Below are 288,358 nucleotides of genomic sequence, written 5' to 3'. Positions count from 1 at the left end.
TGGAAAGGTCAGTAGGCTCCCAAATGTTAAGTAAGCACCTCCGCGGGCCGGGCAGCAGGGACCGGTTCAGTGTTTGTGAAATCGTACGGAGTATTTGCTTCCAATAGTCCTGTATCTTGGGACACTCCCATATGGTATGAAAAAACGTGCCCTCCTCCCCACACCCACGAAGGCAGTACGGATGGGCCGTCCTGTGTATGCGGTGTAGCATGGTCCTCGTGTAGTAAACCCTGTGTAGGATCTTAAACTGCACTAATCGCATAAACGCGCTGAGATGCCCACTTCCTTAGGGGACCCAAGTGCTTCATACCATTCATGTTCGTCCATGTCGCCTACGTCCCCCTCCCACTTCCCCTTTAGTTGGAGTGTTGGATCCGGGGAGTTATTAAGCAATTTGCGGTACGTGAGTGACGTCGCCCTTTCTAACATGTAGTCAGTGAGGAGGCAATCCTCCAGAGGTGAGGATTCGGGCAGAGGTGTGTCGGGGGGCAAGGCCGCGAGCAATGCGTGCTGTATTTGGATGTACCTGTAAAGCTCCCTGTCACCCAAACCATATAGTTCTTTAAGTCGGTCAAAGGGTATCACAGCATTCCTCTCCCACAAATCACCAACGTATCCCAGTGAGCAAAACCCTTAGTATTCCTTATGTTGCCCAGTGCCCGCGAATCCCAAAGCGGAGTCATCCTAGTGATCTTCCCCTTCCAACCCAGTGCCGCCGTCGCCGTGTGCCACAACTGAACAGTTAATTTAGTGGGGCCCACTAAGGCCCGCACCTTGCGGTGGTCATACAACGGACCTAGCAAAGTATCTGTGCCCAATTGAGCCCTATCCGACTGGAAGGCCGGTTCGGTTTGTGGGGCGTGAATCCAGTGGTTTATTGGCTTTAGGTGTGCAGCCCAGTAATATAGCCTAAGGTTCGGCAGCGCAATACCCCCATCGTACCAATCTCTGTGCAGCTTAGATTGCGCCACGCGCGCAGGGAGGTTCCTCAATAGAAGGTTCGAAACTAAAGCAGCCACTCTCTGGAAGAACCGCGGTGCCACGGGATAAGGTGTATTTTCGAGGACGTACAGGAAACGCGGCAGTGCCATCATCTTATAAAGCGCCGCCCTGCCCAGGAGCATCAGCGGCAGGCCTGACCAGAACATGACATCCCGTTTCAGCCTGTCCAGGTGAGGTTTCAAATTTTTATCAACAAATTCAGTCGGGTCTTTGGTGATATGGATACCTAGGTATTTAAATGAAGAGCCCGCCTGCTTCAGTGGGCACGTGTCGGCCAGATTCGGGGCCGGACCCTGCAAAACGTACAGTTCTGATTTGGTCCAGTTCAACGCATAGCCAGAAACACTGCCATACGTATCGCAAATGTGTAGCAAAGCCGGCACTCCACCCTCAGGGTCCGTTAGATAAAGCAACATATCGTCCGCGTATAATGACAGACGGTCCTCCCAACCCCCCCTCCACGTTATACCCTTGAGGAGGGGTGAGGTCCTTAAAAGGGTCGCAAGAGGCTCCAAAGAGATCGCAAACAGCAGGGGCGACAAAGGGCACCCCTGCCGCGTGCCCCTCCCCAACGGGAATGTGTGTGAAATATGGCCGTTAGCCACCACGTGCGCCACCGGGTCGGTGTACAATAGTTTGACCCATGCAATAAAGCGAGGTCCAAATCCCAAGCGGCTCAGTGTTTCAAAAAGGTACTCCCATTCCACCAAGTCAAAAGCCATTTTGGCGTCAAGTGCCAAAATTACTGCTGGCGTGCCGATGGTGTCCACCCTAGCCAGTACTCCGTGCAGCCGCCGCAGATTCAACGATGTATTTCTGTGTGGCATAAATCCGGACTGGTCCGGGTGTATAATCGACGACAGATGGGGCAGGACCCTTTGCGCTAGGAGTTTAGCCAATATCTTCACTTCGGCATTGAGCAGGGAAATGGGTCGATAAGAGGAACACTCCTCCGGCGGTTTGCCTGGCTTGGGGATGTTCACGATGGTCGCTGCCCGCTGGTCCGGCGGGAGGTAACCTTTCTCCAAACAATCCCTATACATCCCTAACAGATGCACACTAAGGGTCTCAGGCATCGCTTGGTACCATTCAATGGGTATGCCGTTCGGGCCCATTGCCTTACCCGGGTTTAGAGCCTTAATCGCCAACTGGATTTCGTCGGCAGTAATGTCCGCCTCTAACTCATTAGAGGCCTCCGGCGATAACGTTTGGACCTCGATTGGAGCTAAGAGGGTCCTGGCCCTCTCAGCTGTGATCGCACACTCCGGGGTGTACACTCGCTCAAAATGGGCCGCCAGTAGGTCTGTGATACGCCTTGGATCAGTATGCGCCTCCCCTCTCTCATCTTTCAGACGTTGGATCCCCCTAGAATTGCCCTCCCGCTTATCAAGCCACGCCAACATTTTCCCTGCTTTGTCGCCTACCTCATAAATTCTATTTTGAGTGTCGGCTATGTGTCCTTTTACCAGCCGGCGCAAGTGAGCAGTATATAGCTGTTGTTGGAGGGTGAGTGCGTGAAGGCCGGAGGGAGAGGGGTGTCGCTCGTGAGCTTCGGTTTGTTCCTGCAGTGCCACCTCCAGATCGGCCAGTTCCCGTGACAGCTGCCTCCTATGCCCCGTAATGGAATTAATGGCCTGCCCCCGAAGGACCGTTTATAGGCTTCCCAGAGTGTCGCCGGGGAGCGCACTGAATGCACGTTTTCAAGGAAATATTGCTTCGTTGTGTTTTTAAGAGCCTAGGCGAGTGGTCAGAAATCCCTCGAGGGTGAATCACCATTGCAACAACATGCCGGAGGCCCTCACCCAGCGTCAGGAAGTAGTCAATGCGCGAAAGGCTACCATGCACCGCAGAGTGGAAAGTGTATTGCTATGCGCTGGGGTGCAAGTGTCTCCAGACATCAGTCAAACCCATAGCTGCTGCGAAGCGCTGAAGGTAGGAGCCCCCCCCTGTGGAGCCGGCGCGGGGTGTTTGTCCAGTTGCGTGTCCATGACTGCATTAAAATCCCCCACCAGAATGATCTCGCCCTCGGGGAGAGTCAGGAGGAATTCTCCCAGTTTTGGAAGATGGACCGACTGCAATGCTGGTGGGATATATACGGACACCACGTTAAAGAGCTTTCCCTCCCATTGTCCATGTAAGGCTGCAAAGCATCCCTGGTCATCAGTCTTAGTCGACAAAGGCAGGAATCGTGAGTTTTTTTGAACCAGAATGCCGGACCCCCTGGATCCAGACGTAAACTCAGAGTGGACCCACATTTTATAACCGCGCCTGTCCAAGGCTTTCACAGCCCCCCCTACCAGATGAGTCTCTTGCAACAGGGCTATGGCAGGCCGCTGGCGCTTAATTGCAGTCAATACCAACCCCCGCTTAACCTTGTCCCCCAAGCCCCTCACATTCCAGGACAGCAAACGCAAGGGAGGGCAGTGTGAGTCAGCGGACTCTACGTCCACTGCCGGGCCAGAGTTGTCAGCCATCGGTGATTATTGGGCTTATGATGTATCGGCTGAAAAGCTGATCTGATCTAGTGGCCGTGCTATCTCACAGCAAAGAACTAAGGGACATCACGGGGGCATAGTATCACTGTCCTTCCCCATCAATATGCACTGGCACACACAGGAATTAAAACATTGACCCTGACCGTTTGCACACATTCCCAACAACAACAAGAACATTTCGAAACAAACCCCCCTCCCTGCCCCCCTGCCGAACGGACTTCGAACTGCCCGCCACCCCAACTGAGCAGAGTGCTTTACCCATCCCACAACCAGAGTACTTGCGTGTAGGGGGGAGAGCGTCTCCCCGGGCAGGCGGCCTCGCTGTAGGCTGTCGGGGCGGCCATGCCAGAGTCTACGTGCAGCAGTTTAAACAACGAGTCACCTTGGGAATCAGCGACCTTCAGCAATGCAGAGTTCGGGGTAGGAGTCATTTGTCCCCACCTCCCCCTTCAAATCCGTGGGATGGAGATCGTTCCGCTCCCTCCACTCGACCAGACGTTTGGGAGCCTGTTCTGCTGCCACCCCTACGGTCTTGATCCGGCCTGTGCGTCCTGCGTTGTCGCCCAACAGTTTGCCAGCCCCCCAGCCAGTCCCGGGCCGTTTCAGGGTTATCGAAAAACCACATTTTTTTGTCCGCAACCACTCGAAGCTTGGCCGGGAATATCATGGAGTACGGCAGTTCCTTTTCTCTCAGGGTCTTTTTCACTTCTAGGAACGTTCTCCTCTTTCTGGACACTTCCGCCGTGTAGTCCGGGAAGAAAGCGATCCTCGAGTTCTGCATTTGAATGGCCGGCGCCACTCTCGCAGCCTGTAGAATGGCGTCTCGATCGCGGAAATTGAACAGTCTGGCCAATATCGGTCGCGGCGTGCCTCCCGTCTTGGGCTTTCCTCCCGGAACGCGGTGAGCCCTTTCGACCGAGAAGAAGTTCGAGAGCCCCTTGGGTTGTAGCCGATTCTTGACCAAGTCCTCCACGTAGAGGTCCAGTGCCCCCGTGTCCTCCGATTCCGGCACACCTATAATGCGGACATTGTTGCACCTGGAACGACCTTCCTGGTCATCCAGTTTGTCTCTGAGCAGCTTGTTATCAGTCTGCAGCCGTTCCATCGCCGTTTGCAGTTCGGACACATCCTCGACCAGCGATTTAGTAACCACTTCAACCTGCTTGACCCTCTCATTCATTTTTTGGAGATCCGCCCGTATTAAGGTGACTTCAGTCGCCGTGGCACCCACCGTAGCCTGCACCTGGGCCAACGCCGCCAGGACATCATCAAGCGTGGCCTTTTTCGCCCCATCGGTCTCCGCCACTTTACCAGCATTTTTGCGTTGCTCCTGGGGCGGTGACTGTCTGTCGTATGCAAATTTGTCCAGCTTGGCTTGAGTTGAGGTGTTTTTAGGGCCCCTGTGTGACATGGCGCAGGCTGTAGCGAAGTTGCCAAAAGGGGTGCAGTCGGACGCGTCCGAAAGGAGCTGGGTCGGCCCCACGCACCTCGGTGGTCGGTCGCGCCGACGCGTGCAGGCGGATACACAGTGTGGGTGGAGGACGTCTCCTCGCAAGTTCGTAGCAGGAGGGGGGGGTGGTCGCCCCTTCAGACGCAATGCACCGGCCGTCCGCCGAGTCTGTGTCGAATCTGCACCCCAGTAGCGGGACTAATGGGGAACCGGGTGGCTCACCCCAAAGTACCGCCAACACTGGGCTACGCCCCCGTGGTATGCCCCGTGGTTCGCCTCACCTCAGTGCCCCCGTAGTGTGACGCTGTCCGGTCCCCCGCCCTTTCGATGGTTCCGCTAGTAAGCGCCACCCGGCGCCCTCGTTGAGAGGTCTGCACACGTTGTAGTCCTCCCACATACAGTGGGCACCGCGATGTGTAGACGGCCGTTGCTAGGACCTGGTGTGCCTCGTGGGTGCAGCGGGAGAGCGGCGGCGCCGAGCCCAGGGTGCGCGGCGTCCTCCGCTCCTCCGGGTGGATCACGCGGGCCGGTAAACGTGCAAGGGCCGCACTCGGAAGCGCTCAAGTATGTAAGTCGCTGGATGGGGCTCCGTGGATATTTGGAGCGACGCTCCTGGCGCACCTCTATACCAGGGGGGTTTTGTCCAAAAATGTGGCCGGGTAGGACAATTACAATTATAAAGAAGAAGAAGACCCGGTCACTCATTTATTGGTTCTGCTCAATTTTTATTTAGGGCAGAATCTTGCACTCAGGTGTTTAATCCTTATGTGCAACCTATATATTTTTTAGAAATTCAGAAAAAGTAAATGCAATGATTTTTACAGATACTATAACTGTCCGAAGAATTACTTGCTGTCCTGCACTAGAACACATATGTTTACAAACTCAAATTGCACATCACTTAAAAAGACAAAAAAGAATTACACATTTAAATAATTTTACACAAGACAAACATTTGAGAAAAAAATGACTCATTAAGGTTGAAAGTACCCTGTCCACATACTTTCTGTCAGGCCACTGAAAATAAATGTTTTTTCTCTTTCTTTTGGCCTGATAGCGCAAGAGGCGACTAGTACAATCAGTGTTCAATGTATTTATCAAAACACAAGAGCCTTATGCGCAATAAACAAACATTCGGATTTAAGACGAATGAAAGGTCAAGAGCCTGTAAGCCGACGCGTTTCTGAGCCTGTCTATATACTTGGCAGGCTCGTCTTCAGGGCTTCGGGGCTGGGTACCTACATGAATACAAATATAGGGCATGATAAGTTTTTGACCCTCTTTTATGCGTCACCAAGGCTGTTCAGCTGACGTTATTGTTACCTTTTTGTTGTGCAGTCTCTATTAACTGATCATCTGATCGATTTCTTTTAGGGGACTCCTTAGGTTCTGTAATGGAAACAGTAACGTGGTATGTTTCCAGAAGTTCTTATCTTACATTAATTGTTTATTCTCATCATGTTTTGCACTCATGTGTTTTACAGCCAAGGTGTTTTCTAGCAGGTTATCGATCTCCTTTTTAAAGCGGTGATTGACGCTGGCGCTATAAAGTCAACAGGCACGTATTTAGCAATATGAAATTATCTTGATTGTCGGTACAGACATTTAGCGCTATTACACTGGCAGCGGGTCATTCGGCACTTACTTTTTATGTGTTCAGTGGGCGCGGAGCGCCTTATTTCTTTAAAGTGGGACGCCACCTCTTGTTGGTTTGTAACATTCGGCGCTGAAAGTTTAAGCGGATGGGGTGTTTTAGTGACTCATAGTGTGAGATTTTCACTATTTTAAACGTTCAGATTCCACAATTAAAGATAAAACACCTACTTGCACGGTGTAGACGTCGAGCCTATGTTGGAGAGGGCGTGCTCCATTTCAAGTTTGTTTACGATGGATGCGGTTAGCGCTGCAATCAATTAATAAAGCGGAAAATTAGGATTACGATTTTGAAAATTGTTAAAGCGTTTCTTATTTTGCGCATGTATTCGTTTACCTGTGGATTAGTCGCTAGACGCTGCTGTTTACTCCAGAGTTCCTCAGATGAGAGAAAGGCTGAAAAAACGCGAGGGTTTGGTGTTTTTTTATATCACACGGTGCTTCTGGGACATGTAGTCCAAGAATTTCAGGATTAATTATTGAGGGGTGGTCTATGCCGCCTGCGGCCCAGTTATTGGTTTTGGCTTTCTGTATGTTCATTCAGTCCATCATTCACGCAGTCATATTTCAGAATTAGATATGCCTCCCTTTTTGCCAATAATACTTCTACATTGCCTCCTCTTGCGGGGACTTGAATTTTTGATAACACTGACCACTTTAATTCTTTCTCAGTGTGGCCTAAATCAATGCAATGTTGGACCATTGGGGCATTTAGGACTTTTTGTTTGATCCTAGATCTATGTTGGGTCAGTCTTTGTGACACTGTTTGTGTAGTTTTCCCTATGTAAAGTTTGTCACAAGGACAAATGATTACATAAACCACATTCTTACTCTTACAGTTTGTGAATTCCACGTGGGTCCATTTAACATTATGGTGTTCAAATGTGGTACCTTCAATGGTATTTGTGCACGAGATGCAATTACCACACTTGTGGTGTCCTTTGATCGGGTCTAATTTCCACAACGTGGGTAAGTCGCTTTTAGGTCGCTGGGTACCCAAATCCGCTCGGATTATTTGTTGCCCTATGTTTTTACTCTTTTTCAGGGCAAATAGAGGTTTTGGAAACGGTATGTCCAAATTCGATAACAAATGCCAATTTTTCAGTACTATGGCCTTGAATTTATTAGTTAGTGGTCCATACGTGGTTACACAGACTAACTGTTCCAACGGTTTCTTGTCCTTCTTTGTCAACAGTGCTTCCCTTGGCGTGAACCATGCTCGTTTGGTGGCATGTTTCAACATCTTTCTAGGATATCCCCGTTTGGACAATTGGTCACATAGTGTTTCAGCATGTATCATGTAGTCCTCTTTCCTTGAACAATTACGTCTGATTCGTAATAGTTGGCTATACGGTAAGTTTGCTTTCAAACTTTTGGGGTGGAAGCTGTCGTAGTGTAGAATTGTGTTTTTATCAGTTTGTTTGCGGTGAAGGGTGGTGGCTAATTCTCCTTCCTGATGGAATACTTCTACATCAAGAAAAGTTAAGCGGGTGTTACTGCTACTCATACTGAACTTTATATCAGGATGTCTGTTGTTCAGCCACTCATGAAACTCTTTTAGTTGTTCCTCAGTTCCTCTCCACTGACACCAGATGTCATCGATATAGCGATACCATCTTAAGATGTGTATGCCATAAGGGTTTTGATGGTAAATGAAACGCTCTTCATACAGTGCCATGAAGAGCACCGCGCTCAAGTATGTAAGTCGCTGGATGGGGCTCCGTGGATATTTGGAGCGACGCTCCTGGCGCACCGGCACTTCCGGCCACTCTTCCTCCGACACCAGGCCACTTCCGGCCGGCTGCAGACATTCTGTGGCTCCGCGGCTGCACTGCGGAAGGTAGGCCCAGCTCCTCCTCTGCCTTCTATTGGTGACTCCGTACCCGATTAAGCCTCCGCCGCTCCCAAAACTTCGGCAATGATAGCCGCACGGACTCCGGGTCTGGTCCGCCCCACCCAGCTGGTGAGGAAAGGATATTGGATACGGATTGTTGCGGGAAGCCGCTTCTTTCCGGGAGCCTCCCTAAGCAGCGGCCGCCATCATCGGCTGCTAGCCACGCCCCCCCTGCAACCAACTTTAATAACTTTTTAGCTCAAGAAATGTGTTTCTCTTCTTACCTTGCTGGACTCCAATTCGGACGATCTGTAGTCAGGCCGACTCACTGTCTGAGCCGCTCCTAGCTTGAACCGGACCCTCTGATGCAGACGGTAGCGCACCTTCCACACACTCGGACCCTCACTGCTGTGGCCCTCTCCCACGGGGGCCGATCGCCTGTCTGCCGCCAATCCTGGTGCCCCGCCAGTGCATCCGCATCTCTACCACTGAGTGCCTCTGACCCTGTGTCCTGTTAAGAAATCTCGGCTTCGCTTGCCTTGAGGACCCTTGGAGCTGTGTTTCTAAGGCTGATCCTTGGCCCCCCCCATGCATACGCCATCTCTACCGCTGAGTGCATCTGACCCTGGGTCCTGTTATGCAACCTTGGCTTCACTTGCGTTGAGGACCCTTGTAGCTGTGTTTTTAAGGTTCGGATCGAGTCCCTTGCTGATGCGACCTCTTCCCTGGCGATCACACAGTTCCATTGCTGTCCTTTGCCGCCTTCAAATACATAGGGTCTGGGCTGGCCTGTCTCCTCTGTTGATCAGCGGGCTGAGTCGATGCTACCCAATCACCAGACGGCCTTTCCCCCGTCTCCACATCTGCTGAACTCGGTGTTGGTGTCCAAGAAATGAAATGAATGAAAATTGCACTTGTATAGCGCTAAACTACCCGGAGGCCTCGTAGCGCTTGTGACTGAATTTGCTTAACGCGGGCTCAGGGCAGATCAGCAGAATTTGGCGTACAAGTGTGTTTTCAAGGCTTTCCTGAAGGACAGGTAGTTACTGTTGCCTCGAAGGGATAGAGGGAGGGTGTTCCAGAGCTTGGCCGCAGTATGGGAGAAAAAGCGGCCTCCCCATCGAGCTTTCCTGACTCTGGCGGAAGTAGCCAGCCGGAGGGTGCAGGAGCGGAAGGAACGAGACGAGACGTAGGGAGTAGCCAAGGGGTGCAGAATGGCGGGACCTGTGCGATGAAAGGCTTTGTGTAGAATACACATAGCCTTAAATTGTACTCTTGCCACTATAGGGAGCCAGTGAAGCTCCCTTAGGGCATTCCTCGTTGACTGCCAGCGAGGGAGGTTATAGAGTAGGCGGGCCGCACTATTTTGTGTGACTTGGAGCTTCTGGGTGGCAAAGGTCGGAGCTCCCATGTAGAGGGCTTTCCCGTATTAGAGGGCATTCCGTTCAAGACAATAGGTTTCCGCCGCTTGAAGACTCAGAGGGCCTGGTCTGGCCTCGCTGCCCCGCTTCTCAGCTGGCACTCGTACCTGGAGTTTCCAGCTGTGGAGTCCCAGGACCCCCCGTTGATCTACATCCAGGATTACCCTGAGACGCAGTGAGTACTAGGCTGGCTTGACTTCAACCCCACTACTCCAATGACCGAATGACGCTGCCTCATCACAGGTGCCTACAAGGGATTTTATTTCAGTAGAATTCAATGAGTAATTGTTCACAAAAATTTCTTTCTGTAGGTGAGTCTCATAAGAACATCCACCCAAGTGCCATATGACAACTTCAATGAGCCAATCAATGGTATCAATTTCAATGGTTCGTCATTTGCGATGGATGTCCTGACTGCCTGCAGCTCACATCTTGCCAAATAGAAATATTTTCCAGAAGAGGTGATTGGTTGATTGAACCCCTTTCCCCCGAAATTGATACCATTGATTGGCTCATTGAACTATCGTAACTTTTTTGACTATTTTGATCTCTTGATCAGTGACTCCATGTGGATTGGACTCCTTATTCACGATAAGGCTTTATCGTCGAATTATTGATTTTATAAGGGTCATACGTATATGCAATCTCTACTGTCCTGCAGATGGTCTGACAGATTGATGCCACCGAGACAGAAACGTCAACTTTAACATCTATTTCTGAGATATTTGTTGATCTTTAGTGACCATTATTTTCACCATGAAATATTTAATTATCAAATTCATTGGAGTAGATGTTCTTCATGATTTGTGGGATTAATTGGATTTTACCTCTTTTCATGATTTGTTGCTGATTTAATTTTCAATTCTGTACTCCTTTTTAATGAATAACTGATATAAAAACAAACTGATGTTTCTAAACAAAAAAGATACTACTGTGTTTTATGCTCTTGAATTGAATTCATTGTTGTTGTCATATGACACTTGGGTGGATGTTCTTATGAGACTCACCTAGAGAAAGTAATTTTTGAGAAAAGTTACTCTTTGAATTCTACTGAAATAAAATCCCTTGTAGGCGCTTTTGACCTAAACTATTTTAGTTGCTCCAGCCTCCAAGGGTATATTGGGTTCCCTACTCTCTACACTGCTTCATCACGGGGGCACCGTTTGCCCATCTCCTCAGCTGATGATATTCTTGGTCAAGTGCACCTTTTTCCAGCCGCACTATGGAGTCTGTGATCGCCTGTTGATTGCTGTGATTGCAGCACGCTCCCCTGACACTTTAGGCCCTGACTGGCCCCACCGCGGGGGAGACTGAATCGGTTGCCATCCTCTATCTGGAAGAGGTTTACATCCGGATTTGCCCCCAATCCCCTTATTTCTCTATGCCCTACACTCCCCACTGACTACTGGGTGGCCCCCTTCCGCCTGGTCTTTTTAGTCCAGGTGCCTGTGGCTGCGCTGCCTTTTTGCCCCATCCTTGCTCTCTGACGCTGGGGGGCTCGGTGTCTCTGATGCTCTGGCGCTCCTTTACACATCACCTTGTAGGGACTGCCCTACTGTGAATGTGGCACCGCCTCTGCTGCCATCGTGCAGGTGGGCACGGGAAGATGATGTGAAGATTCATATGGTTGCCCCACTCTTGCTTCACCATTTTCGCTTTGCCATTTCCAGATGCTGGGCTCTCGTAGTGTCACACTGCTACGAAATCAGTCCTGTCTTTCTCTCTTTAAAATGGCTGTGGCCACCCCTTAACTTGCACCACAAGATGGCGAATGGCGGTGCATTCAGTGCGAGACTTTCCTGCTCCACCATCTGAACTACCACCTGGATCCCTTTTATTGATTATTCCTTTCTCCCATTTAGGCTGCTTACTGGCCCCGCCCCCCCCTCATCAACCTCCACTTTATGCCTCCCTCAGACACCGATTCAAAGGCTAGCAATCGGTGCCCATATACTATTGCATGTTAGAGGCAGGGGAAACCCAATAAACCCTTGTAGGCTTGGCAATGAATATTTAAAGTCACAATATGCTACAAAGGACTTATTTTTAAAACCAATGAATCTTAGTTATGAGTCGTACATATGTAACACACTCAAGTGTATCAACAGAATATCACACTTAATCATTGACTAGAATCAATTCAAGGAGGGAAAAGAGAACACACGGAGATAGTCAGTTATATTTCTGAAAAAAAATTGTATTTAGTGATGAGGCATCTCCAAAAACGTTGCGTTGTCACCAACATACGACCATTGTGTATTAATTAATCTTGGTTGTTTGTTATACTTACCAGGAGTTGATGTGTTAGCTGTAAACTGAAGAGTCATTGTTATCTATACCTCTGTTCTCAGCGTTTGCTTGAATTCATTTCTGTGTATCTGTCTCCCAAGATGTAAATTTGATGCCTTATCACTAAATACAAATATTTTTCAGAAATATAACTGACTATCTCCGTGTGTTCTCTTTTCCTTCCTTCGATTGATTCTAGTCAATGACTAAGTGTGATATTCTGTTGATACACTTGAGTGTGTTACATATGTATGACTCATAACTAAGATTCATTGGTTTTAAAAATAAGTCCCTTGTAGCATATTGTGACTTTACATATACTATTGCGCCTTTCCTTCCCTATCCCCCCTAACTTGTGGCTTATTTTACACCTTACGGCCCTACAGCCTCTAGCCTTCTTGAGATCCCCACTCCTTCACAAACTTCTTCATCGCTGCTTGTGGTCCTCATTCGCAGTCTTGGTTAGCACTGCAACTTTCCAGCTATGCCTGACACCTATCTAGCGTTGTCACTCAACACCATTCTCCCTCATGATCTCCCCCTTGCATGCCTTTCTGAACTGTCCTAATCTCCCAAATACATAATACGATCTCTTTCCGTCCTGCTCTCAAACCCTGCCGCGCCAAAAAACTAAATATATTTTCCCTGGATCTCCCACTTTCTCTTTTGTCACGGGGTTCCCCTCCTCAGTAGCTATTTTTTACCAGCACAGCCTGGACTTCCATGTCAGCCCACAGATCAATACGCTTTTCCTTACAACCGCCCACAAACCTTTGATGGATTTATATTCAACCTTACTAAACATCTAAAGATTATTGTTCCTTTTATCCATTACTGGTTTTATTGTCATGCCGCACCTTCTTACCTATTGCCATATGGCTATTAGCCTGCTCTTTAACACATAAAGCTAACTGTAAGCTACCCTGGTACAAAGTACCGGATTTGAACGGGTCCGCTTTATACATTTTTAATTTATTGTTACCACACGTCTCACTCACTGACACTTCCTACTAACCCAATCCCCCTTGTATTCCTTTGACCTATCTCACTCCCTCACTCTCACCTGTCGTTTCAACCTCATAAGTAAATCTCTCTCCACCCCTCCCCTATCATGTAATCCCCCATCCTACTTCAACCTCATTCATCTCACTCCTTGTTATCCTCCTTAATATCTCCATTCCTCTCCTCCCTCCCTCCCTTGTTCTCCCCCCTCCTCCAGCCAGGTTTCCATCATTCCCCACCTTAGTCCAACTCCCAAGTTCTGCGCCAACATCACTCTCTCACCCCTTAACATCCCCCTCACCAGGCATGGCCCTAACTCTTGGTCCGTTCCCTACTATCCAAATTTTTTTTTAAATGCCAAGAAAATGCTTAAAAATAAAGTACTACTCCGGCATCCCGAAACCTTAATTGTAGAAGACTACCACAGCCTCATGTCCCCCATAAAAAACAACTACATTTTCTACTGTAAACGCCCTTCCAAATGGAAGAGCACTTTCCTACGCTATCTGCCAATCACTAAATCTAACAATATTCCCTACAGTTTCAAACTCTCTCCTACTCATTCCCCCACTTTTCCAGGTAAATTGACATCTCCATCTTCAAAACTGGAAATATCCTCATTCAAGCCTCTGAACACCACCTCAATATCTTTGAACATCCTTTCAGCACTCTATCCCACCAATTGCCCTCACCTACTCCTCTCCCCTCTCCCCCAACGCCTTAACCCACACTTGTACGCCCCTACCTCCCCAACAAATGCCCTTCTTCCCCAGGACATCTCTAACCTTAAATATATATCACATACTCTGACTTCCTATCCATCACCCAACCTCAAACCCCCTGATTATCTCCCAAACTCCTATGTTCTTCAACGACAGTTACCATCTGACCCCGTGCCCCACACCTAATCCGCCTCCTTCCCCCCAAATTCCCCTCCTAACCTGTGCCATTACATTCCCTTCCGACCCCTACCCCCTCCCCGAATTTACCCCCTGACCCAAATGCTAATGTTGCCTCTCTGCTAACCCTGTATACCCACTCTGCTCCCCTTATCAGGTCCCTTACCCCGTTAACTGTCCCATACCTCTCCATGCCCGTCCCTCCCGCACACTGCCAGATCACCCCTCTCTCCACCCCCCAGGTTTACCCCACTCCCAACGCCGCAGCACTCCACTTGACATCCCCTAGACCTCTCACCCTCTCCGAACAACTGACCTTTACCCCAACCAACTCCAAACTCTCCCACCCCCCGCCCCAACTACCTCTATAATTATCCAGTCCTTCCCCACTTCCCTCCCCCCACCGTCTGCCTGAACTTGCCTTCCCACAGGACTCTCACCCTCTCTGAACAACAGTCCTCCACCCCGATCAACTCCAAATTCTCCCACCCCCCCTGCCCCAACTACTTCTAGAACTATCTAGTCCTTCGCTACTCTCCTCCCCCTCCTACTGCAAGAATTCCCCTTTCTCCCTCCCTCACGCCCACAACTTCAACACCTTTCTCGCCCCCCCCAGACTTATCACCAGTCCGAACGCTAGACCTCCTCTTCCAACCAACTTAGAACATACCTTTACCCCCCGCTGCCTCAACCACAGCCCACCTCACTCTTTTAACCTAGACACTTTGCAGCATTAATTGCAACATTTCCTCCCTCCTATCTGAACTAGTCTGACTAAGAGAGGATTTCATTAACTTCAAATCCTCCAAACCGATAACCCACCCCTCTTGGCCCACCTTGCCGCGCACAGGCCCCCCATACCTCATTAATCCCAAACTCTGGAAAACCACACCACTTCACAACGTCTCACAAAGACGTCTTCACACCTTGAATGACTACTCGACCTCTAACCTCTCCGACATCTGCAATTCCTACCCACCTAAGGCCCACGCAAGGATGTGGCCTTTCCTCATTCGAACATCCCTGTTATTATTGGGACCAGCAGAATTCTCTGCTCTCCTTGCTCACCCATACCCCCTCTCAAAATACTGTCATCCACTCGTGCCCCCTCCTCAAAAAAAAACCTAAGCCCCTGACATGCATGCTTGTGAACTGCCGCTCTGCGGTTCGACATGCAACTGAAATTTCCGAAACCATCCTTAGTGAAGATATAGACGTCGCCTTCCTAATAGAAACTTGGCTCAACGATCATTCAACACCCATCCTCAACTTACTCTCTCCCCCTGGTTACTCTATCCTCAGAAAAGACAGACCAAAGAGAATAGAGGTGGTCTAGCAATAATCTTTAAAAAAAAAACACCAGCTCTCCCTAGCCAAAAACACAGACTTCAAAACATTTGAATACCTTGGAGCTGAACTTAAAATTGAAGGCGCCCCCCAAATACGGCTACATAACATCTATCACCCTCCAGGCGAACCTCTTCCCTTCACTGAGGAACTATCTGCCCTTCTTCCGCAATCTTCACTTTGGAACTCTAAAAATCTCTTTCTAGGAGACTTTAACCATCACTGGATAACGCCAGAAGACCCTACTATTAAACTTCTCAATAACCTCCTTGAGATAAGTGACCTCAAACAACTCTGCCTTTCCCCAACCCATTCTAAAGGGGCTACTCTTGAGGCCATCATTGCTAACAGTAATCTGGCATCCCTATCCAACATCATCCCTATCGACTGGTCTGATCATCACCTCATATTGTTCATGATCTCACCTTTAGCCCAGCCTGCCCCTACTAAAAGCAACAAAACCACAATATTATCCAGAAATCTTAATCGTATCCCCCCCCCCCCTGGTGTACTGGAGGCAAAACTCCAAGCACAACTCAGTTGCACACCTCCCTCTCTCAATGCAACAAACTCACTGAGCATTACAATAAAAATGTCTCAGAGCTTATAGATCAACTTGCACCACTCAAACCAAAAACTCTTAAAAATATCCCTTCCAAGTCTTGGTTTAACTCAGACCTCAACATTGACAGACGAGTACTCAGACTGGCAAAAAGAACCTGGAGACAACACCCTTCCCCCTCTAATCCCCCCTCTAATCTTCGAACAGCTAGATCTGTGTACAAGAAGCACATTTTTTCTGAAAAGGCTTCCTTCTTCTGATCACAGCTCACCCATGCCAAAAATAGACTCAGAAAACTGTTCAACATTATTAGAAATCACACCTCCCCTGCCCCCCCAGCATGTCGGCCACAACGAGCAAATGCGAAGAAATAGCTAACTTTTTCTCTGAAAAAAATTCCAAAATTGACAAATTCTTTACTCAAATCCCCCCAACCTCCTCTGTGCCCCATATACTATTTCAACACCCTCCCCTCTGCTCACACCCCCTGTATCTCCCCCAACCCCACTTTCCTCAACCCCTCCTGAATTTCCCCCAACAACACTCAGCTCAAAAACAACACCTCCTGGCTGAATTTCCACTCTGTTCCCGAACTAGAAGTCTTTAACATCCTCTCCAAATTAAAACCGGCCTCCCACACTAAAGACCCTCTCCCATCTTCCCTCTTCCAAGATCTAAAGCACGTCTGTCCCTTATTGGACCAATATCATCAACTCCTCCCTTTCCTCTGTGTGCGTCCCTGCCTCCCTTCGAATCGGACAAATCACGCCCATTCCAAAAAACCCTAAGGCCAACCCGAATGCTGAAACAACCTCCACCCCATATCAAACCTCCCCATTCTCTCTAATGCCCTTGAAAAATGTGCCCTTCAGCAATTGGAAAAACACATTGACACTTACAACCTACACGACCACTACTCCAACTTCCGTAAAGGCTGCAGCACTGAAACTGCATTGCTAAATCTAGTTGGGACATCCACCATGCCCTAGACAAGGGCGAGACCTGCCTACTTATTCTCCTTGACCTCTCTGCGTCATTTGTCACAGTTAACCATTCAACCTTACTCAATACACTTACATTTCGGTTATGCCTTAATGACACCGTCCTCAGCTGGTTCAACTCCTATTTCCAACACAGAACCCAACAAGTAAAAATCCAAAACTGCCTATCTAGCCCCACTCTGGTCTCCCTCGGTGTCCCCCAAGAATCTATACTCTCTCCTGCTCTCTTCAGCCTATTCATGGAACCCCTTACCCTCATTCTCAAACAAGCCGGTATTAACTATCACCTGTATGCCGATAACATCCAACTGTACTACAAAATTAAATCTCACTCTGATGTGCTGCACCTTAACACCGCCCTGACCATGTTTTTTCAATGTTCATGGGGGCGCACCAAAATAGTAGTCCAAGAGAAAGTAAGTAGAAAAATGTTCTTTATTTATCTTTGTCCGTTTAAAATACACATCATCAGTAAAATATGCAGCGAGTTCAGCCAACGCGTTTCACTCCCTACCAAGGAGTTTCTTCAGGGCACTGCAATTCTTTCAGGTGTATTGCGTTCAGGTACTTCCCTTGTTTTCAAGCTAGTTTTTTTATTTAATTTTTTCAGTCGTTTGTTCACTCCTGTATAATTCTTCAGTTCATGCAGTTTCTGTCTTCCCTTGTTTTTTCACGTTTTCAAAAAACTTTGATATTTCTTGCCCATAAGTCGATTCAGGTGGTCCACTGTTTGTCCATCCCTGGCCGTATTAGTGCAAGATTGTTGCGATACTGTAATGTTAAACGTTCGGTGTCAGCGTATCGGCATGGCTGGTACCGCCCTGACCATGGTTCTATTCAATCATCTCAAACTTAATCCTAATAAATAAGACTGAAATCAGTCTTTTCTCTCCTAAAAGCAACCCTCTCTCCATCCAAACATGGATCACTGACCTTAATGCACTAACTGTCCACTTTTTCTCTCTGAATAAGTAAAATCCCTCGGCATCACCTTCAACAGCAAGCTAACACTCACCTCCCATATAGGAAACTAAGCAAAAGGTGCACTTTTTACACTCCAACATCTCAAAAAAATCAAACCCTTCATTCCAGCGGAAAAATTTCAATTCAGGTGTACAATTTCTAGTCCTCTCAAAAACCGACTATGGTAATACCCTTCACTCCGGTTCTCCCGAAGTTCACGTGGCCCACCTCAAATCTGTTCTAAACCTAGCAGCCAGGCTTACAACTGACTGCAAATATTTTGACCACATCTCACCAGCTCTAAAGACCCTTAAATGGTTTCCTATTGAAGGCAGACCCTCCTATAAAATAGCCTGCTTTACGCACAAAGCCCTCCATCAAATGACCCCGCTCTACCTTTCAAACAAACTCAAAAAAGTGGGCAGTGCCCGACCGATGACGAGCACTAACTCTCTCCTCCTCGTCCCCCCTCTGCTAAAAAAGAAAGCTGCACAATCTCGCTCCTTTTCTGGTAAGGCCCCCAGCAAATGGAATGCCGTCCCTAAAGATCTATGAATTAACCCTTCATACGTCAGTTTAAAAAAAGATCTTAAAATGCACCTGCTCAAAAAATATTGTGGTCCATAATCCTTCTATTACCATACTAACCATACAATCTCTTCCTTTTTGAATCTCTTACCTTCCCCCTCTCTCCCGCCTCTCTTGTACTCTATCAACACCTATTCACCCCCTACCTTACTCATCCTCACCTTTTCCTTACCCCTCCTTTCACCTCTCTTCAAGCACTTTGCCACACCCCCTTCCACACTCGCCTAACACTTCAGTATTGACAAAAATAAGTCTACCTCCTTTTTACTGTTTAAAAATGTGTAATTATTTCATTCATACATTGTTTTGTACATAGCTACATCTTTTCACTTTGTATCATAATCAAGAAATGTTACTCATTTTCTTCTTTATGTCTACCATATCTTAATGTTTCATTTCATTACCATTTGTTTTGTAATCCATGTGCTATCGCCATTCCAATGTAAAGCGCTCTGATACCCCAGGGTTGGAGCCAGCGCTTTATAAAACCTCTCAAATAAACAAATTAATAAATAGTCCATGGCGTGCAGGAACTGTTTTTGGCAAACTCACTGCAGTGAGAACATCATGAAGAATAGTCTGCCAGACACAAGAATAACTCGGAAACTGGTGGGCAGCCTGACCATGGGTTTGGCTGGGCGGCGGCGAGTTGGACCTGGTGCTGTACCACCAAACTCATATTCAGGCCCATAATGTGTAATTCAAACATAGAAAATGGTATAAGCAAAATACATTCTTCCTCAATTTGTACGTTTTTGAACCAAATAAATAAATGAAACCATTCTTATGAATCCATTTTGAATGCTAGAATCTTTATCAATATGTAACAGATATTCTATAGATAAAAACAGTATCCACGAAATATAAATTCACACAAAAAAGAGAATATTTTAATACTCAAAACATCAAATACCATAAATAACATTTGGGACCCCAAAAACTACCCATCCTACCCCAAATACACAACACAACCCACAACCCATAACATACAAAATACCTAAATTAAAACAAATATACCCCAATCTGCCAACAGCTACTCATTTCCCTCCTGAGGCGGAAGCCGGGAGGTCTCTGTTTCTTTCCTTTGCACAGTGCGCTTAGCGCTTTACTGATTTTAAAACTGCTCGAATTTTACTGCACTTTGTTCGCATTGCCTGCATCTCCACGCTTGATCTAAATAGGCGTGTAGAGACTTTCCTTCTTGTTTGATCGCTTTTTGTTCCTCTCCCCCCTCCCTCTGCCCCCGGTCAGCTCTCGTCCGAGTGTAGACGCCGAGAGCTGGTTGTTTACAACTTTGGCGGCCATATTGGGTGGGGGTGCGTGAGTGACGCGCTCTAGCAGCGGTCATAAAGGGCCTGGGGAATCTTGGTTCGGATTGCCAACAGCTGCTCATTTCCCTCCTGAGGCGGAAGCCGGGAGGTCTCTGTTTCTTTCCTTTGCACAGTGCGCTTAGCGCTTTACTCATTTTAAAACTGCTCGAATTTTACTGCACTTTGTTCGCATTGCCTGCATCTCCACGCTTGATCTAAATAGGCGTGTAGAGACGTTCCTTCTTGTTTGATCGCTTTTTGTTCCTCTCCCCCCTCCCTCTGCCCCCGGTCAGCTCTCTGCCGAGTGTAGACGCCGAGAGCTGGTTGTTTACAACTTTGGTGGCCATATTGGGTGGGGGTGCGTGAGTGACGCGCTCTAGCAGCATTCATAAAGAACGGCCATGACTCCGCGCAGCGGACGCGCTCAGCGGACGCGCCGGACCTGCGCCGGAGTCGTGCCAGAGTCATGCCCGTCTGCGCCCGTCCGAGCCCAGACGAGCCTAGGGCCAGCCACTCTGCCGTTTTTACCAGGTACCCTTCACAGTTATTCCAGAGAAGCACTACTTCATTTACGCTCCCTGCCACCTTCATATTGCACCCTGTGCAAGACTGATCCTTAACCTTTTACTCATTGTGCCTTATGCCACCCCCCTAATCAAGCACTGGGAAAACACACATTACGTCTAGGTCTTTTGAACTGTAGATCTCTCCCTAGGCACTCGCTTGAGGTTAATCTCCTCATCCTGGAACAGGAGCTAGACATCTTGTCTCTAACAGAAACATGGCTCACGCAGGGTGCAGAAGCAGACATGGTTAACGCCCTCCCCCCTGGCTTTCTTATTCTTTCACAAGATCGACCACTGGGTCGAGGAGGAGGCGTCGCCATTCTGTATAAGAACACACTGACTTGCAGAATTCAGAAAGGCGAAGTGGAAGACTATGAGAGCTGTAAGTTCTCCTTCCAAGTCTCACCCATGGTTGCCATGTCTGGGCTGTTAGTCTATCGCCCCCCAGGTAATATGGGTAACTTTACCAGTTCTCTTATGGAAACGGTAATGGTTGGTGGTGCCTCTGCTACAAACTTCATCGCCCTGGGAGACTTCAATCTCCACTTTGATGACCAGGAAGAGAGGTTGGCGACTGCCCTCCTATATGACCTTAAAACGTATGGGATGGACCTTATAAACCTGGAGCCCACCCATAACAAAGGCCACCTGCTAGACCCCATCTTTGCAAATATCTCCATCATGAAAGCAGCCCCCCCTATTCCTCTGCCATGGACGGATCACCCTCTGATCCCTTTTACCTGGGAAACTAAATTTGAAAGCATCCCCCCCTCTAGTGTTGGTGCACCTGACAGACCATGGGCCAGGCTATCAGTGGAAAATTTCACTTGTAGCCTAGAAGCCTCACGCCCACCACTCTCACAGGATCCTGTCGTAGCTGAAGCAGACCTTTGTAGATGGATTTCAAACACTTTAGACGCTGTCCTCCCTATAAGATCGACAGGCATAAGGGAGAAAAGACTACACACCGCTCCTTGGTATACACCTGAGCTGAGGGTTATGCGGAGGGCATGCAAAAAATTAGAGCGCTCCTGGAGAAAAAACTGGGAGGTAGCTAGCAAGATGGAATACCGAACGGCAATGAGGAGGTACAAAACCGCCATCCGGCTGGCTAAAACTCAGTTTTTCGAGGAGAAAATTAGCAATGCCTCTAACTCCTCAAGAGAAACCTTCCTGGTGGTTAAAGAACTTTTGAAAGTTCCAACACCTTCTGCCCCCACGGAGAACTTGGAGGTTAAATGCAATAACCTGGCAGAATACTTTCACACAAAAATCGAAGTAAATCCTTATTTCTTTACCCCAGCCGAAGATAGGACCTGAGCTGTTGGAGGGGGAGGGTCGTCCTCAGATAACTTTGGAATCCTTCGGGCCAGTTACTAAGTATGAAGTCCTTAAAGCCCTATGTTCAATCAAGAGTGACTCCCCTCGGGATGTTGCCCCCATGAGGATCCTTAAACAGGTTGCCCCCTCCATCGTGGAACCCATCACTGAAGTCATCAATGCCTCGTTAGGCACGGGTATTGTTCCACCTAATTGGAAGAGCGCAATAGTGAAAGCCCTCCTGAAAAAACCTTCTCTGGACCCTCTAGATATGGCCAATTACAGGCCTATCTCGCTCCTCCCAGGGCTGAGTAAAATCTCAGAAAAATTGGTTAACTCTCGGTTATCCATCTTTGTGGAGTCCAATGGGGTGTTAAAAAGCTCTCAAACAGGCTTTCGCCCGGGCCAAGGCACCGACACCACCTTGTTGGCAGTCATGGAGGAGGCACGCTGCATTTTAGACTCGGGGGGATCAGTGGCAGTGATCCTGCTGGACCTGAGTGCAGCGTTCGACACAGTTAACCACCAAGTGTTACTCCAGAGACTATCGGACGCCGCAGTGAGGAGGACAGCGCTAAATTGGCTTAGGTCATTCCTTAGCGAAAGATCTTTCCAGGTGTGGGAAGGGGGCACACGATCGGCATCCACTCACCTCCATTGCGGCGTGCCTCAGGGCTCCTCCCTGAGTCCTACACTATTTAATGTGTATATGGCGCCCTTGGAGGAAGTGGTGGCTCCATTCAACATCAAGATCGTGAGCTATGCCGACGACACCCAACTGGTGTTCGCCCTCTCCCAATCCTCGGAAAACTCCCAGATACTCCATGGCTGCCTTTCACAGGCCCATTCCTGGATGGGGGACTCAGCACTTAAACTGAATGGGTCCAAGACGGAGATTATGGTGATGGGACCTAAAAATCCCTCCCTTCCCCGCTTGGCCTGGCCCAGTTGTCTAGGATCTCTTCCTGAACTCAAGGATGAGATCAAGAGCCTGGGCATTTGGATGGAACGAGATCTCTCCCTCAGAACCCAGGCCTCCAAATAGCGGGTGTCTGTTTTGGTCTCCTCAGATCGGTACGTAAGGTATTACTACTCATCCCTTTTCTATCTAGAAAGCTCCTGATCCAGGGCCTGATCATGTCTAGGTTAGACTTCAGCAATGCGATCTACCTCGGGGCCCCTGAGAGCACTCTGAACAGACTCCAACAAGTTCAGAATGCGGCAGCACGAATGCTCTACAACATCCCCATGTCTCGTTCTGCTAAACCAGCACTGAGGGCACTACACTGGCTACCAATACGGGAAAGAGTGAAATTTAAATCCCTATGCCTTGCACATAAAATCTTGCAAGGCAAAGGCCCCCCCGTCCTTCAGAAGATGGTGATCCCGTATAAAGCGAGCAGAACTTTACGCTCAGACCAGCAACACCTGACTGTTGTCCCTAGGGTAAAAAAGGTCAGATCAGGAGGAAGGAGATTCTCAGTCACGTTGCCACCCTCTGGAATGCCCTACCCCTATGTTTACGCGCGGAACCATGTCTTCTGCACTTCCGAAAACAACTTAAAACTCTCCTCTTCTGCTAATCTTCTGTCCTTGCTATTTCTGACACTTGCTGGTGGCAAAGCGCTGGGATGCTCTAGGGTAACCGGGCGCTGTACAAAACCGAAAAAAAAAAATCTAAATTTAGTTTAAACAAATTATAAAAATTATTAAATACTACAATATTAATTTATTTAACAAAAAATACTACCCAAAAGTTCTCAAAATAACCCCCTGCCCAAAAATACATTTAGAGGCTAAGAACTTCAAAAAAGTAACTTAAAAACATAACAAAACAATTATTTAATTAAAAAGGAAAACATATTTCAGTAAACTATATTTTAAAAATTGATGTTATTGACAGTGATGAGAAAACAATATACTTAACCTTAATTGTATGCCCACAATATGTACTCAATCACACTATCTAGAACACAATATTATATTAAAATAATATTTTGTAGTTGACATTTCTGTACTAAAACACTCAATCCTATTGTGATGGGACTATCTCCTTTTCTATGTGGATCCTTACATTTCTTTATGGATTGTGAGGCCTTCTCCATAAGCAAGGAAGAAAAAACTAGATTCACAGCTCAATTTAGGTAATTTGTTTTTATCTAGTTCCATGGACATTCACCCCAAACTACTTCCATGCTTCACATTAAACAGATTGTAGGACATCCAATCAACTGATCAATTAAAACATCCCTGAGCTCCTCCCTCACAGTGAGGGGGTTGTAGCCCTTGGATGCACTAGTATTTGCAACCAAGAGGAGATCCCAGATGATGAAGCTGCCGCATTGGTGGGTGATGGGATTCGGTCCTTTTAAAAAGGACTCTTTCCATGCTTTAATAGGAAATATTTTCTTGTACTGGCTGTGCTTTTGATCTCTTTTTAGGAGAGCTTGTTGGACCTGCTGCCTTTTTGTTTGATAATCAATTGTGCCGGGGATTCTGTCCTCACAGGTCTTTAAACTCTTCCCTGAGACCCTCTACCTACCTGGTGTTGTGTTTAGTCTCTCTAGGATCCCAGCAGGCCAGTAGGCCAGCACAACAAAGCAAATTCTAGGGGGTGGTTTACCTGGCAGCACAGCAGTTCCTCCTGGTACAGCATGTAGAGCCTAAAGCATTTGGTTAGACACACAGTGCCTAAAAACATGGGGCCATAGTCCCTGTACTTATTCTCAAAATGCATTTAATGTGGAAGTAACTTCAAAAAACTTTAGAAGTGCACAACAACACCATTCAATCCCAGTTCTGGCTCCAGACATCAGTAGGGGGTAAACAAGCCATGTATGTGAGGGCAGGGCCCATCCTTTACAAATGTAAGTGCACCCCACCACCCTCTCTCCCAGCCCAGGTAGACCATTCAGTATGTAGATGAATTCAGATGCAACTCTGTTACACCCAACCCACCCTGTGTGATGGCTGTCTGGAAAGTATGCACAAAGCCCAGCTGTAACTCTACTCTAGACATGGATTGGAGTCAGCTGCAAAGCCCAATAGTCATAAGAACAGTAAAAGGCCCACTTTCTAAAAGTGGCGTTTCTCCAATAGAAACATCCACCTACACCAATAAGAAGGATTCTAAACATACCAAACATGGCAACACTACTTCTTTCAGATTCAAAATTACCATTGAAAACATATCAGCGAATTCCTGATGCAAACCTATAAGAGAAACAGAGCTTGCAGCAGTGAGAAACCAAATATGCTGTTTGTTACTACCAGGATATGCCACACAATGAAGGCACATGCCCTACCTTTTACCTACACAGCACCCTGCCTATAGGGCTACCTAGGGCCTACCTCAGGGGTGACCTATATAGTATTTAATATTGGGGGGTTCAGGATTGGCAAGTATCTTTAAATGCCAAATCAATGTGGCAGTAAACTGCACATGCAGGTCCTGCAGTGGCAGAGGTCTGAGACAGGCTACTTCTGTGGGTGGTGCAAGCAGCACTGCATGCCCACTAGTAGAATGTAGTTTACAGGCCCTGGGTACAAGGAGCTTTAAGGTAAATTAAATATGCCAAACAGGTGTTGACCAATCATACCATGATTAAAGGAGAGAGAATATGCACTTTAGCACTGAATAGCAGTGGTAACGTGCCTAAAAGTCCTAAAGCAAACTAAAACAGGGCAAAAATAATAAAGGAGGAAGGCAAAATGTTTTGGGATAACCCTACAAAAAGGGCCTGGGCCAACCTATACTTTAACCTATCGACCCAAACCCCTACACCCTACCCACCTAAACCCTAAAAATACCCTTGCCAACCAAATACCCTTACCCACTCTAAAGCCTAGAAATACCCTTGCTACCCAAATACTAAAAGTGGCATTTCTCCAATAGTAATGAAACATCCCCCTACACCAATACCAAACATGGCAACACTACTCCTTTCAGATTAGAAATTACCACTGAAAACATATCATGGAATTCCTAATGCAAACCTATAGGAAAAACAGGCCTTGCAGTAGTGAGAAACCAAATAGGCTTTTTGTCACTACCATGATATGCCACACAATGAAGGTACAGGCCCTACCTTTTACCTACACAGCACCCTGCCTATAGGGCTACCTAAGGCCTATCTCAGGGGTAAGCTATATGTAGTAAAGGGCGGGTTCAGGCTTGCAAGTATCTTTAAATGCCAAATCAATGTGGCAGTAAACTGGGCAGGCAGACCCTGCAGTGGCTGAAGTCTGAGACAGGCTATTTCGGTGAGTGGTGCAAGCAGCACTGCATGCCCACTAGTAGCATCTAGTTTACAGGCCCTGGGTACAAGGAGCTTACAGATAAATGTAATATGCCAAAGGTGTTGACCAATCATACCTTGATTAAAGGAGAGAGAATATGCACTTCAGCAATGAATAGCAGTGGCAAAGTGCCAAAAGTCCTAAAGCCAACAGAAATAGAGCAAAATACATAAAGGAAGAAGACAAAATGTTTGGGGATAACCTGCAAAAAGGGCCAGGGACAACCTATAATTTAACGTATTGACTCCAACCCCCTAAACCCTACTCACCCAAACCCTAAAAATACCCTTGCCACCCAAATACCCTTACCCACACTAAAGCCTAAAAATACCCTTGTCACACTAATAATCCTACCCACCATAAACCCTGAAAAACCCTTGACAACCAAATACCCCTTATTAGGTATCAAGGGGAGAAGGAGGAACAGCAGGGCTAGTTCCCTTCCCCAGAAATATATGTATTATCAATGGGAACTAGCCGCAAAGGGCATAGGGATAGTGTGTTTGTATGGAAGAAAGAAATATTATTTATTTTGAAAGCCCTCACCAACCAACCTAGTTGGTGGCATGCTTTCATCATCGGGCTCCACCCAGTGACACCGAATGTGTCCTGAGTGTGCTTCAAAGCCTGTTTACAACAGAGCTGGTTTCAAGGTGAATGAGTGTGCAGTGATAGCATATGAGTGTGAATTAAAAACTGTCCTCGGGTCCCAATTCCAATACTAGGTAATGTTATTAGCGGGACCTTGGCAGTGTTAAAAACAAGGCAATGGATGTGTTGTGGAGTTATCTATGGTCTCCCACATCATGTGTAGTCAGCCTGTTTCAGGCAGGCCTTGGTAAGGAGCTTGCTTTCTTGAGGACCTATGAATGTGTGAAGTGCTCGTGAAGTGATTTAAAAAAAGGAAGGGTAAGGAATTGAGTGTAAGTGACCAGCTATGTGTTGCACTCGCTAAGGTAACAAATAATGTTATCCTGAGCACTCTGTGAACTTTTTAAACAAATTTTGCTTTAAATTTACTGGTGGGTGCCCTCGTCGTCGCACGTAGCCTGAACGTGCCTTTGAAAATCAAGCGAGTATTGAGGTTAGGGACGCTAGCCTCTGGACTGGGCTCTCCAATAATAACGAAAAACTAAGTTTTCTCATTAAAGATCATTCAAGTTTATTCCATTTCGAACATTTCAAATCCATTTGTTGAACGTAGTGTTTATTACTCTTGCCAACATAATTGAATTCTTATGTTGTGCTGTCAATCATTACATTAATCCATGTTTTGAAAATACCCAATGCATTTCGGGTCAAACAACAGCCATGACCCTTCGTCAGGGGTCTATAGAAAGGAAATCAAACAGGACCAAATTAGTCACCCAACAAAATGACCAACAGTCCAAAATTGTACAGTGTGACATCGCTCTTAATCTCGCTAAATGAGGAAGAAAAAAGCAGGAAAAACGGAAAAGTCGTGATCAACCAAGAACCCAAATGCACCAGATCAAGGGTCCATTACGCCTAACATAAAACTGAATTGCTGAGCAGAAGAATGCTCCACCTTAATACTGTGAGAAAATCATAGCGCTGGCATCTGCCCCAAATTCGGAAACGCAAGCATTGCAGGACAAAAGTGTAAAAACTTACAAGCTTACACACGCGATCGCGCTTCCATGGACTTCAGCAAGTTGCAACTAACCAACTACAATCATTCTCATAGGATTAAAGGTGTGTCACGTGATCGCGGATGCAACCAATCGCCTTGCGGAGCCGTGGTCACGTGAGTAGAGTACACTGGCTTCAAAATAAAGATGCGATAGTCAAATCGTATCGGAACTTACATACGGATTGAGTCTGCAACTCCAAAGTTAGCGCTAAGACTAAATTGTGACATGTTATAAAACAAAATAGGAACTAAATTAAACATGAAAAATCAAACATAAAAAATCAAAACTTTGCTACATGCGAAATTCATTCCATTGCATATGACACATGTTGAGGGAAACAGGACCTTGGAACAAGTCAATGTCAGTGTTAAGTGAGTCATAAGACCCACGCATGTTCAATGCGATCGTTCAAACCCATGGGATGGGAAGAGTTCAGTTTTTTAATCCAATGGAACTCCGCTTTGAGTCTTTGTTTCATGGGATCCATGTCGGGGCGCTGATGGATAACCTCGATCACCATGAATTTTAACTGTGATATTTGGTGATTCATCTCTTTCCAATGGCACGCTATTGCTGACTTGAGATTACTGAGTCTGATGTTGCTTTTATGTTCCGTGATACGGATTTTTAGTTTGCGTTCAGTTTGCCCAACGTATACCTTGCCACATGGGCACTTTATCAGATATATACAATTTGCGGTGTCACAATTACCAGAATGCTCCAATTCAATAGGGAAACCTTTAGTTGGATGCATCATAATGTTTCCACAGATGACGTTATTGCAGTGAATGCAATTAAAACATTTGGACATTCCTTTCCATGTTTTTTTCTCTTTCCTTGGAGTGTTCAGCACTTCTTTCAGATTTTTCGATCTTTGATATGCAAAGGTAATACGATCATTGTATATATCTTTCAAATCAGGTTCAGATTGTACCAGATGCCAATGTTTATTAATGATTTTTTTGATTTTCTCTGAGTCTGATGAGTATTTGAGTACACATACAGTTTTTTGGGTGGTTAGTTTGATTTTGGGTGTCAATAAATCAATCCTCTTGATTTTGTCGACTTTAGCTATTGCTTGTACTAGAATGTCATCCGGATACCCTCTTTGTTTATACTTTACAGTTTGTTGCAAGATTGATTTTTTGACTTGTTCTCCATCCGATGTTATTCTCTTCAATCGTGTATATTGCGAAAAAGGCAAATGTTTTTTCAATGGCTCAGGGTGGAAACTTTGAAAGAGCAGACTTGAGTATCTATCGGTAGGTTTCTGGAACACTTTAGTGTTGATCTCATGATTGGAAATGTTAATTTGTACATCAAGGAAAGATATCGAGTCTTTGGATATGGTGTATGTAAATTTAATCCTTTCATTTTGACAATTGAGTGTCTTGATATTGTCTTCCAATTTTTCTCTGGAACCGCACCAAATCAAAAAAATATCATCGATGAATCTCTTAAACATGGTGAGACCTTCAATCCATGTTCGATTGTCAAGTATATAATCTCTTTCAAATTTTTGCATAAAAATATTAGCGTATGAGGGGGCCCCCCCAAAGCCCATTGATGTTCCGTTGGATTGATTGTAAAATTCTCCATTCCATTCGAAATAACTGTGATATAGTGCGTACTGCATCAGTTCCAAAATCAAAACTCTCTGATGTTCTTCTAATTCGCTGTGCAATAAGCTCCATTCAAGTGCCTCAATGCCCTCTCTGTGTGGGATAGAAGTGTACAATGCCACGACATCAATCGTGCATAACCAATATGTTTCACTGTGTAACAATTTCACACTGTTTAACATGTTCAAGAAAGATGTAGTATCCTTGATATATGTATCACTTTTCTGAACAAGCGGTTGTAAGAATTTGTTGACAAACTTACCAATGGGTTCCGAGATAGATCCACAGGCCGAGACAATGGGTCTGAATGGTGGTCTAATAGGGTCCTTGTGTATCTTGGGCAACATGTAAAGTTGCGGTCTCCTTGGATATTTTAGATGAAAGAAAGCATGTATGTTCTGGCTTATCCATTTCATGGTCAAAGCATGATCTACAATCTGATATAAGATTTTTTGATACTCTGCTGTGGCATCTGCGGTTAGTGGTAAATAGATATCCTGATGCTGAACATGATTGTTGACACTGGATGTGTAAAATTCTGTGTCCATTATTATCAGGGCGCCACCCTTGTCAGCTTTTTGGAAGGTTAAATCTTTGTCTTTACTGAGGTTTTTAAGTGTGTTCCATTCTTTGGCGCTTAAATTGAGTCTCTTGGGTTTGCTGAAGGCAATTTTTTGGATCTCAGACATGACAGATCTTTCAAATGCTTCTAGAGTTTTGTGCGTGGTTGGAGCACAAAAAGTGCTCGGTGGTTTAAACTCTTGATCCCAAGTCGGGATGAGGTTGGTTTGACTTGTATCCTTAAAGAAATACTTCAATTTAAGGTTTCTGAAGAACTTGAATAGTGAGATTTCCGTCTCTCCAATATTAGACCTGTACGTAGGTACAAACGTGGTCCCTTTGTTTAGTACTGCCAGCTGCATGGGAGTTAATGGTTTCTCAGAGATTTTAATCACTAAGTTATTTTCTGTACTTGACTCCGTGTTCGCTTCGCGATTTCCTCTGCTGTTTCTTTTCCTCTTTGCCCTTCTTGTTGTGATATGGTAGGCGGAGCGTTTGCTGATGGACTTATATCTAAAAAAGTCGGTTGTTGGACGTTTGATTGACTGGTTGATGGTACCACTGTTTGTTTGCTGGTTTTTGTTAACGGTGGTCTGTTCTGCGCAATATCTGTATCGGACACCACGCTTTCTTGTGAGGATGTAGTTGCTGATTGTTTTTGTTGGGGTTGTGGTTGCCATTTCCTTTTGTTGTATATTTCAGCCCAAGAGTAAACCTCTTCCAATTTATAGTCTAACGTATCGCGGCGATACTTTCGGATTTTCCTTTCGTTCACCTCTTTCGCGTATCTATCAAGTTTCAAGTTAACCTCCTCCAATAGTTTGTCTAAATCAGGAATTTTGTTCAGTTCCTCTTTCCAAGTTTTGATCTCTTCTTCTATTTCTAACAACACTTTTGACAATTCCTCCACTATCAACAGTATCAGGTCAAGAGAACACTTATTCAGAATTTGATACCACTTTTCCCAAAAAATGTTGTTGTTGGAGCAAAGCTTGAGCGCTATCCTGAGTCCCCTAGGGATCCTTTGGTTTCTGTGGTAGTGTATTAAAGTGGTTGCATGCAACCGTTGATTTATTTCTTTTTTACTTATGTATTCAAATTGCCTGAGAATTTGCGCAGTAGTGGTTTTTTGAGGGGTGATGCGTTTGGTCTCCTGGATGAGTCCATATATTTCCTCGGCGGCTTCTGTTGTATAGACTAACGTTTCAGCTCTGTTAGTGGTAGAGAGTGCTATAACATCCAATTGCATTTTTCAAAATTGGTGCTCAAGGATATGAGAGGCTGTAGTTCTGTGACAACAAATAATGTTATCCTGAGCACTCTGTGAACTTTTTAAACAAATTTTGCTTTAAATTTACTAGTGGGTGCCCTCGTCGTCGCACGTAGCCTGAACGTGTCTTTGAAAATCAAGCGAGTATTGAGGTTAGGGACGCTAGCCTCTGGACTGGGCTCTCCAATAATAACGAAAAACTAAGTTTTCTCATTAAAGATCATTCAAGTTTATTCCATTTCGAACATTTCAAATCCATTTGTTGAACGTAGTGTTTATTACTCTTGCCAACATAATGGAATTCTTATGTTGTGCTGTCAATCATTACATTAATCCATGTTTTGAAAATACCCAATGCATTTCGGGTCAAACAACAGCCATGACCCTTCGTCAGGGGTCTATAGAAAGGAAATCAAACAGGACCAAATTAGTCACCCAACAAAATGACCAACAGTCCAAAATTGTACAGTGTGACATCGCTCTTAATCTCGCTAAATGAGGAAGAAAAAAGCAGGAAAAACGGAAAAGTCGTGATCAACCAAGAACCCAAATGCACCAGATCAAGGGTCCATTACGCCTAACATAAAACTGAATTGCTGAGCAGAAGAATGCTCCACCTTAATACTGTGAGAAAATCATAGCGCTGGCATCTGCCCCAAATTCGGAAACGCAAGCATTGCAGGACAAAAGTGTAAAAACTTACAAGCTTACACACGCGATCGCGCTTCCATGGACTTCAGCAAGTTGCAACTAACCAACTACAATCATTCTCATAGGATTAAAGGTGTGTCACGTGATCGCGGATGCAACCAAAAGAGGAACTGAACAAAATTCCTGATTTAGACAAACTATTGGAGGAGGTTAACTTGAAACTTGATAGATACGCGAAAGAGGTGAACGAAAGGAAAATCCTAAAGTATCGCCGCGATACGTTAGACTATAAATTGGAAGAGGTTTACTCTTGGGCTGAAATATACAACAAAAGGAAATGGCAACCACAACCCCAACAAAAACAATCAGCAACTACATCCTCACAAGAAAGTGTGGTATCCGATACAGATATTGCGCAGAACAGACCACCGTTAACAAAAACCAGCAGACAAACAGTGGTACCATCAACCAGTCAATCAAACGTCCAACAACCGACTTTTTTAGATATAAGTCCAGCAGCAAACGCTTCGCCTACCATATCACAACAAGAAGGGCAAAGAGGAAAAGAAACAGAAGAGGAAATTGCGAAGCGAACACGGAGTCAAGTACAGAAAATAACTTAGTGATTAACATCTCTGAGAAACCATTAACTCCCATGCAGCTGGCAGTACTAAACAAAGGGACCACGTTTGTACCTACGTACAGGTCTAATATTGGAGACGGAAATCTCACTATTCAAGTTCTTCAGAAACCTTAAATTGAAGTATTTCTTTAAGGATACAAGTCAAACCAACCTCATCCCGACTTGGGATCAAGAGTTTAAACCACCGAGCACTTTTTGTGCTCCAACCACGCACAAAACTCTAGAAGCATTTGAAAGATCTGTCATGTCTGAGATCCAAAAAATTGCCTTCAGCAAACCCAAGAGACTCAATTTAAGCGCCAAAGAATGGAACACACTTAAAAACCTCAGTAAAGACAAAGTTTTAACCTTCCAAAAAGCTGACAAGGGTGGCGCCCTGATAGTAATGGACACAGAATTTTACACATCCAGTGTCAACAATCATGTTCAGAATCAGGATATCTATTTACCACTAACAGCAGATCCCACAGCAGAGTATCAAAAAATCTTATATCATATTGTAGATCATGCTTTGACCATGAAATGGATAAGCCAGAAAACACATGCTTTCTTTCATCTAAAATATCCAAGGCGACCGCAACTTTACATGTTGCCCAAGATACACAAGGACCCTATTAGACCACCATTCAGACCCATTGTCTCGGCCTGTGGATCTATCTCGGAACCCATTGGTAAGTTTGTCGACAAATTCTTACAACCGCTTGTTCAGAAAAGTGATACATATATCAAGGATACTACATCTTTCTTGAACATGTTAAACAGTGTGAAATTGTTACACAGTGAAACATATTGGTTATGCACGATTGATGTCGTGGCATTGTACACTTCTATCCCACACAGAGAGGGCATTGAGGCACTTGAATGGAGCTTATTGCACAGCGAATTAGAAGAACATCAGAGAGTTTTGATTTTGGAACTGATGCAGTACGCACTATATCACAGTTATTTCGAATGGAATGGAGAATTTTACAATCAATCCAACGGAACATCAATGGGCTTTGGGGGGGCCCCCTCATACGCTAATATTTTTATGCAAAAATTTGAAAGAGATTATAAACTTGACAATCGAACATGGATTGAAGGTCTCACCATGTTTTAGAGATTCATCGATGATATTTTTTTGATTTGGTGCGGTTCCAGAGAAAAATTGGAAGACAATATTAAGACACTCAATTGTCAAAATGAAAGGATTAAATTTACATACACCATATCCAAAGACTCGATATCTTTCCTTGATGTACAAATTAACATTTCCAATCATGAGATCAACACTAAAGTGTTCCAGAAACCTACCGATAGAAACTCAAGTCTGCTCTTTCAAAGTTTCCACCCTGAGCCATTGAAAAAACATTTGCCTTTTTCGCAATATACACGATTGAAGAGAATAACATCGGATGGAGAACAAGTCAAAAAATCAATCTTGCAACAAACTGTAAAGTATAAACAAAGAGGGTATCCGGATGACATTCTAGTACAAGCAATAGCTAAAGTCGACAAAATCAAGAGGATTGATTTATTGACACCCAAAATCAAACTAGCCACCCAAAAAACTGTATGTGTACTCAAATACTCATCAGACTCAGAGAAAATCAAAAAAATCATTAATAAACATTGGCATCTGGTACACTCTGAACCTGATTTGAAAGATATATACAATGATCGTATTACCTTTGCATATCAAAGATCGAAAAATCTGAAAGAAGTGCTGAACACTCCAAGGAAAGAGAAAAAAACATGGAAAGGAATGTCCAAATGTTTTAATTGCATTCACTGCAATAACGTCATCTGTGGAAACATTATGATGCATCCAACTAAAGGCTTCCCTATTGAATTGGAGCATTCTGGTAATTGTGACACCGCAAATTTTATATATCTGATAAAGTGCCCATGTGGCAAGGTATACGTTGGGCAAACTGAACGCAAACTAAAAATCTGTATCACGGAACATAAAAGCAACATCAGACTCAGTAATCTCAAGTCAGCAATAGCGTGCCATTGGAAAGAGATGAATCACCAAATATCACAGTTAAAATTCATGGTGATCGAGGTTATCCATCAGCGCCCCGACATGGATCCCATGAAACAAAGACTCAAAGCGGAGTTCCATTGGATTAAAAAACTGAACTCTTCCCATCGCATGGGTTTGAACGATCGCATTGAACATGCGTGGGTCTTATGACTCACTTAACACTTACATTGACTTGTTCCAAGGTCCTGTTTCCCTCAACATGTGTCATATGCAATGGAATGAATTTCGCATGTAGCAAAGTTTTGATTTTTTATGTTTGATTTTTCATGTTTAATTTAGTTCCTATTTTGTTTTATAACATGTCACAATTTAGTCTTAGCGCTAACTTTGGAGTTGCAGACTCAATCCGTATGTAAGTTCCGATACGATTTGACTATCGCATCTTTATTTTGAAGCCAGTGTACTCTACTCACGTGACCACGGCTCCGCAAGGCGATTGGTTGCATCCGCGATCACGTGACACACCTTTAATCCTATGAGAATGATTGTAGTTGGTTAGTTGCAACTTGCTGAAGTCCATGGAAGCGCGATCGCGTGTGTAAGCTTGTAAGTTTTTACACTTTTGTCCTGCAATGCTTGCGTTTCCGAATTTGGGGCAGATGCCAGCGCTATGATTTTCTCACAGTATTAAGGTGAAGCATTCTTCTGCTCAGCAATTCAGTTTTATGTTAGGCGTAATGGACCCTTGATCTGGTGCATTTCGGTTCTTGGTTGATCACGACTTTTCCGTTTTTCCTGCTTTTTTCTTCCTCATTTAGCGAGATTAAGAGCGATGTCACACTGTACAATTTTGGACTGTTGGTCATTTTGTTGGGTGACTAATTTGGTCCTGTTTGATTTCCTTTCTATAGACCCCTGACGAAGGGTCATGGCTGTTGTTTGACCCGAAATGCATTGGGTATTTTCAAAACATGGATTAATGTAATGATTGACAGCACAACATAAGAATTCAATTATGTTGGCAAGAGTAATAAACACTACGTTCAACAAATGGATTTGAAATGTTCGAAATGGAATAAACTTGAATGATCTTTAATGAGAAAACTTAGTTTTTCGTTATTATTGGAGAGCCCAGTCCAGAGGCTAGCGTCCCTAACCTCAATACTCGCTTGCACTCGCTAAGGTGCAATATGAGTATGAGGGTGCTTCCCTCTGTGCTTTGTACCTATGAAAAGAAAGGACATAAAACAATACAATCAAACACATAATGAATGGAAATTAGTATCCCAGAATGCACATGTATCTCATGTGCTCAAATGATGTTATGTCCGTGTAGTTACCAAAATGCTAAAATAGTGGCACAGTACGGACTATGACGTGGTAGTTGGTTGGCGGTAAAAGCTAAATGTGCATATAATCAATAGTGGAATCACGCCATGCTTCCGAATTGGTGGCGGACAGTTAAAAGATTATAAATGCTTACTCTTGAGATTATCAGAGCAAAGCTTCATGAGTATCCGGCATTGGGGTCGGCTTACAAACACCTTCTATTAAGTTAAAGAGAAGATATACCAAAAGGTGAGTGAAGTCGCCTAGAGATCAGATAGAGGATCTCCCGTGGCCTCGAGAGTCAGCAAGTCCTTACAGTCCCTACTTACTTGGGTGAAGCTCGGTCCCTGCGTCAGCACCTACTTGGTATGCATCGGATCGTGGTGGATGTTCACCCTCTGTGTGCTCAGGCTTAAATACTCCCTGCCATGTGCCAGCTGGAACAACTTCCTCAATTGTGTGAGTAGCTTCTGCAGTGGGAGAAGAGGGGTAGACATAGAGGAAAGACTAGGCCATCACTGTGTAGGTAGACATAGAGGAAATACCTCACTAAGGCCCAGATGTAGGTGGCCCAATACCGGTCGGTTGGGCATTCGGGATGTAGGGGACCAAAAAGTAGCCGAATCGGTAAATATACCGAATCGGTAAAGTTTCCAAATCGGTAATGTTACCAAATCGGTAAATTTACAGAATCGGTAAATTTACAGAATCAGAAACTTTACCGATTCGGTATATTTACCGATTCGGTAAAGTTTACAAATTGGTAAATTTACCGAATCAGTAAATTTACCGAATCGGTAAATAAGAAATGGAAAAAATTAATTTCGAGATGTAGGTCCCTTTTTAAATACCGAATTTGCATGAAATTCGGCATTTAAGATTCGGAATTTACCATGGATTGAAATCAGGTGGTAACCAGGTGCAGGCTATAAAAAAGGCCCCAAAATGCACCACTTTCACCAGAATGGCGGCATTCTATGTCATTGCGAGGCGGCTACGGCTCCAGGCAGAAGGAGAGAGGGTCTGTAGGAGAGAGGAGCAGGTGTATAGGCAGAGGATCACACTATTCCAGCTAACTGAGCCTGAGATCCTACAGAGGTACAGGCTGGCCCCACAAACAATCCTGGACCTCATCAGGGACCTCCACCCACTTTTGGACCATCCTACCCCAAGGGTGCACGCCATCCCACCCCATGTGCAGGTGCTGTGCAGCCTACACCTGCTTGCATCTGGAAGCGTCCAGAGTGTGGTTGCTGCGGTTGGTGGGGTGTCCCAGAGCTGTCTGTCGCATTTTTTAAAAAAATTCCTTGATGCCATGTTGCAGAGAATGCATCACTACATTAGCTTCCCTGCAACGCATGCAGAACTGCTAAGGACAAAGACAGATTTCTATCAGATGGCGCAGTTCCCTAACATCATTGGCTGCATTGATGGTACCCACATACCAATATGCCCACCTGCTGGCACAGAGTACATTTATCGGAACAGTAAATCCACCCACACCATAAATGTACAGGTGATCTGTGATGCAAAGTACGTGATCACTGACATAGTAGCCAAATTCCCAGGGAGTACCCACGGCTCCTACATCTTCCAAAACAGTGGGATCTACGCATGCCTGACTGCGGAGGAATTTGGCGAAGGATACCTGGTAGGTGACACACTGTGTGAAATTAACTTGATTTGTATTTCAGGTGGATGTGTGTGTGTACATGTGATTAATGGTTATTTCTTCTTACTATTAGGGGACAGTGCTTATGCCCTCCGGTCCTTCATCCTCATACCCTACCTCAACCCAACAACAGCAAGTCAGAGGAGATACAAGAGGGCACACAAAACAACTAGAAACATTGTGGAGCACACCTTTGGCATGTGGAAGAGCAGGTTTTGCTGACTCCATAAAAGTGGAGGGGCCCGCCAGTACACACCAATCACCTGCTGCAAAATGATTGCAGCCTGTGCAATGCTGCACAACCTGGCGGTCAAGAAGGCCACAGAAGTGGAAATCTCAGATTATGAGGACCATGACGACAAGGAAGCAGTGCCTGAACCACATACATCAGGAGTTGCAACACCAACTGATGGCAGACACAGACGGGAAGAGGTCACACGCAACTTCTTTTAAGTAAGTAAGGAGACAAAGACAGGCGTAGTATGCAACTAAACTAGTTTCATTTAGTAATGACGTATGTTTTTCAAAGCACAAACTTGCAACAAAAAGTATTTAACTGCAATGATGTCAGTCCTGGTTAACTTCACCATGAACTGTGAAAGTTATTTCCTTGCTCGCTTCCCAGTAACACTTGTAGTTTGCTCAACCTGCTCACTGTCCTGCTGGCTTGTGGCCTCAGCATGACGCCTGCTCCTCCTAGTTTCAGGGAGAAGGGTGCTTCCAATGCTGCTCCTGCTTGTGCTCTCCTCACTTATAGGTACATCCAGAGCAGCTGTGTGTGCAGTTTGTGCATTCAACAGCGCTTCAAGAGCACTGCTCATCCTGCCCATGCCCCTAGTGACCTCATTGGTGTTTTGGGTCATGGCCTCCTGCATGTTGCTGCTTCTCCTGCATAACAGGGATGTGGCAGTGTCCAGGCGGTTGATGGCTTTACTTTGGACATGTGCATGCTGCCTATCCTTGTGCCGCGCAGCAAAATCATTGTCTAGTTTGGTGCATAGAAGCTGCACCGAGTTGTTAATTCCGCGCATCCCTGCTGCCATCTCTTTGTTGACCTGTACCAGCTCACTGATGCCCTTTCCTATTTCTCCAATGTTATTATTCAGGGACCTCATCTGTCGGTGGCATGCCTGGATGGCTTTTCCCTGCATCCTTTGTATCCTCACCATGCTCCTCTCCAGACCAAGGAACACACTTGGACCTGCAACTGGTGTATCTGCTGGCCTTTCTTGAACTCTGCTGCGTCTTGCTGCACTATGGCCCATCCCTGCACTGGAGTGTGTTGTACCAGAGCTAACTCCTACAGGCAAGTTGTGTGGTCCGTCACCCTCCATGTCAGCTGCTACGGACTCCAATTCGGGGAGTGGAGCCACGACATGCCTCCTGCCTGATTGTGATGGAGGTATCACATAACGCTGTGATGCTGGCATTTCTGGTGATGTCAGCAGGAGAGGGGACTGAGATCTGCTAGGGGACGCCAGCAACTCTTGGGCCATTTCTGTGTCTTGGGCAGGTGGATGGCTACTTGATGCAGCTTTGTCCTGTGGTACGTTGGGGGTACTTTGTCTTGCATCCTGACTCTCCTCCCTCTCAGGTGGTGTGCCTTCAGCCTCCTGCGAACGCTTGCGAGACGTTTCACCTGTGGACATATGAGCGTACATTAGCTAAGCGCTACTGTCTTACAGTCACTACAATTAAATAATTATCACATTGGCCATGTTCTGTATGCAGTCCTTTCATTAACTATTTGGTTGGTGTGCTGTATGACATGTCCTCACATTTCGTGTCTACATATCGCATCATGCATTGGCCCTGTATAGTGCTAGCAGTACTGGACTTGGGTTCACTTGCCCACTAAGGGTACAGGTAAGGGTGTTGGTATTGGGGGGAATGCAGTGCATTTGTCTTACCTTTTTTGCTTGCAGCTCTGGCTGAGCTGTCTACTTCTCCCAGTCTGCAGACACTGTCTGGTTCTATGGTCGAGGCCACCATCTACTCCAGGTCAGTCAGGGGGGGTGCTGGGTTCTTGACTCCGCCAGTTTTTGATGCCTGCTTGTGATGTTCTGCCATTTTCTTTTTGGTTTGGCTCCTCAGGTCATAAAATAGTTTTTTGAGGTGCTCTGTGTCCCTGGTGGTCACCCCAACTGCATTTACTTTTTCCATGATCGCGAAAGTGGAAGGAACGACCTGCAGACTCCCGACTACGAAACTTAGGGATTTCCCCGCACAAATCCATATTTTGAAAAACCGGACTTTTGTTGGAAAGCAGTACAAATTATGATGAAGAATTGCAAAGAGCAAACTGTAATGTAAATAGCCTTGAAAAAGCCCTGGCGAGAATCGCCACAGGGGGCGAAACACGTGTCGGCTGTTCATGTTTTTACTAAAATCAATAAAGAGCCTTTTTCTACACAAAAATGGACTTTTGACTCAATCTATATGAGCAAGGATTCAGCCTAATGATATAAAGAACTCACAGAATCCGTGCTACTGCTGGTTGAAGGACGCCTGGAAGCGGACTTGCGCCAAATTGCTTGACAAAATCCTTTGAGGTCGCGCTGCTGGTGGGAGCTCCTCCTTGATCGACGGAGTGTCCAACAGCTCCCAGCGTGCGCTTGACCCCACTCTCATTGGCTGCCTGCACCGGGGGACTGCGAGGACCAGAAGCCTTTGCTTCTACCACCTGGTGCCTCTTCCCCCGGCGGTAACGCCCATCACCTGCTGCCTATTTACCTTTCGTGACACCCGCTTCGCGGGTGCCACTCACAGAATCCGTGCTACTGCTGGTTGAAGGACGCCTGGAAGCGGACTTGCGCCAAATTGCTTGACAAAATCCTTTGAGGTCGCGCTGCTGGTGGGAGCTCCTCCTTGATCGACGGAGTGTCCAACAGCTCCCAGCGTGCGCTTGACCCCACTCTCATTGGCTGCCTGCACCGGGGGACTGCGAGGACCAGAAGCCTTTGCTTCTACCACCTGGTGCCTCTTCCCCCGGCGGTAACGCCCCTTTAACCTCCCCCTAAATTAAACTATACTTCACGCAACGCGGGACGCGCGCGAGGAGAAGCGCGAGGCGAAGCCCGGGCCAAGGGCGGGCCCGTTTCAGCCCGTTACAGACTGTGCAGGACTGGACTGGGCCACGGTATTTGTGTTTTATATTTTCCTCCACCCACTTGTTGATCTGTGTGGTCAAAATTTAGTGGGATCTTATATATTTTAGTCAAAAAATTTAATAGCGATATCAGTTGCTCGTGACCTACAAGTTATTGCGTCTGACACGCATAGCGCCCGATCATGTCCAGAGTTACTAGAAGCAAAAAGACAGATAAAACCACTGACATAACGGGTCCACTTGACCTATTCCTACACAAGGCCAACGCAGCCATTGATAATACTATTCAATTGATAGATCGACGGGTGTCTCACGAACTGGAGATGGCCAGAAAAAGATCGTCAATGGGCCCGCTGGCCTCAGCACAAACCCCAATACAAAAGGGGCCGATCATACCCCTGTTGAATCCAACAAGTGCATTAGTTCACACAGTTCCAAACACTGTGGATTTGTCAGCAACACAGTTGTCACTAGGTCCCGATTCTGATTCTGGGGAGGATCTGGAAAAAACACCAGATTTACAACTCCTACATAATCATGAAATGTCCTTAGAACCCAACACCACGGGGGTCAGGGAGGGTGCCATACCTAAGAGGTTAAATAAGGGGTTGAACCCACATGAGCTCATATCAGCTCCACCAAATGGTGTGAATTTCTGCAACCCGAACATAAATAGTAACAACATCGTAGTGTTGCAAACACCATCACCAACCAATAGTGTGATCCCAAACACGCCCCCACGGAACATCACGCCACTGGGGAACCTAGATACACTAGGCGCAGTAGGGGGCATACAAAAACCTTGTACCTCATGCGTGACACTACATGACTTTCTCACAAACAGCATGGGGGAACTGTTAAAATACCATCTGAAACCCCTGGAGAAAAGTATAAGGGTAATCGAAAAACAACTCGCCAAGCTAAATACTCCTGTATTTATGCAGAAGTCACTGAGTACCCTAGACATGGGGGAGGGGAAGACCAAACAGCCAAGTAAACCGGCCAAATCGGCTAAACCAACTCAACCATCCACAACACCAGCTGTTTGCTCAAAGCCCCGGGGACCAGATAAAGAAGGGAACATCCAGACTATTAAAAGTGTCAAACACAACCCACAAAATACTCCTAAACCCCAAACTGTAGAGGGAAAGGGCCAACTCGTTACCACCAGTGATAACGCACAACCCACCCCACCCACCCCCACCCCAGCCCTAGTGGCTCTAAATACTCAGCTAGCCAACCTAAAGGAGAACTCACAAAAACCCCAAAAAATTCAGCCCTCTCAAGCCCAGGGGAAACAGAGGACGGGATCTAGATTTAGACGGCCGTTCCATCTCCCACCTGAGGCCACCCCGTTCACTGTTGTCCTAACAGGGGTCTCAGAATTACCAGAGGGCTCGGATGAGCCCCCGTGGTCACTGAGAAACAAAGTTCTGCAATGGCTTAGCCAAAATAGACCTATACAGCCATCGCATCTTAGCAGAATTAACTCAGTTAGAAGAGTGTTTTGGATTGGGGATACAAAAAAAAGCCTACAGGGTGACTGCGTTATAGTCAACTGTGACGATCCTGCCATGGCTGACTATATCTCTTCCTGGCCAGCACTTGAAAAAAGGGGGGGGGTGGACGTACAGCGCCTTTCCTTTTTTTATCCTCCGTTAAATACTCCGAATTACGAAAATAGAACTGGTTGGGATGATGTCCAGGATTGGCCCTGGACACAGGTGGGGTACACTAATAGAAGCAGAAATAGGAATAACAACAATAATGGTTGGAACAGAGGCTGGAATTCCCGCCCCTGGTACCACAGCAGAGGCAACCCAAATTTTGATTACTGGGAGGGGGTTCCCATGAGGAACAGATTTGACTGCCTAGACACGGTCGATTGACCAATAAAGGTTACCACAGGGGTCTTAGAAGTCACTGCTCCCCAACAAAAAATCCATGATGTCCCTCCCCTAGTAGAAAATACTAACCCCGTGATGTCAGAGATTACACTAGTGCAAGACATGGGTGGTGGAAACTGGTCAACCCAGCAGTTAACAGAAAAATCCAGTATGTCATGGACCGAGAATGGAACCGGGCCCATAATTGAAATTACCAGCATAAATCCATATCTGAGTACAGTAGATAGGACTAAGACCCAACTCGATAACGAGACTGAAGCCTTGCAGGTGGGCATGGTCTCACAAATTAGGCAGGAAAAACCCTGCCCAACCACTGAGGGGAATTGTCTGCTAAAGATATCTTCCTGGAATATTGCTGGGCTTGCGAAAAAAGCGCGTGACCAGCTATTCCTAACTTTTATGGAAAAGCAGGACATAGTCTGCCTACAGGAGTGCTGGGACCCATATGAGACTCCTATAGAGGGTTTTAGCACTTTCTACGTTCCCTCGATTCAGGGTAACCGAGGCAGGGGCTCGGGGGGACTTTGTATTTTTACTTCTAATCTCTGTAACATAGAACAGAACATGTATGAGGCAAGTGGGCTAAAAGCAGGTGTAGGGAGTTCACTACAAGGCTTGTTTTTTAAATTAAATGGGCGTTCCTTTTTTCTGATAAACCTGTATAATAATATGCCAAAAGTAGAGGTAAAAATGTTAATAGCGGAATTGGATTCACTGCTAAAGAGAGGCGGCCAGGCGGCAGACTGCTTACTTATAGCAGGGGACTTTAATTGTCACATATGTCCCTATAGTCAAACAAAAAACTGGCATTTTTGACTTACAAGGGGATCCCACTACGCACTTTGAACATTCCGTAGGGGGAAATTTGTTAAATCAATTTATGCATGAATGGGATCTGGCCTTTGCAAATGAACTCTGCCAGCCACCCGTAGCGTTTCAAACAACTTTTTTTGGTCATGGGGCAGGCACTGTAATAGACTTTATCTTGGTTTCTAATAGGAACCAAGGCTGGGTGGGGGGGTTTGATACGGAGGCCCTAGCAATAAGTGACCATTTCCCTATTAGTACCTCCCTTAAACTAGGGAAATCTGGTACCCAAAAAATAAGCACCACGGATATATTGCATGGTCGTTCAGTGGCGCCGGCCAGGAAAAATGGCTACGCCATTAAATGGGCAAAAATTGAACCCACGAATTTTCTGAAAGATCTATTACAGATAGAAACTAGACAATTTACCACCTGTCTGGATCTAAGTACCAACCCAGAGCAAATAATACAGGCATATGAAGAGATTAAAGCCGCAATAAACGCTAAGCTAACTAAAAAATTAAAGGCAGGGGAGGAAACGAGAATATATGGCTGGTTTAATCGAGCCTGCACAAATGCTCATAAAGCACTGTTACAGGCTTTAAAGACCATACCTAGGGATAGCAGCCAAGTTAAGGAGGCTAGACAAGCCTACAAGCTGACTCTCCTAACCAGGAAGAAAGAACTTAAAAATGCAGCTTGGGAAGCCTTGATAAAGGCAACCGCCCTAAGGGATAACACGTCCTTCTGGAAAGAAGTTAATGCCCCCTTCTTTCTGGACAGGAAGGTAGACTCCATGGAAATAGGCATAGCTGAAGATGTCTGGGTCAATCATTTTACCGCCCTCTACAAGAAAGACTCACTTATGTTGATCTCACAAGAGGAGTTGGTTGAGGGGAGAGACATTCCTTTACAGCCACAGGGAAATTTTCCACTAAAAGTAATGTTTACCCCTGCAGACCTGGAACAAGCGATTTCCCAGAGCGCAAGCCTAAAGGCTCCAGGGCCTGACGGTGTCCCCATTGATCTATTTAAAGGGAACGTAGATCTTTGGGCACCCTTACTGGCAAATGTCCTCAATGCCTACACCAAACTAGGCTTCCCCAACACATGGAAGGAAGCGATAGTCATCCCAATATTCAAAAAAGGGGACAGACAAGACCCAAAATGTTATCGCCCCATTTCTCTGTTAGATAATTTAATGAAGGTAGCAGGCAGGGTGTTACTAACCAAATTACAAACCTGGGCCAAGAGTGACGGGATACTTTCAAAATTCCAATATGGTTTTAAGTCGGGTGTGGGAACCATAGAGCAGGGTTTAAACCTGTCCCTTATAATAAATAAATATATTGGATCTAAAAAAGGGAACTTGTTCCTAACATTCGTCGATTTAACCTCGGCATTCGATTGTCTGGATCACGGAATCCTGTGGAAAACCCTGACCAAAATGGGGATAGATAAAAACATTTTAACTTTTATTCAGGAACTGTACAGAGATGCAGGAGCCACGGTGAGATATGGCAAAAATGGCGAGCAAACCAGAAAATTTCCAATTGCAAAGGGCGTTCGCCAGGGTTGCATTCTTGCACCGTTTTTATTTAATTTGTATATAAACGAGGTAGCAGTCTCAATGAATGACCTGGAGGTGGATTACCCCAAGATAAACGGACTCGCAGTCCCACTATTGTTATATGCTGATGATGCGGTGATTATGGCCCGCACTCAGCGGGGACTCCAAAAGGCATTAACGGGCTTCGCAACCTTTATGAGCTCTAGAGGCCTTATAATAAATGTGGGGAAAACTTTCACGATGTCATGCACAACGAGAAAAAAAGTACCAGACTGCAAAACCTTTGTTAACGACTCAAAGATAGCAATGACGAAAGCCTTTTCTTACCTGGGTATCATTTTTAATAACAGGGGGACATGGTCTGCAGCGATTACCTCCCGGAATCTGGCCTTTGCCCGCGCAATAGGGGCGGTCAAGCAATTTGCCAAAAAACTTGGCGGGAAACCGGTAGACACACTACTTAAGATCTACGCAGCAAAATGTGTGTCCACAGCTGTCTATGGGGCGGGTATCTGGGGACTTGCAGATAGCTCTGAAATCCAAAGGGTGGAAAATGCATTCCTGAGGTACCTCCTAGGAGTCCCGCGTTCCACATCCACTACTATTTGCCACAACGAACTGGATAGATCCCATATTAGTGATATGATAAAGATAGCGCCAGTTATGTTGTGGCATAAGATCTGGACATGCGAGGACACGACCTTCAATAGGGAAGTAATTCAGGATTGCCTGCAGCAAGGGAATGGCGCTAAACAGCCATGGCTAGCCTATGTTAAAAAATTTCTGAACTCCATCGGCCAGCCAGAATTCTTTTTGGACCCAATCTCATGCGCCCAAATCCCCAAAAAAGTACTAAAAGAGACATGTCTTGGTCTATTGGAGGAGAGGAGATATTATCTAGATGGGAATAAGTCCACCATTATAGCCCACCGCCAGATTTTGCATGAACATGGCCTACATCCTTATTTGGCGCCAAATATCTCTTGTTACCATAGAATGCTGTTAGCTCGTCTGAGGACAGATTCTTTTTTCAGGCTAATAACGTTCCCTGCCCCAAATGATTGGTCAGTGAAACTGATAAATTGCCCGTGTGATGGAGTAGCCACTCAGACTAATATACATTGTATACTTTTCTGTAAGTATTATCAATGGGGTAGGAAAAAACATCTATTGCCACTACTAAAGCTGTGGGGCTTGAGAAGTTGTAAAGCAGCCCTCCAAAGATTGTATTTGCTTCAAGACGAGTGTACTATTGGAGTGATGATAAAATTCCTGTCGTTCATTATAAAATGTAGAGGGTCCATGAGAAGCGATTAGAAGGCTGAGGGTTTGTAGGAGTATTATTCTGTGCCTAATAACACCATATAATACATAAATATGTCATATTTACCTCAACCTTCCTATTAAGCAATTGAAATGATTAATATATAAAACGCTTTCTAGGAAAAAAAAATTTGTATGGTTTTTAATACTAGACTAATTGAATGACTAGTGTAATGAATATGAATTCTTTGTAACAATCTCATTTTTAATATTTAAATGCTTAAAAAATGTAATTTTAATTGTATTTTGTAATGTTTGCTTATATGGTGTTGTCAAATACCGAATAAAGCTATCTTTGAATTGAATTGAATATAAAGAACTGTTGCTAACACACTCACTATGCCCCTAAAGACTTTTTCCATGATGTCCAGCCAGATTTTTCTTTTGGCTGATTCAGCCACAGTCAGGGACTGCCTGCCAAACAATTTGTGGTGCACCTTCACCACCTCCTCCACAAGGATCTGCAGCTCCATGCTGCTGAATATCAGTTTCCTCCTCCTCTCAGGCTGCTCTTTTTCTTGGCTGCTTGACATTTTTCACTTTTAAAAGTGTTCAAACCCCTTTCTGCTGCTCCTGCACTCAGCTCAGCTCCAACTGCCTTTCCTGAAGCTTCTAATTAGTTGCAACTTCCTGTGTAGCCACTTCCTGGTAGGGAGGGGGAGGGTGGTAGCACCTGTTTGGCTGCCTACTTGTGTTTCACTTCTGTTTGCTTTCCAATTCGGATTTACCGATTCAGTATTTACTAAATCGGTATTTCCTATTCATTCATATGGGCCAAAAGGCCCATAGGAATGAATGGGGAATACCGATTCGGTAAATACCGATTCGGTAATTACCGATTCGGTATGTTCCAATTGTCCGATACCGAATTTTACAGAATCGGTATTTTTACCGATTTTTTACATACATACCATTTTCCGATTCTAACATACCGATTCGGTAAAAATCGGTATTTTAGAATCGGTAAAATGGATTTACCTACATCTGGCCCTAAGTGTAGTACATAGACATAGAGGAAAGACTAGGCCCTCACTGTGTAGGTAGACATAGAGAAAAGACCTCCCCATGTGTAGTACTATTTTCTTCAGTTGAGGAACAAAAAAGATTGGTTATGAAAGTAAAAGGTAAAAATTATCACTTCATATTATGATCATTAAATTGGGGAGTAATAGATGGGCTTTGTGCACCTTTATATTGGGAGCCGTGTAAAGGTTATATATGTCCAAATTGCACAGAAAATGGGTATTTGTTAAAACAAAGGTTTTGTCACCACCAGAATTCTATCTCTGAGTTTGTTGTGAGTACAGTGTCAGTGTGATTTTAGTGTATGATGTGGAAGGACACAAAGATTTGTATACACAATCGTAGAGAAAGAGTGAGAGAGCGAGCAAGAGAGAGAGGGAGTGAGGCTGGAGACCTACGCAAAATCTCCCTCGAAATATATTTTCACACCAAAAGTGCTATGATCGACTAGTAATATAAGTGATTACTCTTCTGTTTTTACCCTTTGGGTGAGACATAAGCACTAGGATTACAATAATAAAGCTCAGATGCCCAGATTTATTGTAGCTAAATAACTTTGCCATCTTGAATTTGACACACTGGTTTTGGGCCTGTTTGCTGTAAAGGAAACAGGGACTACTACAAACATAGAAGGTTATGGACTGGAAGCCCTTGCTCCATTATTCAGAGAGGAGAAGAACTAGAAGTGTCTTAGAGTGTACCTCACCATTAGGCAGGTAAACCCTACAAAGCTGGACCCACACCCAGACTTCCTTAGAACACTGCTGGACTTGCAAAATGCTACCAGTCAGACTGAACCTGCTGCAATTTATATCTGTGGCCTGTGAAAAGGATGTAAGGAAACTGGATCTCATTCCACTTGAAATCCCTTCACTGCACGTTCTTCAAGGGTCATAAGGCTGATCCCCCAGGTGGCTCCAAGAACATAATTAAGCTGAAGAGGAGATTCTGGTCAGTAGCAACTAGACCTAGACTGGACTTTGCTGCAGCCCTATACCTCACACCCTGGGAGTCTCTACATGCTCCTCCCGAGGTCTTGGGGTCCTGGGGTCCTTGGAAATTTACTCCTGTAGTTGTTGGTAGGGCACCAAAGGAGGTTTGGGAAAGTTTTCAAAACTTTTGCTCCAGCGGTCTAAAGCTGCAAATGGACCAACTGTGAAAAGCATCTAACTGGCAGTTCCACAGCGTCAGATTGAATTTCAGGCTTGTTCCTTATGGGAAAGATGTTTCCACCAAAAAATGACAAAGTCCTTTTCATATTGAGACTCAGAAACTATTTTGAATGTCCCTACTTCTAAGCCTTAGAGAAGCAAAACTCCCTGGTTTGTCCAACCTCTGCTACATCACAGTTATCCTCATCGCACCTAGATCCTGGTCTTATACAACCATTGACTATCATTGGTTCTTTACGCTTTTTGGCACTATTTTCACTTAAATCTTTAAAAATCATATCTCCTATTACTGTATAGGATTTTTGTCTTTTGGTGTTTTTTTTATTTTGTGTCATTTTGCTTACTATTTTTTCTCAATAGATATGAATGCAACAATCATTTTACTGTGTTTATAACTTTTTAACTGTTTGTGTACTTCTAAATGTTTTAATCATTTTCACTAAGTAAAGTCTGTTTGCTGTGTGCTATAATTACCAGGTTTAAATTATTGACACTTTTGATGGGCCTAACAGAATAGTGACTTTTATTTCTTGTGGTGAACTCAAATCCACCCCCAAAAATAATCCATGTTCCCACAATTAGCTTTACTCCCACTCTTTGATATCACTAACTACTAGCATCTAGTCTTCGCCCCTTCTCTAATTTCCAAATATATTATGAAATGTGCCCTTCATTTTCCAATAGGGTCTGCCTCCCTTTTATCCTTTTGGACACTGTTTCCGCTTTTGGGCTTTGTGTGACATCCTAATGCATTTAGGCGATTGTAGTCTTGATCTACATCAGCTGAACTAATCAGACTGTAAAATCTTTTATTTTTTTTATTTTTTTATTTTATAGCCACGAACAGAAATAAAATTGCAGCAAGTTATATGGACAGAGAAATTTCTTACACAATATAACATTATACCAAAAGCGATCATAAACAACAAAGTAAGAAAAAGCAAAGACAGAAAAAAGCAGCTGGGAACCAAAGAAAATCAAGACTAGAGAGCATGGACAGACAAACACGAGAAACAGGGACATAGCCATATAGTAGTTTACAAATAATTAGAGATTATACTCTCAATCCCATTGAAGACAAGACCATGTCCTTTCAAATTTACGCCAAGACCGTGGGCTTCTGGCTTTAGCTAATGCCATCTCCATTTTGTAGATATCTCTTAGTAAACCCCAAAATTCATTGACACTTGAGCCCTTGCTCTCAATCCAAGAACGAGCTATACATAGGCACGCACAGGCAGATATGATAGAGACAAAAGATTTAGTAAGACAGTCTACCTCTGAGAACATTCCCAGGGCAAGCTCTTTCTCAGTGACTACTTTGTCGTACCCAGCCCAGACTGCGAGAGCATGGGAGATACCAGCCCAAAATTCCTTCTGTTTAGGACACACAAAGAGCATGTGACATAAATCCACAGCATATTCCAAACATTTTGGGCAGTATGATTTTGCGTTGTTTGAGCTGGTAGCCCATTTAGATATTCGCTTCGGAGTGTAATAAAGCATGAAGATTAATCTGGTTTGCTGGAGTTTCAAATTAACTGAGGTTACTGCTGAGTCTATTGTTTCCAGAGATTCGTTAATCTCCTCCTCAGTGATATTGCAGTTGAAAATCCGACTTAATTTGGCCGCTATCTGTATTCATCGTCACTAGCCACCCCATGTAGTTTCTGATAGGTTTTGCCGATGGCCCCTCGTCTGCCTGCCCCAAAGAAAGCAGACAGAACTTCAGAAAAAGATCCAGTTATCTCTAGCTCTAACATGCCTAAGCCTCGGATAAAATAATCCCTGATTTGCAAGTACTTAAAGAAAAATATGTGTGGCAGGGAGAATTCCTCTCTCAGACACTGAAAGGATTGAAAACCCTGCCCGTCGTAGAGATGACCCAGCTTGGTCACACCCTTACATTGACATTCTTTGTCAACAAGATCATGAAAAATACTTGGCAGTAGAGAATTCCCTCATAATACAGTGTAAGAATACAAATCAGGAAATTCGTATGCCTTAGAGATTTCATGCCTTATACTAGCTATATCCCTTACTATCTTAAATCGCACCCTCTTAAAACAATTCAGATCGGATGTTTTATAAAGCAAGTACCCAGAGTCAGATCCACAAGATAGCTGGTATGAAAGCCAGATAAGATCGATTTCGAGTCCTTTGACTAGACTCTGTATTCGCCCCGTAAACACGGCCCAAAAGTATAACTTAAAATCTGGAAGTTTAAAGCCACCCTGCCTAAATAACAGTTTAATATATCATAAAGCTCTCCTGGAGCACCGATACCCCCAGATAAAACTACCTAAGGCGACATCCAAGCACTTAGAAAAGGTTTGGGGAACCATCAATGGGATAGTGCAAAATAAATACAAACATTTTGGAAGGACATTCATTTTGACGATGTTACATCTCCCATATATACTCAGTGGGAGCCAGTGCCAGCAGCATAAATTAGCAACTACTTTCCTCAAAAGGGGTTCGTAGTTCAAAGATATGATATCCCTGACTTAACTACTTAGAGTATACTTAAAGTATACTGCACTTTTTATGATGCCTAAAGCCGTTGAGGAATTATTGGGTTGGAAATTGAGTAATTTCTGTTTTTTGTTTAAATTAAGCTTATACCCAGAAAAAAGGCCAAACCGATGTGTCTTAGTGGTTATGGCAGCCAGAGCAGTTATAGGCTGGCTCGAGAATACCGCAATATCGTCCGCTTATGCTGTTAATTTGAGATCAATCCCGTTTAAAGTAACCAACTTAATGTCAGCACTGGATAATAGGTGTTTGATAAATGGCTCAATGTAGATAGCGAACAACAACAGGGATAGTGGACAGCCATGCCGCGCATCCCAGTGTATTACAAGGCAAGCGGATGACTGACCATTAATTTTGATTGCAGCAGTAGGGCTCCCATACATTCTTTGTACTGCCGAGATAAACCTTTGACCGTGACCCATAAGAGACATCGATATCCATAAAGCTCCTCAGCTTACTCGGTCAAAGGCCTTCTCGGCATCTAGCATCAACATCCCCAGCTGTTGACCTAGCTGCCCTGAGATGTAAAATGCTGCAATTGCAGTATTGATATGCTCTGTCGTATCTCTTCCGGGGCGAAGCCGTGTTGTTGGTCAAATACCAACAAATGAATAATGGGGGCCAGTCGGGTGGCAAGAATTTTAGAAAAAGTTTCGCATCATCATTTATCAATGCTATTGACCGGTAAGAACCCATTTCATCTATAGGCTTCCCCTTTTTCGGAAAAACAACAATATTCGTGCCATTCCAAGAGAGGGGGACTTCATTGCCTTCATAATAGAATTACAGACCTCTAAGTATAAAGGGGCTAGTATACTTTTAAAGGCTTTATATTATTTTAACGGGATCTTATCCTCTCCGACTGCCTTGCCAGCGGGCAGAGCTGTGATTGCTTCTTCAACTTCCCCAACCCCGATGTCTTTTTGCAGAAGCTCAGAATAAAGAGGGTCCAAAACCGGCACTGCACACTCCTACATATAGACTGAGGCAGCTTGCTGATGGAAGTGACCAGAATCATCATAGAGGTTGGCATAAAATAACCTAAATTGTTCTAAAATATCTGTAGATCTTGTATGGGTCAGGCCATCTACCTCTTTAATTGTTTTGACAGATGATTTAGCCCTTCGATCAACGATTTGATTAGCCAACAATCAACCACCTTTCTAGCATATTCGTACTGGTTTGTTCGCAATTTGTGATAGCTATGTGCGTCTTTGTCCCGTAACTTTCTCATAATCCTGGCTTTAGCCTCGATAACTTGCTGGTAAATCTCTTGTTCGGCAGGATATTTAGAAGCTGTGGCTGTTGCATGTAAACGCTCAAGATCTCCACAGCGCTTTTGTTCTTGCTCCAGATGGGAAGAATCCTGTTGATTTTGTTTAATGACATATTGGAGCGCGTAGCCTCTTACGCTTGCTTTAAGATAATCCCATACTATTGCTATAGTAGCCGTACCCCTATTAATATATATATACTCCCCTAAAATAGTTTTTAAACCCTAACTGGAGCAAATGAAGAAGTTCTAACACTGTGGTCCTGGTTCTACACATATGAAACATGCAGCAACATTAGTAGTATTGATTTTCCTATCCAAAATACAGTTAAAATCTTCCATCACAATCTTTTGACCAGGCCACTCGAGAAGTGTGGAGGTTAACCGAGAAATGACATCCGGGCAATCGATATTTAGACCATATACCTTGCATATAGTAAACATTCACCCGGAAATTAACATCTGTGAGATAGCCCATCTCCTCTTAGAGTCGTCCACAGATCAGAGCATGACAGACCCACATCTCTTGGATTTCAAAAGAGCCAACCCCTGAATAGAAATAGTTTGTGATGTGCAGACAATAACATCATACCCTATCTGCTTTAGCAATGCTCTATTTTTGGAAGCGATATGTGTTTCTGCCAGTCCCAGTATATGGGGCTTGAATACGCATAGCTCTTCTGCAACTTACCGTCGCTTACTAGCTTGAATAAGCCCTGCTACATTCCAGCACATACATTGAAATTCTGACTTCGGTTAATGCGTGTAGACCTGGTCCTATCATCCTCTCCCCAAATGCTCGCCCTTCCCTCCAGTGTTCTGCCCATATAAAATCCAATAAACAGTGGCTTTTTAAATCCCCCCTCCACAACCCCCTCTCCCGACCACCCCTTCCCTTCCTCCTTCCCCTCTCCCCCTCCCCCACCCCTGTACCTACAAAAAGGAATTGCCCCCTTCTTGGCTGTCCCAAATGGACAGCATGCTGAAGACGCCCTCTTGATCCCCCAGCCCCCACCCCGTGCCCACATCACCCAGAGGAACCCAACATAACCCGGACCACCAATATGACTTAGTATCATGAATCTAACAAGACAGCGGCCACTTTCAGAGTCATTTAACATTATAAGTCTAAGATATTATATCAAGAAAAAAAGAGAGAGGGGAATTTTCAATAGAAAGAAAAGAAAAAGAAAATTACGAAGTAGTGAAAAAAAAACACTCTCTTCTCAAAGTCAATCCTTGCTGGTTGCTTGCCATCTTGAAAGAGCTTGTTTTGCGTCCTGCTCATTAGAGAAAAAGTGTTGACGTCCATATTTTCCAATCTTAAGATGGGCAGGCTCTTCTAAGAACACTTGTGAGCAGACATTTTTTAAAGGATCCATTAACTGACGGAGCTTCCATTGTTTATCTATGGTTACCTTGCAGAGATCGAACTGCACAAAGATGGACATTGCGTCCACCCTAACTGGAGATGACGGACATGCCTTAAAGTATATAGCTTGGCGTAGCAAGAAATTGCCAAAGCAGAAAAGAATAGGTCTAGGAAAGTTAGGTTTAGCACGATTTCCTTGGGAAATTGATAATGGTAGTCGATGTGCGCGTTGCAATTGCGTGTCCATGTCACAGTCCCCAAGATCCGGGAAGGCCTCCTGCAAAAGTTTAACAATGAAACTCCTTGGATCACTGCCTTCCCTCCCCTCTGGAATGCCAAAGATTCGTAGGTTCTGACACCTCTGTCTATTTTCGAGGTCCTCGATCTTGGACTGCATTATCGACATTTGAGAGTCTTGAATATTTACTTGATTGATTGTGTATGAATTAGATTCCTTAACTGCGGCAACTCGCTACTGTAGGTCTGTCACTTCAGAGGATAACAGGCTGATTTATGACGTTACCTCTACCAAAGCCAGTTTAATCTCCTTGCTATCGTCACTCACCTGCTTAAAGTATGCCTGGGCCTCTGCTCTCTGGGCACTTAAGGCTTGCATAATGCTAGAAAGTGATGGTTCTTCTCCTGTCTGCTCCAGATTGTAGACTGTGGGAGCTGTTGTACCAGGTACGGGCGCCACTGACGGTGTTGGTGACACTACAGAGTTTGTTGCTGGGGAGAAGACTTAGGGCATCAGGGGATTGCCACTGATGGGGGTGCAGGTTTTTTTTCCACCACCATCTGTTTGGTTAATAATGGCATTAGACTCCTCTGATAGTTCTGTAGGAGTAGTTGCTGTATTGCTGACATTAGAAAGTCTGGAAATTATGTTTTTAACTTCGCGTTTTGAAGATACCCACTTCCGCAGTGGGCTAACCCCGGGACCAGGCTTAGAAGTACTAATTGAAGCCTCCTTTAATCACCCCATTGTATCCATCACTTGTTGCTTCACACCCCCGCCCCCACCTCAATGTTTTCCGCTTTTGCCACTTTTACATATCTTGATGATTTTAGGGCTGTTAATTCTCACATTTCTCACCGCATCTCTGCCGGGGGCACTGTCTTGGTTATCTTGATTATGTTGGACATCCTCCCAGCTTTGGGCCATATTGTACCATCCTATATCAGGAGCCATCGAAGTACTGCAAGGACAGACTGCCCCAACATCAGGGACAGTATCAGTATCAGCGGATAAATTGGTGAGATTATAGACATGTTGCCCTATTTGCTCGGATTGTGCCAACTGTAATTCACTGATAAGTCTGGGGCAGTTTTTCCTGTAGTTATCCCTGCTGCTCCCCTTCTGGGGGCTTTCCCCCACAAATGTCTGGTCAGGAATCTCTGCGGGGTCCTTACGTTCCTACATAGCAAGGTTGTTTTGTCCATTAGGTTTGACCATAGTTGTTGCAGGGCTTGCATTATTTTACCCCGTAAACTGTCTTTCTCTAACACAGAATAACCAGCCACACTAGTTACTGAGTTGGTTAAGTTGAGTGCTTTTCCAGTTTCCTGAAGTGCAGATAGATGATGCGCAGAAGCAGGCGTGGCCTGAGCGCTGACCAAAGAAGTCTCACTACTTCTAACAACTAGTATTGCAGCATTCAGCACTTCGGCCATAACAACACCCGGAGTGCAATTTTCGGACCAACATAACTGAAGCAGTTCAGTTGCTCTCCCAGACTGAAGTAGTTTCAGGATTGGCTTACCAAGCTGTGTCCCTGTTCCAAACTCAGCCCTCGAATTGGCAGGACCCACAGTATCAGCATGGATCGGGATGGCATCAGTAGAGGAACTACAAAGGCTCTGCTCACCACTTAATGGAGTCTCTGCACCATTTTCTTCTTTATCAGAATCCTTATCCTTGTCCTTTTCCTTGTTGGCAGTTTTACCAGCCGTACTTGCACTCGCATTTATGTTTTCATTGCGGCGATCTGTAGTCATGTGAGGTAGGGCCATGGCAGCCCGCAACTTCCCCTCCATAGCTGCAGCTGCTGAAGGAATGCTCCCTGGGGACCATGAGAGACACCGGGGCAGTACGTGCGATGCACGCAATGTCAGGGAAGCCCGTAAAGCCTGAAGCGGAGCCAGCTGCAAGGACCACCGTGTGGCTCGGAGCGCCGAAACTCCCTTTGAAGCGGAAGAGATACGGCACATTTGCCGGTTTCACAATGCCGTTAAAAACTAGCGGGACGAGCAGGTCAAGCAATATCGGCATGTAGGAGTGTGCTGGGTGCTAGATGACGGCACAAAGGAGGCTCGACGAGGGATACATGGAAGGCATCCTCAGACCAGCGGTGCTACCCCGCCATCTTCCTTTCTCCTAGCCCTTCCCAGACTGTAAAATCTGATGGCAATAATATGTAGATTGCTAGACCGGGCATTTCTTGGTGTGCTCACGCCTGACTTTTTCCCTCTACCTCCTCTATTTTTGATGCTGTGATGGATTTTTTTTTATTGGCTTAGATGCTCTGGGCACTTTGCCACTGCTGATCAGTGTCAAAGTGCAAGTGCTCCCTGTGTAAAGTGTAATGGTAATTGGTTGTCCATGATTGTTATGTTTGCCTTACTAGTAAAGTCCCTAGTAAAGTGCACTGTGTGTGCTAGGGCTGGTAATGCAAATGCTACTAGTGGGCCTGCAGCACTAATTGTGCCACCCACACAAGTAGCCTTAAAGAGAGAACTCAGCTCTGCCACTGCAGGGCCTGAACGCAGTTTGTTAAACTGCCCTGATGTCCTGACAAGTGCACCCACTTGCCATGTCTTACCCTTCCCTTTCTATGCATATCGGACACCCCTATGGTAGGTCCACGGTACCCCCTGGGCAGGGTGCAGTGCATGTGAAAGGTAGGACACGTACTAAGGTCTGTACCATGTCCTGACAGTGAAATACTCTCCATTTCGTTTTTCACAGTTGAAAGGTTACCTTGCCCATATAGCAGAATGGGGAGGCTGTGTAATATGTTTTCCAGCCTATCTTCCCAAAGGCTTAAGATGGAGAGGTGAAGTTTAGTGTGCCTAAACTCACAATGTAATAACACATATGTTTGTGACGGTGGTTTTTGCATTGTGTGCTCTAACATTTCTGTGTGTCTCTGCCTGGTTGTGGATTTACTGTCTGGATGTGAAAGTGATAGGATTGGGGAATGTCTTGACCAAGGGGAGGAGGTGAGACAGCAACAGGCTGGCCTGCATCTGGAGTGTAGGGGCGGAGGATAGCCCCAAGAGGTGAAGAGGCCTGGGGTGAAAATAATGGTCCCATGTCCTGCTGAGTGATTGAGAATTCAGACCCCCACTAATCAAAGGAAGAAGGTGTCACTGGCAGGGAGGCACCCAGAACTGGTTTGAACAGGGGGCAGTGCCCCTCTGAACAGAAAGACTTAAAAGACATTTAGGGGTATAACTATGAGAGCTGAAGCCCCTGAACTTTGGAGAAATGGATTGATCAAGACTTAAAAGGATTGAAACTACTTTGTGGTCCAGAGGTACCTCTGAAAAGGAAGAAATAGGTGAAGAGACTGAAGGAGAGGACTGACCCTAGCTGTGTGTTCTGGGGCTGGTCTGCAGTTTTCTGCTTTAACCAAGGAAAGGCTAAAGGGACTTTGCTGTGTTCTGTGTCCCCCTGCTTGAAATGACTTCGCTGTGTGCTGTGTCCGGAAGTAACTTATCTTCAAGGGCCCGAGGTGAGCTGGCTCCCTGCTGCAGAAACTCAGGAACACAAATGTTTCCAGGAGAGTCTCAGTGATGCTGTGTGCATGTGCTTTTTATCAGCCTGAGACCCTCGTAAGATTTGCCTTGTAATCGGGTGCACCTGGAGTCCAAGCGAGTCTCAGCGAAGTTGTGTGCATGTGCTTTGTGCAGCCTGAGACCTTCGTGAGGATTGCCCTGTTATCGTGCACACCCGGAGTCCAAGTGAGTCTCAGCGACGCTGTGTGCATGTGCTTTGTGCAGCCTGAGACCTTCGTGAGCATTGCCCTGTTATCATGCACCCGGAGTCCAAGTGAGTCTCAGCGACGCTGAGTGCGTGTGCTTTGTGCAGCCTGAGACCTTCGTGAGGATTGCCCTGTAATTGTGCACCCGGAGTCCAAGTGAGTCTCAGCAATGCTGTGTGTGTGTGCTTTGTGCAGCCTGAGAGCTTTGTGATCATTGCCCTGTTATCGTGCAACCGGAGTTCAAGTGAGTCTCAGTGTCGCTGTGTGTTTGAGCTTCGCGCAGTCTGAGACCTTCGTGAAGAGTGCCCTGTGATCGTGCACACCCGAAGCTAAAGTGAGTCTCAGCAACGCTGTGTGTGTGTGCCCTGTTGCAGCCTGAAATCTTCGTAGCACCAGCGGCCCAGACCGCCAGCCCCAGAGGAGCTGAGCCGCCGGCCCATGCCCGCCGTTGCAAGAGCGGGACCTCGAACCAACCTCGTCGAGGAGGGCCTGTGTTCCACTGCCCGGAGTCCACAAGTTGCATCGGAGGCCCAAGTCACTGGAAGAAGAGAGGAGAGCAGGATCGCCCCCCCCCCCCCCCCCAGGTGACATGTGTCGCCGCCTGGGGCGGCGTGTGGGCTCAGAGATAGACGCTCTTAGCTTCTCCCATTCCAGCCACATGAGCCACTGCTTTGGCTCGTTTCACGGCCCATACTTTTCAGGGAGTGGCAGTACCGGGGCTGGAGTGCGAAGCTGCACCTTGGTTACATCATACCCGTGTGGTGACATCTGTTGACAGAAGCTGACCGCAAGTCAGTTCCAGTGGTGGAGAGACCACCTAAGGCACCATGATCGGTGCTGGAGTGTATTACACATTGCATTATTTCTGCAATACGAACTGCCCGATTGCTGCATTACGCATTGCCTTAGTTTGCATAACAAACTACCAGATTGTTGTGTTACGCATTGCATTATTTTTGCATTACGAATTGCTTGATTGTTGCATAACAAACTGCATTATTTTAACATTGCAAAGTGCCTGATTCTTGCATTACAAACTGTATAGCATTGTATTAGGTCTGCAGTAGATCATTTAGAATTGCCTAATAACCAGCCAGAAGGAATATTACATATACGCATATGTTGGGTTTTTATCGTGTCGTCTCATCGTATATCTTTTTATATAAATTTATACTTGTTTTTATGAAACCTGTGTGAAGTCCATTTGTGGTGTCATCATTGGGTTACTGAGAGCATGGTTGCAAATACTTTACACACTTGCCTTGTAGATAAGCCTGGCTGCTCGTGACAAGCTACTGAGGGGGTGAGCGGGGGCTTTCTGAAAAGGTGTCCTTCCTTTCCCTGATGTGGTAGCAAGGGTCCCTATTTGGCCTAAGGTACATACCTCAGCCAACTAGCGACCCCCAGTTCTAACATAGAACAATCACCAGGATTTGAAATTGCGTCCATGATAACATAGAGTGGGAGATGGCAGCCATACATAGAACTAACTACAATTCTTTCTTTCATATCATGCCATCCCAGGATCCTCAACCTGAGAACTCCACACAAATACTTGTTTGTCACACACTATGTGTAACTGTAAACCTGTCATTTGGCCCCATGTCATGTGTGGCACATTCAGGAAGATTTGTATTTTTAACTGAAAGCACTTCACATGTTGGTATTCTTGTTTTACTGGACATGGACTACTATCCACAGAATTCAAAGTATTATCCAAAATCAAGGACTGACTGAAGAAGGGTCACTTGACACAAATTTAAATGGCCTACCTAACTACAACCATATAGGGACTACTGAAATGTATCCATCATCCATCCTCTTCAACTACTTAACAGTTAGCTCATTCTTTTGTGCTCCATAGTTTGATATCATTATTTTATTATAAACAACTTTATTGTTTTTTTTAATAGCAAAATCCCACAACACTTCAAGCTGTCGCTGATGATTAGCAAAGGAAAGTATGACATTCTTATTACAGACGAGGAAACAAGTCCATAATAATCACATGGGAGGAGACATTTCCCATCAGTTTATCACAGAGAGCTCAGCCCAATGTGGCCATACCATTTACTCCAGATATTGGCATATTTCTTAGGGCAACCCCTGGCCTCATACACCGTTTCTTCTTGTTGAGTACACCAGTTCACCCCATGACCCCATTGAGACATCAAGAATGGCTGGGAGACTTCCATCTATTTGCTATGTCTTTTTTTGCCCTCAAGGTGGCCACCCCCAACAGCTTCCGATCTGCCCTCATACCCTTTGTACCCTCAAAATATTATATAATTAATACAGAACTTTATACCTTTAATGAGGCCAAAGAGTGCTCTGATTCACTGCAGGTTGTTGGTGTCCTTTCAGAATATGTGATTGGTGGGGTGTGCATGGAAGTTTGGCATATGCAGGTGTTGGGTGAGTTAGCACTTCCTTCTAACGCAACCTGTTTCTATTCGCCATCTCCCACTCAAGCCCTTCACACCTAACTGGTTGTATTTTAAGAAATTGGGGCTCTGTAGTCTTTGCAACACCTAAGAGGAGCATTTGTAAAACAAATTTTCATATTCTCATTTTCTTGCTCTGATGGATTCTATGGAGAAACCCCTGATTATGGTTGACTGCAAAAGGGAAATGGCATGTAGATTATTAAGGGAGATGCAGCTTTTATTCTGCTTAAACCTGTGTGCTTATGGTCCATTGCTAGTGTTTCGGCAAGAGTGAACCATTAAAAACCAAACTAAAGAATTATCAAAGATTCTTTAAAAATACACCATTTCCCCCTCCTTATTAGGGAGTGCTGGCATTTGTTCAATCAACTCCATGACATTCTGCTGACGGTTAAAAAAACATAGGATACAAATAATAACACAATATCACGCAAATCAGGCATAGTGCTACTTGCACTACGAAAAGGGCAACTTTCCAGCCCAAAATCTTTTTGGGCAGGAAAGTAAATCCCTCTCAAGACTTTGCCCCCTTTTGTGTCACTTTGCATGTCCTTGTGGCAGCACGAAGTCTTTATAAATCCACTACTCTGTGTTATGCCGGAACCTGGGCCCCTTCTTTAAAGTCAGACAACAGGAATAGTGATTCATTTTAATTCTGAAATGTAAACAATTAAGTTGAAAATCAACCACTCATGTTATGTTATCTTATGTCATCTGTATATGGAAAGTGCACAATCACCCAGGAAGGTATCCTCAATGTGGTACTTACGGAAAAATGAAGTGTTCACATTTCAATTGTAAAATGAAGGCAAATATCCAGATTATATCAGACACCAAGCCAGGGACACATCAGGAATAAAAAAGCAAACTAGTTAGCTCTGCCACTGGCCTGAAGTTCTATCACATTATTCAAGCAAGGAAGTAATTATATTGGTTTCTCCTCGAATTCTCACTAGTTACAAGACCAGCTGCATCATGTACAAGGTCATGCGAAAAAGCACTCTTACAAACCAGACAGAGTAAATCTTTGACCAAGTACAGTACTGTTGCTAAACAACAAACGAGGAGCTAGGGGTGTCACGACTTTGGTACCTAGTGGGCTCTCCAAGGCGGTTTTGGTGATTGGCAGTCCCAGTCTTTTCTGACAGCTTCAGATGGCCACGTTGCCGCTGACACTAGGGAGTGCCAATCAGGAAAGTGCCCTCCAGAAGAAGCCCCAAATGGGGAAAACTCAATAAGGCAAAAAACCTCCAAGAGATGGTGGATCTCCCAAGTTGGCATCAAGGTGCAAGGGGGAGTGTCCTGCAGGACTGGAAACAATGAAAACGGGAGCAGGAAACTGTTAAAAAGAAGATAAAGCTGGAGGTGGAATTGCTGCAAGGCTGGACCTTGGAGCGAGAGAACATGACAAGGACACATGAAGTGTTGCAATGGTATTAAGTTCTGAAAACCCTCCCTTACATAGCCCCCAAGCAGGAAAATATAACAGAATCATATAAACCCTCCATAACAGTTGGGTATAACCTAGGAGTAAAAATGGGGTCAGCCATCTTGGATTGGGTTATTATGTATGATTCAGAATCTCCACAGAGGAACTCTGAGAAGAAGACCAGTCAGCAAGATGGCCCCATAAGGACTGATTACTCTCCCAAAAGCTCAGAACATCCCCACTAAGGCATGCACCAGTGAGCCAAGAGCAAGGTAAGGCAAGGGAAGGAAGGCGCCGGCCCGATGGTGCTAGCAGCAGGCTGATGCCACTCGCACTGCAAAGAGGCGACATGTCCTGCTTGCCTGCTGCAATCATGTGGTTCTAGAATAGCATGAGCGGTGTGACAGTATGTCCCTCCTCCCCAAGGCTCCTAGTTTGTCAGGAAACTAACAGAAAAAACTGCAGACACAACAGGGGCATCAACAGAATTTGCATCTTCCCAGGATCTTTCAATAGTAGGACAACACTTCCAATGAATCAGGAACTGCAACTTTTTCTTGAAAAACAGGAATCAAGGATTTCCTGTGCCTCAAATCCAAGAACATCATTAACCAATACAGGTGGAGGTCGAGAAAAAAGTTACTGGTAGGGATCCACTTGATAGGGGTGAAGCTGAGAGGAATCAAAAACTGGATTTAACTTCTAGGTTAAAGGTATTTGGAGTTTGAAGGCCACTGGATTAACAAAATAAACAATTTTAAAGGGGCCATAGAATCTGGCGTGGAATTTACTAAAAAAAAGACGAGAAGGCAAAAGTTCTGAGGAAAACAAAGCTTATCACCTATCTTAAAAGGAGAACAAGGGTTACGATGAGCATTAGCAGAATGTTCCATCCTTCATTTGGAATCTTGGAGGTTAGAGGAGATTCGTCATCTAATAGAGCGCAACTGTGAAAGAAAAGTGTCAGTGGCAGGCACAAAGGCAGATCAAGGGAATATGGAAGGGAAGATCTTGGGATGAAAAACTTGAAGACAGAAAAATTGAGTTTATTGGGTAGCACTATGGACTGCAATATTATAGGAACACTCATCCACAGCCCAAAAATAAACCTAATTGCTTGGGTGACATTACACGAATATATATTTCTCAAGGCCTTCATTAAGCCTTTCAGTTAAGTTATGTTATGTTATGTTATGTTATGTTATGTTATGTTATGTTATGTTATGTTATGTTATGTTATGTTATGTTATGGTAGACCATGTAAGCAACACATTTCCAGCAAGAACTTTTCTCCTAATGTCTTGGCTGAGGGTAGCAACATTAAGGCTGTAAAATGAGCCATCTCAGAAAAAGAATCAACATTCACCTTGATTACTTTGTGAGCTTCTGGGGGAGGTAATACCACATTGAAGTCTGAAATTGAATGCCATGGCTCAAGAGGAATGGGCAAAGGCTGGAGAAGTCCAGATGGATGGACATGGGATTTCTTGCTTTGGGCTCAAATTGTACAGGAGCTTACATAGAGTTCAGTATCTTAGTGGACAGAGGGTAACCATAAAGTCATAGACTAAGTAGCACTAGGGTAGTTTTGAAACATGTAAGCCCAGCTGCAGGGGAATCATGGCCCATTTTTAGTACATCCGCCTTCAATTCTTTGGTTGGGATAAGCAAAGCTTTACAGTTAAAGAATAGAGCTCCTTGTTTATGAATGATTTCTTGCAGCCTCTTCCATTCATCCTGAAGTACTTTCGCATATCCAGATCATACCTTATCCAAAAAGGACTGGACTACTCCAATGATCATGTGAAGGGTAAGGAATGTCTGATTATAAGCGGCTGAGGTTTCTGGATATCTGTCATAGTGACCGTCAGCAAGGACATTCTGTAAACCTGGAATGTAGGTGATGTAGAAGTCATATTGACTAAAAAGGTATGCCAATTAATCTGACTGGCTATTTTTACACTGCAAAATTTTAACGACACTGTAAATTCCGGTGGTCAGTTCAAATTCCAAGCTGCTCTTGAGTCCGCATCAGCAGATATCTCCATTCAAAACAGATTAATTTAATGGAAAGCAGTTCTCTTTCCAGAACTGAGTAATTCCTCTAAGAGTCTGATAAGGTTTGTTTGGGAGAGATAGAAGATTTGATATTCTAATCCATCATCTTATTGGAGTTTCAGTAGCACCGATTTCTATATCTGAGGCATCAGTTTTAACAATGAACTTCTTAGTTGGCTCAGGATGCTGAAGAATAGGAGCTTAGTTAAAGGCTAGTTTTATGTCCCAAAGGCATTGTTGGCCTGAGGATTCTGACAGAAGCCTTGATGCAGCCTATCCTTCCGTAGGATCTGTGTGATGTCACTGATGAGGAGGGCAAACTTATCAATGAAGTGGCAATTAAAGTTGGTAAAACCAAGAAATGGTTTAATCTCATTGATGCTGTGAGGTGCAGGTCAATCTAGTATTGCTGATACTTTTTGGGATACATTCATATTCCTTGGCTATTCAATCGAAACCCTACATATTCAACTTTAGGGAGATTGACATCATATTTATCAGGCCTGCAAAGCAATTGATTCTGGTATAGTGAGTAAAGTTCCTGGCTAACATGAGAATAATGAAGAATGTCATCCAAGTAAATGCCTATGAATTGGTTTTGAATATCAAAATAACATTAATCCATGAATTGATGAACATTTGCTGGGGCATTACTCAACCCAAAAGGCATGACCTGTTTTCAAAGTGACCTACTGGTGTCCTGAAGGCTGTCACCCATTCATCTCCCTTTATAATACTTAAGACATGATACATAGGTCTACCTTGATAAATTATTTGGATCCTCTTACATACTCTGGGAAAGAAGATCGCCTGATGATAAGACCATTTTGTAAATTGCCCCTTAAGTACTGTCGAGGAGCCTCTTTTTCAAATTCAGATAGAGAATACATCCTCCCAAAGAGCACAATTGTTCCAGGTTTGTAAGGAATTGCACAATTAAATTCACTATGTGCAGGTAGAGCCACTGCCTTGGGTTTCTTGAATAAATCTGCATGGTGTTGGTACTGAGCTGGTACTCCCTGAAGGAAATGTATCATCCCTGTCCCAGAAGTTAGACTTGGAGTAAACTCTTTAGGGGTCCAATATCCCCCAATTGGGTAACAGCGTCTGTGGCAAAAGTGAGACAAAAGCGAGATAGTTTGAGTCTCCCAATTAATATATGGATTATGATGTGTTAGCCAGGGCACGCCCACTATGATAGTATGATTTAATGAGGTAATAATATCTCCTCTTGATAGGAGCCTAAAAGTAGCCAGAGAGGTGTTGTCATCTTGACTACACATCCTGACACTAAAAGCGTTCCATGAATTGTATGCCCTTGTTCCGAAGAATATTTTGCAGTATGAGTCAATCCATGCTTCTTTGCCCAAGAGTTGTCAATTTATAATGTACTTGCCACACAATCCATAAGAGCTTGAACTTCAGTCATCTTACAGTTAGGAAAGCCAATATGAACTGGTGGAATAAAAAGCAAGAAGTGGGAATCTCTTGATATTCTGATGATGGGTATCTTGCTCAACCCCATCCTTTACCTTCTTACGAGGAACAGGGTGTGGCATTTCCCGAAGGCTGTTGCAGTTCTCAGGGCTTGATTAATAAGTTTCACAAATGTAATATGTTGGGCAGAGTGGACCAATTCATCCTTTATTTCCTCTTTCAATACTTTACGGAAATGAGTACTTAAAGTCTGTTCAACCCAGGATGTTTCACCTGCCACTTGACGGAATCAATTTATGTAGGATAGAACGTCTTGTTTCCCTTAATGAATGTCACTTAGTGCCTCTTTGGCTGAATATATTAGAGCTGGCTTCTCAAATGCTCATTAAGCTCCCAGGATCTAGCCTCTCAAATACTCATCAAGCTCCCATCTTGGTATCAAGTTAGAGTAGGCTGCAGTGCTGGAAATAATTGAAACTGCACCAGGAAACTGGAAAAAAAGATGGGCCAAGAAGATAAGGCTGGAGCTGGAACTGCTGCAAGGCTGTCTCCAGAGGATACTCAAAGCATTGTGATGCAATGAATGTCTGCAAACCCTCCCTTAAATAGACCCCAAAAAGGAAAAGGAAACAGAATTATACTAAACCCTCCAAAACAGTATGTGATAACCTATGAGGGAAAAATAATGTCGGCCATCTTACATTGGGTTGCTACATATTCTTTCAGAATCGCAAAAGTGGAACACTGACAAGAAGTTCTGCTGGCACTATGGTCCTGTGAGGACTGACTGCTCGCTCCAAGGCTCAGGAGAGCACGTCTTCTCCATCTACACATTCAGGAACAGAAACATTATCATGAATGAATAAATAATGGTTGCATTGGTGCCACTCAATGCTTTTGGACCGTCTTCAGGCCATTAAAGTAACAGGGCAGGCCTTGGGCTGGCTAACGTCTTTTTAGCAAAGAGGAGTCAACACATTTTGATTCCTCCATGCTGGGCCAAACCATGTGATGTACTTACATGAGTCCATCAGGGCTCTGCCCTGAGCCCTACCCTTTTTAATCTATATCTTACCACTCTGGCACAAATAGCAGAAGATCTGAGAGCTAATGAAAACTCCTATGCAAATGATACACAACTGCGTATCTCTTGGGACAAGGGAGATGAGTTGAAGGGTGCTCAGGTTAAAACTTGTCTGACTACTGTTTTTCATTGGTTAGCAATGGCTCAACTCAAATGCAATGAAGAGAAAACAGAAATGATCTTGTTTGGGAAGATCCCACCAGGTTTCTGGCAAACCTTTTGGCCAGATGATGCTTCTCCCCCAGAGCCCCCGAAAGACTCAGATAAAAATAGGCTTTGGGATTATGAGGTCCCTAAAGAAACTTCAGCCTCTCTTATCCTTTCAGCAAAGCAAATGGTCATTCAGCCACGGATAACATCTAGAATCGATTACAGTAATGAATTATATTTTGGCTTACCGGAGTACCTGAAGAACAAATTCCAAGTGACCCAGAATGCAGCGTCACAGCTCCTCTTAAATGTTCCTTTGAGAACATGGATTTCGCCACATTTGCGTGCACTCCATTGGCTGCCCATCAGGGAAAGAGGCATATTTAAGGCCTTTTTATTAGTACATGATGCCGTATATCAATTGGGTACCCCCTACCTCAGAGCCTGATTTGGCATTCATAACTCCACAAGAGAGCTGAGATCCACAAATCATTTTTTGGCAGAGATCCAGAGGATTCAGCATGATAAAGCAGGAGGGAGGTCTGTAGCGTGCCTAGATTCAACAACTTGGAATCAGCTTCCTCTGGAGCTGCGGACTAATGTTGCAATCTTTACGAAGAAATGTAAAACCTGGCTTTTTAAGCCTTTCTCATATTCCGACCTCTCTGCTTCGCGCTGTGACACTCCTTGGAGTAGCTGTGCACAGTATAAATTACTATCATCATCATCTTAAGACTCATGCCCTCTGTTCAGAGCTTCATTGTTGTTCAGCTACATTCGTGCTAAAGAAATTATTTATATACAATGTACATATTATTTTTTCTTTGTGATTTTGCCCCTGTGAGAAGGCCTCTGAGTTTTTGTTGGACCATTGTCTTTCCCTGCCTGAATCTTTTCCCTTGATTTCTATTGTCATAAGGGTTAGTACCAGGTGATCTTTTACAAAGTGTGCTGATGTAAATCAATGTAACTTCTTATGAGTGCTTCTAAAAGTTCCTGTGAACATCCTCTAAGCCAAGATAGCCAAGTGTGTTCTACTATGTGGGATTGCCAAAGTGTGTGGAAGACTCAATTTCGGTTCCTGCAGACATATTGCTATTACTACTTTGCATGTTATGCAGCATGAGCTAGCCGGGGGCAAGCGCTGCCCCCCGAATCTGTATCCAATTCAACTCTAGTCTGCACTTGTGCCCAGTGTCATGACTACAATACTAAATCATACCTTACTACGGTGATCCTCTGATTCCCATCCGATCTCTGATTCCTGGTAGCACCTTGCATGGAAGTGATGGACCATCATCACCTCCTTCTGTTAGTGAGTTTCCTCTTCTCTACCATGAAGCACTCCCTCGAATCAATTTGCAAACACATTCCTGTGCACTCTTGGAGTAATACTGGCTTACTCCTGAAGTACAGGAGTAAGCCAGGCATAAGCCAGGGCTACTACTGGCCTACTCCTGCAATTCAGGAGTAAGATTTCTGTAGAACTACAAGGATTGCATAAAAGGTTTATGCTCATATTTGTTCCAAACCTACACTGTTGCATCTTGCTGCATTCCCACTCGGAACCATCTTAAAAATAACAAATTCAACTCTGGCTGACTTTAATGACTTTAGGAAATATGTCTACCCTGGTCTAATCAAATCTAGTACCAGCTGAGTAATCAAAATGGCTATGATTAATGGTAAATATTAGCGAGTGTTCTGGCTTATCAAAGATGTGATTCCAGAGTAGGCAGATGTTGTTTTTCCAAAGTGTTTCTGGAAATATAATTCAGATAGGAACAGATTTAGCAAAAATGAGACTAGTGAGGAGGAAGCAATTAGTTCAATTTTTGCTTGAACATCAGAGGCTAGTGACTGACTTAATTGTTACAAAATAAGGCCATTTGTGAAATATCGTGTTGCTCCTTTTGCTAACTTACATTCAGCACGGTTATGTAATTCAATATTTAATAACTATTCTAAGTTCATATATATTTGTTGTGAAAATGCCATCTAGATGTAACACCAGCAGGCTTGTAAGTGTATGTTATTTAGGACCACACATTCAATGGATCATATTGAATCACCACAACAGTAAATGGAAATGCAGAGGGGAGAGGAAGGTATGCCCGTGCTTCCTACATTCAATAATTACATATAGAAGCACTTGTAAAACAGATGTTGTTGCATTTCAGAATATTACATTTCTAATAGTGTATTGAAAATGTCCTGCCTAACAACAAAAAACTATCAGTCTGCAACTTGATTACATGTGCAGATTTTTAGTAGTTCATGGAATGCTCGAAGAGTATATCTGTGATAATGTTAGATTTTCTTTTTTTTATTTCAAATCGTTTTTATTGAAGTAAGAAAACAAAAGTAAAAGACATTACAATAAATCTTCCATCAAAAGTGAGTTGATACAGATGTTGTCAGACCAGTACAGAAACTACAAATGATAAAAAATAAAGAGAAAAATCACTCTTGCTTGTCACAAAGTTATAGATTAATTTGTCAAACACTCGACGTGTGGATGCAGTGGGTATAGCTCTAACATACGGACGAGGGTTCACACTCATATATCAAAGGTACTATAACAAGGTCGTATTACTTCAAGATAATGTTAGATTTTCAAGCGTACTATTAGTCCCTTTAGCCTACATAATTTATCACAGGGGAGAAACACCTTTGCCAAACCCTACATGGATTACCACACTGTACCACTTCCTTTCTTTTCCAACTTTGAAAACGGGTTTTCCTGATTTTTTGCAAACAATTATATTTATAAACATTTTAAGAGTTTTAATGTACAAATGTCTGCTGATCGTGATTTTGAGAACCAACTGTGACTAATTGAGATTATCTACTTACAACAATCTTTCAGTTTTACAATTTTTCTTCTGGAGTAAATCTTTGAACAAGAGCAGGACAGGGTGTGGTCTGGCAGACTCAGAAAAGGGTAGTGTGCACCCAGAAACTAACTATGCCCAAATATCTGTAAACTGAGCCCACTTCCATTTAAAAGCAAAGGTTTTTTACCTTAAAATGCATTTATCTATCCCACTCTTTTGATTTCAACGGGACATATGAACTTTTAAAAATAGCAGATTTTTAATATCTTCTGGGGAGGGTGCAATACAGAATTGCATCTTCCCTGCTCATGTTGTTTAATGATGTAGCCAGCATGTATTGTCAGCGAGATTGTAATTGCTTGAGTATATTTTAGTTAAACAATGGAAATTGAGTTTAAGCATTCCCAATCAAATATGTTTTGCATAAAGAGGAAATGTGTGTGAATGATTACAATGATTTGGCCCAGGTTTTGTTGAAACCAAATGGGGCAGATTCACACAGAAGTACATTGTACAGGTACAAGTAGATTGACACTTATGGCTGAGAGCAGATAATGAGTAATGAATGTTTTAGGTTCACAGCATTCCCATGAATCCGCCTGGAAAGTTGAGCTAGGTGTGTTTCCATGTGAATTTCTGAAGAGGTTGAGTAAATTCCTATCTGGATAATACTCCCATTTTCTAGAGTTTTCAATCACAAACTTTTTATTTTCTTCCTTCACAGGGAAAATGTTTTTCTTAGTGCAGAAACACGTATGAACATCCCCACCAAATCTGAGGGGGTAGAGAGGGTAATATAAGGTGTTTGTGAATGCCCACAAACAAACTTGGATTTGGGTGTTCATAAACCACCAAGGAGGAACAGGTTAGTGACTGTAGGAGAAAGGGTTAGTGACTATAAAGGAACAGGATAATGATTATAATGGAACAAGGTAGTGAACAGGTTAGAGACTATATAGAGTTACAGGCTAGTGTGTATGGAAATCTAGGACTCACATTTGCTAATAACTTAAAAAGTATAAACATAGAGTGGACTTAAGAACCTCACGTCTTGCTTCTGCAAATGCCCTGAAAATCTTTAATTTCAGATTTAGAGGCATCACAGTAGAGCCCCTTAAAAAGGCAGTAGCAGGCAAGTGCATTCTGCAGGCTATTAATGGACCAGAATTAATTACCATTGATCAGCAAGTTGATGGAAGCCAAGAATGTCTTTATTTATAGACTCTTCTTGGTCTCCCAAATCCTCATTGATACATGCAGAAAGTCAGGTGTTGGGTCCAAATCCTCGATATTTCTAGCTTGGTCTTGAGTCTTTAGGTATGTGTTTGCCATTAAACAATGCAGTAATAAAGTTAAACTTTCATCCTTAATGTTGCAGGATATAATTTCAAATTGGGATACATTGTCGTCTCTCATTGTTGAGCTTGTAATGCACTCTGAATTGGGAGTTAATATCTTTAATATCGATGATGTGATACCCCTAAAGTAGTTAAAGAGTGCCCGTTGTGATGGGGTAAGGGAAATCTCCATAGCTTGTGATGGAGATTACCTTGTAAAGAAGCAACCGGGAGATCACTCCATCAGACGTGTAGGTGATGCCGAGATCTTTCCTCATTTGTTTCAGGTCCATGACAAATGATAATGGAGTATTATGTGCCAATCTCAGATAGGAATTGACTCAGGTTGGAGAATATCTGATCCAAGAGTTAATGGTTTCTGATTTTGTGATTTAAATAATCAATATTTTTTAGCCTGTTTTCTCTTCTTGAGTGAGAGGATATTCCGAAAATATGGCATTAGAACACAAAATGAGACATGAGACATTTTATGTTCAATTATGTTAAAGTCAACTCAAATATTGTTATTGAAATTACAAACTACATCAATCGATAGAGAAGAGATTATTTTGATGTGAATTCAAGGCTCTTTACTATGACTTTCATGAGAAGTATTGGAGTATTTTGACAGAACATTTTGTAATATTGTCTATCCCAGTAAATTGTTCTTTGTCTTAGGGTGTATTGGTATAATTTCCCATGGCCAATTATTCAAATGTTTATAGCTAAAATCATGCATTAAGATCTTTATTGTGACCATGCATACTAACTTCCAGTGCTAACCACACCTTGAAACCCCTTAAAGCATCCATTTTTCTAACATGGAAGTGCCATTTACAGGTATTGAGAACTTTCCAATCCTGGTAGAAATACTCTGCATATGTCATGGGTTTACACCAACCAGGAATTCCTTAGGAAATTCCCGGCAGGGATAAAACAGGTAAACGTATGTTTCTGACCAAATTTATCTACATGAACAGGGACCCTTATGTAGGTGAACAGGAACCAAAATATATTTTAGAGAAGTAGAGCACATTCTTTCATTGTTCATTAATAGACAGAATTTCAAGAGTGCATGAGAACTTGCCACAAAGTAAGTACCCAGAATAGGAGGAAAATTATTATTTTTCCAAAACCATCTCCTAACAAATAACCTTTCAAGTTAGGATAAATGAAACAGTGAGAGTGCAGAGCTCAGAAGGCACAGAGTGTGTTGAGTGTGGGTGATAGGATTCCAGGTTTGTTTTATATTTACACATGGCAATTGGAAGTGTTGAAAAGAGGTTGGTGGGGGTGGGTGGCAGGAAACCAGCGAACATATTTATTTTGGCAGAGAGAGAAGAGTTGTGGGTAAATGCAGAATGTGGTTAGGGTGCGTACAGGAGCCCAGGTTTTTTTGGGGGGGGAGGAAGAGGAAGCCAATACATATATGGATTGCCATTTATCCTCTGCCTCTGCATAGAGGTTCAAACTGGGGGCAGGTGGTTTGGAGGTGCCTACATAGCATAAAATTGCAGATGTTTAAAATATGTTCAGTATGACATTGTAAACAAATCAAGCTTCACACTCATTATCTAATTCATGTCACTTAGATCATCTCAGTGAAAAACTTCACAACTATTTAATGTAACCCATCATCACTGTTAAAATGTCCAATCTGGTTTCTCTGGGTTACTGCAGCTTGCTCTGTAATAGGCTTCAAGGGTGAGGCAGTAGGTGGCAGTTATCTACAATACAATCCCCTATTGCTAATTCTATAGGTGTCTGACTATTTCTAGAGCCCTATCAGAAAAGACATTAGTTGTCCGTTACCTACCCCTAGGCTAGATAAATGTTTGCGTAACTAATGCCTTCAGAAGTGAGTTACCCCATACTGACACTATGGAGAAGCTTCAAGCGGTAAACAGACATAATATCGATTCCAAAATATCGATTGGACAAAAGATCGAGTAAAAAATATAGACTGGACAAAATATAGACTAGACAAAATATAGACAACAAAAATATCGACTAGAATAGCCAAAATATCGAATCAAAAATATAGACTAGACATAATATAGACTAGATAAAATATAGACAACAAAAATATCGAAAATAAGGTACGTTATTAATATTTAATAATATTTGTGTAATATAAATCTGTAGCGGGTTGTGGGTTTATAGGGGAATAGGGTGGGAAGTAATTTAATTATAAATAATTAATTATGTGAATTTAATCTAATTGTTAATTAAATAATAATTGGTAATTAATTAAAACATATTTGTTAATTATTTAAAATGAATAATTGATAAATAATTAATTTTTAGTAATTGATTTTCTGTAGCGGGTTGTGTGTTTACAGGGGAATAGGGTGGGAAGTAATTTAATTATAATTAATTATTTATGTAAATTTAATATAATTGTTAATTAAATAATAATTGGTAATTAATGAAAATATAATTGGTAATTAATTAAAAATAAATAATTGATAAATAATTACATTTTTGTAATTTATTTTCTGTAGCGGGTTGTGTGTTTATAGGGGAATAGGGTGGGAAGTAATATAATTTTAAATAAATAATTATGTAAATTATTTATAGTTTTAAATTAATTATTAATTGGTAAATATTTAAAATATAATTGGAAATTAAATTAAAATAATTAATTGGGAATAGTAATTTTAACCCCTACGCTATCCAACGCTTTCCCTACTGTCGCACCCACTGGAATTGGAATAGTAATTTTTACCCCTACGCTATGCAACGCTTTCCCTACTGTTGCACCTACTGGAGTGGGAATAGTAATTTTTACCCCTACGCTATCCAACGCTTTCCCTACTGTAGCACCCACTGGAGTGGGAATAGTAATTTTTACCCCTACGCTATCCAACGCTTTCCCTACTGTTGCACCCACTGGAGTGGGAATAGTAATTATTACCCCTACGCTATCCAACGCTTTCCCTACTGTAGCACCCACTGGAGTGGGAATAGTAATTTTTACCCCTACGCTATCCAACGCTTTCCCTACTGTTGCACCCACTGGAATGGGAATAGTAATTTTTACCTCTACGCTATCCAACGCTTTCCCTACTGTAGCACCCACTGGAGTGGGAATATTAATTTTTACCCCTACGCTATCCAACGCTTTCCCTACTGTTGCACCCACTGGAGTGGGAATAGTAATTTTTACCCCTACGCTATCCAACGCTTTCCCTACTGTAGCACCCACTGGAGTGGGAATAGTAATTTTTACCCCTATGCTATCCAACGCTTTCCCTACTGTTGCACCCACTGGAGTGGGAATAGTAATTTTTACCCCTACGCTATCCAACGCTTTCCATACTGTAGCACCCACTGGAGTGGAAATAGTAATTTTTACCCCTATGCTATCCAACGATCTCTTTAATGTAGCACCCACTGGAGTGGTTACATTAAATTTAAACCTTTTGCTATGCCATGGTAAATATAATCTATATGTTTTATTATTAACATGTATTTAAATATATATATATGTATTATTATTATTAATTTTTAAAGTTACATTAATTATGTAATAATGTTACATTTATTTAATAATTTTAACTATGTTTATATTAAATATATTTAATATTATAATAGTTTTAACTTATGTTAAAGACATTAAAAAAACTATATTTTGACAGTCTATATTTTTAACACTCGATATTTTAAACTCAATATTTTTGTACTTACCTTAGTGAAGATAGAAAGTCGATATTATGTCCCTCGATATTTTGGCATCAATATTATGGCAACTCGATATTTTTGCTGTAGATATTATTTCAGTGATCCGCTTCAAGCTACTGTATGGATAGAAAACAAACCTTGTAGTGGGACTATTACCCATACTCCTATTCCTGATTCTTGCTTTAAGAACACTTGCTTTTTTTTGTAGCTCTATTGCTATAGATGAGTATGGTATCAATTATCTGTGACCTCACTTTATGGTGAGCCACATTTATTGAATATTATAAGCCTTCCAACATTGGCCCACACTTCTGTGACCATACTGGGTGACCTCAAGCTACTGAATAGTGAGAAACCACTCTGAATCTGGGGTAGCCCAATTCCTGATCAGTCTATCTGACATGGCCTTCTGTGTAGTTGCAGATCCTATCTACGCAAAGGCCCTCAGTCTAGATTAAATATTGTCTAGTGACTGCTACATTATCTTCACCCACATTGCACCAGCCATTTGGTCAGACCATTACTAAATTTGGCTTATATGCAGATGACCTGCTTATGTTTACATCTAATCCTAAAGTATCCATACCTAGATTGTTCGAGCAGGCAGATGGTATCTTGGGATTCATATCACACAAAAGCTGAATGATATACCGAAGACTAACTGGGAAAGGGTCTCTAAAGATGTCTGTGATTTGCTCCAGCGCTGGTCTAGCCTCCCTTTAAATATCTTTGGGAGGGCGAACCTTATAAAAATGATCATCCTGCCAAAAATTACTTTCTTATTTAATTCGATCCCCTTATCATTTAAGGCAGTAGACATCGCAAAAATGCAGAGAAAGATCGGCTCCTTTATTTGGAACATTAAGTCCCCCAGAATTACTTGGAAAAAGCTCAGAAGGAGCTTAAAAATGGGGGAGGGGCTAGCTTTACCAGACCTGTACATATATTGCCATGCATTTCATTTTAAGAATTTCTGAATCTTAGCAAATCAGGGTGACCCATCTTCATTGGGCATACTGTTCCAGGCACTACTGCATGATGTTCCCCAGGGCCAGGAGTTTTTTCTTTATAAATTTGGAGACCCTAAGTTTTAAAAAAAAATTAGGCTTACGATTCTAAGGGCAGCGTTAACAAACTGGATCTATATAAGGAAGTGTCTTAAAATTCCGTATTTCACATCTCAGGCTCCAATTTGGGATTCTCCCGGCACTCTCTCAACCTTTAAAACCTGCAGGCATAAAATTTTGGGGCGACCTCCAGAAGGATACACAGCTAATGAGCTGGGAATGCTTAGTGGGGTTAACGCAGGGTACACTTACAAGATTTAAGTACTATCAGCTCTCTGGGTGGTGGGCAATGAAATCCTGGGCCCTTGCAGAAAGCTCAAAATTCGATCAGGTTTCTAGAAAGGGGCCCTTCTGGAAGAGGGTGATGCTGTTGCATTGGACCTACAGAAGCTCTGGGGCACTGTCCTTGGTGTCGACTCTCATAACATCAGAGACCTATGGGGTGACTCTTTCTCCATGCTACAGGCAGTAGTAAAACCAGCTGCATTGAAGAGAAACAATCTCTATACGTTATATAGGGTATACTGGATACCGGCCAAGTTAGCCAAGGCAACAGGACTAGAATATTACTGCCCCAGATGCATGCATCCCGCTGCAGATGATCTGCATATCTTTGTCTCTTGTCCAAAGATTTCCTCTTATTGGGCAGAGGTACAAAAATTCCTTGAAGATGTTCTCCACCAGCGAGTTGAGGTTAACTACAGGACAATTCTTTATGGTCTCATTCCGGACTATCACTTGAAAGATTCTCGCTCCAGATTTGTTTTTTATATCATCATCCTGGCAAGGCGAGAAATATGCAGAGCCTGGAAAGCTGCAAATCCACCAAATTTTGCGGAATGTCTGAAACATATCATCTACACATGCAAATCAGATATGGCCTGTGACAGTTCTAGTCTAGATAAAATCTGGACAGCTCTGGTGGTCTGGCGGAACAAGTAAAGCTGTCCTATGATTTTGCCTGGGTCCTGTTGATTCACTTTTTTTTCCTAAGTAACACATGGTCCCCCAGGTGGTGTGAACAGGAATGGATTAAGGAAACAGTGCTGGCTTGGGGGAATTACATCTCCTCATTTTCTACAGGCCGAATCCCAGGGACGGTACAGGTTGGCCAGTTGAGAGATGGGGTAAAATTTCAACAACAAAAAAAAAAGACCATTACTAAATTTACTTTTAGATTGAATTCCCGACCACCATTACGTTAAGACTATTACTAACTTATCAATGCTTTAACAGTCACACTCTCATTGTAACTGTATATGTGATGTCTTAAACTCCAGACAACTTTTTTTGCAACCAACAGTTATCTTGTAGTAAAACCATTTTAGTCTTTTAAGAGTCACTCAAAACATTTGCATTACAAATCACCTTCCTCCATCACTCAAGAAGACAAGTACTCACTACCCTCTGGTGTAACTAAGACCTAAAAAAATGAAACAGGCAAAACAGTAAGAAGCATCCATATGGAGAAAAAGTAATTAAGAATATGATTTGGAATGTTACCTCTTCCACCAAAGAAAGCATGAGGCATCAAGCACTCGTTTCAAAGGAAATATTAGGAGAACACTATGAACAGGCCAGAAATTACTCATATGGTCTCTTTAATCTAGTGTCTAGCACAATATACCTCAATAATGATTGTGTCAATATTGTGCTTACACAGATCTTGTGTAATTAGCTACATTCCTAGCTCATCAATAAAATGAGGACATATGGGAGGGCATGGCCATGACTGATATACTCTGTTCCTCTTTATACACATTTGATGAAGTCTGCCTTCCTTTATGAAACCCATGGTAGTCTCCCACTGAGCTAGTTAATCACTCTATGTGATTAGAAAATGTTAGCCACGCCACTTTTAAAAAAAGCCCCACCATCTTGTCTAATTTGTGTCTTATATTTAATATTACACTATTAGGAAACATTCTAGTGAACTCCAGTCTGCAATTTAATAGTGTAAATACTGAACTTATTTTCTTTGGCGCTTAGGGGACGGCATCTCTAAAATTGATATCCTATTTTGAGCTCGTCAAATAACATATTTTAGTAGCAGAAAATGTTAAAACATAGGGATTTGATTCTAACCATCCCAAAAATGCCACATTTATCAGTTGCTTCCACCAGAATTTTCGATTCAGATTTAACAAAGAGTGGAGGAGATGGCCGTCTTCTTAATCTTGGGTCTAAGGAAGAAAAATATTGTTGCTGCAGCCAGGATAAATTTAATCTCAAAGTTTGCTACCTTACCTTAAAGTGCATAATTAATCCAACACATGACTACCTCACACAGTACATTCATATCTACCTAATGACATGAGTTAACAGAGGTAAATAATTCAAGTTTCTGGACACACCATGCATAAAGCTGAGCTCTACAGGTGGCAAAGCATTCTTCTACCAGGGCTGTAACTCTTGTACTCACTTTTACTGTAAACTTCACCAGGTAATACCCCTATCATGAAGTGAATGACCAGGCAAGGCCTGAAGAAACCTCTGTGGTACAAGTGCCAGATGACCATTTATAAGATTGATGCAAAGCAACCTTATAGGTCTTCTGTGAATTCTATTTTGTGCCTGTCATCCAAGTCTTGAATTGCAGCTAATGGAGCAAGATAACACTCAAATCTCCAGGCACTTGCCACATAATCACCATGAATTACCTCTTCAGTATTAGATATCAGATGCCTGATTTATCACAGTTTTGCATCTCCCTTGCGCCACGCAATGTGTTGCAGGGCGAAGCAAAACCTAGATTCAGATTTACAGAGCCACACAACGCTACTTTACGTGGCTTAGTAAATTTGGTGTAACGCAATGCAGCACAAGTCGCTACCTGGCGTTACGCGGCGTGGTGAGGGAGTTACATGGGTGGACCATAAGTGTTGAAACACATTCACATTCACTCATGCATGCTGTCTCATTCCCAGATTTACCAACACTTGGAGACCTGGAAATGCATCAGATTGTTATGCCTTGCCACCAGAAGTTCAACAAGGATAACTATCCTTATTTCTACTTGTTGTTTCCTCTTTCTAAGTGTGCTGTATTCTGTAGTACACCTGGAAAGAGGAAAATACCTCTGAGGATTGTTTTAGTACAGGAAGGTGCCCATTCCTGCACAAAAGCAACCCTGCCTACAACGTAGGCACCCATGCACCAAGGAGCAAGCGTGCCTGTAGTGGCCAAATCAGCATATCCTGCGCCAGTACAGGCGTAGAGCAGAAATGCACCATATATTGGTAAATATGGTGCATTCCTGCCCTTTCATGCAGTGCAGTGCAGCAAGTTGTCTTATTGCATTTCATTTACATGACAGTATGAAAACTCTTCCCCCAGGTTTGCAGGTGAATTCCTTAAAAATCATTCATTTACATCGAATGGACGACTAAATCTATAGAAGTAAATTGAAAATAATGTGGATGGTCGTGCTGCTTATATCTACGTATCAATGTTGTATCAGATTTGATGTAGGGGCGGGCCATAAATAAGAAAACAAGTGCAAGGTTTTGTTGACAGTGGAACTCCAGTTATCAAGCACTCATTTCAATCAGTAACTCTAAGACAAATGCAACCAGTCTTGGGGCAAATGACTCTTTTGAATTCGAGTAGAGCCCTTTAGTAGTCAACCTTCTTTTAAACACATAGAATATAATTCAAGGAGTTTAGAGGAAGTGAAAGTACAAATTCAACTTTTTCAACAGTGAATTATAGAAAAAAAAAAGTTTCCACATTTGGAAGAGCAGACTTAGGGGTCGAACCATCTGGACCTCGAATCTCCAAACACTAAAATGAATTTACTTATTTAAGGTTCAGTAACCCTTTAATTCTGACACTTAAGATATGATCTTAAGTTTTACGATTTCCATGAATGCGTACATCCTGGAAAACTTTTATAAAAACAAACACCCACGTATAATGCACCTGAACGCTAATACAAGGCTTTTAAGGGATTATGTAAAATATAAATAGAAGCACCAGCATATAACACGAAAGGCGCATGAAGCTGTGAGTTCCTTTTTCCATCACATTTCCCTTTTGTGTCTTGCTAGATAAGAGCTTCCTCTGGCGAGCATTGTATATCCACTTTGATGCCCTAATCTGCTTTGATGGATGCTGTGTATATCAAGAAGCCATTTACAGTAGGTAGGGTTTTTCGGTGTAAACATAACATTTGTTGGAACACATGAGATCGCAGCTTTTCATTTGTAGGTGCCGCTTTGTGAACAATTAATCTTCCAGAAAGCGGACCAATCAAATGCCAAGAATGCAATTATCTAAAATGTTTCCGTTAGCCTTCAGATAAACCAAATTAGCTAATGCCGTAATGGCCGCTAGCGCAGTCTTGTAAGTGCTGCAAATGGCAAGGGGATTTCTGCTCCCTAAAATAAAGAATGGTTTGCTAATAGAAATAAAACCAGTCTTCATACTCGGACCTTCCGCGTTCTGTGTAAATGAAGACTTATAGTTACTCCTCTTTCATGATCTAGGATTGGGCATGGGAAAGAAATCGTACTTTCTTCAAAGGCTTTTCAATGGTGCAAACGAATGCGGCTAATGCTCCTTGCCGCCGTTTCTGGCTGCGTGTGCACCCCAAATGAAGCAAAGAGATTTTGAATAATTTGAATTATATATCATGTGATCAAAAGCGTAATGCTGCTAGTGCTGATGGAGAACTCGATTTATAAAAAATCTGGGGCCTCATTTATGAGGCCGTGCGTCACTTTTACGCCGCCGGTGCGTCACTTTTTGTGACGCACCAGCAGCGTAAAAAATGTGCCTTGGTGCACCATATTTACAAAGTGACGCATCTAGGTAAATGCGTCACTTTGTAAACCCCTGCCCTACATCATACCTACGCCAGGTATAATGTATGCAGGGGGGGTGTTCTGTTCTGTTCTGACGCAAGAAAGGGTCAAAGAAGTGACACAGTGAAATCTATGCGATTTCACTGCGCCACTTCTAGGACTTAAATGCGTCAAAATCTTACGCCTGCCTCACAGCACTGACGCAAGCCCTTTCACATGGGGCTTGTCCCATGTGAAAGGACACATTGCTGGAGTTGCGTTGTCAGTGGAAATACTGCTATCAGAGACAGTCGACCTGGCTGATTTACTTGGGGTGAAAGTTACAGTTAATAACTCATGTTAGGTGGTGCTGGCGGTCTATCGCCCACCCAATGCAACCCCAATGTTCCAGGACCTATTTGGCCCCATTATGTCAGACCTATGCACTCACTACACGAAAATCCTAGTCACAGGAGACTTTAACTTGCATTGGGACAAACCCCACTGGGATTTACCTATGCACCACTTGGACACCCTGATGTCAGCGCTAAACTTTAAACAACTTGTGAAGGTCCCCACACACATCAAAGGTCACACCCTCGACCTGGTGTGGACTACAGACCCATATGTGATACTGAAAGAGGTAGCCCCATGTATCTGGTCTGATCATCATTTAATATCCTGCGAGATACGTATTAATGGCCAAATAATTAATCCACCACCGGAAGTCAGAATAATCCGTAAATGGGCAGAGGTTGATTTGAGAACCCTGACCAAGGCGCTTCCACCTAGGGACTGTCCTCCGAGCTCAGACCATAGTCTGGACCAGCAAAATGCGGATCTAACGCGAAGCTTGACACTAGCTATTGATCAGATAGCACCTAAGAGAACGAAGCTGATAAAAGGACCGGGTAAGGAAGCCCCATGGTTTACGCCATCGCTGAGGGACCACAAAAGGAAACTCAGAGCCCTGGAAAGAGGTTGGAGGAAAACTAAACAGGATTCAGCTAGGAACCTCTACCGAACCTCCTTGAATGCATATAAAAAACATATCACTCTTGCCAAAGCCGAATATTATAAATCCCACCTAAGTAAGGCAGCCAACGTGCAGAAAGAGACCTTCAAGATCCTGTCGGAGTTGACTAAAAAACCGGACAGTGTCCAGTCCCCCATAAACTGTAATTCCTTTCAGGGATACTTTCTGGAGAAAGTAAGAACCATTATCCAGGAGATAAAAAGTGGTACGTCAAATGGGATGGTTACACCTATAGCCCCTCATAAATCAGTTGACTGCTCCATCACACTGTTTCCAGAGATTGACACTCTGAGTCTGCAACAGCTGATGGATAGAATCAAGTCTGGATCTCCAGCGGATCCTTGTCCACCTAAAGTCTTTCAGGCAGCCCGTCCCTTATTGGAGGAGCGTGTCATCTCCCTCCTAAATAGGTCCTTGGAGACAGGACAACTACCAGCAGAACTCAAAGAAGCGCGTGTGAGACCTCTGCTAAAAAAGCCAGGCGCAGACACCGCATTACTAAAAAACTACAGGCCGATTTCTCAGTTACCATTCCTCTCTAAAGTACTGGAACAACACGTACTAAAATCCCTGTCCGTGTATCTGGAGTCCCATCACCTACTTTACGAACGACAGGCAGGGTTCCGAGCGCATCATAGCACCGAGTTGGTGATGCTCTCGGTGCTGGATGAATTGAGAGGCCTGGCTGACGGTAAAAACCCGAGCGCCCTGTTCTTATTAGATCTTTCAGCGGCGTTCGATACTGTCAGCCATGCGCTGTTGCTGGAAAGACTGAGTGACTTTGGCATCAAAGGCCTGGCCTTCAGATGGTTGCAGTCATTTCTGTCAGGAAGGACCCAAAGAATACAACTTGGGGAAGAAACCTCCGCAGTGGGAAAGTTAGAATGTGGGTTGCCCCAGGGCTCGGCCCTGTCCCCACTTCTATTTAACCTATACCTGCAGCCTCTGATTGCCTCCCTGGCGCGCATGGGCTGCACAGTATTTAACTATGCGGACGACACGCAGCTGTTGCTGAGTGTCGACAACACAAGTGCCGCTAAACTCCACACTCAGAACATCTTGAGATACACGGTCCAATGGATGACAGGAAACCTTCTAAAAATCAACCCAGATAAGACTGAGGTACTGGTGATTCCATCCGCCACCTCACCATGGTGTGACCTCTACTGGCCCGCAGAGTTAGGCCCGGCTCCAAAACCCAGCCTGAGCGTGAAGAGCCTGGGGATTAAATTCGATTGTGACCTATCTATGGTCAACCAAATCTCTTCAGTGGTGGGTAGCTGCACCAACATTATCAGACAGCTACAGAAGCTAGTACCCGTCATCTCCCAATCCATGTTACGCTCCATTGTCGCAGCCACCGTGATCTCAAGGATAGACTACGGAAATGCCCTCTACCTTGGTCTGCCAAAAATCCTGACAAATAGGCTACAGGTTGTGATGAACGATGCTGCTCGTCTCATTTTTAGACTGCCAATACGAACCAAAGCATCCCCCCTGTTACAGAGCCTCCATTGGCTCCCCATTAAGGAGCGAGTGGAATTTAAAAGTTTGTGTATAGCCCACAAAGCCATCTATGGCATGGCGCTCGCATACATCAAAGACTGTGTGGCGGTGTACAGCCCAAAGAGAACTCTCAGATCCTCAGACTCTCAATTATTGGTCTGCCCTCGGTACAAACTTGTCACCAAGGGTGGAACAGCCATCTCGGTGTTGGTTCCTCAGTTATGGAACACACTACCTGAGCCACTGCGCAGGGAAGAGAACCTACTACGCTTTAGAAAGGGGTTGAAAACGCTGCTGTTTAGGAGGTCCTTGAGTGCCATCTAGGCTAGTGGATGCCTCTCTGTATTGCTAAAGTTGTTGTTTGTACCATCGATTTCCGAGCGCTTAGAGGCCTGCAGGTGATTGAGCGCGTTACAAATCAAAAATAACAATAACAATAACAATAACAATTATGACACACTCCAGCAATGCATCACTTTTGCGCCTACAGGTACGTCAGAAATACTGACGTATCTGTAACTCCTTGCGACATGATGCGTCATACTGTAAATATGACGCATCATTGGTGTCGCAAGGAGGGCGCAATGAAAAGTGACGCATCGCTGTTTTCATGCAGCGATGCGTCACTTTTCATAAATGAGGCCCCTGCACTTTACCTGAGAGAGGGAGGGAAAGGATGAGATGGTTAGTTCTTGACTCTTAGTTCCTGCAGAGAGGCTTGGATGAATAATTATTTAGAGGGAAATAACCAAATCAGTGAGTCATTCGGTTACTCATCCAATAGATAAACTAAGCAGAGATAAGCTGCAGAAACAAATCCTTTTTGTCCACAATGGAAATGGTGAATGCGCTATTACGAGATTAATTTCTTCCATTCTCAGAGATTCCATGTAGTGCTCCAACAGGAATGCAGTAGGCCACAGTTACCTCGGTGTAAGGGTGATGCAAGCTCCAAATCTCCTTCCACCCAGTGCCGAATTGGTAACGCGGTCACTCAGGCAATGCCCAAGGAGCCGGTATCCGAGTTCCAGCTGTGGGCTGCCTTTTTGAGGAGCCTGGGGGGCCGATTTGGGCGGATTTTGGGTTGGTCGATGCCGCCAGCGACCCAGTGGGTGCCTGAGTGGGCTTCCTGGAGGTAGATGTGCCTCTGTAACCTCCCTTTTTATCAAAGGGCAGAGGTGTCACTCCCTTTCTCTCGCTGGGTTGGCCCATTCATATATGCATATTGAGGGGGGCGGGGGCCATAGCAAAAGTGGCCTCACTTGTTTTCAGGTGTGTTTCACTTGTGAAAACTAATCCGTGCATTTTTTTTAACCCCCTTTTATAAAATTTTGCAGAAACAGTGTTTTGCGGGAAAGGCAATATGGAAACGTGGGCCACTTTTTTTTTAGCGTGCTTGGGCCGATTTATAATCCCAATCCAACCCTGCTTCCACTTGGACCAACTGCTGGCTCTCCACCCAAAATAAGATCAGCAAATGTGTGGTCGGGTTTTGTGGGGTTGTTTTCCAGTCTCTGTCAACCCCAGGATTCGGTAGAAGACCCAGGAAGGACTTCATTTTCATGAAGGGCAGCAACATGTAAACAAGGTGAACCCTGAGCAATCACTGTCAATACTGTGCAAAGCCAGGGGGATGTGTATCCTGTTCATCAGCATTGAGTGCTGCTGGAGTTTACCAGAGGCAGAATCATGTATATTCTCACTCATTTTGTAGTGTGGGAGATAGCCTCTCAGAGACCTAGACTCCAGAAGATCTCAGCAGTAGGAGCTCCTTTAGGATTCCCACTCCTGGAGTGAATAGGTTTGAGAAGTGCCAGAGGTTATGAAACTTGAATGCACTGAGAGGGAATAACTTGCAATGAAGGCTTGTTTTAGATCAGTTGAAAAGCCACTGGTGCTCGTTTCCACTGGACTTAATGTAAAGTAACATAAGGGGGTAACTAGGGCCAGTTCAAGCACAAATCAGCTGGGTATGGCGTCTATGCAAAGCCGTAGTTCCTTTTCCCTTTCTAATGATGTGGGACTTGCTCATTGGGGAAGCCAACCCCCACAGGACTCCCAACTATACTGCATCAGAAGGCCCTCACTATGTAGAGCACACCATCATGGTAGATTTTCCTTTACATGATGGTCCGGGACCAGGCAGAGAAAATGATCAATAGCACACACACAGATGAAGAACACTTCAAGCCCATAGATTTTTTTGTTTCATAAAACTAAACAGCTGTTTTAGGGGGCGCTTATTTTTTGGAAACAAAAAATCGACCAGTGGTCAAGACATAAGATTTCTGAATGTGCTTCTGCCTTGGTGTTGGTGTCACTTTTTGAATGTCAACTTGTAGAGTTATGTTTCTGTCAAGTCTTTTATCTTTATACCTTCTTTATCCTGGTTCACAGAACAAGCAGAGGGTGGTGACAGTAGTCTGAGCTGATGAGGCCACCCATCAAGTCTATTATTATATTCCAGCGGCAGTGATAGAAGCAGAAACAGTCTCTTTGCTCGTGGTCAAGGATTATTACAAGGTGATCACAGTAGCATTTTCTACTTCTAGTCACAAGACTTTGGAGATATATAGAAATTGAACACACATATCCCACAAATTAAAAGCATAGTAGAAAGACTAGGATTTTCCTCTTTAATTCCTGAGTATCTGCACAACAGGCACATCTTGAACTTCAACATGTCTCAGTATTCAACAGTAAAAACAAAAACTGTCACTAATTGCACCACTTTAGGTTGTGTGTAGGTGGCTTCTCTAACATAAAGATTCTGCATGTGATCCTTGAAGTCCGGTGAGGATTGGTCATAAAAAAATAAGCAAGCTTTCTTGCAAAATTCTTCATCAAAAGAGCTGCATTCTTCAGATGTACTGACCAGGAAATTGTTCTTTATTACAAGATGAGATTAGTGAGGGATGTCGGAAATTCTGAGCAATCACATGTGAAAATGAAAATCTTAATCTGTTCTCTGATTAATTATTTAGGGTTCGATCAAGAACGTGTTTAATTTTGGACAGGGAACATTGTGGAAGGAGAGGATGTAAAGGCCTTTTATTCTATTGACCAAACAGACACACAATGGCAATCTCCCAAACCCACCTGTATGGTACCAGAATATCATTGCCCCAAAAAAATCTGGCACAAATAATGTGTTCTTGTAAGAAAACAGCCCATTAGTTGTGTGACCTGCACAAGCAATGGGTACAAATTTGTCATCCACTGGGAACCAAACACCCCATAGCAGTGCTGACAGGGTAGTGAAGCAGAGCAGTCCAAGGCTTACTCAAGGGAGGTGGTGTGGGCAAGGGATCACCATTTGCTGGCACACAATATTTACACTCAATAAATGATTGCCCTGTCTGTGCTTAAAAAAAAAGTAAAAGGACATTTATAACACACACTTCTCAATACAACTCAGTAATCTACAAATATACATAGGGCTGATGGAAGTACCATTTGGTGACATTTGGTCATCATTTTTGACCCCTCAAAGGGTGTCTAGCTCAACACACTACATGTCAAACCATTAATTTGTATTTAAATGCAATATTTGACCATTACTTGGAATGAATGCAATTAATGCTGGCAATAAAGCATGTATACTTTGATTCCAAGTGGCTATCAGATCCTTCTTTCAATAATCATTATTTCAATAAAGCATTTACAAGAAAATTGTATATGCATGTCTGAATGATTTGTGTACTCATAGTAGCTTACAACATGAAAAACACAATTAAAACATAATCACATTTCTGATCACATTAGCTGCAATCATAGGCTTTGCCCCTAGAAGGCATTGCACTGCATGACAACTCACGTTGACCACCTTCAGCCCACAGGGACTGCAGCAATAGACTTTGTCCCTAAAGGGCACTGCACTACCAGCTGAAAAGTATATGCCCTAGCCTGGGGAGTGCTTAAAAACTCCTATGAAATCTTGAGAAGTCAGTCTTTTGAAGTCCTACCCAACTGAGGGTGGAGACGTCTAAAATCCCTCCTGGGGGGAATTTGTGCTGCTCCTTTGTGATCCTTTTGGTGGTGACCCCATCCTCCAGGGGTTACCAAGAAGCGCAACTGGGCATATTCCATGTAAAAAAATCCATACCCGCAGGGCGTTATGTGGTGCTGCTTTGGGAGAAATTTATTTTTATTAGCTGTTCTCCCCCTGTGCCGGGGGAGCTGAGGTCTTTGTTTACTATGCTTTTCTGCCAGGAAGCATTGTGCCGTGCTGCATTTCCTCCTTGGTGCGGAAGCCCAATCTTTTCTCCAACTAGCCTTCAGGGAGTGTAAGTGGACACGCTTCTCTGATCCTGAGGGGAGCCCCACTGGTTCTGAGTTCAACTAAAGTCAGAGTCCAGATGGCCATCAGGGCGTTCTACCTTCCAATTGTCCAAAGTGGCAGCAACCAGTTCCAGTGTTCAGCAGAAAAGCACAACCAAGAGAGGGCTCTCCCCTCTGCACAAGACTTTTTTAGTGGGGGTGGGAGGGTCCAGCAGTGAGGCATCTCCGGCCTATCCCAGGGTGCCACATCACCTCTCTGTCTCTGTCCCAACCTTCCTGCACAGCCTGTTGGTACATTTCAAAATGATGTCACCCAGTAGTCATTTGCCACATCTGCTCTGGGGGACTCAGCTCCACACCTCACTGACATCAATGCCAGTGAGTTTTCCCAGCAAATCTTCAAAGGAAGCCCCCTCAGGTCTGGCTACAGAGGTCTGGGCTTCCTCCTTTGTCTAGTGGGTTTAGGCAGGCCCATCCCTAGCACAGAGTGACAGATGGTTGATTGATGCAGAGCATTCTGCCCTACTCCTTTCCTCCTCAGGAGATGAAGGAAGCACTGTTATTTGGTCCCTTTGTGTGGGGAGGCCTTTGTCCCCGTGGCTGGAGAGAAATGTAATTAGCTTAGCACAGCAGGGTGACAAAAAGCCTGGCCTCCGATCCTGAGCTAAGCCAGAGAAATATGACATTCCTAGATGACCCAAAAGCTGTACAGATATGTTTGGGAACATTGCAGACTTGATTTTCTCATACAGGTTATACCCTAAATTGGCATATCTCTGCTGTCTGTAGGACAAGGGAAAGCAAAGTTGCATTCTAAGGCAGCCCTCCTCAAAGATGTATAATGCAGTGTCAATGCAGACAAGAGAGTAAACCACTCTTACTTTCTCTATGAATGTCCACTAACATTATGAGGCCTATCCAAGGTCAATACCAAATCCTACAGAGTCCCCTTTGCACCAGGCTACCTGTGCTTAGTTACAGGGCTGCCCATGAAAGGAGTGTCTCAGGTGCAGCCCGCACACATATGCACACACATGTGCATGGGAGTTCACATGTAACTAGCCAAGTGCCTCTTACTTTTGCTGCATCACAGCGGCCTTATCTTAAAAAGGCAGACACTGGCGGTAGACACGCGCTGTTCATTAACCATGAGTTCGAAGTTGAAAACCAGTAGAACAAAAAGCGAAAAATCTGGGCAGATTAGATGAGCGGAACCATCTTCTCACAGTTCTTATTGTCATTTACAAAAACATGCCTGCTTTGGTGTTATGGAAAATCTACACACAACAGAGAAATAGTTTTTTAAATGATATTTAGGTCATGAAATAATGTCAAATAATATTTTTGTTTTCAATGGTCTGGCAAACAACCATCTCAAACTTTCTGACATTACCTTTTGACAATAAAAGTGAAGGAAGAAGCACCACTAGATTACATCACTGAACAAAGAAGAGAATCATCAAACCCTCTGCATCCTCCTGCATACGGTCATTCTACCACAACTCCCTTTGTTACATCTGTAGGGAATATAGTGTGCCAGTACCCAGCACACAACAGCACACTTGGCAGTGCTGGATGACAACAAGAAATGTTGATAATAATACAAAATAGTGGTGAGTGTAGCAAAAAGAAAAGCATATCCATATTTTTCAAAACTCAGTATTATTTTTGAATGGGATTTAATTAACAAAGGTATCAACACACAACAGTTAGGTTTCATAACAGCTCTGACATATAATTCTAAAAGAGACTCCAGCTGTTGCAAAAGGAGCATGGAATCCTCCAGAGAATTGTGTGTTCCAAGTTCAAGTTCAAGTTCCAGAATTTGTAAAGTGCACTACTCCCCCAGAGGGTCTCAAGGCGCTTGGGGGAGGGAGGTGTTTTTACTTATTGAATATCCAAGTTTTTAGTTTATTTCTGAAGGAGAGGTGGTTTTGTGTGAGGCGGAGGTGGGTGGGGAGAGAATTCCAGGTTTTGGCCGCTAAGTAGGAGAAGGATCTTCCCCCCATGGTGGATCTGTGGATGCGCGGAATTGCGGCGAGGGCTTGATTGGACGATCTTAGTTGTCGGGAGGGGGTGTAGAATGATAGACGCGTGTTGAGGCATTCGGGTCCTAGGTCGTAGAGGGCTTTGTGTGCGTGGGTGAGGAGACGGAACGTAATTCTCTTGTTGACAGGGAGCCAATGGCGGTCTTTTAGGTGGCCGGAAATGTGAGCTTGCCGAGGGATGTCCAAGATGAGTCTGGCAGAGGCGTTTTGGATGCGGTGGAGTTTTTTCTGTAGTTTGGCTGTGGTTCCGGCGTAGAGGGTGTTTCCGTAATCCAGTCGGCTAGTGACCAGTGCGTGGGTGACCGTCTTTCTTGTTTCGGTGGGGATCCAACAGAAGATTTTTTGAGCATTCGTAGGATGTTGAAGCAAGATGATGAGACGGCGTTGACTTGTCTGGTCATCGAGAGGGAGGAATCCAGGATGAAGCCCAGGTTACGTGCATGGTCCGTAGGTATGGGTGCTGTTCCGAGGGCCGGAGGCCACCATGAGTCATCCCAGGCAGAGAGGGATGGCCCTAGGATGAGGACTTCTGTTTTGTCCGTATTGAGTTTTAAACGGCTGTTCTTCATCCACTCGGCTACTTCTTTCATTCCTTCGTGTAAGTTGGTTTTGGCGGTGTTTGGGTCTTTGGTGAGGGAGAGGATTAGCTGGGTGTCGTCTGCGTAGGAGATGATGTTGAGGTTATGTTGGCGTGCGATGGAGGCGAGGGGGCTCATGTATACGTTGAAGAGGGTGGGACTGAGCGATGATCCTTGTGGTACACCGCAGATTACTTCAGTGGCCTCTGATTTGAAAGGGGGGAGGCGGACTCTCTGTGTTCTTCCGGTGAGGAATGAGATGATCTAGTTCAGTGCTTTTTCTTGTATTCCGATGATGCTGAGGCATTGTATGAGGGTGCTATGACAGACTGTGTCGAAGGCTGCGGAGAGGTCAAGTAAGATGAGAGCGGCTGTTTCACCGTTGTCCAGAGTTCCCACAGAGCCAACAATTTTACAGTCAGGAAAAATAACAAAATACAGCTATAAAACTATCCATTAACACATGTAATTCCACTTGACTCTGGCATTTTACTTGCCTACTTTTTAGAATCTTCTGCATTTTCTGTTTTTAACTGGTCTCATTGTACTTTTTAGCTCGTATTGTATTGTATTAAATGTGATTGGGGAATTTGGGCTGGGGGGTCTTGTCCTGAACAGAGCATTCTCTTAATTTCTAGTCAGCCAATGTGGTTAGGGGTGCCTGTTCCTTGTGGTTAGCGGTCTAGTGGCCGCCATATTCTGCCTTATATGCACTCTATTAAGTACAAATAGGGTACTGATATGCAGAAACTTTGCTCCCCAATGGGAGAAAGGACTAGCTACTAAGCGTCCCAGCTGGTATCTTTAACCCCTTCCGTGCGGCCACGATTCCCCCTCATGTGCGGCCGCCGAACAAACAGGGCGGGGCCGTGACGAACCCCAGCCGTCATAAGCACACTAGCACCGTGGAGCGTGACGGCTGGGGTTCGTCACCAGCATGGAAGGTGTTAAAGAAAATTATGCATATTGATTGAATGTATTCTTAAGTCCTGGGGGAGGAGGCTTACAGGTACAACCATTGCGGATTTGTATTTAACATGAGCTACCACTTGACGCATTTGTTCCAGGACAGTAGCATTTGCATTACTATGTATAAAATGCTTAACATTAATTGCTGCTCACTGGTACGCCTCCTTTCTGACATTTTCCACTTTATCCATGACCAATTGCCTGATCTTTGTTTTTTACAGAAACCTATCTATCTACACATGCTGGGCCTGCATTAGCTCTACCTCCCAGGTATAGCATCAAGAGATGCAACAGGACTAGTGGCAAAGGGGGCAGTATTACAATCGTTCATAAGTCCGTTATAGTCTACAGTCTGGTCCCTTACACTATCCAAGACTGTGAGAGTGCTTTGTTTCAAATTCTTTTTAACACATGTTTTTCTTTTTCTGGGATTTTACTAAATAGACTCCAATTCCCTCCAAAGTTTTCAGAGCAGCATTAATAGATTATCTTGCTCCATTGGTACTTAAACTATCCAAATGCATTATTATTGGGGACTTGAATTTACACTGTGCTAAAACCTGCAAGAGTTGGAACAAAGCTTTATGGATGATTTAGCAGCCATGCATGTCAAGTCAAGTCAGAGAATTTATATAGCGCACTACCTACCCAGAGGGTCTCAAGGCGCTTAGAAATGGGAGGGGGATTACTTGTCAAATATCCAAGTTTTAAGTTGCTTTCTGAATGCTAGGTGGTTCTGGGTGAGGCGAAGGTAAGCGGGGAGTGAGTTCCATGTTTTAGCAGCCAGGTAAGAGAATGATCTGCCTCCCATGGTGGTCTTGTTGATGCGAGGTACAGTGGCGAGGGCTTGGCTGGAAGAGCGAAGTTGGCGGGAGGGGGTGTAGAAGGATAGTCGTGAGTTGAGGCATTCTGGTCCGATGTCGTAGAGTGATTTGTGTGCGTGGGTTAGCAGTCGGAAGGTGATTCTCTTATTGACGGGTAGCCAGTGGAGGTCTTTCAGGTGGCCAGAGATGTGTTCGTTGTGCGGGATGTCTAATATGATCCTGGCTGAGGCGTTTTGGATTCGTTGGAGTTTCTTCTGGAGTTTAGCGGACGTACCTGCGTAGACGGTGTTTCCGTAGTCCAGACGGCTCGTGACTAGAGCATGGGTGACTGTTTTCCTTGTTTCGGTGGGGATCCAGCAAAATGTTTTTCTGAGCATGCGAAGAATGTTGAAGCAGGATGAGGAAACGGCGCTGACTTGTCTGTTCATTGAGAGTGAAGAATCCAGGATGACGCCCAGGTTTCGTGCGTGGTCTGTCGGGATGGGTGCTTTTCCAAGGGCTTCCGGCCACCAGGAGTTGTCCCATGCAGAGGGGGATGTACCTAAGATGAGGACTTCTGTTTTGTCCGAGTTCAGTTTCAGACGGCTTTGTTTCATCCATTCGGCAACTTCTTTCATTCCTTCGTGTAGGTTAGTTTTGGCGGTGCTGGGGTCATTGGTGAGAGAAAGGATTAGTTGAGTGTCATCCGCGTAAGAGATGATGTTGAGGTTGTGTTGGCGGGCGATGGCCGCCAGTGGGCTCATGTAAACGTTGAAGAGGGTGGGGCTGAGTGAGGATCCTTGAGGTACGCCGCAGATGACTTCAGTGGCCTCTGACTTGAATGGTGGGAGGCGGACTCTCTGGGTTCTTCCGGTGAGGAATGAGGTGATCCATTCAAGTGCTTTTCCTTGTATTCCGATGTTATTGAGGCGTTGTGACAGGGTGCTGTGACAAACTGTGTCGAATGCTGCGAGAGGTCGAGGAGGATGAGGGCGACTGTGTCTCCATTGTCCAATAGAGTTCGAATGTCGTCTGTTGCTGCGATGAGGGCAGTCTCAGTGCTGTGTTTTGCTCGGAAGCCAGATTGTGAGGAGTCGAGGGATTTGCTGGCTTTGAGGAAAGCGGCGAGCTGGTTGTTGACGGCTTTCTCGATGACTTTGGCCGGGAATGGAAGGAGCGAGATGGGTCGGTAATTTTTGAGTTCGGTGGGGTCCGCTGTGGGTTTTTTCAGAAGGGCGGTGAGTTCAGCGTGTTTCCAGCTTTCCGGGAAGGTGGCGGAGTTGAAGGAGCAGTTGATGACGTCTCGTAGGTGCGGTGCTATGACGGAGTCTGCTTTGTTGAAGATGTGATGAGGACATGGGTCAGTGGGGGAGCCTGAGTGGATGGAGTTCATCAGGCGCATTGTGTCCTCAGTAGAGATTGGGTTCCAGTCGTTGAGGGTGTTCACGGGGGGAGAGTGTTCAGCAAATGGTTGGGTGGGTTGGTCTCCGGGTTGGTTGTCGAAGCTGTTGTGGATGTCTGCAATTTTGTTGTGGAAGAATGAGGCTAGGGAGTCGCAGAGGGCTTGAGAGGGGGTGATGTCGTTGGAGTTGGCCGAGGGGTTGGAAAATTCCTTGACGATGTCCCACTTAGTAGTAGGCACAATGCACTTATCAGGTCACCTCCTAGACCTGGTCTTTTCCAACCTACCCAACCTGCTGGGTAGGTTGGGTGGGTCCGGGCACATGACCTGGTCAAACCATTGTATGATACCCATGAGCACTAAAATTGCTAGCGCCGCTGGTAACATCTCTGCCAGTACAATTATGAAAAGGCAATGACATAAACTAGATCTGTTTGAATTTGATAGCTAGATTAAATCCAACACCCCTCAGTTAGACCCTAATTTGGCACTCGCAGCGTCCAAGATAAAGACATGTCTTACTTTGGCTCTTGATGTCTTTACACCTCTGCATCATGGCCTGGCCAATAAAAGACCCTGGAGTGGTGTGGCTCACTGGTTAGAGGCGGCAGACCCGGAAGCAGAGAACGTCCCGGGACCAGGGTTCAATTCCCGACGTGGCAGGGTCGTGGACCAGGGTCAGCGGACTCGATAATTCTCGCCTCGGCGCCTACTCTAACAAGGGATCACACTCGGCAACTCTGGGCATTAGCTTGCCTCATCTCTACAACGGCCCCCCACATTCGCCGGGGATGCCTGGTTTCACCTTGGAGATACCAAGTAGGGACCAACTCACAGGGATAGCCAGGACGGGTTCCCCAGCGGTCTACAGCACCAAGACGCCTCAGGGCAGCAGTGCGCTTTACAAGACACATGACATACATACATTACATACATGCTTCCTGGTTCAATGATACATTGGTTTCTGAAAAAAAGTGTTGCAAAGTGCTTGAACGAATATGGGGGAAGACCTATACAAGATTGCAAAAGAGCAATATATTAGAGCAATAAATACATATTATTAAATGATTAAAAAGCTTGTGTCGAGTTCTTCTCTAATACAACTATAAACAGCATTAACCCAGCTACAGAAGATGTTTCCATTGTTAATAGTTTAATGAAACCTGCAGCCCTAGCAAAGCTGGTCGTGGCTTCTTACAATCAATGCAATCAATTGGCAGCTTACTTCGTCATAAAGGTCAGCGATATTTACTCTCTCTTTTTAACAAGCGATAGACCTGAAGGAAGCAGCAACAGTTTCTGTTCAATAGATGGGTCTTTGCAGCGGTGATTCTCATGGCATGGAAGCATGCTAAAGTAATTCCCCTTTTGTAGAAATCATGCCGTGATGCACCCAAATCAGAAATTCACCATTCCATCTAACTTTTCTGGCTAAAGTGATGGCAAAACATGCAAATAGTCTCCTGACCAAGTTCATAGAGGAGATTCAAATTCTGGATGCCTCGTAGAATGGCATCGGACCCTCTAGTAGCATGGAATCCGCACTTTTAGTGGTGACAGAGACACTATACAGTGCATCAGATGAAGGCAACTCATATGCTCTTATTCTTTTAGACTTGAGTGCCGCTTTTGATACAGTATTGCATAAGATACATCTTCAATGGCTCCACGATATAGGGGTATGGGATGAGGCCCTAATGCGGTACGTCTCTTACTTAAGTGAGCAATCCATTCAAGTTTTATCCCCTCCTCGTTATCCTCACAAAGAACTCTGCGCTGAGCCCAATTCTCTTTACCTGTTGTGTCAGGCAACTAGCATATGTTGTTAAATTCTTTTTTATCTCTCTGTTCTTGTATTCTGACAATACACAACATATCATTTCACTTTCACAAGATCCAACAAAAGTCATACTCAATTGCTACAATTGCATGCTCACATTTGCCAGTTGGATGGAAGACAACTGCCTAATGCTGAATGCCAATAAAACTGAGATTCTCCTGCTGGGGAAACATACTCGGACCTGGCGAGATCATTGGTGGCCGTAAGATCTTGGGCTTTCTCCAAGCCTAAACCGGTCATAATAACATAGGAATATGGTTTGATAACACACTTCCTTTGAGACCCAAGTTTGAACACTAGTGGGCATCTGTTTCGGTCTCCTGAGAGGACTTTAAACCAATCAATGGTTCTGGGTGCCAAAGATCTGTTATCAAAAGGCTACAGATTGTCCAAAATGTTCCTGCCATACTTCTTTTCTCTCTTCCCAAATGTTGCTCTGCCACTCTTCTCCTACATGAGCTTCATTGGCTTCCCATTGAGAAACACAAACAGTTCAAAGCCTTGTGTACTGCTCACAAGCTCATGAATGCGCTAGGAGCTCTTATACTCTGTGGACTGATGCAACCTAATTTTCCCACTAGAGCACTGCGCTTGGCTGACTTGAACCTGACTCTTATTCCGTGGGTCAAGAGATTGAGATCAGGAGGCTGCCCGTTTCAAGCCCTGGCTCAGGCCCTTTGGAAAAACCTGCCTCTATACCTCAGGAAAATTCAGAACCGTCTTAGGTTTCGGAAGCAGCTCAAAACTTGGCTAGTTGTAGTTTAGATTGTTTGTTGTTGTTTCTTCTGTTCTCTTGCCTCCCTCTTTTATTACTGTTTGCTATATCAGCTATGTGCTCTATCAATCCTTTTAGCATAACATAACAAACTAATTTAGAAAGAAAGAGAGAAATGTAACATGAGTTTTGAAGCAAAACAAACCGATAAAAAGTAAAGCACCAAAGTCAATGTCCAGTTCGCAGGACCAGGAACTAGGTGCGATTTTAGACCAATTAAAATGGAGTGTAGGCCAGAATGCCAAACGGGGTACACCGCTCAAGGTTTTTATCTTGGTACTTAGAAAAAGCAAGCTAGGGTCACAAAGTTTTATATATCTTTTTTGAGCATCCTCTGAGATGGCCCTGGAAAAGAATGGTAGTAGATACTCCCAGCCCAGTTTTGCATCTCCACGACTAAAGAAGAGCTATGAAAGCTGCTCTTTGCTCTATCATCCAAATGGTTAATCCCTTATGAGTGGCCACTTGTTGACAACATCATGCTTTCCTAGGCCCAGAGTCAAAGCAGTTACCTTCCGTCAGCAGGATTGTTAACCCCTTCGACACTGATGACGAGCTGGGCTCGTCATGGTGTAGCCCGCTCGCACGCTGATGACGAGCCCAGCTCGTCACGTAACATGCGGTTTCGAAAATCTCAGCGTAGGAGCAAAATTGCGCTAGCGCGCATGTGGTTAAGACATAGTCAAGTGTTTGGTGGGCCTCTAGATGGCTGAGAGGCAAACCAGTTGTAAACTGGTTTTCGGGCAGCACAAAGGGCACTTTATTAAAGTCACATTTCCACTAAAGTCACCAACAACTACATTTTGCCATTGAATGAAGTGAAAAATAGCTATTAAGCATTGTTCAAGAATTTTCCCTGGTGGAGTTATCAAATAATGATTTTAATCAAAAACGTCCAGTTGTTGAAAAATGCAGCTTTACCAACAAAGTGAAAACAGCTTTTGAGTTCACTGTAATGGCATACTATCCCCAGTGTGCAGTAAGAACAAATGTATATATTAATTACTCAGCTTTGTGAGTTTACAATACACATGTTAGGGGTTACAGCTAACATAAAAATGTTTTTCCTACATTCCAAATTCACTTTTCCCTGCCATGTTTCATTTTATTGTTTACTAGCAACCCGTCCCGACGTTGTCTGGGTATGAATTGCTGCCGGCCAGTAGTATATTGCTTTGTAGGATTTCGTTTTGATAGCATTTCTTATCTGTGAAAGGCCTGTGAAATGCTCTCATTCACAGTGAACTGCTGATGCACTTAAGAGTGCGAGTTCAGTAGTGTGTGAACTCGAGTTTCCCAACTTTATTTTTCCTTGCAATATTATATAGCGCGAACTCGACAACATGGCATGAGCACAATTTACATTACAGAAGAACACATTCATTTGTGGTAGGCACGGGGAGACAAAGTAATTTGCCTGGAATCACAGGATGTTGAGCTGATGCCGAGATTCGAACGTAGCTCCCCAGCTCTAAAGTTCGCAATTCTAGAATTTGTGGCAGGAGGTGTGTCTAAAAGTGTATGTCGGTACTTGCCATCAATGAGAGAGACCTGTGCATTTTTCAAAGGGGTGGTGAAAAAATATGAGTATGTTGCTGGAGATGTGGGCCGCCGTGCCACCAATGTACTTACCGGGGGAGGGTAAACACCCATTATTCCGCAACTTTCTTTCCGTATTCCATCACTCCGCATTCTTTCATTACGAAAGTACCATACTCCGCAATGCCATTATAACGCATTGCATTACATTTTATATGCTTTTACCACGCATGCATTTACAACGAAATTCGTTGTAAATGCATGAATGGTAAAAGCATGGGTCTTTTTTATGTTTGGATAAGGTAAGTATGGGTATAGGGGTATATGTTTGGGGGTACTGAGGTATATGTTTTGGGGTGTTTGGGTATTTTAAGGGTTCAGATATAGTTTTGGGTTATGGGGTACAGGGGTAGTTTTAGGGTTTAGGGATAGGTATGGGTTTTGGGGTGCAGGGGTATTTTTAGGGTTCAGGGATAGGTTTGGGTTTAGGGGTATAGGGGTATTTTTAGGGTTCAGTGGTCGGGTTGGGTTTTGGGGTACAGGGGTATTTTAAGGGTTCAGGGCTAGGTTTGTGTTTTGGGGTACAGGGGTATTTTAGGGTTATGGGGTAGGTTTGGGTTTTGGGGTACAGTGCTATTTTTAGGGTTTAGGGCTAGGTTTGGGTTTTGGGGTACAGTGGTATTTTTAGGGTTCAGGGATAGGTTTGGGTTTTGAGGTACAAGGGTATTTATAGGGTTCAGGGCTAGGTTTGGGTTTTGGGGTACAGGGGTATTTTTCGGGTTTAGGGATAGGTTTGGGTGTGGGGGTACAGGGTATATTTATAGGGTTAAGATGGGTTAGTGTTTAAGGGTGTTGGGGTATCTTAAGGAGTAGGGGTGGGTTATGATTATGGGGTGCAGGGGTATTTAAAGGGAGCAGGGTGGGATTAGCACACGATATGAGACATGGCATGAAGGGCGGAACGTACCACATGCCCCCAGCGTTTGTCACGGCCCCAGCACACGCCCACAGCCCAACGCAGACACGCCCCCAAGAGACTACTTTGCTGGCATGGTTCTTTTACCTTTTAAATGTATATGGTAGGCGTATGCATAGCCTATGTCCTTCTGCTGCAACTGCCCTTTCCAACGCTGTATTGGGCGTTGTGATTGGTGCTGTGGTTCCTGAGATTACCCACCTCAAGGGTTTGGGCTCTCTCTTTATTATATTAGTATGGATAACCAACAGTTTAACCAGAAAACAATGGTGCTTCCTGAAAGCATATATTTTTGCCATACAAATGGCTTACGGCAACACTACATCAACACTACAGCTCACATATAACAAATAATTAATAAATAGCAATTAATCTCCATGCCACTAGTGCAACTTCTGAGTACATTTTCAATAGCCTTTTTAGAAAATACGCCAAGTGGGTGAAAGCAATCTTACAGTAGAATTTTATGGATGGAGCACACTCGCTGTAGCACTTAATAGCAGTGCCAAAGAGTCATAATAAAAGATAAATAGGGTACACAAAAATTTTTAAAAATCCAAGGTGCTTACATAGAAAACACTGTTCTAGGTATCCACTGCCCCAGACCAGTAATATGGAATACCTTAAGTAATAACTGAACTACCTCATGTTTCCTAGGGAGGTCCCCTTACAGGGTATAAATTCTGGTTACAAAATTGAATCACTGGTCATACTTATTTTCCATTAATGTTGGACATTAATTTTTTCCTTCTGGGAGTTGGATTTAGGCATTGGAAGAGTCCTATTCATCCATTGCAAAATTGACATTGAAGGCATGAGTCTACAAGTATTAAATTTGTTCACAATGAAGGGAAAAACAAATGCAATAACTGTGTCTTGCATAATTTATATCTGACCCCACCCTCAGACACTGTGAGTGCCGCATTGTAAGCACCATATTCAAGAAGAAGGGATCTTCCAGGTGTTGTTGAGAAAGCTGACCTGAACCAAGAGTGTTAAATTGGAGGATCTTTGTATGCGCTTCCCCTGATCGTTCCTTGCATTTGATTCAAAATTTTAAGTGATGTATTTATATATTTGTGCCAAGTTGAAGGTCTGATGCAGTTCATGACTGATGATGATACACTCTAAAAGCAGTTCAAGAGATACATAAATAGAAACATGTTACTTACGGGTGCTGTAAAAGGTATGAACCGCGACCTGCAATCATTTTTATGGACAGTCATGATATCGTTTATCTGATCTTTCTGAATTCACCCTGGAAAAATTATTTATGACCATAATTCACGGATATACTTATTTAATGTAGGTGACATTAATAATTGACTTAAGTCGAGAACTAATGGATTGTTTTCAGTGATGTAAAATTCACATTTTAGCACAAACTCACCATGCACAAGCTTCATTTCGTATAGGCCTCAAGCTTCCTTTTCCTTCCCAGCATGAACTAACTAACTGAATAGTCTGAAGCCTATGAGAACTTTTCGTAAGGTTTCTACTTGTGCTCTAACACTCAATAATTTCTTTCACGCTTGTAGCTTACTTGACCGGACTTGCAACAAATTTGCAACAAATTTGTGACATCCTCGAGTATATGGGAAAGGACTGACATAGATTGAGAGCATCGACTTGCTTACTTCCTAGATGTCATAACCAATCGTATGAATAAAATGCATTGGTCTTATGGAAAATGCAAAGTAATGGCTACCCCCCGAACACGACCAACTCAAATTAAGTCCTGCTGCCGGTCAAAACTTCCCACAGAAAAGTGGGTACCGGCACTGGAAAATTCAAAGCCTCTCCCTGATATCTATCCGTGGTGGCTAATGAATGATTCAACTATTGGATTAAGAGAACTTTAGACCAGGTCCTTCCTAAAACTATCACTCAGTAACATAAAGGGCCCAATATAATGGCCAGGTATACCCCGAACTCCGAGAATTAAAACAAATGTGCAACATTTTTTAAAGAGTTTGGAGAAAGGTCTGCTCCCCAAACAAGAAAAAGGAATATAGGTAGGCTATCAAAACCTATAAGCTCGAAATTAAAAAAGCTCAGGCCTCTTACTTTAAGGAAAAATTTCCTCAGCAGCCAACCCCCCATGAAACATCTCGAATTGTAAAGAAATTACTGAGAGCCCCTTTTCTCCCCAATACTCACTTAGCTACGGACCAACGTTGCAACAAACTTGCAGAATATTTTCATAACAAAATTCAAACGATCTACGCTACCTTTGCCCCAACCGATAGTTACACTATCCCTCATCCTGAGGATTCCCACACAGGGAGTAAGGAACACTCTCTAAAAACCTTCCCCTTAATGAACTATGAATCACTTCAGACCACCTCTGTACTCGTTAAGAGCGGGTCGCCCAGAGACCCTGCCCGCATAAGATTTTGAACCAGGTGGCAGAGTCATTTACACATTAACACTTTGGACAGTGGACCTGTCAGCGAAAGAAGAGGCACCAACCCTATAATTTTTACCAACCAAAGTATTCCCAATGTTTAGCGTGCTATTTCCAAGTGCCCTCTGTCCTAAGGGAATTAGCAAAGATATGAGCGTTATTAGAAGCAGGGTGTAGGTTGTAGGTTGTGTTTACTCAGGCTCATCTACTTCCAGGACAAGAGATGCTCAGACACTTAATACTTCGTAAGCGTAGGATAGATTCAAACATTCACTTCAATGCTCCGTTCAAACTAACCATGGAGCACATACGGAATGAAGAACACAGAATACTAAGGCTGAATATGCCTTGCTGACCGTAATAAAGAACAAAAGTAACACAGAGCAAAACAATAAGGGGCTAGAACTAGTGTTAGCTCGGGGATGCAGGAAACCCACAATCACGGGCAACTAGTACTCACAGAAACTACAAACGAACGCCATGCCAAACGCCTGACTCCTCGGACGCCAATCACTGTGACCCGGAAGAAAACTCTGGAACCTGGCTACAACGCGAAGCTTTTCCGGAAGCAAGTGGCGGGTTTAAATTCTCCTTTGTGTTCCCTATGCTGGCGACAACTTTAGCGCATGCGCGTTGAGGGAAATCTTCTTGCTTTGCCAACCATTTCTCGTATCCAACCGCCAACCACGGCTACAGTCATGACAGAACACCCCTTCCACAGAACCCCCCACCGGTTTAGGCTTGTGAGGGAATCTTCTATGAAAGGCACGAACAAGGCAAGGGGCACGCACCTGACTAGCGGGTTCCCATGAACGTTCCTCAATTCCATAGCCCTTCCAATGAATCAAGTACTGGAGATGTCTTCTTACTCGTCTCGAATCCACTATGGCCCCCACTTCATATTCCTCATTGTTATCAATCAATGTGGGAAGAGATATGGACGGAAAACAAGTTCCAGGTGCAATAGGTTTTAGAAGGGACACATGAAATACTGGGTGTATCTTCATGGACTGGGGCAGTGTTAGTTTCATGGCTACTGGATTTATCACTTGTTGTATGGTAAAAGGGCCTACAAACTTAGGTCTGAATTTACAGGAACCTTTCATTGTCAGATATTTAGTGGAAAGCCATACTTTGTCTCCTGGCTCATACATAGGTTCAAATTTTCTGTGAGAGTCTGCTTTTTTCTAACATTCAGTTTTTGCTTTATCCAGATTATCCTGTATGTGTGAATGCACAGTTTGAAGGTGGTTAGCCAGATCTGATACGGCAGGAGTGTTACAGGTATTTGATAATGGCAAAGGTAGAACTCGGGGATGAAAGCCATGAGATCCATAAAAGGGGGTATACGGAGTGGAAAAATGATGACTATTATTATAGGATAATTCGGCACGCCAGATCAATTCATCCAATTCGTATGTGTTTGCAGAGTTTGGCATCTGAGAAATTGCTCGAAGCTTTGATTAACTCTTTCGGTCTATCCATCCGTTTGAGGATAATGACTGGAAGAGAGACGCAGATCGATGTGGAGTGTAGTGAGCAATTGCTTCCAGAATCTTGATACAAACTGTGTTCCTCTATCTGTGATCAACACTGAGAGGACACCATGTAACCGAACAATGTTATGTAAAAACACCTTTGCCAAAGTGCTAGAGGTAGGAAGACTTTTTAAAGGGATGAAAGGGGCTGTCTTGGTGAACATGTCTACAACAACAAGAAGAGTAGTGTTTCCACCCTTGTTACATGGTAGCTCAACTATAAAGTCCATGGACACAGTGTGCCAGGGTTTAGGAGGTGTGGGGATAGGACGTAACAAACCCACAAGACCTTCATGAGATGCCTTTCCTTGCGCACAAACATGACACGTGTGTATGAATTGTTGAACATTGCGTGTCAGATGGGGCCACCAACAATATCTTCTGACTAATTATAGTGTTCTCTTATATCCTGGATGACCTGCTATACCATGAGAATGACACCATTCTAAGACCAGTTGTTGAAGAGCAAGAGTAGGAATAACCAACTCCCCTTGTACATAATGTAACCCGTTATGTATTTGTGATGTGTGTTGTCCCAATAGTGGTACCAGTGAGTGGTTTTGTTGGGCGTCTCGGATCTGTTGTAAAAGTTGTTCCTCCTCTGAGAGAGCGCCTGTAATTTTATGTGAACTGATTATGTTAGGAGGTTCTTCTTCAAAGGAGGGAGGTTCAAACCCTAAACAGTATAAGGCATCAGCCTTGCCGTTCTTTCTGCCTGCTCTAAAATGAATAGTCGTATTAACTAAAAAACTGCGTCCATCGTAACTGTCTCATGGATAATGCTCTAGCTGTTTTCAAGTATTGCAAATTACGATGATCAGTTAGGACTGTTACTGTATGATGGGTACCTAATAGATATTGACACCATTCTTCCAATACCTTCTTACTGGAAGCAGCTCTCTTTCACCTACCGCATAGTTTGTTTCTGTGGGCGTAGGTTTATGGGAGTAGTAAGCGATGGGGTGTAATTCTCCTGTACTGGCATCTGCTTGGGATAGTACCCCCCTACTGCTACTTGCGAAGCATCTTTTTCCACTACAAAAGGGCTTTTTGGATCAGGGTGTCTCCATATTGGTGCCTGAGTAAATGCAATTTTTAATTACTCCAAGGCTTCATTGCTTTCTTTGGACCAAAGGAAGGGTATACCCTTGCGTAGCAACTTGGTAATCGGAGTGACACATCGGAAAACTGATGAATGAATCTTCGATAAAAATTCACGAAACCAATAAACTGCTGGACTTCTTTAACAGACTTAGGAGGTGGCCATTGTAGAACTGCTGTAACCTTTTGGAGGTCCATCTGTAACCAGTGAGCCGAAACAATGTATCCTAAAAAGGCTACTTGGTGTCTGTGAAAAAAGCACTTATTCAGTTTACAAAACAAGTGATTATTCAGTAGTTTGCTTAAAACAGTCTGTACGTGCATAATGTGCTCCTTCAGGGTTTTGGAGTAAATGAGTAAATCATCTATATAGGCTATCACGCATTTGTCGAGGAGATCTTTCAACACCTTGTTGATAAAATATTGAAATGCGGAGGGAGCGTTACAAAGCCCAAAGGGCATCACCAGGTATACATACAAACCGTACTTGGTGCAAAAGGCCGTCTTCCACTCATCTCCCTCTTTGACTCTAACAAGGTGATAGGCTCCTCGTAAATCCCGTTTCGTGAAACATTTAGCATCTGTAATCTGGTCAAGTAGAGAGGAGAGGAGTGGTAAAGGGTATTTGTTCTTAATAGTTATCGAATTGAGTGCTCTATAATCTATGCCACAGCGCAATCCCCCTTCCCGTTTAGGAATAAAGAAGAGAGCCAAAGAAGCAGAAGATCTAGATACACGTTTGAAACCTAAAATCTATATTTGAGAGAATATCTCAACACTATGCTTGAGCATAGTGTCGAGATATTCTCTCAAATATAGATTTTCTTTTTCAGTCAAAGAGTAAACTCGACTGGTAGGTATGCGTGCCCCTGGTTGCAAATCAATACGGCAATCGTATACCCTATGAGGGGCTAAAGTGGTAGCTTGTTCCTTGTCAAAAACAGACTGGAAAGAGTGATATTCATCAGGTAATTTAGTATCTGGCTCTTCTATTGTGAGCTCCTCCAATATAGGAGGATTCGGGTTCACCATCCTCTCTCGATAATTAGTTTCAGGAGCACCCATTATCTCCTTAGCACTTGGTTCTGTCGTATTTACCACGTCTATGGTGCTTTTAATGTGGGTAGCACAATTTTCAGAATTAAACTGAACGTGAGACTGTTTCCAGTCAATACAAGGATTGTGGTGTCTTAACCATGGTATTTCTAATACTACAGGAAATTGAGGAGATAGGATCAGGTCAAAAGTAAGAGTTTCCCAATGAATGGTGGAAATACAAACTTCTAGAGGGATGGTGTTATGTGTGATGGGTCCTGAATTAAGAGAACTCCCATCTATAGTGAATACCTTTTCTCTGACTTCTTTGATTACTTCAGGTATAGAGTGTTCTATGGCCCATGGTTTATCTATAAAATTTCCTGATGCCCCCGAGTCTATCATGATGGAAATGTTGACAGTAGAATCATTCCATTGCAGTTGTGCAGGAATAAAGAAGTGACCTTTATTAGATAACAAGGATGAGACTATATGTTCTAAATGACCCGATAGTGCGGTCTCTTTTACCCTGGGGTCTCTTAGTTTTCCACCTTACGGAACTGTTTACGTTTTACAGGACATTCTCGTAGGAAATTTCCTGCCTTTCCACAGTCCACACAGAGTTTATTTTCTCTTCGCCACTGTTTTCTGTCTCACTGAGAGGCCCTTTAATACTACTAATCTGCATGGGTTCAGAATCCTCGATTTTTGTCTCAGTTTCTGTTTTCGTGTCACGATTCCCTGTCCTGGTATAGTCGAAGCGGATCCTATCTCTTCTTCTCTCTCCTAAGCGATGATCCAATTTTACCACTAAATCGATAAGATCGGTACAGTTCTCAGGGGATCTACCACATGTGCTAAAGCATCCTTCAACTCATCACGCAGACCTGGCCATTCTGCTTCTGCCACTAGTCTATTGAATGTGGATATGTAGGTCGTGATATCTTTAGAGCCTTGCTTAAGGTTTAACAATTCTGTGTCCGCGGCATGGGTCAAAGTATGCTTATCATATAGCTTACGGAGTTCCCTTTTGAAAGCCTCATAATTTAGCAGCAGGGGATCATCCTTTTAAATAAGAGGAGCGGTCCAATTCGCAGCTGATCCCCCCATATAGGAAACAACAAATGCCACCTTAGCTTGATCGTTAGGAAAACATGCTGCCTTGCACAAAAAGTGTAGTTGGCATTGAGTAAGGAATGCTGCGCATTTAGCAGGATCATATGTTAACAAAGAGAGAGCAAGGGTATAATAGTTCACTCTCTTACCCCTAATAAATATTTGCTAAACAACAGAAGAGTGAAGGTACCAACAAAAAAACTTCAAATTAGAAAAGTTTTTCTTTTGAGGTTGATGTGAGAGGGAAGGAAGAGTAGAAAAGACAACACATAGAACTGGTTATATAAGAACCCTCACTCACCAACCTAGTGGTGACATGCTTCATCACTGGGTTCCCACTGGAAAGACATAGTTTCTTTCCAGTGTGCTACAACGCCTGTTTATAGCGGAGCTGGATTATGTGTGTGTTGAGGGTGCAAAAAGGAAAGCCAAACCAGCACTAGGTTAAAAACAATTTAAAGTGGAAACATAGGAAAAGTCTCGACAATTAGAGAGGCCTAGTCCACAGTGAGGAATCAATTCAGGTTGACATGTTTCTGCTTATATGAGCCCGAGTCGCTCAGCTTTCTTCAGGACCAAATTATGCAATCCTCCGGTGGTGTACAAGCACTAAGGTGCACCCTGTCGTGAGGAATTTAGTGTGAAAAAGAAAAAAAGGGATGGGATTTTCGAGATACTTACGGCTAAGAGCCGTTGGGACCCATACAGCTATTCGCTGGGGTCAAATACGTAAGGAGGACGATTCTCACTCCTCATGGGCAAACACGGTGGAGGGTATGTTTCACGCCGCATCTATTCATGCAGACAACTCCCCGACAACAACCTATTCTGTCGACACCACGGCCCGGATTTAGCAGGATCGCCATAAAAGCGTTCTGGTGGCGCTAATGGGATAGCTTGGGGAGTCCCTACTTGTACCACGGGAGTTGCTACACTAGCCTCAGCTCCTCCCTCTCTCCCTCTCTCTCTCTGTAATGACTCTACTTTATTTGAAAGGGCTTGGGTCTCCCTTTGGAGATTCCCTATCATGGTAGCTAGATCAGTGAGGGTGAGATCCATGGCTCTCGGGAGGCAAATATATAGAGGCTTTGCGTTCTGTCGTGCTCTGCTCAACCTCGTTGTCTCAGAGTGTCACGGAGGCCGGAAGCCAAATCCCCAACTTCACCTTATCATCACAACATGCCAGGTTTGAACACTGATACATGTAATGGTGACAAGGGGTAAAGAGGGAAACAAAACAAGGGTAGACGGGAAAAAACAAGGAATCTTCAATCTTCACTAAAAGTCAGGAGTCATGTAATTCATCTGTACATGGAGGCTGTACATGGAGGCTGCATAAAGAGAAAACAAAGAATAAATAACAATTCTTCTCTATAGCTATTGTGTATTGTTTTTATCTCTATTAGGTATACCTTTATATATGGAGGATCTGTTCTCTTCTGTTTCCCTTATCACTGAAGTGTATCCAAAAGTGCAATCGAAATATGTAGAACATTGGATCCTATAATAGAGGACAGGGAATTAGCAAAGATATGAGCGTTATTAGAAGCAGGGTATGGGTTTTGTGTTTACTCAGGCTCACCTACTTCCAGGACAAGAGATGCTCATAAATTGGGGTTCAGCCACAATAGCATACTACTGAATACTTATTTTCAGTATTCACAAATAATGCGGGAAGTCTTTGCTACCAGTATGGTCTGTTCAATCTCACAGACACTTAATACTTTGTAAGCGTAGGATAGATTCAAACATTCACTTCAATGCTCCGTTCAAACTAACCATGGAGCACATACGGAATGAAGATTCAGCAATAAACAAAAGAGCGGTACAAGAACACAGAATACTAAGGCTGAATATGCCTTGCTGATCGTAATAAAGATGAAAAGTAAGACAGAGCAAAACAATAAGGGGCTAGAACTAGCGTTAGCTCGGGGATGCGGGAAACGCACAATCACGGGCAACTAGTACTCACAGAAACTACACACGAACGCCACGCAAAACGCCTTACTCCTAGGACGTCAATCACCGTGACCCGGAACGAAACTCTGGAACCTGGCTACAACGCAAAGCGTTTCCGGAAGCATGGGGCGGGCTTAAATTCTCCTTTGTGTTCCCTACGCTGGTGTCAACTTTAGCGCATGCACGTTAGGGGAATCTTCTTGCTTTTCCAACCATTTCTCGTATCCAACCGCCAACTACGGCTACAGTCATGACACTGTCTGGGCAACTACCGACCTATGTCGCTCCTCCCAGAAATTAGCAAAATACTGGAGAAACATGTCAATTTGGCGCTTTATGCTCACCTGGAATCTAATCATTTTCTCCATCCTTCTCAAACTGGCTTTCATCCCCGCCAAGGTACAGAAACGGCTCTATTAGCAGTCGTGGAAGAATCAAAAAAGGTTCTCGATGCAGGAGACTCCTCTGTCATAATTCTTTTAGATCTCAACATGGCCTTTGACACGGTCAACCACCTCATTCTAGTCCAACGACATAGAAATTTGGGTGCGTCCGGAGTAGCCTTAACCTGGCTGCAATCCTTTCTGGAAGGAAGATCTTTCCAGGTGTTCGAGGGTGAGGCCGCTTCGAAATCCTGGCCCCTCCACTGCGGGGTTCCTCATGGATCTTCCCTGAGCCCCACACTTTTTAACGCCTACATGGCACTCTTGCGGACATTGTTCTTCCCTATGGGGTGCAAATTGCGACCTATGCTGATGACACCCAAGTGGTTGTTGCGCTTACCCACTCAGACAGGGCCTCCACCTGCCTCTACCTAGCCAAGTGGTTGAAACACTCTTATCTAATATTAAATGGCAAGAAATCTGAGCTCATGCTCCTTGGCAATCCTTCTCTTTTTAAGGCAGACATTATGTGGCCAGCCTTGATGGGCTCGGCACCTGTCCCCAAGTCAGAGATAAAAAGCCTGGACTTCTGGCTGGATTCGGACCTTAGCTTTAAAATCCAGGCCAGAAAGGTGGTGACATCTTGCTTTGGCATCATAAGGATGCTACGTGGTGTGCTTCCTCTGCACCCCTTTCAGGCAAGAAAGGTCATGGTCCAGGTGCTTATTCTTTAACGCCTGGACTACGGCAATGCCTTATACCTTGGAGCCTGAGTTCGGCCCTAGCCAAACTTCAAACAGTACAGAACTGCGCTGCAAGGATCCTCATGGGGACTCAGAGCAGGCAGTCTGCAAAACCCGCCATGAAAGCTCCTCATTGGCTCCCCGTCTGGGAGAGAGTCCACTTTAAGGCCTTATGCATTACCCACAAGCTGATAGGAGGGAAAGGACCAGTGATTCTCTCCTCTATGGTCAAGCCCTATTGAGCTAATAGGTGACTGCGCTCAGATGAGCAAGACCTGGCAGTCGTCCCCCGAATTAAGAGAGTTAGAAGTGGTGGCAGGCTATTTTCATATAATGCTGCCAAACTATGGAACTCCCTTCCTCTTCAGCGATGAAGGGAACCCAATCACCTGGCCTTCCGTAAGCTGCTGAAAACATGGCTCTTTCCTAAGTAATTCTTCGAAGCTTCAGTTATTCCCCAGCACTGGGATGCCTACGGGTAGCTATGCTCTCTATAAATGCTGCTAAATTCATTCATTCATTCATTAATCTTCCGGATTTGTGTTCTTCACCTACTACATCATCTCATCCTATTGAAACAGACCAATGGGACAGAAGGTCTGATCAAATTGAGCACATCGGAGGGAGTAAACCAGAGATTGAGTATAATTGCCTAAAGTGCGTACTGGGCGGTTCCTATCTTTCCCACCTTCTCGACCCACCTTATGGTACAGAGACTGATGATTTGAACTTCCAGAAACTGACACGAACTGAGAAGTATTACTGCATTTGCTGCTGGCTGGTATGCTTATGTAAGTAGAACCTTTCCGGCTGGAAGGTTTCAGACAAAGAGCTGTGGCATTGACGCTGCAGTGCGGACAGGGGCAGACACACCTGTTCATCAACCGGAACTGGTCATTTGGCAATTCCTGAACTTATATCTATCGGGTTTGTATGACAGTTATATGCTTCAAAGGACTAATTTCTCATAATACAATCTCCCTCAGCTGAGGAAGAAAATTCCTTTCAAACTTGATTTCTCATAGCTTTATTAATGCTTATTAAATCTCAGTAAGTCAGAAATTAATTTGGCATAAAACTTTCTTCAAATATGTTAAAGATATTAACTGAGATAAGGATTCTGCTGATTCTGTTTCATTCATTTAATATATTTCCAAATTTGTTAACCTAATGGTTTATTTCTGAGCAAATTCATTAGGTAAGGAATAAATGCTATTATCTTATTCCAGGTCCTCATAAAATAATAGTTCATCCCCTAAATATTCCAGTCCTTTTCAGCACAGAACAAGATCTATCGGAGGACCTTATTAGTCAAAATGTGGTAGCTGAGGTTGTTCTGGGAAAACTTATTCTGCAGTAGAGAATGATGTGAGTCCCAACACGTTTGCGCTGCAATAGTATTACCAGTAATCTATAAACAATAATGTAGGTGGGATCTGCATACGGTTTAGTCTTAGTAAATATTCAAGAATTGTATTTGTATATTGCAATGCCATAATCTAAGTATTTAAACAAGGCTTTTACCACTTAAATCTTCTTAAATGCCTTTCTTTTTCTCTGAGTCCCACAAAGCATTGTATTTGTATCTGCAGTTTTTTAATCTCTCTCAGATTACAGCAACATATTTGCCTGCATCTGTAAAAGCTCAACTGAGAACCTGCAGAGAGTTCAAAACCGAGCAGCAAGGTTTATCTGCAGTGTCAGGTATGTAGATCGCTTCACATTTGCCCTAGGGTCCCTTCATGGGATCTCAATTTAAAACCCATCAACCGACTCTGGGCTTACAATCTAGGAACTTTAATATAGAGTCTGTTCCCTACAACCAAGTCCCAATCTAAAGGGAAGAGTTTTTCAGTCAAGAGTTTAAACTATATAAACTCTTCCTCAGAGTGAATTTACTCAGCTCCACGCTGTTATGTATACTCAAAAGAAAGCCTTTATTGTTATCATATAATGATAACATCGGCTACATAGTACTACTATTACTACTATTACCAATACTACTACTACTAATATTATTATTATCATTATTGCTAGTACAATGTTAATGGTAGAAAATTATTAACACAACCACCTCCAAAAATAATAATAAGGTAATAAGCACTGATTTTTCTTATTATATATCCATAAAAAAGTTCATACACATTTTCAAATTCCAATGTAAGGCAAACAACAATGAAGGTTGTACGGGCAGACGAAGCACTGCAAGTTTTTTTATCAAACGACTTGCCTATGGGAGGGGGCAGGTTGAGAATAGCTGTAATATTAACTTGCCTCACTTTGCTTAAGGGTGCAAGAGTACACATATTTTGTGTGTACCCTGCTTGCTCAATAATGCTGCATCCATTCTTACATTGTCTTCCACAATAGAGGGAGGTATAAAATGGCCCCTGACCTCAGCTTTTCTAGCCTAAGGACAGGGGTGTTAGGGCAGCTTCCCCCTGTCTTGTTCATAGGTTGGGGTATTTATTCCCCCTTTTTCCCAATGACTTTTGTCAAGGCTTGAAGGGATTTGTGTCCATTCCCTCTTCCTTTGCCAAGAGATTAAGCAATAATGCAAACAATCAAGTTATGCCACACTCTGTCTTTCTCAAGGGCGGAGATTTTTCTTGTTCCCCACATTGAGGGTAGGGGACTTTTGTTCAGTCTTCCTCAGCCTTTAGCAATGGCTAGGGGTGCCTGCTATCTCCACCCACCAAACCTTGCTGACAGTAAAGTTAACTATTGCCACGATGATCTGTTCATATCTGTTCTTATCTGAGAGCAGGATATGGGGCAGCTGTTCTAAAGCAACAATCAATGCACAGCATTTTTTTTTTTAAAAAGAGGGTACCTCACTTGGTTTGTCAATAAAGCTCTACAAAGAGGATAAGTAAGACACAAGAGAAACTTGTTAATTGTAACGACTCTATTAGGCAGAGTGGAAATTTGCCGGTGCTATTAAATATATAATTTACAAACTGAATATAATATCACAGATCTAGTGGGTATAGTGATCTACAAATGCCCACTATTGCTAAATGACAAAATAATGCTGAACTTCAGAAAGCAAGCGGTCAAAAAACATTATCAAATGGAGCTGAAAATTTATACCATATAGCATGCACTGAAAAGCATCCAAGAATGCCAATAATACATATGAGTAAGAAAGATCAGGTAAACAAAAAACGAGCAAATACAAAAGTGCAAATCAAATGTGTACCAGTGATATTGCCATAAATGACCTTGGCACGCAACTTGAGAAATTATGGACAATGCGATTTTTTAACATTTATAGACCATTAAAAACTGTGAACCTACATACCTTGTGGCCAGCAATGTACAGATTGCCCATGATAATCATGACTCAGAATCTTGGCAAGTGTGAAAAGGTGGATACTTTGAGAAGTGTGAATCCAAATATACTCCTTCGCTTTTACAGATGAGGAAGCCCACGGGGACAGCTCAATGTGGTATCAGTAACAGTGTGAAATAAATGCCTAGGTGTTACTGTAATCTTGAATGTATAATTTTTTAACGGGTTGCTACAGTGTTGTTCCAATGTTTAACATCATTGACTTGACAAAAAATTATGTATAAATTAACTGCACTGTATAACGGTTAACTTTGAATTGGTCGGTGCTGCCTTTCAAGCAGAATCACCCTCATAATATGTTTTATATGCCAGCATCACACAAACAACAAATGATGCTTCCTATAAGTGATTATTCTATTATATTATATTCTAAATTCATATATATGTAGCTATACACACACAAATGTATTCACTGAAAAAACAAAGGTTAAAGTGATGTTATAGTTGGGTGACAATGATTAAAAACTAGAAGGAGGTGCCCGTTTTCAACTGGAAAATTGAGGGGGTGAATAATACTACAAAAATTAAAGAGCTCCCTTTCCCTGCTTTTGTACAAAGTGAGGCTCAGTGCCTCTTATAATTCTTAAAGTGAGATACTTACCATTCTATTTCTTATTTAGTCGTTCTAAAGTAGGTTACCAAAAAGGAATTTATTCTGTTTTCAAAACAACATTAATAACAATTAAAACAGGAAAAACCCAGACATTTAGAATCTATTCGTTATATATTTTATTTTCTAAAAAGCATGAATTCATTGCACATAACACATCATTACAAACATTTCAATTTTCATATAATAAAAATAAATCAATTACAAAAAAATACAAAATTGTTAAAAAAAATTCTGTCAACGCGGCGTTTCGGTGTTCAGATGAAGATCGTCACCTTTTTCAGGACTATACTTTCAAATTAAAACATCTTATTCGACTGGGTGTAGAAACTGCTTCAATTGGGTTCTTGAATATTCGCTTGGGTTCTTTGTTCATATAAATTAGAAGAAAAACAGGATAATTGAATTCTCCTGCCTTTATTAATGGGCTTCAGAGTCTCATATAATCCAATGTGTCAGTTTCAATCTCATTAAGTCAATACCTTTTCACTTAAGATAAGACTTGGGCACAGGACAGGTCTGTAAACAATCTTTTCCTTCTGGGCTTTTTGACCTCAAATTCTTTGTTAAAAGATGGCCATGGTATTTAATCACTCTCCCTCTTATAAATTGTCTCTCCTAGTCTGGGAGCCTTCAATTGGTAGAGAAATCCCTGGTGTGGACCGTCCTGCAGCGTGTTCCTTTTCCATCTCAAAGTAACACGCTGCAGGAGGGTCTATAAAATAAATAACGAATAGACTCTAAATGTCAGGGTTTTTCCTGTTTTAATTGTTATCAATGTTGTTTTGAAATACAGAATAAATTCCTTTATGGTACCCTACTTTAGACCGACTAAATAAGAAATAGAATGGTAAATATCTCACATTAAGAATTGTAAGAGGCACTTAGCCTCACTTTGTACAAAAGCAGGGAAAGGGAGCTCTTTAATTTTTATAGTTGGGTGACAATGACAGCTTAAACATACTGTTTTAAACTACAAGGCCACTGAAATTCACCAGTTATAGGTATCTCCAATAACTATGACTTAAGCCCTAAATTGACTATAACTCCCGCCCTCGCCATATGCTATGTTGTCTTCTATTATGTCATTTCAGATGTTACAGTCATGTTATCAATAATGTCATAGAATATTGTAATGTAATATGGGAGATAATTACCTGTGCATGGTGAGGGCATGTGTTATAGTTACTTTAGGTTACTTTTTTTTAAACATTTCAATGTGTCATGTTATAAAAATACACATTGTATTTTATAGTTACTTGTAACTTTTTGACAGTAACAATAGGTCTGATTTATAAAGAGCTTCGCCGTTTACAGTGTAATTTCAGGTGTCATCAATTTTATCAGAACAGTCATAGAACATGTCAGGAGGGATGTAATGTGTGAGGTCATAAGCAGTGCATGCTGAGGGTGTGAGTAAAGTAAGTAAAGTAAAGTTTTTATTTGCACAATTAATTAAAATCATTGCAATGTAACACTCAAGAATGACCGTTAAAGCAAAAATGATTTTTTAAGTCTGTTATAACGAAGTGTTTATAAATTAAAAGAAGAGAAAAAAAAAAGGGCCAGGAAAAGTCACTAAGAAGGGATGGAGCTCAGGATGAAACGTGTCGCCAACTGAGGTGAGTCTCCCCTCATACATGCATCTAGTGCTTCCTGACATGTCCTGATGTTAAGAAGGAGCCAAATTGGTCGCAGCCAGAAATTTCTTTGAGCTCGAAGATTTTTGCAGATGCACAGAATATGGATAAGATTTTTCTCGTCCAGGTTACAAAAGCGGCATTAGGAGGATGCTTCTTTCTTGTATCCCTGGCCAAACTTGTATGCCTTTAGCGGAATTAGGCCGAAACGGAGTCTCATTAATTGAAGTTTTAAGTGGACTTTCATGGAGGATGCCAGGTAGGACGGTAAGGTTTTTGGGGGATATAGTTTGGAGGCCCAGGAGCCATGGAAGAGCTGAAGTACCCGTTGTTCATCGAGGTCGTTTGATAAGATTTTTGCTTGCTTGGTAAAGAGTTTGTTTTCGCCTCGATGGGCAGCTGAGTTGACCATATGTCCTTTGCTTTAAGGGATTCGAGGCAAGATGTCAAATGTTTGTTCCACGATGTTTGGGGTTGCTGAAGACTAGCCATATGCAGCTTTTTAAGGTGTGAGGGCTAGCTTGTTTGGTTTTAAGCAGTAGCTGATGTATCTTGCACTCATAATCCATTGCTGGGAGGATAGAGATAATTCTTTCCGAATTTGAGCATGGGCAGTCGAGTTTGGCAATCGGAAGACCCTACAGGAACAAGACGATTGCGCTCTATCCAGCCAATTGTTCATTTTATCTTTGAAGATTATTGCACCAGAGGAAATTGTGGGGAGTAATTTTGCAGTGATCAATTTTATTAACGGTACTAGGTCCTGGGAATGCAGAGCGCTATTAGTTTTTATAAAGGCCCCTTCAAGGCTGCGGGCAACAGCCTGCATTTCGGTTATGTGCACAGACGATCTCCCTTTATGGTCAATCCACACGCCCAGGTACTTATATGCAGTGACAGTTTCCAATGGCTTCCCTTCAATGAACCACTAGATCTTTTTGGTTTTTGCCGAAGATATTACCATTGCTTTAGTTTTGGTGACATTTATTTCGAGCATATTGATGTTGCAGTACTGAGCGAGGGAGTCAAACAGTCTTTGGAGACCCACCTGGGTTTGATCTAACAGAATGGTGTTGTCAGCGTATTGCAGGGTTTGAAATTTTCTCAGTTTGATTCCCGGAGGGACGGCGCAGGTGCGTGACAACCATTCGGGGAGGTCTGCGAGATACAAGTTAAAGAGTAGTGGTGCAAGGGTGCACCCTTGTTTTAGACCTCTACTAGTATAGATTTTGCTAGAGGTAGACCATCTCGATGTAACTCTTACTTTGACCCAAGTGTCGGTGTGTAAAGCTATTAATGCATTCAGTAGCGGCCGCGGAATGCCCCATCTTGCCAGTTTTTCCCACAGTTTAGGCCGGCTCACGCTATCGACGGCTTTGCGAAAGTCGATAAATCCTAGATGTAACGATTTACCTTTTGCGGCTAAGGTGGATTCCATCAGGTGGGCTATACAGATCAGAATGTCTTCGATGTGACACCCTTTTTGAAAGCTGGTTTGGGTAAAAGGGACTATGTTGTTATTTTCCGCCCACTTGGAAAGTGCAGTTAGAAGGACGCTAGGTATGCCTTCCCGTCCACGTCAAGGAGGGCTAACATCCGATAGTTATCGGGATTAGATTGCGAACCCTTTTTATGGAAGGGGACGAGAAGTGATCCTTGCCAAGATGCCGGGATGGGGCCTCCCAGTATTGCGGCCTCAAAGACGGGTGCCAATATCTGGGCCCATTTTCCGGCAGAGGCTTTAAATACTTGGGTAGGGATTCCATTAGGTCCGGGGGCGCCGCCTGAACACATTTCCTTTATCATTCCTGTTATTTCATCTGTTGCTATGTTAATGGGAGGGGTTGCTCCATCCTGGTTTATTAACGGCTCATGGGTGGGCACACTACTGATGTTAGAGCCATGCGATGCTGTATAGAGCATTTTAACATAGATCTCCCAATCTGCCGGAGAGATATTAGTTGCAGTAGGGGGTTTAGTAGCTTTAGTGGCCTTGTTTACCCAGTTCCAAAATTTCCTTTGGTCTAGATTTTATAATCTTGAAAGCTCTTGCCCACTGGTGCTCTTCTTCCAGTTTCCTTAGGATAAACCGAGCCTTCCTGTAGTCTTTTCTCGCGGTCAGAATGTCCCCCTTCAGAGATTTATATTCGCATTCGTTGTTCGCGTTTGTTCGTTGCAGTTTGTTTAGTTTACTTTTTGCAGTGGTTGTGTATTGTTTTACTCTGACAAGATTGTTGTAGCCAGTTTGTCCTTCGGAAAGTGGTTTGTTGATTTTGAGCCGAAGTGATCTCTGAAGTTAGTCAATATAGTTTCCCACATGGGGGCTGTCACGTGGCTACTGCCGGCCGGGGCCCATCTGGTCATGAGATTGTCCACCTCCGTTTCAATTGCTTCCTGGTTTCCTTCTGACCATCGTAATATCCTTACGCTCTGTAGGTTTGATGCCATCCCAATCAGACTGGTGGTCGGGCGATTTAATTGCCTAAAAGCAATACTGCATGTTAAAATGGAGCGATCGCTGTCTGCAGACGGTGTTACCAAGAATTGACATACCTGATGGAAGGCAGTGAGTGATATCCATATGTAGTCTAGGGTGGCCATTCGGGAGGGGGATACATGGGAGTATGCGTCCGGTTGATCCGAGGCAAACCTTCCATTAAGGATGCGGAGTCCAAGATGATTTTGTTTTGTGGCTAATTTTATTCCGTTCAAATCCTTCCGTTGGTACTGGGATTTTATCTCCGGTATTGCCCACATTACATTAAGTGATGTTACTTGAGAGGATTGGGTGGGATCAATATCCATTAAGTTGGCGTTGAAATCGCCCATTATCAACCATAGATCATTTGGGAATTGAACTTCGAGATTATTCATAATGGGTAGTATGTTACTCAAAGTAGTCTCTCGTCTTGTTTTTAAGGGTTGCAAATAAACAAAGCCAAAGATGATTTTTTTCCTTGTTTTCCCTTTTTCATGGCACTCAATCTCAATGCTGATGATGAGATAATTGCCATCGCCGTTGTGGAGAGTTTCTAACTTTGAGACCAGTGTGTTCTTCACGGCGATCAGCACATCCCCAGATGCATGGCCGCCTGCTATAGATGGAGTAGCGATAGATTCAATTACAGTAAAGTCTTCCCAGATGGTGCTCTCCAGGGCCCAAGTCTTTTGGATAGCAAAGATGTCGTAGGTCTTCTGCAGGCCTGTGGTTAAGTGTTCGATTTTCTCCTTTGTTAGGCCCTGGATGTTCCAAGAGCATATATTTAGATTGTGGGCTGTGCCATAGTTAGGTTCGCTTACATGCGAAGGTGTCAGCGCACCACCCTAAGGCATGGGAGAGCCAGGACCAGTCTTGGAATTTATGCGGTTTTAGTACGCATTTGCGCGGTCCTCCTGCTGTTGTGGCTATTACTTGAAGCGGATTCTCAATCCAAGGAGCTGTTTTGGCTCCTGCTGTAGGCCGCGCAGCATCAGGGGTAGCTGCTGGTTATGCTTGTCTTGTTTTAAGTCTGGTCTGTTTTTGTTGGACATTAAGGATTCAGAGGAACTTTTTAGGAAGGACGGGTAGTTGGTGATTTATAGTTAATTAAAATTCAAAAACTGGTTGTTTTTAGAGTTTAAAATGTTAGGTTTTAACTGACGTTTTCACCTAACTATAACGTAATTTTAACCTTAATTTCTTTTCAATGTATTTCTATGGTGCTTTTAACGTAAATTAGGAATTTTGTTACCGTACCTAACTTCGCCGACCCATTCGCAGCTCATGGCTGTTGGAGCCTATCCTGTGGTCTGGCTCTGTACCCAACCCCCAGAGGGCTGACAATCCCTGTCATGCATGAGCTTGGGTCATTAGCAGAATGGGATTGGCCCCAGGATCAGTCCATAACAATTTAAGGGGCTGTCTTCATAAATTAGACCGACGTAGTGGTTTTGTCAAAGGTTAAAATATCAATATATAAAAGTCAGGCCTATTGGGTTTGTCAAAGTTTTAAAACATCAATATACAAAAGGTATGTCTTTTTGCTTTGTCAGCAGGACAGTCAGATTATCAATATATCTATGAAGCAGACCTATTGGCATCTTTATAAGGCCCCCCTATAATAAATTAGTTACTTGTCATAATTTACCATTGAAACCAATGGAATAACCACAACCCACTGTATTCATTATCAAAGCACACTTATCAATATTTATTATTAGCAAATGTCATTAAAGTATTTAAAAAAAAACATTTTATTAAATATACACATATACATTGTGTTTAAATCCTTCAGGTCACAAGATACAGCCATAGGACCAACCACACGGGGCCCCCATACTTCAGCTATGGAGCATACAGCTATAGCTCAGAGTGCTTTGAAGATGATGGTAGGCTATCCTGAGGTCAGGCATTCAATGACCCAGGAAACTTACTGTGATATTTTTAATCTTTTTGGGTTTCTGCTATGTTCCCTACAAAACCCCACAAGACTTCCATTTAGATTTAGAGTTGGTTGTGCCCCTTCTCTTGCTTGGGACACCACGAAAACGTCAATATTTAAAAGCAAAACCCACTCAGAGCATTAAGTGACATACCCAGGAGGGAGCAGTGAATATTAATTAGGCAGCCTCATTGCTTCAAAACTGATGCTGCGAGTGTGTGACTATTGGTAACTTTCGTGTATATCTTTTATTTTCACTGATTTTATTTTTACATATACAAATATGTATTATAAACTAACAAAACCACTCAAATTCACCAGTTATAGTTATGCCAAGTAAGTGTACCTCATAAACAACATCTAGCGCCCCCGCCATGCACAGTCTTGTCATCAATGATGTAATCTAATTTCAGAGATTGCTGTGGTGTTATCAGTGATGTAATAGTGTATATTATTAGTGATGTAATATGTGGGGAAATTAGCAGTGCATGGAGCGGGTATGAGTCAAAGGTACCTTAGTGCACGGGTTACTGTATATATAGGTATATGTGCTGGTCCATCCCCAGGGCATACACAGCCTATCTTGTTTTTCTAAGTGGCAGCACAGGGAGCCCAGTCCTGTGCCACTGTGCCATTTTTCTTTCATATTTTGGAGTGCTCTGCTTCCACCCAGGGCACTCTGAGCCTTTAAAAAATAATTATAATAGTAGTGCGGGGAGCCCACTTCCTTATTGCCGAGCCGGACCCCACCTGCAGCACAGCCTCACACAGGAAATGGCAGCTTTGAGCTCAGGAGTGCATGTGCCACAGGGAGTGAGAGCGCATACCGCAGTGTGGGGGAGGCTGTGGGGCAGTGCCCCAACAATTCTGTGTGTTTTGGGGTCCCAAGATTCCTTTGAAAATGTGCCGAGCCCTGAGGAGATGCGAGCCGTCAGGGCTAGACTAAACTTCAGGGAGGGCCACAAGAGTAGCCCTGATCCAATTTATAAAATATATATATATTAAGTGTACTGACCCTCCCCTGGGTCCTGGCCCACCCCAGGGAGCTTTTCATTAAAAGATGGCATCTGACCATTTTTATATAATTGTTCCTGTTCTTCCATAGTAGTACCATGGTAATAGAATACTGTAAACATTTGTTTTACATTCTTGACTCTGGAACTCACTCACAAGGCTTAGGGGGTCAGGGAGTCCCTACACTGTCTCCCTACATGTTTTTGATTTATTTTTAGAAAACAGGACTAAGTCCTGAGTCTATAAGTGGCTGCCCAGCATCTCTGTGTTAAGAGCAGTCAATCACCAAATTCAAAAACAGTACTTTGTTGGTAACGATCAAGCTTTCTGCCTAAATTGAGCTCCAAATTTATGAATATTTCACACCATGCTTCCATTACAGAATTGAAGCAGTGGGTCTGTGAGCTTATTTATACATTGGGATAGGCTGGACCCAACCTGAAGGAAAAGCTACAGCTGCTTTTCTTAGGACTTGCAAGTCCCAGATTCCAATTAAATAAAGGGAAATAAGATATAAGCGGGCACGGTAGGAGGTACACTGATCTCCCTGAGCCAAATTAATTAAAAAGTATTTTTAAGAGGGATGACTGCCCTCTGGAGGGTTCGGAAGAGGGCCTGGCCAGAGGCCCAAACCTAATCCAAACCTAATCTGCACAAGGCCAAAGGCCATGCGCAGCAGGGGGGTTGGTCACCCATAGTGGTTTTGGTGGCCAACCCCATGCCAACTCCACAACCTGCACGATGAGGGATATCTTGCATTATGTTAAATAGACCATAAAAATTCACTGAAGCAACAAATGTTAAAGTGACATTATAGTTAGGAATTGTAAAAATATCTTACTTTCCGTTTAAAAAAATTAAGAAATTCACTGAAAAAAATAAAGGTTAAATGAACAATATAGTTAGGAGAAAGTGTCAGTTAAAACATAACGTTACAAATTAACAAAGCAACCGGAATTCACCAGTTATAGCTATCTCAAGTAACTATAACTCATGCCGTTAAATGAGAACATGTCTCACTCCCTCTAAATGCACTTCTAGCATCCTCACATATTACATCACCCATGACATGTTCAATGATTGCATTGATAATATCATTAATGACTTTTGAAATTAGACATTGATAACAACACAGTGGAGATAAGTGACTACCTTGATGGATAAACGAGAGCAATTTTATTTTCCATTATTTTGATGTTGAAGGAGAGACTTAATAGCAAAGCTTTCTCAAGTAGTTTCTATATGTGTGCATTCCACATAGAGTTTTGGGATAGTACCATATCAAGTGGTGACTAAATGTGTAGCTTAATGTAAAAACATGGCCTGAAGAGGAGCATTCAATGTCTATGGATGCTGTTTTAAAGATTCACCAGTATGTGGTTTTAATAATGCAAAGTTCCCACTATTCAGAACGATTTTATTTTTTAAAGTCCTTTTCGTATACTAAGTTTCTTCAGGGCCTCTTCAATGGTTTAATCTGATTTCATCTTACACTCCATTTCATGAATTTACACAATTTAATGAAATGATAAATAATTTGGCCTCCTCATTGTGAAACACACTTTAATTGAGTAGGCAATGTCGTGGCACACTGACTGGATTTGGATATTTATTTTAGACTATGATTTGGAACTTGTAGACAGATTTTCTTTTATCTTCATTACCTTTGTTAATAAATTAGTACACTAAAGATTTTCAGCGTTTTGCGCTGGGTCCTAGTGCCTGTGACAATCCTTGCTTTCCCTCAAACAAGTGTCCTGAGGGCTGTTGAAATTTAGCATGTTCAGGAATTCCTTTATATTATGGTTTATTAAGAAAGGGGCAGATGGCATACAAAGAAAGAAGAAACTGAAAGGACCTTGTGTAGCTATCTTTAATACCACTGCCTGTATTGCACATGAGAACTCTCACATGAACAGGGAAGGTCAGGACCCTTCAAAATGAAAATTACTGTTATCTTTACCTTCTTAATGTAGAAGAGATCAGCCCCGATTCGCCCACTATGGCACCTCCAGGAGCTTAACTCCAAAATATTATTCTTCACAGATGTAGTAAAAAAGGACCAGGTGGCCGTTCCACACAGTTTCACCAAATGACCTCATAGAGCCTATGCAAAGAAGAATAAACCTTACGGAAGCAAAACATATGGAACGCCATTTTGCCACCTGATGTTTCTTTACTGAAAGGATTTTCATTTAGACAAATGAAAGACGCATGCTTTACATCCAATGTGTGCAAGTTCTTACCTACACAAAAAGAAACCTGCACAACAACTTCAAGAGTTCACCTCTCCATGATCAACAGAGTAAAAAATACTGCACCAAGATCCCTGCATGCATTATAGAAACAAATGTAAATGTAAATGTAGACGTATTTGTAAAGCGCACTGATACCCCGGCAAGCAGCGTGTCCTGGCGCTGTACTCATACCGCTAGGGAACCCGTCCTGGCTTTTCCCCATGAAATGTCCACTCCTGGGCATCCCCGGGGTGCAACCAGGCATCCCCAGCGCTGTAGGGGGCCGTTGTGGAGGCTAAGCAAGCTATTGCCCAGAGTTGCAGCATGGGACCCATGATTAGAATAGGCACTGAGGCGAGAATATCCAGTCAGCGGAATTTATGAGCCAGAGACCCGCCGAGGCGGGAATCGAACCCTGGTCCCTGGCCAGAACTCTGCATCAAGGTCTGCCGCTCTAACCATTGAGCCACACTCCTCCACATCAAAGCACCTGAAAAAGCTGAAGAAAGGGTGGGCTAAAAGCAAATATTCCTAGATCACCTAAGAGCCTGCTCTCATATCAATAGGATTGAATAGGGCAAAAGGTCCGAAGATGCCTTTTTGTGAGTTCATACAGTAGAATGGCAGAAATTGTGCTGACAAATGAGTAGTAAAGACACCATGTTCTTCATGCAAACCCACTGCTGGCAAAGTCCCTGATTTCTATACTTTACGTCTTTGAATTTGCCACTTCCAAGTATACTGAAATGCTTCTGGAAAGAGATCCACCTTCACTTGGACAATCTTCTAGTTTGCAGCAGTGCTTCAGCCATTTCCTGTAAAAAAAAAAACGCTTCTCCTTAGCCCAAGCCATCAATTACCAGGCTGAGTGATGGTGTTGTCACACCATCAGTGAGGTGTTGGAACTGCTAACAACATTCACATCGATGACACAACATTTGCTTTGGACTGAGCAAGCCACAACCTTCAGAACTGAGTCACCATTATCACTGCAACCCTCTTCACTCAGATTCTATGGGAATCAGATGGGGAATAAAGGCAATGGGCCATAGAAAAAGGGACAAGCAGGAGCATCCAATGCCATACTCAAGAAAACAGAGTAAGCATTGCATTCACCCATACTTATGAAGTGTCAATGAAAACAAAGTTAGCAGAAAATGAAAGTCATCTTATGGATTTCAATTATTATCTATCAACACTCAGGCAAAATCAAAGATGAAAATAAAATAAAATGAGTAGCCAATTTAAGGTACAATCTCAGCCACGGCCATAACCTGTAAAGAATACAATAATTTTAAAGAAGCAACCAAATCGTACAGTACAAATGCATTGCATGAAGGAGAAAACTAGAAGTCAATTAGTCCAGCATGGAAAAAAAGGTACGGCCAATCGTTCAGAGGATTAGAAACCAAACCCAATAATCAAATCTGCATCTAATATTAGTAAGAACAATTGTTTGTCACTGCATACAAGTAACATTTTGCAATTATTATGTGATTCCTCAATTGCATGTTCCTTCTTTTGTTGATATTGCATTGTTTATGTTTGTTAAATTAAGCAAAACTGCAAATATAAAACTCTCTTACTCTGCGAATATGCATGCAAGAAAGAAGGATACATTGAGCAACAGACACCAAAATGACAAAAATCCAGTAAGTGGAACAAGAGATATCATTTTTTTAAGAAGATTTAGGAGTAAGTAGTAGCCAAAAAACAGTAAAGGACCAATCAGAGGTTAATGTTCGTAGATGACTAGGACCTGGGAGTGATTTCAGGCCAACTGCAGTTGGAGCATGAGTCGGATACACCAAGTGGATCAGATCAAAGAATTTACCTTCTGACTTGGACCTGATTTAGACTATGGGGGATGGGATACCCCATCACAAATGTGACTGATATCCATTCCACCTTATTACAAGTGTAAGAAGATATAATATACTTGTAATATGGCAGATGGGGTATCTGTCGTGTCTGTGACAGAGTAAGCTATCCACCAAAGTCTAATTCTGGCCCTTATTTTCTGAAATTGAAATCAAAATTATCCAGCTTGTCAAGTTTTCTTGCTGTATCTAACAAAGTCTGCTTGGAGAGGTGTTGAACATGGCCTGCAGAAAGTGTTGGTTTTCGTGGGAAAAACCATCATCAGGAGAAATTAAAGTTTTGCAGCTTCCAATGTCCTTCTTTAGGGCAGCTACTTTTTGCACCTTCACCGGATCAAGATTTCTACCTATAGGCTTAGAGCCTGATTTAGAATTTGACGGATATATTCTGTACATCAGGATGAAGCAGGGCATTATCTCGGCAATCCTGACGGACTACCGTCTGTTAAATTTATAGATGACCACTGGCTCAGCACTCATCTCAGTACATTGAAAGGAACCACCATTGCAACAATTCCTTTCAATGTACAACATTTCGGTGGATGCTGCCTTCAGTTTTAATGGACATCCAATAAATGTCTTTGATTGTTTTGTTTTTCTGAAATAAGATTATTAAAATATTTTAGCATAAAATAATATTTATTTATCTACCTATCTATCTGTCTATCTATCTCTCTATCTCTCTATCTATCTCTCTATCTATCTCTCTATCTATCTATCTGTTTCCTTATCTCTCCATCTATCTATGTATCTATCTATCTATCTATCTATCTATCTATCTATCTATCTATCTATCTATCTATCTATCTATCTATCTATCTATCTATCTATCTATCTATCTATCTATCTATCTATCTATCTATCTATCTATCTATCTATCTATCTATCTATCTGTCTTTCTATATAGATAGATAGGTATATAGAGGAAAATCACAAAAACCCAAAGGTTACAGGAATGATATAGTTAGGTTGAGAATCTACTCACATAGAACCATAGAAATTCAGCAGTTATAGCTATCTCAATTAACTATAACTCATGCCCTAAGGTAACTATAACTGATGCCCCACCAGGCACAGTTTTCTCATCAATAATTTTACTGCAAATGTTGCACTGACATTATCAATGATGTCACAGACAATGTCATTAGTGATATAATATGTGGAGTAATTAGAAGTGCATAGCGAAGGTGTGAGTTATAGTCACCTTAGATCACGGTTTATAATTACTTGAATTTCTATGGTTTCTTTGAATTGTATGTGCAAAATCTGAACCTAACTATAACATCCCTGTGACCTTTGGTTTTGTAGTGAATTTCCAATGTTTTTTAAATTCTATTTCCTAATTATAATGTCCCTGTAGCCTTTGTTTTTTTAGTGAATTTCTACCATTTTTAACAATATTTCCTAACTACAACATCCCTGTAACCTTACTTTTTGTCATTGAACTTCTACAGTTTTCAATGCTATTTTCTAACTATAACATCCATGTAACCTGGGTGTGTAAGTGGGTGTAAGAATGGTTATGGGGGTACAAGTGGGTGTGTGACTGTGTGGTGTGTGTGTGTGTGTGAGACTAGCAGTGTGAGGGTGTGAGTGGGGTGTGGGTCTATGAATGGGTGTGTGAGAGGCTGTATTGGTGTGTACATGGGTATGTGCGTGCATCTAGGTCTGTGAGTGGGCATGTGGGTGGTTGTCTGGGTCTCTGAGTGGGTGGGTGGGTGAGTGTCTGGAGGGGTGTGTGTGAGTGGTTGTGTGGGTATGTAAGTAGGTGTGTGAGTCGCTGTACAAGTGTGTGAGTGGTTACATGGATGTGAGCGTGGTTTTGTGAATTGGTATGTGAGTGCATGTGTGGGTGTGTGAGTGGCTCTCTTGGTCTATGAGTGAGTGTGTGAGTAGCTCTATGGGTCTGTGAGTAGTGTTCTGGGTCATTAGTGGGCATGTGAGTGGCTATATGGATGTGTGAGTGGATATTTAAGTGGTTGTGTGGATGTGTAAGTGGGTGTGTGAATGATTGCGTATTTTTTTCTGATTGGTATCTGGATCTGCGGATCCATCACAAATTCACATGGCGGGGGCACATTGAGCGCCAAGTGTATCCGCGAGTCTTGTGCATTCAAAAAATAAAATGTTTGGACAATATCTTGCCCATGAGGGGTCCCTCACAGACCTCTCCTTCAGTCCCCTGGGGGTCAGGATACCTTTAACCTATCCCCTTAAATCCTACTAACACTTTATTTCATTTTTCACAATGTGGCTGGAATTATTCTTGTGAAAATATAAATAGAATCTCTAGATTGAATTGCTATTGTTTTGGATTCCTTTTTCAGTTGAACTTGATGAAACCTTTTCATTTTACGTTGTAACCAAATCACAGTGGAAGGTTTAGTGTTTTTTTAAAAATATTCTATTGTATTCATTCTTGCCCTCCCATTATACTTTTAATTTGTGGTTCGTTTGTATCTTCAGATTTGCTAATTTATTTAAGACAAAGAACTGATCTTTTTATGAACTATATAGGCATCCAGTAGCATTTCAAATATAGGTTTAGTTTGGTTTGTTAAGGAACTTATCGTGATTTTTATGTGTATATGACATACCATCTTGGAATGTTGGTCTATTAGTGTAATTCATAATATAGCGAACTATTTGTTACATTACTATATTTGTTATCCCCTTTCTCATATATTTACATTCTTAGTCACCTATTTGAACTTGATTCTTCTTTATTATTTTTCATCTTTGTCTGCTTTCTTTCACTAAACTTACTTTTTCTTCAGAAATTAATTCAATTTTATTTAAATGTGTTCCTCCTTTTCAGGGTTTCTGATGGTCGTTGTGTCTGAATCCTATATTAGGCTTTTGTTTCAAGCACTCCAGAATATGTTTTAGAGCATCATTAATTAGGCTATGAAAATTGTAATATGTTCATATATCTTATTTTGTTAATATTTTCTCAAGTATGAACAGTAGGTTTTACTATTACATTCTTTGCAGCCCTGAAGAAGTGGAGCATGTCAGCAAAACACATGTCGTCATCTCCAGCTTCTTTGTATCACACATTTGTACTGTTAAAACTTCATGCAATATAGTATTACAGTTTTTCTCTTATGATTATGTGATATTTTCAAACTGAATGTAGCTGGTGATTATGAAATATGTTGAATTGAATGGGTTTATCAATGAAAAAAATACAAATTAATAACAGAAGTACAAATTCTGAAAAGCTGGTGAATTTTGCTATGACTTAGTATTTTTTGCTACAACTGTCTCCCAAAATTAATGGAATTTATACGTTAGATGTATAACTGACTTTGTGGGTGAGTGCCCATGGCCTTCTCTTTGTATTATTCATTGTATGTTTCAGTGCTGGAAAACTAGCTCTGAAAATGTTGGCAAAATCCGTCATACGGTGCCAAAGTTATTGCCAAAACAAAAAAAGGCTTTTCTTATGGAAACTAGGTCCTACCTAAAACTACCTATATTCACTGAAAAAAGCATTCACTGTATGATGTAATCAGTGATGTCATCAGTGATGTCATTTGAGATGTCATTAGTGATGTCATGATTGATGTCACTAACCATGTCATGAGTGATGTAATATGTGATGTCATCAGCAGTGCATTGGCACGCGAGTTATAGTTAGCTGGACTAACTATAATGGGGGAATTTCAATGATTTTGTATGAGTGAAATGTCCAGCTAACTATAACATGTGTGCAACATATGGTTTTTCAGTGAATTTCTAAGGTTTTTTTAAATGCTAATTCCTAACTATAACGTGGCTGAAACCTATGGTTTTTTCAGTGAATTTCAAAGGTTTTGTAAATGATAATTTTTAAATGTATTAATTGTTATATTTTTATACTGATTTACTACATTGTTTTTAAAAATATTGAAATTGTAATATTTGTTTTTTTTATTTTATATATTTTTTTAATTTACATATATTTTATATAGCAGGCAATGATATCCTATGGAAGGAAATTCAAGTTACTGGAAAGTACGGTTAAAATTACTTTTCAGCATCAATACTGGGCTGAAAGATGCAGCACTGAGGTCTCACCTGATAATAGGTGAGCAAATCGGAATTCGTAGTTCGGCTGATTTTAGAGGAATATTTTAAAGTTCCAAAACTCCACACTTAGCAGAATTTCCATGTGAAACTGGTCAATGTTAGCCTATGGAAGGAAATTCAAGTTACTGTAAGTATGGTTAGAATTACTTTTCAGGATCAGTAGTGGGCTGAAAGATGTAGCACTGAGGTCTCTCCTGATAACAGGTGAGTAAATCGGAATTCGTTTTTCGGCTGATTTTAGAGGAATTTTTCAAAGTTCCAAAACTCCACACTTAAAAGAATTTTCTAGTGAAACCAGTCAATGTTAGCCTATGGAAGAAATTCAAGTTACTGGAAGGACAGTTAGAATTACTTTTCAGGATCAGCAGTGGGCTGAAAGATGCAGCACTGAGGTCTCTCCTGATAACAGGTGAGTAAATCGGAATTCGTAGTACATCCAGTAAGCGCCACAGAGCTGAGTAGCAGAAAGATGTAAAAAGTGGCACGGCATGCACCACGTCTCTGCAACGCAGCGCTGTGGCACTTCCTGGAAGCACCTGGTGGACTACTTGGCCCCCATGGTCCCTCAGGTTTGAAGTTGATTTTTTTCCCCAACTTAAAACCCCAGACAGAGAAACAGACAGAGAAACAGCGGCCCTCATCCTCCTAGACCTCTCCGCGGCATTCGACACGGTCTGCCACCGCACCCTAGTACGGCGCCTCAGCAACATCGGAATCCAGGACAAGGCGCTGGAATGGATCATCTCCTTCCTCAACGGAAGAACACAGAGAGTCCGCCTACCACCGTTCAAGTCAGAGGCCTCCGAAGTCATCTGCGGCGTCCCTCAAGGATCATCTCTGAGCCCCACCCTCTTCAACGTCTACATGAGCCCCCTCGCGGCCATCGTACGCAAACACCACCTCAGCATAATCTCCTACGCCGACGACACCCAGCTGATCCTCTCCCTGACCAACGACCCCGCCGCCGCCAGAGCCAACCTGCACGAAGGGATGAAAGAGGTAGCCGAGTGGATGACGACCAGCCGCCTGAAACTGAACTCGGACAAGACGGAGGTCCTCATCCTGGGCCCCTCACCCTCCGCCTGGGACGACTCCTGGTGGCCCCCCGCCCTGGGCACCGCACCCAAACCGACAGACCATGCACGCAACCTGGGCTTCATCCTGGACTCCTCCCTCTCCATGACCAGGCAAGTCAACAACGTCTCCTCGGCGTGCTTCAACATCCTACGCATGCTACGGAAGATCTTCTGGTGGATCCCCACCGAGACCAGGAAGACCGTCACCCAGGCCCTCGTCACCAGCCGACTGGACTACGGCAACGCCCTCTACGCCGGTACCACCGCCAAGCTCCAGAAGAGACTCCAGCGGATCCAGAACGCCTCAGCCAGACTCATCCTCGACATCCCACGAACCAGCCACATCTCCGGACATCTGAGAGACCTTCACTGGCTCCCCGTCAACAAAAGAATCACCTTCCGCCTCCTCACCCACGCACACAAAGCCCTACACGACCAAGGCCCGAGCTACCTCAACAGCCGGATCAACTTCTACGCTCCCAAACGCCACCTCCGATCAGCCAACCACGCCCTCGCCACCGTCCCCCGCATCCGAAGAGCGACTACAGGAGGAAGGTCCTTCTCCTACCTGGCCGCCAAGACCTGGAACTCCCTCCCGACCGACCTGCGCCTGACCCAAGACCACCTCTCCTTCAGGAAGAAGCTGAAGACCTGGCTGTTCGAGCAGTAGCGGCACCTCCCCCCCCCCCCAGCGCCTTGAGACCCTACGGGTATGTAGCGCGCTTTATAAGTGTCACTGATTGATTGATTGATTGCGTCGCAGAGAGGTGTTCAGAGGCCACACCCCTTTTTACAACACTCAATGCAGCTCCGTGGCGCTTACTGTAGGTACCTGGTGGGCTAGTTGGCCCCCAGGGACTCTCAGGATTGACAAGGAATTAATTCCCCAACTTAAACCCCGCCTCAGGGCGTGTTTGCACACATGCAAACTCAGGCCCCACCCCCTACCTTCACCACTCTGCAAATGCGCCCCATGGCGCGTTTTTAAGTTGGGGGACTAACTCCTCTTGAATCCTGAGGGTGCCTGGGGTGCAACTAGCCTACCAACTACCTCTAGTAAGCGCCACAGAGCTGTGTTGCAGAGATGTGTAAATAGGGGCGGGGCCTCAGGACACCACTCTGCAACACAGCCCCCTGGCGCATACTGGAGTTTCCTGGTACGCTAGTTGGCCCCCAGCGACCCCCAGTATTCAAGGGGAATTTGTTCCCCAACGCGCCAGAGTGCTGCATGAAGGGGCGTGGCCTCTGGCGCAATGCCAGTGTTTTTTTTTTATGTAGAGGGGGGCTGCATGGTCCCCCTCCTGAGGCTTCTTTTAGCCCCAGGGACCCCATCCCCTGGGGCTCTGCCTCATTTTTTAAAATACATTTGTTGGGGAGGGGGGCCATGTGGCCCCCCAACCAGGCCACTTCTGGCCCCAGGGATCCCATCCCTCGGGGCCTGCCTACCTCCTTTTTTTGGGGGGGGACGTGGATCCCCTCCCAGGCCACTTCTGGCCCCAGGGACCCATCCCCCGGGGCCTAACCTCTCGTTGAGGACCGTGGGGGGGTCCCCAATTGACCCCCCCATAGTCCGTGCTGGCTCCCCATGTAAAAAAGCAATCATCTTTGGTTTTTTGAAGAGAGAGCAGATTTCCTGCTCCCGCCCTACCATAGCAAACTACAGTGTCCCTGGGGTAGGCACCCTGGGACACTGCAGGAGCCGGCCCTGGGGGTAGCGGTCCCCAGGGCCACCACAAGGCTCCAGGAGGGGGGCCGCACTGCCCCCTCCCAACATTTAAAAGCCCCAGGGGGTGATGGTCCCCGGGGCTGGGGGGTCTGTCACAGACCCCCCCAATTTAAAAATGTATCTCCCCGGGAGGTGGTGGTTCCCGGGGCGTTTGGGGGGCTTGAACCCCTTCCGCACAGGTTTTTTTTTTATTTTATTTTTTTTCTTTATTGAGAGATAAGGTGTAATTCCATTAAGATCCAATACATATTCAATTTATACATTATAAAGATATAAAATTCAGAATGTGCAATAAATTAGTCAGCATAATTCGATAGCAATATAAATACATTTGTGGCTCATGGAAAATTCATATTTCTAATATAAAAACATTGATCAGCTTAAAACACTCATAAATAATGTATTCATAAAACTTGTCTTTTTGCTAGTTCCTCCATTTCTTCAGTGGCGCCCAGATATTCCTACCAAATTCTCGCGCTATCCTCCCCTTAAATTCATATAGACATGCCTCTAAGTTGTGCATACCTAACAGTCTAGACAGCCACATATGAAACGTGGGAGCGATGGTATCCTTCCACCCAGCAGAGATAAGGATTCGTAATACTGCTACTGCGATGAACAATAACGCTTGGGTATCTCTCCCGACATTATATTTATTGTCTGTTCCTGTGAGAACCAGGGTAGGGGATAGGTTGATGTTAATACCTAGCAGCCCCTCCAAAAACAAAGTTATCTCACTACGTATTAAAACCAAATTAGGACAGTGATAAAACATATGCAGTAGATCTGCCGGGCCTGTATTGCATTTAGGGCATTTATCGTCTTCTCTAAGTCCCCACCCATACAATTTCGCCGGGGTATAGTAGAGGTTAAACAGAGTCTTATAGTGTTGAGACCTCAAATTTGATACTCAAAATACTTTCTTACTTAAGATTAGGGCTAGGTCTATATCAACATCCGGATCCCCCAATTTTTGCGCCCATGTGGCCTCTGTTTTCTCCAGATCATCTGGGAGGCCAGGAAGCGAGAGATTGTAGGCTGTACCTATCTTCTTTCCCCCTTTATTTAAATATTCAACCAATTGACTATCTGGGGGTAGCAAAATCTTTGGTCTATATGTCGATAATGTTTGAGCAATTTGTCCATATAAAATCCAGTGGCTACCTGGGACCCCATATTTCTTCTGTATCTCATCAAAGCTAAGGACAGCACCGCCTGTCATGATATCACCCAGGCATCTTATCCCATGCTCTCTCCATACTGTACAGTACGCATTTTGGCCCAAATGTGGAAATAGGTTAGATTTCCAGAGGTTTGTATTGGTGTTTATTTTGGGGATCTTCATAATTTTGCTAATAGCTTTCCAGGTTCCCCAGACCCCTTCAATAATCTTATACCTTGCCTTCCTATAGTACCTTCGATCCACCTCACACTGCAGTAACCCATAGGCCTTCCTCCCCAATAATAGCTCGAAAATAGAGGGAGGGTCCTGAATCTCAGTTTGACCTTCAGATGGTAGGGGGTCCGATTGAATCAGTATGTTCATTTGTGTGAGGAGGCATACCAGATAATATAATCTAAGATTCGGCATAGCCAGGCCTCCACTATCCCAGGCTAGTGACATATGATTAATTGAGCGTCTAATTTTACCATGCTGCCAAACAAACCTAACGAATGTGGATTCGATTTTCTTCAACACACTTTCCTCTAGCAACAATGGGATAGCCCTAAACAGATATAAAACTTTGGGGAACATAGTCATTTTTAAAATATTCACTCTACCAATCAAAGATAAGTGTAACACATCAATTATTTTTAGATCTTTTTCGATTGAATTAATGAGGGGAAGGTAATTCTCTCCAACCATCTTCTCAACTGCTGCATTAATTCTGACCCCAAGATATACGGCTGAGTTTACAAATCTATAATCTGTCTTCACAATATTTTTGGTACATATAATCTGCCTTTTCCCCTCATTTAGCCGATAGCCAGAACGAAGCCCAAATTCGTTAGCCAGTTGTACCAATGCAGGCATTGCTTAGTGTGGGTCAGACGTAATTATCGCCAAGTCGTCGGCATAGGCAAGCAATTTTGTAGTGAAGCCATTAAACACTACAGGACTAATTTGACGAGAGGCTAAAAATGTTTGTATAAAAGGATCTATATATAGGGAAAACAAAATTGGGGAGCAAGGGCAGCCCTGGCGCGTCCCTCTCTTAATCACTATTTTATCAGACCTTTCCTCCATAACCATAACACGAGCCACCGGGTCAAGGTACATAGCCTTAATTGCCCTCAGGAAGTTGTTACCAAAGCCTCTACTGGCCAGAATGCCCCAGAGAAAGTCCCAGATCACTCGGTCGAAGGCTTTCTCCGCATCAAGGAGGATCATGGCCATCTCCCCCCCGTGGCACCATGGGCATCAAATAGCGCAGGTTTTATTTCATTTAAAAAAAAAAAGAAGCCCTGGGGGTGCCGGTCCCCGGGGCTGCGGGGGGCCTTAGAGGACCCCCATCATTATACTTTTAAGCCCCCGGGGACTGGTGGTCCCCGGGGCTGCGGGGGGCCATGTGCACCCCGCTATTGTACATACTTTGCCCTGGGGGGTGGCGGTCCCTGGGGCAGTGTGAGGGGAAATTGGGCCCCCCCACACTTTATTTTTACATTGCCCCCGGGATTTGGCCCCCTCTGGCTTCCGTTTGTTTTGCAAAAAGGTAGAGTTTGGTTCACAGGTCACACTTTTTGTTAAATGGTGTAAATCCGTGTAGTAGTTCCTGAGAAAATCAAAAGTAAAATCATAGATATATCTATGGACGAAGTAGGGTACGCGTATCCTCCGGGGATCATACGCGTACCCTTACGAGCACGAGCTGCATGCTAATTGGCTCAGAAAAGGGGGTGGTGATGAACAGAGTGTCTGAATTAAGCAGCCCACTCTTACCCAGTCCAAAGATCAGGGCTTGATCATTCACCGTTTTTTAGCTCACTGCACCATCCCAGCTCAGAACCTGGCTACATGCAAATTAGTCTGTTCCTGTCCCAGTGCATGATGGGAGCAGGGCAAACCAAACTACCAAGCCAATTCTTATACTGGGAAGGAAACAAGCTTCCGGGGACCGGTTTCTGGCATTTCAGCCGTCGTCGGCCCAGCTTGCTTGAATCCTGATGGTGCAATGAGCAAGGGACTCACATCTGAGTATTCCCTTCCACGCTTATGGTGGACAAAATGATTCAGAAAAGGGGGTGGTGATGAACAGAGTGTCTGAATTAAGCAGACCACTCTTACCCAGTCCAAAGATCAGGGCTTGATCCATCACCGTTTTTTAGCTCACTGCACCATCCCAGCTCAGTACCTGGCTACATGCAAAATAGTCTGTTCCTGTCCCAGTGCATGATGGGAACAGGGCAAACCAAACTACCAAGCCAATTCTTATACTGGGAGGGAAACAAGCTTCCGGGGACTGGTTTCTGGCATTTCAGCCGTCGTCGGCCCGGCTTGCTTGAATCCTGATGGTGCAAAGAGCAAGGGACTCACATCTGAGTATACCCTTCCACGCTTATGGTGGACAAAATAATTGGCTGTCAACTGTCTGTCAAAACTCCAAACCAGGAAGTGTTGGCAGCCATTTTGTGTCTCAGTAGAACCGATGCACAAGAAAACTGAAAAACAAGTGCGCAAAAGACGCAAAGGGGGCCGGGTAGTAACACCCTGACCCCCTCGGCCTGCTCAGGGGCACCCACAAGGACCCCCAAGGCCATAACAATTTTGTTTTTTTTAAATCCCAGGATGTGCGTAGGATACGCGTATCGCATGGAAAAAAAGTTTGCTATGGGAGGGCGGGAGCCGCAACACTTCCGCCTTCTCATTGCTCACTTTGCCCTGGTTTCAAGCAAGCCTGGCTGAGACGGTTGTAATGCCAAAAACCGGTCCTAGGAAGCTTGGATCCGGTCCACGGAAGGCATGGCTTGGCAGTTCGGGCTGGACTGTTCCCATGAGGCACAGGGTCAGACTGATTTGTATATGGCCATGTCTGAACTGCGGTGGCAGAGGGGGCTAAAGAGCGGTGATGGATTAAACCCAGATCTGTTGACTGGGTGTGAGTATTTGATTGGTTCAGATGCTCCGTCCATCACCACCCCCCTTTTGTACCGCTTTGTTCGCCATAAGTTCGCAGTGTATGCTCAGACGTGAGTCCCTTGCTCACTTTGCCACTGGATTCAAGCAAGCCTGGCTGAAGACGGCTGTAATGCCAGAAACCGGTCCTAGGAAGCTTGAATCCGGTTCAGGGAAGGCATGGCTTGGCAGTTCGGGCTGGACTGTTCCCATGAGTCACAGGCTCAGACTGATTTGCATATGGCCATGTCTGAACTGGGGTGGCAGAGTGGGCTAAAGAACGGTGATGGAGTAAACCCAGATCCGTTGACTGGGTGTGAGTGTTTGATTGGTTCAGATGCTCCGTCCATCACCACCCCCCTTTTGTACCGCTTTGTTCACCATAAGTTGGCAGGGTATGCTCAGACGTGAATCCCTTGCTCACTTTGCCACTGAATTCATGCAAGCCTGGCTGAAGACCACTGTAATGCCAGAAACTGGTCCTAGGAAGCTTGAATCCGGTCAAGGGAAGGCATGGCTTGGCAGTTCGGGCTGGACTGTTCCCATGAGGCACAGGGTCAGACTGATTATCATATGGTCATGTCTGAACTGGGGTGGCAGAGTGGGCTAAAGAACGGTGATGGATTAAACCCAGATCTGCTGACTGGGTGTGAGTATTTGATTGGTTCAGATGCTCCGTCCATCACCACCCCCCTTTTGTATAGCTTTGTTCACCATAAGTTGGCAGGGTATGCTCAGACGTGAATCCCTTGCTCACTTTGCCACTGAATTCATGCAAGCCTGGCTGACGACCACTGTAATGCCAGAAACTGGTCCTAGGAAGCTTGAATCCGATCAAGGGAAAGCATGGCTTGGCAGTTCGGGCTGGACTGTTCCCATGAGGCACAGGGTCAGACTGATTATCATATGGTCATGTCTGAACTGGGGTGGCAGAGTGGGCTAAAGAACGGTGATGGATTAAACCCAGATCTGTTGACTGGGTGTGAGTGTTTGATTGGTTCAGATGCTCCGTTCATCACCACCCCCCTTTTGTACCGCTTTGTTCGCCATAAGTTGGCAGGGTATGCTCAGACGTGAGTCCCTTGCTCACTTTGTGACTGGAGCAAGCCTGCTTGAAGACGGCTGTAATGCCAGAAACCGGTCCTAGGAAGCTTGAATCCGGTCCAGGGAAGGCATGGCTTGGCAGTTACGGCTGGGCTGTTCCCATGAGGCACAGGGTCAGACTGATTTGCATATGGCCATGTCTGAACTGGGGTGGCAGAGTGGGCTAAAGAATGGTGGTGGATTAAACCCAGCTCTGTTGACTCGGTGTGAGTGTTTGATTGGTTCAGATGCTCCGTCCATCACCACCCACCTTTTGTACCGCTTTGTTCACCATAAGATGGCAGGGTATGCTCAGACGCGAGTCCCTTGCTCACTTTGCCACTGGATTCAAGCAAGCCTGGCTGAAGACAGCTGTAATGCCAGCAACTGGTCCTAGGAAGCTTGAATCCGGTCCAGGGAAGGCATGACTTGGCAGTTCGGGCTGGACTGTTCCCATGAGGCACAGGGTCAGACTTATTTGCATAAGGCCATGTCTGAACTACGGTGGCAGAGTGGGCTAAAGAACGGTGATGGATTAAACCCAGATCTGTTGACTGGGTGTGAGTGTTTGATTGGTTCAGATGCTCCGTCCATCACCTCCCCCCCTTTTGTACCGCTTCTCATAGCAAACAGCAGTGTCCCGGGGGTAGGCACCCTGGGACACTGCAGGAACCTGCTCTGGGCGTGAGGGTCTCCAGGGCTCTCGAGGGCACCAGGCAGAGGGCCACGCAGCCCCCCTCACACAATACAGAAATCTCCGGGGGTGGCTGTTCCCGGGGTTTGAGGGGCGTCATTGAGACCCACACACTTTTAATTTTGTAGGGGGGGCCTTGGATGGGAAAGTGGCACAAAGGGGCTAAATATCTGGTACAAAGTGTTTTGTTTTACTTTGCTTTCCTTTCTGTCTTGTAGAGGATCCAAGGTAAATAGAACGGTTTTCGTACAGTTAGTACCTTTCAACTCTACCCCCAAACGTCTTTCTGCCTGTTACCATAGTAACAGTTCATGGAACACTTACGTGAGGACAGAGGTTAGAAGTTCATCACACTATGTTGCAGATATTTTTAATAATTTCACACAAAAAATTTCTGATGCTACAGTTGGCCCAACTGCTCCTCAGTCATCTACCAGACCAATTCTGGATACATTCTCCTCGCTTCCTCAAGCATCTATAGAAGAAATCAGGAATGCAGTCAAATCAGGATCTCCTTTGGACCCTTGTCCCCCAAGTATACTTAAACTACTATCTGATCAGGTAGCCCCGGTGCTTACCCACATCTGCAACACGATGTTCCAGACAGGAGATTACCCTAAAATCTGGAAGAAAGTCATCGTGAAGCCCCTTTTAAAAAAATCAACACTAAACCCAGCAGAGCTAAAAAGCTATCGACCCATTGCCTCACTTCCTTATCCCTCTAAGGTATTTGAGAAAGCAATTAATTTACAACTCTCTAGCTTTATTGATGATAACAACCTACTAGACGAGACCCAATTTGGGTTTAGAAAGGGTCATGGCACCGAGACCGCCTTGATAAAAGCAACCGAAGAAGTTAGAATAATTCTAGATCAAGGCGGTACAGCAATCCTGATACTCTTAGATCTATCGGCTGCATTCGACACGGTCGATCATAACATCTTGATCGACCGTGTCGATGCCATGGGTATCCAGGGCAAAGCAAAGACTCTTCTGGCATCGTTTCTATCAGACAGAGTACAGTCTGTGAAAATGGGTAGCTACTATTCGCCCAATTTCACCTTACCTTGTGGAGTTCCTCAAGGCTCCTCGCTAAGTCCGACGCTTTTTAATATCTATGTATCGGACTTAGCGAGGGTGATCAAGTCATTCGGCATAGGAATAACATCATACGCCGATGACACTCAATTGGTCCTGGCTATTCATAGGAACGGAGCTGCAGTGGCCGCTAACTTTCAGGAAGGAATGAGAGCAATTTGCACTTGGATGGACCAGAACTGCCTAAAATTAAACTCTGACAAGACGGAGGTCATGCTCTTTGGTGATCTGACCCCGTCTTGGTCACCAGTTTGGTGGCCAGCAGAGCTGGGAGATCCTCCTCACCCTGTGCAAAAAGTCAGGAACCTCGGAGTTCTACTCGACAATAAGCTTACTTTCCATAGCCATGCTAATGCTGTGGTGTCGGCGTCCTTTTACACTCTGAGAATGGTAAAAAAGCTTCTTCCTTTTCTTCCTCCTGACTCAGGCAAAACCCTAATGTCTACACTAGTCCTTTCAAAGATTGATTACTGTAACGCATTATGGTTGAATGCACAGGAACAAGTCATGAACAAATTACAATTAGTGCAAAATGCTGCAGCAAGAATTTTAACTGGCACACCTAAATTCTCATCCATATCGCCCATCATTCGCCAACTTCATTGGCTACCAGTGAGAAGCCGTACAAAGTTCAAGGCCTTGTGCATCATTTATAAAACACTGAACAACACCGGACCGGATTTTTAAAAAAAATCCATTACTCCATACAAACCCAAGCGCTCTCTACGCTCTGAGGCATCCCAGCTACTCCATATTCCACGCACTAAGAAAGCAACATGGGGCGATAAGCGCTTCACAATTGCTGCTTCTAAATTGTGGAATGAGCTCCCTCTTAATATCAGATCAAGCTCCTCCCTACTCATATTTCGGAAGCACATCAAAACATGGCTTTTCAACCAGTAAGCTATGTAGGAGCTCTCTGCAATCTTAACGAACTCTAGCGCCGAGACACCGGAAGGTATTTGTGCGCTTTAGAAATTTTATAAATACATTTTTATAAATAAACTATGTTGCTAATGGAAAAAGTTACTGTGCTGGAGTTTTAAAACTTTTCCGTAGGAACGGTTAGTTGTAGCTATAGACTCTGGTACAGATCTGGTAAAGAGTTAGTCTCAGACTTATACTTCAAATTATAAATATCATTTCTATCGGGGACTGCTACCCCCCCCCCCCCAGAAAAAGATGTATATACTTTTTTTAATTCACTTTTATTAAAACAACACTAAATAAATGGAAACGCAACTTAAAGATAACAATACAATAAAGAACTAGAAACCTAACTTTAATAAAACAATATAATAAACAAAATGTGATGTGGACTCCAATAGACGTACGGTAGGTAATCTGCAAAACAAAAAAGAAAATTTGTGTTTAAAATTAGATTGATGTGACTAAATGAGGTCAAACTTTACAAGTGAAGGTAACACTTGACGATATTTCCTTATTTTTACGTGTGCAGTGTGCCTGGTACATTTCACTGTTATAGGCCCGTGTTCAAGTGGTGTCTGTATGGAAGTGCCTACTGCGTCAGGTTTACATTACAGATCAACAGGTCTTTAAAATGATTCAGAGATACTACAGAATTAGATGAGATTAAGTCATTATGCAGGACAATATTCTTTAGGGCTTATTTACAAGACTCTTGCAACAGTTTTGTGTTACTTTTCCCATGTTGAAAGTGACGCAAAAGTGGCGCAAGGGGTTTGTAAATAAGCTCCTATTTCTAATGCATTTAATTGGAGGCATTGTATATCTAGGCCGCTCTGCTTACCTTGTGCAAACACTGTGACCAGCAGAATTCACCACTTGAATTCCGCCTTGGTTCTACATCGCAGAGTGGACAGCAGCGTCCATTATTTAAAAAGAGAAAGAGAAACGATGTGAGAAAGAGTGAGAAAGAGAAAGAGAGAAAAAACGACGTTAAAACGTGGGAGAGAGAAAGTTATAGATGGAGCAGTTAATACTGGAGAAAATACTCATAGCTCACCTTTTGCCTCCATTGTGTGTCCACGGATGTGCTGCTTCATAGAGCACCCTCGAGTTTAGTGATCTGAAAGATAGTATAAAGACTTAGTAATAGCATAGTCCATACAACTGAACACGTATATTTTTGCTTTATTTTTTTGTACACTCAGGATACTATATTACAACAAGTTCCACTGTAAGGAGCTGTCTGTGCGCTGTTTTTCTTCCAAAGTAGTATATCCCATGCACTCCCACTGCATAGCGGTGAGTTCTCAACATTGCATATCTACACTGTTGCACCCCATTGACTCGCAGAGTGCGGAGGTGAGTGTTTTTGTTGGGAAGTTAGAGGCAGATTTACAAGCTCATTGCGCCACTTTTTCCATGTTAAAAGTGACACAAAAGTAGCACAAGAAGCTTGTAGATCTGTTCCTCAGACTGTTGTCACCTATCTATTCTCACTGCTCTGAGGTAATTGTATATTTGTACGCAGTGAAGCTGTTGCCAACTCTCTCCTTTCACAGGTAACTTGTAATTTTTTCGGAAACAAGCTTCTTTGCTCACCTTGTGCACTGGCGTGATTCAAAGAGGGTGCACTACGTGTCGAAACAGTCTTCTCAGTCGTTGTTACAATGGCCACGCATCATCGCAGAATACAGGAACGTAGAACTTTGTAGGTTTTTTTGGGGGGGTGACGCCAATTTGTGAAACCCAACCTGTAAGATAAGAAAGGAAGTTAAAATTGTATGTAATTTTTTTATCAAAGGAGAGAGGAAGTGAGAGAGTGACTGCAAAGAATATTCGCAGCTCAACTTTTTGTGTGTTTTTCACTACGTGCCGGGACATAATGCACCCTGAAGCTGTACATCTAAAAGATAATAAAAGAAAGACGTTATAATTGGTAATTATTACTATCTTAATGTGGAGTTGAATAACATTGCCCTTTCACACACGTTCCTTCTCACATTTAAAATAACTATTTGTATAGTTTATATTCTGGACGTTTGAGCGATTGGAAAAAAATATATACATGTAATTTGATACACTATATAGGAGTGTGTTCGTCTAAATCACTGCGTCGCCGTTTTGTATCCAGTCTGCTGCAGCCCATCGACTCCCTCCGATGCACACCGAGGTCTCAATGCTCACCTTTTCGTGGACAGGACACCTTCTACATCATGTAGAGCCGAACTGCCACTAAGAAGTCTCACATATGATGCTGAGTCTTGATATCTCTATGGCTAACGACATACTTGTGCTCCCATCATCATCATCGCAGGTTCTTCACCCGCTCAGTCCTAGTGGTACCTCTAACTCAGTGACCAAAGAGGCCACGCATGTGGTAGTGGGCCCCCTTGTTCGGTAGTTTGCGCCTACATGAAGCTTTCGAAGCATAGCCACTTTTGCAGAAGAAAATTCCCTACTCCATCCTTCGCAATCTGGCTTCAGGGCTGGTTTCTCGACTGAAACCGCCCTGTTAGGTGTCACTGAACACATCAGAAAACTTCTCGACCAAGGCCAGACGGTCGCACTCGTGTTATTGGATTTAAGTGCGGCGTTCGACACCATCTCCCATGAAACTCTTATCAAAGAGCTATATACAAATGGTGTAAGAGGAAAGGCTCTGGACTGGATCAAATCTTTCCTGGCAAATAGAACCTTTCAGATCGCATCTGCACAAGCCGTGTCAGACACCCTACCTGTATCACATGGAGTGCCTCAGGGGTCCATCCTGAGCCCTCTGTTTTTCAATATTTATCTTAAACCTCTGACCGATCTTGTTGAAAAGTTAGGTCTAACGCTTATGAACTACGCCGATGACACCCAAATCATCTTTTCCCTATCTGATTCTTGTCCCCACTCCCCTTCGTTACTTAAGGAAGGACTATCTAAAATTTTGAACTGGATGACAACAAACCAGTTAAAACTTAACGGGGACAAAACGGAAATACTGATCTTGGGAAAAGATCAAGATCTCTGGAACCCCGTACATTGGCCAGACCAGATGGGCGCTTTTCCCACCCCGGTGTCCCACGCTCGCAATCTGGGCTTTATACTGGACAATGCCTTATCCATGAACAAACAGGCCAGTAAAGTAACCGGCCTTTGTCTCACCATAGCCAAATGGCTGAGGAAGATCCTGTGGATGTTGCCAGTGTCAACGCAAAAGACCGTAGTCAATGCCCTTATCACATCAAGGCTTGACTACGGCAACATTCTCTATTTGGGCGCTAACAAATCTGTGATCGGACGACTACAGGTAGCGCAAAACGCTGCGGTCAGACTCCTCTGCAATATTCCGAAGAACTCCGGAGTCTCGAACCATCGTCGGAATCTTCATTGGCTCAGGATCGAGAGCAGAATCCGTTTCAAGGCCCTGAACTACATGTTCAGAATAAAAGCAGGAACAGCACCAAAATATCTCCAATCTCTTGCTTGCCTCTATACGCCCAAGAGAAACCTCCGGTCACAGACAGCAGCCTGTTTCTGCATACCAAGGTTTAAACGAGCAAGAACAGGTGGCAGATCTTTTGCCTATCTGGGACCCTCCCTTTGGAACACGCTTCCCCCCTGTATCCGAAAGGAAGAAAACTACTGTAGGTTCAGAAAGCTTGTAAAGACCTGGCTGTATGAACAATAACCACTTAACAGTCACCTCCTTTCTCTGCCCTCAATCTAGCTGTGTCTAGGCGCCGGGAAACCCTTTTTGGGTAGCTGTTGCGCCCTATAAATTGATAAAATAAATATAAATAAATAGGACGGACCATCACAGCGGTTGGGATGGGAGCAACTCTAAAATGGAATAGAGCACGTGCGCCCCGTCTTTTTTATAGGTAGGGTCATGTGTGTAGTGACATATGCACTGGATGAGTGTGGTGTAGGTGTATACCAGCCATGAGGGAGTGTGTGTGCCATTCTGACAACTAGACCTGGAACTAAGAAATCACTACAATGGAAATCTGGGTCATGTAGTGTTGTTGTGTTTTCCTGGTAGCGTAAGCGGAGTGGGCTGGCCTGAAATACACCAGTGCTGCGCGAGGCTCTGAATCATGATTCCGGAGCTATTGGCATGATTCCGTCGTGAGCTATATGAAAAATCATGTGATTCGGGTGTCCGTTTTGTAGTGCTGACGTCACCCGGGTCTTAAAAGTAAAAGTGTCATTATATCTGTAAAGTTCCACAACTTGGCCAACATGGAAGGTACGGGGTATCACTAACTGTATATTCGTTCATAGTTGCACACATAAAATATTGGACACATGATGTATTTTTGCGATTATGAATGTTTATTGTACATTCAGTGGAGTGTTGTAGCTGTAGTAATATAGGGCTGTGAAAGGTTTAAGTTGCAGTTTTCGCACATGAAGGGCAGCTAATTTAGATACGTATGTTCCCATTCAGGTACAATGTACAACTTGATGCTGGAAATCAGTGTTCAAGTCTCGAAGTTGCATATATAACCTGTTATTGTAGAGTAATGACATAATGTACGAGTTCCCAGTGAAAAAGAAAAAAAGCGACGCCCGCTTTATTGTTAATTAGCCCCCGGGGGCCAAATTCCAGGGGCAATGTACTTATTTATAATGGGGGGCCCTGAGGGGCCCCCTGCCCCGGGACCAGCCACCCCTCAGGGCTTTGACATAATATATGCGGGGGCTCACGTCCCCCTTGCAGCCCCGGGGACCGCCACCCCCCAGGCTTATTTTTTTATAATAATGGGAGGCCCCTCTCAGCCCCGGGGACCACCACCCCCAGGGGCTTTGACATTATGTATGAGGGGGCTCATGGCTCACCCGCAGCCCTGGGGACCACCACCCCCGGGGCTTTTTTAAAAAAAAATTAAAAAACACCTGTGTGGGGGGGCTTAAGCCCCCCCACACGCCCCGGGGACCGCCACCTCCTCAGGGCACTACATTTTTTAATTGGGGGGTCCGTGGCACACCCCCCATTCCCGGGGACCATCACCCCCGGGGCTTTTAAATGCTGGGATGGGGCGGCGCGGCCCCCCTCCTGGAGCCTTGTGGTGCCCTTTGGGCCAACTACCCCCCAGGGTCAGCTCCTGCAGTGTCCTGAGGCTACCCACCCCCGGGACACTGTAGGTTGCTATGGTAGGGCAGAAGCCTCGCGGCTCCCGCCCTACCATAGCAAACTGCTTTGGTTTTTGGAAGAGAGAGCAGGGAACCTGCTCTGTCTTCCAAAAACCAAAGACTGTTGCTTTTCTACATGTGGAGCAGAATGTTAGCTGCTCCCCATGTAGAAAAGCAATGCTGGCTCCCGTAGGACACGGGGAGCCGGCAGGGACTGTGGGGGGATTGGGGACCCCTCCACGGTCTCCAACTAAGAGGGCCGGGGCTGGCCCACCTCCTCCAAAAATATTTAATTTAAGGGCATGTTTTTTTTAACAGAAAAATGACGATACGCGTACGGAGTAATATACGTTAAAAGTAAATAAATACTATTTTAATGATGATCTCAGATAATGTCTTGCCTTAATATTTTCATTAAATACATAGATATATCTTTTTAAACATTATGAAACTTTCGCGGAGTACGAGTACAGTGCGCCGTACAAACGTACATGACGTCACGCGGAAGAGTCGATGCGACGCGTAACGTCAAAACGGATTCGTAACGTATGCACTGGTACGCGTACAGTACTATTACGGTTGCGAAGGATGGTGCAAGGACGGTACGCGTATCATACTTTTACCACAAAAGAAATGCAAAAAAAAATAGAGAAATTAATTTTTATTTCTTTTGTTTTTTATTTTACATTAAAAATATGTAATGTAATTTAAAAAATAAAATAGCTAAAAATTATTATTATAAAAAATGTAGTAAATTAGTATCAAAAAATAAATGTAACAATACATTTAAAAATTGGCATTTACAAAACATATGAAATTCACTGAAAAAAACATAGGTTTTAGGCACATTATAGTTAGGAATTAGCATTTAAAAAACCTTGCAAATTCACTAAAGAACCATAGGTTTCACACATGGTATATTTAGGAATTAGCATATAAAAAACCTTAAAAATTCACTGAAAAAACCATAGGTTTCACACATGTTATAGTTAGCTGGACATTTCACTCATACAAAACCATTGAAGTTACCCCATTATAGTTAGTTCAGCTAACTATAACTCGCGCGCCCGCAATCCACTGCTGATGACATCACTCATGACATGGTCAGTGACATCACTCATGACATCACTGATGACATCTCAAATTACATCACTGATGACATCATCCAGTGAATGTGTGTCTTTCTGAAAAATAAATATTTTTATATATGTATATCTAAAGGTCGATGCAAGAATAAAGGGGTATATTATTTCTTAATTTATTTATTGAGATAAGTTCATTTATTTTCACATTAGGGTTTAAGTCCCTGCTTCCAATGTTTTCTAAGGAAGGGTGTTTCAGTATCAGTGGTCCACCATGTGTGATGCTGGACTCACTACTTCTCGTTTTTGGCTGTGATAACTTTACAATTAAGAATTTGGAACTACTCAAAGGTTTTAAGTGTGTAGTTGTTGAATAGCCAAAAGTAGTAAAGTCACTCCAATGTGTAAGAGTAAACTTCCATGTGTAGATTTACTCATGTGTAAGTTTACTTTTTTGAATAGGCCCTAAGTTTTTTGCTCTGGAAAAGTACTCTTTCAGTACGAAACCTATGCTTTACATCAAGTACACACCTAACACAATGATGCAAAGCTATGTTCATTGGCACAATACTGCAAAAGTGCAGTAGCACAGAGAAAATAAAAACAGCACCATCTCTTTGCAGAAATGGTGCTGTATTGAATACTGTGGTGCATCACTTCTTATCAAATTTGACAGAAAACTGGTGAAGCTGTCAATAGAAGAGACTCAAATAGGTGAAAGAAGTAATCCATCTAACTAGACTTTGGTCTATGCTTAGCCCCAGTAGTGAGATAGCAGCAAAGGTTCTGTACTGCCATTTATTGGATCGGGGTGATAACCCTTCAATTGTTATCTTGCTCCTTGACGGGGTGTATAGAGCAACTGGTTGCTCCTTGTTTGATGAAGAATACATATCCTGGATTAAGCACAAAATCTTTCATGGCATGGTTGTCAAAAAAAGTTCTCAAACAGTATACCAGGGCACGCTTTAAAATAAGGCTTTTACCTGTTCCAAGAGATGAGGAGGGAGAGCTGTTAGTGTACAGGAAGCTCAGACATGGAAAGTATTTTCTCTGGATATCCATTTTCAATTAAATCATCTGCGCTAAAAAGGAAGATTAAAAATAAGATTATTCAATACTTAAATTAATAAACTACGGATGATGGCAGGTTGAAATAATTAAACTGCATAACTAATAGAGTTATTATGAGCATTCGCTGTGCTCAACAAACTCCAATAAACAACATGACTTGTACTACTACAACCACTACTAGTGCTACTATTGCCGCTAGCACGACTACCACAACCACTACTCCTACTAGTACTACCAAACATAATAATAATAATAATAATAGGACCAGGTGTTTTTCTCAATTAAAAAAAAGGGGTTAAATACCCAACGTGCTGTTTGCTGCTCATGATATAGGGCATAGTAGTATTTACTAGGGGTGGGCGGAACTCGCAGAGTTTCACTTTGTGGAATTTCATGGAGTTGCATAAAACTCTGCAAGATTAAGCGGCGTTCTGCCAACGGGCAGAAAATACGCATGTTGGGCTGCTCACACTGCCATTTAATGCCAGTAGCATGAGCAGTGATAAAAAAATCAGCACAAACAGCACCATGCATCGTGCAAGAGCGGCAGAAAATCTACTCGATAGCAGCCATCTCACCGCGATAGCCCACGTTAGGAAATGGCGCTGGTGGACGCCCACTCTCCCACACATTTTTGGTGCCTCAAGGGAAAAAAATCCCAGGCATATCATCAAGGACCGGCGATAATTCTCGCTATGCGCACTTAGCGCTAGGATGATTATCGTCCAGTAATGTGGAATTTTATCGCTGAGATAGAGTGCTATTAGCAACGCTTATCTCAAAAGAAATAAAATTCGATGCGCTAGCTGCCAAATGTGAGATTATCGCTGGAAATCCAGCGATACTCTTACAAAGTTTGACAATAGCTTAATGATAGGGCATGGTCTACTTAGCCATGATATCCACCTTACATAGGATATCATGGCTAAGTCAGTCTTGAAGCAGGCATAAGGAAAGTAGCAATAACAGAGGTTATCGCTACATTGCTTGTCGCTCTGCAGGTTAGCGTGACCATTGATAATTGGAGAAATGTTGCTTAGCGACATTTCTCCAGTTATATCAGGGCAGGAACGCCCACTTTGCTTCTTATTAGAGATGCAAAGCTGGGCGTTCAGAAAACAGGCGCTAATGCAAGGTTTCACGCGATAGCGTGACCTTGCTGATTAGGCGATAAAATTATCGCCGCTTTTCGTCCGCAAACGGACGTAAAAGCGGTGATAATTTTTTATCGCCTCTTTGATGATATCCCCCCCCCCGCCCCCCCCCCCCCCCGATAGGCAATTGGTGGAATTTGTCTAGAAGTCAACGTTACTGGGTCACCAAATACCACCAGTTCCGCAGGCCATAGTTTTTACATTAATAAGCACAGTGATCTCCACTACACTACCGGTGCAAAAGAGAGTGCAGTGATTACTGCCCACGTTTTCACTAATTCCTGTCACAAACTGGGAATAAATTACCCTCACTCGTGTTTTACACATGCTATTACCATTAGTGATTCGCTAATGAAAACATTTGTAAACCAGGTGAAAAGCACGTCCAATATGCAGTGAAGATGTGATTTTCAGTAGGTTCCTCGGGTGCTTGTAATTTCCACTTGGAAGTGAAGATCAGAAATGAATGCTGAAGAGTGTGTAAATCGATGATTTATGTATTATTCGAGGCCCCTATGTAGCAGTTGCATCCGACCGCCTGAAGCCATCATGCTTCCTTGTTTTTGTAGAGCATTGAGATTGCTTTTCGAGGCACTTTATTTGACAGCCCGTGCAACCTCCAACCCCCCTTCCACGTACATCCTGACTTGTAAAGTGATGGCAGCTTGATGCAGCTCTTTGGAAATGTAACTATGCTAATGTAATCAATGAACTCGGGGCAGGGGCTCCAGACTCTCGTATTACTTCGGTAATACTTGCTCGTTAAAGCTGCAGACATTTCACTGCAGATGGAGCAGCAGATAATAGTGAAAGATGGATGATGTGAAAGCTCAGAGGGTGCATGTACTTGGCAGCAAATTAAAATAACACGTTATCATGATGAATGTTTCAGCTCGCATCCTGCAGGGCTGAAGGCTTGGTTGTTAGTGCTGATGGCCATTAGGAACTCTTTAAAAGCCTTGAGATGTTGGATTGTAGAGAGAGATAGCCATGAAATACACATTCTCCCAAACACTATCAAAATACTTCCTGAAATCGAAAGGAGAGTTTGAATTAACAATAGGTCTAAATGTTTCCTCTGTTAAACGACATAGAGGCCAATTACAAGTTGGATGGTACCGTGGTGTCAAGGTAGCAAGAGCAGTTCCTGATTGCACACCATAATTGCACCCCTGCAGAGAGCAAGTTCGAGTTACACGATCTGTAATGGGGAATAACAGTGTGAAGTACTAAATCATTTTGTGCATGGCGAGCCCAATTCAGGAATAGTGACATGGCATTATGGGCTGTGGGGCGTGCAAGGTAATAGGAGGTCAGGGAACAGAGTAGGCTCTGGACCCACTGAAGAAGCATTTCATATTTGAGGGGACATGTGGTGACCAGGCTGTTCCTCTGCCTGCAGCACCTGACCCACATGTGTTATGACAAGATGCATTTTTGTCTGGTAAAATCAGGCCCATTGATCCTGCACCTGTTCATCATCAAAATACTGTATTCGATTTAGCAGAGTAAATCATTAAACTTCATACAAGTCATAAAAAGCAACAGATCAGTAAAATTGCCTTAAAACAGTACATCAGATATCACAAAGCGGAGTGAAACACCCCTGCTAAAAACCATGACACATAAAAGCAGACATTATAACTAGATAAAAATTGAAGCTATATTAAGGCAGGCAGTACATGTGCAAAATTCAGAGAGAAGAGGGCATATGCACTTGTGACATAAATTAGCAACTTCAGGGCACATAAAAACTATATTTAAAGTGTTCAGGGCAGCAGCCATCAGCATGGGCACATTGGTGGTTCTGAGGTTATATGCCACCCTAATAAAATCTGAAGGAACAAATTCAAACTCCAACAGGACAGTAGTCTTCTGTGCAAGACTGGCATCTCCAGTGTCAAAAACAACTCTATTTTGCTCATTGACTTTACCATAGCATAATACAAGACTTTTTGGACAACATACATTCAGCCCTTTTTTAATTCACATTAGCCCAAAATACCGCCTTGGCCGACAGAGCATCTGATTTAGTGATTTGCTCAAGGTCAGAAAAAAGTTTCAGTCTACCAAGGTCACACAAAATACTGTTTGTCGTAATGCAACTATGGAATATGGTGAAAGAAATTCAGTCCCACACAGTCTTTCAGGATCTTTCTATTAAATTCCAGGTAACAGAAAACAACAGTAATATGGGGTGAATTTGTACATTATCAGAAATAAATTCTGCACTCCATTGTGCGAAATAGTGAAATCCAAAATGAGCCGTCTAAGGCTTATGGCAGAGGGCCTGTTGTGAAACCATACTTTGGTGTGCTAGATTCTTTCACTATATTCATGAAGAAAAAGTGTCAAAATATGAAAACACCGTAATGCATTTAATCATCATTGAGTGCAAGTTTTAAAAAAAACACATTTCTTCTTATTTATAGCTCCTTACAGTGTTCCATTTGCTGACATCTTTTTTAGGATGTGGTGGACCCAGATACAATGATGCTTCGTGCTGCACATTGCACAGTTTAGACAGAGTAACCTCGGTTCAAAATCTTACAAAGGTAGCAGAGTCTTGGGCGAAGAATGGGTCTAGTTTTTGTGGATATGAACGCTATCTTCCCTTCAAGGCCGCAGATGAAAAGTTCCATTCACCTGCATGTTAGATGAGTTTTTGCTGAACCAATTAATTGTTGTCACGTGGCACTCTCACATTGATTTTACGAGGCGAAAATGTAGACTGGTCAAGACTTGCATATTTCAGCTCACGGCTCCGTCTGACCATTTTCTAGTGTGAGCCCTCACCAGTTTTGATATGAGAGATGTCTTTGATATTTTTGCTTTGCTGCCCATTATTTTGCATTGAAATGTTTGGAGTTGGACTCCTATACATGTTGCATTTTATTTATAGCCCATGGTGCATTGTGGTGGAGGGAACTGCCTCCATGAAGGCGTGGGACCGGGGTTCACACAAGGACCGTAGGCACCATAGAAAAGAGGAGATGTTTCTCGGCAAGAACAGGGAAGGATAATGACCGGCCCTGAACATGGGAACTGGCAAATAGCGGAGTGTGAAACAAACTAAATTTAAGTTAAAGTTCAACAACGCTTACAACTTATTCACAGCTTGTTTGCATGGCTTGCATAATTTAAGGCTATTGCAATGTCGAAACTAACGAGAAAAAGTGATCTATTTAGTGTAGGAGATGACTGGGAAGACATAAAAGTGGTTGGGCAGGTAAGAATGGGAGGAGTCTGAAAGAAAGTGAGTGTGAATGTAATCCCATGGCTAGAAAAGGGTAACAGAGATGAAGATATGCAGGAATGCCAGGACCCAAGGCAGAGACCCTTGAAGGATAAAAGTGTGAGAAAAAGTGACCCTGTAGCTACTCCAACACCTTCATGAGGCGCTCCAAGCGTAGACTGAAGGTCCATCTAATGCATGGGAATCTGTGGGTGCTAGGGCGTGATACCTTTCTCCCCATCGCAAAATCACTGATAAAAAATAACTGAAGGGAACCCTACCCCCCAGGGCACAAGTCCTAAATAAAGAAGTGGGGGGACGCTCAAAAACAGGAAGTGACGTCACGACAGGAAGTGGCATCACGAAAGCTAAAAACATAGAAGTGGGGGGACGCTCAAAGGCATGTAGTGACGTCACTACCGGAAGTGATGTCAGGAGAGGTAAAAAAAAAACAGTCTTCTATTAATGGAGGTGCATTGGGGCTGGTAGTTCCTGGCCTAGGCAGCTGCGACGCGCAATTCTTAAGAGTGGGGAGGATGTGTTTATGTGTGTGGGATGCCTGAGTCCATGCGCGCGCTTGTGTGCGTCTGCTTTATTTCTGCTTAAGCACTGTAATTTGGCACCTGATGTTTAAGCAGAGGGCTCTCAGCTACTCTGGGTATGTTTTGGTATGCAGGGCATCTTTGCAGGGGGACGGTGTCCACCCGGTAAAATAAGTGGGGGGACGCTGTCCACCTGTGTGGTACCCCGACTCGAGCCCTGCTACCCCTCCCACTCCTTTTCCATACCTTCCTTCCTCAATGGGGAGAGCCCGAGGCCGCAAGGTCGGCAGATCCCTTCCCTTCCCTTACATGTGTGAAATACTATAGGAAATCACAACGGTGGCACAACGATCTAACTGTAGTTAGGCCACCACCGAAATGGACTCCTCTCTATACCATCTAACAACAGCATAGTATGCATATCGGAAGGTTCTTAAAAGAGTGGATGGGACTCATGTAGACAGAAAGAAGTCCTTTCAGGGACCTGGCATCTTCAACATAGAAAGATTAGTTAATCTACAGATGATATTGAAAGCCCCAAGAATGAAATGAAAGCCGAGCAGTGCCTACTTTTTCTCAGTGGCATGAGGAGGCACACAGGTGAAAGCATGAATACCATATCCGGAGCATGACTGATAACGAGGAAAAGGTAGCATACCAAAAAAGCCACCACAAAGATACCGTAGGAACTTGTACTCCAACTGGTCTGCCTCCTCCTTACCTATTTCCCTTGATCACGGAACAGGAAGTCAAGAAAGAAATTGAGAATTCGAGGTAGGATGATTTACGGGACATATCCTCCATTGCTGGCTGATGAGGCCAGGGGTGCATCCAGAGCTGTAGCAAGAAACACTGCAGCACCTGTGGGACTGTCAGTGAATGAAGCAAAAGGAGGTAATGCAGAAGGGAGCACGGTGATGCAAGCATTAGGCAGAAGGGCAATTAAGTCAGTGGCTGATTCAACTGCCATGGACCTGGTCAAGAGTACTTGCTTACTGTTGCAGGGCCAAAAGACCAGAGAGAGAGAATCCCCAATTTTACTCTCAAGAGCTTTAAACAAATTGCAGGCTTGCTGTAAAGATGCCCTGCCCCGTCTTTCCACTTGAGCAATGAAGATGACAAAGATCGATCCCAGTATCCCTCTGTCATCTAAGAAACTACCCAATGGCCAGGGGTTATAGTTGTGGTCCGCATACCCAAAACACTCTCTGACATAATGAATATAAAAAACATATCCCCAATATTTGTGAATATCCAACCAGTTCCGCGAGGAGATGCAAAGTGTCTTTGACCCAACTAGGTGGATGTGAATCAGTTGGTACTAGTTGAAGTGAGAAAGGGATTGTTGGCAAGGCCTCATGGCCAAGAGGATTTGTTCCTGAATTCTGTACTAGAAATATACCCGGTGACAACAGATTGGGCAAAGATTTCTAATTGTAAACAAAATAAGGAGGATGAAGCTCAAGCCAATTACTTAGAGAGGCTCAAGGATGTGTTTAAAAGATACAGAAATGGCTCAAGAAGCTCAAGAGGCTGCTTTTGTGCAGGTGCTGTTACTGAATGTAAAGAATCAATTAACTACTATATGTATTGGGTGGCACATTAAAAAGTAGGTGGAGTTATTGACAGTTGTGAACCACTGCTTTGTATCTCAGGGGAAAAAGAAAGAACATGTGGAGTAGAAATTGATGTACTTAAAATTGCAGAACATTCAGAGAGTGGTTAATGGAGAAGGATAAGGAGCACCTCAATGGGGAAGACGAAAGGGGCAAATGGGCTTGAAATGGAAATTGGGGGTAGAGGAGGGGTCACAGGGATTGTGAGCTGTTGTTTCACATGTGTCCAACCTCAATAATTTATATACTGAATCCATCAGTGACTGTTCATTAATTCACCACTATGGATTGTAATGTTTTGCAATCAGGTAGTTTCGTGAATTTGTTTGACCGAGGAGCAATGAATTAAAAAATACTGCTCTTTATTGCCACTGCTGTGTTTTTTATGCCCTAAGTATTATATTGTTATATACACATTTGCATTCATGGAAAGAGCTGATTAATATATGCTCCAAATTTGTTGAATTAATGAACAGTCACTGATGGATTCAGTATATAAATTATTGAGGTTGGACCATTGTATTTCTATAACGTGTTACACCCAGGTCCTGGACCTTTTTGGGTTACCCCATTACCTTAATGGTTGTTTCACATGTGGGCAGATAGACATTGGAAGGGCAATCATCCCAACACCATGTACAGTGTGCTAGAACAACCAAGTTGTTCTTAATTCTAACACTGAAGTCTATGACAGCCCAAGAGAACCTGAATGTGAAACTTAAAACTGCATATCAAAAGGGCCCTTATGTCGATTGTGTCATTAATGGTAAATGCACCACCTGCCCCATTGACATAGACACATGTCACTCGGCGTTTAAGACTGTAGAACCAGTCTATATTTCTAACCATCAAATCACCTGACATTTTACATATCACTTGCCCATGTCTATGGGAACTATTTGTGATAAATACTCCTTTCTACTCGTTCGTACTTTCCCAACAAACTTACTGGGTAAGCATATCCTTTTCAAGCTTAGCTGCATAGTGTTCTGCACCCCAGATGGCGTGTTCCTAAATATTCCTCAGAAACAGAAAAATCAGGTGCTTGCCTTGTTATGTGAGAGTTAGCATTGTGATGAGAGATTGTCATATGTCATATCACCAGACTTAACTGCATTGCTTTTGAAGGAACCTGCCACTCTGTGGTATCTTAGGTAATGATGTGGGCTTCATCTTTTTCAATAGAACTGGTAAACGTGAGGGCAAACCCACAGGAGAAGTTACCAAGAACACATGAGTACACGTTAAAACCCGAGATGGAGGAAAGGATCTGACCTGTAATAACCAATTCAATTATATAAGGGGTCTTAGTTCCTGTTGTTAATAGACGTAGCAGCCAGATACTCCCAAGGATTTACAGAGTTCCCTTCAATCTTCTCCCAGGACTTAAAAAATGATTTTGACATTTTGGTCTTCACATGGGGTCCACCCTAATTCCAATTCAGTATGTCAATGACTTGTTATTGGTCTCTATTACACTAGATTACACTAGATCAGTGAAAGGCAGGCAAAGTTTTTCTGCTAACTGATTTCAACAAGAAAGGAAAAAAATCATCTAAGGAAAGATTGAAGCTTTGTCTTCAATGAGTCAAATATCTTGGCCAAGAAATCTCGGCAGGAGAATTTCACTAACCCTCTAAAAGAGTTGAAGCCATCGTAAATTGCCCTGTCCAGTGCTCATGCCCAAAGCTTATACCGTTTTTAGGAATGGTTGGACATTACAAACAATACATTTTAAGATATGCTGAGAATGCTAAACCCTGGCTAGATGATTCGTAGCAGCCACCCAGCCCTTGTAGTGATCTAGCGAGACCAAAAATGCTTTTGTAAAGATGAAGCAGCCTCTGTATCCGGCTCCCGCCTAGGAGTTTCCTAGTTATGAGAAACCTTTAATTCTGTTTTGCCATGAATATAATGGATTGGCACTTGGCTTATTGGTACAGGCCTACAGTGATCAGATAAACATCATAGCCTACTACTCTTCTGCACTCAATCTAATTGTGCCTGGACTCCTCTCTTGTTTGAGCTCAGTGACGGCAACCACCTTCGTGTTGATGCTTCTGATTGTATTGTTGTACGAAAGGGGGTGGTGATGGACGGAGCTTCTGAATCAATCAAACATTCCCACGTGTGTTCCCATGAGGCACAGGGTCAGACTGATTTGCATATAGCCATGCCTGAACTGGGGTGGCAGAGTGGGCTAAAGAACGGTGATGGTTTAAACCCAGATCTTTTGACTGGGTGTGAGTGTTTGATTGATTCAGATGCTCCATCCATCACCACCCCCTTTTGTTCCACTTTTGGCCGCCATAAGTGTCCCAGGGTATGCTTCGACGTGAGTCCCTTGCTCACTTTGCCACTGGATTCAAGCAAGCCGGGATGAAGACGGCTGGAATGCCAGAAACCGGTCCTCGGAAGCGTGTTTCCGGTCCAGGGAAGACATGGCTTTGCAGTTCGGGCTGGACTGTTCCCATGAGGCACAGGGTCAGACTGATTTGCATATAGCCATGTCTGTACTGGGGTGGCAGAGTGGGCTAAAGAACGGTGATGGATTAAACCCAGATCTTTTGACTGGGTGTGAGTATTTGATTGGTTCAGATGCTCCGTCCATTACCACCCCCTTTTGTACCGCTTTTGGCCGCCATAAGTGTGGCAGGGTATGCTCAGACGTGAGTCCCTTGCTCACTTTGCCACTGGATTCATGCAAGCCGGGCTGAAGACGGCTGGAATGCCAGAAACCGGTCCTCGGGAGCTTGTTTCCGGTCCAGGGAAGGCATGGCTTGGCAGTTCGGGCTAGACTGTTCCCATGAGGCACAGTGTCAGACTGATTTGGATATAGCCATGTCTGAACTGGGGTGGCAGAGTGGGCTAAAGAACGGTGATGGATTAAACCCAGATCTTTTGACTGGGTGTGAGTGTTTGATTGGTTCAGATGCTCCGTCCATTACCACCCCCTTTTGTACCTCTGAATGTATTGTGCCATGAGTATAATGGATTTGCACATGGTGAATTGGTACAAACCTACAGAGATCAGATAAAAACCATTGCCTACTACTCTGCTCTACTCTTCTGCACTCAATCTAATTGAGCCTGGACTCCCGTCTTGTTTGAGCTCAGTGATGGCAACCACCTTCTTGTTGATGCTTCTGAATATTGTACCATGACTATAATGGATTTGCACATGGCGAATTGGTACAAACCTAGAGAGATCAGGTAAAAACCATTGCCTACTACTCTCCTGCACTCAATCTAATTGAGCCTGGACTCCCGTCTTGTTTGAGCGCAGTGATGGCAACCACCTTCTTGTTGATGCTTCTGAAAGTATTGTGTTACGTTCCCCGCTAATGGTTGCTGTACCCCATGCTGTGGTTGCACTTCTACTCATCACAAAAACACTAAACACATAGCGCTAGTCCAGTGCTCACATCATGAGGTTCTATTGTTGTTAGAGTCTCATATTAATCTGATTCGCTGTTGTACACTGAACCATGCTTCTTTGATATCTCCAAGCGAGGAGGGAGAACCACACAATTGTATTTTAACAACTGGTCAGGTTCTAAGCCCCATAAGCCCCACATTAATTTAACAGATTTGCCTTTACCTTTGTGAATTAACTTATTTTGTGCATGGCTCATTCCTCAGGAATGAAGATGGCACACTTTATTGTTGGTGAAGAACACAAGTCCCTAAATATAGTCGAGGCATAGTAAGAAAATAAATATGTTATGGAAATCCTTCCATTGGGACTACTTATTTTTAATTGAAGGTTACTTGTCAAACTCTATTATCACCACATGTGGCATGTTGGTGCCTGGGGAAAATGCATCAAAAGGACAATCCTGATATTAACACACTAGTACATTAGAAATAAAAGTATCTACTGTCTTTGGCTGATTGTAGGATGGCAATCCATCACCTTTATATTCAGGGTTAATACAGTCTACTGAAGAACAGTCATGAAGAAGAATGTTCTACCACCACAATAGCTTGTTTTTGTTTTGGGAATAGTAAGCGCATATATTCTCCCTAGTTTTTAGGACCTAATAAGGGATTAGAGGGAAAGAAAGATTTTTTGAACATTGAGTGTTAATTGCTCCACTCACAGAGAGACTTGAATTCAATTATTTCTGCATTAGGTGGCTAATGAGCCACAGGGAGGTAATAACAAATACGTTTTCTATGCCTTAGATATTACAGTCTATAAGCCGCCTGTCACATTTCGAAGGAATTGAAGATTTGAATCAAGCATATGGGACATCCAAAATATGCGCTATTTGAGTTGTTAAAGTCAGAAAGCACTAATGCCATCTGGACCTAGACATGATAAGAAATATATATCTGAGAAAGATTAATTCATTTTCAGAAAAATGTGTATTGTTTTCACATGTAGATCAATGGAATAATAAAAACAAACAAACATAGAGCTCACCTCTTGAATTCTGTCTTTCCTGGATTGTGACACTGCATGAGGTGTTGGGAAGACGGAACGGCGAAAGGGACGTATACATATATATATATATATATATATATATATATATATATATATATATATATATATATATATATATATATATATATATATACATATATATATACATATATATATTACCTACTGGCGGTCGCCAGTAGGTATATATAGTTAGGATTTTTTCTCTATGGAACTTTTGAAAATTCTATGTCTAATAACTTTGGCGTTTGTGGACGGAATCGGCTGAAATGTTCAGGAAAATGGCAAATTTAGCTTCTGAGCAGCCCCTGAAAATTTGGGGGGGTTCCGTCAAGGAGGGGCCGAGAAAAAAGGGGGTCCCAAAACGCGTTTTTCCCATTCATTTTTCCATAGGGCCTTTGGCCTCACTTTTAGCTCGAACGGCTGAATGGATTTACACGAAACTTGGCAAAATTATAGGGACTGTTAGCCCGATGTGTCTTTGCTGGGTCTCAATATATGTGCTCCAGTGGATTTTGAGAAATGAACGTTTAAAAAAACAGATATATCTGTGACAGCGTCCCAGATAGCGCACCAGATCGCGTACTTTTCGCGTAACGGAGCTTTGCGTAGCGAAGCTGATTGGCTCTCCGGTGTCTGTCAACATTCTAAACAGTCCGGTGCGGCCGCCATCTTGTCTCTCGGTAGGATCGAGAGACAAGAGGAGGAGAAAAACGAAGGGGGAATTTAATGAAAGGGGGCAAGGTAGATCCTTCTTGACCCCCTAGGAATGATGTTGGGGTTATTAAAGGGTCCCGTGGGGCAAATAATAAAAATTTGATTTTTTGCGGTAGAAGCGCTTCTCGGTTCGCGAACCGGGTCGCAAACTGGTAGCGAAACGTGAATTCGCCATTTTGTGTTTCGATTTAATTAAATTACTAGGTTTAAGGGGGTACGGGAGACGTATCCTGACCCCTTATGTTTTCTGAGGGTGGCTGAGGAGGCTCATATATGTTGATACATGTCTTCCAGCGGCTGTGCGTGAGCTTTTTTTTTTTTTGCTGCGTGACGTCTGTTAACGTTCGATTCGATGGAAATCAGGAACTGTTGACCGCCATTTTGTCACTGCGAGTAAATATTTTGTTAAAAATAATTGTTATAAATTATTCCTTATTGATAAACATTGTCTGCGCCATCTTGCCTTTTTTGCAATGCCACACTTTTGTTGAGCACGGCAGCCATTTTAGATGCCTTGACCAGACCTACTCTCTGCACGCCGCCGATCCTCAGCATGGCTCCCCACCCTCGCAAGCATCTCCCCCACGCACTGGTCACCCCCACTCTCTCTCTCATGCATGGGCCAGAAACCTCCTCCCATCTGCGCTGTTCGTGAGCGTTTTTTTTTTTTTGCTGCGTGCACCCCCGCTCTCTCTCTCATGCATGGGCCAGAAACCTCCTCCCATCTGCGCTGTTCGTGAGCGTTTTTTTTTTTTTGCTGCGTGACGTCTGTTAACGTTCGATTCGATGGAAATCAGGAACTGTTGACCGCTATTTTGTCACTGCGATTAAATATTTTGTTAAAAATAATTGTTATAAATTAATCCTTATTGATAAATATTATTGTCTGCGCCATCTTGCCTTTTTTGCAATGCCACACTTTTGTTGAGCACGGCAGCCATTTTAGATGCCTTGACCAGACCCACTCTCTGCACGCCGCTGATCCTCAGCATGGCTTCCCACCCTCGCAAGCATCTCCCCCACGCACTGGTCACCCCCGCTCTCTCTCTCATGCATGGGCCAGAAACCTCCTCCCATCTGCGCTGTTCTTCTCTGAGAATCACACCCTGTGCCCGCCCGACACCTCCCTTTCACCCTATTCACTACCGCACCCTCTGACACTCCTCTTCCTCTGTGTCCGATTGTCCAGGCCGGTCCCAGGCTATCACCTAGTCCTGCAGGTGTAGTTTATAGCCCCAGCTGTAGAGAATCACCCCTCTTCAAAGGAGTTACAGTAGATCAAGGCCCCCACCCGATGAGATCCGTCACACCACACGCGTTCCTACTATCTGATCACCATCCTGTATTGTGCTTGGGGAGGGGATTCTCACTGTGAGGGTGTGTGGGTCCGAGCCTGAAGCGGAAGATTCCAGGGATGCCTCTTTGTACATCTAAGTTTTTACAATTATGTGTCACATTAAAAATATATAGCACTCCAACAAAGTAGTAGGATTATAACATTTTAATAACTTATAAATATATACAACGCAACAAAAACAGTAAATACATTTAAACATTTTTTTTAAAAAGAAGCAACAATGGTCAGTAGCTGTGTTTTGTGCGAATAGTCCCAAGGCAGCACAACGTGCTGAGTTCTGGACGGCACCCAGGTGATGTTACCTGGGTGCCGCACTGGTTTTTGGTATCCTACAATGCAGCTCCGAAAATTGGCGTGGGGCGTCCCGGGTGGTGCGGGGGGAGGCCTCGTCAGTAGCGGTCTGTTGTGCGAATAGTCCCAGGGCAGCAGAACGCGCTGAGATGTGGATGGCAACCAGGTGATGTCCAGTAAGTTGCCGCACTGGTTTTGGCATCCTACAATGCTGCTCCGAAAAACGGCGTGGGGCGCCCCGGGGGGGAGGGGGTGAGGCGGCGTGAACGGGCCTCCCCAGGTGGATGCTCGTCTGCTGTACTGGGGCACCCCTTTACCGTTTCAGTTGCCATTCCGCCCGCTTTTGCTACACTGTGCCTCATCCTCCATTCAGCTGGTTATCGCCCGCTCTTGGGGCTACAGCGTCTCGCTCACCATGTAGTTGAGTTGCACCCACTCTTGCGGTGCAGCGATATGCGGCTGCTACAGGACTCTTAAAATGGCGGACAGCTCTTCGGATTTGGGCCTGGTCCACTAAAATGGCCCTGGGACACCTTGGAACTCGGATGTCCCCTGAGCCTTGAAGATTTTATAAAAGTCTTCAGGGCCCCCGACTCCTGCAGGCTTCCGGTGGGGAGCGGCTGCCATGATTGCTCGCGGAATGACCACGACGGAGCCACGTGATGGTGGTGCTCTCATGCTGACGCCAGCTTCAGTCTGAAACATCCAGAAACAAGGTGGGGCTTTCATCGTTTGGGAAAAAAAATTGTTTTAATCCAATGAAAAGTGTTATTTTTAGGTCATATGATCAAGCCTTCTATCATTAGGAAACCAAAAGTAAAATGAACCAATGAAAAGTTTTATAAACAAGTCACATGACCTGTTATGCTTACGTTACGCGCTGGTATAAAAAGCGTAGAAAATCCGTTGGCACGTGAGGCGGCGTCAGTAGCGGACCGAAGTGCGAATATGCCGAAGGCAGCACAACGCGCCAAGATCCGGATGGCACCGAGGTGGTGTTCAGCAAGTTGCCGCACTGGTGTGGCCATCCTACAATGCTGCGCTGAAAGTCGGCGTGGGGCGCCCCGTTGGCCTGTGAGGTCGCGTCAGTCAGTGGGGGCTGTTTGAGAAAGCAATGTGATGCTGTGCGTCGCCCCCAAGATGGAGGCTCCTCGGCTGCAGTGGGGCGCCCCTTGGTGTTTCACTCGCTATCCAGCTGAGTTGCGTCCGCACTTGCGGCTACAGTAGGCCGAAGGCAGCACAACGCGCCGAGATCCGGATGGCACCGAGGTGGTGTCCAGCAAGTTGCCGCACTGGTGTGGCCATCCTACAATGCTGCGCCGAAAGTCGGCGTGGGGTGCCCCGTTGGCTTATGAGGTGGTGTCAGTAGCGGACCGATGTGTGAATAGGTCGGAACCAGCACAAGGCGCCAAGATCCGGATGGCAAGTCCTGGATGTTGGGTGCCATAGTTGAGAGTTCAGAGCAGTGCTTGTAACACTGTCTGAAGCTTATTTGCACCTGCTGCAGCTTCACTATTGCCCTGGTGTGGCCAAAGATCGCCTATGACATAGGCGGTCGGCTCCCGAGGTCCGGCGGAACTTTTTTCCTTTTCCTTTCTGCATCTTGTCCCACAATCCGTTTGACCTGAAGACACGACCAGGTCCCTGAATGTGTGCAGGGGGACGCTATTGATTGAATCAAAATGGCGGCTTCACACAAAGCTGACTCAAGCGTTGCTGGTGATGCTATACAGAGAAAAAATGGTTTTCAGTTTGTGCATTCTTCAGGATTTTTCCATCCAAGGCTGGTTGAGAGTTTGTAGAACAATGGCTTTAGATCTTGCCCTCCCCTCTTTTGACTGTTGGTTCTTGTTGCCTATCTCTTCTGTTGTCATTTAACTGAACCTTTTTTGACTGCCGAAAGGGGTTCTGGTCCGACCGCTGGTTGGTGGAGACATTTTGACTATATCCTGGACCTGCCCGGCCTCGCCCAAAATGGCGCCGGTATAAATGGGACTCGTAACTCCTTGTTGTGTACTGGTTGAACAACCTTGATATCACGAGATACGTATGCAGTTTTGAAGCACATGGCGGGCGGGGACGAGAATTGATTGACTATTTTGACATCCTTATTGATATTAAGTTCTGATGTGTTATTGATTACTGTACTATTGTAAGTTCGAATTAACGTCACCCATGGTACTTGCCCGCAAATGTATATCTAGAAAATGTTATTGTAAGTGGCCCTGTTGTATTTTAATTACAAAATGTACGTCCACCGATTCCGCAACTGTTAGACACCTTAGTTCTTGCAACCTAATGGCCCGCTCGTTACGTTCCTCTACAGTGTAAATGTTTCCTCATCATATACGATTCCAGTTTGCTCCGTGGCCGGCCCACGTGGTTATAGGCCCGTATTTGTATACTGACATTTTCACAATCAAGGCTTTTAAAACAAAACATGGTAGTAGTATTCACATTGGTAAAGTTTTTAATTTTAGTCACTGTTTTCGAATCAGTAAAAGGCAAGTGAAATAAAGCAGTCCAATTACATGACGGATAAAAGGTATAATACGCAGGAACACAGTTAAGATAAATGGTCAAGGGCTGTTGTGTTTTTTACTCCTGCAACATAAAGTGATCGATAAGAATCTGATATTCAGGCATATCGGCAACTAAGACAGCAGGCCGAGCATCTTTTGCTCAACGGCTCCGTCATGGGACGAAGAAACGCCCTTTTGCTAGAAAAAGGAATATATTTTACTTGCAGGACAGTTGTAAATTTTCCGGGAAAGTACATTAGCCTGGAACATTATAACATATATGTTTAAGAAAAAATAATGTTCGAAAGCAATAAAAAGCGTAATTTTTAGGTCATATGACCAAGCCTTTCATCATTAGAATAACAAAAGTAAAATGAACCAATGAAAAGTTTTATAAACAAGTCACATGACCTGTTATGCTTACGTTACGCGCCGCGCCCCGGATCGCTTCCGGGAAGCTGCGCTTCGCGCACCGGAGCACTTCCGGGTGCGCTAATGCGGCGTGTCATATAACGCATTACGCGACAACGTAGGTCCAGAATATAGTCAAAATGTCTCCACCAACCAGCGGTCGGAACACAACCCCTTTCAGTAGTCTAAAAAGTTCTGTTAAATGACAACAGAAGGGACAGGCAACAAGAACCATCAGTCAAAGAGGGGAGGGCAAGTTCCTCCCTACCGGGTCACGTTGGGGCGCTACCGGAACTGATCGAATTGGTAGTCTACAGTGTTTCTGGATGTTTCAGACTGAAGCTGGCGTCAGCATGAGAGCACCACCATCTCGTAGCTCAGTCGTGGCCATTCCACGAGCAATCATGGCAGCCGCTCCCCACCAGAAGCCTGCGGGAGTCGGGGGACCCCAAGACTTTTGTAGAATCTTCAAGGCTCAGGGGACGCTTTTGAGTATGGGGCCCAAGTCCTAGCAGACAAGCGTCCGAGTTCCAAGGTGTCCCAGGGCCATTTTAGTGGATCACGCCCAAATCTGAAGAGCCAGCTGCCATTTTGAGAGTCTTGTGGCAGCCGCCTATCGCTGCATCGCAAGAGCGGGAGCAACTCAACTACATGGTGAGCGAGACGCTGTAGTCGCAAGAGCTAGCGGTAAACAGCTGAATGGCGGAAGAGGCACAGTGTAGCAAAAGCGGGCGGAATGGCAACTGAAACGGTAAAGGGGCGCCCCACTACAGCGTGTCTTCAGGTCAAACGGATTGTGGGACAAGGTCCAGAATGGAAGAGTCATCAAAAGGCAAAAAGTTCCGCCAGACCCCGGGAGCCAGCCGCCTATGTCGGGGGCGATCCTAGGCCACACCAGGGCAACACGACTTGGGGAGGGGGCAGGAGCCAAGCGCCCCCTCCCAGTCCGCGCCACCACACCGTATGTTGAAAATCTGAAGCCATCGTTCTATAAACTCTCAACCAGCCTTCAATGGAAAAATCTTGATGAATGTACAAACTGAAAACCAGTTTTTGTCTGCATAGCATCAGCAGCAACGCTTGCTATCAGAATTTATGAGTTTCATGCTCGATCGATTGAGCTAGCCGGATCAGGCAACAAAAAGTATAAAATAGTTATGTAAATAGTTATTTATTAAAATGTTTTACCCTGTTACTTTGCTGGTGTGTTGTATATATTTATAATATTTGCATTTTATCGTTATTTTGGGCGGGGTGGGTGGGGGAGCCGAGCTGTCTTGCAGCCCTCATGGTGTGGAGCTCAGTTCATCTCACTATTTTCGTATTTCTCATGAAGGGTTGTTCCTAATTTTTCTATTTTAGCGAGGTCAAAAAGATATCCCATTAGTGGCCTACTGATTTTGCTCGATTACTTTTGTTTTTTTTACACGATTTTTCACTATCTGCAAAGACTAAACAGAGTATTGCGACTTTGTGCTTGTTTGTAAATAGAGAATGAACCAAAGAGAATCAATTGTAAAATAGTAAATGCTTGGATAACAATCAATCATATGGAGAGACAAGCAGGCACGACGGATTACAACGGGGGCAAAGGCCTGCGTTAACTACCCTTCACTATCTGCAAAGAGAGAGTACTACTAAGAGAAAAGAGGGGGGGGGCAGCGTTCAAAGCACATCATCGTGCATAAACACGAAAAAGTTTTTACCTATCACGTACTTGACATTTGACAGCTTTTGATATTTGCTATTAAAAAACCATTGAAATTCACTGAAAAAACCATAGGTTTTAGCCCATATATAGTTAAGGATTAGCATTTACAAAACCTTAATTTACTCGCACAAAACCATAGAAATTCGCATATATAGTTAGATGCAATAACTATATATCGCGCACCCGCAACCCACTGCTGATGATGTCACATATTACATCATTCATGACATGGTCAGTGACATCACTGATGACATCTCAAATGACATCATTCATGACATGGTCAGTGACATCACTGATGACATCACTGATGATATTTCAAATGACATCACTTGTAAAATCACTGATAACATCTCATTTGTCATTACTGATCACATCACTGATGATATCATTCATGTGATAATACGATCAACCTCTTCAGACTCTAATATAACCTTAGATACAATCCGTGTAAACAGACTCTCACAGACTGTCACTCATCCATGGAGTTACTCACACACCTAGTCAGTCATGCAAAGAATCAATCACACCTCCATTTCCTCAACTATACAGTTATACACACCTTACTTAATCAAACATATACTAACACATATTTACTCTCTTATACAATCCCTGATACAAGTTCACAATGATCCATACAGCCACTCACACATTCACTGGCTCTTATGCACAGTTATTTATATATGTCAACTCTTACATGTACTGTGTTTTACATATGTAGTTACTTTGACATGTAGCACTGAGATATCCATTCACTCACCAATACATTCATGCACACAGTCAACCGCCCATACAGCTGTTTTCACATGCACTTTTGAACCCATACATCTACTGAATCAACTGCTCACACATCTATGCACAGAGTCACACACCTCTCAGCCACTCCCACACACACACTCAGTCTTCCATACAAATATTTGGGCAACCAATCAATATCCCATATAGTTACTCATATAGCTACTGATCAACACATGCAGCAGTTTACAGAACTACAGTAATAATGATGCACAAATTAAGACAGTTTAGTCACTAACCCATGCACTCAGTGAGACACATTTAATCATTCTCTCATACAGTCAGTCAGGCACCTACTAAATCCTTCATCCAAACACTTATACAACCACTCATTCTTCAATATGTAAGACATATTTTAACTTTACAGAAACATACAGTCACTGGATGTTGTCATTTGAGATGTCATCAGTGATGTCATTTGAGATGTCATCAGTGATGTCATCAGTGATGTCACTGACCATGTCATGAATGATGTAATATGTGACATCATCAGCAGTGGGTTGCGGGTGCGCGATATATAGTTATTGCATCTAACTATATATGCGAATTTCTATGGTTTTGTGCGAGTAAATTAAGGTTTTGTAAATGCTAATCCCTAACTATATATGGGCTAAAACCTATGGTTTTTTCAGTGAATATATATATATATATTACCTACTGGCGGTCGCCAGTAGATAGTTATAGTTAGGATTTTTTTCAATGCAAAATCTCAAAATTCTATTTGGAATAACTTTGGCGCCGGTTGACGAATCTGCCTGAAAATTTCCTCAAGAAGGCCTCGCGGAGCACCGGTCCTTCCCTGAAAGGTCGGGGGAGATTCGTCAAGCGGGGGCCGAGATAAAAGGGGGGTCCCAAAACACGTTTTCCCCATGTTAATTTCCATAGGGCGGTCGATTTCACTTTTAGCCCGAACGGCTGAATGGATTTACACCAAACTTGGCAAAATTGTAGGGACTGGTAGCCCGATGTGCCTTTGCTATGTCTCAAGATATGTGCTCCAGTGGATTTTGAGTAATTTAGGTTCAAAAAAATATATATATCTATAGGCGCGCTCCGGTACGCCCACCGGGGAGCGCACCGGGCGCGCCACGCGCTTGCGCACAGAAAGCTGATTGGCTCTCAGGTGTCTGTAAACATTCTAAACAGTCCGGAGCGGCCGCCATCTTGTGTCTCGGTAAAATCGAGACACAAGAGGTGGCAAAAACAAAGGGGGGAATTGACCATAAGGGGGCAGGGTAGACCCCCCTGACCCCCTAGGTTTGATGTGGGGGCCATTAAGGGCCCCGCGGGGTCTCAAAAAATATATATTTTTTTTTATTTTCGCGGGGGGAGCGCCCGGTACGCGCACCGGGGAGCGTACCGGGGAGCGCTCCTGAGAGCGTACTATGGGGAAAAAAGAATCACTTTTAAAAATTGTATGTTTATTAATTGTTCTTTTTGTTGTTTTTTTATTTTTTTATTTAAGTACCAACATGTAGGTATCAATGCAGAGTCTATCATTTAATATAATCTGTTTCCTTTGTAGATATCTTGTATGTTGTTACAGAAGTTATTGTGGTATATGGAATTCATAATATAGTCTCTCAGGAAAGCAGAAACAACATGGAGGCAGGAGATGATAAAGAGATGTTAAATACACATTGGAGATAATATAGTGGGAGAAAGTAAGTAACTATGAGCAAACTTTCTATGTAACACAATAAAGTTGGACAGTATACTATAAGTATCACTTTATATTTTAAACAGTTTTGATCTACTTGATGAATTACATATAAAAATGAATAATGGCCCGAACAATTTTTGATTATTAAATAAAAATGTATTCTTCTGATTCTTTTTCATAATTTAATAAAACTTCTAATAAAATGTTGTCGGGAATCTCTTCATTTACATTCTGTGTTTCCATTGATTCCACACACTCAAGTAATTCAAGGTCTAGAGACTCATCCATAAAGTCAATGTTATAATTTTCAGCATTTTTTCCATCATGGTTGTTGTCCAAAACAATTTCAAAAGAAATATTCTTTTCTCCTTCCATTTTGTTGCTGTAAATTGCATAAAAAATAATTTTAGCAGTAGAGATAGGGCACTGTTGGGTTTAAGTTCAGACATGTAGTTTGGATTTTTTAACAGTGAAGTTATCTTTGGGCAGTGTATGGTATCAGGCTGGAATTTGAAATATAACAAAGAGTATGTGATGAAGCCTAAGTAAATTTATAATAATACAAGGGAAGCCTAACTCAATCCATAACTATAACAGAGAAGCCTATCTCAATCTATAACTATTACAGAGGGATAGTATTTAACTAACAGAATATTTTTTCCCAAATTAACTTAAAGTGCACAACATACTTCACTTTCCAAAATAACAACTTACCTTTGAGAAAGCAGTTGAAGTTGTCAGTGTTATTTCTTTTCAAATGTACTTCAGGAAGCAGTAGTCAAAATGGCTGTGTTTCCTTCTCTTTTTTTTTATTTATTCATGTACATAACCAATCAAATGTCAGGAAATAATCGTAGAAAATGAAAGAAACTTTTTAATTGGTTGTCAATTCTAACACTTCATATGTGTTTTGGTCATGTAATTTACCTCAGGATATTTAGACAGGTCTGCAGCCTAAATGTCTCAATGGAATTTCACCAAATTTGGGCAAATGGTAGGGACTGCTATGTAGTAGGGCCTATTCTATATTTGATGAAAGTGTCTCCAGTGATTTTTTTGTAAATTACCTTCCCACCTTTTTTTATGGAGCGCTTACCGGTGCGCGTACCGGCAGCGTAACGGGAGTCCTCCATTTTGTGTTTCGGTACAATCGAGACACAAGATGGAGGGCAAACAATGTTCGGAATGGGTAGAAGGGGGCACCGTAGACACTTCTTGACCCTCTAGGTTTTCTGAGGGGGGCTTAGGAGGCACATAAAGGCTAAACAAAAAAAAAACAAATCTTAAATTTTCCGCGGGGGGAGCGCCCGGTACGCGCACCGGTGCGCGTACCGGGAAGCGTACTTCGGTGAAAAATAATGAAAAAAGTTAGAAAAAGAAAAACGTTTTGAATGATCAGAGGTAGGGTAGCTCTGAAAAGAGCTTTTGGGTTCTGTGGTTGATTTAGGTACCTACAAGTAGGTTCCAATGCACAGTCTTAAATTCAGGAGGAATATTCTATTCCCCCCATCTGAGAAGTGCACACCATCTCCTCTGTAGATGTCTTGCATGTTGTAACGCAAGTTATTATTGTATATTGAACCCATTCCACAGTCTCTCATGTAAGCAGAAACAGATTTATTCACATGTTTCCGTGCTTTCTCAAATTGTGGACAAAATTGGTTGGACCAGTTCCATTTCTGTCTTTGGCATATATTGGAATATACCAAGGCAGTTTGTGGAAAAAGTGTCATCAATTGATCAAAGGTGTCCTTTAAAAGCATTTCCAGACCAACCCCAGTCATAGTGCCCAAATCATTTCCACCACAGTGCACTATTAAGAGGTCAGGGCTTGGCAGATGCAAAAAGTTTTCACCAATGGTATCAATTGATGACATCTCAATCCTCTCTGGCCAATCCACTTGATTTCCAGATTTGATAAATCAAGGTTGTGATAATTTCTGCTTGCTGCATACCTTTGAGCCCAGTGGATGTAGCTATGTCCAATAATCCATACAGAATACATGATGTGAGAAGGTTCTGGTGCAGTCAGATGAAGTGTGGGAATGAAATGGCAGTTGGAACAGTAGGAGTTTACAAAAAAATAATTGTGGAGTTTCCCTGCTGTTGAATCACAAGCAATGATTGGTGGATTCAGACAGTTGAAAACTGAAAGTTAGGATGCATGGTTGTGTTGTGTGAAAGAAGCAATTTGAATGGTTAAAAAAAATCACTAAAAGCAATAATACCCTGGATAAGCTGGTGTATTGAGAGGTCAAACATCCTTGCTGAGTTAATTTGCAACATTGTACAATAAACTTTTGAACCTGAGAGTTCAGTTAGGAGGGAGTTGCTATGGTAACAGATAGAAAGATCTGAGAGGGGGAAGGGTGTTGGTTTGAAAATAGTGAGGGAAGACTTTTGATTGGTTGAATTAAGGCATATGTGTACAAAGTTAGAGATGTTCTATGCCAGTCTTGGTTTCAGTGTATTGAGTGCACACCTTTTGCTCTGCTAAAGAAAAATTGGTGTGTGTGTCTGACACTGTTTTCAATCTCCCAAAGCATTTGTAAAGGTAAGAAATGATTTATTTAATTAAGATAGAGACTTGTTTGCTCTATGGAGAATATTTGGAAGCAGATAGTTATGTTTCAGAAGTGAAATTGTATGCTTGTATGTAGGTCCTGTGTTGTGTTTCTAAAATGTTATTCAAAAAACGATTTTGGGGGCAATTCATTGGAATTTTTATTTGGCCCTTATTTATGATTGCCTTGTGCAGCCGGTGCATCACTTTAAACATGGGAAATAAGTGACGCTCTTGTGGCGCAAAGCCTTCATAAATAAGGCCCTGAGTTTGTTGGCTGTTGATTTGTTTTTTGCTTTTTGATAATACTTATTATGAACATTTGCAAGATAGTGGATTTGTATTTTGGGACACAGTGATGTTTCAAAAGTGATATTGAGTGGTTGTACATAGGTTCTGCGCAGTGTTTCTTAAATGTTATTCAAAAAACGATTTTGGGTGCAAATGAATGGTATTTTCATGTGGCCCTTATTTATGATTGCCTTGTGCAGCCGATGCATCACTTTAAACATGGGTAATAAGTGACGCACTGGTGGCGCAAGAACTTCATAAATAAGGCCCTGAGTTTATTTGCTTTTGGTTTGTTTTTGGCTTTTTGATAATGCTTGATATCAACATTTGCAAGGTAGAGGATTTGTATTTTGGGAAACAGTGATGTTTCAAAACTGAAATTCTGTGCTTGTACATAGGTTCTGCGCCGTGTTTTTTAAATGTTAATCAAAAAACGATTTTGGGGGCAAATCATTGGAATTTATATTTGGCTGTTATTTATGATTGTCTTGTGGCGTCAGTATGTCACTTTTAACATGGGAAATAAATGACGTTCTTCTGGCGCAAGGTCTTCATAAAGTGAAATTCTGTGCTTGTACATAGGTTCTGCGCAGTGTTTCTAAAATGTTATTCAAAAAACGATTTTGGGTGCAAATGAATGGTATTTTCATGTGGCCCTTATTTATGATTGCCTTGTGCAACCGGTGTATCACGTTATACATGGGAAATAAGTGACGCTCTTCTGGTGCAAGGTCTTCATAAATAAGGCTTTGAGTTTGTTTGCTCTTGGTTTGTGTTCTGCTTTTTGATAATGCTTGATATCAACATTTGCAAGGTAGAGAATTTGTATTTTGGGAAACAGTGATGTTTCAAAAGTGAAATTCTGTGCTTGTATATAGGTTCTGCCCTGTGTTTTTTAAATGTTAACCAAAAAACGATTTTGGGGGCAAATCAAGGGAATTTATATTTGGCTGTTATTTATGATTGTCTTGTGGCGTCAGTATATCACTTTTAACATGGGAAATAAATGATGTTCTTCTGGCGCAAGGTCTTCATAAATAAGGCCCTGAGTTTCTTTGCTCTTGGTTTGTGCTCTGCTATTTCATAATGCTTGCTATCAACATTTGCAAGGTAGAGGATTTGTATTTTGGGAAATAGTGAGATTTCAAAAGTGAAATTCAGTGCTTGTACATAGGTTCTGGGCAGTGTTTTTAACATTTTATTCAAAAAACGATTTTGTGTGCAAATGAATGGTATTTTCATGTGGCCCTTATTTATGATTGCCTTGTGCAACCGGTGCATCACTTTATAAATGGGAAATAAGTGATGCTCTTTTGGCGCAAGGTCTTCATAAATAAGGCCCTGAGTTTCTTTGCTCTTGGTTTGTGCTCTGCGATTTGATAATGCTTGATATCAACATTTGCAAGGTAGAGGATTTGTATTTTAGGTAACAGTGATGTTTCAAAAGTGAAATTCTGTGTTTGTACATAGGTTCTGCCCTGTGTTTTTTAAATGTTATTCAAAAAACGATTTTTGGTGCAAATCAATGGAATTTATATTTGGGTCTTATTTATGATTGTCTTGTGGCGTAGGTATGTCACTTTTAACATGGGAAGAAAGTGACGTACTGGTGGCACAAGTCTTTCATAAATAAAGCCCTCAGTTTTTTTGCTCTTGCTTTGTATTCTGCTTTTTGATCATGTTTGCTATCAACATTTCCAAGGTAGAGGATTTGTATTTTGGGAAACAGTGAGGTTTCAAAAGTGAAATTCAGTGCTTGTACATAGGTTCTGCCCTGTGTTTTTTAAATCTTATTCAAAAAACGATTTTTGGTGCCAATCATTGGTATTTATATTTGGGTCTTATTTCTGATTGTCTTGTGGCGTCGGTATGTCACTTTTAACATGGGTTGCACTGGTGGTGCAAGGCCTTCATAAATAAGGCCCTGAGTTGCTGTTGTATAAACTTAAATATGTTGCAATTTATTGTTTATATTGTTTGCTTTTTGTCATTACTTTGTTGTTTGCTAATAGTGGTCTTTCATGTGTTTTTTTTTCAGAACAACAGATTCAAATCAACTTCTGAAAAGCAAGAAAAAATGCCTTCAAGGCAAATAATTATCAAAAATACCATACGTAAAAGGAGAACATCAGCAACAGAATTTAAGGAATCCTCTACAACAACTACTTCAAAAAACACCAGAAAAGCTCCTGGTAAGCCAATTAAGTCTTTTCTTCGCAACATATGTCGTACAAAAAGAAATGATATTGCTAATGTGAATATTCAGAAGGAGATAGTAAATCTAAAAAGGAAGGAGAGGCCCACAAAAAATGTCTCGATTGGAGCAGGAGAGAAGAGAATGGATAACAATAGATGGGTAAATCAATTTAGGGACATTCGTAGGCGAATGTTTCGCAATAGGGTAGTTTTAAATTTGCTAGAAAATGATAAGAAAGGTAAACTGAGAACTGCTTTTTACAAGAAAAAGAAAAGTGTAGAGAAGATTGTTGATCAGGCTTTTGAAGGTAAGAAAAAATTATTTATTTTAGTAATCAATAGAATTAGGATACTTAATAAGGCAATTGATGTTTTCAAATCGAACAGTAGATGGAAAAGAATTATTAATCGGAGTAATTTTTGTGAAGTATTTTCTGGTGAATGGATGCATAGTTCAAGTTCTGAGCCATTTTTCAATGAGGAGAGTTACTTTCAGGAAAATGATTTGGTGCATGCAGTTGACACCAGTGGTCGAGCATATGAGGTGAACGATGGTTGTGTGATGGAAAAAGAGAAACTTGTGTCTAGAGATGCAGAAGAGGTGTTAGCTGATGAAGTTTTAGGGAGACGTACTAAGGGTCCAGTGTTCACATGGAAGTGTAGTAGTGTTTGTAGTGTGTGACAGGATTCAATCGATTTGCTTCGAAATTTCTTACGAACATATAGTAAGAAAAGTCTCAAACAAAAAATGAAGATCTTGCAAGAGTTAGATCCTTGCAGAGTGAGAGAAAGCACAGGTTTGCATGGGTATTCACTAGCTTGTCTTTCTAGAAAAGTATGTCAGAGTGTTTTTCATCATTTTAGGATGTTAGCAGTGCATCATAATAAGGTGAGGAAATTAGTGAGAAAGTTGTATTATGCAAAAAGTCCAGCTCTTAAGCTTAAACAGTTAAACAGTGCTCTTTTGCATGGATCTGAAGTGGATGTGAAGACTATTTGTGAAGAAATTGAGTTTTGTTATTTTGGGAACAAAGAGGACAGTGTAGAAATGGATATAGTATTGGATGGTAATGTGGAAGATAATGGACAGATTTCTAGTACAGAAAAGTTTGACGAGGAAATTACCAAGTTTAAGGTGAAATCAAGTGAAAGGCCTAATTTAACTTATGTGTGTTGTCGACGGACTCATTATAAAATTCAGACTAGGTTAGTTGATTTATATGCAAAATGTGAATTGGAAAATAATAGTGAATGGAAGGATTTTATAAGTTATTTGCTGGTGGAGAATTCTTTTGATTTGAGTTTTGATCAGCGTATTTGTAATTATTGTTTGAAAAAACTAAATGAAAATAGAATGCCTGCTAGAGCAGTTCATAATAATCTTCAGTTGATAGATATTCCTTCTGAATTGATGGATTTAAATACTTATGAATCAATTTTGATTCAATGTGTCCATCCTTTCCAAGCTATTGTTCGCATGGAGCCTAAAATAGGGAAATTACCTCCTACAGATTTACAAAGAGGATTAAAGGGAAGAGTTGTTTATTTGCCTCTAGATGTAAAGAAAAATATTGATACAATTGGTGTAGAAAGAGTAGAAGAGGATCCTCTGGTTATTCTAGTTAATGGGGTTCCGACAAAGAGTAAGAAAATCTGGCAAGATTTAGTGGATGTTAGGAAAGTCAAAAAGGCAACGTTGTATTTGATCAAAAACAATGAGTACTACAAAGATGTAGGTGTTGGAGCAGAGGAAACAGCTACAGAAGAAGACAGTGATTGTTCAATTGGTCAAATTGAAAAAGTTGATGTGTCTAGAAGTGAAGAAATATATGAACATTATACTGTTCATCCTTTGCATTCCAAAGAAGTAATGGGGAATGCAATTGACTTGTTTCAAATGAAAGCAGCAAAAGGAAGTCCTATTAGTGTATGGGAAGAAAGTTTGGAAGCTCATTGTTTTCCACAATTATTTCCAACAGGTCGCGGTGGACGATATGATGATCGACCAGTTCAAATTCCTGCAGCTGAATACCGGACTTTAAGAATATATGCTGAAGATCCAAGGTTTCGTCAATGCATTCCGTATTTGTTTCATCTACTGTTTGAAAGTGATTTGTCAGGGCTTTCTTATGCAGTTAATCATATACTGAAAAGTGGAGCTCATCTGTAAAATGTTTCTGCAAGGGACTTTATGGAGAAAGTTAATCTGCAAGATAGTATTTTGGAATCTCAGCTAATCAATCTCATGGCATGTCAGCGTGGAACCAATGAGTATTGGTTCCGTCGTCATGGAGAATTGAAATGTATGCTAAGAAACTTAGGAACTCCTACTTGGTTCCTCACTCTTAGTTGTGCTGAGTATGCATGGGACGACTTACTTGAATTTCTACGAGAGGCAAATGGAAACACACAAAATATAGAATTGAAAACACCTGGAGAACTGTGTTCTTTGGATCCAGTAAATGTTTGCAGATATTTTAATCATAGATTTGAAGCTATGATGTCTTTTATTACCAACAAAAAAAATCCTCCCCTTGGAGAGGTTTTGGATTCCTTTTGGAGGAAGGAATATCAAGCGAGAGGTGCTCCTCATATACATATGTTGTTATGGATTAAAGATGCACCCAAATTTGGACCAGATTTGGATGAAACAGTGATGAGTTTCATTGAAGAGTATTCAACATGTGCTGTTCCAAAATCTACTGAAGAAAACAGTTTAAGGCAACAAGTTTTACGTTTTCAATCTCATCGTTGTGGAAAGTACTGTTGTCGAAAATTTTAAAACAAGGAAAAGTACTACACAAAATGTCGTTTTGAGTTTCCACAACCAGTGATTTCTAAGGGAAGAGTAAATAATTTGATGTCATCTCTACGACATACTGTGACGAGGAAATCTCCCAAAAATACATACAATTTGAAAAGAAATGAAGAATCTAAGTACATCAACAATTACAACCCAGTGATTTTGTCCATGTGGAATGCTAACATGGATATTCAGTTCGTTGCTGACAACTCTATTGCTGTGGCTCGATATGTGACATCTTACATCACCAAAAAAGAAAAGACAGAACTGAAGGAAATGTGGGAGGACATTTCACATGAAAAGAGTCTAAGCAAGAAATTATACAGTTTCAGTCTGAAGATGTTGACGCATCGAGAAATTGGAGCATATGAATGTTCTGATCAGTTATCATCAGCAAGTCTCTATGCCAAATCAAGAACAATCATTTGGGTGAGTCTAGGTCTTGCTGCAACATGAAACCAAGTTTTGAAATCTGTACAAGAAATTGAATATTTGGCGGAGAAAGAACCAAACAGTACAGATATTTTGAAGACAAACATGTTGGATACATACTATCCAAATAGAAGTACTCACCTTGAGAACACTTGTTTGTATGAAGTTCTGGAAAACTACAGTTATAAGAGGAACATCACAGAAGATATCAATAATGGAAAATATGCAGTCATTGGCTATGAAGGATGTCTAGTGAAGCAGAAAAAAGGCCATTTGATTAATCATCAAAAATTGAGTTGTGAAGCTCCAGACAAAAGAGAATTTTACTATTTAGCTCTTTTGCAACTCTTTAAGCCATGGCGTACAGAAGAGGAACTACTTGGAGATTTTTTTTTTTATGAAGAGTCTTTTAATGCAAGTAAGGATACCATAGAATGTTCTATTTTTCTAAATTTTCTGCAAATGTTGAACGAAGAAATAGAGCAAGAAACCCCAATTGCTGAAGAGATAGCTCGAGACAGTTCTCAAGACGGTCAGAGTTCTACTTCATTGAGTCAGGATCCACTAGGAGAACCTATTATCCAAAATGAAGCTGCCACTGCCATGGATGAGGTGGAAAGAGCTATGGAACAAGCTCAAGAGGATGGAGTTAACTTAGAAGATTTGGTAAAGCAACTAAACGTTGAGCAGAAAAAGATATATGATGAAGTCACAGAGCAGATTGAACATGGATTCAGACATGAGAAAAAAGAGTGCTCATGTACATCATTTGACCCTGTCCGACTGTAGGTAAGTGGAGAAGCGGGGACAGGAAAAAGTTTTCTAATTAAAGCCATTGCAAGTTATCTGCAGAAAAGGACTGATTCACCGCTGTCTTGTGTTGTAACTGCTCCAACTGGTCTGGCAGCACATAACATTAAAGGGATTACTCTACATCGTTTACTGATGCTGCCAGTTGAGCATGATAATAAATTGCATTACAACAAGTTATCTGGAGATGCGTGTTCTGAAGTTTCAAGAGTCTTGAAGAAAATGAAACTTCTTATTATTGATGAAGTAAGCATGGTCTCAAATCTAATGCTTGCTTTTGTGCATTTGAGAATGCAAGAAATTCTTAGAACAGAGTATGATGTTTTATTTGGAGGAAAACACATTATTGTTTTTGGAGATCTATTGCAGTTGACTCCAGTAAAAGGACAACCAGTGTTTAAAATGTTCACGCATGAAGATACTAGGAAGTCCCTTGGAAGCATTGGAAACGTTAATATATGGTTACATTTTAAATATGCTGAACTGCTTCAAAATATGCAACAGGCAAAGGATGAAGATTATAAAAATATTCTACAAGATGTAAGAATTGGAAAAGTAAGCGAGCTTGGGAAAGAAGCTTTACATGGTCGATTAATTTCAAATTTGTATCCAAATGAAAACATTCTTCCAGAGAATATTTTTAAAAAAATGACTGAGAAGAAATCTGGGATATGTTTGATGCCAACTCTGCAAGAATGTTCCATCTTCAACAACAAAATGTTAGAGTTAGAAAATGAAGAGATTGTGAAACTGGAAGCAATAGATAAAATAGAGCATATGGGTGCAACAATTGTTTTGTCTGAAAATTTGAAAACTAAATTGGATTCATTAGAGAAAAGTATTTCTAAAACAGCTGGTTTTGAAAAGACTCTGAATGTCTGTTTAAATTGTCGTATCATTTTGAGAAGGAATTTAAATGTTGAAAGAGGTCTGGTAAATGGAGCAATGGGTTATGATTTGGTTCTCTTGAGATAGATGATATTGAACGTTTGACAGAAAGAATACACTTAAAAGGTGACCCATCATGGGATTCACATTATGTAAAAGATTGTTTAGAGCAGTGGCTTTCAATTGCAAAAAATAAAGCTCTCCTTTCAAAAAAGAAAGGCCAGGGGAATGCCTCCACTGAATATAAAGACTGTTCTGCAATAGCAATGGTGAATAGTGAGTGCAAAAAGCCTACTAAAAAAGAGCTAGAATTAGCAAAAGATTGGCCCGCATCTTATAGCCAGTGTTTATTGGAATTAAGTAACTATGTGCAAACAGAACAGCATTTGTTGTCACTATGGCAAAAGTGTGGGTTTTCAACAATTGAAGCAGAGCGTGTTAAGGAAATACCAAATGCCACTACTTCTAGACGGGCTGCTGCTCTGCTATGTATTTGGATGCACCACCAAGTAAATATTGATATAAATACGTTGAAAAAACTGTTTATCGCCTCGAAGCCTCAAGGCCTTTTCGTCAAAATGGGGGAAGGAACAGACAATGAGCAAATAACTAGTAGCGCATTGACTGAGGAGGAGATTGTGTTGCTAACTGAGGAAGAGAGGAAAAGACAGAGAGTAAATGCAACTAGTGAATTTCATTCCTGGGTCTCAGATAGAGCCAGCAATGAGAACAGCCACCAAACATTGGGACAAAACAGCCAGTCTGCAGGGCCTGTTTCTCCTGCACCTCAATTCTCGTCCCCTCTTCCAGCAACTTCAATTTACCCATCACTTTCAGGCCCCTACAAACAGTGTGAAAGACATAACACACCTGAGCAAGCACTGGCTTCACAACAAAGCTTAGCACGTGTACCTTATTTCCACATATCCCTGGAAAGGGATTTAACTAGGGTACCTGACATACCAACTAACAACAGAGAGGGCAATTTTAGAACACCAGTCTTGAATGGGCACTTATCCTTAGGAGGGGACATGCTACATGCTTTTGAATCCCCAGCCCAACCTTCCACTTTTGGTCTGAGTGAAGACTTAGAGCTGAGTGCAAAAGAGAGAAAAGATGAGGAACATGAGCAGTTGGCACACCTGAGGAAAGAGGCAGATGAGTTCCAAGAAGAAGTGAACACTGATAGGGAGGAAATACAACGCTCCATTAATAAACTACAGGATAAGCTAGAGAGAAGGGAACGGCTGATACATATACAGTCACAAACACGGTCCCTAAAGGGAAAGGGTGAGAAATCATATACTGATGACATATTATTGAACACTAAACTAACTGCACCAAAAATAGTGTTGGGGGGGACAGCCATGCTAAAACCATGGACCCCCTTGGAGGCAACACAAATGACTAAGGACGCACCTGACCCACTGACTGCCAGTGTAAAATATTATGAGTGGCTTCATAAAATATGTATTGCCTATACCCCCTCCCTCGAGATGTAGAAATGCTATTAAAAATAGGATATGGGAGCAGATGGTCTTTAGTAAAAAGTGCATTCCAAATTCCACAGGAAAGGGATTGGACTATACTGACTAATAATATGGATGTCACAGAAAATAGATTGATTAATTGGTTAGAGTCTATCAGGGACACAATTAATGGCCTAGCAGTTAAACATGGTGATTTTTCTCAAGTCACTGCCATGTTGCAGAAGCCAGGTGAGTCAGTGGCTGATTACATCTTAAGGTACAATGAAGCATGGGATAACAGTGCAGGGGTACCACGCACCACAGAGGCCTATAAGGTATTGGCTACGCAAACCCTTATGAATGGATTGCTAGCTTCTGTGGCCCACAGTTGTAAACTACGCCACCCAGATTGGTCCACTAAAGGATATCACGAGTTGTGCACACTTCTCATAACTATGGAAAGAGATGGTATTTTTAAGGTAAGGAAGGATATCGCTAAAAATGACAAAGGAATGATGTTGCAGCAAATACAAAGAGAGGAGGAGCCAGAGGGAATGTACTATCAGGGGGCACAGCAAAGACAGGATAATGGACAAGGATACCAGAGGAGAGACAAGAGTGGGGATCGGTGCTATTGTTGCCAGAAGTATGGGCACTGGGCACGCAATTGTAGAAATAATAGAGGTAGAAGGGCCTGGAATGAGAGAAGTGACCAGTATAATAGAAATGATAGAAACAGGAATGAAAGGTCAGACAGAAATGAGACCCAGCCATCTGCACCACCCATGCCCAGAGACCTGAAGCAGACCCAGCACTCCCTGAGGAATCCTTTCCAGGAGCAACATGGATCAGCATAGGACAACGCGGAGAGAGAGATGGGACAAACTGCAGCAACCAGAGCCCAGTGCTTTATGATGAAGGTATCAGAGACACCAGAGGAGAATCCCATGTTCCAAATTAAGGTAGGAGATAAAGAGATCGATTTCCTAATAGACAGTTGTGCAACCCTATCCGCAGTAAGAAACAAGTTGGGTCCTGGTAGTGGTGAAACAGTTACTACTATAGCAGTAAATGGAATGATGATGCATGAAGAATTGTCATAACCCCTACCAGTTTCTGTTGATGACCTCACAATGACCCATCAGTTTCTGCTGTCACCAGATGCACCCATCAATTTGCTGGGGAGAGACCTCCTCTGTAAATTGCATGCAACATTATATTTTTCACAAAATGGGATTTACTTACAAGTAACTGAGGACAGGTTAGAATTGGCTAATAGAGCACTTACTGCTTGCAAATTAAGTGAGGACTCTGTGTTATGTGCACCCCCTGTCTTCTCTCTCTCTCTCCAACACGTTACCAATGGACTCCATTACATGGAGGTTTTTATGAAAACATGTTCCAAGAACTGTTTAAATACAGCCCTGACATTGAGAGTGAATTGGTCACTCATTTAGTGCAGTTGACATTAGTACCTGAGCCCATACACTGTACTGCAGCATTTTTCACAGGAGCAGTGCCTGAATGGTACACCTACAGGGCAGATAAACATTTGCACTGGACAATGGAGTTGTTTGAGCACACATTATATGTAGGAAAAGAAGGGTGTGCAGTGAGCATTGAACTAGGACCACAGGAAATGAGATTATTTCAAGTGCCAGATTCTGAACCACAAGTATCCATAGCTGTAGCACCAGGTTACTACCCTAAGGATTTGGGCCCCATGGTCAAACGCCTTCAGGACTTACCTAGAACTAAGGATTTTACATTTCCTTTACGAATGGTGTCTGTGTTAGGAGATCGAGAAGGATGGTGTTGGACGTTGTGTATGAACAGAAAGGACAGGACTGCAGTTTTTGACAAACTTGAAGGGAATATGGCTTTACAGCTGACTAAAAACAAAATCCTAGAGCAGGTGAACTCAGAGGTCTGGGCAAAACACAAAAATGAGGCAGGATTATTGAAAACATGCCCTCCCCATAAAGTGACACTTAAAGAGAATGCTGAATTACCTTATGTCCGTCAGTACAGGCTGTCACCTCAGGCAGAGGAGGGAATAAAACCTGTGATTGAATCTCTCTTGCAACAAGGTATCATTTAAAAGACATCCAGCCCCTGTAATAGTCCTATCATTCCATTACCCAAGGGCAATACTGGGCAGTATAGGTTCATACAGGACTTACGACAGATAAACAACATTGTGGTTCCCTTAGCACCTGTTGTGCCTGACACCAATACCATATTATCTTCTATACCTGTAGAGGCAGAGTACTTTTCAGTCATTGATCTCTCCTCTGCATTTTTCAGTATTAGAGTCCATCCAGAGAGCGAGTACCTCTTTGCTTTCACAGTGAAAGATACCCAATATACTTTCAGAAGACTGGCAAAAGGATATACTGAGAGTCCAACGGTCTATGCACAGGCAGTAAAGAGAGACCTGGATAGCTTACACCTGGAAGGAGGTAGTATCATCTTGCAGTACGCGGATGATTTACTCGTGGCATCCCCATCACTTGAAGCCTGTGAGAAAGACAATGTAGCGCTGCTGAATCACCTCCAGGAGAGAGGACACAAAGCTTCATTGTCAAAATTCCAGTGCTGCCATAAAGAGGTGACTTACCTGGGTTATGTGGTATCCAAAGGAACACGCCGCATATCACCTGACAGGATAAAAATGATTCAGGGCATGCAGCCTCCGTCCACCAAGAAAGGAATGCAGTCATTCCTGGGGATGATGAACTACTGCCGCCAGTGGATCCCTGAGTACAGATCCTATGATGCCATCCTGCGACAAAGTACACTACAAGATGCTCCCAACAATGTTGTATGGACTAATGAACTTGAAAGCTGTTTTAAGAAACTGAAAGAGACTTTGTGTACTGCGCCAGCCCTGGGGCTGCCTGATTACAAACTGCCCTTCCATCTCTATGTGTCAGAGCAAAATTGCATTGCAAATGGTGTGCTGACACAGCAGCATGGCTCAGGAAAAAGACCTGTGGCATACTACTCCGTGACTTTGCCTGCAGCAGTAACTGGGCATCCAGCTTGTTTGAGAGCAGTGGCATCAGCAGCTGTGATGGTAGAGAGGACAGCTCCCATTGTGTTGGACTACCCTTGTATTGTTTATGTGCCACATTCGGTACAGTTGTTGTTGTCATCTGCAGCAACACAACATTTTTCGGCGGCCAGGCAAACAGGTTATGAGGTCACTCTGTTGTCTAACACCAATATCACCATTAAAAGATGCCCACCTGTTAATTTTGCAACATTATTACCTCCACTAGGTGATTCAGATGAGACCCCTGACCATGACTGTGTTGAAGTTGTAGAGACATGCACCACACCCAGACCAGATTTGCAGCAAACACCATTGGAAAAAACTGACTATGAGTGGTACACTGACGGTTCCTCCAGCAGACTAACAGACACTGATTACAGAGCAGGGAATGCTATAACAACAGTAGACACCTTAATTGAAAGTGCAGCCCTCCCACCTGGCACATCTGCCCAGCAAGCCGAGCTGTATGCTGTAACAAGAGCATGCATCCTAGCGGAGGGGAAAGATGTTAATATTTACACTGACTCTCGTTATGCCTTTGGAGTTGTACAGGAATTTAGCCAGCTGTGGCAGTATCGTGGTTTCATAACAGCAGCAGGACGCCCCATTCAAAATGGCCCCTTAGTAAAGAATTTGCTACAGGCAATACTACTGCCCAACAGAGTAGCAGTAATAAAATGTGAGGCACATACAGGAGCTAATACTGAGATAGCCAGAGGTAACGCGATGGCTGACACAGCAGCAAAAAAGAGCATGTTACAGCCAGTACAGATGGTGCCTTCAATGGCAAAAAGTATTCAAAAAATACAGCTGATTCAGAGACAATTGTTGCTAGCTGATGTGAAAGAAGCACAATGTTCTGCACCTCCAGAGGAAGAAAGAGCGTGGAGTGATGCTGGATTTGAGCCAAATGATGAGGGATTGTGGGTACACCCGGATGGGAGGCCTGTGGCCCCAGGCAGTATGTTCCTGCCCCTTACAAGGCTTGCCCATGGACCCACTCAAATGGCTCAAGGAGGGATGAATGCTTTGATTAGACAAGAATGGTTTGCACCAGGGATAACAGCTTTCACTGCTCAATTCTGCTCCCAATGTCTTGCCTGTGCCCAACATGCTAAAGGTCGGTCCCCCGCTACTCATGATCACTTGCCAGTACCAGAGGGTCCCTTTACCAACCTTCAAATAGACTTCGCCTACATGCCCCCAGCGAATGGATTCAAATATTTGCTGGTATGTGTGGATCAGTTTTCAAAATGGGTGGAGGCGTTTGCAACTAGGAAGAATGATGCAGCAACTGTTGTGCGATGCTTGATGAATGATATAATACCCCGATTTGGGGTCCCCCAGAGCATAAACAGTGACAGAGGGGGTGAATTTGTTGCTGCCATTGTGGAAAAGATGTGTGAGTGGAAACTGCATGCCCCTTACCACCCACAAAGTTCAGGGCAGGTGGAGAGAATGAACTCCACAATAAAACATTAATTAGCCAAAACAACTGATGCAACAGGCCTGAAATGGCCAGAAACGATTTACAAAAAGGGGGTGGTGATGAACAGAGTGTCTGAGTTAAACAGACCACTCTTACCCAGTCCAATGATCAGGGCTTGATCCATCACCGTTATTTATCTCACTGCCCCATCCCAGCTCAGAACCTGGCTATATGCAAATCAGTCTGTCCCTGGCCCAGTGCATCATGGGAACAGGGCAGACTAAACTACCAAGCCAATTCTTCACCAGAAAGGAGACAAGCTACCGGGGACCGGTTTCTGGCATTTCAGCCTTCCTCGGCCCGGCTTGCTTGAATCCTGATGGAGCAGTGAGAAAGGGACTCATGTCTGAGTATACCCTGCCACACCTATAGTGGCCAAAAACGATTTACAAAAAGGGGGTGGTGATGTCCCTCACCACCCCTTGTTGTAAATGAAATGGCCAGAGGCGCTGCCTTTAGTGCTGCATGCCATAAGAGCAACACCATCTACAACAACTCTCTTGTCCCCCCATGAGGTATTGATGGGGCGGCCTATGTCGGTGGGGTTGAGGTTGCCTCCCACAGCATCCCAAGCAGCACTGCTGTGGACGGATGAGCAGATTTCTGACTATGCTGTACAATTATCAGTGGTATTGAGGCATCACCATCTCCAGGTGAAGGAAGCTTTGCCCCATCCTTCCTTAGAACAAACACACCCTTTTAAACCTGGCGACATGGTCATGGTGAGAAAAATAAAAAATGTTTCTCTTACTTCTAGGTGGACTGGACCCCACATTGTGCTCCTGGTTACCAGAACATCACTAAAGGTGGAGGGACGTCCTGAGTGGCTGCACGGAACAAGATGCAGAGCTGCACCAACAACGCCTGAGGCAGAGTCACCTTTAACAGATGAGCAACGGCCACAAGTGGAGCAGCGTGAAACACAGGACAAGGGGGAGACAGACCAGACCTTTCTTAACAACAACGCTGAGGGTCCTTCATCAAGTGTCCCAGGAACGGTGACACCAACTGATGCTGTTGATGTCATGTTCGCTCCACGGGATCCGGATGATGATTATAAAGCCCACCTCCAAACGTCACAAACACTCTGATATAATATCAACAGAGGATTTGAGCCATTAGGTGAGGGGTAAATACAAAATAATAAACAGGGAAGGGAAGGAAGGGGTCAGCTGGGAAAGGGAAGTACCTGAAACGACAGAACATAGAGAGATAAGCACACCGTTCATATAGCACTGTCTATACGCAATGTACTTTCCTAATAGGCAATATACCTGTAGGAAAAAGAAGGAAGCGGAAACAGGTTTTCTCTGATTTCCCTCTTGGCAAGAATGCTTGATTCCTACAAGGATATACATACATTAAGACCAATCTCATAACCACTCCTGAAGCAATAGAACCAGGCTAGATACCATCTATCCTACCTTTGGTACACAGAGAGGCTACAGTTTAATGGGTTCCTGAGGTGGGTTACCACCAATGGCAAATGATAATTAGAATGAGGGAAAAAAGTATATATGCTCATACATAGAAACACAGATCACGGTAATGCGTGGGAAGCAAGAACCACAGCATTCCGCTCTGCTCTTCCTCTGTAAACCCAGGCAATAATATTCCACAAGTACTGTAAAGGAAATAGTTCAACAAGCAAGAACGGATGGTTGTTGAATAGTATTATAACTGTCTAATACTATAAGAACACAACCTCCTACATAATTCGCAGTATGCTCATACGGCAACGCGTAGCTACGACCGCCACAGCGCTCCGCATGTAGGAATAATCCAGATTGATCACACAGTAACAAGCGCTTGTTCTGGATACACGGAGCTGCGACCGCCACCGCACACCACCTACTTAAAGTAGTCACAGGATATAACTCAAAGTACCAGAAGACACGGCGGCGTGTGGTGCTCTTTACCACTCCGCTCCGCTCTTCATTCTGAAATAAGTAACATTCGATACTGAATACAAAACGGCAGCGTGTGGCGGAATACCACTACGCTCCGCTCAATGATCACTCAACAAAAGGCAAGGCGCGGCAGTTCCTTCACTGCGCACACCCAGAAACGGCAATGCGTGGCGGCTAAAACTGCGCTCCGCTCAACGACGGTCTATGAAAGGGCGGGGACCGCTCCTACCTGATACCGAAGAATAGCACAACAGAGTTCCAGGCGTCCTACTCGAACACCGCAGAGAAGAGACCTCCTCCCTCCGCTCGAGTCCAAACACAGAATAACACGCAACAGGAAGCGTGTCGCACAGTCTGAAATAGCCTCGGCCGAGGCTTCTGGGAAATGTAGTCTTACCTGCTTGAACAAGTTTATTGTCTTATGTTTCTCTTAACGCTGTAATGCAGGCGCTTAGTCGGACCCTGACAGTTGAGTGAAGCACGTAGGGCAGGTCCGGGAAACTGCCCCTGAACAAGACGACTACAGACCAGGAGGAGAAGCAGATGACAGCACACCACAAGAACTTTCATTATTGACACTTACAGAAAGTAACCTGGAACTGAGACAGAAAGGCACTGCCTAACAACATTTTAAATTCTCAAAGGAACATTTACCACTGTCCAGAAAATGCATTGCATTATGCGAACAATATTTTTAAGTACCTTAATTATGTGTGTGCTACCTGTACTGCAACAACCTGCTGACCATCCCCTCATTGCAGTACATGAGAAAGTTGCCCAGGCTTTAGGTCTTCAAAATTGCTGGATTTGTAGAGAGTTATCCAGACACCAAAGCAACCCTATTGGCCTTTATGAAACGCCTGTGCCTATACAAAATTATGCGCAAGGAATAGGATGCCTCATATCCAATGTAACCTGGGATTGTGGAGAAGGAAGGATTGGATGGTACCCACGTTGTACCATATTGCCAAATATTCAAGCCCAATATCAAGTGTCTCCTACAGTAGAATACAAAGACAAGGAAAAAGCATTTCCTGTATGTTTAAAGCATCATGTTTCAGGATATAACCCAGCTTCACGATACTTAGGACATTTAAAAAATAGCCAGTGTCCTAACATATTAGAATTTGATAATATCACAGGGAATTGGAATATAAAAGACAGACAGTTAGTAAGTAGGAACTGGACAGCTAAGGTACGGGGAAAACAAGTAAACTATACTTTGCATTACTGGAACATCACTGTAGATAGAGAGACACTATTAATAACACCTGATGGTCTTCTATATGATCCATTCATTGAGCAAAAGAATAAGAACGCTAGGGCACCAAATGTGATTTCTAAAATATTAGAATACCCCTTATGGTCAGCTCGCTGCTCGTACATGGCACCATGGGCAAATGTTACCCTTATAAATTCTTCATGGCGCCGGGAAACCCACTGTGGGTAGCTGTGCGCGGTAAAAGTTTAAATAAATAAATAAATAAATTACAAATGGTGTGATCAATTCCAAAACACTTTCCCTGAAGGGGTAGGCCTTCCACTCAGTAAATATCACACATTAGACACACAGTTACAGGGCGGAATGTATTTTGTTTGTGGCACTAAAGCATACAAGGTGCTTCCCCGCCACTGGGAAGGCATGTGTGCTATTTCTTACCTTACACCAAACATTTCAGTCGTGCCACACATTGCAGCCCATGAGCCACTAAATTTGGGGAGTTTTGCTCATAGATATAAAATAGATATACATGCACCTATTCTGGACACTAGACAAGGTCTATTCTTTGAACTAATGCGTATATTTATTCCTGGATATGGGGTATATGATTTAGAATTGGCCCAAGTTAATATGTCTGATGAGCTAGCTGTAGCATTCAATGCAACAAGAGATGCACTTCAACAGTTGCAGATGGAAATTAACTCAGTAGCTGCCGTGACTATTCAACATCGAATTGCACTTGACCTCCTAACACTACAACAAGGAGGACTGTGCGTTTTATTAAATTCCTCTTGCTGTTATTTTTTAAACAAAAGTGGGAACATAGCAAGGGATGTGGCACAAATTAAGAATGCAGTTCAAATATTTTGTGGAGCAGCAAAAATGACAGATTCTGATGACTGGTCCTGGCTATGGTCATGGCTACCAACAGGATGGTTAAAGCACTTACTTTTAGCCCTTCTGGGTATCTTTTTAACAATAGTGATATTTTTGTGTTGTCTTCAGTGTTGCTGCTCCATGGTACAGCAATGGTGTAGTAAAAGCATCCATTCAATTTCCGCAGTTAAAACTCTACCTCCTACAGAACAGGAGCTAGCCTACAAATTTCTCCAAATACAACAGGATGTAGAGAAAGCACACAAAGAAACATTTCAATTAATGGCTAAAGAGATATAATATAAAAGCATTAAGTATTAGTATATAATTTTATCTATGTAGAAAAATTAATACCTCTTGGATGGTTCTACGCCAATATATGCATGTTATTTGAAGACTGTGTGATGCTAGTCAAAGATAAGTACTTTTGCGATATTTCTACCATATGTATGTATTCATATTTTTCTTACAATGGTATTTGATATTGCTATCAAAAAGGAGGGATATTGTGGGGAAAAATATATCTCAATCCCATATTCTCCTCCACACTAGCTCAGACCTACTCAGCTAACCGCTCTGACCAAGCTGCTTGCTTCGTGCTCCTGAACACCCCTCCCCTTAGAAATCTATTAACTCCTGACCCCATGACCTGTAGTGCTCTCTTTGACACGTCATGGGTTAACAGCTGTGGAAAGCCTCTGAATCTTGCAGGTTGGCTTAAACTTGCTTTCTGGCCCCTTGTGCCCATATATTGCTCTATGTTCTGGGCCTGCATGGCACTTCTATTTGTATATGTACAACCATATTTGCCCTTGGCCACATCTTATGAGTTTACTGATGACTGCACTTTCTGCCCTATATATTCTGCTGTGACTATTCATGAGGGGCAGAAGAAGCTTGTTCCAAGACGTGGCACTGCGTCTGCATTCTGCCTTGGCATGCCAATAAACGGACAAAGGTGCAAGAACATTTCCTGTGTTTTGGGAGGCAGCTGTGGTTTATTTGCTTTGCGTCTTCGTCTTCGCTCTGAGGAAGAGGGTTGGAAGATTTATTACCCAGCTTAATGGATTTATTACCCAACAGTCAGTATGTCACTTTTAACATGGGAAATAAATGATGTTCTTCTGGCACAAGGTCTTCATAAATAAGGCCCTGAGTTTCTTTGCTCTTGGTTTGTGCTCTGCTATTTCATAATGCTTGCTATCAACATTTGCAAGGTAGAGGATTTGTATTTTGGGAAATAGTGAGATATCAAAAGTGAAATTCAGTGCTTGTACATAGGTTCTGGGCAGTGTTTTTAAAATTGTATTCAAAAAACGATTTTGTGTGCAAATGAATGGTATTTTCATGTGGCCCTTATTTATGATTGCCTTGTGCAACCGGTGCATCCCTTTATACATGGGAAATAAGTGATGCTCTTTTGGCGCAAGGCCTTCATAAATAAGGCCCTGAGTTTCTTTGCTCTTGGTTTGTGCTCTGCGATTTGATAATGCTTGATATCAACATTTGCAAGGTAGAGGATTTGTATTTTGGGAAACAGTGATGTTTCAAAAGTGAAATTCTGTGTTTGTACATAGGTTCTGCCCTGTGTTTTTTAAATGTTATTCAAAAAACGATTTTTGGTGCAAATCAATGGAATTTATATTTGGGTCTTATTTATGATTGTCTTGTGGCGTAGGTATGTCACTTTTAACATGGGAAGAAAGTGACGCACTGGTGGCACAAGTCTTTCATAAATAAAGCCCTCAGTTTTTTTGCTCTTGCTTTGTATTCTGCTTTTTGATAATGTGTGCTATCAACATTTCCAAGGTAGAGGATTTGTATTTTGGGAAACAGTGAGGTTTCAAAAGTGAAATTCAGTGCTTGTACATAGGTTCTGCCCTGTGTTTTTTAAATCTTATTCAAAAAACGATTTTTGGTGCCAATCAATGGTATTTATATTTGGGTCTTATTTATGATTGTCTTGTGGCGCCGGTATGTCACTTTTAACATGGGTTGCACTGGTGGTGCAAGGCCTTCATAAATAAGGCCCTGAGTTGCTGTTGTATAAACTTAAATATGTTGCAATTTATTGTTTATATTGTTTGCTTTTTGTCATTACTTTGTTGTTTGCTAATAGTGGTCTTTCATGTGTTTTTTTTTCAGAACAACAGATTCAAATCAACTTCTGAAAAGCAAGAAAAAATGCCTTCAAGGCAAATAATTATCAAAAATACCATACGTAAAAGGAGAACATCAGCAACAGAATTTAAGGAATCTTCTACAACAACTACTTCAAAAAACACCAGAAAAGCTCCTGGTAAGCCAATTAAGTCTTTTCTTCGCAACATATGTCGTACAAAAAGAAATGATATTGCTAATGTGAATATTCAGAAGGAGACAGTAAATCTAAAAAGGAAGGAAAGGCCCACAAAAAATGTCTCGATTGGAGCAGGAGAGAAGAGAATGGATAACAATAGATGGGTAAATCAATTTAGGGACATTCGTAGGCGAATGTTTCGCAATAGGGTAGTTTTAAATTTGCTAGAAAATGATAAGAAAGGTAAACTGAGAACTGCTTTTTACAAGAAAAAGAAAAGTGTAGAGAAGATTGTTGATCAGGCTTTTGAAGTTAAGAAAAAATTATTTATTTTAGTAATCAATAGAATTAGGATACTTAATAAGGCAATTGATGTTTTCAAATCGAACAGTAGATGGAAAAGAATTATTAATCGGAGTAATTTTTGTGAAGTATTTTCTGGTGAATGGATGCATAGTTCAAGTTCTGAGCCATTTTTCAATGAGGAGAGTTACTTTCAGGAAAATGATTTGGTGCATGCAGTTGACACCAGTGGTCGAGCATATGAGGTGAACGATGGTTGTGTGATGGAAAAAGAGAAACTTGTGTCTAGAGATGCAGAAGAGGTGTTAGCTGATGAAGTTTTAGGGAGACGTACTAAGGGTCCAGTGTACACATGAAAGTGTAGTAGTGTTTGTAGTGTGTGACAGGATTCAATCGATTTGCTTCGAAATTTCTTACGTACATATAATAAGAAAAGTCTCAAACAAAAAATGAAGATCTTGCAAGAGTTAGATCCTTGCAGAGTGAGAGAAAGCACAGGTTTGCATGGGTATTCACTAGCTTGTCTTTCTAGAAAAGTATGTCAGAGTGTTTTTCATCATTTTAGGATGTTAGCAGTGCATCATAATAAGGTGAGGAAATTAGTGAGAAAGTTGTATTATGCAAAAAGTCCAGCACTTAAGCATAAACAGTTAAACAGTGCTCTTTTGCATGGATCTGAAGTGGATGTGAAGACTATTTGTGAAGAAATTGAGTTTTGTTATTTTGGGAACAAAGAGGACAGTGTAGAAATGGATATAGTAATGGATGGTAATGTGGAAGATAATGGACAGATTTCTAGTACAGAAAAGTTTGACGAGGAAATTACCAAGTTTAAGGTGAAATCAAGTGAAAGGCCTAATTTAACTTATGTGTGTTGTCGACGGACTCATTATAAAATTCAGACTAGGTTAGTTGATTTATATGCAAAATGTGAACTGGAAAATAATAGTGAATGGAAGGATTTTGTAAGTTATTTGCTGGTGGAGAATTCTTTTGATTTGAGTTGTGATCAGCGTATTTGTAATTATTGTTTGAAAAAACTAAATGAAAATAGAATGCCTGCTAGAGCAGTTCATAATAATCTTCAGTTGATAGATATTCCTTCTGAATTGATGGATTTAAATACTTATGAATCAATTTTGATTCAATGTGTCCATCCTTTTCAAGCTATTGTTCGCATGGAGCCTAAAATTGGGAAATTACCTCCTACAGATTTACAAAGATGATTAAAGGGAAGAGTTGTTTATTTGCCGCTAGATGTAAAGAAAAATATTGATACAATTGGTGTAGAAAGAGTAGAAGAGGATCCTCTGGTTATTCTAGTTAATGGGGTTCCGACAAAGAGTAAGAAAATCTGGCAAGATTTAGTGGATGTTAGGAAATTCAAAAAGGCAACGTTGTATTTGATCAAAAACAATGAGTACTACAAAGATGTAAGTGTTGGAGCAGAGGAAACAGCTACAGAAGAAGACAGTGATTGTTCAGTTGGTCAAATTGAAAAAGTTGATGTGTCTAGAAGTGAAGAAATATATGAACATTATACTGTTCATCCTTTGCATTCCAAAGAAGTAATGGGGAATGTAATTGACTTGTTTCAAATGAAAGCAGCAAAAGGAAGTCCTATTAGTGTATGGGAAGAAAGTTTGGAAGCTCGTTGTTTTCCACAATTATTTCCAACAGGTCGTGGTGGACGATATGATGATCGACCAGTTCAAATTCCTGCAGCTGAATACCGGACTTTAAGATTATATGCTGAAGATCCAAGGTTTCGTCAATGCATTCCGTATTTGTTTCATCTACTGTTTGAAAGTGATTTGTCAGGGCTTTCTTATGCAGTTAATCATATACTGAAAAGTGGAGCTCATCTGTAAAATGTTTCTGCAAGGGACTTTATGGAGAAAGTTAATCTGCAAGATAGTATTTTGGAATCTCTGCTAATCAATCTCATGGCATGTCAGCGTGGAACCAAAAAGTATTGGTTCCGTCGTCATGGAGAATTGAAATGTATGCTAAGAAACTTAGGAACTCCTACTTGGTTCCTCACTCTTAGCTGTGCTGAGTATGCATGGGACGACTTACTTGAATTTCTACGAGAGGCAAATGGAAACACACAAAATATAGAATTGAAAACACCTGGAGAACTGTGTTCTTTGGATCCAGTAAATGTTTGCAGATATTTTAATCATAGATTTGAAGCTATGATGTCTTTTATTACCAACAAAAAAATCCTCCCCTTGGAGAGGTTTTGGATTTCTTTTGGAGGAAGGAATATCAAGCTAGAGGTGCTCCTCATATACATATGTTGTTATGGATTAAAGATGCACCCAAATTTGGATCAGATTTGGATGAAACAGTGATGAGTTTCATTGAAGAGTATTCAACATGTGCTGTTCCAAAATCTACTGAAGAAAACAGTTTAAGGCAACAAGTTTTACGTTTTCAATCTCATCGTTGTGGAAAGTACTGTTGTCGAAAATTTTAAAACAAGGAAAAGTACTACACAAAATGTCGTTTTGAGTTTCCACAACCAGTGATTTCTAAGGGAAGAGTAAATAATTTGATGTCATCTCTACGACATACTGTGACGAGGAAATCTCCCAAAAATACATACAATTTGAAAAGAAATGAAGAATCTAAGTACATCAACAATTACAACCCAGTGATTTTGTCCATGTGGAATGCTAACATGGATATTCAGTTCGTTGCTGACAACTCTATTGCTGTGGCTCGATATGTGACATCTTACATCACCAAAAAAGAAAAGACAGAACTGAAGGAAATGTGGGAGGACATTTCACATGAAAAGAGTCTAAGCAAGAAATTATACAGTTTCAGTCTGAAGATGTTGACGCATCGAGAAATTGGAGCATATGAATGTTCTGATCAGTTATCATCAGCAAGTCTCTATGCCAAATCAAGAACAATCATTTGGGTGAGTCTAGGTCTTGCTGCAACACGAAACCAAGTTTTGAAATCTGTACAAGAAATTGAATATTTGGCGGAGAAAGAACCAAACAGTACAGATATTTTGAAGACAAACATGTTGGATACATACTATCCAAATAGAAGTACTCACCTTGAGAACACTTGTTTGTATGAAGTTCTGCAAAACTACAGTTATAAGAGGAACATCACAGAAGATATCAATAATGAAAAATATGCAGTCATTGGCTATGAAGGCTGTCTAGTGAAGCAGAAAAAAGGCCATTTGATTAATCATCAAAAATTGAGTTGTGAAGCTCCAGACAAAAGAGTATTTTACTATTTCGCTATTTTGCAACTCTTTAAGCCATGGCGTACAGAAGAGGAACTACTTGGAGATTTTCTCTGTTATGAAGACTCTTTTAATGCAAGTAAGGATACCATAGAATGTTCTATTTTTCTAAATTTTCTGCAAATGTTGAACGAAGAAATAGAGAAAGAAACCCCAATTGCTGAAGAGATAGCTCGAGACAGTTCTCAAGACAGTCAGAGTTCTACTTCATTGAGTCAGGATCCACTAGGAGGACCTATTATCCAAAATGAAGCTGCCACTGCCATGGATGAGGTGGAAAGAGCTATGGAACAAGCTCAAGAGGATGGAGTTAACTTAGAAGATTTGGTAAAGCAACTAAACGTTGAGCAGAAAAAGATATATGATGAAGTCACAGAGCAGATTGAACATGGATTCAGACATGAGAAAAAAGAGTGCTCATGTACATCATTTGACCCTGTCCGACTGTACGTAAGTGGAGAAGCGGGGACAGGAAAAAGTTTTCTAATTAAAGCCATTGCAAGTTATCTGCAGAAAAGGACTGATTCACCGCTGTCTTGTGTTGTAACTGCTCCAACTGGTCTGGCAGCACATAACATTAAAGGGATTACTCTACATCGTTTACTGATGCTGCCAGTTGAGCATGATAATAAATTGCATTACAACAAGTTATCTGGAGATGCGTGTTCTGAAGTTTCAAGAGTCTTGAAGAAAATGAAACTTCTTATTATTGATGAAGTAAGCATGGTCTCAAATCTAATGCTTGCTTTTGTGCATTTGAGAATGCAAGAAATTCTTAGAACAGAGTATGATGTTTTATTTGGAGGAAAACACATTATTGTTTTTGGAGATCGATTGCAGTTGACTCCAGTAAAAGGACAACCAGTGTTTAAAATGCTCACGCATGAAGATACTAGGAAGTCCCTTGGAAGCATTGGAAACGTTAATATATGGTTACATTTTAAATATGCTGAACTGCTTCAAAATATGCAACAGGCAAAGGATGAAGATTATAAAAATATTCTACAAGATGTAAGAATTGGAAAAGTAAGCAAGCTTGGGAAAGAAGCTTTACATGGTCGATTAATTTCAAATTTGTATCCAAATGAAAACATTCTTCCAGAGAATATTTTTTAAAAAATGACTGAGAAGAAATCTGGGATATGTTTGATGCCAACTCTGCAAGAATGTTCCATCTTCAACAACAAAATGTTAGAGTTAGAAAATGAAGAGATTGTGAAACTGGAAGCAATAGATAAAATAGAGCATATGGGTGCAACAATTGTTTTGTCTGAAAATTTGAAAACTAAATTGGATTCATTAGAGAAAAGTATTTCTAAAACAGCTGGTTTTGAAAAGACTCTGAATGTCTGTTTAAATTGTCGTATCATTTTGAGAAGGAATTTAAATGTTGAAAGAGGTCTGGTAAATGGAGCAATGGGTTATGATTTGGTTCTCTTGAGATAGATGATATTGAACGTTTGACAGAAAGAATACACTTAAAAGGTGACCCATCATGGGATTCACATTATGTAAAAGATTGTTTAGAGCAGTGGCTTTCAATTGCAAAAAATAAAGCTCTCCTTTCAAAAAAGAAAGGCCAGGGGAATGCCTCCACTGAATATAAAGACTGTTCTGCAATAGCAATGGTGAATAGTGAGTGCAAAAAGCCTACTAAAAAAGAGCTAGAATTAGCAAAAGATTGGCCCGCATCTTATAGCCAGTGTTTATTGGAATTAAGTAACTATGTGCAAACAGAACAGCATTTGTTGTCACTATGGCAAAAGTGTAGGTTTTCAACAATTGAAGCAGAGCGTGTTAAGGAAATACCAAATGCCACTACTTCTAGAAGGGCTGCTGCTCTGCTATGTATTTGGACACACCGCCAAGTAAATATTGATATGAATACGTTGAAAAAACTGTTTATCGCCTCGAAGCCTCAAGGCCTTTTCGTCAAAATGGGGGAAGGAACAGACAATGAGCAAATAACTAGTAGCGCATTGACTGAGGAGGAGATTGTGTTGCTTACTGAGGAAGAGAGGAAAAGACAGAGAGTAAATGCAACTAGTGAATTTAATTCCTGGGTCTCAGATAGAGCCAGCAATGAGAACAGCCACCAAACATTGGGACAAAACAGCCAGTCTGCAGGGCCTGTTTCTCCTGCACCTCAATTCTCGTCCCCTCTTCCAGCAACTTCAATTTACCCATCACGTTCAGGCCCCTACAAACAGTGTGAAAGACATAACACAACTGAGCAAGCACTGGCTTCACAACAAAGCTTAGCATGTGTACCTTATTTCCACATATCCCTGGAAGGTGATTTAACTAGGGTACCTGACATACCAACTAACAACAGAGAGGGCAATTTTAGAACACCAGTCTTGAATGGGCACTTATCCTTAGGAGGGGACATGCTACATGCTTTTGAATCCCCAGCCCAACCTTCCACTTTTGGTCTGAGTGAAGACTTAGAGCTGAGTGCAAAAGAGAGAAAAGATGAGGAACATGAGCAGTTGGCACACCTGAGGAAAGAGGCAGATGAGTTCCAAGAAGAAGTGAACACTGATAGGGAGGAAATACAACGCTCCATTAATAAACTACAGGATAAGCTAGAGAGAAGGGAACGGCTGATACATATACAGTCACAAACACGGTCCCTAAAGGGAAAGGGTGAGAAATCATATACTGATGACATATTATTGAACACTAAACTAACTGCACCAAAAATAGTGTTGAGGGGGACAGCCATGCTAAAACCATGGACCCCCTTGGAGGCAACACAAATGACTAAGGACGCACCTGACCCACTGACTGCCAGTGTAAAATATTATGAGTGGCTTCATAAAATATGTATTGCCTATACCCCCCTCCCTCGAGATGTAGAAATGCTATTAAAAATAGGATATGGGAGCAGATGGTCTTTAGTAAAAAGTGCATTCCAAATTCCACAGGAAAGGGATTGGACTATACTGACTAATAATATGGATGTCACAGAAAATAGATTGATTAATTGGTTAGAGTCTATCAGGGACACAATTAATGGCCTAGCAGTTAAACATGGTGATTTTTCTCAAGTCACTGCCACGTTGCAGAAGCCAGGTGAGTCAGTGGCTGATTACATCTTAAGGTACAATGAAGCATGGGATAACAGTGCAGGGGTACCACGCACCACAGAGGCCTATAATGTATTGGCTACGCAAACCCTTATGAATGGATTGCTAGCTTCTGTGGCCCACAGTTGTAAACTACGCCACCCAGATTGGTCCACTAAAGGATATCACGAGTTGTGCACACTTCTCATAACTATGGAAAGAGATGGTATTTTTAAGGTAAGGAAGGACATCGCTAAAAATGAAAAAGAACAAATTTTACAAGAACAGATTGTTGAAAATCGGGATCAAAGATTGTGTGGTTTATTGAATTCTGTGTTTGAGAAATGTAGCAGTGATAGAGCAAAAATAGAAAGTGTAACAGAAATTCGAAATATTTTAGATATGTGTTCTGGTCAAGATAAATTTTCACAGAACATTCAGCAGGATTGTCAGGAATTTTTAATGTATATGTTTGGTGTTTTGGAAGATGAAGATGTAGATATAAATAATCTTTTCAGCCTTCCTTATCAATGGCAGCATGACTGCCACAATTGTAGTTCATCAAGTACAACTAGAATAGACTCTGAAAGAATTATATATTTGACTTTACCTGACTGTAAATCAGTGTCATTTAAAAATCTAGTTAAAGCAGCAGATCATAATATGGTGTGTACTCAATGTAACTATCCAATGCTATCCACGATATTTATACAAAGTTATGGGCAGTATATCATTTTAGTTTTCCAACGATGTAGACCTGATGGAACTAAATTGACAACTCCTATCAAAAGTTTTGTGGCTTCTCAGTTATCAATTTCAGGAAGAACCTTTACAACTGAAGCTATTATTTATCATGACGGTTCTTCGACAACCTCAGGACATTATACATGCTACTTAAAATGTGAAAAAGGATGGAATTACTGCAATGATTCTCATTTAACTTGTAAACAATGTTTGCCTTATGACTCTACAAATTCTTATTTAGTGTTTTTAAAACCAAAGTTTTAGTAAAAGGAATTGGCCTTTGAAGACGGGAATAGATAATAAAAGTTAGTTAGTTAGTTAGTTAATCTAATGTTTTAAATTATTTATCTCATATAGGTACTTTAAGTGGATCTCAAAGTAAAAAATACTGATATATCTGACACAAATTGGCCGTGAGGAAAGTGTAAGGTATGATGTTCTTAGATCTTTTTTCATAGGAAGTCGATAAAATGGAAGTTATAGAGCACAGCAGACTTTTTTCCACCAAAAGGACCTTCACTATCTTCTATTTGGCCTCACGGAAAAATAAGTGAATCAAAGATTAGTGTACATATATGATATGTATGTTTGAATGGTTTTTTTTAAACACAATCTTTTAGATTGTGTTTTTTTTCCGCTGTTATATGATGAAGACTTTGAACTCACTAATTTAAGTGAAATTCAATATATTCTGAGAACAGCAAAAATAAATAATGTAACATATTGCAGAAGTTATTTTATAGTTTGCATTGTGTAATTTATATTGTATTCACATTGTCTCACACTCATTTTCCTTTTTCACCCTTATTTACCTCTCTTTACTCATTTACACTGCTTTTTTTAACTTTGTTTCATCGCTGTTCCTTTACTGCACTTCATTCACAACTTCTCAATCCAATTTGAACTGTCTGCATTTCCTCTCTTCCTTCCACCACTTTTTATCTTTTTCACATTCTCTCAGTACCACTGCTTTAGTTTTCTTCCCCTCTCTTTCTTTCTTTTTCTCCATTTTTTTTTCTTTCGCACTCATTGTACTGTAGTTCACTTAGTCCTCCCCTTTGTTTTTCTGTGTACTTACTCTCTCACTCCTGTTTCATCCATCGTTGTATATTAACCTCATTCCCTTCACTCCCCTTCACTCACTCTCAGTCATCTTCTATTCCTCTTTTTTTTATTAATAGTTCCTCATTCAGACTCCTCTCCTTTTCACTCATTTTCCTTTTACTTTCTTATCTTTCCTGATTTCGTTTTGGTATCTCACATTCTTTTAGTATCTAACTTACCTTCAGTAATTTGTTCTCTTTCTATTTCTTTTTCCTTCTTTTTTCTCTTTCTACATTACTTTATTTCTGTTTTTGTATCCTTCACTATTGCTTTATTTCTTAGTAAACTTTTTTAGATTTTTACACCTCTTGAACAGTTTTTTCTATTTTAATATATATTTTTAACTAATTATAACGTGTTTTTCTTTTGTCTTTCACAGATACAAGTTTTCATTAATTATATGGTAAGTGTGTTTACAAAATGTACTTTCTTATCACCCTTTGCTTTAATCTCACTACTTTTCTCTCACTCTACCTCACCCCTGTTTCCTTACTTTGCTTCCCACACTTATTCTTATCCTCCATGTATACTTCCTACCACATTCAACTTCTTTCATTACCTCTGCTTATCCACACTCCTTCACTTACCTTTTTTACTGGTTCACTTAGTCCCTTTGTGACACTCCTGCCTTTACTCTCTCTCTTCTTTCTCCCTGTCACTCCCCATGTCTTACCCTTATTCACTTATATCCACCCTCTTTCACTCCTCTTAACTTACACTCACTGCTATTTTCTTTCCCTCCGTCACTACTGTTTTTTTTCTCTGGTTCCGTCACTATCTGTCATTCCCCATACTTAAGTCTCCTTCCTTTTACTTTCATCACCTATTCACATTTCCACAGAACCTCTGCTTTAGTCTTCTTCCTCTTTCTTCTCTTCTTTTGCTCCCTTATTCATTTTCTTTTTGTCAGTTACTTCCTCTTACACCTTTTCTCTGTCTTACTATCTATTACACAGTCCTACTGTGTTCCTCCCTCTAGCTCTCTTTGTCTTAACACCACTCTCTCTGTCCCCATTCCTCATGCTCACTCCTTCATTATTTTTTTTTCTTTTTTTTTTGTTAGTGCGCTGACGGGACGCGCACCGGTACGCGCACCGGGGCGTTCCAGAGTCAAATATAAAAAAAAAGTAAAATACTATTTTAAAACAAAAATATTATCTTAATATACAATATAGAGTTCATTTATAGAAAAACATACCTTTCTCAGCTATAGACATTTGCGAAAAAATAAGCTTAGAAATTCACTAAAAAGTACATAGGTATGAAGCCCTATAAAAAGTTAAAAATTTGCAGTTAAAAACAACCTTTGTTCACATGTTAATCCTATATCACCATTTTTTATGTGCATTTCTTGTCGATCTGAATTTTGACCCACAATCATATTTTATCATGATCTTTGAACAATATCAATCTCATTAAGCCCTCTAGTGGGCATTCCAATTCATTGTTCAAATTCATTCTTACATAATCGTATTTACTTTAGTCAATTATCCATCATTCTTTGTTTCATCTTGGATGCCCTCCACTGGGCTATATTTTCAACATTAAGGGGTCGATTAGGATCGCGGACGGACTTGCGTCCGTCCGCGACCCCAGAGCAGGAGGGAACCTCCGCATGGCATGCGGAGTTCCCTCCTGTGCAATTAGGATGTGACCGCAAGGGTTGCGGTCACATCCTCTATTTTTAACATTGCCGTGGGTGCAGCTTCAAGCTGCACCCGCGGCAATGTTAAAAATGCACGCATTGCATTTGCATGCAGAAAGAGGCAGGCACCGCGCGGTGCCTGCCGCTTTCTGCATGCAAATGCAGGGGGGTACCATAGGTACCCCCCATGTGCACCCCCCACCCCCCTTCACCTAGGGGGCCCGCAACGGGCCCCCGCATTGAAGTTTCGTATGCTTTTCCGCGGCGGAAAACCCGCCGCGGAAAAGCATACTTTACTGGCCATCCTAATATGGTGGACGGTGTCTTCCAGACACCGTCACCATATTAGAGCTTTTCCGCCGCGGTTGTAATCCGACCGCGGCGGAAAAGCTGCGGACGGAAACCAGGACCCACCAGCCATCCTAATCTGGCGGTGGGTCTTTGGTCAGTCCGCTGCGGATTTTCCGCATCCTCGGGGCCGGCAGTGGCTTCCGCCGGCCCCGAGGATGCGGAAAATCCGCAATCATTATGACCCCCTAAGAGTCAATATCAATCATAATGTAATACTTATAAATCAATCTGCACATTTCAATAATAAATTCAAAGATCATGATAAAATTGTGGGTCAAAATTCAGATCGAGGTTGTTATTAAGACTACATGTCCCATAATTCCTGTGGAGCAAACAGGAAGTGATGTAAACACATGAACGTTTTCACGTAATTTAAAAAAACGAAATTTTGTTGATTCAGTTTACCTGTGAGCAAGGTCTCCGTAGAGACCGAAACGCGTAAGGTGTTGCTGGCTTGCTGTAATGAATAACGATTAAAACTGGATAACTGATATAAAGAAACGTGTGGAGTAATTCTGATATACACGAGAGTGCATGAGGAACCAACTCCCTGCAACGGGAAAACAGAATTTATATACATATATATATACATATATATACGCTCCAAAGTTGCCCAAAGCAATGAGAAGCACTCAAGCGGCAGCGGGTTACAGCAACCTTTTATTCGGGTTCAAGCAGAAGCCGTCAAGCTGATCCCTTAAGCAGCTTGTCTGTCAATAATTGCCTGACGCGTTTCAGAGATTTACTCCTTCCTCAGAGGCTGTGACAGTCAAATATGCGCTCTGTCGACACTAACCACGCATTTAAATAACACCTTACACGTGTGAATACTACTGCTCAGGATGAGTCTGTGCATGGAATTCTGGGTCTTGTAGTGTCCACAATTAATTCCCTTGATGGGTCCGCTAATCTTCCTGCCAGTAAATGAAGCCTTCTATGAGCCTCTGCCTGCGGGTCCACTTTAAATCCCTTGTTACTGCTCCACATAAAGGGGTATCTTGGATAGTTGAACCCCGCGGTTCCCACATTATCGGGATGGTGCTCCTCGGTGGCCGGACAGCCGCCAAAATGTGCATGCTACAAAGTCGCCCCAAGCAACGAGAAGCACTCAAGCAGCAGCAGGTTACAGCAACCTTTTATTCGGGTACAAGCAGAAGCTGTCAAGCCGATCCCTTAAGCAGCTTGTCTGTCCATAATTGCCTGACGCGTTTCAGAGATTTACTCCTTCCCCAGAGGCTGTGACAGTCAAGTATGCGCTCTGTCAACACCAACGACGCATTAAATAACACCTTACACGTGTGAATACAACTGCTCAGGATGAGTCTGTGCATGGAATTCTGGGTCTTGTAGTGTCCACAATTAATTCCCTCGATGGGTGCGCTAATCTTCTTGCCGGTAAATGAAGCCCTGTATAAGCCTCAGCCTGCGGGTCCACTCTAAATCCCTCGTTACTGCTCCACTTTAAGGGGTATCTTGGATAGTTGACACACATGCTGTCTGCAAAACACATACAAACTATGGGCCCGATTCACAGAATGAACTTAAGACTCAATCCTAAACTTACTACTATTTTGGTATTCACAGAATGCACTTACTACTTTTGGCATTCACAGAATGAACTTACTACTTTTGGTATTCACAGAAGTTAGGATTTTGTCTTAAGTTTGTCTTAAGACAAACTTAAGACAGACTTAAGACAAAATCCTAACTTCTGTGAATACCAAAAGTAGTAAGTTCATTCTGTGAATGCCAAAAGTAGCAAGTGCATTCTGTGAATATCAAAATAGTAGTAAGTTTAGGATTGAGTCTTAAGTTCATTCTGTGAATCGGGCCCAGTGAGTCAGTCATTCAAGCATCTGTGCACTGAGAAATATTCCCTACCGAACCATACAGACACTCATTCTGATACTCAAAAAACCAACTAATAACCCACATCGACACTCATGTAGCTACTCACCAACCCCTGCAGCCACTTATAGACAAAGTGAGACACTGATACAGATATTTACATATTGAAACATTACTCGCTAATACATGTATTTAATAAGATACACTTTGTAAGTCAGTTATGCAATCTTTTTTACAAAAAGAAATCCATTTAGACACTTATTTACCCATTTATTCTTCCATCGACTTTTAGATATACATATATGAAAAATATTTATTTTTCAGAAAGACACACATTCACTGGATGATGTCATCAGTGATGTCATCAGTGATGTCATTTGAGATGGGGGGACATCCAGGAGGAGCCACAACTTCATTACTTGATCCAGTACCTGCATGTTATGGGCAGGGGATCACACATTACACACTGGCTGGCACAGGCGCTCCTCATGCACACTCAGAGGTCCACACAACCGATCAGGGACAAGTGGGCGACCCATCGGGGGAGGGGGTGGACAGACAAAGAATGGAAACTGGTCCTAGCCAGCCCTGTGAACATCCCACGCAACTCCCGCTTCCGCACTATTCAATTGTATATACTGCATCAGGCGTATCTGTCGCCGGACAGAATAAATAAGTATTTCGCGACTGACACCACAGCCTGTCCCAGGTGCGACCTGCTGGATGCCGACATCCTACACATGCTCTGGAGCTGCCCGACTCTGTCCACATACTGGGGGGAGGTGACATCGCTCCTGACGCACGGCACAGGCCCGGGGCTACCCAACACATGGGAGGCATGCGTTCTTGGGCTATACAAGAGAACTAAACAAAATAAAACACTAGCCCGGTTCTGGGACCTAGGCCTTATCACGGCCAAGCGCCTGCTCACCAGGCACTGGAAAAGTAGAGAACCACCAACCCCCACACACTGGTACACATCCTTTCTCAACTGGGCCAGAGCAGAGGGCACGGCACTGCGAAGTGAAGAGATAGCGGGTTTGAGGCAGTTCCCGATCGCACATGTTTGGAATGATATCCTGGGGTCCCTGCGGGAGGAAGGCGAGGCCAGGGGGCTCACGCAGAGTCAGCTGAGAAGGATAGGCGCCCCACGAGCGGCGACACCATAGACAGGACCGCACGCCACACTGGCCCCCCCCCCTCCATGTAGGTAGCACTGACTCCCCCCGACGTGCAAGCCACGATCAACAATCAGCCGCATACACGAGGACCCTCCACCACACAACAGCCCGACCACGGATCTTAGCAACTTCGCCCTGACCTAGCCCCCGCGAGTACACTTTCCCCCCCCCTCCCCCCTCATATCTGACCCCCCCACGTAACCACAGGTTAAAGATTCCGCACTCCTGTTCTTACCAGTTGCGTGAACACCCACCGTCACACAGCGGCGGTCAAGCGCCACTGACTGGACACTCGACAAGGAACACAGGAAAGGGTGCCACCCACCGAATATGCAACAGGGGCGACACTTGTGTCTGCCACGCACGTCGTACATTGAACCGACGAACGGGGGGATGTCACCATCCACCGAACCTGTTCCACACCAGCTTCACAGCTACTCACACACGCGAGCTATAGACCCCGCATTTCACTAATGCGCCACCGGCGCATGCCTAACATGTTGATGGGACGTTGGTGCCGTGCGCACAGATGATATGTGGCACGGCACTGGCAGCACAGACACAATGGGACACGCTGATATGATCATTCCTGTTTTATGTTGGAAAGTTATTGGTTGAATTATAGAAAAAAAATGTAAAATGAGACGTCAATTATGGAACAGAACATGTGCGAAATGTGAAACGTATACATAATCCGCCAGTGAAGAAGCACGCCAAACAAAGAATGAGCTGATGCATAATGCCTACCCCTGTAACCCTATGCCCCTACAATTCACGGATTTCTTGCAGCCGGCCCGCAGGGTTGTAGGCTCTGCCATATGTACTGCACTTTTTCTTCTACAATAATAAACGTCTTCAAAAAAAAAAAAAAAAAGATGAGTGATGTCACTGACCATGTCATGAGTGATGTAATATGTGACGTCATCAGCAGTGCATTTCGGGCGCGCAAGTTATAGTTAGCTGAACTAACTATAACGGGGGAATTTCAATGGTTTTGTATGAGAGAAATGTCCAGCTAACTATAACATATGTGAAACCTATGGTTTTTTTTTTTTGTGAATTTCTAAGGTTTTTTAAATGCTAATTCCTAACTATAAAGTGGCTGAAACTTATGTTTTTTTCAGTGAATTTCTAAGGTTTTTTAAATGCTAATTCCTAACTATAACATGCCTGAAACTTATGTTTTTTTCAGTGAATATATATATGCACTCAAAAACTAAACACCCAATTCCTTTACCAAGAAATGGAAAGTTTGCATCTCTGCAACCTTTCTAATTTTTCACCTTAGTCATCTTCCACTCAATCAACACAACAACCGCGAATACACGCACCTACTTGATACCATTCTTGCCTAAGCTTATCAATTATTCTTCTTTAATTCAAATTCAAAGTGCAGGCCCTTTATTCAGCCTTCTTGGTAACTACTACCCGTGAATAGCAGTGGATAATTTGCACACTCCTGTCCTTTCTTGCGTCTTTTCTACCACACACTGCGACAGGTTTACAAGCCCCTTGCACCAGTTTTGCATCATTTTTCCCACGACCTTGTAAATCTGCCCAACTCTGTGTACTTTATGCACTAGCTTTCTTCCTTAGTTGTTGTACTAGTTTCTCTTGCTCCCACTGCGGAATCCAACACCCTAACTGTGTAATGACCTGGAAATCCAAAGATCCACTTCACTGACAATGCAGTGGGTAGTTTGCATCTCTCCAACCTTTCTTATTTTTCAAGTTTTTCATCTTCCACTCAATCTACACATCCTCAACACATACACACATCTAATTGCTGCATTCCTTAGCTGTGATTATCAACTATTCTTCTATTTTATATTCATATTCAAAGTGCAAGCCCTTTATCAAGCCTTTTTGTTGTAACTACTGCTCCAGGAATTCTGCTCATACACAGAACTGTGCATAAAGACTTAGGACCTCAGTCAATTACTGTGTACCAAAACCCACCTTACTACACAAACCCATACCAAACTAGCAATCAGTGACTCATTGGTTCTTCGCCCTAGAGCAAAAACACCAATGACCAGTCAACCCAGAACATGTGACTTAGGTTACATGAAGTGAAGTGGATAACAAAAACACATCTTTTCATCCCTCTGTCATCTAAGAAACTACCCAATGGCCAGGGGTTATGGTTGTGGTCCGCATACCCAAAACACTCTCTGACATAATGAATATAAAAAACATAGCCCCAATATTTGTGAAAATCCAACCAGTTCCGCGAGGAGATGCAAAGTGTCTTTGACCCAACTAGGTGGATGTGCATCAGTTGGTACTAATTAAAGTTCCAGTTGAAGTGAGAAAGGGATTGGTAGCAAAGGCCTCATGGCCAAGAGGATGTGTTACTGAATCCTGTACTAGAAATATACCCGGTGAAAACAGATTGGGCAAAGATTTCTAATTGTAAACAAAATAAGGAGGATGAAGCTCAAGCCAATTACTTAGAGAGGCTCAAGGATGTGTTTAAAAGATACCTGCCACATCTGACAGAAATGGCTCAAGAAGCTCAAGAGGCTGCTTTTGTGCAGGTGCTGTTACTGAATGTAAAGAATCAATTAACTACTATATGTATTGGGTGGCAAATTAAAAAGTAGGTGGAGTTATTGACAGTTGTGAACCACTGCTTTGCATCTCAGGGGAAAAAGAAAGAACATGTGGAATAGAAATTGATGTACTTAAAATTGCAGAACATTCAGAGAGCAGTTAATGGAGAAGGATAAGGAGCACCTCAATGGGGAATACGATAGGGGCAAATGGTCTTGAAATGGAAATTGAAGGGTAGAGGAGGGGTCCCAGGGATGGGGAGCTGTTGTTTCACATGTGGGCAGATAGAAATTGGCAGGGCAATCATCCCAACATCATGTACAGTGTGCCAGAACAACCAAGTTGTTCTGAATCCTTACCCTGAAGTCTATGACAGCCCAAGAGAACCTGAATGTGAAACTAAAAACTGCATATCAAAAGGGCCCTTATGTCGATTGTGTCATTAATGGTAAATGCACCACCTGCCCCATTGACATAAACACGTCACTCAGCGTTTAAGACTGTAGAACCAGTCTATATTTCTAACCATCAAATCACCTGACATTTTACATATCACTTGACCATGTCTATGGGAACTACTTGTGATAAATACTCCTTTCTACTCGGCCCTACTTTCCCAACAAACGTACTGGGTAAGCATATCCTTTTCAAGCTTAGCTGCATAGTGTTCTGCACCCCAGATGGCGTGTTCCTAAATATTCCTCAGAAACAGAAAAATCAGGTGCTTGCCTTGTTATGTGAGAGTTAGCATTGTGATGAGAGATTGTCATATGTCATATCACCAGACTTAACGGCATTGCTTTTGAAGGAACCTGCCACTCTGTGGAATCTTAGGTAATGATGTGGGCTTCATCTTTTTCAATAGAACTGGTAAACGTGAGGGCAAACCCACATGAGAAGTTACCAAGAACACATTAGTACACTTTAAAACCTGAGATGGAGGAAAGGATCTGACCTGTAATAACCAATTCAATGAAATAAGGGGTCTTAGTTCCTGTTGTTAGTAGACGTAGCAGCCCGATTCTCCCAAGGATTTACACAGTTCCCTTCAATCTTCTCCCAGACCTAAAAAATGATTTTGACATTTTGGTCTTCACCTGGGGTCCACCCTAATTCCAATTCAGTATGTCAATGGCTTGTTATTGGTCTCTATTACACTAGATCAGTGCAAGGCACGCAAAGTCTTTCTGCTAACTGAATTTAACAAGAAAGGAAAAAAAATCATCTAAGGAAAGATTGAAGCTTTGTCTTCAATGAGTCAAATATCTTGGCCAACAAATCTCGGCAGGAGAATTTCACTAACCCTCTAAAAGAGTTGAAGCCACCGTAAATTGCCCTGTCCAGTGCTCATGCCCAAAGCTTATACTGTTTTAGGAATGGTTGGATATTACAAACAATACATTTTAAGATATGCTGAGAATGCTAATCCCTGGCTAGATGTTTGGTAGCAGCCACCCAGCCCTTGTAGTGATCTAGCGAGGCCAAAATGCTTTTGTAAAGATAAAGCAGCCTCTTTATCTGGCTCCCGCCTTGGTGTTTCCTAGTTATGAGAAACCTTTAATTCTGTTTTGCCATGAATATAATGGATTGGCACTTGGCTTATTGGTACAAGCCTACAGTGATCAAATAAAAATCATAGCCTACTACTCTTCTGCACTCAATCTAATTGTGCCTGGACTCCTCTCTTGATGGAGCTCAGTGACGGCAGCCACCTTCGTGTTGATGCTTCTAAATGTATTGTGCCATGAATATAATGGATGTGCACATGGCGAATTGGTACAAACCTACAGAGATCAGATAAAAACCATTGCCTACTACTCTTCTGCACTCAATCTAATTGAGCCTGGACTCCCATCTTGGTTGAGCTCAGTGATGGCAACCACCTTCTTGTTGATGCTTCTGAATGTACTGTACCATGAATATAATGGATTTGCACATGGCGAATTGGTACAAACCTATAGAGATCAGATAAAAACCATTGCCTACTACTCTCCTGCACTCAATCTAATTGAGCCTGGACTCCCGTCTTGTTTGAGCGCAGTGATGGCAACCACCTTCTTGTTGATGCTTCTGAAAGTATTGTGTTACGTTCCCCGCTAATGGTTGCTGTACCCCATGCTATGGTTGCACTTCTACTCATCACAAAAACACTAAAAAACACATAGCGCTAGTCCAGTGCTCACATTATGAGATTCTATTGTTATTTGAGTCTCATATTAATCTGATTCGCTGTTGTACACTGAACCATGCTGCTTTGATATCTCCAAGCGAGGAGGGAGAACCACACAATTGTATTTTAACCACTGGTCAGGTTCTAAGCCCCACATTAATTTAACAGATTTGCCTTTACCTTTGTGAATTAACTTATTTTGTGCATGGCTCATTCCTCAGGAATGAAGATGGCACACTTTATTGTTGGTGAAGAACACAAGTCCCTAAATATAGTCGAGGCATAGTAAGAAAATAAATATGTTATGGAAATCCTTCCATTGGGACTACTTATTTTTAATTGAAGGTTACTTGTCAAACTCTACTATCACCACATGTGGCATGTTGGTGCCTGGGGAAAATGCATCCTAAAGAACAATCCGGATATTAACACACTAGTACATTAGAAATAAAAGTATCTACTGTCTTTGTCTGATTGTAGGATGGCAATCCATCACCTTTATATTCAGGCTTAATACAGTCTACTGAAGAACAGTCATGAAGAAGAATGTTCTACCACCACAATAGCTTGTTTTTGTTTTGGGAATAGTACGTGCATATTTGCTCCCTAGTTTTTAGGACCTAATAAGAGATTAGAGGGAAAGAAATATTTTTTGAACATTGAGTGTTAATGGCTCCACTCACAGAGAGACTTTAATTCATTCTTTCTGCATTAGGTGGCTAATGAGCCACACAGAGGAAATAACAAATACGTTTTCTATGCCTTGGATATTACAGTGTATAAGCCGCCTGTCACATTTCGAAGGAGTTGAAGATTTGAATCAAGCATATAGGACATCCAAAATATGTGCTAGTTGAGTTGTTAAAGTCAGAAAGCACTAATGCCATCTGGACCTAGACATGATAAGAAATATATATTTGAGAAAGATGAATTCATTTTCAGAGAAATGTGTATTGTTCTCACATATAGATCAATGGAATAATAAAAACAAACAAACAAACATAGAACTCACCTCTTTAATTCTGTCTTTCCTGGATTGTGACACTGCATGAGGTGTTGGGAAAACGGAACGCCGAAAGGGACATATATATATATATATATATATATATATATATATATATATATATATATATATATATATATATATATATATATATATATATATATATATTACCTACTGGCGGTCGCCAGTAGGTATATATAGTTAGGATTTTTTCTCTATGGGATTTTTGAAAATTCTATGTCTAATAACTTTGGCGTTTGTGGACGGAATTGGCTGAAATTTTCAGGAAAATGGAACATTTTGTTTCTGAGCAGCCCCTGACAATTTGGGGGGGTTTCATCAAGGGGGGGCCGAGAAAAAAGGGGGGTCCCAAAACGCATTTTTCCCATGTTAATTTCCATAGGGCGGTTGGCCTCACTTTTAGCTCGAACGGCTGAATGGATTTGCACGAAACGTGGCAAAATTGTAGGGACTGTTAGCCTGATGTGCCTTTGCTAGGTCTCAATATATGTGCTCCAGTGGATTTTGAGTAATTTAGGTTCAAAAAAATATATATATCTGGGCGGAGCCTAACCACACATCTGATCTGATTGGCTGTCAGCACTTCATCCAAGAAGTGTTGGCAGCCATCTTGGGACCAATATACATGATAGCACCTCATTAAAAAGCATTGTAGTTAATAGAGGGTTTTAGGACTTTAGTTACATTATCAATCATTTGTTGATGGTACCATACTCGTTTTAGGAATTGTGGTGGGTTCTAAGGTGATTTTACCATGTGAAAAAACCTTCTGCTGTGATATCATGAATATTGTTTGAAAGAAAACTAATATCTCATGATTTTCCCACAGTGGTTTGGAAGGGGATCTATAAGCTAAACTGAAAGCATATTTTCTGTAAATTCACATTATCTTTCTCAGTCATGTGAAAATGAAGTCTGACATTCTCAGTAAAACATGTACATCCAACAAGGACAGAGACTGTCAGTTGATTCCTTTGTGTTCTACTGCAGCCTCCTAGAGTGTTCTAAAGAACAACTAGAGCGCTAACAGTCCTACTTATTACAAAGGTATGGCACACCTGAAGCCATCTTGATTGGAATAAAGTGGTAACTCTTAAAACATTTAATTTAAAAAGAAACAACATGAAGGGGTATATTTTGCCATAGAAAGTATGATTAGTGCTGCAGAATGAAAAATTAGGGCACATTTTGAGTGACTTCTCAAATCCTTTTCTATTTCATTAAAACATTCTGACATGCAGTCTCCCAAAATGGCCACCAGAGACAAAAGAGCCCAAATGTAGCCCAAATATCACCCAGATGTAGCCCAAGTATAGCCCAATGACAGAATGTCCCAGAGTGTTCTAAAGAACAACTAGAGCGCTAACAGTCCTACTTATTACAAAGGTATGGCACACCTGAAGCCATCTTGATTGGAATAAAGTGGTAACTCTTAAAACATTTAATTTAAAAAGGAACAAAATGAGGGGGTATATTTTGCCATATGAATTATGATTAGTGCTGCAGAAAGAAAAATTAGGGCACATTTTGAGTGACTTCTCAAACCCTCTTCAATTTCATTAAAAAATTCTGACATAGTCTCGCAAGATGGCCACCAGAGACAAAAGAGCCTAAATGTAGCCCAAATATCACCCAGATGTACCCAAAGTATAGCCCAATGACAGAATGTCCCAGAGTGTTCTAAAGAACAACTAGAGCGCTAACAGTCTTACTTATGACAAAAGTATGGCACACCAGAAGCCATCTTGATTGGAATGAAGTGGTAAGTCTGAAAACACTCAATTTAAAAAGGAACAACATGAGGGGGTTAATTTTGCCATAGAAAGTATGATTAGTGCTTCAGAAAGAAAAATTAGGGATCATTTTGAGTGACTTCTCAAATCCTCTTCTATTTCATTAAAAAAATTCTGACATGCAGACTGAAACATGCACTTTGAATACCAGCAGCAGACGTCCCTGGTGAGCAGTAGCTTTACTACAGTGATCTAATGTGCAACTAGAGTGCTAACATTCAGAATTTATGGCAAATGTGTGACACATCTGAATGCCTTCTTGATGGAACCAAAGTAAACAAGCATTGAAAATGCAATAGATCTCGCCCTCATTTAAGTTAAAGCCATTCTGTTTGTAATGAGGTGGCTTTTTAGCTTTGCTTTTATTAGTGTTTTTTCAACTTTCATGTAAATAACGCACCGTTTTCACCAAATCGACTTTGCCCAAGCACACCCTTCCCTTCGGCCAACAAATCCCAAAAATTCGGCACACCTGCCGATCCACTCTCCCTACAGCTCACCCAAGCCCCGTCCCTCTAGCGCAACTGGAACACCCCAAATTCACCTTCTCCATGCGCACCAAAAACTCCCATTGAATAACATGACAATTCGCTACTCCGCACAGAAATTGCTCTTTAAAGCACTTCCACTGCTCCGATCCGCTTCAAACTTGGCTGGACACTAGTTCCAGCGATTCCCTAACATCTCACCAAAAATCAGCCCAATCCATCCACTGGAACGGGGACGAATTTCAACCCGAATACGCGCCCCCCGCAAACACAAAAAAAGCCATAAAACGGCCAAATCTCGACCAAAAACCGCCAAAATCCCTCAAAACCTTGCCAACACCAATACGCACGAAACTGAACCGGCCCCTCAGCCCTAGGCTCCGGGAACCCTACTTAATTGACCCAAAAGCCCTAAAAAAGCAACATAATACACACGAAAACGCCCTAACAACCCTAAAATGCATATAAGTATATGTATGCATGCATTTATGTTTGTATTTATATGTAGATATACAGATGATATATGTTTATATATGTATGTATATATATATATTCACTGAAAAAACCATAGGCTATAGACCATATATAGTTAGGAATTAGCATTTACAAAACCTTGAAAATTCACTGAAAAAACCGTAGGTTATAGACCATATATAGTTAGGAATTAGCATTTACAAAACCTTGAAAATTCACTGAAAAAACCATAGGTTATAGACCATATATAGTTAGGAATTCGCATTTACAAAACCTTATTTTACTCACACAAAACCATTGAAATTCCATATATAGTTAGTTGCACTAACTATATATCGCGCACCCGCAATCCACTGCTGATGATGTCACATATTACATCATTCATGACATGGTCAGTGACATCACTGATGACATCACTGATGACATCTCAAATGACATCACTGATGACATCACTGATGACAACATCCAGTGACTGTATGTTTCTGTAAAGTTAAAATATGTCTTACATATTGAAGAATGAGTGGATGTATAAGTGTCTGGATGAAGGATTTAGTAGGTGCATGACTGACTGTATGAGTGAGTGATTAAATGTGTCTCACTGAGTGCATGGGTTAGTGACTAAACTGTCTTAATTTGTGCATCATTATGTCTGTTGTTCTGTAAACTGTTGCATGTGTTGATAAGTAGCTATATGAGTAACTATATGGGTTATTGATTGGTTGCCCAAGTATTTGTATGGGATACTGAGTGTGTGTGTGGGTGGCTGGGAGGTGTATGACTCTGTGCATAGATGTGTGAGCAGTTGATTCACTAGATGTATGGTTTCAAAAGTGCATGTGGAAACAGCTGTATGGGCGGTTGACTGTGTGCATGAGTGTATTGGTGAGTGAATGGATATCTCAGTGCTACATGTCAAAGTAAGTACATATGTAAAACACAGTACATGTGAGAGTTGACATATATAAATAACTGTGCATAAGAGCCAGTGAATGTGTGAGTGGCTGTATGGATCATTGTGAACTTGTATCAGGGATTGTATAAGAGAGTTAATATGTGTTAGTATATGTTTGAATAAGTAAAGTTTGTATAACTGTATAGTTGAGGAAATGGAGGTGTGATTGATTCTTTGATTGACTGACTAGGTGTGTGAGTAACTCCATGGATGAGTGACAGTCTGTGAGTGTCTGTTTACACTGATTGTATCTAAGGTTATATTAGAGTCTGAAGAGGTTCATCGTATTATCACATGAATGATATCATCAGTGATGTGATCAGTAATGTCAAATGAGATGTCATCAGTGATGTCATCAGTGATGTCATTTGAGATGTCATCAGTGATGTCATTTGAGATGTCATCAGTGATGTCATCAGTGATGTCACTGACCATGTCATGAATGATGTAATATGTGACATCATCAGCAGTGGATTGCGGGTGCGCGATATATAGTTAGTGCAACTAACTATATATGGAATTTCAATGGTTTTGTGTGAGTAAAATAAGGTTTTGTAAATGCGAATTCCTAACTATATATGGTCTATAACCTATGGTTTTTTCAGTGAATATATATATATATATATATATATATATATATATATATAAATATATATATATATATATATATTTATATATATATATATATATATGAAAAACCATAGGTCATAGACCATATATAGTTAGGAATTAGCATTTACAAAACCTTGAAAATTCACTGAAAAAACCATAGGTTATAGACCATATATAGTTAGGAATTAGCATTTACAAAACCTTATTTTACTCACACAAAACCATTGAAATTCGCATATATAGTTAGTTGCAATAACTATATATCGTGCACCCGCAATCCACTGCTGATGATGTCACATATTACATCATTCATGACATGGTCAGTGGCATCACTGATGACATCACTGATGACACACACAAAGTGGATGCAATCTAGTGCGCTGCGCCTCTGCTGTTGCCATTTTGAATAAAGATGAGGTTCAAACAGTACTTCGTGTGTGACACTTCATTTTGGGAGCAACCTTTGTTTAATGTCTAGTGGCCCGCTCTGGCCACGAAGCTGCCCCCCTGCGGACGTGCAGGTCCGGTTGTTTTACTCAAGAGCCACCTTTGGTAACGGAGTCACCTCGTTCATCCTGGCACGAGTAAGCAGCAGAAGCGGCGCATTTTGTAACTTTTAATACTCACCTAGGAAAGTACTGTCTAAGCTGCATTCAAGCTCCAATCTACATTAACCAGAAGGCTTGATGCTACACGCCCTGGGGGGCGGTACTTTGAACATTTATATCTAATGAGGACACCGGGCAGCTGTTCTTTCCTGTTTGCCTGCCACTGAGGAAGAGAGAAGATGTCTCTGGAAACGCGTCTGGCGAAAGGCTGCAAGAAATGGATGCAATCTAGTGCGCTGTGCCTCTGCTGTTGCCGTTTTGAATAAAGATGAGGTTCAAACAGTACTTCGTGTGTGGCACTTCATCTTGGGAGGAACCTTTTTTAACACACATATATATATATATATATATATATATATATATATATATATATATATATATATATATATATATATATATATATATATATATATATATTCAATGAAAAAACATAGGTTTTAGCCACGTTATAGTTAGGAATTAGCATTTAAAAAACCTTAGAAATTCCACAAAAAAATAACACAGGTTTTATCCAGATGCAGTCATGACACCAGAGTTGCCTGAAAAACCAACAATAACATACCGAAGAGACATCTCTATGAGAAGTGAAATAGCCAAAAGCATCCCAGATCTTAGTAACAACAAAAAAGTACCCTCTGGTTACCTGAAAAAACAGGGCTTTTATAAATGCTCTTCATGTCGGGCTTGTAAGTTTGGTGTAACAACTAAAAAATATACTACACCCTTTAGCCCGAAGGAACTCAAAATTCAGGGATGCTATGACTGCAAAACTGAACATGCAGTCTACTTTCTTACGTGCACTTGTGGGCTTAGGTATGTTGGTAGCACCAAGCAGCAAGTGCACGTCAGAATCCTGCAACATCTGCGTGCTATCGTTAATAACGATAGCACGTATCCGGTCGCAAGACATTTTAAAGCAATCCACCAAAACAATCTAGCGGATTTAAAATATTTTGTTATCGGAGCTGTGAAGGACAATCCGCGAGGTGGAAACAGAGAAAAATGCTTCCGGCAGCTGGAATCTAAATTCATTGTAGAACTGGATAGTAGACAACCGAATGGATTGAACAACACTGAGGATTTGCACCATTTCCACCATTTCCTCTGATGTCCTATCCACCAGCTATAAGTTTCCCTATATGTTTCCACACTCATGTATCTCAAAATAACTTTGATAATATTGTGGCCCCTGTTTCTTTTCATTTTGTCTCAATACTGTTTTTAGTCTTTCACATTATAAGCACAATCTATTTTTTGCTTATAATTTTTAAAACACTCATCTAGAGAGAATCAAATAATTTTCTTTATTAAGAAGCACACATCTAGTAAAACTTAGAAATTATCACATCACTTTTTTTGCACTTTATTCGAGGAAATACCTCCATGCTGTTATATAAATATGCAAAAGTTTGCACTTGGTTTGTATTTTGCACATTGCGTAGTTTTGCACATTTGGTCATTTGTCTAATTGAGGTCAATGAGGTTTGCCATAATATGTGATCAGGAATTCATTCCGTGATATCCACATATAAAATCATAGAGTGTCAATATTTTAAATAGTATATTTTTATTTTTATATTGTATCCTATATATATGAAATGTTTATTTAGTTGTTATCTTTTACTATAAGAAGAGTGATAGATATATATTTTCAATAATATATTTTTGTACGGCATATTTTATCGGTGTATATATTTATTTATTTATTTATATCCATTGAAAAAATATACAATGAAATTGGCAACCCATTTAAAACATAAAGTGCATTCGGAATATGTCACGAGAATTGTGCATTACGCCATTTTATATTCTTCACGTAACTGCATTCATGCGGAAATATTATGCAAACCAAAAATGCTAGTAATTTAAAGAGGCTTGTTTCTTGAAATAACTACAAGTCCCAGCATGCATACCGGCTCAGTATTTCCTCTATTTCCACATATCACATGGAGGAGGTGAAAGCATCACACAAAAACTGTATAAAAACTAAAAGTGGACTGTTTGTTTGTTAATTGAGAAAGAATACAAAGGTATTCGAAAAGCGTCTGACAAACCTGAAATAAAGACCTGCATTTTTCCACAATACTTGGAGACTGTATTTCGTCCTTTGGTTGTGTTCCGGCTGGGCACCAGAGAGAGGTTCGGAGATATCCAGATATATATATATATATATATACACCCTGTAACACCAATCCTGTATTTTTTACCAAAAATACACAAAGACCCCATCCATCCACCGGGAAGGCCAATAATTTCAGCAAGGGGGAGCCTCCTTAAACATACCTCAATGTATATAGACCACTTTATACAAGGTTATGTTCAGCAATTGGGGTCTTACATACGTGATACTGGGGACTTCCTAGTGAAAATCAAGGATGTACAAATTCAGGAGGGGGATTGGTTGATAGCCCTTGATGTAACATCTTTATATACTAGTATTTCACACACCGATGGCCTTGATGCAATACGATATTACCTATCGAGAAGGAAACCGGGCAATGAAAAACACACCAAAATGCTGTTAGACATGTTGAACTTCTGTCTTTCAAACAATGTGTTTTTATTCAACTTTCAGCTGTATCGCCAGAAACAGGGGGTGGCTATGGGGGCCAGTTTCTCACCGAGTTACGCATGTCTGCACATGGGGGCTTGGGAGGAACTGGTCCTGGGGCTTGGTTTCCAGCATATCATTAAGAACAACTTAGTAGCATGGTTCCGCTTCATCGACGACCTGTTCGTCATATGGAGAGGTAGTCAGGAAGAGGCCGTCAAATTCATTGAAGATATCAATGATAACCCCCTTAACCTCAGATTCACTGCATCACTCAGTCAGGAAACAGTCACCTTTTTAGATGATGAACTCTATACTAATGGGTGTCGTTTGGAGTCCAGGGTTCACAGAAAAAAGACAGCAGGTAACAGCATTTTACATGCTGCCAGTGCGCACCCGGTCCATCTCATTTCCAGTATTCCATATGGGGAAATGCTGCGGTTAAGACGCATATGCAGCAACCCATTGGAACTGGAACAAGCACAAATGGAAAGCAGGGAGAGGTTCCTTGAAAGAGGATACTCCGCAAAGGTGATAGACAAAGCTGTGCAGAAATCCCTACTAAAGAGTAGAGAGGAGCTCCTTATTAGTAAAGCAGATAAGGAGCCCCCCAGCGGAGGCACATCTAAACCAGACATAGCTGAGCCTGAATGCTTCAGATTAATTACAGGATTCACTAGACAACACCAGCAAATAAAGAGAATAGTGAATAAACACTGGCCCATTGTGCTGAGGGATAGTGTTATAGGCAAGAGTTTACCTAAGTCTATTTCTTTGACCTATAGCAAAGCCCCCTCCCTAAGGGACCATATAGTCAAAACCAACCCGGACCCCTTTACTAGAACAGAGTGGTGGCAAAGAAATAAGGGGTTCTATAACTGTAAAATCTGTAAAGCGTGTACCCATGGTGAAAACACCAAAACCTATAGGGATGGGTTCACAGGTAAGGAACATCCTATAACCCAAGTACTCACTTGCAAGACAGAATACGCCATATATGTTTTGCGTTGTCCCTGTGGCCTACAGTATGTGGGCAGCACCAGGAATGCTGTCCATAAGCGCATTTTGCAACATCTGCGAGCAATTACAAACATGGACAGCACATATCCTGTTGCACGCCATTTCAAGGACCACCACCAAAGCAACAACAGTGGTCTCAAGTACTGGGTTATTGATTCTGTCATTAACACCAAAAGAGGCGGGGATAGGGAGACCAAGCTGAGAAAGCTGGAGACAAAATACATCCTCCTGCTCAATACTAAGGTGCCCCATGGGTTGAATGTGACTGAGGATCTCCACACTTGCCTGCTCTGAAAGACTTTGAGTATTAGGAATGTGTACTCTCCCCCACGTGGGTATTGTCCATGGTAGTCACCCGGCTGGGAGAGTGCTGGGACAGATCCCGTGGGGGCTGCGAGCAAACACAATCCACAAGTACCATTACTGCAAATTATAATGCTGCTATAAGAAAACTATGTATGTTTAGTTATTATTGTTTTTCACTGTGCACGTTTTTTCAAACCAGGTTAATAACCATTGATATATGATGAACTGTATAGGTTTTTTAACATTTGGTTATTCGTTTATTTATACTTCTTGGATTAGTTTGGTGTTGGGTTACAGGCCCCTTGTGGACCTGGTGTATTTGTCTTAACTCGTTCTAGCACATATACATTTATTAACATGGAGATCTTGGCACTCTCACAGTGATTTTCAACATGAACTTATATGACTAATGTATGACTATTATAAAGTAAGACGTACCCGTTTAGGATTGGAAGCCTTAACATAACACGCTGTATAGAGCCCTGTACGAGCAGAGATATAATAACTTATCTCCTCATCGACAATCGATATATTTGCAAACGCTCACTGTATTTGAGTGAAATGGATCAGGACCCTGATATATTGCATTATAAGTATTTGCACTTTGCCAATTTTGCACATATTGACGCACTTTTTTAAGCACTATTTGCACTTTAGAAAGTTAGCACGTAGCACTTTATACGTATTTTTTATCGGGATTCCTGAATTAGAAGACAGAATTTTAAACCTTGTTTGCCAGTATGTAAATATAATGATTAGGGGTTTTATAATTCTATGTGTTTTAACCAGGGTTTTAAAACGGGTCAGTGTAATAGATTTGTGTATTTTACCATAATACTTTCTCAGTCACTTTTGTTATTTAATCTGTTGAATACCAGTCTTATGAGAATAGAATCTAACTGTATTTTACATGTATTAAGAAATTCTAAAATATAACTGTATTTTACATTTATTAAGAAACCCTAAAGACAACATGTTGCCGAGTATACTACAAAGTATGTTTTCCATGTTTATCAGCAAGTTTGCACAGGTGTTTTAAGTTAATCACTCGCTTTCACTTTAAAAGGTGTACCCAGTCAAATGAGCGCTGTCATGTGATCAAGGCTCCGTTAGAGCCGAAACGTTGGTGACTCTTTCTGCGTGAATAAATTTTTACACACCTCGAGGTCCGTGTCCGGAGTCTGCTTGCTGGGTTGCGCGAGCGTGCGAGCTGGGAGACAGACGGTGCACAGGATATATATATATATATATATATATATATATATATATATATATATATATATATATATATATATATATATATATATATATATATATATATATATATATATATATATATATATATATATATATATATATATATATATATATATATATATATATATATATATATTCACTGAAAAAAACATAGGTTTCAGCCACGTTATAGTTAGGAGTTAGCATTTAAAAAACCTTAGAAATTCCACAAAAAAATAACACAGGTTTCATCCATGTTATAGTTAGCTGGACATTTCTCTCATACAAAACCATTGAAATTCCCCCGTTAAAGTTAGTTCAGTTAACTATAACTCGCACGCCCGCAATGCACTACTGATGTCATTTGAGATGTCATCAGTCTTGAGTGATGTCACTGACCATGTCATGAGTGATGTAATATGTGACGTTATCAGCAGTGCAATTCGGGCGCGCGAGTTATAGTTAGCTGAACTAACTATAACGGGGGAATTTCAATGGTTTTGTATGAGTGAAATGTCCAGCTAACAATAACATGTGTGAAACCTATGTTTTTTTTGTGAATTTCTAAGGTTTTTTAAATGCTAATTCCTAACTATAACGTGGCTGAAACCTATGGTTTTTTCAGTGAATTTCCAAGGTTTTTTAAATGCTAATTCCTAACTATAACATGCCTGAAACCTATGGTTTTTTTCAGTGGATATATATATATATATGCACTGAAAAACTAAACACCCATGTCCTTTACAAAGAAATGGAAAGTTTGCATCTCTGCAAACTCTCTGATTTTTCACCTTAGTCATCTTCCACTCAATCAACACAACAATCACAAATACACGCACCTACTTGCTACCATTCTTGCCTAAGCTTATCAATTATTCTTCTTTAATTCAAATTAAAAGTGCAGGCCCTTTATACAGCCTTCTTGGTAACTACTACCCGTGAATAGCAGTGGATAATTTGCACACTTCTGTCCTTTCTTGCTTCTTTTCTACCAAACACTGCGACAGGTTTACAAGCCCCTTGCGCCACCTTTGCATCATTTTTCCCACGACCTTGTAAATCTGCCCAACTGTGTGTACTTTATGCACTAGCTTTCTTCCTTAGTTGTTGTACTAGTTTCTCTTGCTCCCACTGCGGATTCCAACACCCTATCTGCGTAATGACCTGGAAATCCAAAGATCCACTTCACTGACAATGCAGTGGGTAGTTTTCATCTCTCCAACCTTTCTTATTTTTCACGTTTTTCATCTTCCACTCAATCTACACATCCTCCACACATACACACATCTAATTGCTGCATTCCTGAGCTGTGATTATCAACTATTCTTCTATTTTATATTCATATTCAAAGTGCAAGCCCTTTATCAAGCGTTTTTGTTGTAACTACTATTCCAAGAATTCTGCTCATACACAGAACTGTGCATAAAGACTTAGGACCTCAGTCAATTACGGTGTACCAAAACCCACCTTACTACACAAACCCCCTACCTAACTAGCAATCAGTGACTCATTGGTTCTTTGCCCTAGAGCAAAAACACCAATGACCAGTCAACTCAGAACATGCGACTTAGATTACATGAAGTAAAGTGGATAACAAAAACACTCTTTCAATATACTCTTACTCCAGTCAAAAACAAGTTATAAATAAAGACACGTGCAACTTTTAAATGTTTAATTCTAACGCCATAATCTCATCCACAGTACCTTAGAAAATACAACCAAACATATTATCAGAAACAAGGTTGTCAGCATTGTTACTATTCTATGAAATACAAACGGGAAAAGCATCCTATAATGCTAAAGATAATAACATTTAAAATATACCTACATTTCACCCTCCCTACCTAGCAGATTAGTTTATAACTACAGAAGGTCTCATAGGATTACATGGGCAGATCCATACCTCTGGTACTCAGCAGTATTGGATCACATTGAGTTCTGCACAAACTGTCAGGATACAAATGCTCTCCAACTGTGTGTAACTTTGGCTCCACAATGGATTATGAAACGCGCAGGTATCAGAGGTGGCCACAGCTCCATATGTATTATGGCTCGAACGTGCAAGGATCATTCTAAATAACAGACACAGTATTCAAGATAACCTTGATGTTCCATGCTCTCCTAATACACACAAAACTAGCGAGGCAGTTTACAAATCTAGCATACCAAATTATTCTTATATAAAGCAAAATACTCTGCCTTCTCTAAACAATATCACAAGTACGTGTTGTGTGCAAAGCAGAGCAGGAAAGCAAAAATAGCGTGTAAGCTTCTAATAAACCCATACTAACTTAACAGGGTGTGAGTGCAACGCTCAGCCCCAGGGCACCCTTTCTTGATCAAAGCACATGATATAAACGTGGGCAAATTAAGAACGCAGAGTCCAAGCCTAAAGAGCAGAGTCAAGTTCACATTTACAAAAAAAAGTTATTCGCTCTTTGATAGAAAGCAGTAGCTAAATAATAAAGAATACATAGAAAAATCAAAGAGTCTTAATCCAACAGCGTGTAAGCACAGCATGTAGCAACAGCCTCAAACAGGAATTCATTGTTCTCATCTGAAAACATTTCAGCCATCCAATTCAATAGTGAGAATGAACATACATGTTCCTCAACCACCGGAGCCTCTATTACCATCGGAGGAAAACTCGGGTCATCTTAAATGTAACTGTGTGCCAAGAACTCAAGCGCCGCTGCAAAAACATTCCAACGTCCCATTATTCCATGTGTCGCTGCTAGAGCCATAATCCCGCCGCCAGAACAGAGCAAGACATGAACCACTAAGGGGCTCATCAACTGGTCATAATCTGCGATGGGAGACACCGTACTGCAGAGACAAAAATCCAGGGCCCAATCGAAATCGCAGCTCAGGCAATGGAACCCAGGTTGAACGCATGTGAAAAAGGAGAATCGAAACATTAATCCATAAACTGCACTCAACGTTGCAAGAGGCAGCGCTCCATACAAACTAAGCATTCGGTTGCGGAGCAGCAACAGGCAAGACATCTTATTGTCTGCTGCAGGATGTGCATCAATAGTTATGTAAACAAATGAATAAAAGCACACCGGCAACTAATGCGAGTATTAAGCGCAATCCACCAAAGATGCTGGAAAAAATCGAATGAAAAAATCCCCAAAAGACACCAAATATACTTTCTACAGAAGTCACAAGGCCACTGCTTCTAACTTTAAAAAAATAAGGTAACCCCGTAGTCAAGGTTACATTACACATACTCTAAATTTACTCCCCAAAATTCAAGAGCACGTCTGTATTTAATAAATCATGCACTTCTGTGCGGGTGTTTGCCACATAAAGGACAAATGTTTCTGTACCAGATATAAGAGCGACCTCTTTTTGAGACAATAGCTCTCTTATACGACTCATTTGGTTGACTCCGCTTCCAAGGTCGAAATCGACCTCCAGATGGAAACATCCAGCTTCCCATGCAGAGGAGTTAACACAACTTTTTTTTAATCATACCACACGCTCAGTTACCGTAATCGATGCCTGCTAACATTGAACAGCAATCTCCATTATCTCAAAGTAAATAACTCCTGTTTCCAGTAAACGGAACGTTGTTATGATAGCAGGTGTCGGACTACCTTTCAAAACTCAGTCGAAATCAGGCGCATCTTGTATACAAGAGCCATGCAATTGTAGGTGTCTACAAATTATGGTACTATTGTGCAATCCTCGCCATTCACATAGACTGCTTTTCCCTCCCTCATGTAAATGGTAATAACCAAGTTTCATGGACATAAGCGCTGCCAAAACATCCATATCTGCCTATAGCATAGTATTTCATGCAAACCTCAACCTTAACCAGGTTAAAAAATAACGTTATTATACTGTGGATAAGCCACAAACCTGAATTGGATCTCCAATGAGTGACCACTTCTAACCATTCTCATAGCGTGCCCTGTGCTCTGATTTGACAGTGGGAGAGTGATTGCACCATAGTTTGTACTGCTAATCATTCTCAGCATACGCTACGAATACGCTTCGAGGTTACGCGTCGCATCAAAACATCCGTGTGACGTCATGTACGGCGCCCCGTACAAAAAAGACGCAAATGTTTTTAATTGTTTTAAAACATATATTTATGTATTTAATGAACATACTAACAGAAGACTTAATCTAGGATAATTATGGAATAATTTTTTTGTAAGTTTTAAAAATCCTATATTACCTCTATATTGTATGAGTTCAGCTGCGTGCCCCTCTGCCTGGTACCCTAGACTCCACCACGCCCAAACCCGGTTCATAACCACGTGTGATCGTCACCACAAAACCATTAGCACGCATATCGCTTTTTCACACATGCTTTTACAACTAGTATGCATTTACCACACATGATAAATGCATAATCTTAACAATGTTTTTTTGTTGACCAACACATGTTGTAATGCCTGTGCCTTACGTCCTTCAAATTAGTTTCTAGGTATACGTGTGACCAACTCTCATAAGATCAGAGGCCAAGGACAAACACCGTGGTATCTGTGGCACCAAGTCTCATCGATCACAGAGAAAATATACGCAGGGTAAAATGAAAGTAACAGGTATAGTAAAAATAACGAAGGAAAACGACTAAAATGGTGGTTGGACGGAGTATGTAATCAATGTTTGACGCCTCGACACTACATTTCAAATAAATATACATACAAGATGTTTATTAATATATTACAAAAGTATAGCACCGGATAACACACATGACTCGGGAAAACCAAGCGGCAAATTTAATACCTAAAATCAGGAAAGGTTTGCTCGGCGAACTTGAAGAAAAAGAAGAAAAAGTGCACTTGCAAACAAGGCTGCGCATGCGTACACAGTACAACTGATGCAGAAAAAAAAATGGAAAGTGTTACATACTGTCATAGTAATATAGCTCTAAAAATGACCCCCGTAATTTTCCCCCCCCCGGACCTAATAAACAAAACGGACTTCTAGTTTATTTTCACCTTTTGCACCGCGTACAAGTACTGCAGGAGTACTCCGCCATTTTTTTTAAAATAAAAATTGAACCTAAAGATCCATATACCACCCCCCTGACAAAGAGTATGGGGTCAGAATGTTTCTACCCTGCCCCCTTTCCTTATATCTCAACTTTGTTTTACTGTTTTCTTGTGACTCGGCTATCGCGACAAACAAGATGGCTGCCAACATTCCCTATTTTGACGTATTGACAACCAATCAGCATGCAGCTCTTGCTCGTAATTGTACATCTTTCCAAGCGCGTACGCCTCGATTTTTCTTTAAAAAAATAAAAATAACAAATAGAGCCTAAACATCCATGTACGACCCACTGAGCAAGCCTAGAGCGTCAGAATGTTTCTAGCCTACCCCCTTCCCTTATTTCTCAACTTTGCTTTACTGTTTGCTTGTGACTCAGTTCTAGCAAAGCACTTCCTGGTTTCGAGTGTTGACAGACAGTTTACAGCCAATCAGCATACAGCTCGCGCTCGTAATTGAACAGATTTCAGTACGAGTGCTGAACTCCGTCTCTAGATATCGCTATGATTTTACTTGCATTTTTCTCAGAAACTACTGAACGGTGTTACACCATTTAACAAAAAACACAATCTGCAAACAGAATTCTACCTCTCTGCCAAATTTCATGTAATTTCGTTCAGCCGTTCGGGCTGTAGCCCTGGCTAAAGGTCCCTATGGAAAATTGCATGGGGAAAACATGTTTTGGGAACCCCCTTTTTTCTCGGCCCCCGCTTGACGAATCACCCCCAAACTCTCAGGGAAAGAGCGGAACCGAGCAGGCCATTTTCTTGGAGAAATTCACGAAAATTCGTCCACCGGCGCCAAAGTTATTCCAAATAGAATGTTGTGGATTTCTTATGGAAACTAGGTCCTAACTATAACTACCTACTATATATCCACCCAATCAAATTGCTTATGTCCCAGCCTTCTTACACAATGATTTGGCGCTGAGGTAGGGAGCCTCTGTACATTCCATCCAAACTCTTTAATCTCAGCACTGCTCTATTTCATCGGTCAAAGACACCACAGAACCGTCACTCTTTTTGTTGTTACAGCGCTTTTATTTAGACACTGGCAACAGTATTCCCCAATGCGTACCTGACCCATCCAGGAATTCAACCATATTTAACTTTTAATCTGTGTGCTTATGATAAGATGCTCCTGACGAGCCTATGTTTAGGCAACTTTCATATCATGGTCACGTTCCCCCAGATAAACGATTGGTCACGTTTTTTTGCGCGAATTGTCCTTGCGATTATATTTCCCCACAGTCGACAATCTATGTTATCTTTTTCTGCAAGTCCTATTTATGAATCAGGAAAAGATGGATTATACCTATTCTGAAATCACAAGGCCAGAGACCGTGTTGACCTGCGTTTATTAAAATGCACACAATGAAATCTACACTGCTCATATTGCAAAATATTTAAAAGGGGTCGTCATATTTAGAAATTCAATGCAAGGACCCCTTTTTTTAATTGTTTACTGATTGTAATTACATTTGGGACGTGTAAAGAAACTCGCATGATTTTGCCTTTTTAAATCATTGTTTTTAAAATATATATATATATATATATATATATATAGTATTATTTATTTATATGAATAGTTATACCCTGTTTTTAATGTTTTGTATTTTTTGATGGGCTTTTATGATTTAATTGTTTTAAATCAAATTTGAAAATTTGATATATATATATATATAAATATATATATATATATCCTATATATACTTATATATATATATATGTGTGTATATATGTATATATATATATATATATATATATATATATATATATATATATATATATATATATGTATATATATATATATTTATATATATATATATATATATATATATATATATATATATATTGCACCAACTCCTTCGTGTATTTTTCGAAAGAACTATGCCCAAACTTCATATGCGTGTAAGTTTTTAATTAGTTTCCACCATCGGCAAATCCTTGCCCGACGCGTTTTGGAGCCCAGCTCCTTAGTCACGGGTCAAATTCATTTGTTACAATAAAGAATATATTAAAAAAAAAAGTAAGTGGAAGACAGTACCAAAAACTTTGACATAAACATAGGACTACTAAACCACATCAATGGTTAAGTGAACATAGCCGCCATTTTGTAGTGATTTTTTTAAACAAATCTATCATTATTGGATATTTCATCATTCAATTCCAAATTATATTTGTGAATGATATAGAAAACAATTATTTACAAAAGTAAATGAAAAATTCATTTTTGTTTTTACATTTTTGCAGCAATTCTGCCCCAGTGGGCTAACTGATTAAAGTTCCAAGATAAACATTTGAGTACTCTCATTTACATTTTGCAATATGTACACAATTTTTTCATTATTTACAATACTGCCCAAGTGGGCTAATAACTGTATATGGCAACACTGGATCAATTTCCCATTTTCTAAACAGATGATGATGTCTCCGTCTCCTATAATATAAAATATAAATATACAAGTGATCAGTATTCATCTATAACATTTCTATACAAAACAAATTAATTACAGGCTACTTTAATTCATAAGACAGTTCATGTGATTTTCCCAAATGGACTGAAAGTACTTCATCCTCATTTAACCCTAAGGGATACATCGTCTCATATTTTATAATCATTTTGGATTTGCGGCGCCTAAGTTCTTTTAGACGATTCACTCCTCTTTCCCCTTTCGGAATCCTGTCTAATGCACAATATTTCAAGAGATCTACATTTTTATTGTGCATTTCTTTGAAATGCCACGCTATCGGATACTGTTTATCCTCAATTACGATAGCTCATCTGTGCTCAAGAACACGTTTTTTTACCTGATGTATGGTGCTAGCTATGTAAATTCTCGGGCAGGGACAAATCAGGGCATATACACAGAAATCAGACTTGCATGTTAAATGTTTATCAATTATAAACGGTTTCTGGTGTATAGATAAATCTATTTGTTTCATGTTGTTGCTATTTTTGCAAGCTTTGCAAGCCCTACAGGTAAAGAATCCCCTGACCAATTGTTTCTCACTTGTGTCCCTCAGCTCACTGCTACATGGCATATCTCCTAAAACTGTGCATTTTCTGTGAGTGATTTTTGGATTTTCACCTACACACTCTTTAAGGGTACTGTCGGTTTTCAAGACATTCCAAAACTTTTTTAAACAACGCCGTACTTCCCAAGCCTGGTTACTAAACATTGTGATAAAATGTACTGGAGTGCTGGGGTTGCTGTCTTCATCGTTATCCACTAACAGACCTTTCCTATCTATTAGTTGAATTTTGTCACATGCCTGTTTAATAATCTTTTCTGAATATCCTCTACTTCTGAAGCGCATCCAAGAAGATCTTTTCCGTGCTGCAATTACGTTTCGCATGCAACAACTCCCCATACGGGATGCTGTTCACCAAGTTTCTTGGATGACAACTGTCAGAATGAAGTAGGGTGTTACCTGATGTCTTCCTCCTAAACAGCCTGCTTTCTAATTTCTCTTCACTTACTGAGATCTCTACGTCTAGGAATTCTATTCTTTTTCTGTCAATAGTGCTTGTGAACTTGAGATTTAACTCATTATTGTTCAAGATTTGAATGAATTCTAATGCTTCTTGTTCAGAACCTCGTCAAATGCAGAAAACATTGTCGATGTATCTGGCCCAGAGGACGACATTATGGGTAAAGGCATTGATCTTAATCGCCACCTGCTCCTCCCACCAGCCCAGGAATAATCCTGCGTAACTGGGGGCGAAGCTGGTTCCCATCACCGTCCCCTGGGTTTGGCGGTAGATCACATGGTTAAACAGAAAGAAATTGTTGCTTAAACATGCCTCCATCATGTCTAACAACATGGCTGTGTGCTTAAAGTAAGATACCTTCTGTTTTTTAGAAAATATTGTCTGGCTTCTATACCTAGGGAATGAGGTATACATGTATACAAACTGTTTACATCTAATGTTACCAGCAGCATTCCCTCTTCCCTTATGATGTTGTCAATAAGTCTTAAAAAATGCCCTGTATCTCGCACATACGAGGGTAGGGACTGAACATAGGGTCTTAAAAAATTGTCAATATATTTGGAAGTCATTTCGTATAGGCTCCCTATAGATGATACTATTGTTCGCCCCGTCGGCTTCTCTCTGTTTTGATGAAGCTTGGGCAACAAGTATAGGGTAGGTAACTTCGGATGCTCGCAATATAAAAATTTGAACTCATCTTCAGTAATCAATATTTCACTTTTCCATTTTGTCAAACAATTTTTAAATTGTTCATTACTCTTTTCGTAACAAGCCCTAGTTGTTACACAATAGTTTTCCTCGTCTCCCTACTGTTTTAACCCTTTTCCAAAAACATTTTCAAGGACCACACCACGACATTTCCATCCTTGTCGGATTTCTTTATCACTATCGAAGTGTTATTTTTCAGCTCTAAAATTGCTTCATTCTGTTCAACTGTGAGATTGTGGTTCGTTCTATTTTTACTTTGGCTCAATTTTCTGAACTCTTCTTTAACACCTTTTTCAAAAATATCAATGGCATCGCAATGAATTTGGGGCATAAATATAGACTGAGGTTTAAAACCATTGCCACTGCAATGATCAATAGTTAACTGTTCCTCAGCTGCTACCATGTTGGGATTATAGTTTTCAATTTCCTCATCTCTTAGCTCATGTAACAATTGTAACGTGGTTAAATCTTCAATCGTCAAATCTGTGTGGTCCCCACAGACTGGAACCTGTACTGATTTCTTATACTCAGACCATTTTTTAAGTTTAAGTTTCCTTGTGATGTGAAAGAGATCTATTCTACTACTGGTATAATCAAATTTACTTGTTGGAGAAAAAGTTAAACCAAGGGATAAAACATTAGTTTGAATGTCAGTAAGTAAAATATCAGATACATTTACCACTGTTAGTTCTTCCATCATTTGGTTGCTGCTTTTCCTCGCGTTGTAATTCCCACATATGAGTCTAAGTTCCCTTGTTTTTTGGCACCTTGACTTTTTCCTCCTCTGGCGCCTCGACCGCGTCCTTTGTTCCCTAGGGGTCCTGGACTTCCTGGATTTGGACCTTATCTCGCTATTGCCATAAGGTCAAATTCCTTTAAAATTTTGGATTTTACTCCAACTTGTCCACTTGTATCAATGTCATCTTCAACCATGGTGTTGCTGATAATTTGATTATTAGGTACTTGTAGCCCAGAATTTCTTACTTCAGTTTCTTCCACTGTTGCTACATTTCCTGCTGCTACACCATTGCTTCCTTGTTTAGATGCTCTCAAATGATCAAATTGTTTTCCAAAAGTAAATATCCGTCCCAAATCATAATCTTGTTGATCTCTGTAGAATTTGCACAGTTTTTTTTATTTTGATCTCTTCCTCTGTTTTTTGTAGGCGGAGATTGACTTTTTTAATTTCTGCTTCAAATTCACTGTCAGTATATTTTGCTTTTAACAACATAGACACTCTTTCGAATTCCTGTGATTGACGCTCCTTCTCCTTTATGGCATATTAAATTAGCAATTTGAGCATCATGGTGGAGCTTTCATGGTTGTTTTGAGCCCATTATTCAATTAACTCTGGGTCCGGATCGGTAAAGTTGGTGTTGCGAAGATTCTCAGTACTCTTGGGACCATTTTGGCATCCACATACTTTTGTAGGGCTATATATATATATAGATATACAGCCCTACTAAAATATGTGGATGCCAAAATGGTCCCAAGAGGACTGAGAATCTTTGCAACACCAACCTTTACAGATCCGGACCCAGAGTTAATTGAAGAATGGGCTCAAAACATATATATATATATATATATACAGCCCTACAAAAATATGTGGATGCCAAAATGGTCCCAAGAGGACTGAGAATCTTTGCATATATATATATATGTATATATATGTACTACAACAATCTGCCCTAAAGCATTGAGAGGTCACTTGACAGGTCACCACCATCAGGTTTTGTTTCTCTGGCCGCCTCAGTGTTCCGTTGTGAACTTTTCTGCCAACACATTTTGAAGTTATCATCCTCTTCTTCCTGGGCTGCTAATTAAATCATGTGCAGTGAATAGTCATATTTAAATTCTTTCATTCATGCTTTGATTGGCCCTTCATGGGCTTTGTATAGTACATCATTGTCCCTTTGCATGTTGGGATCTGTAGTCCCCAAATGTGAATTCAGTATTACCTAAAGTAGGCTCAATGCGCATATTTCATATTTTAGCATTGTTTCCTTTGTAGGATTACGAGCTCCCCAAGGTGGCTTACATTAATCTTGTCTTCCCGTGCTGCGGATTTGAAGCAGTTTCACTACCAGCCTCTTTATTCTTAAAAGATGGTGGTCCTCTCCTACGACGTGGGACGCCATGGATTGATGTACTACAACAATCTGTCCTAAGGCATTGAGAGGTCACTCGACAGGTCACCACCATCAGGTTTTGTTTCTCTGGCAGCCTCAGTGGTCCGTTGTGAACTTTTCTGCCGACACGCTTCGAGGTTATCATCCTCTTCCTCCTGGGCTGGTAATTAAATCATGCGCAGTGAATAGTCACATTTAAATTCTTTAATTCATGCTTTGATTGGCCCTTCGTAGGCTTTGTATAGGACATCATTGTCCCTTTGCATGTTGGGATCTGTAGTCCTCAAATGTGAATTTGGTGTTTCTAAAGTAGGCTCAATGTGCATATTTCATATTTTAGCATTGTTTCCTTCGTAGGATTACGGGCTCCCCAAGGTGGCTTACATTAATCTTGTCTTCCTGTGCTGTGGATTTGAAGCAGTTTCACTCCCAGCCTCTTTATTCTTAAAAGATGGTGGTCCTCTCCTACGACGTGGGCTGCAGTGGATTCATGTACTTCAACAATCTGCCCTAAAGCATTGAGAGGTCACTCGACAGGTCACCACCATCAGGTTTTGTTTCTCTGCCCGTCTCAGTGTTCGGGTGTGCACTTTTCTGCCAACGCGCTTCGAGGTTATCAACCTCTTCATCCTGGACAGCTAATTAAATCATGCCCAGTGAATAATCACATTGAAATTCTTTAATTGATGCTTTGATTGGCCCTTCGTGGGCTGTGTATAGCACATCATTGTCCCTGTGCATGTTGAGTTCTATAGTCCCCAAATGTGAATTCAGTATTACCTATAGCAGGCTCAATGCGCATATTTCATATTTTAGCATTGTTTCCTCATTAACAGGCTTGAAGAGGGACTACATGTCCCAACATGCTTTGAAATGGAGAGACACTGTAAAGTAAGCCCACTGAGGATAATGAACTAATCAATTATGCAAAGAAACAGAAATAAAAGAGATCCTTTTTTTGTCTCATTGCAGCAAGCCTATGAATAAGACGTGTGAGACATCGAAACACGTCAGGCACCAGCACAACGCGAAGGAGCTTGAAAAAAGAAGACAGAATGGACGCTACCTGCCGAGTGCTCAGCCAAGCTTTCGGGCAAGTGTTTGTTTGCATAAAAAACTTTCACACAGCTGCCCTGCCATGGGTGTGAGTAGCACCTCTGCGAAGAGGGGCGGTGAATAGAAATCTTTCTGAAGCCCTGCAGCGCAGGCAGCCTTGAGTAAATAATGCCACTGAACATTGCGGATCCTACAAATTTATATCCAAGGAATAACCTGCGAAGAAGGAGATGGACCACTTCAATTAAGCAAGATGTTTCTTTAATTCAGCCAAGTTTCAGCAGTGACGCGTTTTGGGCTCAAAAGCCCGTGTTCACACATTGGTCACAGTGAAAATGTTATGTTTTTAAATGCTTAAAAGTGCACGCCCACCAACAACACGTGATTGGGTCATGTGACCATAGATAGTGAGGAAATACTTTGAACTCCGATATGTACATTTTACTCATAGCATTAAATTTTATCCTGTTTAAATCACTGTTTGAATACATGGCTTATAAAAAAGACCTACAGGACATAGCTTTGTTTAAAATCAGTCATGTGTAACATAGTTCAAAACGAATCCATTAATCCTTTAAAAAATATATATACTTCTGAAAGACACATATATTTTGAATTATGTATATCTGTATAAATGCATTGCGCCCTCTGTTGCACAAATGTTAACCCTCAAATCCCATCTTTTTTAAGTCCTTCTGGGTTATATTGCTGTATAAATACAAAAAGCTAATATCACTTGTGTGGCCTTCCCTTCATAAGATTGTTATGACTGCATATTTTATTTGGAGTTGTAGTGCAAAATAACAAAACAACAGCTAATTCACGGTGCAAAACTGTGCAATACTGTGCAAATAAGCTTAGAAAGTGCAAACCGTATGAATGACAATGTCTATAAATATTGTTAACAATAATAAACCAATATTTGGATAAAATTGTTAAAAGCATATAAATAACATTTAAAATATCATCGTAACGGTAAAATAAGTGCAAAAGGAGGTAATAAATACATTATTTACATCAGGTATGCTTTCAGAGCTATATAATTCCTATTGCCATGAGAAAATCATCTTATTATGTACTTAATACTAGGGAACTTATATATTAAGAATTTATCACAAATGCATATAAGCTCAAACTAATACATTTCATCACAGACATAAGGAGCCACATTACATTGCCATTATCAGGAAGTGGATACAGGGGACCTGAAGATCTATAGGAAATTATGCATCTCTTCAGTATTGTTCAACCCATTTGGCCATTTGCTGTCAAACTCCAGGATCATCTTGGTTTTGAGTTGGCGCAACTGGCGCTCACGATTTCCACCTCTATGTAGCTTGGGAATTGCCCCCACTACAAAGTATTTTAAGAAAGCAACGTCATTGTTGTGACTTCTCCTGAAGTGACGTGCCACTGGGTAAGCGGGATCACTGTGCAAAATGGCACACAGATGCTGTAAGATCCTGACATGCACCTGTAGCTTAGTGCTGCCAATGTAGTTCAAGCCACAGGTGCATGTCAAGACATAAACAGCATAATCCGTTTTACAATTGTAGCTCCCAGAGATTGCCTCATCTTGCATACTGAGCGGAGTTTGCTAATGGGTAGTATTAGCCCCAAATTTGCAAGCTCTACAGCTGGTGCATTTGCGGAATACCTGTGCAGGTTTAAGCCACATGATGTTTTGTATCATCTCTAGGCTACTTTTATCTAGCACTGCTCCCACATTCTTCGCTTTCCTAAATCTAATAGTGGGGGTACTGGGTATCCTGGGATTGAGTATAGTATCAGTTAACAAAATCAGCCAATTCTTCTTTACAATTGCCCTGATAATTTTTTCTTCATTGCTATATGTTGTTATCAATCTAGGATTCTTGTTAATAGCAATCCTTTCCCCTGTGGCCAACTCTGGCTCAGTGACTGAATCATTGGATTCCCTGGATTTGAAAAGGCTCTCTCTAGATCTTAACTTGGCCATTTCAACAGCCTGTTGTAAGAATCTGTCAGAGTGCCCGTGTCCTCATCGAAACATTTATCAAAATCCATTTTTGTACTGCATATGCACTTTAATCTTAAAATCTCTCTTTAGGGAATGCTGGCTAATAAATGTTTTGGGTGCAAACTGGTGGCATGGAGCGTGGCATTTCCAGCAGTGGGCTTTCTGTACAAAGTTGTTTCTATCCTCTCATTTTTGATGTAAACCTTCACATCTAAAAATTCCACACTTGTTTTATTAATGTGAGATGTGAAGCGGAGATTGAGGGAATTTTGATTGATGTCTTCTACAAAATTTAGGGCCTCTGATTCATCCCCTTGCCATAAAATGAAAATATCGTCTATGTATCGGAGATAACAAATTATCTTTTCGTTGACCCATGTCAATGAAACAGCTGATTCTCCTGAGGCACAGCCGGGAGCAGGGCATAGACTGTTTTTTAAAAAACCCTATTTGTGTAATACTTGTGATTTTAACTCTGTACCTGCACTGAATCCTTCGCTCAGCAGATCGAACGCTGACGCGGGCGGGGACTTCCTGGTGAACCGACGTGATTGGCCGGTCTCCAGAGGCATGCCCACCTACCATAGCCACGCCTCTTATGTTCCCAAATCCTATTCCTATAAAGTATGTGTCCTTACCGGAAGCGCAGCGGGCGCGACGACTGCGCGCCGAAGGCGCGCTTAAGGCAAGCTCGTCTGCGCTCGTCCGCGCCGAGACCGGTCCAGGGGCACCTCCCCCTGATCGTTCAACTCAGGAACCTGGGGTACTCAGATACAGCAGGGAAACACTTATGCTACTGAATCCACTGGCAGACATAGCCGACTGCCCACGCTTAGCCCCTAACATTATACATGAGGACAAAAATGTATGTTCCAACTGCCGAGGACGGCTACCAAACATTAATCCGCTCCTCTCCAAATCTCTTTTGAAACCCTATCCTATCACGGACAATACTCATCTCCCGCTAATCAATGCGGGACCTAAGCATAGTATTAAGGGAAAATTAATTAGCGGACTACTAAATGTCAGATCCCTCCAGAAACACGCTACTGAAATACAGTTATTGATTGAGTCCAATAATTTAGACATCTTATTCCTAACCGAGACATGGATGGCTGTGGGAATAGAATCAGAGCTAGGGCCAGCATGTCCAGCAGGATATAAGATAATTCAAAAACCCAGGAATACAGGACGAGGAGGAGGTTTAGGGATCCTGTTCAAGGAGGAGCTTAACATTACAACCTTGGACGTCGACACCGTTTCATGTGCCGAAATCCTTGGTGTCTCGATTAAACATGACTCTGAACACTGCCTTACAGGCCTAATCTGCTATAGGGCACCGGGGCATTTTAATGCTTCACAACAGCAGGAATTGATCGCTGTTATTTATAATATATCAATCTCTCATAGCAGGTTGTTGGTATTGGGAGATTTTAACATATGGGACAATGACCAACTACGTACAGCCTTGTATAACATCACGCAATCTTGTCACAATCTGGGGCTGAAACAGTGGATAACTACCCCCACACATATACAAGGTCACACACTGGATCTAATATTCGCGGCGGAAGACCTAATGACCATGAATACAATTCTTCCAGTAGGTTGGTCAGACCATCATCTCCTTCTTTTCGATATCCACACCCTGACTAACACAAGACCCACAAGTGTACAGACCAGAACCTTCATTGGTCGTGATTGGAAGGGCCTATTGAAAAGGAAAGAGGAAGGAAAGTTTGACTTTCGTCATATTGGGACCCCGTTCAAATCGGGGAGCGATGTCACTACAAACTATCTCTCATTATGTAATGAGATAACTAAGAAACTTGATGACACTATACCTCTGAAAACAATCAGAAAAAGAGGAAAACCCTCCGCGCCCTGGTATACGGACAAACTGAAAGAATTGAAAAACGCCTGCAAAAAGGCGGAGAAGCTCTGGAGAAAAAATTACTCGGAGCAGGAGAAAGTGATGTGGAGGCTTACCATCATACAATATAAGAAGGAAATTATTAGAGCCAAAGCAAGTCACTTCGCAGACCTAATTCTCAAAAGCTCTAATAAGTCTCGCGACACCTTTAGGATCATCAGAGAGCTATCTCATCCTGCTTGCGTTGACAGTCAAATCAAGCCCTCACAAGAATTATGTGACGGCTTAGCATTATTCTTTCAGGAAAAAATCAGTAAAATTGTCGAGGGACTGAAAAGTAATTCTATTCCCACAATGCAGGACAATAGCTATCAAGAGAACAGAGATAAGAAGGCGGAAAATACCAGAGGCCCTTCTCCAAACGCCATCATGGAACATTTTGAGGTCCCTACAGAACAAGAATTTTTAAGAATAGCCCTTAACACGTCATCAGGATCCCCTCTAGACCCTCTACCCCATAGAATAGTTAAGAATTTTGGAGATGAAATCTTTCCAGTGTTGCATCAGTTATGCAACCAATCTCTCCACACAGGCTCTGTACCTAAAGACTGGAAATTGGCGGTGGTCACCCCACTACTAAAGAAACCAAATCTGGACCCAAACTGCCAAAAGAACTACCGATCTATATCGCTCCTACCATACCCGATAAAGATCATAGAGCGATGGGTCAGTAGATCCCTAGCCCTCTTCCTAGAGACCAACAACATCCTGGAAGAGGAGCAATTTGGTTTCAGACCAGTTCATGGAACTGAATCAGCCTTGCTGACAGTTCTGGATGATCTACGAATGAGGGCGGACAGGGGAGAATCAGCAATCCTAATTTTGCTGGACCTGTCCGCCGCATTCGATACGGTGAGCCACGATATCCTAATAAAAAGACTGAAGAACATTGGAGTCGGAGGAGTCGCGCTTGACTGGTTCCGTTCCTACCTGACGGATAGATGGCAGGCAGTAGCTATCCCCCCATATCAATCTGAGTTTACCAATGTTCCACATGGGGTCCCACAGGGGTCTGCAATCAGCCCTATACTCTTCAACATATATAACATGCTTTAATATGAGCAGGATATTTTTTACTGTTTGCTGGTGACGTGGACTAGCACAGCAATTATTTTGTATTAACCTCCCTTTACCAGAATTATCGTATAATATTCCCTGGGTTTCTGATATTTTTTGTCTTCAATCTGAAGAAACTGTTGTACTTTGTCATTCAATGCTGCATTTGCACATCTATTAGATATTTCAGCATTTCTGACAATAGCTTTAATGTCTACGAGTTTTGCATCATCATTTATCCAGCCTATTTTTAATAAATTATAATTTGCTCATTAAATAATTGGTCATGTAACATGCCAAACTTGCATGTTATTGCTTTTGTAAAGTGTGCTTCCAGATGTGCTAAAGTGTAAACAACTCATCTCCTTCTCCATCACCAGCCTCTTTGTTAAGAATTTTATTATGCAAGTGAAGGTCTCAAAGTCCAAGTGAGTGCAGTGTTCTTTGATTTCTGGAATAAGTGTACTAACTTCAGTAGTGAATGCATAGTTTAGAATATATTCTTTCCACTCAATCCACCTCATGACAAGTTCTCCTGGTGCTAGTAGTAAAACTTGTGGTATTGATAAAGTGAAAGATTGCCTTGCATTTGCATATTCCAGTTTTGTATGTTGGATTTTCTTTCTTTTTTTGCCTTTAGTATGTTGGTATAGTTTTTTAATATCATTGATTACACAGTCGTGAAAAGTATCCACTGCATTCTTTGGCATTAAAGGGATCAAGTTGGATTTGACTTTGAATGGACTGAGTCCTGCTCCTTTTTGCGTCATATTTATTTTACTGAGTCGAAATTGTGTGGCGAGATCAGAGGTAACCCTCTCAGTGGACCATTTTTTCCCCTGTCTTTTTTGAGAGATTGTATAACTTTGGAAAGGGATTTGCTTATTGAGGTTACTTAAGACATATTTACAGATTTTGCCATGGTTTGTTGGAGACCATGATGAAGAGTCAAGGCTAAACAGTTAGATTTTACTCAAAATTGTAAGAGTAAATTATACCTATAAATTACTCAAAAGTGGAAGTTACTTTTGTGAATAGTTCAACAGTTTGTGAATAGCCCCAAGACCCTTCAACTTGCTGGAGACTTGTAAGTTACACTTTTGGAGTACATCTACACTAAGATTTTGGCAATAGTAAAAAAGAAGTAAACTGACTTAAAAGTGTAAGTTATCTTTCTGAATCTGGCCCAAATATTTACCCTTCTTTCTGTATGCTCATATACAATGTCCTGTTACACCACATTTTAAACATGCTTTAATATGAGCAGGATATTTTTTACTGTTTGCTGGTGACGTGGACTAGCACAGCAATTATTTTATATTAACCTCCCTTTACCAGCATTATCGTCTAATATTCCCTGGGCTTCCGCGATTTTTTGTCTGCAATCTGAAGAAACTGTTGTACTTTGTCATTCAATGCTGCATTTGCACATTTATTAGATATTTCAGCATTTCTAACAATAGCTTTAATGTCTACGAGTTTTGCATCATCATTTATCCAGCCTATTTTTAATAAATTATAATTTGCTCATTAAATAATTGGTCATGTAACATGCCAAACTTGCATGTTATTGCTTTTGTATAGTGTGCTTCCAGATGTGCTAAAGTGTAAACAAACTCATCTCCTTCTCCATCACCAGCTTCTTTGTTAAGAATTTTATTATGCAAGTGAAGGTCTTAAAGTCCAAGTGAGTGCAGTATTCTTTGTTTTCTGGAATAAGTGTACTAACTTCAGTAGTGAATGCATAGTTTAGAAAATATGCTTTCCACTCAATCCTCCTCATCACAAGTTCTCCTGGTGCTAGTAGTAAAACTTGTGGTATTGATAAAGTGAAAGATTGCCTTGCAGTCATTAAGTATGTGCAAATGATATTCTGGCAATTGTACCATATGTTGTGTTCTCAACCAGACAATGTTCACTGTTCAAGACTTCACAAGTGCCAGTCTAAATGTTTCCGAAAAAGCAAAAATTAGAGCTAGGAGAACAATGTGTATTTTTTTACTGGAAACATGTCATTGAAATGTTTTTTGCACATTCTAACACAACATAAAATCGAAGTAATTCCTACCTTCTGTACCATTAACCAGCATTTTTATTATTTATTGTTTATTTTGTGTTTAATAAATAACCATAACTAGGTAACTACAGAGACACTTTGTCAAATAGTACCAAATATATTTAGGCACTTAATTGACCAGTATTCTGTTTACCAAATTCCACATGGCTATCTCATTGTGTGGCCACATGGATGCATGAGATTGAGGGAGCAAGATTTTTGTTAATAAAATCAGCTCGGGAAAATCCACCCTTAGTGTGTTTTAATAAACTACTAATGAGTGAGAAATCCGAAATTACTAAAACGTGAAGATTTGGAAGGTGCGACTGAAAATGTGCAAAGCTGCACGTGTTGTTCAGAGTTAGAATAAAATATGTAGAATGGGGGGGGGGCGGAGCTAGCCGGCAAGCGAAATGGCTGCCTAGTCCCGTAGCTCTGCCGTGCATTGCCCTGCCAATCCTGAAATATCCTTCACCAGCAGAGTAACCTGGCAGAATCCAGATCCCCACCCAGTCTCCCAGCAAGCGGGTACCCAGCGGTGGCTCCGTCGGCGCTGGGGACAGTGTGGTGCGGTAGGACGAGACAGAGTCCGCAGCGCGGCGTGTCTGGGCCACAAGCAGCGGGGCCGAGTGTGAACACCAGCCGGCCGGCGTCACCCGACGTGCGGCCGCAGACTGCGCGGGCTGCCGGTCCGGCGCCCCTCCCCCCTCGCGTCGCTGGAGTGAGGCATCCAAACTGATCGCGGCCCCCTCCCCGGCCCCGTCGCGGCGGGACTGTTGGGGCGGCCCTTGACCCGCGGGCCGACGCGGGAGGAGGGTGAGGTGCGGGATCCCCCCTCCCCCCCCTGAGCGCAACGGGGGTCCCGGGGAGTGCCGCGGGGACTCTTTAGTGGGCCGATTTGGAAGCCCCCCCCCCACAGACTGAGAGCTTTGGAGAATCGGGTGTGGGGCGAAATCGGTGAAGTTCCTCGAGGTGAAGGGGTCGCGCCCCCCCCCCATGGATTGTGCAGAACTCTCTCCTGGCGCCGAAAGAGCCGTACTGTGTGGCTCCGGACCCCACCTGCGGGCGGCTGGAGCGACACGCTCGTGCAATGGGGAGCCCCCCCTTGAATCTCTGTGGGCACAGACCTCCTGGACCCTCGGCTGGATCACACAGAGGCTTGTGCTTTGGGGGCCTTGTGGTGCCACGGAGATCGACGTGTTTGGAGTGAACTTGGTGCCCCCCCCCTGCGTGCTGACCCGCTCCCCCCCCACCCTCCTCCAAGTGGCGGCTTGGGCTTCGAGCGACACAGACCAGTGTGGAGACCCTGCCTTTCCTTGCGCTCTTTACTACCTGACAGTCCCCCCATACTCCGCAGCGCACAGCAGTTGGTTGCTGAGAGACAATGGGCAAGGGGGACAGAACACAGAGCAAGCTGCCCTTCTCCCAAAAACGGTTGCTCCAACAAGGCCCGGCCACGGATGAGGGCCCCACGACCCACACAGAGATGGCTAGAAACGACGACTTAGACCTAAAGACTATGCTAATGTCCATGGAACAAGGCATACAATCCAGTATTTCGGCCCTAGGGTCCAAGATTGGCGCCATGTCATATAGAATGGACCGGATGGCGGAACGCTTAGACAAGCACGCAGAAAGGCACGACATGGCGGAAAGGCGGATGACAGAGGTCGAGGAGGCCGAAACGGACCTGAACACGGCGCAGAAGAAAATGGAGAGAATGATGCAGGTCCTGAGTGACAAGACAGAAGATTTGGAAGCGCGCTCGCAACGCTGCAATCTACGCATCACGGGCCTTCCGGAGAGCACCTCTACAGGTCCCATCGAACGCTTTGTGGAAGATCTCCTCACGAAACTGTTGGGGGACGGAGTATTCTCGGCCATGTTCACAGTTGAGAGGGCCCACCGGTCGTTGGCCCCCAGGCCTCAGCCTGGTGCGCCACCGCGTCCAATCATAGCAAAACTCCTCAACTACAGGGACAGAGACACTGCGCTCCGCCTGGCAAGGACCAAACAACACCTACAATAGGAGGGATCCGCCATTTCGATATATCCGGACTTTACAGCAAAAGTCCAAGAGGAACGGAAACAGTTCATCCCCCATAAGAAGCGGCTCCGAGAGTTGGGTTTAGACTACGCTTTACAGTATCCAGCCAAACTCCGCGTCAACAAGGGTGGGCACTCACATATCTTCACTGACCCCAAGGAACTGCAGCAGGCGATGAAAAGGTGGGCAAAGGAACAGAAATCGAATTCCGAACGTACGACCGAGGACGAGGACGCCGATAGCCGACTGAATGAGCAAGACTGAACAGCGTTCCTGTCGGCTTCTACTCTATCCCTCTGAGTGGGGGTCTTTGGGCCGGGAGCTGGATGTTTCTCCCTCCTGCAGGAGAGCTGGACCGATCGAGGACCTCTGTGATCACTGTTGACCGCACAGATAAGTAGTAATGCGGGAGGGTTGTGGGGGGTGGGGGGGAGGGAACGTCCTGTTGGGGATTTATGCTTCTTTTGTTCTGGGGACGAGTGGAGGCCCGGTGCGAGGGCCCGGCCACTGGCCTCTCCAAGATGAGGATCCTGGACCTGGGACTTATAGGCGAGGTCAATTGAGGCGAGGCGAATGTTGGACAATCCTCAGGGTTACAACTGCTGCGAGACTTTGAGGTGCTGTGCACGGCGGGAGCGGGTGGATGGGCAAACGAGCGATCTGAGAAGTGGGTAGAGACAATGTCACTCGGCTCTCTGCTGCCCTGCGCGCTTAGCACACTGTTTTGGTTGAGGACCCTGGTTGGGGAGGGTCTGTTGGGAGGGGGGGGGGAGAGGCTGTCGGACCAGGTTGGGGTGGGTCTGAAGTGGGTGGGGGGTCGAGGTGTTTTGGGGTCGGTGGTTACTGGAGATTTGCTGTTTTGGTGGTTCCAGGGTTTGGGGGAGCTGGGGAGGGGGGCGTGGGGGGCACGGGAGGGAGGGGTCTGTCCTTGAAACGTTCATTGCACCACTCAGTTGCCTCGGGGAATGCCAGTGATGTAATTGTATTGTCCTGTTGTATTTCATATGTCAGCCCCTATGGCAGATGACCGGGCGACGGCTTCGGCCTCCTTCGCCGACACCTTGAAGGTTTTAACTTGGAATGTTAGGGGTCTTAACGACCACAGAAAGTTAAGGAAGGTACTCCACTACCTACAAAGACACCAAGTAGATCTCGCTCTGATCCAGGAGACACATCTACCCCTCACGAGTAAGTTGCTGCAGCATAGGGGTCTCTTGGGCAATTCTATTGCGGCAGGATACACCACACATTCCAGAGGGGTACTGACGTGGGTGAACCCTCGCTCCAAGTTGACTCTGCAACCGATCGCTGCAGACCCAGAGGGCCGCTATCTAATATCTAGATGTCTGGGGAAGGGACACGCTCTAACCATAGTAAATGTGTACGGTCCGAATTACGACTCCCCGGACTTCTATACCAGACTAGCCCAGAGTTGTAGGCAATACTCTTCCACTTCCATGCTCTGGGGTGGAGACTTTAACTTGGTCCTCAACCCCGGATTGGATAGATCGGCGGGGCCCATGCGAAAACCCGCTGCGGCGGCACTGGCTCTTACAGCCGAGCTGCTGACCCTAGATATGGTAGATGTGTGGAGGTCTTGCAACTCGGGTAGGGGTGGGTACACACACTACTCCTCCTTTCACGATATTCACACCAGAATCGACTACTGGCTGGCCTCTCATTCCATTACTGGTCAAATTGTAGAATGCACTGTGCTCGCGCGAACCCTGTCCGACCACTCACCTATACTATTGACATTAGAGGCGCCACGGCGTGGGATCCCCCCGTTTATTTGGCGCTTCCCGCCTTACGCCCTGCTGGACGGCGCGTTCCGGGGAGAGGTGGCGGAGGAGATCGACCTCTTCTTCGAGAAGAACTTGGGCTCTGTGGAAAACTTCCAAACTGTCTGGGAGGCATTCAAGGTTTTTATTTGTGGGGTGGTAATGGCCAAGCACTCCAGTGTTCTAAAGGCGATTCGGCAGCGGCTTCAAGCCTTGGAATCCCAACTAGCCGCCTTGGAGGTGCGCCTCCTTACAGACCCCGATCCCGCGGTGACCGCCGAAATTCGGACTCTGGTCTCAGAATTCAATGAGGAAGCAGACAGGGAGGTCTGTTTTATGGGGAAGTATGCCTCAGCGAGAACCTATGGGGAAGCGGAGCGCCCCAGCTCCCTCCTGGCCAGAATACTGTGCGAGGAAAAGAGCACCCCCCGACTGACGGAATTGGAGGCCCCGGGAGGGCCCACGGCCACGACAGAAGCAGATATCATCTCTGTTTTCCGTAACTACTACTCCGAACTATATGCTTCCAAGTCCCTGAACCTGGAACCGGACATAGACGACTACCTAGAACACATACAATTGCCGTTTATAGCGCAATCGGACAGGGAGTTCCTCATGGCGCCTATTCAGGCGGACGAGGTCTCTGAAGCATTGGCTTCCATGCGGTCACATAGCGCTCCCGGAGTCGATGGCCTGACAGCTGGGTTTTATAAAGCTTTCCAGGCAAAACTAATTCCACATTTGCTGTCTCTGTTTGACGAAATAGGCGAAGAAGGCAGCATGCCAGGAACGGTGAGGGAGGCCCAGTTGGTCACCATCTTGAAACCGGGCAAACCCCCAAACCTTTGCAATTCATACAGACCGATCTCCCTCCTAAATGTTGACGCGAAACTTTATGCTAAAGTGCTGGCCGCCCGTCTATCCCTCATTGCACCGGAGATAGTGGCCCAGGAACAGGCCGGCTTCGTCCCTGGGCGGAACCTGTCATATAACATTCGAACGGTACTAGGCACGATGCAACACGTCCGTCAAGACGCGAAAGCGGTGGCTGTCTTCCTGGACATGGAGAAGGCGTTCGACTCCGTCGAATGGCCATTCATGATCCGCGTACTCCGCCGCATGGGTCTGGGGGAGCAGTTTTTACAGATGATTGGTGCTCTATACTGGAGGCCAGTAGCGAGGGTGCGTCTGGGTGATCGAGTCTCGGAATCCTTTCCCATTAGCAGAGGGACAAGGCAGGGATGCCCTCTGTCTCCGCTGTTATACGCTCTAGTGGCGGAACCACTGGCATGCGCTCTGCGAGAATACCATTGGTATCGGGGGGTTAGCTTCCCTTCCTACAAAATCGTCATCTCTACTTACGCAGACGACACGTTACTCTACGTTTTGGCGCCCTCTCAGGCTTGCGAGTGAACTCGGAGAAATCAGCGGTATTTCCCCTGACCCCAGTGATGGACGCTTCGACATGGACTACCCGCTCAACTGGACCACGGACCCCGTACGATATCTGGGCGTTATGATTCACACCGACCCGGGAGTGCTCTTCAGTGAAAACTACGGGGTAGCATTCAGTAGGTGTGAAGACGATGTGGACCGCTGGTGCAGGCTTCCGCTCTCCTTAATGGGCCGGGTGGCCATCATGAAAATGGTGCTCCTGCCTCGATTCTTGTTCTTGTTCTCCACCCTGCCCATAGTGCTATCGCGGACCTTTTTTCGCAATGTGACGAAACTAATGACCAGACTGGCCTGGGGGGGTAAGCAGCCACGCGTAAGCTGGAACACGCTCACACTGCCATACGAGCTGGGAGGACTCGGGGCGCCCGACTTGGAACGGTACTATAGAGTGGCCCAAGCTGCACATTTGCATACGTGGATCCACGGAGACGGGAATATCCCGCACGTTCGGATGGAGCGGCTGTTTGCGGATCCTCTTCCGCTCCCAGCCACAGTCTGTACCCCTGCGGACCGCCGAGTGGGCGTCCTAGATTCCATAACGGCCACAAACCATGCATGGAATGAGTTGTTAAAAGCTAGGGGGGAAGCACTATTATATTCCCCCGCGATGGCGGTGGAATGGCTGCAATGGCTGGCTCCCATCGGAGACGGGAACGTTATTCGTGCACTTCATAACCTCGGGATCAAGACGGCGGGCGCATTGTTTGTGGATGGCCAAGCCAAAACATGGGACCAGGTGGCCATAGAGGTAGAATGCCCGACCCAGCTGCAGCGGTTCCAATTTCACAGACTTAGAGGAGCCTTGAGGGAAGTCCTAGGGCCTGATATGACGGAGCCACCGGACATTCCGGAACTTGCTTACGTCATCGCCCATCCCTCCCCACGGCATTTGACGATGCACCTGTACCGGTGTATTGCTTCGCACAGGGCGCAGGAACCCTCCAAAACCTGATTAGCCTGGCAGAGGGACCTGGATATAGATATCGACGATGCAATGTGGACGTACTGCTGCAGTAATACCAAAAAAGTGTCACTGAATGGCAGGCACAGGCTAATTCATTTCAAATTTTTTGCAGCGAGTGTATTACACACCCGAACGACTACACCGCTATGGCCTCCATCAATCTCCAGAATGTGAGCGCTGTCACGCACCGGTGGCAGACTTCCTGCATATGGCATGGAGTTGCCGCAAGATTCACGATTTCTGGATTATGGTCTTTTCAGAACTCAGTGAAATACTAGAGCACGAGCTGCGGATCGATCCTTCTCTGGCGCTGCTTGGCTACTCGAAGCCTCTGCCGATGGCGTGTAGGCGGTTGGTGGATATGGGTTTGTTGCTGGCGAAGCGCACGGTGGCACAGTGTTGGATGAGAGGACCGACCCCGACTAAAAAACGTTGGGCCAGAGACATGGTGTATTGCTGCACGCAAGCGGAGCACTACAGTGAGCTCCTCCCCTCCACCAGCAGGCCGAAGAACTTTTGGGGTTTGTATAACACCTTCAGATATGCTAGGGAGGAGGTAGAGGACACACAGGGTGCCGAGGGGGGGAAACACAATGATAGCCTTCGCCACTTCACTAAAGAGAAGAGGACGACTGAAGGGCTGGTTGGACGGCCGGGTGGAGTATTGATACCCGGCTGTCACAAGACAGGGGATGTGGGGGAGTTTTTGAGTTCTGGAAAAGGGATGGGAGTTAGTGCTTCCTTCATACATTCCAAGGGGACGGCACTTGAAGAGTGGGGAGGGGTCATAGCCGAGGCCTTGCTGTAGACTTGCCTCTACTGAGTGGGTTTGTGGACAAATAGGACAGAGGGGGAGTGGGGGGGGGGGGGTTGATGGTTCTTTCGGGGAGTTTGGAGAGTTTGTAAAAATACAAAATACACCTACATTTCTGTAGTGCAGCACCTGTCATGCGTGACCTATCCCCCCCGCCTGGGCCACTGGGGAACAACTGCATATGGGCGAGGACGGCTCAGGCGAGGGCGCACGTTCAGCTTACTGGTTGCATTGTGATTTCACGCTGCCGTACCCATGGGTTGACGGCGTCAAGCTGTGTACACCTCCTTTCCGACTGCTCGACTGTTTCCAACATTGTCGCTTTGCCGGCCCAGGTGGGTTGTAGGCGGGGAGCTGTGTATGATTTGCATAATACTAATAAAGGTGTTTCAAAAAAAATATATATAAATATATGTAGAATGGAAGATTTCTTTAATAGGGTTATGGATTATTAATTTGTGTGACTAATATTAATGTTCTTATGTTTCCTGAACTGCAGGAATATTCAAGCACAAACTCGAAAAAAACTATTTTATTCTTTGTTGAAAGTAGTGTGGGCTTAGAAATATAGAAATTATTTTTCTTTCTCTCCATCTTTCCTTGCTAAAAAATGTAGGCCTTAGCAAATGTATTGGTTAGTGGATGTGCTTGTGTGCGCCTTTGTTTCTTTTTACGTTGTTTTCTCAATCAATCAATCACATTTATAAAGCGCGCTACTCAAGGCGCTGGGAAGGGGGGGCGCTACTGCTCGAAAAGCCAGGTCTTGAGTAGCTTCCTGAAGGATAGATGATCCTGGGTGAGTCGCAGGTGGGTGTGGAGGGTGTTCCAAGTCTTTGCCGCCAGGTAGGAGAAGGATCTTCCTCTGGTGGTGGATCTGCGGACCCGGGGGACGGTGGCGTGGGGGAGGCTGGCGGAGCGGAGCTAGCGGTTTGGCGTGTAGAACGTGAGGCGTTTGTTGAGGTACTCGGGGCCTAAGTCGTGAAGAGCCTTGTGTGCGTGGGTGAGGAGTTTGAACATGATCCTCTTGCTGACTGGGAGCCAGTGCAGGTCCCTCAGGTGGGCGGAGATGTGGCTGTATCGGGGGAAGTTCAGGACGAGTCCAGCTGAAGCGCTCTGGATGCGCTGGAGTCTTTTCTGTAGTTTGGCCATGGTCCCCGCCTAGAGGACTTTCCCGTAGTCCAGACGGCTGGTGACGAGGGCCTGGGTGACCGTTTTCCTGGTTCCAGTGGAGATCCAGCGGAAGATCTTACGGAGCATGCGGAGGGTGTTGAAGCAGGAGGAAGTAACAGCGTTGACTTGCCTGGCCATCGTGAGGGAGGAGTCAAGGATGAAGCCCAGGTTGCGTGCGTGGTCCGTGGGCTTGGGTGGGGAGCCCAGGGCAGGGGGCCACCAGGAGTCGTCCCAGGCGGAGGTGGACGGGCCGAGGAGGAGGACTTCCGTCTTGTCTGAGTTCAGTTTCAGACGGTTGAGCTTCAGCCAGTCCGCGATGTCTTTCATGCCGTCCTGAAAGCTGGCTTTGGCGGAGACGGGGTCGTTGGTGAGGGAGAGGATAAGCTGGGTATCATGATGTCCTTGTAAAGAATAACATTTACATCCTTGGAGAGTGGAGAATAGTACGACTCTTTCTTGTATAGGTGAGGATTTAGAATGAAACTGTTGCTATGTAGATACAAAATATGTAATTGTAGTTTTCTTCTTCCTCTCTAGGAAGTTATACAACGTTAGACAAAGACCGTTTAGAGAAATTTGTAAAGTCATTGTCAGGCGATGTTTGCCTCCCCTAGTTACTGAGCAATGAGAATAACTTGTAGGGTTTAGGAAAGTGTTTTTACTTAGAGTAACAAAGTTGCGATATCAGTATAATGATGCTGGTGGAAAAATGATCTTCGGCTTGTTCACATTCTGGTGACCTGTCCTGCATCCGTGGTATGCTGTATGCTGTGCTGTGCTGATTCCTGAACTGGCTGGCAATCCTGACTGCGGAATACTTTTCACTAGAGACTTTGCACATCATCGGCTGGTGATGCTGCCCACACTATTCTCCTACGGCCCTGGAGATCGTTTTCTTGACTAATGCACGCTGTGCATTAGGTAATGGTACTGTGATTGCCCTAATGTTCCTTGTTTACCTCTCTTCCTCCCTTACTTCTCACCTGAGTTTGGTAATTTCTGAGCTACTCTTCTTGTGATCACTATGATTTTATTTTTGTGATACTACGCTTTTTTAAAGATTTTTATTTGTGCATGAATAATCATATTTTCTGAAATAATACCAAAGGGTACTTAGAAAGAATAGTGTCTCTCATTATTTCTTGTGTCATGATTTATTTTTAGGATATCATTTGCCATAGTGTTGATGAATTTGTAGGGTAATCTTTGAATAGCTGTTTCTTCATTACAGGTCATCATGAAGGAACAGTTCTCTGATTTCTCTACTTAGTCCCTTTTAGCTCTACCAAAGATCCATTGGAGGACCTTTGATATTGCTAACAAAATGATAATGACTTATAGGCCCGTCATTATAGTATGTACACTTCCTCAGATATTGTAAAGGTTGGTATGGGGTATTATATGACCCCACCACCACTTCCGCTGCATCAAGATTGTGTAGGTTGATGCTGATGCTTCCAAGTATGATTTGTGGCTCACACACTTCTTCAGGCGTTCACCCAGTTTAATGATACTAAATATTTATTGTATATCTATCTGGGGATAATATAAATTAAAATACTTGATGTAGTAAAATGGCAGACAGTCATTAATCGCATAGCAATGGTAACTGCTGACCTTGATTAAATTGTTGTATGATGTTACAATGCATGATTTTACCCAGCATGCCGTTACAATACAAGTTTTTACAAAGACTTGCTGTCAGGGGTGCGCTGCAGTTTGGAATAGTATAATTTACAATTCCAACTCCAGTCTGTGCAACAGTAGGGAAGGTGTGGGAGGTAAATCCAACACCTTATACCCCCTACAGCAAGGCTTTTCATTGTAATGGCATGCGGGTTAAAAGCATGCGTTCTAAAGCATGCATTGTAACCATTGTTTCCCTAATTAAATAGCGTAAATCACCACTCCAGTCACAATTTCATTAACATGAGTTCTCTGCCAGGGATGTGATGCACTCATTGCCAACTGTGAACCGAAGATAATTTCATATTAATTCAAAAAACTGTGGGGCATATTAACAACAGCCAGCCATAATCATCGCTGACCGTGCTTAGCGATAATTATATTATCGCAGGCAATCTCTGGTATTTATCGCCCTGGTAGTGCGTAATTAACAACGCGTTACTCCAGGGCGATAAAAATTCCAGAGATAGCGAGGTTATCGCCTTTTGCAGGGAACATCGCTGGTTTTCCAGCAATGTTTCATGCAAAAGGGCGATAACATTGCTCACACGACTCACAGGGTCATATCAGCATAATCCAACCCCTATGTTAGGGATGGCTAAGTCAGGATTTTAACAGATGTTATATTTTGGCGAAAACTGCAGTTTTCGCCAAAATCTAATTTGTGCTAAAATCATGTGGGCTGCCTTGAAAATATTGCGATGTAAACAACAGCGATATTTGCAAGGTAGTCCATCTGGGGTAGGGCCAGTAATGCCTACCTTGCATCTTATTGGAGATGCAAAGGGAGGCGTTGGGAAAAAGGGTGCTAACATGCATTTATGCATGTTAGCACCCTCTTGTAAATAGGGTGCTGGTTTTATCTCCACTTTTTTGGCTTTGTAAGCCAAAAAAGCGGAGATAAAGTCCTTGTAAATGTGTCCCAAAGTTTATTCTAGCAAAATGGGTTTACAACATGGCAAAAATCCATTTTGCAGTCACACACCCTGTGATCATGAGATTTTACAGGGTTTTCAATCGCAAACTCCTTTCGTGCGTCAGGCTCGTCATATCTGCAGGATGGTAGGCAGAGGGCTCTTGGTCCTCTTCAACTCACTGTGTGCCAATAAACAATGGTTCACCAACTTCAGCCTGGGCAATTACGATCATTTGAGTACATGAAAGCAGTCTATACAGGGGTGCATTGTGTTAATGATCCTGTTAGGCAAATGCCTAGTTGGTCATCAAAAATAGTGGCGAGATGAGGGGTCAAGGAAAGGCAAGTATATTAAAGTATATTATTTGTAGTTGTTGAAAAAGGGATGGAGGTTTTATAATCATGCATAAAACTTTATAAGTTACAAGGGCTGCCTCTCAAGGCCTAAAAGCACACTCTGATACGGTTTCCTTGTTAACATTTAAAGCGCCATGACCTATGAAAGTATCTTCCATCTAATTAATGACAACAAAGCTTGAGAACATAGAAGGACAATTTAATCAAGAAGAGGTACACGTTACTTGTTGAAAAATAAACTGCTTCAAGAAGCAATAGAGGAGCCCTCCAGCCAGCGGTTAGTAACAGATGTGTCTCTGGATGATTGAATGATTGGGGACAAGTTTAAAAACAACTGAATGGCCCTTGAATAAATTTTAATCAAGAATCAAGATAGGTTAAATACTTCTGCAAGCTTTTCTCATTAACAAAAAATTCTCATTTGAACAGCACTGTGCATTATGAAGAGGAATAGAACTTAAATCCCAGTGCTTTATATACATGGCGCTCTGATAGAAATCAGTTTTTTTAGGTGGACTAAAAAGATCAATAATAGTCTTTTTTCTAACAAAGCACAGGGAGTTATCTTCCTGCACATGGGGGCTGTTGTGCAATTTTGCTAACCAAAAGCGCATGCCTCTACTGGTGGTCCAAGGTGGTGGAATGCACAGTATTCATCCTGACTTGGTCGTCCAGTGTTGGACGGGCAGGCAGTCCAGAGATTTCTTTCGGCAGAGCCAGCTCAGGCTCTATTGTCACAAATCCTGTGGATTCCCCATGCCAAAATGGCTTGGAAGAACCGTTAGTTTAGCAGAATTGTGCATTCACAATATTATGGCAAATGTACCATTTCACCAAACTCTAAATGATCCCCACCTGTTCTCCAGTAGACTTGCAATCTAAAACAAATGGTAAATTGATTTCAGAATGCTTTTTTATGTCGATAGATCCCATTCAATTAAAGTACCGGGGTCTCAGTGGAGGCTTAGACATAGGGAAGCAAAATCTTGATTTCAATCAGTTGCATGAGAAACATAGGTGACAACCACTTTCTTGATTTGATGAACTTCTAGTGTGCACAGTTATTACATTAAAGACTATTGTTTTTAAATAACTTCTCCATTTAATGACACTGGCTGCATTGTACATTTTTAGACAGTGTAATTATCTCCGGCCGAGTGGTCATTTCTGTACATTGAAAGAAACTGCCATCATGGCTGTTCATTTCAATGTACAAAGGTTTTGTGGGTGGTCGCTGTCGATTTTGATCACCATTCACTCAACTTTTTCGAAATGTTTGTTTTTCTAAAACATACTCCCGAAGTGGGAATTTGGTTTCTGAAAAATGGAAACATTTTAAAAGTTTTCTCCCAGGATGTGGGGTCATTATTATTTTTTTGTCCCTCACTACTGGGCTTTTGCTGGTGGTGGAAGAAAAAAAGAATTTATACCGTCCACCCTAAATAGGGTGGGCAGTCTAATGTCCTTCCTATGATGGTCTCTACTCCATCTGGCCATCCGAGAAAGATTTCTGTTTGGCCAACGTGTGCTCAGTTGACAAAAAACTCAAGATCTGCTCATCGCTAAACGAGGTGAACGCAGCTCGGTACATGGCAATACAACAATCACAGGAAGAGTTAGAGTCATCTCATATTGTGGATAGTATTACTGGACTTCCAGTGCAGTTTTAGGTGCTGTTATTTTCAATTGCCCATCCAGTCCTTTCGCAGAAGCTACTTCAGTGTTTTCCATTGTCAACCTAAGGTAGTTTTGTAATGATCTACCCATGTCTTGGCTAAACAAATGTTGGCCTTCTTATATGACACTAGGTAACCTGTCATCTCACCCATAACTGCACAGGTTGACAGCCTGGTCCTATGGGGTTCTATTGGTAGAGCCTTGAAATCATCATTCTTCCTGTGCAATCAGAAAGTAATTTAATATTATCAACAGCACTAACTGTGAATATGATCCCACCATTTACACAATTTAAATTAGAAAAATAAAGTTACATTTGCAAAACTGGAAGCTCAATGAAAAGCTTGCGTCATGGAAAGGAAATCTCAAATCTCATTGTCTACATGATAACATGGATAAATGACTATAAGACCCTATCAAAGACCTACTCCACATCACATGTGAGAAGACCTACATGTAGGAACTAGGTGCTCATGGAAGCCAGACATGTATTTCTGTACATATGTATGCTTTCATGTATAAATATATGTGGTATTTCAAAAGCATCAACCTAGGCAAAAAGCAGTGGAGCACTGTACTGGGTCAAAACCAATCATAAACATAGATATTTATAGGAGAGGTAGCTGGTCTGTGAAAAGTTAATGCATCGTGTTAGACCAGTCAGCTGTGGGGTGGTCTTCCCCCAAACCTTTTGCCTTCCTCCTACATTTTTACTGATCTTGTTTTTGCTGTCCTTAGGACTCAGAGAACTTTACCACTGCTAACCAGTACTAAAGTGCTCATTCCTTAAAGCATTGCAATATTGGCTTGCCCCCATTTGGCATATTTAATTTACTTATAAGTTCCTAGAAAAGTGGTACTACATGTATCCACGGCTTGTAAATTAAATGCCACTACTGGACTGCAGCACTGATTGTGCCACCCACTTACGTAGCCCTTTAAACATGACTCAGGCCGTCCAGCGCAGAGCCTGTATGTGCAGGTTTTAAAACTGTTTTTGGACCTGACAAAATTAATCTTTGTCTGAGCCCAAACCTTTTTTTTTACTACATAAAAGCCACCCTTAGGGTAGGCCTTGGATGGCCCAGAGAATAGGGTACAATGCACTTAAAAAGTAGAAAATGTGCATGTCCTTGTAGTAAAAGACTCTTAACTTTGTTTTTTCACTACTGCAAGGCACTACTGCAAGACATATCTCTCCCATAGGATTACATTGAAGTTGTCTTATTACATTTTATAAGTGTATTTTCAAAATGGAAAGAGATAACTAGTTCATGTTGGGTGTTTCTGGAATCACAATTTAAAATCCTAACTTATGGTGAAGTTGGATTTTAACTTGCAATTCTCAAAATCTTACTTTGAGAAAGTTGGCATTTTACTACCTTATCCATTTAGTGCCTGTAAACTGTCTCTAGTCACACGACAGACTGCAGCTAACAGTTGGGCTTTGTATAGTCCTCCTAGACAGCCACACACAATAGGGAGCTTAGGTGTGTTTGGATGGGCCATCACTGGCAGGATGGGAGGGAAGAGCTAGGCACAGTCCCACTTACACCTGAACAAGCTGTGTCCTGCCGCGACACAAAAGGTGGAATACCCCCTGTATTTAGCCTGGAACCAGGGCAGGGGAGGCGCAATGCCTGAGGGCTTCAAGGGAAACCTTTAACCACCCCCCAAAAAAATCCCCCACAAATAGGTAAAAATACCGGACCTCACAAACCATTGCTTCAGTACACTTCTGTACCTGTTGATATTCTGCCAGGAAGGAGAACTGATGTTTTTGCTGAAGGACTGCCAATCTGCTGAACTGCCATCTGCTGGCCTTCTGCTTTGCTGTGCTGACCTGATGCCGGCTTCCTTCTTGCCTGGGTAAGAAGGACTGGACCTACATCTCATGAACCCAGAACCCAGCATGGCTCCAGGGGCTAGTTAGATGTCTGTTATATCTACTAATGTTAACTTTGTATATTTTATTGTGTTTTCTTTTAAGTTCTGCTTCTTTAAGCCATTCCTATCTATGTCATCGTTGCTTAGCAATATTGGAATGTTGGGGCTCTTGCTGTCAATTGAGACCGGAGCTTGACTGAGTGACACTCTGGCAGTTTGAGAGCTGAACTTGTTCTTATGAATAAATCCTTTTTAATCTATTGGACTGAATCTGTCTTCATTGGATGCAACATAAATTTGGCGATGAGGTGGTCAAGTCAGCCCTCTTTGGACCCACATCCATCTAAAGACTTTCAATTTTTATCAAGATTTATCTTCAACTGCCAGACTACAGTGCCTTCTTTGATTTACATCATTTGATCCAACTTGAAGAGCCTTCCAAGACAACTAAATTCAAGACACCATTAAGATAAGTCTTCAAGATATTTTATTTATACCTTTTATTGAGAACTTCACTACATTGACTTATTCCATTTTCAACTCTTCTCAAGAACCTACCATTTTTAATCTCCTTACAACCTCATATTTATACTTATTTTTATTGGAACTCTTATTCAAATTTTAACCCTTTTTACTCTTAATTACTTAAGTCTGCTGGGACTCTCCTTGTGTTTGCTGTAAACACTGGATTTTCCGAATTTTTTCATCAGCAAATACATATTTCTGAGAAGAAAAATCTTATGAGTGTCTCCCATTGAAAGTACATTTTGCCCTTAAGTACTTGGGTCTGCTGGGACTCTCGTTGTACTTGCTGCTGAACTTGCATTGATCGAGTATTTCACGAGCAAATGCAGCTTTCTGTGAAGAAGAACCTATCGAGTGTTTCCCATTGAGGGTACTTTCATGGGGAATCTCTGAGTCATTTTTCAAGTTTTTTTCATTTTGGCCCAGCTGACACTTTGGTTTTGATTTCCTTGCTCGCGCTTCACTTCGTTCAGCGACATTCAAACTTACATTCAACGCTTACCGGCTTCAGAACTTCCTGACGTCTGTGCCAGTGCTCCCAGAACTTCTACGCGCAGCCATTCTCTTCGTCTTTCTTTCGTCTTCACTTCCCTTTGTTTCTTCCTGCTTTCTCACCCTTCGTGCTATCCGCACTGTCTCCCGGTTCTTTTCTCCCCTGGCACTTAAACTGATCATGTCAGCCTTGGTGTTACACCGGCTGGACTACGCGAATGCCCTCTGCAACGGCATTCCGGCGTACAGTCTGCGGAAACTCCAGCTGGTCCAAAACCAGGCGGCTCGATTAGTTTATGGCCTATCTCGTTCCCACCACTCAACCCCTTTACTGAAGGCGCTTCATTGGCTGCCTGTTAGGGAGCAAGCCCTATTTAAAATAGGTTGTATGGTTTTCCAGGCACGATGGGGCTCGGCTCCCGCCTTCATCTCTTCCCTGATCAGGGAGTACACCCCCACCAGAGAGCTACGCTCCTCCTCACAGTCATTCCTGCTGGTCCCTCGCTATAAGCGCAAAAAGTGGGGAGGGGCCAACTTTTCTACCTTGGCACCTACTTTTTGGAACTCCCTCCCCGACCATCTAAGATCAGCCACGCATTATCTTCCCTTCCGGAAAGACCTCAAGACTTTTCTTTTTAAACAGGCTTTCTCTCTGTAAATTGCTTCCATTCTCTTGAATTTGTGGCTGCCATCTTTCTCCTCTAGTACCCTCCCTTCACAGCGCCAAGAAACCGCTAGGTGAATGTTGCGCTCTATAAATATTTTTAAATTCAAATTAAATTCAAATCACGCAACGCTGCTACGCTGCTACGCGTAACGTCACCGCCATTTTGCCTGTTACCTGGCAACCATCAACAAAACATCGCGCGCGCAACTTTATTTACCCGATTTAACCATCAACAAAACATCGCGCAACTTTATTTACCTGATTTCTCTTGTCTGCACTCTCGCTGATGTGCACAGCTACGATTTTTCAACGTTTTTAACCTTTATTTTGACTACTCCATTCTACACTCGCTGATATGCACAGCTACAATTTCCAGAACTTTACATCGTTGCCTTCACGCTGATAGGCACAGCGCTTCATTGAACTTCACTTCTTTGCCTTCATGAATTTCATTTCTTTTCCTTCACGCTGATAGGCACAGCAACTCCAATTGAACTTTGCTTCATTGCCTTCACGCCGAATGGTACAGCAACTACAATTGAATTTTACTTCATTGCCTTCACGCTGACAGGCACAGCGAAGTCAAATTTCTTTTTTATTTATTTACCTTTTGTACAATACATAATTGTTTAATATATTTCTTGTTTTACTTTTTCTCCTTACTTATCTTTATTATCACCTTTTATTTCCTCATTATGGCCATGCAAACGGCTATTCTTCCTTCTCCTTTTCTTCCTGAACCAGGTTGTCCCAAAATAAAATGGTCTCAATGGTATAAGTCTTTTAACAGTTATATTATAGCCATTGATGGCATTAAGTTTCCCCCTGTACGTAAAAATGCTATGTTGTATAATGCTTTAGGTGCAGAAGGTCAGAGGATTTTTGACCATCAACCCAAAATTGTACGCCCTCCTTCTGATGATTGGAATGAATACACTGAAGCGGTTCTCAGATTAGAAAAACATTTTATTGATGAACCAAGCATTATTGTTGAAAGACACACGTTTTATACTCGGAAACAAAGGGAATATGAGAATGTTGATACTTTTTTGACTGAATTGAGGGTTTTAGCGGCTTCTTGTGAATTTGAAGGTCCTATTGATCAATATTTGAGAGATCAACTAGTTGTTAGTTGTCATTCTAATGAAGTTCAAAAGAGAATCCTCTGTTGTAGAAACCCTTCACTTACTGAGACTTTAGAAATTGCAAGAGGTATTGAAAGATCCGTTTCAGCTTCTAAAGAACTTGGTAATAATAAACCTTCTATTTCTGAAACTATTAACAAAATTTCTCAACAAACTTCACAATCTAATTCACAACGAGATAAAGACAAAACTCCTAACAAATCTGAATGGAAAAAGTCTGATAAATCTCTTCAATGTTTTAGATATGGTTCAAAATCTCATCTCGCTAATTCTCCAACTTGTCCAGCTTAAAGAAACAATGTACCAATTGTAAAAAAATTGGTCATTTTAATTCTGTTTGTAAATTTAAAGCTAAGACTATGTGTGTTATAACTGAGAATCCCACTGAAGTAAATTTAATAACTAAGGACAAATCTATAAATAAAATATTACTTTCTGTGGACATGATTAATTCACAACAAGATTCAGATAGTAGTGATCCTAAATGTGATGTCATAATAGGAAAAGTTCCTCTCAATGTTACAGTTGATTCTGGTTCCCCAGTTACCATAATTCCAGATTCATTTTTCTTTAAAGAATGGGCTGGGATTGATTTAATTCCACCCGACATACACACGGTGGCTTTCAATGATATTAAAATTGAAATGATGGGATATTTTATTGATAATATCACCTTTGAAGATAGAACCATTGATGCTAAGAGTTATGTTTCAAAAAAAGGTTACAAAATCCTAGGTTGGAAAGATCAAGGGAAATTTAAAATGATATTGAGACCAGGTACTGATAATCCCATTTCCTTGGATCGGCTTGAAAATGTTAATTCTGTTACCATTGACCCTTCTTCATTATACGCTATTATGAACAAACATCAAGGTGTTTTTTCTGATAAATTAGGTTCAGTTATAGGCTTTGAACACAAAATTATACCTAAACCAGATGCCATTCCTGTAATCCATAAGGTCAGACATGTTCCCCTAAGTATCAAGGACAGACTTAAAACTCATCTTGACCAATTATGCACTGAGGGTGTAATTGAACAGATTGATTCATCACTATGGATTTCTCCAATTGTCGTTGCCCTTAAGAAGAATTGTGTTGAAATTCGTCTCTGCATTGACCTTAGGTCTTTAAATAAGTACATACAGATTGACTGTTTTCCTTTGCCTCGTATTCAGGATATGCTTGCTCAACTCAAGGGGACAAAAGTCTTTTCCACAATAGATTTAAGAGCAGCATACCATAAAATTCAGCTGAATGATGAGTCCAAGGACCTCACTGCTTTTAACACTCCATTTGGTCCTTTTAGATTCTTAACATTACCTTTTGGCCTTGCGTCAGCGGCCTCGGTTTTTCAGAAATGAATGTCCCAACTCTTTGGCAACGTCAAGGATGTTTTAGCTTACCAAGATGACATATTAATTTCCACCAATACTGTTCAAGAACATCTTGTCAAATTGGATCAGGTTTTAGGTATTTTAAACAAACATGGCATGACTGTAAAAAAACAAAAGTGCAAATTTTTACTTGACAAAGTGGAATATTTAGGTCATGTTATTTCCCAAAAAGGCATTAGCCCTAAACAAGATCTGCTTAAGGCTATTCGAGAGTGTGCTCAACCATCTAATAAGGACCAATTGAGGTCTTTTTAGGGTTGAGTGAATTTTATTCAAGATTTGTACAAAACTTTGCTCTGATTAGTGAACCTTTAAGACTATTAACCAGGAACAAAGTTAAATTTGTGTGGGGTAGTGATCAAAATTCAGCTTTTGAAAAGTTAAAAGACTTGATTATTTCTGCTCCTGCACTTAAACCTTTTAATGAAAACTTTACCACTTATATTACTGTTGATGCCAGTAATACTGGTCTGGGTGCCATACTTAGTCAGTTGGACAATGGGAATGAGAACATTGTTGCATTTGCTTCTAGGCAGCTTTCGTCTTCAGAAAAAAACTACAGTACTATAGAAAAGGAAGCCCAAGCTTGTGTATGGGGTGTCAAACATTTTTCTACTTATGTATGGGGCAAAGAATTTGTTCTTGTCTCTGATCACAAACCCCTCATTTTCATTTGGAATGACAAAGGACTAAGAAATGCTAGTCCTAGATTGGTTCGTCTGTTTTCAAAATTATATGACTTTAATTTTGTAATGAGACATATCCCCGGTGGAAAAAACTTTAAGGCAGATTTTTTATCAAGATGTCCCATAAATTCCCCAGAGGGTGATTCCATTCTTGATGATAAGGAAGTGGTAATTAGTTTGGATGATGGCCTAAAGTTAACTGAAGGGATCATCTCCAAATCTGACTGGTTACGTGCTTCAGAATGTGATATTTCTCAAACCCTTTTGAAGAAATTGATATCTGATGGCTGGCCGAGAGAAAGTCAAATTGACAAGAACATGATTCCTTTCTCTAAAATTAAGGATGAATTGAGTCTTGAAGAAAATCTTGTCATGAGAGGGTCTTCACTCATTCCTCCCATGTCTATTAGAGACAAAGTGATTGCCTTAGCTCACAAGGGACATGGAGGGATCACCAGTACTAAGAAAAGGTTAAGACTACATTTCTGGTGGCCGGGCATGGATGTTGCCATTGAAACTTTGTTGAACAACTGTGTTGAATGTTCTCATGCAGAGAAATCTTTACGCACGGTCAATTCTCCTTTGTCTCCTGTAAAGTTTCCTGAACATCCCTGGATGAAACTAGGCATAGATTTTGTTGGACCAATTGGTGGTTTAAACCAAGGTTTAGATTTATCTTAACCGTGGTGGATTATCATTCTAAATGGGTGTCTTTCAGATTCATGAAGGATCCCAATACTGAAAATGTGATCAGTTTTTTTACAAAATTAATTAGATCAGAGGGAATTCCTAGTTTTCTTATTTCGGACAATGGTGTGCAATTTGTTTCACACAACATGAGGGATTTTTTAAACAATTTTGGTATAAAACATCTAACTACTGCTTTATACAGTCCACAAGGCAATGGTTTAGTAGAAAGGGTGAACCGCATTTTAAAAGATTCTGTCCAACTCGCCATTTCTTCTGGACAAAATGTACAAGATGTTGTGAGTGATAGAGTCTGGTCATATAATAACACTCCTCACTCCACTACGGGTATCACTCCATTTGCCTTGTTGCGTGGCAGAGAGTCTTTTAATGAATTGTCTCCTGAATGGGTGGTCAGTAAAACTAGGAGTCAAGGGAGTTCTTTCAATTTAGATACAAATAAGGACAGGGTTAAAAATTCTCAAATTCAGTCCAAAATCAGATATGATGACAGTAAACATGTTAAGAATGAATGTTTCTCAGTTGGAGATAAGGTTAGAATAAGGAGACCAAGTAAAGTAAAAGGAACTAGATTTTATCCTGAGACTACCATTGTCAGAGTTGGCAAACATTCTGTCATGGTTTCGGGTGGGAAATGGTGGAGCAACAGACGTGTTGCTAGAGTTGCTGGTGGTAAGTCTGGTTCTTCTTCTGATTCTGGTCTGTTGTTGCAATCTGATGAGGGTTTTTTTAATACTCTTTCTAATCTTCCTTTCTGTTCTTCTGGTACTGCGTTATCTGTATGTAATGATTCAACAGTTCCTGATGAAATTTCGGATGGTTCTGAACTTGTTTCTAATGACTCTTTTGTTAGAGCCAGCTCCAGGCTGAGAGCTACTCCGAAGTATCTTGATGATTATGTGACCTAATCTTTTTTCTTTTTACAGGAGAGGAGGTGTGTTATATCTACTAATGTTAACTTTGTATATTTTATTGTGTTATCTTTTAAGTTGTGCTTCTTCAAGCCATTCCTATTTATGTCATCGTTGCTTAGCAATATTGGAATGTTGGGGCTCTTGCTGTCAATTGAGACTGGAGCTTGACTGAGTGACACTCTGGCAGTTTGAGAGCTGAACTTGTTCTTATGAATAAATCCTTTTTAATCAATTGGACTGAATCTGTCTTCATTGGATGCAACAATGTCCTCCTGATCTAAAACCTTTGGGACATAATAGGCTTTCAGTACTTTGAGTATTGCATCTGAACTTGGACTCAGCAATCTGTGAGTCTACTCCATCTGTAAGTGCCACCCTAGTCCTCGACCCTTGGAAATGGGTTTAAGGTGTTTTGTCAGCCTCTGTGGATCCAACTAAACTGACACAATTTCTCTGCTGTGTGGTGCAGTCCCAAGCATAACTGATGTATCTCTGTGAATGCATTGATTAGATCCGTCGCAAAGACCCGCTTTGCTAGCGCAGTGCCTTTGGAACGACCATTGCATGGTGCATCCTTGGCACAGGCCCTCACATCACTCGTTGACTACAGTCTTGATGACGGCTCCAGGCTCTACATCACAGCCTTTAAGCTCTTGTGACCCAACAGTGCACCGCATCCTCGATGCCGGACTTTGCATCACAAGCCCCGTTGATGGTGCAACAAACCCTCGCACTGCAGCATCACTACACCTCGTAATCGATGCATTGCCCCAGCTGCGCAACACGTCTTCGACGTGAATCCATGCAATACTCCACAAACCAGGATTTAAGGTACTTTTGTTCAGAGGGCCTAGGGGCCCCTGTGGCCGTCCCGCACCTCATCGCGGTCAGCCCAAACTTGTGACTTTGTCCTGGTCCGGCACAACCAGATATCCACAGTTGTCGCTGTGCGCCTCTTGGCGCTTTTTTTTCTAAAACTTTAAAATCAATAGCTCTGGTTCTACTAATGGAATTTTGTTGATATAGTCTTGTTTTATATATTAAACTACTATATTTTTCTAACTCTTTTGTGGGCTTCTATTGTGGTGTGTTGTCTCTGTGTTACTGTTTGAAGTGTAGCACACATACTTTACACTTGCCTCTAAGTTAAGCCTGACTGCTCTGTGCAAGCTACCCAAGGGTGAGCACAGGATAATATAGGATTTGCTTGTGACATTAACCTGAAAAGAAATGTGGTTGCTGTTTGAGAAGGATTACACCCCCCTCACCCCAGAGTGACTCCAAGGGCTATTTGGCTAACCTCCTGATCTGAAGCCTCAGGACATAACAGGCTTTCAGTCATTTTGCATCTGCACCTGGACTCTGCCATCTGTGAGTCTCCTCCATCTGTGAGTGCCACCCCAGTCCTGGACCCTTGGAAGTGAGTTCCAGGTTTTTTTGTCAACCTCTGTGGATCCAACTAAACTGGCACAATGTATCTGCTGTGTGGCACAGTCCCAAGCAGAACTGCTGTATCTTTGATATTGCATGGACTGGACCCATCGCAAAGACCTGCTTCACTGCTGCAGCGTCTTTGAAACCACCATTACATGATGCATTCACTTGTACATGACATCACTCGTTGACTGCAGTCCTGATGACTCCATATTCTGCATCACAGCTTTGAAGTTCTTCGAACCCGACAGCGCACCGCATCCTCAAGGTCAGACTTCGCATCACAAACCCCATTGATGAGAGATTCAACGCTGATGCAACAAACCCTCGCACCACAGCATCACTACACCTCATAACCGATGCATTGTCTCAGCTGAGCAACACATCTTCGACGTGAATCCACTCATTGCTCCGCAAACCAGGATTTAAGGTACTTTTTTTTCAACTGACATAATGGGGCCCCTGTAGCCGTCCCGTACCCCATCGCAGTCAGCCTAAACTTGTGACTTTGTCCCGGTCCAAATGGGAAAAAGTGCCAGTAAGGGAATTTGCTTGAGAACAAGTTGCAGCAATTCGAATTTTTGTTTTTTATTTAAAAATTCAAACTAATTAAATTAGTGGCTGATGATATTTTACTTATATAATACCTCTAGGAAAGAGAGTAATGTTACTAAACTAACAAATGAAGAAGGACAGCAACAAAGGAAATCTTTATATCAAAATGTTATTATTTACTTATTGTATAAAATTGTGAGGGTACAAATCAATCATGACCATTGATCAAAGAATGCAGTTCAAATGTACAAGGAATAAAGCAATCTCTTCTATAATAAATAGGAATAAAGTCCAGACTGTAACAAAAAATACAATGACTTCTGATCTACTAAAAGTAAGTCACTTGTAGCAACAGTCTAAGATGCAGAATTGAACTGAGAAGTCGAGGTTTCGGGCTTTTCGTTTTACTTCACAAGACCTTCTTTGGGACAGATTAACTTAGCATCTAGTGAGGACCCCTTAGAGAAGGAAGGAGAGTTACCGACATTGAAGATAATGTTTTGATGTTGGTCCCAATTTCTCTGGATGAGTGTCAGAAACACTCTTCTGCGTCTGAGCGCGTCTTTCGTCACGGAACGTGTTCTTGCGATTTAATCAAGCAAAAATTTTGAGAAAGAGTATTGAAGCAGCGTACAATCACAGCTGTCAACGTGGGTTGGCTTCTAACTGGCGTAGTCATGGTAGAAAACAGCTTGTTCCGGTCTGGCAAGACCAGATATCCACAGTTGGCGCTGTGCGCCTCTTAGTGCTTTTTTTCCTAAAACTTCCAAATCAATATCTGTGGTTCTACTAATGCTTATTTGTTGTTATAGTCTTGTTTTATATATTAAACTACTCTATTTTTCTAACTCTTTTTTGGGCTTCTATTGTGGTGTGTTGACACTGTGTTACTGTTTGAAGTGTTGCACAAATACTTTACACATTGCCTCTAAGTTAAGCCTGACTGCTGTGTGCAAGCTACCTGAGGGTAAGCACAGGTTAATATAGGATTTGCTTGTGACTTCACCATAAGGAGAAATGTGGTTGCTGCTTGAGAAGGGTTACACCTTTTCAACCAGTAAACCAATTTCTAACACATTGTGATGCATAAACATTTCCTATTAACCTGGCATTACTATCTGCTAATGGGATAGACTAGAAGTTCTTAACATTTTGACTTCTGTGGACCCCCCACTGAATAATTACTTACATCCAGGACCCTTAAACAGTCATTATGAGAAGTCTGGGGCCCTGGCCTATGGAATTTCTAGGATTTGACCCTGAAAACATTACACAAAAAATACAAAAACAAATGTACACCAAACAAATACTCAAATGTTTAAATATTTTGTATCAATCAAATATAGAAACACTTTTCACATTTTCAAATTTGCTTCTTTTATTATACTGTATTCATCTTAAAGTATTAATTGCAATATTATTTATTTTTGTAAAAACAACTGCAGACCCACAAAGTAGGCCTCTCAGACTCCCAGGGGTCCTTGGACCAAAAGATAAGAACTACTAGGTTAGACCCTTTAGCAGTTAGAGAAGATGCAACAAATGTATTGAGTGGGATTTTGACAAAGTCTCCGCCTAAGTCACATTTGTTATCGGTTTACCTACAATTTCAATGCTCGACTTTGCAGTAACAGCATCCTCACCATCTATGATAAGTGATTTTCTTCTGAGAGAATCCATAGGACACGATGCATGCTGCAATAGTTGAGCCAAGTGTGTGCTTTACAAATGGCATCCATGAGGCGTGAGGCAACTGGGGAATCTTCGGGTGCAGGAGCCACAGCACCAGTAAGTACTCACAGCTGTGTTGAGAGATATTTCAACACAGGTCTGCCCATCTGAGGTGGCTTACAACCATCGGCTGTGCCTTTCTGTCTTCCAGTTGCACCGCTCACTAATGTGCGCTGATGTCCTGCTGTCACTGAGCTCATTCCAAAACCTGTTCACTGTGCCCCACAATCTCTCTTGGCAGAGCCATGACAATAATGGTTTGTGTGTTGATAAGCCTTGTGAATGTAAATTTATCTATAATAGGGACATTTACCCCAATAGTCATGAGCTCCACTTTAACGTTTCATCCGTGTGATAGCAGATTTTGGAAGGCAGGGAAAGAGACGTGTGGGTCAGTGCTAGTGGCAGTCTCAGCTTGAAAGAAATACAAGGGGTGTGAAGTTCCTAAGGATTGGAAAGAATGGTCTTTTCTAGAAAAGTGCCCTCACACACCGCGAAGGATGTCATGCTTCATCATTGGGCCTTGCTCCTCATCTGGCCGGCGCTGCAATGCCCGACAGGCACTCGCGAAGGGGCTCTTTGGCAGAGATCTTTTTGGATGAAGCCCTAGGGTGAGTGTCGATGTGTGGGCTTGGTAGTGCGGCGTGTGAGTGAGGTAAAATAGGTCTAGGGCCATCCTAACTAAATGTTTTTATTCCCTGGGGGCACTACCATAGTTAAAAGTAATCTGCCCCAACTGGATATAATGTTCCTATAGGGCTAGTGTGGTGCATAGGGTCACCATGTTTCATGCCAGATTCGCCCCTAGCGGGTCTCGCGGCACTTCATCAGGCCCAAAGGAATGAAAATTGGGTAATTTTTGCACTACCGCAAGTCTGGTTCAGGGGTTTTCAAACTAGTAACTAGAAGCAGACACCCCGGGATGAGTGATCCCGAGTTGAAAGACCTAGGGAAAAGGAGGAGGAAAATAAAAATAGAAGAAAGAGGACCAAGGTCTTGTTAAAAATCCATGACACAGCGTGCAGTCATTATACTACAAGTGACTGGAGTTTAAAATTAAGTGAAAGCGCCAGTTGGGATGGCTGTGGCTAGATCGTGCAACCGGGGCTAAAATTCATCCGTGTACCACCAGTGATCGTGTTGGTGGTGGTAATTGAAACCTGGCATAAATAGTTCTAGCAATAGCTAGAATCATGAGAGAAATTGTTATCGACGTATGATTATACATGGTGACATTATGGGAGTCATGTCCAATGCAAGGTATAAGTTTAGTAAGGCATGTGTTTAAAGTAATTCATAGCAGGCACACTAACTCAGGCATACATGCAACACATCCATTGTCATTGTCACTCTCTTAGTGAACAGACTGGTGCTACTAGATGAAAATACGCCCTCCACAGTTAGCGTCCCTTGTCATAAAAACTATCCCACTATGAGAGTGCTGGTAATTTGCAGTAGTGATGCATGAAAAGGTGTGACTGCACTTGCAGTGGGTCACCGTGTATGTGACCGAGGACTCCCCCATGAAGATCAGGGCATGTGCTGGCAGAGATGGCAGAGCACCTCGTTACTCTGTTGGCAGGGAGGCAGTGCAACTAGCGGCTGTCCTACCCTTGCTCCGGGCCCCTTAATGCTTGCTTCAGGGTCTGCGGTATTTGAGTAAGCCTTGTGATTCATCAGTATGTGGTTGACTAAACTGCAAACAGGGGCGCCCATCTTGGAGAGGAATTTTATTAGTAAGGCAGTGTTCCTGGACACATGTTGTAAAAAAAAGTGGCCAAACTGCAAAAAGACATCTCCAAATTCAGCAAGGGGAAAATCTAGCCATACCTCAAGGATGACTACTTTCCAATGGCAGAAGATAACTCCTCAGATGACAGCCACACTTGATGAAGAAGGAATTATTCCACAAGCAGCAACTCCAGTACAGACAGTCGGGGAGGCCTGCAACAACACCAAAATCATTGAGCACCACCCAAAATGATGTACGGATATGGCTTGCCACCCTATCAGGGACCACTTATGTGGCAATACCCCAACTTTCCACCAGGCCATCAGCCACCGTTCGCCCCCTTCCAACAACAACCTTTGTTAGGGAGATCCTGGGGCAGAGGGAGAAGCAGAAAAAGAAGAGGTGGCAACAACCAACAGAAGCAGGTACAATGGCAGGACCAAGTACAACAACCACACATGGAACTGAGAAGCCACACGGAGAAGAAAAACAAATTGTAAACCTCTCAGAAAGAACTCTCAACAATGTAGAAACTATCATCCTAAAATGAGGTTTGGGCTTTGTTCCCATCCCCCAGAATTGACAACTTTCACACCAATTGCGAACTTCACAACTTCTTCAGAAAAGTCCGTCTGAAAGCCTTCTTTGGGAACCAACCGGAAGCTTCAGCTGTGGATTCAGGCCTTCGTAAACCCTCCATGTTCACCCCTAACTCCAGCATGGTACCACCAGAGGTTCTCACATTTGAGAAAGCCGTTTTAAAAAAGATCACAGAGAAACGCACCAATAGAGGATTTCACCACACAACCAGATTGCAAACAGAGACCATTAAAACCTTGGCCAATGACTCTACCATCAAAGAAGCAGACAAGAGGGGGGCAATTTTAATCATGTCTACCACCGATTATAGGATGGAGTGTCTGTGTCAACTTCAGGACGTTATATACTACACTCCCCTCCTCGAGGACCCTAGTCTGTGCCTCTCAACATGCATCAAATCACTGGTGACCTCCGCACTCAATCAAGGATGGATCAAAAACAATTAGGCTGAATTCCTGATTAATGAAAATCCCAGACTACCCTATTCATACACACCGCCCAAAATTCACAAGGGGCTACAGCCTCCCCCGGGTAGACCTATTGTCTCGGGCATAGGTCCAGTCTTAGAACCACTCTCTAAATTCTGCAACCATTTTTACCAACCTTTGGTAAAAACCACGCCAACCTTCCTTCAGTACACTAGGGAAGTCCTGAATCTGATTGAGACCACGAACCTAGAGGGCACACAAACTGACGTCTTGACAACCCTCGACATTGAAGCCCTCTACACGAATATTCCTCAATTAACCACAGTAGAGGTAGCAGAAGAAATCCTACGAAACACAACATGGACAACACCAACCCCCATAAGCTGTATTATGGAATGCGCACACATTGCCTGAGAACTTTTTCAAGTTCGAGGACCAGATTTATCACGAGACCCAGGGGACATCAATGGGCAGTACTTTTGCCCCCTGTCTGGCATGTCTCTACATGTCAGACTTTGAGGTGAGATATGTGCTCATTGAAACCAACCCTTTCATGGATAATGTCTCCCTGTGGTGTCGCAAAAATCTGTCAGGCATAACAAGAGCATAAGGAACACCCTCGTCTACACGGATAGTTGGGATCCCAATCAGGACACAAAACTCACACTGTGGAACCAACCGCGGGTAAAGGGATATTTTCCATGTGGAACCTGTGTAGTATGTCCTTTCACCAAACACACAACAAGTATCAACCTAGGCCCGAGATACGATTGGAAACAAAGAGATAACACAAATTGCAATACTTCCAATGCAGTTTACATGATCACCTGCCCGTATAAATTCAGATACATTGGAATGACGGACAGGAAAGTCGTCAAATTGCGGATTGGGGAACACCGAATTATGATCAAACAAGCAATCACAGCAACAAAACTGACAGCCTACTTTGTAAAGAAAGGCCACACGGATTGCAACCTGGAATGGACCATTATTGAAAAAGTCAAAGATGGACCCAACATCTCAAAAAGGCTGTTGGAAAGGGAACAACAATGGGTCTATAAATTAAAAACTAATCATCAGGGTTTGAATGGCTCCATCCCATGGAACATACTGAGCAGAAGATAGTAGGACACGAGCTTTCATAGCAACATGTACATTCCCTTTGGTGCATCATGTTACCCCCCAGTGGTCCAGAAATAAAGAGCACCCAGGCACATCAATGTAGTGATGAGACACAAGATTCACAAACAAAATGATGACTAATTTGTATACTATCAACCTCAAAGCCAAACTACAAAGGGAGCAGGAATGTGATCGACTATCAACTATGTAGAGATGTTGGTTGAGATGACAGCCCTATAAACATTCATGTAAATTACTTTTCAGCTTAGGACTATAACAAAAGGCCATTCGTTACTGGCTAACTAGAAGCCCTATGACCCGGTAGGGTGGCATAGTCCCTCAATACTATCATTGTAGACACAATGTCCAATTCACTAAAAACTACAAATCCTGTGATCCTAGTGGAATTTGTAGTTCAAGCGGGGGACGCTCGCAGGAAATGATGCTGCATGCCGACGTCTGTGCTGAAACCGCACCCCCCTTGAGGACGCTGAAACAAAATAGCCGATCTATTTAAATCCGCATTCTGGTCATGCAAAATGCCAATTCCGGGAGACGCAGGAGCCGAATAGGTTGTAAGAGGGGCAGGACCTTTGGAGAAGTAAGTTCCATCTGTGTGGGAATCTACAGAATCAAAGTAAAAATATCCATTCAATACCAGGGGCATGTATTCTTAACGCTGAGGCATTTCTCTTTTCAACAGCGTTTGACTATAAGGCTACCCCTTCCCGATCTCCGTGAGAATCGTTTATTCCACCACTATAGGGTAAAGGCATATCCCGATATACCTTTGGCAGAAATGATGATGGGAGGTACATTAAAAAGTAGAGTAATTTACGATGTGTATATACATAGTTCCACTGAAACAATCATACAGTGGAGATAGACTATTGGAGTTTGTTTCTGTTTTAACTTGGGATAAGGTGCTCACGGTTTACAAGTGAAAGTTGAATGCTAGTGCTGGACCCATACTGCCAGTGGCAGATTGGGGTTAAGTAGACCCAAAATAAGTTCATTCACATGGTCACAGATCACACAGTGAAAGGAATGAAAGCACACCAAGCGCATTGGGAGTGCATAATTTTGAAAAATATGACGTAATGAAATGCAAATAAATTTTGTTTTCTATTTCCTTTCACATTTTTTCTTACAGGCGGACTTTTTCTGTTATTTCCGAATGGAGAGATAAGTATATCCTCCATATATTGTCCACAAGGAAACAGCTTTCCTTTCCATCAAATACAAAATACACAAGAAAATTCCTTAATCAATACCAGGGAGGGAACTTTGTTTTGCCCTGAAGAAAGCCCAGGACCGAACAGGCCATCAAACAAGGGCTGAAACATGTTGGCACATATTTAGGGTCATAGGGCCATTACCGACAAATGACCCCTTGGATATATTTTTTTAATATCCTCTACGTCCCCGCAAATAAAGGGATACCTGGGGAACGCAGTAGGGTTTTTATCTTTAGACCCCGTGGCCTATATCTTCTAAGCCCTCCCAGAAACACAGTCGAGCCCACCCTGACCTTTAGGAGTCAGGGTGAACCCAATGACGAAGCATGACACCAATAGGGTGTGTGAGGGTTAATTAACAAAAAGGAATTGCCTGCTTTCCCATATTGAAGTGGAGTACGCCACATATGTTTAATGTTGAGCTTGATGGTTCTGGGTACTTTACATTTGTTGTAGATAAATTGGGAGGGTGTATCCACTTCCTTACAATACCTCTCCTACCCCTCGGTGCCAGTGGAGTACGCACCTCCGTCACTTGTGGCTAATAATAAATAGATCTACAACCAATTCAGGTATGGTAAATTCCACTGAACCAACATCCAGCCTGCTTACATTGGAGTTGGGCGAGCAATACCTTCATCCCTGTCCAACATCGCATGTGTTTTGTGAACTACTGCCAGTGAGATGGATTCCATCATGTGATTAATAGAATCCAAGCGTCTTTGCTTCTTGTAAATTGGCATCTGAGGGCAGATGACAGAGACCTTGAAAAATGTAGAAACCATTGAGGAGTGCTTCGCCAGTAACAACCTCTCACTTTGGAAGTTTGTTTTTGTAAAACAAAAACGTTTGCTAAGCAGGGACAAAGCAATATGGTACCCATGCGGCAAATACTTCTGCCTTCAGATTAACCTCTGCACTAATTGTTTCCTCTAAATGCAATGAGATCCCCATCAAACAAGCAGACAGTGCTATGCCTGTCTTATAGAGGCCATTGCATTCACTAACCTTATTGGCCAGAGTGCTTCCCATCCACCGTTACATGACCACCTTTCTTACTTGATTCATCAGGTCATGTATGCCTCACTGAGGCAGCAACAAAGCGGAACAGGTTCGCTACAGGAACAGGCATCGCCCAACTTGGGTTTTATTAACATTATAAATGCAACTGCTAAATGGACTCACTTGAAAACACCACTGCCACGCTATAGGACCCAGAAGGCCTGTTGGCAACGCCCAGGAGAGCGGGGCCCATTGAAGATATAGTGTGCGGGACACACCGTTCGCCAGTCACTTCCTGCTTCCTAGACCTGGGCATACTGGTCGCCAAGCGACTGATCACAAAGCGGTGAATATCACCCGAAGCCCTTAACTCAACAGCCTGGAGACGCTCAGTATTGGTGTGTGCTAGAACTGGTAGTGTCACATTCAGGGCACAAGTCCTAAATAAAGAAGTAGGGGGACGCTCAGAGACAGGATGTGACGTCACGACAGGAAGTGACGTCACGAAAGGTATAAAACATAGAAATACAGTAATAATCACGTTTCAGTGGGCCCGGCCCCGGTGCCACTGCACCAGTAGCAACTCGCCCCTGGGTGTATGGGGGGGGGGGGTGAATGAAGTCACGGGAAGAGAGGAGTGAGGGGACGAGAAATGGGGAAAGGATGCGCGCCTCGTAGTTAAGAAAGTGTGAAGGCTCAAAGGGGGTGGGGTCGTGAGCCGGTCACGAACAGAGCGCGGGGGAGCACCTGTGAGAGGGGAGAGCGGGGCACATACTTCAGGAGAGGGAGCATGAGATGGGTAGCGAGTGAGTGGGCAGGGGAGGGTGATGGGAGGGGTGGAGAGAGGAGGAAGCAGGATGCGAGGAGTACGTCAAGGTTCGGAGATCGGCGGTGCGCCGGTCGGGTAAGTAACACCATCATTGTCCAGTCCAGCTTTTGGTCAGGGGGGACGGCGACCACCCTGTAAAATACGTTAAAATAAGTGGGGGGACGCCGTCCACCCGCGTGGTATGAGTGAGAATGAGTGGAACTGAGTGAGACAGATTGAGAAAGAGTGAGACTGATTGAATGTTGAGACAGAGTGAGACTGAGTGAGTCAAAATGAGACAGAAAATTAGAGGGTTATTTACAATAGGCCATTGCTGCCAGAATGTCACTTTTTTACCCACACCCGTGGCACAGGCCTCTCAGTCATATCGATTAGATGAAGCAAAGCCACCCTGCGTGACTTTGCATGGCTTCATAGGTATGGAGTAAGACAAGGCAGCGCAAAGCGGTGCATGCCTTACTCTGGGTTAAGGAGGCATTCCATTGGTGTTGCATTGGATGTTCCCATTCAACAGCCATAGATATTAATGCTGAATCCAGATTCACAAAGTCAAGTTAACTTGGGGCAGTAAAAACATTACGCTTCCACAGAACGAGGAGAAATGTTTTCATTTCCCCTCATTTTTTCCTCTTTCCAAGTATGCTGCATTCTGCAGCACACATAGAATGGGGACAACACCTCCATGGATTGTTTTTGTGCAGGAAATTGTCCCTTCCTGCACAAAAACAATACTGTCAACAAAGCAGAACAAGAGTGCCTGTGTTGGCCCTAAGCACCAAATTGTGCTGAAAGGACAGGAATGCACTGTATGTCGTACATACGGTGCTTTCCTGCCACTTCAATTTGGTACATGTCAGCGCAGCAAAATGAATTGTGGTACTGCCCTACACCAAATCTTTGTAAATAAGGCCCTGAGTGCAAGAAAGTGTGAGTGAATCCCTCAAGAAGAAGCTCATTTTGATCTAAGGATTACACCCCACAACTTTTAAAGCTCACCAGCAGCCCCTGACTGGAATATCGTGTCATTTTATGGTTTAAATCTTTTTATTGAATATATAGCAGACAGACATTCAAGACCCTCAGCTCTCATACAATAAGCAAGAGAAACAATAAGTATCTAAGTCAGTGTTGCCATCGGCAAAGGGCATGGAGCGGGTCTGCCAATGACATGCTAAGACACCATTTAAGAAGAAAAAGACCCAACTATAACCCCCTCACCCTTCCCACCCGTACCCGCCCATTCCCTTCCTAACCCACCCACCCCTCGTCCACTAGGAAGTGAAAAGGAAAAACGGAACGCGAGGAAAGATAATGCAGTGGCCAGTGGCGAGGTCCACGGGCCCTTCCTGGAGCTGCAGTGGGAATCGGAGTGTCAGGGAGGCGTAGCAATCGTAAATATCGGGGGCATGTCAGTTCCCTGAATTCTGATGTCAATAATGTCAAGAATGGTCACCATAACTCAGGGAATTCCAACCCTCTACCAGCCAATGTCAACATGAGTTTCTCCATGCCCGACACCATCCAGAGTCTTTGGAGCCAGCCTGTGTGTGAGGGAGTTGGTCGGACCTCCAGTGAGCCAAGATGTTTTGTGTGGCTGCCCCGAGAGCGATAGCAATCATTCTGCCTCTCCGGGATTTGAGTGGGTACGTCAGGGCATTAGGTAAACCAAGTAGGATGTAGGAGGGAAAGCGTGGAAGCTATGTATCAAGGTGTAGATCCACTTCATTCAATATCTGCGTCCAGTAGGATCGCAGGCGGCTGCAATCCCACAGAACATGCACCAGGGTGCCCACCTCCCCACAACCTCTCCAGCAAAGGTCGCTCCTGCGTGGGTCGAACTGGTGCAATCGCTCAGGTGTGTAGTACCAATATCGCTCAGGTGTGTAGTACCAATATGTGGCGATTTTTGTTAGTGTTTCCGTGAGACCAGCATGGTAAGCTGAGTGTCGTGCCCTGTAGTATACACCCTCCCACTCCTTTTGTGTGAGAGACCTCCCTAAATCCCGCTCCCATCGCACTCGCCCTGCATTATATATATGTGTGGTGTGAGCAAGCAGCTGTTTATACAGATGGTATGGTATGGTAACAAGTTTTATACGTCGGAGGTACGGGTAATCAACCACTTTTCGTAGGGGGTCAGTAAGCGCTGCGCCTGAGGTCTGACCGAGGGGTGCAGAGCCCAATGGCGTATCTGTAGATACTCCAGGTGGCTTTTTTCTGGAATGTTGTAATGTTCCCTGATCTGTGGAAATGGGATGATGCCGTTTAAATCGAAAAGGTGCCCTAACGACCTGCAGGGGGAAACGCGCCATACCTGAAAGGCACGGGCATCCATGCCCGGATGGAAATCAGGGTTGTCACATAATGGGGTCATCGGAGAAGGAAAGGTGGTCAGCTGCGCCGAGACGGCAGTGTTGTCCCAGTACCAGTGATGTCAGAAGCATATAAGTTAGGAGGGCGATGCAGTTTGCGAAGGAAGGGAATGCCCTGTAAAGGTCTGCCCGCTACCCCTTGATCCTGAAAGAGCCAGTGCTTTTCTGACTCCAACCTTTGCCATTCTACCAGATAGCGTATTTGCAGAGCATGAAAGTAGGTTTGGAGGTCCGGCACCCCCACCCAGCCCTGTTCTGGTGGCAAAACCGCGATCTGATGTCGAAACCGAGGTTTACGACCGTTCCAGATGAAGCGGGAAAGCTCCGCCTGAATCTGTGGAATCCAACCCGTCAGGGGTCAGAGACGGAGAGTTTGGAAGAGGTACAGGGTCTGCGGGAGGATTGTCATTTTGGTGGCCGCGATCCTACCCAACCACGACATCATGCAGTGTTTCCACCGTCTGAGCTCTGTGCGGATACGCGTGCGGAGGAGAGAGTAGTTAGTGTCTACAACGCCCCGAAGAGTCAGTACCAAGTGAATGCTCAAGTAGGGGATTGTTGAGGTCACCCAATGCACTGGGAATTCCTCCCTCAAAAAGGCTGTCGTCTGCGCAGAAAGGGAGAGATCCAGCGCCATAGACTTTTCCACATTAATCTTAAACCCTGAGCCCCTCGCAAACGTGTCTAGTTCAACTAGGAGGGCACGAAGAGCCGTGATCGGCTTCGATAATGATGGAAGAATGTCGTCCGCATTGAGACTGATAGTGTAGATGTCACCGCCGAACTTAATTCCAGTGATAAGAGGGAGCTTCCGGATTCTGAGAGCGAGAGGCTCCATATAAAGCAAGAAGAGGAGAGGCGACATAGGGCATCCTTCTGAGTGAGTTCTGCTCTTTTCTGGCTCCGGTCCCGATTCTGGGCAGAGGAAATGGCGATGAATTCGCCCCATAAAACCGCTTTTAATGCCGTCCACTGAACCTCTAAGGAAGTTTCAGGGTTAGCGTTGTGAGATAAAAAGTGAGATATCGCCTTCTGAATCTGTTCAACCACCGATTGCTGGTGTAAAAGAGTGTCTCGGAGGTGCCACTGTCTCGAGGGGCGGGAAGAATGCAGGAGACAGGAGACAGAAGGTAGCCAAGTCCGGGGAATGGTCTGACAATGACGCCGTCAGAATTTCAGGGTTAGTGGCAGAGGCTTGAAAGGATGTGGAGCAAAGAAAATAATCGAGTCGGGCGTATGTCTTGTGAGCCCCTGAAAAAAAGGTGTAGCTGCGAGAGTGCGGGTGAAAGTGGCGACACATGTCAAAGAGCCCCAGGTCTCTCATGTGTATTTTGTCTGCACCCGGGAGAACCCCAACCTGTGTCTTCCGTTGGCAAGAGCGGTCCAAATCGTTATCAAAAACCAAATTAAGGTCCCCCCCAATCAGTAGGTGGCGGGCCGATACAGCTGTCGCCTCGCTCAGGGCAGTACGTAAGAACTTGATTTGCCCCTCATTGGGAGCGTAGATGGAGCCGATAATCAGAGTCATGCCCCCCAAGGAGAATTGGTATGTAAGAAGACGGCCCTTTATCTCTGCCTCCTTCTGAATCACCTTACCGGGGAAAGGACGAGAAACCAAAATAGCCACTCCCGCGGTCTTAGAAGTGCTGGAAGAGAACAGCTGTGTGGGAAAATATTTGGATCGCAGCCTGTGGTGATCTTTAGTAAGAAGATGTGTCTCCTGGAGGAGACAGATATCTGCCTTGGAGTGCTCAAGGTAATTGAGCACTGCTCTCCATTTGATTGGATTATTCAGACCCTTCACATTGAGGGTCAGGACCCGAAGTGTGTCACCTGTCATTAACGGAATAAGAGGTGGCCCAGGGGCTATACCCACCGACCCATGCTGTGGGCAGAGGAAAAAGGGACCATGTCGCAGGTTCAAAGCGGGGACGCCACGGGAGAAGACCATGGGAAAATGGACGAGGGACCCCTACCCCAAAAGGAAAACCCCAAAACCCACAACCAAGTCCAGAAGCAAAACTGGAAATAAAAAAATCTAACTAATCTGGAAAACACTGAGCACATTACAATGTTCGTCTTTCCCGGGTGTCGTCATAGTGGGGTACAGAATGCGGTCAAGAGTGGCAGTCCGGAACCACCCGCCATCCACCACGGATCAGCCAGCCGCCGACCAAAGGACAATAGGAAGCCCCCACAGTACTTATTCATTCCACGTCTGAGGTAGGCCCCGTCAGCGACAACGGTAAGAGCTTCTTGCTGTCCCTGCTGGTTCGGCTTGCGGAATCTGCGCCTCCTCCGGGGTTTCTGCCATCCCGATGGTGAAGTCCCAGGCTCCGAGTCATGGTCCCCCTGCTCGTCGTCATCCTGGGGCACCGTTAGACCCAGCAGCTGACAAGTCTCGGTAAGCGAGCGCATCTGATATAGCCTGTCCTTGAAGCGAAAGATAAGCCGAAACGGATGACCCCATGAGTATGTGATATTCTGCTGTCAGAGGTGCTCCGTGACCGGGCGAAACTGTCACCTGCGTTGCAACGTGATTAGAGCAAGATCTTGGTATAGCACTGGAGAGGTGCCTTGATAGGAGCTAGGATGCATGGTGCGTGCCTTAGCCAGTATTGCTTCCTTCGTTTTAAAGTCTTGCAGGCAGACCATGATGTCCGCTGGCGGAGTGTTGGGTGAGCGAGGCGGGCCAACTCTATGTGCTCTGTCCAGGATAATGGGAGAGTCCGCTGGGGCACCCAGGATGTGTCTGAGCAGGCCCTCCGTGAAGGCGAAGAGATCCCTGGTCTCGTCCGATGCTTTCACCCCACGGATCCTGATGTTAAGTCTTTTGGACCTGTTGTCAAGATCCTCCAGATGAACTTGCATATCGAGATGCTGAACTTGAAGACGTATCACCTCCTGCTACAGAGCGTTCAGCTCCGTCGTCGCCACATCACTCCATCCGCTGTCCACATCTCTGCGAATTTCCCTCATTTCAGCAGTCAGTTCAGTTTTGACAGATTGTATGTCGGACCGGAGAGTATTGAAAAGCGACTCCATGAATGATTTCGTGACGGGGGCTTCTCCCACCTCTGAACAGGGTTGTGTGTTCACCATCGTGGCCGATGGGTTCGGGGCCCTAGGGGTGGAAGAGGTCTGTTCGAAAAGTTCTTTAAGTGACTTCTGCTTTCGTGTCCTAGCCGTGGACATAATCAATGCATATTCTTCAGGTCGCCATTGTGATTGCAGGAGCCAGATAGTGACTGCTCCACCCTCTCTGCTTCAAGACGTGCAGTCAGCAGCAGATCCAGTCCAGGCCCAGGGGAGATCCCCCCACCACATTTCGCAAGTGATCACAATGCCCCCACCATGAAGGCCCTCTGCTGCCCTCTGGGGATGCTCTCGGCGCAGGACGATGACCAAGGAGCGGTCGGGCAGTGCACCGTCCACTCACTTCTCAACCCCTTCTGTGGACACTGAACCAGGGGGTCCCCAGGGGTGCTCGGTTGTTGCCAGGCACTCCGGAAGATTCCCCTTAGATCGCAGCCAGACACACCTCCAGTCCAGGGCCCCTGGCCCAAACCGGCACCACAGTCGTGCTTCTCGCCCCCCGGGTCAGAACTGCTTTTCTGGCTTCCCTCGAAGCTGCTGGGCCCTCTCTGCACCGCCCCCACGCTCCTCACCTCTCAGGACCAGGCAGGTGGGCCACTGGAGGGCTCCCCAGTGCCCGTGACTCTCTCCGCCTGGCCTGCACTGCGTGTCGTGAGCAGTCCGTCCGCTAGGCCAACGCTCGAGCCCTCGGTACCACCGCCGTGGGCTCTCTCGCTGGGCACCTGATTGCGCCCCGAGCCTCGCCTTTGGGGCCCACTGGCTTGGTCGCTCTGTCTGTGCCCAGGCCTCGGGTAATGGACAGCCCCTCTCCGGGCCCACCGCCGAGGTCAAGAACGCTGCTCCAGGGGTCTGACCGCCCCCCACATCGGATGCTCCTTCCGCCGCTTCCTCATCGGCGTCTGGGGCCGCTGGGCCACGACCGCACCCTCAAGCACGGTGGGCCTCAGTGCTGGGCAAGGCTACCAGACCAGCTCCGCACCAGCCACCGCTTCAACTGGCCGTCGTGTCGGGACACTCTCTCCGGCCCCCAGTAGCAGAGGGGGCCAATCCCGGGCCACCGGTCGTGACACCTCCGCGGGCCCATAGCGCCCCGGTGCTTGCGTAGAAATTAGGCCCGCTCGCGGGCCGCTGGCCTCGGCAAACCCTCCCACTGTCTGCCCCTGTCTGCAGGGCCTGCTCTGGGACCTGGTGGTCGGCCACCTCCGGCGCCAACAGGAGGTGATCGGCAGAGCCCCCGGTACTGTCAGGGCCAAAGAACTCGAGGGCACACTCCGCCGCAGTTCTGGATGGTCGGCAGCTCACCTAGAAGCTGTTGACTGCTATGTGTGGTGGACGGCGGGCGGGAGCTCCGCCAATTGCTCCCTACCTCGCCGCCATCTTGTCCACACCTCTATTATGTAATTTTAAAGACATTTTACTTTTAAATTATTAACTTTATCTGACGTATCCAATAAGAAGATATAGAAAGTTGATGAGAGGACAGGTCATAAAATGTTGTGCTTTTAAAAGAGCAACAGCACAAAAAATGGGTGAATTTGAGTTGTAAACAGCTCAAGGCAAAATGTTCTTCGCTTCAAAAGATATGCTTTGGCATGCGATGTTACATTACGCTACATTATGTTACGTTACATTATATTACTGTATGTTATGTTATGTGATGCTTACAAAAAAGTGCATAGCACTATATTTACAGTGGTGAGCTTTGTAGAGATTTCTGTAACTTCATAGCCGGATCTTGAGAATTCTCAAAATGCTTTAGAAAAATGTCTAGCTGAAACTGGGGTGGAAAAGTAGTTCCTTTGACATGGATAGCAACGAAGCACGTCATACTCAAAATTTAAAATGTCCACTATAAAAGTAATTACAAAATAACACTGAACAAAAAAGTTTAGTAATTTTATTAAACTCAACAAAAAACTACAATGAATTATAATGTTTTGCTCAAAATTATAATAATGTTGCATGAACATGCTTTATACAACTCTTTTTAGGGAGATTTGAACTGTGTTTCTTGCATTTTGTTGTTTTACGCAAAGCATAATATCATGTCCAACATAACGTTTCTCAAAACAGGAGAGCAGATTGTAAATTAGTTTTAAAATATTCTTTGAGTATTTCTCTCTGGGACATGATCAGACACCCAAAATGACCACTCAGTGTCAGGGGAGTACAAAACCTAATGGGCCCCCCCTGCAAAGTACATGGAGGGGGCCCCCACTCAGTACTGACGGGGCTATGAAGTGTCATGAAAGTGGCATGTGAAAACTGAATGCATGGGCTTAGAAATGCACTGGTTTTTTTAATCCTTCCCTACTCTCTAAAAGTAGTCTAGAAATTCTCATTAGTACAGACTTCAACAACCACCATGTTATGTTTTTAATCCTGAGTGTTAATGCCTAATTTGGTTTTTTCTAGACCAAGGACTCTTAACATATGATATCTATTGGTATAGATGACAAATAAGTGACTCTGACTCCTTCATCTTTTAGACCTCGTTGTCTTATGTAGCAATTCCATTATGTTGATTGTAAACACTTGTATGATTTATTGTCTTTGTATAATATGTGTGCTATGTAAAGCGCTCTGTCACCCTACATGATAAGAAGTGCTTGTTGGCCTTAATGAAATCACAGGTAGTGACATCATATGACCTTTGACTCTGAATTTTCTGAGGAGACCATGTCACAGGACCTTAACTCTGGTGACATCACAATAAGTGACATTACTGAAGTTCCATAACTGTTGTCTGATTATATAACAACGCAACATATACATGTCTATTTTAGATACCACATATATTAGGGTGGTGCATGATCTCTGAAAGTTGTGGGGCAGAATATTAGCCCTAAATTGTAGTGACTGAGTGAAGCATGCAAGACAGACATCACCTAATAGGGTTCGGGAAGGCTGCCCCTGAGAACATTTAAAAAAATTGGGGTCAAATAGTGCATGTTAATGGACATTTTCACATTACTTTTCTACAAAGCAATAGTCTCTGAAAGGACACGTTAAATACCTAAGTCCTCGAATGGTGTGCCAAGCCAATGGAACCAGACATTCCCCTGGAGTTGACACCATTTTTTCAAAATGTGCTATGGGTGCCTCGATATATATTAAAAAAAATAACTTAATTGTGCCAGGGCCAGCATTTTGTCATGGGTGTACTCCTAGGCCAAAAATATAAAATATACTAGAGCCCGAATTTTTGCTATTAATGCCATCCCTATACCATGAGTGACACTTACATAAACAATTACCTCGGTATGTCAGGGCCAGCATGTTGTAGTGGTTCCCCCTTTCATGCACCCCTGTTACTGTCACTTATGACAATAATTACCTCCAATGTGACAGTGCCAGCATTTTGACACAGATGAACTCATGCCAAACGTTTCCTCAAGTATGCCAGCTACAGAATTTTCCCCTCCGTGCCCTATATGCCACCAATTACCTCTCATATGCCAGTATCGGTATTTTATCATTAAGTCAAGAACTACCTTCAGAACTAATTACCTCCAGCATGTAAATACCACCATTATACTGTTACGCCAACAACTACCTCCAGTATGCCCCTTCTTTCTCACAGATGCCTGTCATGCTAAGAATTGCCTCCAGTATGCCAGTGCCAGCGTTTAGCCATGGGTGGCTCCATCAACAATTACCTTCAGTATGCCATGGCAAACAGCAGACTCACAAGCATATTATCACAATCTCAATCATGCTCATTTATTTCCACTTACTCACTTATTCTCACTCACACTCATGTATTCATTTTGACCAAATTGCACTCACTCATTCATTGTCACTCACTATCCTGCACACACTCTTACTTCCTAACTCTCACTCACTTTCACTTTTTACTCGCTATGACTCACACATTCACAGTCACTCAAATGTCACTTTCTCTGTATGACTGAATCATACTGTCACTCAGTCATTCTAAATCGTTTTTTTACACCCACTTACTCATGTTCTATCTCACTGAAATTGATTCTCACACTCCCTCACTCATTCTCTCACTTGCAGTCACTCGTACTCAGTCTCGCTCAGTCTGACTCACTCATACACACTGACACTCATACACTGTCACACACTACCTGTCATTAACTCTTGCTCTCATTCACTCTCACATTAATGATTACACACACAGGGACACACAGACACTCTCTCACACACAAATACACTCTCACCCACAAGAAGTCACACAACATACATGTAAAAACATTTTTACCTACCTTAGTTGCCAGGAAGGTCCCATTCCAGCTAATTGTACTCCTACTTGTATTACACTAATAGTGAATTACATAATGTTATTCACTATTAGTGTAACAAAAAAATAGTAGAAAACCAGGAGAGTAAAACCGTAACTGATGCCATAAGAACAAGTAGCTCCTGAGTTCCTGGAACTGATTTTGACATCTCTGCGACCAGAGATCACAAAGCGCAAGCCTGAGCCAGGTCTCATTGCTGCAACTCCTGGTGACCCCAAAATGATGTGCATGTGATAGATAGATAGATAGATAGATAGATAGATAGATAGATAGATAGATAGATAGATAGATAGATAGATAGATAGATAGATAGATAGATAGATAGATAGATAGATAGATAGATAGGACTGGAGACTAGATTAGAAGGAGACAGTGGTTCTACAATACTCAGACTAGCAGTGGGTTGCCCTGTGGCTCGTGCCATCTGAATGATTTCACGTGCAGTTACACTGTGCATGACTATAAATGGCCCACCCCATCCTGAACTAAAGGAGACACCAAGGCCAGGAATTGAGGGCAGGCCCAGATGAACCTTCCAGTTTATTGTCTGCGACATTGTGCTGCTTATGTTTAGATATCAATATAACTTATGGAATTGCTCAATTCTTTCTGAATTTTGGCATGAATTATGTAATTTGGTGAGGTACTGTGAGACTTCCCCCCTGAAAACAAACACCCTAACCATAGCTGAGGACAGAAGGATACACCTCACACCCATACTGAGTATAAACAGCAGTGCAATTTAGTCACCTGGCAATCTGTTTTTCAGTTTTAAAAGAGACAAACTGAATGAACTAATCAATCACCGAAGCAATTTCAATATTGCGAATCAAATAGGCTCATAGCACTATTTCTTGGCTAGGCAAACCAAACACAGGTGATTAACTTACACTAGATTGCTTGCACCCCGGTCACACTTTTGCACTCACATGGAACTTGCTGTCTTTAGTTTGTGGCTCATGGTTAAGAGATAGACCAGTGGTGGGTCACTCTAAGAGATGTGTTAAATGGCATGTAAATAGGTTTGCAACCACTACACTGTTAGGATATAAATATATTTGCTATTCACAATTCCACTTATGTTTATGTCCTAAGATACTAAGATAAGTAAGGGTGGAGAATAGAGCAGCAAATATATAATTACTTTACAATACAGTGGTAGGTTTCTATAATGTATGCAACATTAATGTAGGTTGATATTAATGACCTCGTTAGTGTTTTCAGTAGGCCAACAGAAAGTAAATCTTCATGTACCTTATCCCTCTACATACAAATAAATACTGACATGCCAGACATACATTCTGAAGTGCTCCACATCAACTAGCTTTAAGGGAGATCACTTACATAATAATTTTTTATTTTATTTAACAGTTCATATCTGATGTTTCCAAGTGCAGCACAGATGTTGATAGTATCCAAGCCGATTGTATTCAATTCATAGACCTCGGAAGTTTGAAAGGTTGCTGATTTTGGTAGGGCTCAATCTCGAGAGTCACAGAAGCAGTGTAGCTCACTGAGCCATCTGTCTAGCTATTTAGCGCCTCTCAGGACATGGTCTAATAAAAGTTACACTGGCCTGCCACTACTCACTTGATGCAGGTTCACTTAACTTTTTACTCAAAGGATAGTGAAAAAATATAATCCTGGATTTATTTATAACTCCGCCTGCACATTGCATGGATATTGGAGGGAAATACGCTTTTACTATCCGAAAACTTAAAAATATAAACACAGTAGTTTGTGGTCAATTGGTCTTAACCACATGGCAGTGAGAAAACAGTTTTAGCCTCATTGGGGTGGGGAGGGGAGGGGGGGGGAGACACAAACAGGAAAATCTATTGACCTCAAATTTCAACAACTAACTTTCACCAGCATTTATACATTTCCCTCCTGGCCCCAGCCCATGTGCTACAGTCTAAAATTATATTGAAGCATTGATAAATATGTCACACCTTACTTAAAAGAACTATAGTCACCACCAGAGCTTCAGCATAGATACTCTGAGACACAGAAATGAGAAATGCAGGTACAGGCAGCCTGTTTTGAAGTAAAATTAAACTGGCTTCGAAAAGACAAAGGAAGTAATTTAATTCTGTAACATTCTCTTCTCACCTACATGGCCTCAGCACGACCCCTCCTAGGAATGCAGACTCTTGAAGATTACAGCACTACACCAAGAAATACTCTTTCTGCATTTTGAGGACTTATCAAACCGAGCAGTCCTCAAAATGCAAAAAAAGTATTTTTTTCTTTATACATGGCACTTGGAAAGACTTCAATTCAGGACATAAATCGAAGCGATACCACATAGCATGCTTAAAAAAATAAATTCCCTTTTTGGATTTTGACCGACGACCTGCCCCTAAGTGGATGTCAGGGGCACCCATCCAGCAGTTGTCAAAATTCAAAAAAGGGCATTACTCATTTCTTCAAACATGACACGTGTAAAATCGCTTCACCTCATGTACTAAGGTGAAGTGATTCTGTGTCTTATATTTAAAGAAAGAAATACCCTGGGCCTCTGGTGCAATTAGACTGCCCCCCAGGGGGGGCCACCCATGTGACGAGGAGCTCGGGACCCCTGCACCGGGGGGGCTGCAGGGCCTTACGTTACACCCCTGCTCAGTAGGGGTGGGCGGAAGTCACGGAAGGGACTATCGCGGAGAGGCAAGGAGATTGCACCAATCTCCGTGCCTATGTCCGAATGAGGATGCACACAGCTCGTCCCATCAGCGTGTGAACCCGGAGCATGATGGTCGATGTAGTCGGTATCAGCGGGTGCGCTTCTACCCGGGTCTTGAGTCTTCAGGGTATTCACTTGGTGTGCTTGCCATCCCTGGACACGTGTTTCGCGTTCATTAACGCTCATCAGCAGGGATTAGGAGTGTGCACGGGGTTGCTGCATGGGCTGCCGAAAATATTCGTAGGTCCAGATACCTCTTAATGCGCGCAGGTGCGTTATCTCGAGGTCGTCACCTCCACCGTCTCAAGGGAGCCTGTATAAATAGTATGTCCGAATGAGGTCGCACACCGCTCGTCCCATCAGCGTGTGACCCCGGAGCATGATGGTCGATGTAGTCGGTATCAGCGGGTGCGCTTCTACCCGGGTCTTGAGTCTTCAGGGTATTCACTTGGTGTGCTTGCCATCCCTGGACACGTGTTTCGCGTTCATTAACGCCCATTAGCAGGGATTAGGCGTGTGCACGGGGTTGCTGCGTGGGCTGCTAAAAATATTTGTAGGTCCAGATACCTCTTAAGGCGCGCAGGTGCGTTATCTCGAGGTCGTCACCTCCACCGGCTCAAGGGAGCCTGTATAAATAGTATGTCCGAATGAGGTCGCACACAGTGTGCGACCTCATTCGGACATCCAATCTCCGTGCCTCTCCGCGATATTTCCGTTTTGCGAGCCCGCTCGTGAGCCCGCTCATGAGCCCGCCCGCCACCCGCCTCCCGCCCGCCTTGTAAATTAAATTTAAAGGCTAAATATAAGTTTAAATCAAACTTACCTTAATGCGTCCGCAATCTTCTCCTTCCCGGCTTCACCTTTGGAAACTGCGCATGCGCGGGAGCCTGCGCATGCGCAGTTTCCAAAGGGCGGGAGGCTGGCAGGTGGCCAACTTCTGTTCCGCCCGCGAATGGGCGTAAATCTGCCCCATTTTTCTGCCTTCTTTGCGGAAGGCGGAAAGTGCAAATTTCCGCCCATTCCGTGGGCGAAACGGAAATGTCCGCCCAACCCTACTGCTCAGTGTTAACTGACTAATACAAAATATTATCCAATGCGGAATGTTTTGTAATATCAACATTGCTAAAACAATAAGTCAGTTCATAGAGGAATTCTATGGTGGGATTGCTTCATTGTGTGGTGAGGAGTTGTTCTGCTGTCTGCAGACTTAGCCCTCTGTTAGTGTTGCCTGAGGAGGTAGCCTGTTTTGTTTTTGCCTGAGCATCTAGCCTGACTTGTTAACTGAATAGCATTGTTTGTTCTCTTGGTCTGAGGATCTGAGCCCTTTTGTTGTCTGGGGGTTCCGGAAATCATGTAGATTAAAGCCACAACAACATGACCTCATACTCACTCCTTGTGTGCAACAAAAATTATAAATTGTACCAACAATTTCAGTACATAATGTGAAGAAATAAATGGCCTGCTATTGGTGAAAGAGAGAGCAGGTGCCTAAGATGTAAACTTTCACAGCACCAGAGCCAGGTATTAATAGATAGGCAAGAGATAAAGTCCTCTCTGTGTTACTCTTAGTAAATTGGAGGATTTCAAAGGGCAATAAAATAAAATTTGAGATTGACAACAGTCCCAAATAGAAAGGTCATTGGATCCAGTGTGTTAAGCCCTGTTGGCAAACCGAGGGGTGCTAATTCCACGCTGACTGGTTTGTGAAAGGAACTTCATTTAGTGAGGTAAGTGATGCACCAATCAGTTGCATTGTAAAATGTACATTAGGAGGAGGTCACAAAACGTCCTGACACTTGAATATTAAAGCGATAACAGGCATTTTACGACCCCCTGCAAATGTGTAGGCCTGGGAGAGACAGTGGGTCTTCACTCCGAAGCCTGCATTCCTTCCAAGTGAACATGTTCTTAAAAAGAAGAGTGTGTCCCCAAAATGAAATAGCCAATGTATTTATTTTAGATGTTGACTTGGAAAGAAAGACACAAGAAAACATGCAATGCCCCCCTTTCCCACTGCCTGCTCTCACTGAGGCCGATTGTCCTAATTTTCAAAGGGGCATCAATCTCCTGAGGACATCTTCCTCTTTGTGAATCACTTACGACCTCAAATTGAGTGCCACTGACTGATGAGTAGTTTGTGACTGGAATTTTTAATTAAAATTATTGATCTATTTTATTGCAAATTGTGGGAGGCAGACGTCCCTCTGACATACCCAACTATTTGCGATTTGGGATGAGCAGGGCATATTGCATAGAGTCAACATTTGTGCACAGTGGTTTGCAAGAATGGGGAATGCACGCAGTGTGGGAAGGGCCTGATGGGCTTCACTAAGGTCCATGCTTGGTAAGCTGTGTACTGTTCCCACTCCCAGCTGCACACCTGTAGGCCCTAAGCAATGACGTCTGGGAAAACGAAGTATAGCCGTAAAAAAATAATTGCACGTCACTGAAACAAAACGTATGTTTCAGTTAAAACGCTGTTGAAAGTGGGTGGTGGCACTATGAAACAATACCAGTTCTATAGTGTCTGCAGTACAAAAATGAAAAAGCATTGAAATTCACCAATTAAGGGAGCTATGTTACCTGAAATCAAGCCCTGGTCATTTTGAGCACATATTATCACACATGGCATCAGTAAGAATGCGTATCTGTCACACTATGCCTGGAACAAAACGCCTAGAAGTTGCTTTAACACTTTGTTTAGTTTGTCATGGTGCGTCACCATCCATCTATTAGGTGTGCTTTTTTTCTACGGAGAGAACCCTGAAAATCAGCAGTCACTGTCCTGAATAACCCTTTTCTGCTCTTCCCTCATAAATGTATTGCTTCTATTTGGTCGCAGTTCCAATGTCTCTCATGCCTATGGACAAAGGGGATTTTTTTCTAGCAGTCCTTAGGGTGATATAGTCTGAGTCTCTTATCCTTCCTTTCTGTCCATACTTGATCCCCATTGGATACTCCCTGTTTCTCTGACACCTTGCCACACCCCAAACATTGACTGATAGAGGAACCTTTATGTTAATTTATGCCAGGAACAAGAGGTTATTGTTTAGCCTAAATGTGTGTTTCTGTACTAGGGACATCGTCCTTGTATGACAATGTGAACTTTTTTTAATGTATAATTTCGGGTAATGCAAAAAGAACAATTGATGGACAGAATGCAGAACAATGTCATACATTAACCCTAGAACAGAGATCTGGGCCTAAATCCATCGTTTTTTTACTCACCATTCCACTCTTTGTACCCAGCCATTTGCAAATCAGTCTTGACCCTGTGCCCAATGGGAACAGTCCAAGACTGATTTACATTTAGCTGTGTCTGAACTGGGGTGGCAAAGTGAGCTAAAGAACGATAATGGATTCAACCCAGATATGTGACTGGGGGTGAGTTTCTGAAAAGTTTCAGCGCTCCGTCCATCATCTCCTTGTGTAAATATTCACCCCAGTGCAGAGATCTGGGCCTAAATCCATTGTTTTTTTGCTCACCATGCCATTACAGTTTGGACCCAGCCATGTGCAAATCAGTCTTGACACTGCGCCCAATGGGACCAGTCGAGCCCGAACAGCCAGGCCAGGTCCTCCCTGGTCTGAAAACAAGCATCCTAGGTCTGGTTTCGGGGTTTCACTCCTCATCAGCCAGGGTAGGTTGACTCCAGTGGCATGGAGAGCACATGACAAACATCTGGGCATGCTTGTCCCACTTGGGGTGACAAAAGCAAAAAGAACAATTGATGGACAGAATGCAGAACAACATCATACATTCACCCCAGTACAGAGATCTGGGCCTAAATCCATCTTTTTTTGCCCACCATTCCAGTTTGGACCCAGCTATATGCAAATCAGTCTTGACTCTGCACCCAATGGGAACAGTCCGGCCGGAACTGCCAGGCCAGGTCCTCCCCAGACTGGAAACAAGCATCCTAGGACCAGTTTCGGGGTTTCACCCCTCATCAGCCAGGATAGCTTGACTCCAGAGGCATGGAGAGCACGGGACCCACGTGTGGGCATACCCGTCCCACTCAGGGTGACAAATGTAAAAAGAACAATTGATGGACAGAATGCAGAACAGTGTCATACATTTAGCCCAGTACAGAGATCTGGGCCTAAATCCATTGTTTTTTTGCTCACCATGCCATTCCAGTTTGGACCCAGCCATATGCAAATTAGTCTTGACCCTGTGCCCAATGGGAACAGTCCAGCCCGAACTGGGTAACAACAACTATTAAATACTAGTGATTTTTATTATGAATTCTAGACATAAATATTGAAATGATAGCTTTGCACCTAAAACAATGTTAAGATGACATTTAGAAGTGTGTTTATTAATGTGATTTAGTTGTGCCAGATTTTCACAAAAGACTCCATTTAGTTAATATGGAAGCTGCTTTGATGATCTGTTCATCTCGCTCCGCTCATTCCCATCCCATCATGTCCCTCTGCGTGTCTTATACCCCAACAGTCTTCGCAGAGCTACAGTACACTATGAGTTACAAGTTATTTTCCTTAGAATGCATTTATTGTAAATTGACTTTTCATTGTGTTCTAAAAGTATATAATTCTCAAGGACTTTTCCACTCTATTTCCGATGTGGCCTGGCAAGAAACACTGGGGTATGGGTTATTGTTTAAACAAATGAATCATACTTGTGGTTCTGTGGTCCCAAATTGGGTTCGATAGTTCCGAAACCCAATTTGTAAAGATCGTCGGAAATGGACGATCTTGGTGTCAGCAGACCGCAAATGACGAGTCTAACGTGTCTGAGTGTTTTCATATGAATCGATATAGGAGAACACTCTACATTTGAGGATTTAGTTTGAACCCTCGGGTTCCATTTTGTAATGTGGCAGCCATCTTGTATGGTTGCCCTAACATAGGCCCTATGATTGTGGCTGAACGAGTCCTTGACACGTACGCCTTAGCTGACTTCTGGTTGACCTGGCCGAACTGACTCCTCGCCTGGGGCGAATCCTGCTGTGCCTGTTCCTTGGTTAGCAGCTGCACTGATAAAGATCAAAGAACAGGACGTAGTCCGATTTTATGGCCCACCGTTCCCACTCCTCTATCTCCTTTCCATCTGTTTCTGCCTTTCCTTTACGACATGTTCATCGATCTGGGTTGATGGTTTTATGGTGGGTTTGTCCGGCCTGATCGAACAGGAAACTTAGCATATGTGCGATCGTTTTGGTGGGCTGGACAACGGAAAATGGGATTAACTTTGACTGTCGTGATTCGCCACTTTTTGAAAAGCTACTTGTTCATTGGTTAGTTTTGTTTGCACCGAATGTAAATTGTGATGTTGCCAGAAGCGTAATTTTCGGCATAAAAGACCGAGTTTCGTTCACTGAGTTGGTGCAGTCTCTTTCGAACTACCCGTGTGTACTTCGTAGATCTTTGTCCCTGGTTGCAACCAATAAACTTTGGTCTTTGACGCCACCGAGAAGTATCCCGTGTCTCTGTTTGCCAAGACAGGGGAATCCGGGGTGTTTGGGTGTTGCCCTGACACCGCTGGGTTATTGTAGAAGTATCGGTTCCGAGAAAACCCAGTACCTCATTTGGCGCCCAACGTGGGCGACTTCAGCGGTACCGGTCCAAGCCAGAGGTTTGTGAGGAGCTTCGTGAGAAAATTCCGGAGGTTGGCCAGCCACTTCAGCGACCCCTGTATGTCGACGTGGTTCCGAAGGTCTTTGCTGCGAGGTTTCCCGCGTCCCGACGGCTACGAAGGACTGCTGCCCTGACTGTCGCCCTGTTTTGGAGCCTTAGACATTTGTAGAGCGAGACGATTGACGGGTCTTCTGGTGACGCCATCGACAATTCAGTTAAGTATAAAGGGAGCGTCTCCTAGTTCTTAGTTTGGTTTGTATCCTTTAGTGGATAGCTTTGATTTGGTACCTGCAGGCCCCAAAGCCAAGGGATTCGTGTATTCACAAGCTTGTCGATTTTAGATTACCCTTGTTGTTTGAAGCTAGACTAGTGAGCAAGATGCCTGGTTTTAGCAGTTTTAGGAATTTGTTTAGTTGTGGTACTATGAGGGATTCCCAGTTAGAGGATTCATGTCCGGTTCCTCCGATCGGAACTCCTACATACGAGTTGTATGTGAAACATGGTGTAGGTCCTTTTAGCTATAATGAGATTTGGGTAAAATATACGAAGAATGACGGTGTCCTACAGTGGCCCCGTTATGGTAGTTTCGAGACAGAAGTTTTAGATAATCTTGAAGTGAAGTTGTTCAAGAAGAAAGCCCGGCCGACAATGTTTGACTCTTTCCGCATATGGCGCAAGGAAGCCAAACAGAAAGAAATTAAGTTAGCAAAGAAGAATAGAAAGGGTATGTCAATGGTGCAAGCTGCCATTGCATACAGAGATAACGAAGAAGAGAAAGACAGTGAGCAGATGCTTAGAGTGAGGAAGTTAGCGGTAGACAGATGCTACCCAGTCTTGCCGGTTAAAGAGCAGAAAGACGAAAAGGATCTTGTGAAAGACCCTTTGATGTCGCATTTGTTAACTTCACCTCCACCGTATGCGCAGAATGCTACGGCACCACCGCCACCAGCTGTGGCTGTGCAGTTGCCGGTTGCTTTGCCTCCTGTTATTCCTCCACAGCCAGCTCCTCCGTTGGTTGTTGTTCCTAATGCGCAGCCTTCTCAAGGGTTGCCCACTTTGCCTCCTTCTGCTACTACTGTCTCTATGCCTGTTCCGACTATGGATCCTACTACTGCTACTGTTTCGTCTCCTCTTGTCCTTCCGACTGTTCCTTCTCCTAGACAGCGGATGACCGCTGCCTTTTCTAATTTTCTGACTCCTATTTTGGGACAAATGAGTATGTCTCCTGTGAGTGAGCGTAGACAGTCGCGTAGCCAATTGCCTGATACAGATGAACAAGTGGTCCTTGACCATATGGCACGTAGATGGGTGACGTATAAGTCCCAGTATGATCTAGAAGGTATTATGGATGTTTTCCGACAATGGGAAGCACCAAAGCAGCGTTATGTTTTTGAACTTATGTGTGCATTCCTCCATGAACAATGGATGGATGAATTGGGTAGAGTTCCTGTAGAATTATCTCGATTGCGTTTGGAGTTTGCCAAAGGAACGATTGTGAGTCTACCCAATGTTGAGAAAGCTGTATCAACGTTACTATTGCTCCGTAGCGATGTTCCTATTGAACGGCTGTTCAAGCCAGATTCGTCAGTTAGGAGACATGCGCGTCAATATCCGATGCGAGAGGTTCCTCCAGTATGGAGACCTGCTGATGCTGCTGCTCAGCCTCCTGTTTTAGTGCACTTTCAGCGAGTGTGGGTTCATGTACCATGGAAGCGAGCAGAAGTTCTAGCACTTAAGCAGACTTTACCAGATCCGCGAAAGAATCCTGCAGGGTATTATAAAGAACTTGCGCAAACTGTGAGTTTGTGTGTCATGAATTTGGCGGATATAGATA

The sequence above is a fragment of the Lissotriton vulgaris genome, chromosome 1_1 (genome assembly GCF_964263255.1).
Source record: "Lissotriton vulgaris chromosome 1_1, aLisVul1.2, whole genome shotgun sequence".
Taxonomy (NCBI): Eukaryota; Metazoa; Chordata; class Amphibia; order Caudata; family Salamandridae; genus Lissotriton; species Lissotriton vulgaris.
The sequence above is the reverse complement of the archived record's forward strand: the minus strand, read 5'-3'. Positions refer to the sequence as shown.